Source organism: Asterias rubens, chromosome 1, assembly GCF_902459465.1.
Source record: "Asterias rubens chromosome 1, eAstRub1.3, whole genome shotgun sequence".
NCBI lineage: Eukaryota > Metazoa > Echinodermata > Asteroidea > Forcipulatida > Asteriidae > Asterias > Asterias rubens.
The window spans coordinates 18,901,382-19,173,800 of NC_047062.1; the positions used below are offsets into that span (position 1 = coordinate 18,901,382).

Sequence of the window (272,419 nt, forward strand, 5' to 3'; positions counted from 1 at the left end):
GCCCTGTAGGTTTGTTGTGAATCTGTGGACATTTTGAAAAAGTACCTTGTGTTTATCGTTTGTGTTATTGCTTTTTACTTGCCATCTTTTGTTTAAACCTTTACTGCAATTTTAGATTGTTTAATGTATAGTATATAAGGTGTATTTTTTATGAGCTAGGTCTGGGAGAGCACATCTTTTTTTATGACAGTTTTTGGACTTTTGCCCTTCCCTGGACGGCCTGTGCTTGTTTTATTGTTTTGCTTTTTTTTTTGTCCGAAGAATTAAAATAAATAAATAAAATACAAACATATTAAACGTCAATGATTATAAGTTGCCCAAATCAAGAAACTGTGAGTCAGTATCAAACTAGACGACAATGGACATTCTAGTAATAGTGATATCAGCGGTTATACTGAGGGAATCGAAGACCTATCCGCCCTAATTTGCCATTTTATCTTTTGCAGGAAACATTGATTTCGAATTGTTGATTGCGCTTGAGTTCCGTTGCAATAACCTATTTTTAGTGTCATGGCGTAATCGTGCGTCGTCATCAGATAGACACAGGAGGACGGTTTCCCTGCTCGAATTAAATCCCGACTCGAGTTGGTAATGGCCGGGCCCGGGAAGACTGGAGTACCGGCAGAGGCATGCCTAAACGGGTGCAACACATATTATCAGTAGGGTGGATAGCTTTTGATCCAAACCGGACCTTCTTCATAGGCATAAAACAAGTACAAACAAATACATATCCATTTATAGAAATAGAAGTGAGGAAAGGATTAGAGAGAGGGAGCCAATCAATTGTGTCTATGTGGTGCATCCATGCCAGGCTGCTAATTCTTCTCCATGAATAGATCATGCAAGTCAAGATTTACGCAATTTGTTAGGAAAGTACAATTTATTTTGCGATGAAATAAATATTTGTAAAAATTTAACAATTCAAAAAACAAAACCCGAGGATCTCCGTTTCGGTTTATTTGCAAATATTAAGAATTTGTAACGTTATCAATGTTCGCACATTAAATTCAAACGTGGTTGGCAAATGGGGGATAGTAAATAATAACATTATCACCAACCCAAGTTATACTTTTGTTAAAACGATAATATACAAGTTTAAACTGTGTATATACGAAACAAATGCTATATGGGAGCAGTTGTTTAAAAGAAGGTTGTACAGACAGAAGTTAAAAAGAAGATTTAATTTCATTTAAAAAACAATTTGTTCGGATTGTTTTCTCGTTGTCGACACACGCTAGACTTGCACAATTCTATTCCTCGGAAAGAACCAGAGCGTGTTGCATTACTCAATTCTTGCACCCAGCCTCCCTTTAGCCCTGGAGAACTGTCACTTTCGTAGACAGCCGTTGCACCTGGCTATCAGCCATCGTTTTCAGGGCGGAAAATTTTTCTCATCTATATAATTTAAATTTTTATTTTAAAAGCTATTAGTTTGTCCTTCTCAACTATTCATGGACGGACGTCGGTACATTTGTTGATGATGGCGATATGACTCTTTCATTAAAGGGAAGGTATCACTCTTACAATTATTGGCAATGCAAATTTACTCGTTTAGAAATACAGCAACTTTCGATAGTATAAATTATTTTGAAAATCTTTTCTCTTTCAAGTTGTGGAAAACTATATGAAAATGAGAAGCGTTATCATCGCTCCGGATTTTCTGCATATCTTTAAAAAAAAAATGCGACTACCTTTTGAAATGAATTTGAGATTAATCCCTTGTTATATTTAGTACAAAATAGTGACATCCCAATTATTTAATAGTCTTTAGTGATAGCACATTGTCATAAACTTGGGTTGTAACAACCGATATCAGCTGTTATTTAAAAGGTTTTCAGATGCATTTTTCTGGAGTAAAAATTAATTTCAAAGGGAAATTTTCACAGAATTTGTTTTCTAGTATGATTTTCATAATCAGTACGCTTTCAGATAAACAGTGTTCCTATCCTTAACCAATCCTGTATTAAGGACATGCAGTTTAGGTCATTTTGTGTAAACATTTCTTCAAAGTAACTGGAATTAAGCTACTATAACAACAAGTCGAGTCAATAACTTCCTTCTCAATTTCCCAATTCATGGTTATTTCTGACGCGTTTGTACTATTTGATGGGAGCGAATCATCCTTGAGTAATGACAAATGTTTTCCGTACTATGTTGAACAATGGCTTTTTGATTATGAGTCTCTTGCTCATTAGTGTGTGAAATTGAGATGAATGTCTCATCTTGCCCCATAAAAGAGTGCATTTACCAATATTAAAATGTCAAAACAGACAGTAAATGATATATTAATGTTCTCAAGCTTTGTTGCCACATACTAATTGTTGTCGTGGGCCTTTTTTATACAAAAAACAAACACTTCATGGCGATTTCCACTTATTACCAACATTATTACTGGCATGTGCAATATTTTGGGTTTCAACCTTGGGTCATCGTACACTTTTCACCCAACACTGTCATCTGGCAGTGGACACTATTTATTGACATTGTGTCCCACGACACTGTCTTCCTTGACACCGTCTTCTTGACACTGTCTTCCTTGACACCGTCTTCTTGACACTGTCTTCCTTGACACTGTCTTCTTTGACACTGTGTTCCTTTACACTGTGTCCCTTGACACTGTATTCCTTGACACTGTCTTCCTTGACACCGTCTTCTTGACACTGTCTTCCTTGACACCGTATTCTTGACACTGTCTTCCTTGACACTGTCTTCTTTGACACTGTGTTCCTTTACACTGTGTCCCTTGACACTGTATTCCTTGACACTGTCTTCATTGACACTGTCTTCATTGACACTGCGTTCCTTTACACTGTGTTCCTTGACACTGTGTTCCTTGACACCGTCTACCTTGACACTGTGTTCCTTGACACTGTCTTCCTTGACACTGTGTCCCTTAACACCGTGTTCCTTGACCATTGTCTTCCTTGACACTGTGTCCCTTGGCACCGTGTTCCTTGACATTGTCTTCCTTGACACTGTGTCCCTTGACACTGTCTCTCTTGACACTGTGTTCATTGACAACATAAAAAGACAACAAATTATGGGAAAAACATGTTAGCAACAAATTTGCTCATTTTTATCAAGACGATTGTTAGGTGTCTTTGGCAAATATAGGATCGATGATTAAATACAGAATTGCGCATCATTCCATTTAACCGAAAAAACGTTTGCACCAGATATCCACATCACTTGCTAAGAGATGCAGACAGTTGCCATCGCAATATGACAAAGACTCGCATCATGCGTCCATGGCAACCAGGTACACGTTGCCATGGTAATCTATACGCGCGTTGGTCGATCTCTCTGTAACAACGAAGTTGTTGCCTTGGAGGCAATTAGTTGCTACCATAGAGTTTTTTTTATATAGCTCTATGGTTGCTACATAAATTGAAGAGGCCTGAACCACACAAAGAAAATACCTGTTGGTTTTAAAGTGACGATCACTATGGCGATGGCGCTTCAATATTAATAGTAGATTATTATATTTTCATTAAAAGCAGAGGCGGTTTAAAAGGGGAAAAAAATACACAAAATTACCAGCTCCACGTTGCGTTAGGTTTTACTTGTGTCAAGCCATCACCCTATTTTTGAGTTTATGAATATCTCATAAATTCACTGTGAGCGGGAAAATAATTCAGAGCAATTCATTCTTGCTTTTCCTTAACTTAGTGTATAATGTAATTTCATAAATTCTAATTATACACTGTGGTTTTTAATCATGTTAAAGTGAGTGTACAACTGTCTGGAGACTGGGAACAGAAATGCGTTAATTGAGCGGGGATAAAACATGGACGAATTGTATACGTGAAGAACTGTTTTCAAATTATTTAATGGTTTGTTTCAGTTACATTAAAGATGTATTAATTAGTTGGTAGAGATGTTCTTAAAGGAACATTACAGAATTGGTTTTCCTTGTCTATTTTGTAAATAATCCAAGCATGGACTTGCACAAAATCTCTGTCAAGACATAAACCCTTTCTTTGTTTTCTTTAGAAAACAAAATGTACATTATTTGCCGATAAATTGTTTACACACAGATTGGTCACGGTGTGGTTGTAGAACACTAGAGAATTGGAATCATAAGTTCTTCCCCCAAAGCATTTGATGATTATCTACTTTTTAGCATGACACCATTTCGTTCGTGTTTTATGAAATACAGTCAAGTAATTAATGTTAAAAAACATGGTAATATAACTCTAAGTGACAAGCACTGTGACAAGTAGGCCATTTGTTAGTATACAAACTTACTTGGTAATGAACAATGGAGAGCTGTTGATATTATAAAACATTGTGAGAAACGGCTCCCTCTGAAGTATTACGTATAGTTTTTGAGAAAGAAGTAATTTCTCAGTAAAATATTTAAACTTAGTTGTTACTGTCAAAGACCAGTATCCTCACTTGGTGTTTCCCAACCTGTAAAAAATGTAGGCTCAGTTGGTAATTAATTGAAATTGCAAGAAAATAAGAAACTAAAAAAACACCTTCGGTGCTGTGTAGAACTTTCTTGCCTGAGAAAAGCTTCCTGATGCCTTTCTCTTGTTCAAATGTTGGGATAAAAAATAACCTCTTTCTCTGAAACAACATTGTTTCTATCAGGGTTATTATGATATCAACATCTTTACCAAGAAAGTTTGTATGGCATTAATACTGTGGAGCATAAATTACCATGAGAGGACACCCTGTCTTTAAGCAGAAAAAAAAATTGCTTAACAAAATTTTGCTAAGCCAAAGTGTCATAAATGGTATAAACGCAACTTCTATTTCTTAATCTAAATTTGTTAAGCGTAATTGCTTTTGTGCTTAGCTACTTTTCGTGCTTAATTAGCTCTACGAACCAGAGCCGTGTGCAGCGATGTCGATGAAGACATGGCAGTTTTAGATGTGGGAGGAAAAACACCAATAAGGGAAACCCGGGCAATTAAGTAGGAACTGAAAATCCAATTCGCATGCAAGGCTCAGGTCTCAGGATTTGAACCTGGTCCGCATAATTGAAAAGCCAATGATTCCCATACCCCCACACACCTGTAACCTTCACATCCCATAACTGCGAGATTGCTTGCAGACTGATCTAGATCCAGGGCCCGATTTCATGGAGCTGCTAAAGCAACACATTTTGCTTAAGAAACACAATCCTTGCTTAGTAAAATCATATTACCGGCCAAGACTCCATTCAGTTGTTATACCAAGTACACAACAGCTAAATACCAGTCACAGCACGCAATATATATGGCATGAAATTTTGGCCAGTAAATGTGTAAAATAAGCAAGCTAGTTTCGTGCTAACGCAAATTTTTAGCTTAAGCAGCTCCATAAATTGGGCTCTGATTGGTGGTTCTAATCTCAATTTCACCGAAAGAGGGGCAGTATGTTTTCCATTGCAGCCTCGGTTTGGCATTGATTGTGAATGCTTACAAAATACAAGAATGGCTCCACGCCACTCTAAAGGTTAGCATGCTAAGCTTAGTCCTTACATCACTTGCAGCAACTCTATAATGCCTATGACAATGGTAGTTCCTTTCCCCATTTTATGAAAAACTGACCTCATTAAATTTCTTCCAGCCGATTTGTTTGCGCTTTTCTTTTACCAAGGAAAAACAACGCTGCAACGCAGTGTGGAAATTTGTACCTTACTGTATTATTGGTCGTGGGTAATATAATCTTTTAAATATGATTTCAAAATGAAAAACTCAACCAATGATTATAATTCTTACGACACCAGAATTGGACTTCAACAAAAATTATGCGAGGGTTGTTTTAACATTAAGTGCTTTAGCTTTAACATTAAACTAAGTACTGTGTACTCTATACTCTTTGGTGCACAGTTCGTACACATTTTATAAATGCAGTCCACTCTGCGTTTAAAGGCAGTGGACACTATTGGTAATTACTCAAAATAATTATTAGCATCAAACCTTACTTGGTAACGAGTAATGGGGAGAGGTTGATAGTTTACACAATTGTGAGAAACGGTTCCCTCTGAAGTGACGTAGTAGTTTTCGAAAAAGAAGTAATTTTACGCGAATTTGATTTCGAGACCTCAGATTTAGAATTTGAGGTCTCGAAATCAAGCATCCGAACGCACACAACTTCGTGCGACAAGGGTGATTTTTTTCTTTCATTACTATCTCACAACTTCAACTACCAGTTAAGCTCAAATTTTCACAGTTTTGTTATTTTATGCACGTGTTGAGATACATTAAGTTCAAAGACTGGTCTTTGACAATTACCAATGTCTTTCAAGATGCCAAGGAGCTTCAACATTTTGGATGGATAATTAACCAGAGGTTGACCTATTTTTTTCCTCCTGCCTCTTTCTAAACTGACTCCTCCAACAATAGACATGTATTTGTATTTTATGGCAAACGGTCAAGGCGTAACCATTTATTTATCCCCCCCCCCCCATTTATAGTAATCTTTAATTCAAAATAAATATTATAATGACGACACACCCTATTGGTGTATAGACATTATCCACTGGTATGATCCTCAATCTAGTTTACGCAATGTACACGCACACTTTACTGACAGGCGTAGCGTTGCAAACACATTAAAGGCACTGGACACCTTTGGTAATTGTCAAAAACAAGTCTTCTCACTTGGTGTATCACAACATATGCATAAAATAACAAACCTGTGAAAATTTGATCTCAATTGGTCGTCGACGTTGCGAGAGAATAATGGAAGAAAAACACCCTTGTCGCACAAGTTGTGTGCTTTCAGATGCCTTGAAGAAATTACTTCAGAGTGAGCCGTTTCTCACAATGTTTTATACTATCAACAGCTCTTCGTTGCTCGTTACCAAGTAAGTTTGTATGCTAATATTATTAAAGTAATTACCAATGGTGTCAAATGCCTTTAAAGGTAACAACATGCAATGGGCATGGTCCCGTCGTCATGTCTTTTTTTTTTTTTTTTTTTTTTTTTTATATATCCCGGGGGATAATGGTTTATTCACAACATTTCACAAAAAGTACATCAGATCGTCAAAACAAACATACAGTTTACTATTAGTGAAAGCAAGACACAGCGTATTTATAAAAGCCCTACGACAGTGACAGTGACAGTATACGGAGAAAAACAAATGCCGCCATAATTAGAACTAGCATCTTGTCAATGGTGGAAACTGGACTTCGTTAGACTGCATACAAAATAATGTCCCTGCTTCTACGTAAATTGCGTCAAAGGCGTGCTGATGTGTTCTTCAAGAGTGTTGATACTCATGATAGTCGAAGAGTTTGCACTCTGGCTTTCACTTTCCTCTATACCCCCGAAGGAACCACCACGACAGTGGGTAAACTTAATTTGCCACCACCAACCCCCCCCCCCCCCCCCCCCCCCCCCCGTGCGTATCCTTCACTTTTGCATTACCCAATGGACCAATCATTTTATCGATAATTATTTTGCATATGATTTTGATATCCGCTCCAACCTCTCAAATTCAATGATAAGTCTTGATCACACCTATAACTATGTAAAGTCTAAAAACAGGTACAATCAAGCCTATACAGACTTATACACTGATGTCATTTGCATTTTGTTTTATCAAAAATCGCACGTGGCCTTTAAACAATAATAGTTAGAGCGTATGTCAATCAAGTTGCCGGGGGAAGCTAGCTGACGAGGCGACGCAGTGCCGCACCGTTTCAGGTCTACACCATACAGCCCTGGTAAACACCATACAGCCTCAGTAAACGTATTGACCATTCGACGTGAAGCTTTAGCTTTGGTAACTGTGGTAGGAGAACTCTGGCCTTTTTGTTACCAGTTTAAACACGGCATCCTGCCTCAGTTGGTGATCCTCTTGCGATATCTTAATGGTGTAGTTCATTCGAGATGAACACCATGCGTTTTCAATGGAGGAACAGCTGGATTTGTCCAGTCTTACTGGTGAGTTTTTTTGCGTTTGCTTGGAATGTCTTCATTTTATTTTCGATTTTTTGAGCATTTTTTGTATTCGTATCGGCGGTACCTTTCGTAAGGTTTATGAACATCGTGTAATAAAATGTGGGAAAAATAATTAGTTTGACGTTTCGACCTTTAACAGAATCTTTCTCAAAGGTTTTCATTTAAACATTAAGATAGACTCTGCTAGGGTAGAAACGTCATGGCAATAACTGGTTTTTTTTTTAATATACCATTATGTCTTTTTTTGTTGGTAAGAAAACCTATCTTAGTTATGTAGTACAATTTTCTCGTACTATTGTCGTACGATGTCTGGTTTAGTTCTCAAAGAACTTGCTGTAAAAGCCGGTTTGCATAGTCACAATATGGGAACAATATTTTTTTACCGCTAAATTTAGAGTTGTATTTCCACACTTTCAAGCTCTGTACCCGATTGTTTTTCGGGGAATCTCAAGTACGCCTGTGTGTTAATTCGGTCGAAAATTGACTGCGAATATTGACTTTTCCAAGGACTTTCCTCGCTCAATAGACGCATCCACATTATAGCAATCCATCTCATTTATCTTTAAAATTTTAACAACGTTTTTTTTTTTTCGACACCCCCCCCCCCCTACATTTCACTTTCATGAATTCGTTTTCTGGTGATTCTGTCTCTTTTGTTCAAACAAAATATTCATTCTATTTTACTTTGAGCAGTGTGAATTATAGCATTTAAATTACACTTGAGGCGCGCTGATTAATTTAGCAGAGTAGGTCAAACATTGAGATTTCTGCGAAAAATTGCAGCGAATCTGAAAACTGTTTGCGTAGATTGTTAAATTGAACGGTTGTCTGTTCTTAATCAAATACTGCTTACACATTAAAAGGAATGTACGCCTTTTGGTTTTTACGAACCGTTCGATTGTTTTAATCTTTAATCAATGTAGCCCGTAATTTCAAACTAACCCGTGAACATTTTATTTCTCATATTCAAATTTGTTGGGGATAGAAACTTGTATCTTTTTTCATAACCACATTACTTCGAAGACTGGAAATGATTCTCAAAATGCTTTATGCTATCGAAAGCTGCTCTACTTTTAACCAAGTAGTTTTGAATGCAGTTAATTTTAACAGGGTTTACCAAACGTATACATTCCCCGTAAGTGAAATTGCACGTTCTGTTTGATGTGCTTTCAATTTGGCGTGCGAAGAAGAATAAAGTTACTTTTAAATTGGCTGTTTATTTTCCAAAGAATGACCGCGAAAATCTATTAAATCGGATAGATATATCGCCCGATCAGGGAGGGAAAAGAAAGGCTATTTTATAAATCATATTTATTCACACACTAATTCAGAATTTTAGTACCATAAAAATGTCGAGCAAAAACATCGTGTTGTTATATATATATTTTTGAAAGTCACTACAACACACATTACAAATGATGGATGGACTTATTTGTCATTAATTTGAGTTATATTTCATTTTTATTGCTGTATGCGTAAACTGTGTCTGATATGTTGAATAAACGTTATCTACAAATAAATTGCGCCCTGTATAACGATTGTACGGTAACAATAAGAATAGTAACAATGTGTAATAGGGACCAGTATAACAGGGACATACGAAACGAGTAGGGTAGACGTCCTTAGCTTTCGATCCAAATCGGACCTTCGTTGGAAGCATAAACAAATACAAAACAAAAACAATATCAAATTGTAGAAAAAAACGGGAGCAAAGGGTTAAGGGAAGGAAGAAAAACCGGGAAAATTATAGCCAAATCAAAGGTATAGTTTGCAATCAAAGAGGTGGCTAAGATTCTTAGAACCAATATAAACAATTAAAAGCGGATGAACCTTCCTCACTAACGAATCAGTTGGCTTTGGTTGATCGAGAGACGGTCCTTCTTACCAATGTTAAAGGCAAAGTATACACTAGGTTTTGGAACCGGACGAATGTACGTTCAAAATTTCTTTAAAAAAGTGGTAGTATTTTTAGGATGTTGCCGACAATCTGGAGAGGTTGTGTCTATGGAGAAAGAATAATCCGTAATTACAATACACAATTTGAAGAATACAAAAAAAAAACGTCTGTGATATTGTAACGTGTTTTTATTTTTATCTTGACTAAAACACATTCCTTTGAAGGGAATTGTTTCTCAAAATGGTCATTAAAAAATACAATTTTACCCATTAATCATCTTAGTTTATAGAAGTAACTCAAGCATATAACTCAAGCATATGCTAGTATACTATGAGCTTTAGAAGTGGGAAATGGTAAATAGATCTTGCATAATATTGCCAAGTGACCGAAATCATCATTTGTGCTATTATTATGGTCGGAGTGACAATTAAGCGTAATAATCACAAAATTAAACACGCAATACAAAATAAAATACTCTATTTCATTATTTTCGCTCCATGTTCGAAACTAAACTGAGATTTTAAAGTGATATTGATGTTGTCCATTGTTGCAGGAATCATCGTTCTTTTTAGCTGGTCTGCACAACTTAAACGTTTTATTCTTGATAAGCATTAGACCTAGAGTTTGAAAATTAACAGAGAATAATTATTTTAGGCCGAGACCTGATTTCTGTGCATTTCTTTTAATAGATAGAAAATTGATCGTGCATAGGGGGGGGGGGCTAATATTGCCAAGTGACCGAAATCCTCATTATATAAGTGCTATATGGAGTGACAATCAAGCATAAGAATCGCAATTATTAATATAGTTATTTATACAAAACCTATTTCAGATCCAAATCATTATTTTCATTCCATATTTTGTCTTCTATGCAATACTATCTGGATGGCATTCCGCCGGGCGGTTTAGCATATGCAGTCATGTCCGCCCGGACGCTGCTGCATGATGCAATTGTGTCCGCCCGGACACATTTGCATATGCAGTTGTGTCCGCCCCTGTGCAAAACCGTCCTTACAGTAAATTAAACGCCCTTGGTCGACGGAACACGTTCGCCATTTCTGTTACAGGCTAAGTGCATGTCATGAATGACATGGGAAATGTTCGGCCGTTGGGTATTCGCTGCAATCATAAAATACGTGAATATTCATGTTGCCAGTGCATGCGCTCGCTTACGCGCGCACATACGTGTACAGTCATGTACAAGTCCGCCGGACGGTTTATGCATAGCCCCGGACCCAATTGCATATGCAAAAGTGTCCGGAGCGGACAGTATTGCATGGCGGACACCGGCCATGGTCATGCCAAATTGCGCAGCTAGGGTATGCACACTCGAGTATTGACTATTGTTTCTATTTTAAAGAAGGGCAAACAAGTCTATATACTGAGAAGCAGAAAATGGGGTCGGTCGAAAGTGGGAACAGAAAACATAGCGGAACGCACTTGTGAATTTTATTCGACATACCAAAAATGCGCAAGATGTCACACAGCAGTAAACAAAAGTACAGTGTAGGCCTATTCAAGGTAGAATTGAGTTTTGTAAACAAAAACAAAACGAAAACATTAGATGAAAAAAACAAAGTTAGCTGATGATTAGACAAAAATAACATGAAAACTAACAATAGTGGCATTTAGTTTCATCGATTCTAACATCACATCTCTTTTCAAGTACATTTTCAAGTCAATCTACAACTTATTATGTTTTATCATGAATAACAAACAAAAGGCTAAGTATAGCGCACAATTTGTTAAGCTGTTTTTGATGTTCAGTTTTCAAGACAGTTACCGGAAACTATAATGATGATGTTGATGAGCCCATAATTATAGAGGAGACAGAGTATTGATCCATGGAGGGTATAGATTACTAAACCGGTTTTATCGCAGTTGAACGTTAGAAAGGTTGTCATTAATCCTTCATTTCATTTCATTTCATTTATTAATTTCACAGGCAAAAATTCAAGCACAGACAATAAGAACAGAAGAAAACAAAAACAAGAACATACAATACAATAACAAAAAAAGCAGCACCCCTGAAGGATTTTAAAAAAGTAAACTAAATTACTATCGAGTTAATCTCCTGATGCCACAATTTACGAAGAGACAAAAAGGGACATTACAGATGGACATTTTTAAAACATGGCATACAGTATAAAAATATAGAACTATACAAGCAGTTAAAACTATAAAAGCACTAATGGGCATTAAAAATACAAAATCCTTAAAGGAACATTACAGAACTTTGGGTTTTTTTTGCTAACAAAACAGTTGCTGGCAATGTAAGCACTACATGTAACCGACCATATACATATACTGACAAACCTGTAGAAGTATATTTAAGAGATCGATCGGCAGTCTTTGTCGAGAGAATGTTTTTTTATATTAAACACAAAAAAAAAATATTGGGAAACAAAAACGATTACACATTTTTCATGACATCGATTAAAAAACAAAATGAATGAAACCCTCATTGAGCGATAAACTCCAAACGAGAATTTCAAGGGATGTTAGTCCATCATCATCAGTAGACCGTGTAGCCTAAGCTTTTAATGTCAATTTGTGATCTTAGACGGTTTTTGTTCTTACTTAATATGATATGTTCCTTTGAAGCCATTATGAAATGCTTTACTTTTTGAGAAAACATTAAAACAATATCAATTCTCGATAGCGAAAATTACAAATTTACTTTGAACACGTCATGACACGGCGAAACGTGCGGAAACAAGGGTGGGTTTTCCCGTTATTTTCTCCCGACTCCGATGACCGATTGAGCCTAAATTTTCACAGGTTTGTTTTTTTATATAGAAGTTGTGATACACGAAGTGTGGGCCTTGGACAATACTGTTTACCGAAAGTATATAATGGCTTTAACTGAGAGATTCGCACTCGTAACTACGGGACCAATTTGATGGACCTTCAAGTCTCGCGCCTTCAAACATTGTTAGGACCACTTGGGCCCATGTACATTGATTTAAAATGTAAAGGAAACAAACCCGCACTATAAAGGGAAGGTCACGTTTTAGAAGGTGGTGTTTAAATAACACTAATTTCTACACAATTATTGGCGTTATAGTTAACACCTTATGATGTCAATTGTAATTCCCTCTTCGGTATCTGTGACAACATCCATGGTGCCAATTATAACACTCCAGTTTGTGCAGTGTAATGAGATCCATAAGAGAAAATATACTCAGGGTCGAAACGTCAGGCCATTAACTACGTTTTCGCATTATAGGTTGGTAAGCAGTTTGCAACAGCTAATTGCATTTTCTCAAGCGACTACACGCTATAAAGATTAACACTATTAACCATCGCCTCGTTACACGCGCGAATTCGCCATTGAACATGTTGTGACATAAGAATTTAAGGTTATTATACAGGACTGGTAAAGACAAAACACACCGCTATTTAATTTGAGTTTAAAAGCTTAACAACATTTTAAAATGTTTGGGGGGTTTTCTGTGAGATGTTTCCCTCTGAAATTAAGTCATTTAAGTTGTTATGCTAACATTTAATTTCAATCGTTATTAGTGTCCAGTGCATTTAATTGTTAGATTATGTTGATATTCACCTGAGAAAATTACACCACTGACTTGCTCTCACGTTCCAAGGGAACGAAAACAACGCACGGCAAACTTGGCATCAGTGGTAGGTGGCATGACGGCGCGCAAGTGTGGACTCCACTGGCATGGTCGCTGGGCAACGCTTTCCGAAGGTCTGCTCAAATTCGATGCGCGGTCAAATTGCTTGAAACCGGCTTTTTTTTTCTGAGTGTAAAAGTTGTTTACCTGTTGTATTTTTTCATCTCATTATATCATACTCTTATGATCCTGCTTACTGACAGAAAAAGCTTTTAGCCCCTCGATGTCACCGGGAAGCGTTCAGAGGAGGGGGCTCATGATCAGTGTTAAAAACACGACACCATTGGTAATCACTCAAAATAATTGTGCTAGGAAAACTTACTTGGTAAAGAGCAATGGAGACTGATTGTAAAAACACATTGAGAGAACGGCTTCCTCTGAATTCAAAATTATACACGACTTTATTACTTTTTTCCCCGTCTCAATCAGTTGTTTACGTTGAGGTACCTGAATACAATAATGTTAAAATTGATTGTTTAATTAAACTGTTTATTGTAGAGCCGAAGTCGCTTAATTGGCGTTAGTTTGCTACATATCGTGCGCTGTGGAAGCTTGTTACTAGGGGGAAATTATTCCATATTTTGTGGAACATGCAGATTCATAAGTCATTTGTGGTTAATATTTTGTCAAATTTTGAAAACAACACTGCACTTCATGTGTATATAGGGGTCGTGAGGTGGTGTGCCTCTTTAAAGTAGAAAGAAAAGTGCCCTAAAAATCATCTACCCAAGAAACGATACTGAGTTAATCATTATTTAACTTGTTAAAGGCTTCAATAAATGGTTAGCAATGGTGCGATACATGATTGATTGTTCAAAGAATGCAATCCTTATAGGTTGTCAAGATTGATGATCAATGTTAGGAGGTAGTTCTTGCCAATATATACAAAATCCTGTGAATTTAACACCCGGCTCGGTAAACTTTGTTTGAAAATGAATGTGGGTGTTCGATGCAAATGTGTCCGCCATGCAATACTGTCCGCTCCGGACACTTTTGCATATATGCAATCGTGTCCGGGGCTATGCAAAAACCGCCGACGGACATGTATAATGACACTGTACTGTTCATGTATGTGCGCGTGTAAGCGAGCATGCATGCACTGAACCTACATACATTATGCAGCATCGATATTTTGGGATTATGTTGTGTGTCAAATTTTGGGCAAACCAAATGCCTTATTCCGCTTAAAGCCAGTGGACACTTTCGGTAATCAGTATTGTTCAAGGCCCACACTTCGTGTAATCTAACTTTGTGTATCCAAACATAAATGCATAAAATATTGTCAATTTTTTTTTTCCTTTTTGCTGTGCCCGAATTTCCCCGCTGTTTCCCCAAATTTGAGAGGGCAGTTTCCATTCAGCATCCCCTGCCCCTGGGTCGTGAGTCCGTGACAAAACAATGCTCCTTTGCATGCAACACTCGATCACCACTCGTAATGAGTAATTAAGTTTTAGAAATTTAGCACACCTGGTCAAATAAGATCATTCACATTTTATTGAATTTGCAAAGATCAATCAATCTTCACAAGAGCCCAGAAATGGTCAAGGGATCGTTTTCATCAGTTTAGGTAGCAGAAATTCACAATAAAGGCAGTGGACACTATTGGTAATTACTCAAAATAATTATTAGCGTAATGAGGGAGAGGTTGATAGTATAAAACATTGTGAGAAACGGCTCCCTCTGAAGTGACGTAGTTTTCGAGAAAGAAGTAATTTTCCACGAATTTGATTTCGAGACCTCAAGTTTAGAAATTGAGGTCTCGAAATCAGCCATCTAAACGCACACAACTTCGTGTGACAAGGGTGTTTTTTCTTTCATTAATATCTCGCAACTTCGACGACCAATGTATAACTTTTGTATCAAATTTTGTATTGTTTACCCTTTTTATTGTAAATTGTTGCAATTCAGCATGTGACTGCTTATGACATTTTTTAATACACCATTCTATATATATATATATAATTAAGTTCAAATTTTCACAGGTTTGTTTTTTTATGCATATGATAAGATACACTAACTGAGAAGACTGATCTTTGTCAATTACCAATAGTGTCCTCTGCCTTTAAGAATGGAGAAAATGTATAAGTTTGTGCGTCTAAATGAAAGAATAATGAGAAGAACGATACCAATGTGAACGAAAACAAAACTGAATGGGATGGTAGCTTAAAAGAAACCCTGTAGTTTGAATGAATTAGGGAAACTCATTTATTTTGTCGCTAAAATTGACGTGAACCCCCCCCCCCCCAATAAAGCAACAGGTTGTACAGATGTACCACCAGCCAGTGCAACTAATCCCATACACACCCTTCACTCTTACGGATCAACACACACATTTGCTCATTCTGATATAATTATAAACGCCCTTTTCTCGTTCTCGGGTTTCGTCAGTAATGATAATAATAGCGAGCTCTTATATAAAGTAACACCGAAAACCCAGAACTCAGAATTTAATGAAGCGGCAGTAACTCACGTCATGTTTTTAGCGAAGTTGACGCCCTCTTTTATGAGTAGATGGTTCGTGTGGAGGGGAGGCTGAATGGCACCTGTAACGCGAAGTAATGAAAACCACGATCCATCAATGGCCTGTAAATTTTGTTTATATAACTTCATATTGAATTTGCAAAAACAACCTAAAAACGCATTAAAGGCACTGTACACCTTAGTAATTGCGTTGAGGTTCATAATCAAAGTCTTCGTGTTAAATGTTTGAGTGAGAAATAAGAGAGGGAGTCGTTTCTCACAATGTTTTATACTGTCAACAGCTCTCCATTAGACGTTACTAAGTTTTTATGCTAAATTTGGAGAAATTACCATTATTCTCCAATCCTGTTAGAGTGACATACTGTGGACAGATCTATACAAGTATACTCGAAACAGCTATTTGTTTTACATGCAAATTAAAACCTGCATATTCATGAACATTTTGTGATGTAATTTCAGGAGAGTCCGGACGAGTAGATGTAACAAGAGTGTTATTTCCCTCTCTCTTGTTGTTTTGGTTGTCTAAACTAATGGTTAAATTAATGTTTTAAATTTGAAGTAGAATTTTTTGTTTCATGGTGCTTTGAAAATGAATGAGTTTGTGCGTCAGTAAAAATGAGCAAAACTATTTTACAATAGTAGCAAGGTGTTATAGCACACTCAGTGAACATCACAACATAGATCGCCATCAATAATTAAAAACTGCAAATTAAACCTGAAATTAGCGTAGACGTTGAACACCCCCCCCCCCCAACGTTTCTGGATGCCCCCCCCCCCTCGCGCGTAATTAATTGAAATTCGATGACCATGACTTTCGGTTGAACCCTTTGCCCTAATAATTGACAACGTGTTAACTTTTTATTTTTCTCATAGGTTCTACTCTTTGCGACATATTCATCGATGGCTAACGATTTTCGGGAAAGTAAGTGTCTAACGTTTTAGTTTGATTTTCAACAAAACTCAGGCCTACATACAAGTAACTGCTCGTGGAAATACTCAATTACTGATCTCCAAAATAAAATAGCGATGACAATCAAGGGTTTCTTACAAAAAGGCTTAAAATACTGATGACGAAAAATAAAGATTAGGTATTTATAATACGTGTAATCATGTAAAGAAGACGAACTTTGTTATTTTAAGGCCCATGTCACATGTCGCCCATGTCACACCTGACAACCAGGGCCCAATTTCATAGAGCTGCTAAGCACAACAAAAATTGCTTAGCATGAAATTTCTGACTCGATAAAAACAGGATTACCAACCAAATCTTCACACGGTTTTCAGGATGAGCAAACAACAGCTGAATACCAGTAACAAGCAATATGCAACAAATGGAAATTTGGTTGGTAATCCTGTTTTTATCAAGGAAGAAATTTCATGCTAAGCAAATTTTTGTGCTTAGGAGCTCTATGAAATTGGGTCCAGTTCCAGGCAATCTCAAAGAAGAAAAGCCATTCCACTTAAATGTTCACACATTTTCTTCCAAAAATGACTATGTGCTTCTAAAGTGGTCCTGTGTTGCATGCACTGCAGTTGATGATGCCTCCAAGTTGCCTGTAAATACTGAAAGTGGGTTTTTACTCGTGTAAGGCCGAAACGGTGCCCACACAACATTTTGAGACATTTTGCACGCCATACTTGTACAATACCAACTTGACAGAAACTGCCGCCCCCAATATAATACGAACCGAACAGAAAAACGCGTGCAGGTTATGTATACCCACCACTCGATCAGCAGATTATGAACTGTTTCTACCGAAAGCATCTTGTTCTAAGTAAGGTGGGTCAGAAAGTACAAATGAATCATTTAGTTTCTGTATCTGAGCAATTGTTCATTTTTCGGATTTGTGAGTTCGACCCAGTAACTGGGGCGGAAACTTATATGTTATACCCGCCGTTATACCCTCCATTTTCCGAAGTTTTGTCATTATTATCGGTCGCGGTGGAAGTACGACCGATAATAACAAAATGTCGAAAAAAGGAGTCGAAAAAGTTTCCGGGTGGCGCCACGACTTTTTCTTTTGATATGAAATAATATTGTATTGGCCTATCTAATTCACTTCAATTAACGACATATCCATAAATGAGTGAAAAAGTGATGGCGCCATACGTGGAGAGGGACACATCCCTTCATCTTTTAATTTAGAAATATAAGGGCAGGTGTGATCTTCTGATTTTTGAAAAGTTTCCGTTTGCCACCGTTTTCATTCGTTATGAAATAACTAAAATAGTATCTAATTAAACTCCAAATACACTGATATTCCTTTTGGTGAAAATATAAGTGGAAAAGTGGTGGCAGCAGGATACTGAAAGTTTTCCACTTGGGGATGAATTGACACAGAATGACCATAGACAACAAATCAACAAGGTGTTTCCCTTTGACTAATTAACAGTCTATTTAATTGCAGTGGAAGAACTCTACAATAATTCCCTGGCCCGCTGGGATTTTGAGCACGGCGCCACTATCGCACCAGACATACTGGGGGGGTTCTGCCAGATTCAGGGTAAAAAGTCTCTTTTTCAAAAAGTGTTGATTAAAACCTTGCCATGAAATTAATAATGAGCCTCTGCTCCCATAGCTGGTTATCTACAAAGGTAAACTTGATTGTACTAGAACCATCCAAAGCAAACATTGTTTCCATTCTGAAAATATCTCCAAGGCCAGTCTGCATGATTTTTGGAGTTTATTTGCCAGCCACAATTTTGAATTTTTCGGCATTCCAACATTATTAGTAGAATGCCAATTTGAACCATTTGTGTAGTCTAGCTTTGATAAAAGTTGTTTATTTTGCTTACTTTTTTATTTGGAAAGGGGGAAGTCGGCGGGGGGGGGGGGGGCCTTGATTCACCTTTGTACATTGACTAGTTTGACCATTGACCAATCAGACTTTGGACTGACCACTGCATTATTTCTGAACTCTCAAAAGGTATTCACGGCGAGGGCAGCATTGCGGCCATATTGAAGCAAGAGGCCGGTGACCGCTCTAAATCACCTAAGATTACTCTGAGTGCATACGGTTCGTCCAACTGCCCAACAGACCCACTGGCCTGTGAGGATGGCTTTACTGTGGCCTTTTGGCTGAGCCTCAAGAATTCCACCAGGTCTGAAGTGGAAGATGATTCTAACTGCATGTTACTGAGCCTCAATGACACATCAAGTGATGGCTTTCAGGTAATAGTGGTTGTAGGGTGGAGGGGGGGGGGGGTGGGGGCAACCCTCAAGGGACAAAGAGAATGCTATTTTGGGTAGGAAGGAGTGGGTGGAGATGAAAGGGCAAGCTTGGGAGGGGAGAAAAGGAAAACAAAGCTTTGTTGAACAAGATTTTTCAAAGAAAATATTTTTGGATGTTGAATTTAGAAAACCTGACTAGAGTGGGACTTGAACCTGAGACCTGTAGGTCATTAGTACTCTGTGATGTCACACTTTATATTATACCTATGTAAGACGATGTGCACCCACACACCTAAGCTTGTATACGCCTGCAACCGTGGACCTCCTATTGTCTCTCTTTTGTTTATACTCCTTTTGGCAAAAGCTCTTATCAGGTTTTTAACACGTTTTCCACATGTGGACTCTATAGGCCGGGTCACACAGGACTTGATAACGAGAACGAAAACGAGAACGTTAAAAATGCACGCCCTCTATTGGTTGAATGAGCGTGGGCGTATTCTGGGTGGAGCAATTCAATCAATAGAATGCGTTCTCTTTGTGTCGTTATCATTATCGTTTTTGTTATCGCTGCATTGTGACTCGTCCTTATTGTCCTCTTTTGTTATAGGTCCCGGTTTGAATGTGTAATTACCTACTCACACACACGCCCATCATAAAGGGGGGTATACCTAATTGTTTGCCCTAAAAACTTACTTACAATAGCACTGCAGCTGTTGATGTTTAACATTTTGGGAAGTATGTGGTTTTGGAGACAGTGATTAAAAAACATTTTAATCTGAGAAACATTTGTGCGTACAATATTTCTCAGATTGTGTATTCCATTTACCGATTACTCTTCCTGTGTGGATGGACATAACCGCACCAGATTTTTTGCAATATCTCATCACAAAATTGTCACAGGATAGCTTATTGTAATAATCTACATTTATGAATGATTTTTAAAAAGTCAAACGGTAACGGTAAAAAAAAAGAGGAATACTTTGGGTTTATGCGATTCTCATGCACTAAAATGTTATATTTTCTATTTTTCTAACAATTCTATAAGATCTATAACAAATTTAATCTCTTGTCTCTCTCATGCTTGATGTATGCTTTTTAGGTTATGTTCAATGCTGCCAACAACGCAGTGTCTTTCCATGCTGTTGGAAGAAGGATGCAATCGTTAGAGGCCTATAATGCTACTCACACATGGATGTGGAACCATCTTGGAATGACATGGGACAATCAAACTTCAAGTAAGATATCTTTTTTGAAAAAACGATCAAGTACCTTTAAAGTAAACATTACTTCAAGGCACTGGACACTATTGGTAATGGAGAGCTGTTAATAGTATAAAACATTGTTAGAAACGGCTCCCTCTGAAGTAACGTAGTTTTTGAGAAAGAAGTAATTTCTCACTTAAAGATTTTGATTGATTTGGAGACCTCAAGCATCTGAAAGCACACAACTTGTGTGAAAAGGGTGTTTTTTCTTCCATTGTTCTCTCACAACTTCGACGACCAATTGAGTTCAAATTTACACAGATTTGTTATTTTATGTTGAGATACACCAAGTGAGAAGACTGGTCTTCGACAATTACCAAAGGTGGCCAGTGCCTTATAACAAATATTGATATAACTCACACATAGATCCTTGTCATTTGATTAGTTGAATATGTATCTTGTGCTATCCTTATTTAGGCATGTGTTCATTGCCGTGATGAAACCTTTGTATATTGAAATTCAGCATAAAAAAAAACAATCGATCCTGCTCAATCCTCTAAATGACCATGTCAAAAACCTGTTAGAAATACCTAGATGGTAATTTCTTTTTAGAAAACAACAATCCTCTAAATGACCATGTCAAAAACCTGCTAGAAATACCTAGATGGTAAATTCTTTTTAGAAAACAACAAAAACATGTTTCTTATGCTTTGTCATAATTTTTGACTTTAGAATTTGGCTTAGTATTTAAACAGCAACAATCGGTGGTAGTTTGTGGGCTCTTCAAACGCTATTTTCTGGAGTTTGGCAGTACTTCAAACAAAGTTTTTATCTGGAAAGATACTGGTATTGAATGTCCTTAGAATTTTATAACTTGTTTGGCCTGTTAGTTTTACTGTTTATATATAAACAATTATAGAATTATAAAATAAGTTTAGTCTTAGATAGATGGCGCTTTATAAGTTTTAATTATTATTATTATTATTATTATTATTATTAAAAAAAACACAAAGACACATTCCCTTAAGTGGCTACATCAGAGTCATTTTGACAATCGTTGAGTTCCCCATATCCATACAGCTCTGACGATGTACGTCAACGGGGAGCCGTCAGAGAGTGTATCCATGGCAGACATTCCTACCGTTATACCGGGGGAACCACTGGCTTCTGAGGGCTGTGAATACACAGCTTTTGATAACATCGCTATATGGACTAGGCCTCTGAGTGAAGATGACATGATGATACTACGCCTCGATCGATTCAACGAGACTGAAATGATGACCACAACACAACAGGAAACCACACTTGGTTAGTATACAGCTTCGCGACTGGTGGCTCTTTAATAGTAATGCACAACATTTAGTAGGTGCTTTAAAATTAAAATGTTCATATAAATTGCTTTCCAAACCTCTTTGTGGACATTCAATTGTAGTTTTAACAAAATTCACAATTTTCTTCAAACTTTCAATTGGTTGCTTTATTCCACCAAATCCATCACTCCATGAATATTATTAGTGTAACACAGTGACAAAATCTGTTTGTTTTTTTTGAATTTTTTGTTTTTCCATAGTATTCCAACCTTGATTGGCAAAACCTTGGGCTGACAGTTGCAATAGATGGATTGCGCGTAGCGCCACCGACCGCCATATTCACCAATAAGCAATGGAAAATTGCTTGCGTGTACGTGCTACTTACAACTCAAAGCCCTTCATGCGAGCACGTTTAATCAAAGATGGAGGTTAATGATATCATGTGCAATCCATCTATAGAAAGGTCTATTGACCCAATTCACCCGACGTCATCATCAGAATAATCTTATATGCACCATAGGGCCTACTGGTGGCGATGTCACTGTGCGTTATTCAGTGAAGTGTGCATTTTAGGCGACGCGGCAGTTACATATAAAGCTATTGCCCACCAAAATAGTGAGCATGGCACAGTCGCCGTGTGTGACGTACCAAGGGGTCGATATTCATCTATTCATATCTTACTCTTTTTTTTTTACAATGTTTGAAATCAATACAGAGGAGACAACACCTGATCCTACGACTGAGGCTCAAACCACTCCTATGGGTAAGGTTTTTTTCATTTTTTTTCATTTTCGTTCTGTTTAATTTGTTTGATTTTGTTTTTCTTCATTGGAATGCGCTAACTATGGCATGCTTCTGACTGAGCATGTTCATTTCATTAATCTGTTTGAAGCTTGAACTTGAAGCATTTTTTCTTCCTTTAGGCTCCCTACTGCTTTTTTATCAATCTTGGAATGACTATAGCCTGACGAAGCACAAAACTATAACTGAACTCAATCTGTTTTCGATACCTTTATACTACTCATTGAACCACCCTCATAAAGCTTCATTCCTCTCCACTTGGATGCAGCCCCAACCCCCAACTCAATCTCCAAAGCAAAAAATGGGTGCGTTCGATTAGCTTGTCTAAGTCGACCCCGGTCTGCCCCCGGTACGTTCGAGTAGCTTTGACGTCATTCCAGGGGCTCACCTGAGTCAGCCCCCAGTGCCCTGCTCGTGGAACGAATCACTTGGGGCTGGCCAGAGGTAAATGACATCACCCAAGAGGGCAAGTGTGATCGTTCGATTAGCTCTTGTCGGGAGCTCGCCCCGACTAGCACCGCGGGGTCGACCCGGGGAAGCTAATCGAGCCATTGAAGGTAGAATTAGAATCTCCATGATCGAACTCACCCTATACAATGGGCTGCAGTCGTAGTAGTATCCATTAATGGATGTTAAATTTCCATCTGGTGTAAAGAACATTGTTTCTGCATAAAAACTGACTTAGTAATGAGCAATGGAGAGATGTTGTGAGAAACATTGTGAGAAACAGCTCCCTCTGAAGTAACATAGTTTTTGAGAAAGAGGTAATTTCTCACTCAAATATTGAAAGACTCCAGGCCTTAAGCCTTTTATTAGGTTTTTGTATAAAGCACAGAACTTAGTGCAACAAGAGTGTTTTTTTCTTTCATCATTCTCTTGCAACTTGATGACAAATTGAGCCACAACTTTCACTGATTTGTTATTTACTGCATACATGTTGGGATACACCAAGTGAAAATACTGGTCTTTGGCAATTAGCAAAGGTGTCTAGTGTTTAAGCACTGTATACTCTTCTGATTCCGGTGTGGTGAAAAACCCAAACCACAGTCATCTCCTTAGTTGGGGTTCTAATTTTAAGAACTTGTATTTCTAGAGCAGATGTCTTACCTCTAGATCATCAAGATTGTCGGATAGCCAAATGCAGTTGAATTCTATATTTTAGCAGCGGGTACTGCAACAATTTAAAAGGGAATGGGTTTGAATCCCACCCGAGTAATATGCCTTTAGGTTTTTTAAACACACATCAGAGTACGGGTAAAACCAAATAATTTTGTTTTGTTTAAGATTAACTGCTAAGCCACAACATATGTTTATCCCTCCCACTTCTTTGCGAACCCTGCTGCAAACTATCCGATCTTACTCTTAAAACAGAGACAACAGCATCTTCCACAACGGCTGCATTGACCTCTACCGCTGAGAGTGAGTTTTATTCAATAATTTTATTTTACAGTTTGTTTCAGTTTATGTTTTTTTCCGGTCATGGATTTTCTCTGAAATGCTTCATGCAATGAGCCCTCAATCTGTTCTCAATACCTTTATACTACTCTTTGAATTCGCCCCCTCCCCCTCGGAAAAATCATTGCTCCCCCGTTGTATGCAGACCCCACCCAAAAAAAACCAAAAAAAACACACACACACCACATTTTCCATATCAAACACCCGTTTCAGACAGGCGTGCCAGAGTCGCGCCAAACCAAGTAGATTAGGAGCGACTCTAGGTCGAACCAAATTACATTTTGTTTCAGACAGGTGAACTTCACGTAATATTTACAGTGGCTTGGCTCATGACAAGATCGACGTCTGAAACCAAGGCACTCCAGAGTCGATCTCTCGACTTCTAGCGCGTCCAGTCGCTCCTAGCTTTTAAGATGTCAGAACTTTTCATGCAATTCAGAATTTGGTTCGGCGCGACTCAAATGGGTGTAACATATTTTGTCATTGATTCATCATGTCGGTATTAAGGCTGATGTCCAGTCTGTTCTGGGTTGGCCTGCTTTCTCCCTATGGCTCTCCTCCACTTGGCCCTGCCCATCGTGTCCCTTGCAGCGACTCTAAGCAGTTGCATGTCATTTGACATGGAGCTGATTGAGCTGCAGTAACACCAACAGTATTCATGGTTCAGATTAAGCAGCCAAGCCTAGATATTTATTGATCCTCCCCTCCTCTCACCTTCCAAGCGCTTTAGTTTTCTTTGCAAACCTAGCTTCCAACTATCTGATCTTACTCCCAAAACAGAGACGACAGCATCTCCCACAACGCCTCAATCTTCTACCACTGAGAGTGAGTTTTATATTGTTCTATAATTTTGTTTGAAAATTTGTTTCATTTTATAATTTTATAATTTTTCGGTCATGAGTACTCTGAAATGCTTCATCCTCCATGGCCATTTTGTTGATCTTTTAATGAAAAACTTACAAATCACAAAACTAACACATGTTTTCAAAACCAGAATCAAAATGAGAAACACTTCCTTAGTCCTGACAACATACATTTAACTGTTTATAATTGAAAAATAGTTGCATTAATTAAGACATAAATGAAGATTTATGTCATCTGTCTTTTCGGGTTATTATTATACTTCATTACTCAAAATAGGTATTTTTCAGACTCAAAGCCAAAACGTTGATCTGATATAATAATATAATCTGATTTGATATAATCTGTTCTGTTTAAGATATTAAACGTTGAAGTATCTGTATTACTTATCAATTGAAAAACACAAGACCCTCTGACTTGTCTGGTCATAATTTTACTAATCCCTAGTGTGTGAAATGCTTGGCTTCATTTTTTTTACAAACTCTGCTTCCAACATCTGATCTATCAAAACAGAGACAACAGCATCTCCCACAACGGCTCAATATTCTATCACTGAGAGTGAGTTATCTTTATTCTTTAAATAAAAAAACGAAAAGTAACATTAATTCATTCATTAATTTGTTTTTATTGGTCACATTGATATCAAACAACATGAAATCTTCATCCAGCAGTGTGCACAATTATTAAGAATAAACATTTTAAAAATACATACAAGATATTAATTTTTTTTAAATCTATCCAATATTACTTTCAAAACAGAGGCAACAACAGCTCACACAATGACCGAATCTCCTTCCACTGAGAGTGAGTTTTCTTTATTCTTGATATTTCTTTGTCATATATGCTTGAAAGTAATTTTCCCTTAGATGCAAAGTAATCAAGGTCAATATACTTAAATAAAGACTTTTAAAATGCTTGTACAAGTACAGTCATAAATACCTCAGACAGTTTCGCTATTCCTATTGGTGGAGAGCACATCACGTGAGGGTGTTTAAATGGTTGATAACAACCAGCTGAAGCTGTTTATAACCAGTTGTTTTCGGGTACTGTATGCTAGTCTTGATGCACAACGTTTCTCGTTACGAGCGATGCGGGCACTGTTGGTAAGTTGGCAGCGCTGTGTTTGAAAGTAGAATGCAAAAATATTCTAAATAAAATTTAACAAAAATACGTACCAGGTCAAGACATTAAAAATACTTGTAAATACACGTTTAAAAATTTCAACATCTCAAAGAATTGAAAAATGTGTGCCAAAAGCATCAAATTACACCCCCCCCCCCCAACATTAAATTTCATTTTTTGTTTTGTTTTTTCGAAATAATATACTTATATCCAATATTACTCTCAAAACAGAGACAACCACATCTCACCCAACAACTGGAACTTCTACCATGAGTGAGTTTTCCATAAGTATTTCTGTATTTCATTTCGTTTAGGATTTTTGTTTTTTAAGTATGCCTTTGCTCTGGAATCCTCCTTGAGCATATTAAATCATCCCATGAATAAGTTTGAACCGTAAAAGCATTTTTGTTCGTTATTTATGTTTCTGTAGATATCTTGTCAATCTGTAAATGAATCAACTGATAAAACACCAAAATTTAACACTGAACTCAATCTGTTCTAAATTCGTTTTTTACAACTCACAACACAAAAATGCATTAGAATTCACTGGTAGGCCTACTATCTCTACCCATCATCAAAGCAATGGGAGCCTTGGGGCATGTGCCCCCTCCACACCTACCCCAACAACAATGTTCCAGTGCTCCTAGGTGCCTCCCCCCAACACAAAAATCCAGATACATCTAGAAAAAGAGGAGAGAGAAAAGGGGAAAGGAAATTGGCCTCTACTCTAAGGCAGTGACCCCCTTCCCCAAATCTCATTGAAAAAAATCATGTATACACTGCTTAGTGCACCAATGGGTCTAGTTTATTGCTCATTGGTGCACCCCTTGGAAAAATTGGGCCTTCCCCTATTGGATACTCCCTCCCACCCTCAGTCTTTCCTCAAGCAAACTATAGAAAATAGTTTTGACTGCTGTTGAGCTGGGAATTCCCAATAAAGATTAGCTGTTAAAGCCATTATACACTTTCGGTACAGAAAACAAAAAAGTTCACAGATTTACAGATAATTTACAGGGTTTACAGAAGGTAATGGTGAAATACTTCTCTTGAAATATTGTTCCATGAAATGCTTTACTTTTTTAGAAAACATTAAATAATATCAATTCTCGATAGCGAGAATTACGGATTTATTTTAAACACATGTCATGACACGGCGAAACGCACGAAAACAAGAGTGGGTTTTCCCGTTATTTTCTCCCGACTCCGATGACCGATTGAGCCTAAATTTTCACAGGTTTGTTATTTTATATATAAGTTGTGATACACGAAGTGTGGGACTTTGACAATACTGTTTACCGAAAGTATATAATGGCTTTAAGTCATCAGAAGTTTACCCCCACCCTAGCCTTGTATAGGGCTATATTCCTCTGTGCTGGCCGCCAGGGCTACCCCACCCCGACTTAAAAGAAACAAAACCTATTTCCATCTATCCATCCTGACTCTCTCACACACAGAGCAAACAACAGTTCCCACAACTGGGTCAACTTTTGAAGGGACTTCTACTACTACTAGTGAGTTTATTAACGTATATAAACATAATTTATGATTATTTTGCATGCTAACTCTTGAATGCTTCTCGCATCATGGAGCATGTTCATGGAATTCATTTATTTGATCCATATTTTTGAACCTTGAAGCATTTCATTTCCCTTTTGCCATGAAGCCTTTTTCATACTGTTATTTTGACCGCCATCAAAATAACGCTGAACTAATTCAACTATGCATGCCTTTCCACTCCTTGCATGTTACGATGAATAACTCTAGAGCTAACCACCACAGCTGCAGCCACAACGGCTGAATCCTCATCTACGCAACATTTGCCGACAACCTTGGCAGGAGAAACTACTCCTAAAACATATGAAACAGTTAAGCCTTCAACGTCAGGTATGAAAACAGAAGAGATGACAGACAAACTAACAGAAATGCCAACCACAAAGACACACAGTACAACTGAGAAGCCTACCACCAAACTTCTTACAACCCCGCCTACCACCAAACTTCTTACAACCCCGCCTACTACCAGCACGACAACGGCAAAGACCAGCACACAGAGTAAAACTACTCTAAAGACAACGAGTAAAACTACTTTAATGACTACAAGTGAAACTACAATGGAGTCTACAACAAGCACATCAGGTTCCAATTTCATGACTCTGCTTACTGCAGAATTTTGTGCTTACGGCATCCTTAAAGCACATAATAGTATGGGCTGTAAGCGTAGAATTCCTTGCTAAGCAGAGCCATGAAGTTGGGCCCTTGTGAGATTTAGCAAAGAACAGTGGCCTTGTTTATAGCTTACATTGGAACAACACAGTCTAACGACCCACCTCGCCTTATGCCATTGCCCTAAAAATCTCAACTGCGCCATTTTGGGAGTCAATGTCCCTGTGTGCTTTACACAGTGTAGTGCGCATGTTCATTGATGCTTACCATAATTTTGAGTGCAATTTGACTCTCATTATAGTAAATTTGTCAGTACAACCATGTATTAAATATCTTTTGAGGGAGTGTCTCTGAAAAGAGACGGATTGGTCTCGATGTTTCAAACAGTTGACCCTATACTCTGTTTCGAACAGACTTTGCCTTTTCTTTCTGTAGACGAGCAGAGTATACTGTTCGAAGCGTCGAGACCAAACCGGCTCTTTTTCAAAGCCAATAAAATAATGAGGAGTCTTGATTGTGTCTTTGTTTTCACAGATTTCACTCTAGAAGATGCTGTCAATAAGGTAGGAGCAAAATAATCTGCTTAGCCTGAATGTTGCTTTGACTTTGAGAAAGTATTTTGATACTCTAATAAGACTGGGCAAGTCTCATGAACTTAATTGTCCCAAATAACTTCCGAATCAGACAGGCGCTCAAGAGTCGCGCCAAACCAAATAGATTAGGAGTGACTTGGGGGGGTCGACCCAATTTGAATTTTGTTTCAGACAGGCGAACTTAACATAACATTTACATTAGGTTTGGCTCATGACAAGATCGACGTCTAAAACTGAATTGCAACAATTTACAATAAAAAGGGTAAACAATACAAAATTTGATAAAAAAAAGTTAAAATTTGACATTAGAAATTTCCTGATAAAAGAAAAAAAAAGGACATAACCAGTTTGGAAATGAAAAAAACTACTTGATGACAAAGTTGCTCACTTGATGACCAAGGTGCTCACAAGTAGTTCCGACCGACTGCAACAGTCAATCTTTCGACTTCTAGCGCGCCCAGTTGCTCCTAACTGTTTCAGACGTTTAACTGATCATGTACTTAATTCAGAATTTTGTTCGGCGCGACTCTGGAGCGCCTGTCTGAAACGGGTGTAGGGTTGTTAAAGAGTTTATGAGTTATGAGTTCACATCACTTACACTGGTGTCATGGGTGGGGGGTGTGTATTTTTTCCTGATTTCAGGATTTTCTCAAAAACCTGCAAAATCTTCTTGACCCAAATATTTGTGAAAGAAGTAAAAACAGTTTCACACTAGGGACAATGGAGTAGTCCAAATTATGTGTCCAAACCTGTAGTGTATTTTTGGTGATGCACTAAGTCTGCAAACCACCTGAACAATTGTATCGTCTGTGAGGTTCCCAGGTTTAAAATATTAAGAGGGAAAGAACCAGGGGTCGATTTCACAAAGAGTTGGGACTAGTCCGAACTGTAGGACTAGTCCTAGGAGATATTAAAAACGTATGGCTAGTCTTAAGTTAGGACGAGTTACTCATTCTAACTAGAGATAAGACTAGTGTTAACTCTTTGTGAAATCCACCCCTGGTCTGCAAGCCATTTATCAGGAATATTCTTCAAATCTCATTTCCTGCTCCCCCCCTTGTTATATTCTTTTGTCAACCCTTTCAACAGAACAGTCCTAGTTGCACTAAGGCCATATCCGAACTGGTGGCTACAGCTAATTAAGGCTATGATTGTTGGGATATACAGTCTGAACTTCAATGCATGGTGATGCGGCTATCTAGCCGTAGCCGTCGCCATTTTAAAAATGGCTAAAGGCCGAGTCACACTGCAGCGATAACGAAAACGGTAACGGTAACGACGCAAAGAAAACACTTTCTATTGGTTGAATTGCTCCGCACAGAATTCATCCACGCTCATTCAACCAATCGAGGGCATGCATTGTTAACATTCTCAATTCGTTCTCATTATCGAGGCCTGTGTGACCGGGCCTTTTCTGCGCCTCTGTAATCCATACCTTTACATTATAAACAGGTGGAGGGAGCAAACAGTACCAGGGAAGTCATTGAGAGTCTGCAGTTTGTGGGTACGCACCTGACTGGATATGGTAACCCTTCCGATGAAATGATTCAGAAGGACAGGAAGAATATACAGAGCATTCTGGACGCCATGCCACCAAAAATGGAAACGTTTAGGGATTCATCTGAGATAGAGACGGTGTTGGAGGTAAATAAGTTTATCCTGCAGTGTGTTAGGCAGTGGTCACTATTGGTAATTACTCAAAATAATTGTTAGCATAAAACCTTAATTGGTAACAAGTAATGAAGAGCTGTTGATAGTATAAAACATTGTGAGAAATGGCTCCCTTTGAAGTGACGTAGTTTGCAAGAAAGAAGTAGATTTTAAGACCTCAGATTTAGAATTTGAGGTCTCGATATCAAGCATCTGAACGCTAGCACACAACTGCGTGTGACAAGGGTGTTTTTTTCTTTCATTATTATCTCGCAACTTCAACGACCAATTGAGCTCAAATTTTCACAGGTTTGCTATTGTATGCATATGCAGATACAGTTTTCTTGAATAAGCTTCAATTCAGAGAAAATATTTCACAGAAACAAATGGTTCTAATATGAACCTCATAATCAGTATGCATTCAGAATAAAATTAAACAATGATGTTTGTTATCCTTACCAATCCTCTCCAATACCCTTTGCTAGTCCCTCCTCAAGATAGACAGGAAGGGTCTTAAAGAAACACGTTACCTTCGATCGGTCGAGTTGGTCTTTGAAAAGCGTTTGTAATCGTTTTTTATAAAATGAATATGAGTAGAAATATTTTTTAAAAGTAGATAATGATCCACACAAGTACCACTCAAGGTTTTCCCACTCGTGGTTTTCCCTTTACCTCGTCGACAAACACGGTCGGCCATTTATGCAAGTCAAATTTTGTACTCCTATAAATGGCCGACCGTGCCAAAGTAAAAGGAAAACCACACAATTTTGAGGCAAATGTGTGTGGATCATTGTATTTTACATTTTACATTTAAATCATTTTTCTAACCATATGTATTTTATAACAAATGGTTACAAACGCTTTTCAAAGACCAATTCGACCGATCCAACGTGTTCCTATAAGGTAAATCGAAACCTCTTTGCCGAGATGTAGTATGTATTACCTCTGATATATAGCACAAATATTTGAGTCCCTATCCGTTTGCGCCGTCAATGGAATGGTGCATAGTCCTGCCAAACCATCACATTGTAACGTTCTTTTGTCAATGTGCTCAAAGTTATATTTCTTGATGTATGTTGGGACATTTTATGCAGAATTTGCTCAGTGAGAATGGGTCTCGGATACAGAATGAATTACCTCTGATGTAGCACAAATATTTGAGTCCCTACCTGTTTGTGCCGTCAACGGAATGGCGCATAGTCCTGCCAAACCATCACATTGCTACATTTTTTTTACAGGAATACATGGGCATAGTCAACGATGTTCTTTCAATCAACAAGCAGTATGCTAGCGAGGTTTGAAGACATTTAACTGTATTTAACTCTTATAGTTTAATTTTCTAATGCACTGGGAATTAACTTTGTTTTATCAAGGCTTGCAGTATCCTCTGGGACCATTTGTTTAAGTCAAGAAATCTTGTTTTGTAAAACTTGTACCACTGTCTGTTTAAAAGTAAAAGGGGAGTCAATGTCAAATTGAGTTTTGTAATGCACTCATTTTTCAAAAGATAAAGTCCTCATGAAATTTAGGAAAAATTCCCTACCCCATGTTTAAATGGTGCAAAATGTTATTTTTTCCGATGATTCTCTTTCACAGAGAAATTTTAAATGTGACATCACCACACCTAACAAATAAATTGGTAGGCCTGTGTACAATAAAAAGATAATTTTTTTTGTGCCTGTCAAAAAGTCAAAAGATCAAATCTATTGCTGTTGTTATTTAATATCATCAATATCTACAGTATAATGATTAGCAAGACAAGTTCTCAACAAACAAATCTACGCAGCAAAGTTGGTGTATATATAAAGATCTTTTTATGCTGTACATGTTCTAGTGCAATTCAACCATATCTGTTCATTCCTTTGTAATGTTTTTATGAAATAAGTATAACATGTTTCCGCAAACTGGATTGACAAATCAAATTTCAATAATAGTAGTGTTGTCTTCCACCTATTTTTAAGTAAACTTTAAGAAAAGTAACAGTGTTCACTCTTTGTACACGATTTTGGTTATATTTCTTATTTTTGTTTTCTTGTTTTCACTCTTCCAAAAGCACAAGATGCTTTTGTCAGGGGTGGACCTAGCCATTGCTGTGGATAGCATGCTGTCGGCTTACATTAATACAGTGTCCAAAGGTGAAAAAGTTATCCAAAACACTTATGTAGGTAAGTCAAGTTGAAATTGTTTGGGATGCATTCCATTGCAGTTGTTTTTTTTTCTTCCTTTTTTTTTTTTACTTCCTTGGAATACTCCTTGTCAAGACGTTTTTGCTGTCTGATGATTTAAAGATTTAAAATACATAACAAAATAATAATAAGCAACTTTTTGCTGTTGCAGCCTGAAAAAGGGATAAGAGAGGGGACGATCAACTGGTATTTGTTTTTATTTGGCCTAACTAATGAAATGAAAGCAAGTAAATGAAGTTCTCTGTATACACCACACAAAGTGAATAATGGCAAGCAATATGTGTATTGTAATAGATACCACCTTGTCTGAATCTGTTGGGACTGGCTCTGACATCGTCATGAAGCTTCAGCAAGGATGTGATAGTTCCTGCAACGATTACGACATCGTCGTTGTGATACCAAGTGGCGTTTTCGAGGATTCACGTAAGTAAAAGGTGTTCACTATTTAAAGGTAACTGTCAAAGACCAGTATTCTCACTTGGTGTATCCAAACATATATGCATAAAATAACAAACCTGTGAAAATTTGGACTCAAATGGGCATAGACAAATAATATTGAAAGGAAATAGCGCATGCATCAGAAGTGCCTCCTTTTATCTGCCTGAGTAAAGCTTTCTCACATTTATATTTTTCCACACAATTACACCCTATAAGCCCCTGTCAGTTACATGAAACCATTGAAAAAATGGGTGTGTTAATTGTTTAAAGGCACTGGACACGATTGGTAATTGTCGAAGACTAGTCTTTCACTTGGTGTATCTCAAAATATGCATAAACAAAAGTTGACCTCAATTGGTCCCTGAAGTTGCGAGAGAATAATGGAAGAAAAAAACACCCTTGTCACAAGATGTTGTGTGCTTTATCCTTCATTTTGGGACCTCAAAATCTAATTCTGAGGTCTTAAAATCAAATTCAAATTTTTGAGTGGAAACTACTTCGTTCTCGAAAACTACGTTACTTCAGAGGGAGCCGTTTCTCACACTGTTTCATACTCATCAACAGCTCTCCATTGCTTTTTACCAATTAAGTTTTATGCTAATATTTATTTTGAATAATTACCAATAGTGTCCACTGCCTTTAGAGTGGTCCCAAAAAAAGCCTAGACGCACTTCTTTCTAATCTCACTTGATGCCCATTTTCACAATTTTCTTCACCCTGTTTTGTATTTCCTTTACACGGTTGGCTTCTTGATTTACAGAAACTAACAAACAAGCAAGCGCATCAACTTTCTATGAAGGAGTCAAAGATCATCTGCCAAAAAATATCATCGGAGAGTAAGTTCTACTTCAAATTTGTTTTTTTCTTCCAGTGATTTTTTGGGGGCAATTCCATTTTATTCCCAAAAAATCGGGTTGATTTTTTTTACCAATAATTCACGCAAGATTTGACCGATAATGCCAGCAAGATATGTTCTATTTGGCAAGTAGATATACGCATCATGCTATCGCAAACCAAATATATATTTATACCTCACCATGCAATGCCTCAAATTGTTTTTATATAATCAGAAGCAAACTAGGGGGCAGAGGTGGCACATGCCCCCCTTCAATTAATGTCCATGCCTCCTCCCCCAGCTGAAATCTTTACTTTTGAGATTAAAACTTACTAGAGAATTTTTTTAATTTTTGTAAGCTTGAATGTGATCATTTCATCGCTTTAAAAACCATTTACCCATTTACACACAGACAAAGTTTGGCGCGTTCAAGTAAAATGCAAACAGAAACTCAAATTTTAATTTGCCCCCTATAAAAAATAGTGCACTCCCTTGTGATCCCCTGAAATTACTAGTTTCAGTGCTAATCAAATGTATATACACATTTGGTCTTGTAAACTGATTTTTATTGAACCATAAAGCGGTACATTAGTGGTTTCTTAAGGGTTTATTATTTTGGTTTTTGGGGTTGGACAAAGAAAAATTTACTAGCGTCGGACTCGAACGAATGACCTCCAGATTAACGTGCCAGCACTCTACCAATTGAGCTTATTATTTTGAATAGTGGCTCTTTTAACTATTGTACCACAGTTTTATACCATTTGAAATCTTTAGAACTTTTAAAGTTTAACATTGACAACTGCCTATCTATTTTCTTTTTCAAATGGACATACAGCAAGACGGAATACCAAGTGGCAAGTTTCCTTGTTGGAGTCAATTTGAATGTCCCATCACCATCGGCACTGTCAGTTGACATTACCGTCACCATCAGTATTAGCAAGGTAAGCTTGCAGCCTCACCATAGTCACCCCCATTGTGTATGACCCAGGGTTCCAATGCCATGAAGCTGCTTAGTTTGGAAACATTGAATCTGCTAAGCAGAAAGTAAGAGAGGGACTCCCGTTAACGTTAACAAGTAGTGTGGTCCTCTTGTTAACTGTAGGTGGTAACTTATTGTTTGCTAAAACCTATGTTTCCTAATTTTTGCCCAAATGGTTTTGTTTTTAAGACTAGTTTTCTCTCAATGAATACATTCATTTTGTGAGCCCCTTAATGGCAGAGACATTATGATTGAGCCAAATTCGAATTTATTCACTTTTAATAACATAGCCCACAAACATTTTTTTTTGTTCTTTAAATTTCAGCTGAATGCTACACAAGAAGCAAAGTGTGCGTTCTTAGACAGCAGTGGAAGGTAATTTGTTCAATCTTCATTTTTGCAATGTCGCATTCATATCTGTAAAAGCTGGCAGGTTAGATATTGATCATGCAAAATTAAGAGAGAAAATAAACTGACAAGTGCCCTGGACATTCCCTGGTTAAAACATTTCAAGGAAACAAAGTAATATATTGATTAATGGGGATGAAACGTTATTTTGAGGGAGTGAGATATTTCTTTGAAAGAATGAAAATTGGATGTGTGGTTTTGTGGAATGAAATTTTATTTTGTGGTGAGGAATGAAATAATATTTTGAGGGAAGGGAAACACTTAAAGAAAATATCATTTTCCATTATGCAGGCTCTGTAAAACATAAAGTCGGTCATTTATGTTGTTAGATTACCGACCTCAAGGCAGGACACTCTGCATTATGATAAACGAGATGTGTCTTTTTTCTTATTTGATTTACTTTGAATGATGTCTGTATTAGCTGGAGCACAGTTGGTGTCTCATCAATAACGGATAAAGACAACAAGACTGTTAACTGCACCAGCAACCATCTGACTAACTTTGCGGTGCTGGTTTCCACCAGACAACTAGATGTAAGATTTTATTATTTCAAAGAAATGTGTTTATATTACAGCTGTATTGTAAGCCAAAAATTATTTTTGAAAATTTCACCCTTTTGGCTTGTTTCGACTCATTTAGCTTGACCGCATCACAATTACAAAACTTTAACGTTTTATGACTTGAAATATTGATGTCAATCATAGCATCCGAAGCACCCTTGCTGCACCCTTAAAACGTGCCAAGCACATCTTTTTGTGCAAAAAATTGCTGGACCCTATGTGACGGTACAAATGTTTAAGTTTTATTTTTTTATTTTTTTTAAAGGTTTTTACCTAATAAAAGATGTTGAAACAAGCAAGTTGCAGAAGAAGGGGAGAAGATCAAGGCCCTTAAGGGGCTTTGACAGAGCCTCACCCTCCCTTTTTTGTCTCAATTGCTCCAACATTCCTTGGCATATTCTGACTGATTGAGGAGAGGCCCAAGTGTGGACTTGTTGGTTAAATTTGGTTTGTGAAATTTTTTCTTTCTTTTTCAGATAAGCGTGGTAGATAGAGTGGCGTTGGAAATACTGACGAATGTTGGACTGGCTATTTCCATAACATGTCTCATTCTGACACTAATTATTCTGAATGTTCTGAGGTAAGCTTTTTCAGCCCCAACCATTTTCAAACTGCTTAGAATCTTTTTTGCTTACACATTTTCTGCTTAGCAAAAATAACCAGAATGCCAGTCTCAGATTGTCCATGTTAAATGGTATTGTGGATGGTAACTTTATTCTGGTAAGCATAATTTAGTTGTGCTTAGCTAGTTTTTGTGCTCAAGCAGCTCTATTAAAGTCCCATCCCCACTTAAGGTGATCCCCAGGCTGCCGCTTCCCAGGTTGTATCGTTAACTTGGGTTGAGGCTTTTTGTTCAACCTCGCGAGAATCGCATATTATAATTTGTTAGTACTATTAGTTTGAATAATTTAGATTTTTTTCTGATTATGTTCTAGACAATTAAACAGCACTCGTATCAGCATACTGAAGCACACTGCTGCTGCCTTGTTGATTGCTCAGATAATGTTCATCGTGGGAGCTTCAAATCTTAACCAGGTGGATGTAAATATATAATATAGGTTTTCCGGTTATTTTTTGGTGGAAAAGCAGCCTAATATTTCAGACCTTCATTTTGAAGCAATTTTGCCTCATTCATCATTCAATTTCCTTGTTGAGGCTTGCCAAATCATACAGCATTCTAGCAATTTTTGTTGTACTAACTAACCTGGCATGAGTGTACAAATAAATACATTGTTTTTTTGTAAATGGAAAAATAAATCTTATAAAAGCTTATGAAATTTAACACTTTACTTTAGTAATTGTTAATCTCAAGTGTAGATTTGAAATGGGGGAGGGGCACGGACATCAATTGGGAGGGGATATCTGACCCCTGTGCCCCTGTCGCATGCAATTATGCCCTCTATGCAATACTATCCGGAGGACATTCTTGCATATGGAATAATTTGCATTAGAGTTGTGTATGCCCTCGTGTATGCGAAACTGCTTTGCAGTATAAACGCCCTTGGTCGACGGAACACATTCGCCATTTTCCACAAGCTAAGTACATGTCATGAATGACATGGGAAATGTTCAGCCGTTGGGTATTCGCTGCAATCATAATGGGTGAATATTCATGCTGCATAATACGTAGCTTGAGTGCATTCCCGCTTGCTTAAGCGCGCAAACACATGTACAGTCATGTTCATGTCCACCGGACAGTTTTTGCATAGCCCCGGCGGACAGTATTGCATAGCGGACACGTTTGCATCTGACACCCCCCTAAAGTTCGCCACTGATAATAACTAATTATTTATCGACGGTTCCCTTTACAATTATTGGACATCAGTTTGGTTTTTCAACCCAATGACCACCTGGCAACCAAGATGTTCTCTATAGTCGAATAAGTGGTGAGTTATACATACCAGACAATATTCAAATCTTACATGCAAACGGCATTTATTTATTTCTTGTTTGTGGGTGTGTTACAGGGACTGTGTACAGCAGTTGCTGCGATGCTTCACTACTTCTTTCTGTCCACGTTCTGTTGGATGTTGATCCAAGGAGTGCAACTCTACATGAAAGTCCGTCGTGCACTCAAGGGCAACATTGATATGGTCTACTTCTATGTATTTGGATGGGGTAGGTGACTCCTTGATGACTTTAAATACAAAGTTTAAAAGTAGTAGTAGCCAGTTATTTGTTTACCCCTTTAGGCCATTGTGCTTATCTGTATGAAATCATGACAACTGTATCCATTAACTGCAGACAGTGGTTTTGGAGGGTTGTATATAATCCTTTCCTAAGACAAAAAGTGTTTTGACATAATCAGCTGTTCATACTTGTTGGTAACACATAATAATTACACAGCCATGACGGCACACTAAAACCATTGTGTAAAACCATTCAAATGCATAGTGTATTATGCTGGAGTCTTTAGCATAAGAATTCCAGTGTAGGCTTATAAAACTAATTATATTGACTGCATGCAGTTCCTCTGCATTGTTCTTATTCTCTTTGGATTCTAACATCTTTTCTGTGATACAGAATAACTAACAAGGCAAGTTCTCAAAAAAAAAAGTTTACACAGCAAAGACAGGATATAAAAATATGCATGGAGTTACTTCAAGCTGACTATAAATACATTGATACCTTACCATCAATGCCTCCAAACCCATTTATAGCTGTGTTTTCTTTTCACAGGTTTCCCAGCCATTATTGTGGCCATCAGTGTGGGTGTGTCCCACACAAACTACAAAAACGCCAGTGGTGTGTAAGTAGAATGACTGTAACTTAACTCTGGTGTTTCTGATCAGAAGAGTGTGGGTTCGCATCCCCAGCCTTGACACTTGTGTCCTTAAGCAAGACACTTAACCATTGCTTCATCCTTCGGATGCGACGTTAAGCCGTTGGTCCCATGTGTTTTGTATCGCATGTAAAAGAACCCAGTGCACTGATCGAAAAGAGAAGGGGTACGTCCCGGTGTTCCTGGTCCGATCGACAGAAAATTGCGCCACAGCACCTTGTAAAGCATTACATGGTGCTATCAGAATTAGGTCTCATAATTCAAACGTAGTCCTATATCTTGCAGGAAATACTGTAAGTTACAGCGCCAGGAGCGTCTCTGAGTGACGGACATGTGCGCTATATAAGAAGCCACGATTGTGATTATTATTATTATTGTTAAAACATCATCTGTAATTCAGGTGTCAGTTTTTTTGGATACAAAACTGATTGGTTTATCTCAAACATTTGGACTGTCTCCTTCAAGTTAGTACCCTTCATACATGAACCTAATTATGTGTGAAGCAGTCACTTAATATTTGAACTCGTCTTAAATTTTAAAATATCTCATGTTGTCACTTCAATTTCCTTTATGAATCATCAAATTACTAAAATTTGAAAGTATGACTCTGTGTTGGTTGATATAACCAGTTTTACTCATAATTAATTGAGGTATTGCTGTTGCAATGACTTAATCAAAGACACTATTGGTAATTACTCAAAATAATTACTAGCATAAAACCTTACTTGGTAACGAGTAATGGGGAGAGGTTGAGAAAACATTGTGAGAAAACGGCTCCCTCTGCAGTGACATAATTTTCTAGAAAGAAGTAACTTTCTACGAGTTTGATTTCGAGAACTCGGATTTAGAACTTGAGGTCTCGAAATCATCCATCTAAAAGCACACAACTTTGTGTGACAAGGGTGCTTTTTTCTTTCATTATTATCTCGCAACTTCGACGACCAATTTAGCTCAAATTTTCACAGATTTGTTATTTTACTTTTATGCATATGTTGAGATACACCAGAAGACAATAATGTCCAGTGTCTTTAATTTTGTATTGTGTTGTTCATCAAATTATGTTTCTGATATTGTCCCCCTCCCGCTAAAAAAAATCATACAAAATAAATTGTTTCTCATGATATAATACTTAACTTTTCATGTAGGTGCTGGATTTCACTGGAGCATGGAGTTGGCACATTGATTGCGTTTATTGGACCTGCTTATCTCATACTTGTGGTGAGTAATTTTATAGAAATTTGTGTTTTTAGGTCCCTTTCTTCAACAAATCCTGCTTCCTTTTGATTATATTTTATATGTTTATTTTATTCTCCACTTCTTTGTAAAAATTTGCTTAAAATGTGGGTTACTTTACACTGTCAGGTTCTTAAAAGTTTAGTGAAAATCTACTTTTGTACTTGAAATTGTGAATTCCCCCTTTCACCTTGTTTTCACCCAGTTCACATCTAACGGGCACAGCCTAAAGGCCGGTTTCAAATCGGTTGCGCAGTCGGGTGATGGAAATCTTGAGGCGCGATCCTAAAAAAACACAGTTTTTAGTCATCGCTGAGGCTTACAAACTGTGTTTTTATGATCTTGTGTCAAGATTTCTTTGGTATGACCATCTTGTGACCAACTATAAACCCGCCTTAAGTGTTTCACCTTGTTTTCAGGTTGTTTTAAATGTGCTGTATTTCCCCAAAAAGCCTAAAGTTATCTTTGGTCTTCCTCCATGGTGTCCATGTGTGTGTCTAGTGTGGTTTAATGCAAGGAGTATAGCCAGGTTTTCAGTGTGTCCTTGGGATAGTTAACTGTTTAATGAGGGGAAGTCATCCTGATGAATGGTTTATTGGTCAGCGCTTTGGTTTCACCTTGTTTCAGGTCAGCAATGTACTGTTTAGCACACTGTGGATTTAAACCAATGTTTACATTTTGAGTAGAGCTTAATAACCCCCATGAGACCATTGAGTGGGGGGAGGGGGAAATTAAATTCCAGAGAATTATGGGCCACTTAAAGAGGTTTGGGCTTGGACAGAAGGCATTCCCTGAAACCAGGGTGACGAGGCCAGTCAAAGGTCTGGAGACTCTTTGTTTAAGGTGTTTTACGGGAATTGCAATTTAGAATGGTTTAGAATGGTTTATTTATTTAAAAATGCCATTGTAGCATACAACTGAATTGCGACATAATTTACAATCATTAAAAATATTACAATAATTATTAAAAAGCATTACAATAGAAAACACAAAGTGAACATTTTGATAAAATGGATGCAAACATCAGTATCAAAAAAGGAGAAAAACAGCTAAAACTGTAAAAGTTCACTGAGCACAACATGCCATGTTGCTGCCTCTCGAAGGGCGCCCTAAAAAAAGGGGAAAAATCCTTAAGAGCAACGTGAAAGAGATCCAATAATGCCTTGAATTTCAGCCAAAACCTGCACTTCACTGAGATTTCAGGCTGGTTTCATGGTATTGTAAAAGTCCTGGGGGCAGGTAAAACGCACAGTTTGTGAGTACGGTGGGCTTTTCCATAAAAAGCTTGAGTGCAAGGTAGTGTGTTGGACTGAAAATTACTTTTTAAAATAATGGGTTTTCTTTCTTTCATCAGATCAACTTGGTGGTGCTTTTCATGGTGATGCATGTATTTCTGACAGTCAAAGTCAACAAAGACAAGTCAGAAATGGACAAGCTCAAGTAAGCATTGGACCTATTAGGCCTACACTATGAGATTTAACACAATAAATGCTAAATATTGCCCTTTTTTGGGGGGGGGGGGTGTAGTGAATAACTTGGTCATGTTTAGTATAACTTTTAAGAAGGACAAATAATTTTGAAAGAAGGGTAAAGAAACTGAAGCTTCAGAAACAAAAGGTGAATCACAGAAATGCCACTCTAAATGTGAAAGCTTTGTGTAAAATATGCTTACTTACTCTGAGGCAGTTTGTGCATGCTGCCATTTTAGCTGTATAGCAAATGCCAGATTTCTCATTGGTCACATGGTAATGATACTTTCAAAAATTATCAAAACCATGTTTGAAGGGAATCTTTTCAGAAAATAGTTTAAAGTACCAACAGCTGCATTGTTTCTCACCAAGTAGAATTTTTATAGTATTTTTTTTTTAAATGTGTTTTTTAAAATCATTTACCAATCTTTGTCAAAGACATCACACAATATTTTGATATACTCACTTTGGTGAACTCTGACAAAAAAAACATGTTGGAGGTCTGACAAAAAAACCAATATTTTCCACAAAACCACATCAATATCCATTTACCATGCAAAACTAATTAACGGCAATTTATTGATGTGGAAATATTTGTACACTGTTTTTTTTTTTGACTGACCAACAGGTCTGGATTTAAAGCTGTGATCGTCATGGTCCCAATCCTTGGTGTGACATGGTTCTTTGGCTTGTTCATCATCGTCAGCCCTGACTTGGTGTTCCTGTATCTGTTTGTCATCTTTAATACCTCGCAGGTTGGTGGCACAGTTTCAGCCAAATTTTTCACTTTCTTAAGCCTCATAAAACACTTCATGAACTTTTAAGTTTCTTAAAAGTATTTGGCAAGTTGTAGTGTGGCAACTGGTCAGGCGGTTTAGAGCAGGGGACTTTGAGCTCTGGTGTTTCTGATCAGCAGAGTGTGGGTTCAAGTTCTGATCATGAAATTACATCTAAATTGTTGTTTGTATAAATACTGTGTCATTTTTTTGGTTGCAGGGGCTGCTCATGTTCTTGTTTCATGTGGTGTTTAATGACGAGGTAGGTAAAATTGTTATATACAACCCCCCCCCCCTTTCAAGGGCAAGCTCCAAACTTCTGTGTTATAGCTCAGTGTGGAGAGTACTGAGTGGATTGCACTTTCCTTGCTATAACCTGTAAAATTTGCTTACATTAAGTGCTGATTTCTTGCTTTAAGTAAGAAGAGTCAGAAAATTGGACATCTAATTTTTTGAAATTTTTTATTTTGGGAAAAATATACATAATATAATTAGGCCTAGTTGTTGAAAACTGCTTACCAACCCAAAGGACCTATGGTATAAATGCAAAACATGGTTGATAGCCTGACATTTCGACCGGAGCAGAGTCTTTTTCAAAACCAAATTTTATTTAGGAGCATGGGATTTCATTTTGTATTATTTGCTTTTTAAGACACTCCATACTATTAACGTACTTCATCTTTGTAGGTCAAGCAAGCCATAGTCAAGAAACGCAACAAGATCGCTGCAAGCAAGGACTCGCATTCTATCTTTTCCAAAGCATTGGTAAATACAATTTTGACAATAACTGCATTATTTACTAACTAAACCAATACTATTTATTTATTTATTTTTTTTTTAAATAATTTATAATCCACTGGCAACTACATAGGGTCATCAATACAAGGTTTCTAGATGAATCTCAGCTCAATATTTATAATTTTCTTCAAAGCCAATAATTTATGACTTGGTGTTTACTTGAGTGGAAATCAACAAACAAACACACCATCAAACGAAAAAGCAAGACAATTGAAGATTGAACAAGAATTGAATAGTCTGGTTTCTTCTTGGTATCACTAGTGTCAGTGTTTGTTATTGTAGAACATGGGGAACAAGCCCAAGGTATATAGCAACATTATAAAAAGAGTTTTTGTTTGTTTTCTTTTGTAATTTGTTTGTTATTTATTTATTTATTTTAAATCTTCAAACATTAAAACATCTTGACCAGGAGTCATCCAGGGAGTTACAAATGTTTAAAAATAATGTTTTTCCTCATGCCCCTGGTTATAAAATTCTATGAAGAGAATATGAGTTTTGTTTTAAATTGTATCCAAAATAATATACACCCTAATCCAAAAAAAGCATTTGTTTTGATGAAATGATAGTGTACATTATTTTCTTCTCATAATCTTATCTCCAGAAATCCAAATCTGGAACAGACCAAACCACAACTGAAGGTAAGACTGAATGAAAATAACTGACGTTTTGAAGTACAAAGTACAAGCTCAATTATTTATGATTTGAGAATAAAAATCCATCAACATTTAAAATGGGATTTGACATATTAATGGGATTTTAGTGCAACTTGTGCAAGTTTTAAGATACTTAAATTTGAGTTCAAAAAATTAATTCAGCATCTGAGGTAAAACAACAACAAAAGGAAAATCTTGCGAAATTTTTTCTTTTCAAAATAAATGACATAGCTGCTTTGGCCTTCTGCTGGAGGAATACAAATATGAGACGTCAGAGTTTGGGGTTTAAAGTTAATATTTCCTCGTCTGGAAAAAAATGTGTTCTTAGCTTATGATGAGCAAGACAATGGGCTTGGGTTTCGTTTTCAATGTTTGACCACAATTTTTCCTGTTTTAAGAATCATGTCTTGTGTGTCGGTCAAAGAATTTTACTGGATTTCTTTCCTGTCTTGTGTCGGTGAAATATTTTCTTCTTTTGTTAGAAAAATGTTCCTTGTTATTTTTCAATTAATGTCTTTGGTATGTACGTTTGGAATTATAAGTACCGAGTTATTCAAAACACATGGATAAACACAGCTGGGTAGAGAACAAAAATTAAGATTGAGAATTCGTTTTGAAAATGGGATCACTATTCGAAGGCAAGTAACACAAATAAAAGGAGGAGCGAATAGACAGCACTGAGTCTGTTTAAGATGCTTATTATTCTAATAAAAAGGTCTGATTTAAAATGTTTATGAACTGAAGTTTTTGGTTAATCTATTTTTTTATATAAAATTGAAAGATCAAATTGACTGGCTTCGTAATTTTCAAGATATGGTGAGATACAACATGGACAGAATGTAATTTATGATAATATTTGCCAAACTGGAATGAGCTTATTCCAACTACAGTTAATTTCTCTCTTTTCCTTTTAAACTCATAGGCCTAAATTTGATTACTTAAGGTTCCAAAATGTCACCACTACCTCAGTTTCAGTTACAATGGCTCAGCAACTGTTTGTTTTGAGGATTGTTAATTTCTAGGTGTTACTATTCTGTACACTTCTTTATTTTAGGCATTGACGGGACTTATAAAAGTCGCAAATCACCAAGACCCGCCTTTACAGTGCCTAGTCGTTTTTAGTCAGGGGCATGCTGATGGCCCGCATGCACTTTAATGGTAAAGGGTTTTACCTTGGTGTGTTTTAAGTCCTCCATTTTACATCTTCACTGCCCGCATCAGTGCACCCAACCATTGATCCATCCTGATTATTATGTACAATTTTCATGCATGGACAAAATGAAACTTTTCAATTTCATGATTGCCCCCATGAAGTCATAAATAGGCAAATTCAAGATACTGGAATACTTCCTTTCATCTGGATCATCTGAAGTGGGGGCATATAGGCTTACAGCCCAGAGGGCTTGGCAGGAGGAGAGGTGGGAAAACACTCTGATGGGAAAACACTCTGATGGGAAAACACTCTGATGGGAAAACACTCTGATGGGAAAACACTCTGATGGGAAAACACTCTGATGGGAAAACACTCTGATGGGAAAACACTCTGATGGGAAAACACTCTGATGGGAAAACACTCTGATGGGAAAACACTCTGATGGGAAAACACTCTGATGGGAAAACACTCTGATGGGAAAACACTCTGATGGGAAAACACTCTGATGGGAAAACACTCTGATGGGAAAACACTCTGATGGGAAAACACTCTGATGGGAAAACACTCTGATGGGAAAAGTCTGAGCACAGCAAGAAGAAAAACATTGGGCAAAGAAAGCAAGAAATACTTTTTACCATTGGGTTTAAAGTTGTGTGCATATCAAACTCTCTGGCCATGAGTGGGGGAGGGCATGCCAGGTGCTATTAACAACACATAAAACAAAATTGGCATTACAGAGGCATGTATATGGTCAGCTAAATATCTTGAACATTTAATATTATTTTTCTCGGCCTGGAGAGATCCAAACAGAAGAGGGCTCTCGATTTCTTGACACACTCACTTCATGGGCATCTGGCATAAGGAGGAGCAATAATTGTTGTTGGTTTCCTTTAAGACAAGAGTGGGGGCTGGCAATAATCAGTAGTAATAACAAAATAATAAGATATTGCTTTATGAATAAATAAACCGACCATAGGAGTTGTAGAAAATCTGTCTTCCTTGATTACAACTGGGCCTAAGTGAAATGAATAATCAAAGCTTGATATGAGTGAGGCACGCCTTAAGCAAAGACTTGACCAAATTCTCATGTCTTCGGCCACCGTTTATTCATTATCATGTGCACATTCAATGCATGGCATTCAATCCACATAACCATCATCCCCAATTGACTTCATTTCTTCCCAGCATGAAAGGCTGAACGCATGCGGCCAGATGACATCAGAAACGTTATTTTTTGACAAGTTATATAAGTACACAGCATTATAATTACTGTATTCAAAAGTCTGGTTCAAAATTTCGTTTTGGCACTTTGAGTTATCTATAAAGACCCATACCATGGTAAATGAACCCCTGTACTCGATAAATAAATGTTCACGCATTTTCCCAATAGGAAGGCATATCTGGAGCCTTTAAGCGCACTAATTCATAACTCTAGCTAGACCAAGGCGCAGTAGACACTTCGTCCCTGTACATGGGGACTTATTTCAGAGCCAACAATTAAGTCTGAAAACTGAGCACATTTTCCGTTGCCAACTTTGGCTCTATTTTTAGGTATAATGATGAGAGCAACATTTATTTGTGATTGGACAGAATTGAACGGTGACGAGATACCACTTCCATCTTTAAGAACGGTCAACATTCATTATTGTTTATGAATCATACATCTTTGAAACAGTATCTTGTTTCCAGTATTTAATCAGCTTATGTTTGTCTCCATCATTGCCGTTTTCTGTTTCTTTCCGTCGGCTAAAGTTTTGTTTTTCTCATCGGCTGTTGTCTTTGTTTGATAACGTATGGCATGTGAATGTAACTTTGTCTCATACAAACAATAATATGCACCATGGTATAATTTACACACTTCAAAATGTTTTGTTGATTTTCCCTCCTAAAGCTACCTTGACGAGTGGTGTTCAGTAATAACGGGCAGTCTGGTGCCTGCTGACCCAACTCTACGAAGACATTGGTTTCCCATCGGGTGATGAGGACACCCAACGCAGCTGTTAGGGTGCACCCAACTAAATAAACTCCCATAGCATACAGTGCAAAATGCTAATATTAAAAAATGCACGAAAAATACTTAGAAGTCTCACAACTTTTTACACTAAAGGAAAAATTATTTATTGACTCTTGAACTGTACCCCTCTGCTCAGTTTAACATTGGGCGTCCCTGGGCCCTTCCAGCTACCCCCTCCAAGCAAAAACACACCTTCACCAGTGTCATTTTTCAAAACGTCCAAGCATAAATTTTGAAAATGTCCCTACACCTCTCAGCTAATATAGGACCATTTTTTTGGGCCCAATGTCATCCAAAATACATCAAGTTGGAAGTCAACAACCCCATGTCACAATATTGCGCACATTTCTTTTTTACACTGAAACTGTTTTAGGGGCTGTGAAATTTGTCTTATATATAGAATATTTTGAGGGCCCCAACAAAAGAATTAAACTGAGCTCACACTCTGTTTTCTCCTGTTTAGTGGGGTGCACCCATAGTACGTACCATCAATTGTTTGTGTGGCCAGTCTAGACAGAACTCATATCAACCGGTGCCTTTTCTCTGAACAAATTATATATTTTGTTTGACTAATTATTTAAATGTTAAATATATACATAATGGATCTAACCATACAATTGTAAAACTGGTGGATGTTTTAGCTAGTTGAATGAGATTGTCATGTTGATATAAAGACATTTTATTCGTTTAAAGGCAGTGGACACTATTGGTAATTGTCAAAGACTAGCCTTCACAGTTGGTGTATCTGCATAAAATAACTAACCTGTGAAAATTTGAGCTCAATCGGTCATCACAGTTGCGAGATAATAATGAAAGAAGAAAACACCCTTGTCACACGAAGTTGTGTGCATTTAGATGGTTGATTTCGAGACCTCAAGTTCTAAACTTGAAGTCTCGAAATCAAATTCGTAGAAAATTACTTCTATCTCGAAAACTACTCCACTTCAGAGGGAGCCGTTTCTCACAATGTTTTATACTGCCAACCTCTCCACATTACTCTTTACCAAGTGAGGTGTAATGCTAATAATTATTTTGAGTAATTACCAATAGTGTCCACTGCTTTTATGTTTATGTGCAATAATCAGGATGACTTCTGTGAAATCTGACTTTTCGTGTTTTGCCGATAGTTTTATAAAAGTGCTAATTAATATTTTGTGGATGGTGATGAAAAGCAAATCAAACGAATGGCACGTCGCTTTGACTCGTGTGATAGAACCACACGTATGATTGAATTTAATTGGATTCTCCATGGTCATAACTTAGTGTAAATGGTTACAAGTAAAAAGGGCATTCATGATTTATGTTATGGTAACAGCTGAAATGAAAATATGTTCTAACGAGGTGCATGGAAGATTTATCTCAATATTTGTTTAGGCTAAGTATTTCTTTAACATAATATTGCTCATGGACTTTTAGTCGACTGATATAGAGCCTTTCAAACTTGCCTGAAGAAAAATAATAATTGATTATTTGATTATTTGATAATTTAATATATTTTTGTGGCGCTCAAACGGATGTGTACATTGTAGTGTCGAATGTAGAATACTGCATGGTGCAACTTCTATCTAGTTAGGTTTGGGGTAAAGGGCTGTTTCTGAAAAGACCGGTGGTGTCACTGGCTTGACGTTTCCGTTGGTATATGACTACCTTCGAAAACCATCTTCAGGAAAGGGAAGAAACTGTTGCGCCCCCGTTCTTTTAGAACCACAACTTATATAGAGATTATTTGCCACAATCCTTACAGGACTTGGTCTGTTTTTATATTTATTGTTTAAACAAAAACAATATTAATGCGCGTTGATCTATGAATAATTCGGTGCAATATGTTTCATTTTATGAGTTTCTTCTGGCATTAATATCGCCTCTGCTGATGGGCTGTTCATCTTGTTTCAATGTCCGAAGAGTTTTTTACCCATTAAACTTTTTTCGGATATAAGTTTAACGTGATTGAATTTCGTAGCTTTTAATGTTAGAATTTTAATTTCATTCATAAGTGTTCAATATTTTTTTAAACATCCCTTCTTAATTTCGATTTTAGTTTAGTGTCGTAAGATATACCAAAATATAAATAAAAGTTATGATAAAATGTATATGTTATTAAATTATACCAACACCTGTATATTATAAAGTGGGTCAGTTTGGTGTTTGAGTTTAACAATATCAATCTTACACTTCAGTAGGATACGACAAAAATCTCTCGTAAAAGCACTGATAGTATACACATAATGAATGTTTATGAGTGCAATGGTGCGAATATGTTCATGAGTTGAAAGATGGAATGTTCTATTCAACGAGGCGGAGCCGAGTTGAATGGAACATTCCAGCTTTCAACGAATGAACATATTCGCACCATTGCACGAATGAAAAACATTCATTATTTGTTTTATATAACATCCAAGTAGATCTTTGTCATTTTGATTGAAAGATACAACTTCCAAAACAAACAAAGCGTAGGCCTCCAATTTTTAATTGTAGAAGACGAATGCTAGTAATTTTACTAATATGCCTTGCTGCGTTACCGAAGACAACGCGCACGCAGTGATGTTTTTACTCAGCTTTTTCGTTCCATCCGAAAAGTACCATTGCACGCTGGCAGCGTGCAATGGTACTTTTCGGATGGAACGAAAAAGCACGGTGAGTGACTCAGCATGCAATGGTACTTTTATTTGCTATCACGTGACGGACAATCCTCCAATCAAATGGCAAGGATCTGCTTGGGTGTTATATAATATTGATTATTCTGAGATATACACCATTGGGCTTTGGGAGTACATACATATAGTTTTGCAAGAAACGCGGAAAAAAAATTCGCTTGGACCTTTGTTTAACATACGGACGGAGTTGTATATACATTCATTTAAATCACATTCTTTAACCAATTTAGTGCACATTCTTTAACTTAATTTATTATTATTAGCACTTAAGTTACTTAATGAATGTATTTATTCTCAAATTATTAAATTAAGACTGGAACAGAAATTGACCCGTGTTCTTGGTTAGCTTCCGGGTAGCATGAAGAGTCAAGACTCGAGTGTTGAATCGATGGAATTCATCAGTTATCCATTAGACCTACGTTTCAGGGTTTTTGAAGTTTTCAAATTCAAAGACCAATCCAGCGGCACACAGTAAATAACAAGTTCCTATTAGGCTGAAGAGATTTTTACTTTTGTGAGCCGAGTAAGCCTTAGCCATTATTCGTTCATATTGTTTCGATTCCATGGGAAATTCGAGCGTTGGCCGGGCCCAAATTGGAAAGAAAATTAGGCGGCCATCTTGCTCGTTCGCCATTTACAATTTGTATTGTTGCATCATTCAATTCCATGTAAGCTTGTCAGTTAGCATCGTTTTGATGTGCACACAATATTATTGGCTGTTAGGCCTAACAAGCAGTCTTATGAAATTGTGCACTGGACTAATGCCAACGAGAGAATTCCCTGGGACAAATGTGATTGAATGAATCACAAATTGGCATTTTCACACTTGTGCCTTAACTGTTTTTTCCCCCTCACAAAAATCGTTACTGCAAATAAAGCCATTTGGATATTTTAAGTGTGATTCGAACTCATCTTAAATTTTTACATTTAAATAAATTATTATTCACTTCAATTAATGATTGACTGAATAACATTTTGAAGCAATGGGGTGAGGATAAAGGGCTTATGTACAAGTTGATTACGCACACATTATGAAACTGTGGGCCCATAGCCGCCCCTTTGAAAATAAAATGTGAAATAATTTATAAATCTGGAACATATTCTTGATATCAGTCACTGTGGACCGTGAATGCAGGAAATAAACATGGTTGGTAAAAATTAACTCGATAAAGAGTGCTTGGGGAACATGAGCCCACAACTTCATAAAGCATGTAACAATTTTGCTAAGCCCGAAATATTTTGCTTGTTACAGAAACTGGATCTTTGCTCAGCAAACTATAATTTGTCAAGCGGTGTGTGCCGATCAGCTTAACGAAATTGGGCCCTGGATGGTGTAGCATCTCCGAATCCAGATTCTGGTTAATTATTTACGTACCCGGAAATGTTTATTTGTGCAGGGGCGGGGCGGGGCGAAGTCAATGTAGGGGAGGGGCCAATCACCTGAATGCTGCCTTATTGTATACTAATTTCTAATTTTGTCAAATTAAAAAAGTATTGACTGAACATTGTGTCTGATTTAGTGTCATTTTGTGTGATTATCGTCTGTGTAGGCCGTTCATGAGTGGCCTTGCTGGGGGGGGGGGGGCACAGGAATGTTTCGGGGGCGGGGCTCGGATTGCATTTTAGTTAAAAGCTCCATCGAACCAATAATGCTTTGTTCTTTTTTATGTGATGTTTGTCATATTTTGGGAGGGGTTGGCAACAGTTAGTTTCTGCTCACTGTGATCTCGCTTTCAAAATAATGAGTCATAATTTCAACGTTGTTGTGGTTATTACTTGGTAAACAGTATGACTCGATGAGATGAGGCTGCCGAAGTATTATGAATTTCGCGCAGGTTGTCATGTTGTTCACTCTGTGAATGAAAATTGAGTGCGTGTTCTTGCGTCCTTGAATGCGTCCAGACGCTAGACTGGAGTTCCTATAGTGTCTTTCCAGTTTTTAGACAGCACCCGGGCCCGACGACGTACGTGTGTTGTGATGTGTATGTCAGTCAGTCGGATCGGGGTCACGGAAGCCAGCTTTCTCTCTAGTGTACATCATCATCATGGCGGTCGATGGGTGTCTCCTTATCACAGAAACAGTTCTGTATTTTGTCGTGTTTTTCACTGGTTTGATATCTGCAGTTACTGTTGGAATATCACGGGTGAGTTTGTTTATCTGTTGGAATATATTTGTATGTTCTCTTAATCGTTAGGTAACTTACATTTCCTCAAACATTTTGGGGACTACATTGCAATACATTATTTTAAAAAACATTCATGAATGTTTGACATACAAATTCCGGCTGCCGTAAAAATTCAGTATAATTTGTTAACTTTCTTAGCGTGTAGACTAATTATTTTTAAATACCTACTACCAAAGATTCTAAATGTTGTACTATGTTGTTTAAACCAAACTATCTGTCAAATGAGATTGTTTGGTTTATGTTAAAAACAATGACTATTTATTAAACTAAATAATGAGTGAAAATGTGCAGTCGTCGTTCAACAAAATACTACCTTGTGGTTGAGGTTATTTCAACAACTTGGTTGATGTTATTTCGGATAAACTTTCATCCACCGCTGCACTTCTTTATCTTTACTTTTTCATTCGTTAAATGCCATTTGATCTGTGGTTTAAAAAAGGCTGCATCCTATCATATTCATATGATGGATAACATTCCGTATGGCGCCACCACTTTTTCACTAATTTTTACAAAAAAGGATATCTCATTGAGGTAAATTAGATACTATATTATTTCATATCGAATGAAAAAGTGGTGGCGCCATACGGAAACTTTTCCCATATGATATACATACGTACAATTGTGTTACAAATTATGAGGTTTCATATGCAATAACTAATTTTTACTTTTTTATTAAGAGACCCACTTAACATGCTTAATAATGTATATGTAGCACCTTATAATATTTATGTTTTTAAAAATCAATGTGCTGCTCAGCTGCTGATCAGCAGACACTGCCAGAAACACCGGGGTATACCCCTTCTCTATAAACGATTTATTAGTGTTCTGGGTCCCTTTATGTGCGTTGCACATGGGATCGACAATTTTATATATGTGCATCTGCTCTGAAAGATGAAGCTATGGTTAATTATGGTGCCTTGAAAGTGTCAAGACCAGGACTCAAAACTCAAATTTTGCCTTCAGATCAGAAACACAAGAGCTTGAGTCCTTTGCGCTTGACCGCCTGGCCACGACACGCCATGCTTCTACCATCCCCTTCCAGAACCATTGTAAACTTCTAACTTTGTTTCCCCCTTGAACAGGTGTCATTTGCTGGGGACTGTTTACTCTTTGCCGAGGTGAAATGGTGCAATTCGACTGCATTCTACTTTACAGAGCTTGGTAGCAATGGCGTGTGTGGATTCAGCGTTGGACTAGAGATAATTGCCTGTTTCTATGCCCTCCTTTTTGGTTTATATCATGTGTCCATCTTCTTTCAGTGGGCTAAAGAAAGGTAGTGTATTATTTGTTTGTTTAACTCTTACAAGTTAGTTGTTATAAACTGCTTTCCTGTAATTATTGAGGAGAGCTCTTTGCGTTCACCTGTATGCTTCGTTTTTGAAAGGGCAAGGGCACCAAGGCATTTTCTCCAAGGGCACCCTATGAGGAAATTTTTATTGCAGCGTTTCAAGGGCACCAAGGCAATGAATAGGAGGCATAAAAGCAATCGCCTTCAGTGCTTCCGTGAAGTATCGGGCCTGTTAGAGAATTAATAGCCTCAACATCTCAACAAAACTATTTTTAAACACTGCACACACAGATTCTTGTAATTTGAGTGGTGGAACGCTCGTCACATGCCATCCTGTATTTTGGCCTAGTGCACTGCCGCGATGCTCCACAATTCACTAAAGGAGTTCTATATGGATAATTATAGGAAGCTTGGGACAGTTTGCAGTGTCATTTGCTAAATAACGATTCCCTGCCCATTTGTCAATGGCCTCCATTGCCCCAGGTCTTGACCTTGGTGCCCCTTCAAAAGTTTCCATTGACTTTACAAAATGAAAATGGTCTCGTTCTTTTTAAGATGTCATTCCAGGCCTGGTACATGACAGTCATACACATTTAGGGCTTTTTAGAATACGTGTCGTTTTTTCTGTGTCTATTTTGTGTTAACTTTAAAAATGACAAGGATCTAAACTGTGTAATTTAAAAATAAATATTAAAAAAAAATTAAAATTTCCTTTTCGCATTCATGCCGGATACAACTAAGCGGTGGAGTCTTGTATGGTGGATGATTGTATTCTGTGACAATGCTCTCATAAAGCATCCGGATATTTGTATAAACCTTTCTATAAACTCCTCATAGAAAAAGTGTGTGTACACAGTATGAAACCACCACACTTAACTGCTGTAGGCCTCTACACTGACAATGCCACTAGTGGTCCCATGGGAATTTCCCATACTGTCACTGTGATTCATGTGTGCATACGTGAATTATGAGCTGTGTAGAATTGTTTGCAGGAAGTAGACTGTGTTTATTTTAATGTAGCTCAAATGCTTACAGGAAATTCAGGTGTGTCGATAAGAATTTCAATGTTATCTATCCATCGGTGTGAAATGTGAATTTAAATGACAATACTTCTCTCACTCTTAAACGGCTCATTAAAGCCATTGGACCCTTTCGGTAAACAGTATTGTCCAAGGCCCACACTTCGTGTATCACAACTTCTATATCAAATAACAAACCTGTGAAAATTTGGGCTTAATCGGTCATCGGAGTCGGGAGAAAATAACGGGAAAACCCACCCTTGTATCCGCGCGTTTCGCCGTGTCATGACATGTGTTTAAAATAAATCCGTAATTCTCGTTAACGAGAATTGATATTGTTTTACTGTTTTCTCAAAAAGAAAAAAACATTTCATCGAATAATATTTCAAGAGAAGTATTTCACCACTACCTTCTGTAAACCCTGTAAGTTATTTGTAAATCTGTGAACTTTTTTTTGTTTTTCCTGTACCGAAAGGGTCCAATGGCTTTAATTAACAAATTTTCTACAACTTAATCATTCAGTTGTTTTAATCCTATAATATGTAGATCTATAAACAATGAAACTAACCCCAACATTCCAGACTGAATATGTCCACTCAGGAACAATAATCTCTAATAGGAATACACAATATGGTAAATGTTATGAGAGATTAAAAATGTGGTGTGGTGCATAAAATTGATTCTCAAAATGCTTTAGGCCTATACTATTGAAAGCTTACTGTATTTCTAACCAAATGTTTGCATTTGCACTACTGAAATTTACCAAAATGTGTACCTTCCCTTTAATACCTTCCCTTTAATAAAGTTAGGGTCATAGATTAGTTTTTTGATTTTTGGGGTTGAACAAAGAATTGACTAGAGTGGGATTCGAACCAACGACCTCCGGATTAACGTGCCGGCGCTCTACCAACTGAGCTATCTAGCCCTATATTGGCGGTGTCCCTATTTTGTCAATATCTTTAATCGGGGGTGCCAGTCGGAAGCCATACAACCGTTAACTGCCGTGTAGCCAGGGATCACACCCAAATTACGATACAACCTGGGAAGCGGCAGCTAGGGGATCACCTTAAGGGGATGCGACTTTTTGTTTCAGATATCAATATAAACCACAAGGGAAACTGACTGGGTAAATTTGTAAATGATTTTTGGGGTTGAACAAAGAATTGACTAGAGTGGGATTCGAACCAACGACCTCCGGATTAACGTGCCGGATTAGTTTTTTGTCAAGAAAAACAACTGGTTTTTTTTTTGGGGGGGGGGGCAATATTATCAAGAAAGATAGGCTGATGCTGCAATGCTGCTACATGTACTATTAAGCTAACATAGGGTGTCAAATTCTCCTGGTGTTGCAAACTTGTTACATGTTCATAATGTAGGTGTTAAGCCTGGTTCATACTTCCTGCGAATGCGAAACGAATGTTGACGACACAAAATTTGCAACGAATTTCGCAGCAGTTCAGCTCTGGGCAAATCACTTGCGAATATCGCTGAGAAGGGATAGTTGTGACGTCAAATTCACATCAAATTCGCTTCGCATTCGCATGTATTGTGAACCGGGCTTTACCTTGAAACTTGTGAGTATTTTTCTCACCTTGTTGTATGTGTTTTTCTTCCATCAGGCGAGGGTTGTTGCTCCCAGCGATTATCATCAATGTATTGTGCCTTGTTCTCCTCTTCATTGATTCCTGTATACTCAGCATTGGATTCAAACGATTTTGTGCAAGTTTAACGGGCGGCGCATCTCTTGGAAGTAAAGTAACTGAGTAAGTTCCTCCTTAAGATGTTTTGACCGGTTGTGAGTTAGCCATGTTAAGCAGCTGCGGCTAGATCACCTTGGTGACATCCGTTGAAACATCTTTATTTTATCATATGTGAAACCCTCATCATTCCACCCACCCACCATGAAAATATTTTAAAAATTGCTATATATTTGGTTTGCGGTAACACCATGTGTGTATCTACTTGCCAGGTACATTTTGTTCTTTAGACTTAAATAACTGACTTTATGTTCTTCTACCATGGAGTAGATCTTCCGACTTCTCAGTTCTGAAAAGGACTGCTTTTTAACTACTACCTGGGCAGAAAGTAGAAAATCACTTCAAGTGAATGTTATTGTGTTTGTTAAAATAACATAAAACAATGTCAACTCTGTGGTCTTTAAGATAATGTACAATGTATGTAAGGTTGAATCAACAAGGTTAAAATAATGATCTCCGAAGTTATCGTTTTCCTGTGAAAATGTCCTTGTCATAACGAAACTTGAAGATACTAACAAAATAGGGTGACTGCCAATTCAAGGACAAGATAGCTCAGTTGGTAGAGCGCTGGCACGTTAAAGACACTGGACACTATTGGTAATTGTCAAAGACCAGTCTTCTCAATAATAATAATAATAATAATAATAATAATAATAATAACTGTCTGTGGCATCTGACATACAAAATTTGCAATCTAACTCATTTGATTTGTACCCACTATTTGACGAACAATGTTGTAAAATTCATGGTGGAATTTACTTCTTCTTTATTTCAAAAGTTGTGCAACGGTACCAGGTGATCTTAATTGGAACAGTGGAGCTACTTGTGGAACGACACAAGACAAAAAATCTCATGGCACCTACGCAGGCGGAAATTTCTTTGGCTTTTTGACCACGGCACAGGTAAGTGTTTCTCCCTGGTGTGTTATTTGCGGGGTTTAGCTGTCATGGCTGACTATTTAATGTTGAAATGTGATGTTTGATTTGGTTTTAATTACTGACACCTATGCTTGAGTGTGATTGGTTTGTTACTGGATCTTCAAACAAATGTTGCTTTGAGCTTATTAATCTTCCTGCCTTCACTGTTTTCAACTCTTCTGAATGGCCTATTGTGTTTTGATTAACTTCCCCGGGTCGACCCCAGTGTGCTTATCTGGGTGAGCCCCTGACATGAGCTAATCAAACGCCAACTTCGGCATTCACACCAACTTCAGTGAAAAATAAAGTCGGCATTCAAGTTTTATCGTTTTCAATATATGCCAGACTTGCATAATACTTTTTTTGATCTAGATTTTTCAATCTAGACACATTTATCTTTGGTGTGTTTTTATTATGAAAGCCATCAAAATCCTTCAAAACTACTCTGGTGTGTGTTTTCAAGTAATCAGGGGTCGATTTCACAAAGAGTTAGGACTCGTCTTATCTCGAGTTAGGACGAGTAACTCGTCCTAACTTAGGATTAATCTTAAGGTCTGCATGCTACAGTGCAGGGTTTGGGACTCGTCCTAAGTCTTGAGATTAGTCTTAAGTTAGGAAGAGTTTTGTGAAATCGACGGCTGCTTACTTTAACAATTTGTTGAGGTGCCAAAAGCAGGAGTGTTGTACTGCTATTTGCTTCTGCTGATTCTTTGCTGGTTGTTTCTCTGTTGAAAGTGTACAGTTATGTATTAGTATCTGTATGCTTAGTGTTTGTATGCTGTTTCTTGAAGCTCCTAACATTGAACCTGTGGTAGCTTCTCTGGATTCTTTCATCTTTCATAGTCCAAATTGAATGAGGCTGCATTGCCATACCCATTCCGTCCATATTGGCCTAGCAACTGATTGTAACTGGGTCTGTCATTTCAATCAAACATATTTAAGTCCAAACAGTGCAGCGATAACGAAAACTATAACGGTCAAGACGCAAAGAGAAAGCATTCTATTGGTTGAATTGCTCTATGCAGAATACGCACACGCTCATTCAACCAATGGAATGTGTTCTCTTTGCGTAGTTATCGTTATCATTATTCGTTATCGCTGCAGTGGGACCGAGCCTTAAGGGTGTCTTTACCTGTAGCTTGCAATAGACATTTGATGTTAACTCTGAAAGCACGAATGGGCTTTTTTATCATAAGTGATGCTTTACATTGTAGGAAGCATTGTCATAAAGTTTGGACCTGGGCTTAATTTTATGGCGCTGCTTTACCGATATGTACCACAGAAATCTGCACTTTATGGAGGCACTGTTAGCTCGGTGTTTTGTGCTGAAAGATGCATTAAGCCATGTCATTTTGTCATAATAACATATGATTCTATAGTTTATACAAAGCAGCACATCCACAGCTCTGTGTTTGATTGTACTCCACCTATAGCCAGACTTGTGTATTTACCGACCCTAGACGTTTTCAGTAGCATTTACCTTGGTGTATCAAGTACTGCATGTGTATTTAATGGTGCACACAATACATCCATAATTAGTATTAACCATACATGTATCAGTCTTATTGCACTTCCCATCTGCCACATAGTAGCACATTGTATTCACTGTAGGCGTCTCATTTCAGAGTGCTCTACTAGCCTAGAAAGTCACTACCAGCCACTTCAAGTGTAGAAAAAGCCTTTCCCAGACTCAACAAAACACTGTTGCAGAGCAGTCTTCCACGCAAAAATATAGTTCCAAATTCAATACTGTGAATTTTTTCTTGTGACAAGAAAATTCTTGTCCACTATGAATGAGCTACAAGTCTTACGGATCTCCCCCCCCCCCCCAAATTTGAGCTCTGGTGGTTTAAATTATAGATGGAGAACAATTGGTTCACATTTGAAATGATGCTTGACAAGTTGTTATCCTTGTAAAAAGGAAAAGTGAAAAGGTCCTCAACCTGCTGTTGAACTAAATGTAAATGGGAGCCGCTTTGAAACTAAATGTACATGTAGTCGTTCATTGTGTACGAGCAGTGTTAGTTGGTAGTTTATGCTTTAAACACTTCCTTGCTTATATGCAGTTAAAACGCAATCCATACTGCAAGTAGCTTAGTTAACACTTCTCATCATCATCTACCATCACTTTCTGTTCACTGATCATCATGCCCCCCCTCCCACTACTCTGTACAGAGCGCATCATGGTTCACTGTGCTGTTTTGGGCTTTATTACTGGCGGTCTTAATTGCCCGCCGCCTCATGGACAAGGGTACACCAGAGGATGGTGCCACGGCGGACGAACGAAAACCCATGCTAACGTAACACGCTCACATGGGCGCACAGACATTTGCAAGTTAGTGACTTCTTGGGTTTTTTGCATGTTGCTGAAAATTCTATTATGATTTAGGACAAACGGTTTCTCGGTTATGATCTGCATCAATCGATTAACACACAGCCATGTTGGTGTCTATCTCTCAAGACATGGTGATCTGTATCATGCTTCCATGTCTTTGTCATGTCCCCTGTATCCAATAACAACCATGAGTACTTGTTCTCATCAGAGCTGAAAGGGTCCAGACTAAATGTTCCTCATTCATAACTTTAATTTGATTCATGGAGAACAAAAATTAGAATTAAATGGCTAAACTGTGACAAAGCTACATGTACTGTATGGTTTATTTGGACCTCTTTGAAACCATGGCTAAGGCTTAAGCCCGGCTCATACTGTACGTCCTGCGAATGGGAATGCAGGCGACTTTTGATGCCACATCTGTTTTGGCAGCAAATGTTTTGCAGGAGTTGAGCACATTTCAACTGATGCCAATTGTTCAATGCAAATTTGTGGCGTCAAAATATGTATCGCATTCGCAATCACAGGTAGTATGAATCGGGTCCAGACTTTTTCTGCGTAGCCTCTCACCGGAAGCGCCCATTTTGAAATTGATTGATGGAACTTAAGTCAGATCCAAATGCTCAGTGGTTTTAAAAAGAGCCTCAAAGACACACTCTGTGCATTGTGAGTTTGAGTTTGAGTTGACTAAAAAAGCAAGTGTTGTTATTTTGTTCACCTGTAACCAGTAACCTGATTTAAGAATGCAATCAGTGGTGCATTGACATTTTGCCTGTTGTTACTTTTTGCATGTCATGTTCATGACTCATGTTAAGTTCAAGTTTGAAATGTCAGTGATGTTGTCCACTAATCAATCTATCTCTGTATACTCTTTACAATACAGGTTCTTCCTGGAGTTGCATGTACTATTGACTGTCTCTCAAATATCTTATTCATTATAATACCTTTATTAATTACTGGTGTTCAGACACTAACAAATAAAGCTCCTCTGCTTTTGTTTATGTGCACAACCACAATCATGGGTACAATTTGTTTTTCCCACGGTCAGCCATTTTGTGGAGTCAACGGTCGGCCATTTTGTGGAGTCAAAACTTTGTGACGTGCCGTGTTAGTTCATGACGTAAAAATTTAAAACGTGCAATTTTGAGGCATGGTTATGTAGATCATTCTATTCTGCTTTTAAATTATCTTTCTAACCATATGCTTTTCATAACAAACGGTTTCAAATGCTTTTCAAAGATCAACTCGATTGATCCAAGGCAACGTGTTCCTTAATATCAATGATGGAGAAAAAGTGCTTTGAGTTTTTTCGAAGTGTTTTGAGTCTGTGAAGAGTTACGGTACTCAATAGTTATCAGTTGCTCACTTGTTGTCTTTGTAATAAAACATGTACCACCCATTGTGGCTGTGCCCATATGAAGGGGTCTACTTGATGAAATATAAAAATACCTTTAATAGAATGAACTTGGGTATTTCACGAGGAGTTCCTTAGAAATATGAATTGTAGCATCACTTTTTGATGTAAAAGTGCTAAATATTGATTCATTTAAAATGCTAGTCATATTTAGATGAATCTTAAATGCTTTAGTGCAATCAGGCCATTGCCTACATGTATGTGGCAAGTCATTAAATGTCTGTCGCGGTGATAGCTGGCGCTGACACTGGCGTCTGGCAATATTCTCACAAAACTGCTGGCACCCGCAAGACTACTGCTCTCACTCTGTGCAGTCGGTAGGAAACAGCTTTACGCGAGAGCAGTATTCAACCGCGGAGAACTGATCCATTATGCCACCACCACAACTTGGCTATCACTGGGACAAACCATTAACGACTTATCCACAAGTCTAGCCATTGCCATGTCCTCTCATTCTTTTTTTCCTTTCATCTTTGCAGGGAGCGTCTTGGTTCGGTGTCTTGTTCTGGCTGATTATTCTTGTGTCTTGTATCGTCCGACGTATCCGAGACAGGCCGGCTCTGGACCCAAACTCTGACAAAGCCCCCATCGCAAATGTCACCATCTAGAAGCACTTAGGCTTCTCCTCTCTGCCCTGTTAAAGGTGAAGTCAAACCACAGGTGTCAAAATCACCAAGGAAGTTTTTCTGAATTGAAAAAACTTCCAAGGATTGATTTTGCACCTCTTTTTTTTAAGAGCGGGAAATTCCTGCAAACAAATCTTTATATTATATTCTTTTATTATTATGATTTAAGCAACATTTGCATTGTTTATAGATTAAAAAAGAATTTTTTTTACACAGTAACTAGTAGAGGTAAACAGTTAGGTAAAGTCGAACCGCAGGCGTCAAAAACATCAAGGAAGTTGTTCTGAATTGAAAGAACCCCCACGGATCGATTTGGCACCTTTTTTTAAAGAGGGAAGTTCCCGCATAAAATCTCTATATTATATCGTTTTACTAGTAAGATTTTAGCAACATTTGAATTGTTTAGAGAGGATGACAGAATCATTTTTTTTTACACACTTATCAGTACAAACAAACAGTTGGTTTGAATTCGTGTAGTTAAAAAATAGCAAAATGTACCAAAGGTGGGTTTCGGGGGAAGACCGTGCAGCTGAACAATGTGAACAAACATAGATAAAAACATTCGCTATAAGAGTTGAGCTCAACAAGCCATTTGCGTGTTAGATTTGAATAATGTCTGGTACAATGACTTGCTTGATCACAAGTTATCACTTAAGATTATATTCCTCAGACTAGCGAGACAGTTGCTATTCACATGACTAAGGGCAAGCTTTTGCGTGGTTTGTAAGAGAAGGTGAACACCCATACGCGATTCTGAATGGATGTGTATGGTACCAGGGTTTGCTTATCTGGAGGTTGCTATACAAAAGCTTGCCCTGAACCATTTGACTTACATGTAGCAACTGCCTCGATAGTCTGAGGAATTCAAATGTAAGCGGTACATTGTAACTACGCGAGTCATTGTACCAGACATTATTCAAATCTAACTCGCAAATGGCTTATTCAAACAGGGTAAAAGTTTGTCTGAAAATGCATTACGTCAAAGCATGGTGTATACACCTTCATTCACTTCAGGAATGATGAGCATTATGCAAAGATAAATTCTGGTTGTTGTTTTTTAAATGTTTTATATACCCCTTATTGTACACAAGAGGGTGAAGGAAAAATGAACTATTTGCAAGTGAACTTTTTGTGTGACTTGACTCTGAGTCTGCGGAAGCTGGCCACATATTATTTGTGCATGTTATTCATATCAACATAATATTGATGTACATGAGCAATGATTATTTTTGGTTTGATGAGGGTCGTAGGTTCGAATCACACTTGAGTAGTGTTGCTGCGGATGCTTTTATCCAGCAGGACTCTTGGCAAGGGAGATTGGGGGGGGGGGGGGGGGTGGGCGGGGTCACTTAGCAAACAGTACCTCTCACAAATCAGTTCAGGGTAAAACTAACAATCATGACATCTTTATGAGATGTTCCTAATGTCATAGCAATAAAAAACAATGAGTTTGATTTTTTTTATAGTTTTAAAAACAAAATATATTCCAAAGAGGGGTCGGTCTTCTTGCCTTGGTTTTGTTGCATTGATTTAAAACGGTAAAACAAAATGAATTCACCATTGGGTATATTGACCCAAATTACCTGGCGTCATCATCCGCAAGATGCCATTCTAGGAGAGCAGTAAACAAAATTAACAAGTTGACATGGTATAGTAAATGTTTGCAGTAGCACCATGTAATAATAATCTCTAAATGAGTTGGGGTGGTTCTGAAAACAACCGTTGATTTCAACTCAACATTTCAATCAGTATGCTCTGATCGTCTTTTGGAGAAAAGTTTGCTTTGATATTAGAGTTCTCTTGTTTACCAGTAAATAAATAAAAAGTTCAACAATCTCATTTCTCAAATAGCGATTTACTTTTTTGTTTACAACTTCTGCCATATCTGCTTCTGAATCTATTCAAACTCTGTGATTTGAGCTTTGTTTAATAATAAAGCAGTTATCAATGTGCTATATAATGGTCTAGTCAATCGAATCATGTTGAGAAATTTCTGGCACATTTGTTTTCAAAAATAAATATTTGATGTAGTTCATAAGTTTGTTTTTTCTGAACTAAGATTGGCACTGTTAATGAGTGGATTTATCTAATGTTCAACTGTTCAAAGGGTGTCCATCACCTTTGTACAATCCATTGAATTTAAAAACATAACAAGCAACAAACGTAAATTTGTGCACGATTTTTTTGGGGGTGGGGTGGGGGGGTGGGGAGACGTAATGAAGTTTTAAAAAATTATGTGCTTACTTTCGCTGTTTTTGTAAAGCAGTATTGATATTTGAGTTTGTGCTGTGGGGCATTACCAGTATAAGTGTATCTTACTGCAAAACAATGTAAATTTGCCATCAGGGCTGTCATGTTGTATCAATCGAAAATGCAATGTAGCAATAAAGCAGCATGGCTGAGGGCCATAAGGCGATTTCTCCTTTGTAAAGGGCACCTCTATGAGAAAAGTGTAAATTTCTATTAGGACATTTGAAGAGGCACCAAGGCAAAATGACCAGGGGCAACGGAGTCAATTGCTACCGTTGCCTCCGTGAAGTATCAAGAGAGTGAAAAAAAATAACATGCAGCTGAAGATGTTACTATAGATATCAATGAAGCTGCTATTTTTTGTTATCCTCCCAAAATTGCATAAAGTTGCAATTAAAAAAGTCTTTTAGTGTAATGAATCCTCAAATGTAAATATTATTTAGATTTAATGATATGTTTTTAAATACATTGTACTATTCATGCTTTTTGCACTATACGTTTACCAGTTATTTTTCATTCATTGTACTCAAGTGAACAAAGTATTTGTTGAGTGGATTTTAAACAAAAAGACACTGATGTCTTTTCTCTGGTGAAACCAGTCTCAAGATTTAAATAAAATACTGTATTACTTTTCATTGTTTGCCATCAAAGAAGGCAGCTAATGCATAGGGTCTATTAGTTACATGTACTTCACCTAACCCAGGAGTGCGTTGTGGCGGTTGTAACCCGTAACTGTTTCGGTTAATGGCTAGTGATTTACCAATGGCAAACTCAACCGAAACAGTTATTAGTTACGACTGCGAAAAGGCACCTCATGTACTGTCTCTAACGTCACTCTTTACATTCTACTGTATCCACCCATCATGTGCACTATGATTAATAAGCACCCATAACTAGTTTCATCAAACCATTGACTGTTTCAATATCCACTGTTGTAAATGCAAGGACCATGGTTCAAAAGTTGTGAACTCTTTAAGAGTGTGAGATTATTGCCTTTGAGGATGTGTAGATACCGTTGCAAGTCAGGTCATGTGCTTGCTCCTTAGTATGTAATTTGAGTTTCTTGTAATGAGCGCCCCCATACGTCCGTTTAATGCTAATCCAGTGAGTTCGTGAAGACGACTTACAAGACTCGAGTTGAAATGCACATTACTGGTGGTGTGAGAGGACACAATAATTCCCTTCTAACACAAGTTTTGTAACATGGATTCAGACTTAAAGGAATACGTTGCCTTGGATCGGTCGAGTTGGTCTTTGAAAAGCGTTCTATATTAACCGTATGTTATAAAATGCATATGGGTAGAAAGATGTTGTAAAAGTAGAATACAATGATCTACAAAAATATGCTTCGAAATTGCTTGGTTTTCTTTTTACCTCGTCGACTAACACGGTCGGCCATTTATGGGAGTCAAATTTTTTACCCCCATATATGGCCGACCGTGTTAGTTCGCGACGTAAAGGGAAAACCGTGCATTTTTGAGTGATACTTGTGTGGATCATTATATTCTACTTTTAAAACATCTTTCTAACCACGTGCATTTTATAACAAACGGTTTCAAACGCTTTTTATGGACAAACTCGTCCGATCCAAGGCAACGTGTTCCTTTAAGCTCGGTTCATACTTCCTGCGAATGTGAAGCGAATTTTGACATGGCTGTTTTCACAGAGACTGTTGCAAATTATTCTTTGTGAAATTGTGACGTAAAAATTTGTATCGCATGCGCTTTTGCTGGAATCATGAACTGGGCTCAAGTACGAATATCTGACTTGAATCAACTCCAGGGATACACATTCTGTACATTTAATTAACCCATGCACATAATATTGACTTATCACACATTCATTGTTCTTGCATTTTGATTGTATTTATTAATATTATGCACATTTACAAAATTCATGTGAAAATAAATGCCTTACATCTTACTTTAAACATTTCATTCTGTTCTTAACTTTGTTGTTTGTTTTGATGTGTGTCCTATTGATTCCCCCCTGATATTTCAGCACCACATTATAAATGCACCTGGTACTAATACTATCATTGTTCCATCTGTAGGTCAATGCACTCTCATTTCAAACACATTTCTCTACATTTTAGACAACTGAGAAACACTAATTTAAACAAAACTACTTATATGTACACTTTTTTACATCTTTACCACTGGTCATTTTGGTTAGTAAACAGGTGGCATCTTTTGGTTTTCAATGGGAGACTTTTGAGACGCAGACATAACGTTCCTTTTTGTGGCTCTGAGCATGCACACAGATGCTCAGTATTGCCCGTGTAGGTCCGAGCACATGCACTACTGTCTTGAACTGTTAAAAAGGGCCATCCAAAAGTCTCCCATTGCACAAAAACAGGGCAAGGAGCGGAAATGAATTGTTCTTCAACTGGATTTTCAAATACAAAAGTCAACTGGCCATACTTAATGTTAAAGGAACACGTTGCCTTGGATCAGACGAGTTGGTCTATAAAAAGCGTTTATAACCGTTTGGTAAAAGATGCATATGGTTGGTAAGATGTTTTAAAAGTAGAATACAATGATCCACACAAATTTGCCTCGAAATTTAGTAGTTTTCATTTTACTTTGCGAACTAAGATGGTCGGCCATTTATGGGAGTAAAAAATTTGACTCCCGAAAATGGTCGACACTGTTCGTCGACGAGGTAAACGGAAAACCCTTTTCAAATGGAGTCTTTTTGAATTGAAGTTTGAAGCTTTACATGGTGTGGAAAACAAGGTTTTAGTCGGGATTTGATCAAAGGGTGTCCAGATTTGATGGCAATTTAAAAACTGCCTGTCCGAATGGTTCAATTGCAATTCATGTACATATGCATGTTTGTAAATGACAGATGAAACAGGGTGTCCAGATTTTAAACAGCATGTCAAAAAGACACCCAAACACCCCTCTGGCTAACACTATGGTGGACAAATCAGAACAAACTATAACAAGTGAACAAGAGCCAGTGTGATCTCTAATCCAGTGTGGTCTCTGTCTCTAACCCTAATTTTAACCATAACTGGGGTTTCTTCAAAGCCAGCACTCCTCCAAGAAGTTCTCTAATTATAGATACTTCTCAAGTCTTTTCTTAGTCTCAGTTCAAACGTCTGACTCTGGATGTGAAGGGTTCGGCTCATACAGATGTCTGCTTGTATTTCTTGGTGTCCAAGATCTTCTTGCCACACATTGCACAGATTCCTGAAAGGGAAAACATACAAGTGATTTAGTTTCCTTTGGTCAAATCTTAACACTTTTGTAAAAATTTGTGAAAAATTAATTTTCTTGGAGCTGTTTAGTAGATAATTGCAGACATATTTTGAGCAACCGGTTACACCAAGTATACATACTTATACTACATGGCTGACTTTTGTCTAGGTGAAATATAAGCAGTAACTGAATTGCCTCCAGAACCTGTTTCAACTGTGAGCTTGGTCAACATCAGGCAATGCTATGTTTAATTACATTGCCTAGCCAGAAAATGTTTAATAACATCAATTTCACTTGCGATAGTCCTAATGACTGAATTTCAGAAAAACAAAAAATATAATGTTCATACCAATAGAGAACTTTTGGGATGCTAAAGATTATTCAGTGGTAGCAGACTTACCAGGTCAATCCATTGTTAACAATGGAAATTTACCCGATAAGTCTGCTGCCACCTAGCGCTAGAAAAGTCTCCCATTCAGATAACAGTTTTGAGAACCAGCAACTATTAACAATCCTATGATGTTTACAAATATGGGTGCCAGGACTATCCAGCCTTGCTGTGCCCAAGTTGTGCTTTAAAAAGTACGTACCTATTTTATATGCACATCCTTGGCAGTAGTGGGAGCCAACTTGATGTACAGACTGCTTACAGATTCGACACTTGTTGAATTGTGTTGTGTATGGGTTATATCTGATGGAGATAGGAACATAAGACACAATTTAATCAACAGTGATCCGCTAACCAACTGCTGGTTAAAACACATGAGGACCAGACACAATACTGTTTAGGGGGTGGTCTACTTGGTAATTTATTGTTTATCCACTGCTACATTTAAACAATGTTCTCTCTTACCTTGCTTTCTTGCCCGTCAGTAACTTGTTTTCACCAACTTTCCGCCCTCCACCCTCTAAAATGTATTTCAAAAAAGAAGAATAAAGCATTAGTTTACTTAACTCATCTTGACTCATAAAGATCCATGACCAATATGCCAGCAGAGCTTTCCTTGGTTCAGAAGCTTCACATGTCTTAACTTTTGTCAGTAATTGACACAGAAAACAAAACCGTATTTTAAATATTTACAAAAAGCCAAAACAAACACACATGCAGCTTTGTTTGTCCATTTTTACCTGTGGTATTTCTGGCTCCTGATTTCCATGGATCTGGGGTTATGACCTTTCCAAGTTTTTTCTCGCCTGTATTTGGGATTAAAACATTGCATCTTGTAAAAACTTCAACACAAACAAGAACAAAAGGGTAGTTATTAGTAGTACCATTTTTTTTCTGATTTGTGGCCCCCAACAGATCGTTTTCTTAAATTAAGTAAATCATGGTCTGATTCCCATCTTGTGACTACAAAATCACAACAAAAGTTAGTAATCACATCAAGTTAACATCAACAGGCACAAAAAGTAGGCTCTAGTTTTTTGCGGGCATCCAGGCAGCCAGTGAATATTATTGCCAGCACCGACTTTAATAAACAAAAACATTATAAACTTTAAAAGCCAGACGGGCACTGAACACGGTCAGTGAGTAAGTGACTGTTTTGGGGGACGGTGATCCTGCTGGGCTGGGGGACAGTTGAGTTAGAAATTTAAAACCTGTTTCAGTACCAAAAACTATGTTTTATGTGGGGATCCGTGTATAAAAAATAACAGTAGGCCTACTATCCTACATCATTCTGTACAGACATAATTAATTGGCTGTGTACATTTTTGTACTGTCAGATCACTAGCATTATGATTCATATTGTTTGTCAGATTACCATAAATAATAATGCGTTATGTTGATCATGTTATTGACTCACGTTATTATTGACTGTGCTGCAGCTGTGGGGTGAGTTATTACAAAAATGTCAAATTGTTATTAAATTATTGCCACTCGAGTTAATGGTATAATAATAGTAATACTGTGTCGTCGTCGGTCAGAAATGTGTCCCTCTTCTCAGTCTCATTCTCAATAAATACAAAAGGGCATACTTACATTTTTCACAAACCATGGTAAAATCTCTCGACAGTCAGCTTTTACTTCAAGGAAACGGGGAGAATTACATACGATGAATAAGTTCATAGAATATTGACACATAAATAAAGTGAATGTCTGCTGCTGGCTGGCTCTGAGCGAGCTGAGACGACAAAATAAAATCATACACTAAGTTTTACAATAGCGCCACCTAGTGACCATCCCCAGAAGAATCAGAAATAGCAAAAGCACGCCCTCAACAATAATTCTACGTTATTAATTTGGTTCATTGACACAGTAGGGAGGGGCGTGTCAGAAGACATCCGTTTTCTCCAATCACTCAATGATTATAAGGATCTACATATTTTGTTTTGAAAAAAAAGTACTGGGGAGTCGAATTAAACATTATGGTTTCTCATGATATTTGTGATTGGGATGAGATCTCAAAACCCACCTTTTTGCCTCTTCGTAGCTGGTCATCTTTATCTTTGTTCTGTCTTTTTCCCTCTTCTTTCCTTCTGATCCTTCTCAGCGCCTTGTATCCTTTGGCAATTTGGCGCTTTATAAATACTGTTTTATTATTATTATTATTATTATTATTATTATTATTATTATTATATAGGCACCACTAATGTTACATCACATGATAATAGATGTTAAATTTGCATCAGGGATTTGTTAGATCAGTCCCTTTCTTTTTTACAAAGCAACCCCCCCCCCCCAATTAAAATTGCAAAAGTATTATTGCAAACACCTCTGGATGTTTATCAAAGGTATAGATGGGGGTGTATCTCATCACAGTAATCAATTTTGCCAGCATAAAACATGTCCACCAAAGAAAAAAAACGAAGAACCTCCGCAAACTTTTGATGTGGACTGAAATTTGTACAGATGAAACTTTTTCAGACGTAAACAAGTTTGATGTAAAATGAAACAATTTTAATAGACACCTTGGAATGAAGCTACTTGTTCCAAGAAGTTAATGGAAGATAATTTGCAAAACAAAATTTATTTTGTTAATTAATTTGCTGATACAAGCACGGCCGACCTCCGGCAAAGGGTGTTTTTATACTATAAAAAAACAACTTGGGGAATTGAAGGCGCGATTTTAAAGTGAAAAAAAAAAACCCCAAAACAACACTCCAATTGCTTTCACAGTAACAACTATGATGACCTTTCATCCAGATGCAAAACTACTTACTTGAAAAAATAAACTCATGTAGCAAGTTAGCCTTGGAGTTCTACCAAAACACTAAAATTAATTAATGACCCCCACCCTCCCCATTTGAAATAGCGCCATCATTTGACATGAATGCAAACCACGTTAAAATTGGTCGCCTACTACCACTGGTACTACACCCAATACACTAGAAACGTGGTTTGCGTACACCAGTGATACATTTTTCTTGTGCGTACACACCGTAAGAAAAACACACTCGGCCTCGTCAGTTGTATGTACCTGATGTATGTACACATGTACATCCGTTGAGTTTATGCTTTCAAACATTTCATGCATAATGCGCAGTGCGGAAGTAAGTGCGGTGTGAATGCTGAATGGTGTGACATTGACAGTTGCCGAAAATGTGAACATATTTCGCCAGGAATTTGTGGATATTTACCCGTTTCTTCCCGGATCGATGTCGTGATAAAGCCACCATGAACCCGAGACTGATACAGAACCGTAATCCTTTAGAGGATTTTGAACTTTTACAAAGAATAGGGAGTGGAACCTATGGCGATGTGTACAAGGTAAAAATAAATTTTAATCTAAAATTGCAGGCATTTTGAATGGGACTATAAATAATAAATCAATTTACAAAATTAAGAATATAACAGTAACACTAACAAAGTGCATATAAGTTGCAGTAACAAACGTAGACTATCAGTATCAATTAATGTTGGTATTGCTGTAGAAATGTATTTTATATTTTAACAAACAACTAAGTTGAGTTGAGTCTCATTGTCAACTAACTGTAATTCAACTGAATTAATCGGCATAAAAAAGAAACAATTCTGTAACTCACTGACTGTTTCTTACTGTATAGTTCTTCACAGTTCAGTATCTTGACATGCTGGGCCAGGTTAAATGTTCTCAAATAATACTAATATAGTTTAGTAGCATGCACTTTGTCTTTAATATAAGCTACAGTTTCCTTTCTACATAGACACATTGATTTGTGGAAATTATGGAATGTGGTTGTTCTTTATGATGGTTCATTGCCTGGATCTGGAGTTTGCTACTGGCTGCATGCTCACTGCTGGGTAGATAGTTGCGATATTAAATCGTTACCCTTCATATGAAGATGGTTGGATTGTTAAACCTCCGTCCGACCATCAGAAGTTAGACTTAGAGGGTTAGGATTATTTCACCAAGTAATTAATGTCTGTATAGTTTGTGTACAGTTGGTATTGTAACCATGATGTATCTGTACAAGTATTATTATGAACTATTTCCACTGTATTTTAATGGGTTTGTTACCTTGTTGTTGTTTTTTACATGGTGTGTGTAATTAGTCAAAATTTAATGCAAAATTTCAACAAAGCCACAAATGAACACTGGCTTGTGATAACCTTTTTGAGCAGACCTGTTCAGTTTTCTATTTATTTAATATTTATTGGAAGGTATTAGTAAACAGAACTGTTAAATCGCGTACATAGTGTTAATGTTAAAGAGGGCGCTATGTATATGATCTTTCGCAAAATATATCCACTTTCTAATAAAATTATTATAATTAATTTAAGCAAAACAACACAAAATGTACAGTTAGTGAACTTGAGAGTCGAGAACAACAAGGACAAAGTATACCAGAGAGAATTATGTAATGAAATTAAAGGCAAAATATTAAACAAATAGAACCACAGCAAAAGACTTGGCAAAATGGGAGGGGCCATTGCACAATAATAAACAATAAAGCAATGACCAACAATAACAATGATCAAGAACAGTAGCTGCCTAGCTGCGCAGAGTGTGCCTCTTGGTCACGTCCAGTTTGTGCCTTGAATTAATGACCTGAAATTTTTCCCCTGACTACATGTAGGGTGGTTTTATTTCTGCACACGTTTATAAGACCAAATGGGATGAAGGAAGGAAACAAGCCAAGGCTAATACTCTCTCTAGAGGATGGTGGATCAACTTCAAATTGCTTGAAAAAAAAAAATGGCCGACCAAAAATTTGGTTCCGCATCAATCATCTTCATAATTTGTTGCCATTCTCGGTTAAAAAGTATGTTAACCCACAATAATAATAACAATAAAATTCTGGTGTTCATTTTTCATTTGACTTGACAAGCCTCCAACTTTGGTGTGCCAATTTAACAAAGTTCTTCTCTCACACTTACAGCATTTTAGGGATCCAAGATTTGGAATTTGGTTTAAAACAATTTTTCAAGCTTTTAAGAATCTCTCTGTATTATAAATTGTAAATTAGTATTATACCTTCATGGAAGTAGACATTTCTATGGTTATATCATAATTCTTGAACTTATTTTCTAATGCTTTGCTGACCTTTCAGATGTTGATGTCAGGCCTGGAATTACAATTTTTTTAGGGCAAGGCCACTTTTGCCTTGGTTATAGGCAAATTTTGGCCAGTAGAAAGGGCGCCAAGGCCAAAAGTTTCATAATAAAGAAGGCGCGAAGGCCAGTAAGTTATCGAAGGGGTCATGAGCCTTATTAAACAAGTAAATTACAAAATTGGTTAGAGGTCTCCCTATGGGTGGTTAACCCAATGGAACAGTTTTTTTATGAATAAGATATTGATAAATCTTATGTTATTCAAGATATTGATAAATCATATCTTATTCATAAAGAAACCAAATGATTTTGTAAAGAGAAGAAGTAAATAGGGGGCATAGTTCTCAAATTCATCTTTTACATCTTCCTCCAATGCTCTTTTTGCGTCTTTATTTTGGCAAATTCATTCGTAAACATTTCCAAGAGTCATTTCATTCACCAACAATATTTCGTTCGTTCACAAACGGAGGATACCATATATGGGCATTTTAACAACAGCGCCCTCTGTTGATTAATGGATTGTGTTAGACTGGTTCCTTGTGAAATCGGGACGTCAGATAAACGAGCGTGTGGATTATATGCGATGCAGGTTAGCGCTAGCGCGTGCGATGACTCAGGAGTGGAATCTCCGTTGCGCTTGTAACGTTGAATACCATGACTGCTATAGAGTTCGCTGGATTAATATTGTCGGCCGTAAGTAGTCGGCCGAAAACAAATGTTTGTGTCAATAATAAAATCTTGGGCTTGGGTAAAAAAAAAGGGCACGACGGCCAACGGGAAAAAAGGGCACGGCAGTTTTGGCCGTGAAAATGGTATTTTTTCGAGGGGCATCATGGCCAGTTGGAAGGGCATCGACGGCCATGGCCGTCGTGGCCGCCGTGTAATTCCAGGCCTGTGATGTTTGTTATTATTTTGTTATGAGTGTTTTGTGTAGGCCCTACATGTAGGTAACTATTTCATGACATCATTTGTAAGCAGCATATATGTACAGCTCCTGGTTATTAGTGTTTTTCAGGGCCCTCTTCCTACTTAGTATCTTACACACTGTTTTCACACGTACATGTAGGCCTATGCTAACTTTTTATTCTCATCTCACCACATAATTGCATGCTCAGGGGTCAATACCCTTCAACTTTTAGTAAAGCTTTGCTTCCTTATTAGCCTCTCTCATCAATGTCAATCAGTTTCAATATTGAATCACAGTGCTCATTATGAATCCCTGTTGGGTCATTCCGTGTCAAATCAACCAGTTTTCAGAAAAGTTCCCAGGTGACCCCCTCAGATTTTGATGAAACTTCATCAGAATGATTGAATGTGGCTCAAATGAACACATACAAAAAAGCTAAGTCATACTCCATGTCGTTTGCGAGATATGACCCATTGAAATTTGGTCGAGGCGGCCATTTTGTGCTCGCGCGGGACGCGAAAAGTGATTTTTTTGATAATTTCCGACTTTGAAAGCTCATAATTTAATTATTGTACCAGGTAGAGAGCTCAAATTTGGTATTCCATCTTACTTCTTGCCAAATTTCATGAATCTGCACTCAATTTAGATGTATCTCCTTTAATTTTCTAGTTATGGTCACCTAAAACAGGCACTTTAATCAGCCAAAAATGTTTTTTGTGATTTTTGGGGTCACCCTGTGCCCACATGAGGGGTCAAATAAATCCTATATTCCCTAGGTATTATCTATGGGTGCATGTTTATACCCATAAGCAATTATAAGCTCACCAATGCAATAATTTAGAAATAGCATGGGCCCAAAGTTGGTTCCAGCCAGAAAAAGGTCAAAAAGACCCCGCCCGTCTTGACCCCGGTTGACCCCGCGATCAATTGAAATGTTTTTTGAAATTGATACTAGTTAAACATATATATTATATCTACTTATACACCAATTTTCAGCTTTGGCACTCAACTCCGTCACAAACGGAGGATACCATATATGGGCATTTTAACAACAGCGCCCTCTGTTGATTAATGGATTGTGTTAGACTGGTTCCTTGTGAAATCGGGACGTCAGATAAACGAGCGTGTGGATTATATGCGATGCAGGTTAGCGCTAGCGCGTGCGATGACTCAGGAGTGGAATCTCCGTTGCGCTTGTAACGTTGAATACCATGACTGCTATAGAGTTCGCTGGATTAATATTGTCGGCCGTAAGTAGTCGGCCGAAAACAAATGTTTGTGTCAATAATAAAATCTTGGGCTTGGGTAAAAAAAAAGGGCACGACGGCCAACGGGAAAAAAGGGCACGGCAGTTTTGGCCGTGAAAATGGTATTTTTTCGAGGGGCATCATGGCCAGTTGGAAGGGCATCGACGGCCATGGCCGTCGTGGCCGCCGTGTAATTCCAGGCCTGTGATGTTTGTTATTATTTTGTTATGAGTGTTTTGTGTAGGCCCTACATGTAGGTAACTATTTCATGACATCATTTGTAAGCAGCATATATGTACAGCTCCTGGTTATTAGTGTTTTTCAGGGCCCTCTTCCTACTTAGTATCTTACACACTGTTTTCACACGTACATGTAGGCCTATGCTAACTTTTTATTCTCATCTCACCACATAATTGCATGCTCAGGGGTCAATACCCTTCAACTTTTAGTAAAGCTTTGCTTCCTTATTAGCCTCTCTCATCAATGTCAATCAGTTTCAATATTGAATCACAGTGCTCATTATGAATCCCTGTTGGGTCATTCCGTGTCAAATCAACCAGTTTTCAGAAAAGTTCCCAGGTGACCCCCTCAGATTTTGATGAAACTTCATCAGAATGATTGAATGTGGCTCAAATGAACACATACAAAAAAGCTAAGTCATACTCCATGTCGTTTGCGAGATATGACCCATTGAAATTTGGTCGAGGCGGCCATTTTGTGCTCGCGCGGGACGCGAAAAGTGATTTTTTTGATAATTTCCGACTTTGAAAGCTCATAATTTAATTATTGTACCAGGTAGAGAGCTCAAATTTGGTATTCCATCTTACTTCTTGCCAAATTTCATGAATCTGCACTCAATTTAGATGTATCTCCTTTAATTTTCTAGTTATGGTCACCTAAAACAGGCACTTTAATCAGCCAAAAATGTTTTTTGTGATTTTTGGGGTCACCCTGTGCCCACATGAGGGGTCAAATAAATCCTATATTCCCTAGGTATTATCTATGGGTGCATGTTTATACCCATAAGCAATTATAAGCTCACCAATGCAATAATTTAGAAATAGCATGGGCCCAAAGTTGGTTCCAGCCAGAAAAAGGTCAAAAAGACCCCGCCCGTCTTGACCCCGGTTGACCCCGCGATCAATTGAAATGTTTTTTGAAATTGATACTAGTTAAACATATATATTATATCTACTTATACACCAATTTTCAGCTTTGGCACTCAACTCCTTCATGGTGTGGTGGCAATTTGAATGTTATATGTTTTTGGCACATTTTAATGTAATATCATACAGTGTACATGTACATGTACATTCATGTACACATACAATACATGGTAATATAAGTTTGAAGCTTGTGTAACTTATTTTTTCTGGCTAGCAAAAAGTAACATCAACGCATTGGCATCTGTGGTGTCTGCGTGATACACAAGTACATATTTTGTTTGAGAAATGAGTGTTTGCATGTGATACACATTAGAGAAGTATTGTTCTAAAAAAGTAGTGTATGGAAAGTAATGAGGTGACCATGTGATTGGAAAGTTTAACCAGCATAAACATAGCATGGAGGAAACAAAGGGGACTGGGGTTGGGTTAAAACCAGAGAAGACTATGACAGATAGTTAGTGTTAAGTACTGGCAGATTTAATTTGTATTGTGTGGTTTGATCCATGTTTCAAGTGAAACTACACACGGTACACTGGGGTATGGTTCCATACTGGGGTATGGTTCCAATATTTTGTGTGTGTTATGGGAGAATTTTGCAGCACTTCGTGGTACCTGCCTTAAATTATTTATTGCAGTTAAAAACATGCATCATCAACCCATTTCTAAAAACAATAACACAAATAAACTTACTTTTTTGCTAGCCAGAAAAAAATAAGTTACACAAGCTTCAAACATTATTTTACCATGTATTGTACATGTGTACATGAATGTACATGTACATGTATACTGTATGATATTACATTAAAATGTGCCAAAAACATATAATATTCAAATTGCCACCACACCATGAAGGAGTTGAGTGCCAAAGCTGAAAATTGGTGTATAAGTAGATATAATATATATGTTTAACTGGTATCAATTTCAAAAAACATTTCAATTGATCGCGGGGTCAACCGGGGTCAAGACGGGCGGGGTCTTTTTGACCTTTTTCTGGCTGGAACCAACTTTGGGCCCATGCTATTTCTAAATTATTGCATTGGTGAGCTTATAATTGCTTATGGGTATAAACATGCACCCATAGATAATACCTAGGGAATATAGGATTTATTTGACCCCTCATGTGGGCACAGGGTGACCCCAAAAATCACAAAAAACATTTTCGGCTGATTAAAGTGCCTACTTTGGGTGACCATAACTAGAAAATTAAAGGAAATACATTTAAATTGAGTGCAGATTCATGAAATTTGGCAAAAAGTAAGATGGAATACTGAATTTGAGCTCTCTACCTGGTACAAAAACTAAATTATGAGCTTTCACAGTCGGAAATTATCACAAAAATCACTTTTCGCGTCTCGCGCGAGCACAAAATGGCCGCCTTGGCCAAATTTCAAACGGTCATATCTCGAAAACGACATGGAATATGACTTAGCTTTTTTGTATGTGTTCATTTTTGCAACATCCAATCATTCTGATGAAGTTTCATCAAAATCTGAGAGGGTCACCTGGGGACCACTGGTTGATTTGACACGGAATGACCCTGTTGTCTTTCCTTTGTCAAGTAAGAAATCCATTTTTGCAAAAACAATTCCCCAAAATGGTAACACATTAATGTATGCTAAAGAAATCCAGAAAAAAAAAAGGCCTACTATTCAGTAGAGGAACTAATCATTTTTTTAAAACTTGATAGAACCTTGATTTGATGTGGAAAAAAATTGGTTCAAGTTGGAATTTGAAATCAAATTTTGCTTTAAAAAATGTTAAATGTACTACCGTATGTAAACTCTCAATTGTACACAGTAGACCTCCTCCTTTTCCATTGGTTCAAATTATCAAAAATAGCACCAAAAGTATAAGCCTAGTGGTATCAAGGTAATGTGACATCTTCAAGCCTGGCCGTTGTACTTGTCAAAACAAAGTATACACTCGTAGTATTTATTTATTTATTGAAACGATTTATATTATAGGCCTAGCGCATATTTCCAAAATAGACCAAAGCGCTTATTAACAAAACAAAACAATTAGGGGGCCTGCATGTTGCTGAGCAGTGCTAATTAATCAGCTCTAATTCTCAGAGAGAGTCAAGGTCAACCAATGCAGTACAATATCATTGAAAGCAATTTGTAACCAATGTATACCTTTTTTGTTTATAAAATGACAGTGCACTGTTGAATGAAGGAGGTGCGGTATTTTTTTTTACCAACTTCCTTAAAATCAAAACATAGTCACACTCAATATAAACATGTAATACCAGTACGTATTTTTACCAGGAATGTTATCATTTATGTCAGCCCTGATACGTATGTACTTCACGGAGGCAATGGAGGAGATTGTCTCCATTGCCATTGGTCATTGCCTTGGTGCCCTTGAAACGCTCAGTAGAAATGTACAATTTCCTCACCATGGAGAAAATGCCTTGGTGCCCTTGCCCTTTCAAGAAGGAGGCATGATACAGACCTATCATGTGTATTTACCCATATTTTCTTGTTGCGAAGTGAATCACCACATACGTAAATGTCATGAAGAATAATGACTCACACAGTGAGACTACATGTACATGCACCCCCAGTCAATGGAGTAGGAGTGGATGTTAGACCTGTGTGGACGCACTCAATGCCTGTCATGTCTATATTTTAACTGACAAACATTCATGACATGCATGACAACTGTGTTTGATTGAAAAGGGAATTGGGTTTAAAAAATTGCAGATAATTGGTACATGGTTTGAATAGGATCATCATGTCAATATATGGGATTGTAGTCACATTTATACTCTCTGAACTAAAATAAATATTTGAAGGCTGATGCAGTAGGCCTACCAACATGGGTAAATTAGGAAATGAAATTTCCGGAGAACTTAATCTTTTGCTGCTTGACAATTGACATATTGTGTTAATGGGGGTGTTATGAGTGCTCAGTGACATTAAAGCCTTTGTACAGTACGCCCTTCCTTGACCCCACCCCAGTGTTCTCACAACCTTTTAAAAAGCATCCTACTACATGTAATCAATTAATATAAACCAAAACAATGACAAGTGACAAATTATATTATTATTGGTTTATTAAAAAATAAACATTCAAACTTGGCAGCCAGAGGCTGAATTGCATTTAAAATTACAGAGCAAAAGAAAATATATATACTTTTTTTTAATTTACAGAAAAACATTTAGATAGAAAAATATTTATTTAAATATATAAAATACAAGATGATTCAGCTTACATTATACTAACTCAACTGCCAGTGGCAGCTCTTAAAATTGCAAAGACACCTGCATTGTATCAAGATATAAGTCCTTTGTGCTCTAGAGACCCCCCCCCCAAAAAAAAAAAAAAAACCCAAAACACACACATTCAAAGTTATGAGACACACACAATTTTAAAATTACACAATTGACATGTACATTGTGTAGCTAGGCTATTTGAGCAAATGAGGAAATTTTATTCAACTCAGTAGTAGTCTTTTAAGGATACAAGCCATTAAAAAAAACAAAATTGCTCATATTTTTAAAGTAAACAACCGAATCATAAATGTTGTTAAAATTGGCCAGACAATTTTTAACATGAGTGGATTCAGCTACTACTAGGCCTACATGTACATGTACTTCGTCCAGCTGTCGGGGGGCCCAATTTCACGGCTCTGCTTACTGCAGAATCCTGAGCTTACGGATCATTGAATTACGTGCTTTACATGGCACCGTAAGCGCATAATTCCACTGGACAGCAGTGCCATGAAATTTGACCCAGATTAAAAGTTCTAGTTCAGAGTGGCAGGCAGAATGATTGGTGATTTTATATTGAAAATTTTTTTGTGTATACATTGTATGTAACTAAGGTAATTTCCTTGTTTCCTTGCAGGCCAAGATGGTTGCCGATGGCAATCTTGCTGCTTTAAAGGTGATCAAGATGGACCCAGGCAAGTTACTTTAAATATTTTTTTTGTTTATTCAACAATTAATATTTCCTTGTTGGAATCCACACCCATTTGAACTCTTCATATTGAACTTGACATTATACACTACAGTAGTGTACAATGTCAAGTCAAACATGCACAGCCCAGACAGACAATGAACATTTTGTTTGCAGTCAACTGCCAACCAGTTAATCCAGCCAAAGGTCCCCAGTTAATATTATGTACACTGTACCATCAGTGCTTGAATTTTACACTGGACCAAGTCTAGCAGGTTTGTGTTTTTCTGGCAGGCTTGTGTTTTTCATTTGAGCAGTACTCAAAACTTTTTTGTAAATGGTAGCTTTGTGTCTAGTAAAATACATTTTGATACATGTATGTCGAGCACTAAAGTATACTTTTATACTCATAAAGACAAATGAGATCAATCTACTCGTACTTCTTAGTGCTTGTTAAAAAAAAACAGTGATGCATGTTAAAAACTGTGTCAACAAGTTTGTTCTTATTTTGCTTTTGGTCTTATAGAAACAAAGTTTCTGGTCTGACAGTAAACATTTTGGACAAGAACCCCTGTCGTCTCGTTGATTCCCCCCCCCCCCTAATTCAAGCCCTGACCAGAACGGCAAGGGGGACATGTTAACATGTTGTGCAAGTTATTTTCTAATTGCCCACCTTGATACTGTAGGTGAAGAAACTCCAATGTTTGAGTGAGAAACTACCTTTTTCTCAAAAACTACAGTACTTTAGAGGGAGCCTTTTCCCACAAAGTTTCATACCAAGATCAAAACCAAGTCAACATCTCTGCATTGCTCGTTACCAAGTCAGTTTTTATGCCAATACTTATTTTGAGTAATCACCAACAGTGTCCAGTACCTTTAACACAAGTCGATTGTTTTACACAGGGGACGATGTGGAGATCATACAGAAAGAGATAGCCATTATGAAGGAGTGCAGACACATGAATATCGTCATGTATTTTGGCAGCTACTTACGCCGAGATAAGCTGTGGATTGCCATGGAATACTGCGGTGGGGGGTCATTGCAAGACATCTATCACAGTAAGTCATCATCGAGGCTGTTATCAAAGTACTCCTTGAGATGTCCTTTACTCCTTATCTCATCCTCTACCAAACCGATGACCTTTTTTTTACTTTATCTATCTGTCAAGATGCTCAACTTCCATTTACTTTCCATTGTAGACATGGTACTCTTTACAGTATCATAAAGTCAGCCCTGAGGCAGAGGCAGCGAGGCATTTTCTCCTTGGTAAAGGGCTAGACCAGGAGCCCAGGGGGGGTCAGCCTAGCTGCTCAATGAGAAATATTTGATGGGACACCAAGGCAATGACCAGCAGCCTATTTCACAAAATGCTAGGATTGATCCTAACTCGAGTTAGGACGCGTGCTCGTCCTAACTTAGGATGGGTTCAATGCGTCCTAATGTCTATGGATACGGAACTGAACTCATCCTAAGTCCTAAAATTGTTCCCAAGTTAGGAAGAGTTTGTTGAAATCGACGGCTGGCGCAAGACAATTTCATTCTGGTACATGTGTACATTATATTACAGAGTACACTTGTTCTGGGTGCAAGAGTCCAACTTCATGTTACTAGTTACTAGTTAGTCTAAAGCATGTGACTGAGCACTTCACTCACTATTGGTAAACATTGAAATCTTTACACAGAAGCTCCATTTCATGGCTCTGCTTACTGCAGAGTTCTGCGCTTCTGGCAAGCAGATTATGAAATTGGAACCAGGTCTATTGTTTTTATAGATTCTCTTGATAAAACTGCAAAAAACACTGAGTTTTGGTCTGGCATGGAGTACCCTACAACAAAATGTGTAAATTGAACCAAAGGGCAAGAACTGCTCTTTATCTTTGCATGTCTATGATTGAACAAACCATATCATGACATAAGAATACAAATAAGGCCCAATTCACAGAGCTGCTTTAAAGCAATTGAACACTTTCGGTAAACAGTATAGTCCAAGGCCCACACTTCGCGTATTACAACTTATATATAAAATAACAAACCTGTGAAAATTTAGGCTCAATTGGTCATCGGAGTTGGGAGAAAATAACGGGAAAACGTTTTGACATGTCATGACATGTGTTTAAAATAAATCCGTAATTCTCGATATCAAGAATTGATATTGTTTTAATGTTTTCTCAAAAAGTAAAGCATTTCATGTAAGAGTAATATTTCAAGAGAAGTCTTTCCCCATTACCTTCTGTAAACTCTGTAAGTTATTTGTAAATCTGTGAACTTTAATGAAAAAAATTCTGTTTCGAAAGTGTCCAATGGCTTTAACCAACAACAAAATTAAAAAAAAGCCAAATTATTGCAAACCAAGTTACCGGCCAAACTACCAAGTCAGGTGCAATCTGTGACTGGTATCCTGCATTTATTGGTGAGCAGACAACCTTTAGGTGATTTTCTACTTGAAAGCAGAGTATGAAATTGGACCTTGGTTTGTGTATGGTGTAGTAAACTTAAATGAAGCATTCATGTTCAATGTGCACACATGGTGTATCAATGCCTGTAATGCACTCGCATGAAATCATATCTGGTACATCCTGTTCATTCATCGTGGGACAAACATTAATGACAAAAACAGGAATCTCAGTTGCAAACATTTTATCGTACCCATTCACTGTAATGTATAGCATCTGCAAATAATCTGTGTGTATGGACAAACATGTACTTTGTAGACCAAGGATAAAAAAATAACAAATGTTCACAGATGTTCATATCTTTTTAAAAGTCAATTTGGGTCAATTAAAAAAACATTTGGTCAACATACATAATGCTGCACTCATGATTTTACAATGTGTGTGTTCTATATCTACACACGTGTATGGATGATCCCTTTGGAATAGTTTGTTTATAGTAGCTTTGACTACATGCATAAGTTTTTAGGATTTTTGTAATTTTTTCCAAGTGAGAGAAAATTAGAAATGAGAGTTCCTATTTTAAAGGTAGGGTCATAACAATTTTTTCAATGTAATGCTGATTTGAAGGCAATATTGTCAGGAAAGATACAATAAAACTATCCGGTGAAAGTTTCAGTTAAAATACAACGTCTACACATGTTTAGAAAACAGCAATACAGCTGTCACAGTATTTCAAAAAGAACTTAGAATCCATCCATGTTTAGCAAGGTCACAGCAATTTATTTAATTGCGCCTCAGGCCATAGCATTCACAATCAGACACTACCAAAATTTAAAATCTCCCAAACTCGCCGGGCGAGTTTGGGAGATTCAAACACTTTGACAAACTCGTATTGCCTTTGTTGATTTCTAATCAGTTAGGGCATTTCAGAGGACTTAGTTTTTCAGGATAGCTTTTATCATCTTTATAGCATTATAGACTTTTGGATAGAAATTACACACTTTTTTGTTCAAGGTAACAAAGTATGACCACAATAGAGTTTGCACGTTTTTCTTTGGAACTTCAAAGAATTGTTGAGAGTGACCTTCCATTTTCTTGCAACTACAGTGTGTTATTTGAGTTTCTTTTTCCAAGTATTATCTGGCTCTGTCACAGTTGTGCTTCATTTGTCAGATATGTATTAAGATGCTGTCATGTGAACTTAATGCAGCCTTCCCTGAAATCGGACATTCCATAAAGATGCGTGTGTTGTGTCTATACGTTGTGTGTGTGATGCAGACCATGTTGTCTCAGTGCATTGCAGTGATAACAGCTATTACATTTTACTACTTTACACCACATGCACCGTAATACTCATAATGGGTACGAATATTTGTCAATAATATGGGTCGAACAAAGAATAGTTGACAAGAGTTGAACTTGTGATGGATTAACGTGCTGGCACTCTGGACCAACTGAACTGTTTTCTAGTCCTAACGTTGGGGGTCTCCCTATAAGCTGAGGTTTATTTTTGTCAATTATCTTAAAAAATAATGTTTTTAACTGTGAGTTTAAATTAGAGGTTGAGGGGAATTTTTCAAAATATTTTGTTTTTTGCTAAGTACAATTGTGTTTTTTTTTGGCTTTTTTGTTATGATGTTGTGATTTTCGAATGTAGTTTTGTCTAATGACACTTTGAAAACAACCAACAAATTTAAATGACTCTTCTATAATTTGACCCTTCAGGTGTGCCATTATCATGTCTTTGGAATTACACGGTTTTGTTGCCAGTTTTGACCTCATTCTCTAGCCTTTTGTATATAGGGTGTTTTTTCGCTCAGATTTGTCATAAAATTGACTCAATATTCGTTGAGATACTTTAATTTTGACATACTTTCAAGATTCTCAAGATTTTTCTTGATTTCAGGGTTTTCTTAAAATCTCTTAAAGCCTTCAAATTTTCTTGAAAGAAGTAAAGCCACTGCAAAAGGGAGAAATTTATAGTTCACATTTTGTCAAATTCTGAAATGTTGTATTTCTGGTGATGACCAGAGTCTGTAAACCTCCTGAATTGTAAGTATCTGAGAGGGTCTGGGTTGAGAATAAAGAGTGGAACAACTGAAATGAAATGAAATGAAATGAAATAACGACATTGGTTTAGGATGTGGCTAGATCAATATTTCCTCCTGGTCTCCTGTATTTCCATATTTAGCCGTAGCCTTTAGCCTAAATCAGAGCCCTTTTTAATTAAGGTTTGGGTCCAGGCACATAGCTCTCTATCAATCATGCTGCCACCATATTTGTTATCATGTACCTTGTCTGATAATAATGATTGTCATTGATTTTCGCTATTAGAATACGAGGTTAATTTATACAATACATTGTGAACTATGAAAACATACATTTTTTTCAGTGACAGGGCTTCAATCAAGTAAGGGGATGGATCTAGAGTTGGAGCTGAAACGAAAGAGGTTTTCAAAAAGGTGCTGAACATAGCTTATAGCGCGGGCGGGTGGTGGACAGAAGATTATGTACACAAATGTACTAACCTGTACACTATTCATGTATCCACTAATACATGTACACATCACTGTTTTACACTGAAAATGTGTAAAACAGAAACAGAGAAGAAATCCTTACAAATATCAATTTGACATTCAATGTCATGCAATACTCTGTACTAAGGTTCTTGGAATGTGCTTATTGGTGTAACATTCAACATGTCTTTGACCTTAAGTACATGTGTGCAACATTCAATTCATTGCATTGTGCACTGCGAGACTGACTGCACATGTTCATCAAACACAATACAGTACACCAAGTAGCAATTGTATTAATTGTTTCAACTACCAGTGAAAATGCCGTCATTGATTGGTTCATTGACTTGATAATCTTGTCATGAACGTGAGTCATTTACTATATATAGAAATGGGATGCTATGGTTTTCCTGTTGTATTGACAATATAACACAGGCTGCTGGTGGTTGGGGTTGTTCCACCCATTGAAACCTGAGGTTCCTGAACAAAAGGCAATTACACATTTGTGTAGGACCTCAAAGCGTATTCTCAAAACCACAGCAACTTTCACTTCAAACGTCAAAGTTGAAGTCTCAATGACAATGGGAACACTGGACAATAGGAGGGGAACTATGGGAGGTCCTTGATTCACACCAAGTTTCACAAGTACTTATGACCAAATGACGTGCATGTATTACAATAGTTACTGGTTATAATATCCTACATTTTATGCACTTGTCTGCATATTTGCACATGTGTAAACATATATCCTACATGTGTGTACAGAAGCACGATCACATGATTGACTTGGTACAATGTACATGTACAATGAATGTGTACATGAACGGTGTGGTATATGCAAAAGTAAAGTTACCCGAAAGATCGGGTATGGAGCAGTCTGTGTTCCTTAAGATTGGGTTTGGAGCAGTCAGCGTTCCTTAAGATTGGGTTTGGAGCAGTCAGTGTTCCTTAAGATTGGGTTTGGAGCAGTCTATGTTCCTTCTAAGATCGGGTTTGGAGCAGTCAGTGTTCCTTATAACATAGAGCAAGGACAGTTGGTTTGGAGCAGTCAGTGTTCCTTAAGATTGGGTTTGGAGCAGTCTGTGTTCCTTCTAAGATCGGGTTTGGAACAGTCAGTGTTCCTTGCTCTATGGATAAATTGAGGAGGATGGGGATGAAGGGTATTGGTGGCCAGTGTTGTGACTGAAGGAGAAATTGCTACTGAGAACAGTAGGCCCTACTGTACGTAGTCTGGAGTACTGTCAGACCGTGGATTGTCCATGTTGACGGAATAGCTGTGCTGGGTGGTGGAATGCCTTTTTCTTTTTAGTCCAGGGCGTCATTGGAGAACTATGTAGTTGATGTTGCGAGGTCCCAGCCATTCTGGTTGCTATACACTGATATAAGGCGACAAACATTTTAGACTGGTCGAAGGATTTCCCGCTAATAAGATTTGTTTTTTGTTAACATTTGCCATAGAGGACAAGTTTAACATAGTTTCTTTTTAAAAAGAATTTCTGAGAGGGGCAGCTTAAAACTGAATTCCATTTTTTTTGCCCTTGGAAAAATAACAAAAAAACTGATTGAATAGCCTGAAAAGTCTATTAAACCCTGCAACATTTGTACAAGATTGTCAGCCCTTGTACTAAAAGATTTGTCTATTATCTTCCAAGGTTAAAATATCATGCCTGAATTTCTGGTAAACAAACCGTGACATCATCCAGTACAGAGGTCTATTGATTTATCAATGCTGGAAGCAATAAGATTCAGATGAGATCTTGATGTGAATTGATTGCACACAATGTACACAATCATCATAGAGGAAGGGAATTAATAATAGATGTTAAATTTGCATCGGGGAAATCCCGATGCAAATTTCTATCGTTGCGGAACCCGCTACCAAAACATAGGATTCAAACTGCCTCTATAGCTACCTCTGTAGTCTAGTTGGTAAGACACTGCTCTAAAATTGCAAGGGTCGTTGTTTAGAATCCCACCCGAGTGATATACCTGTGATATTTTTTTCCTAGGACTCAGGAAGTACTGTGTATATACAGTGCTAACACACATTGGTGTATGGGTAAAAACCAAAATTAATAGAAATTAATGTACAAATGTACCATGGACCTACATATGTGTACAATTACTTTTGAAAGGTTTTATGACTATAGGCTAGTGCTTGTGAGTTGTAGGAAATGTGATTCAAGGTGAACAAGACTTTTTGTTCCTAGCCGATGAGCTGGTAACCTGGTTTTGCTAATAAAACAAATATCTTTGTTAGGCATAATGTATCTCAATAAAATTGTCCCTACTTTAATGTTCTGTCGTAAGCCGATTTGACTTGCATGTATGATGCTCTATTCTTGTATTGTTGTGTCGTTATGCATGTAGTGGTGTTATTTGTCCCCTTATATTTATGTTGTTGTAGATTGTATAGTGTACTTCTTTGTAAAGCGCTTAGAGAATTAAGTGTTAATTATTAGGCGCTATATAAAACCGAAAGTTATTATTATTATTATTATTATTATTATTATTATTATTATTATTATTATTATTATAAATGTGGCCCAGTTTATTCTAGTTGTATGTTTCATGTATATAAATGGATTAACATTTTGTTTCATGTTACAGTGAGCTGTTTAATGGTAAAGTGTTTTGCTAACTAAAGTATAGCAACAAAATTTGATTTAAAGGCGGCTACGTTTATCTGCGCATTTACCATGGATTTCCATTCCTAGTGCTTAGCAGCGCTATAAAATAGAAAATCGCAGAATAAGCTAAACTCTATGAATTTGGCCCCTGTTCATTCACGAGTGTATGTTTCATGTTAATGCCTCTGATTAACATGAATGTGTTTATGTTACAGTGACGGGACACCTGACTGAATCCCAGATTGCCTACGTGTGCAGAGAGACACTCCACGGACTGCATTATCTACACACACTCAATATGATGCATCGAGATATCAAGGTATGGCTGCTAACATTACAGACGCATGAACCGTTTCGTCTAGCAGGTTACCAGGGAGTCCCAGGAACATGGGCAATGGGCTCACTTTAGAAGCCTTCTGAAGACCAAGGACAAAACAAAAAAGGGAAAATAAAAGCACTTCGTAAGGGAATTTAATTTGTGTACAAAGTCTTAGGGGGACTGTAAAGTGCAGGGGAAAAGGAAAAAAACAGAAGAATGTTCCACAAGGATGCATTTTTTCATAAAGGATGTACGATACATGTATGTACATCAGGCCTGGTGTAAATCATTCTTGTTGGGAATAAGGCCACTTTCCCTGAGCAAGGGGGACACTATTGAGAATCTTAAAAATAATATGAGAACTCATTCATGGGCATAAGACTTTGGCCCAATTTCATTGAGCTGCTTCAGCAGACAATATTGTTTAAACATTTTTTTGCTAAGCAAAAGTAAGCAGAATACAATCACTGATAGTGTGATTTGGTACTTTGGCTGTTAACCTTTTTTCTGGTAAGCGTAATTTTGTTTGTGCTCAGCTCCTTTTTTTTGTGTTTTTAAGCAGCACCATGCAATTGGGCTCTGGGCAGTGAAGTTCAAGGAATGGTTAATTTAAAATTCAGGCCTGATACTTCACAGAGGCAATGAAGGCGATTGCCTCTGTGTCCCCTGGTCATTGCTTTGGTGCCCTTGAAATGCTCCAGTACAAATTTGCAATTTCATCATAGGGTGCCCTTTACCAAGAAGAAAATGCCTTGATGCCCTTGCCCTTTCAAAAACGAAGCATACAGCCCTAAAAATTGTACAATGATTAGAACGGAGCTTGATTTCTCAAAGCACTAAGATTCATCTTAAGATGAGTTGTCAATATTGCCATAGTGATTTGTATTGTGACATCCCACTTTGCTTAGCAATTAGCAATTAAGACTGACTCAAAGCTAAGATTGATATTGGCTCTTTGTTAAATAGGCCCCAGGAGCCTTCAAATTGAAGTAGAATATATTTAACAGTGGTTTTTAATACAGTTAAAATTTTCTCATTTTGTACAGGGAGCCAACATCCTGCTAACTGACGATGGAGATTGCAAACTCGGTAAGACTTGATCCCGTCACATCTTCACCTCTGTCTTTAAACTTGTTTACTGTCCAAATCCCCTCGAATGCTGAAAATCTACTCTGCAGAACAGTAGTAGAGAAGACTCCCGAATCAAGAAAAAATCTACTCCATAGTAGTAGAATGTAAAGCAAGACAAGTTCTCGAAAAAAACATAATCTACCCACCAAGTACATGTAGATTACTTACTACAAACCAAATATATAGCATCTTAATCCTATCAATGAGATTTGCAGAGCTGTCAGCTCTCTAATTCCTAAAAAATTTCTCTGAAAATCAAATCTTCCCATATATCTTTTTACAAACAATTTGGAAAATCTCCCTGATTATAGAACAATTTTCCCTTATCATGTTGAATGTAATTCTAAATATCTCTTTGAGTGTTTAGACACAATCTCAAATCGCAAATGTGGACAGTTCTTGAATTGTCTAAACCAAAAGAATTGGAAGACAGTATAAATTAGACAAGAAACTGAAACTACCAGTTTGTACTTAGATTTAATTGGTTGAATCCGTCACTTAAAACATGGTTGGGACTCATCAATACTTCTTTGATGTCTTATTTCAGCTGACTTTGGAGTTTCTGCCCAAATCACCCAGACAACAATGAAGAGAAAGTCCTTCATTGGTACCCCGTATTGGATGGCTCCCGAAGTGGCAGCAGTGGAAAGAACAGGAGGCTACAACTCACAGGTTCAACTACATTTAGTCTTTTTTTTCTTTATTTGTCAATTCTGTGTAAAGATTTGCCATTTAAGCAGGAGACCATGGTGTCTTACCTTTCATTCAAAACAATTTTTGATGGTGTAATGATTAATAATGTTTTTTACTAATATAATTTTTGTACTGAGGGCCTCCATGGAAAGCAGTGCTGGGCGCTGATCGGAGTCTACCCTTATTAAAGCCATTGGACCCTTTCGGTTCAGGAAAAAAATAAAAAATTCACAGATTTACAAATAACTTACAGGGTTTACAGAAGGCAATGGTGAAAGACTTCTCTTGAAATATTATTCCATGAAATGCTTTACTTTTTGAGAAAACAGCAAAACAATATAAATTCTCGTTAACGAGAATTACGGATTTATTTTAAACACATGTCATGACAAGGCGAAACGCGCGGAAACAAGGGTGGGTTTTTCCGTTGTTTTCTCCCGACTCTGATGACCGATTGAGCCTAAATTTTCACAGGTTTGTTATTTGATATAGAAGTTGTGGTACACAAAGTGTGGGCCTTGGACAATACTGTTTACCGAAAGGGTCCAATGGCTTTAAAGATGACATAAATAAATAAATATATTTTCTACAAAAGTTTGGGCACTGTTTTGTATCAGGCCATTGTGTACAGGCAACCATCCCTCTGATGTCAATGGGCAGCCTTCAAGAGGAGGGGATCAGTTTTTAAATGAGGCTGTGCACCATTTTTTGATGGCCCATTCATACTGTAGTCCCGAGCACGTTTCAGGGTTTTCTTGAAATGTCGCCATTAATGTTGCTATGCGAGCTCAAAGCCTGTTGTTTTTTAGTTTTTCCTTTAGATTTTTCATTACCCACTAGTGCTGTCTGTCATGTTTGACCCTAGCTGGCACAACATTCCACGACACAACATTCTAATTCTACTGACTCAAAATTTCTGTCATTTATGATATTTTTCCTTGTGTTTTTCAGTGTGATGTCTGGGCTGTTGGAATCACCGCTATTGAGCTCGCTGAATTACAACCTCCGATGTTTGATTTGCATCCAATGAGGTAAACAAAATCTCAGTTGATTTGTCACAATTTTATCCCAATATTTGTTCCAGATTTGTAATCATCCTTTACACCGACTGAAATCACAGGCATATTACTCGGGTGGGATTTGAACCCACGACCTTGCAATTGTGCAGCAGTGTCTTACCAACTAGACCAACGAGATTGCCTGGTAGCTAGAGGCAGTTCAAATCCTATATTTTAGCCGTAGGTACCGCAACGATTTAATAGATACAAACATCAACATTTCAAAATTTCTCTCAGAGGAAAAGTTTATCTAAAAGTCAACGTTTCTTTCCTTACTCCACCAGGGCACTTTATCTCATGTCCAAGAAGAACTTTGTGCCGCCCAAGTTGAAGGAGCAGACCAAGTGGTCGGGTAGCTTCCACGGCTTCCTCAAAAGTGCACTCACCAAGAACCCAAAGAAACGACCATTAGCTGAGAAGCTCCTTAGGGTAGGTACACAGGGAGGAGTCTGAACATTTACGTTATCTTGCTGTGGCAAGTGGGGTGTTGTGGCCGAGCGGATAAGAGCACCGAACTCAAGCTCTGGTGTTTCTGTTCAGCAGAGTGTGGGTTTGAATCCTGGTCGTGACACTTATGTCCCTGAGCAAGACACTTTACTATAATTGCGTCTCTCCACCCAGGGGTAAATGGGTACCTGTGAGGGCAGAGATGGTTCTTGTGGTTGGTTTAGCTTAGTGCGCTACATATTTGGCGGCACAGGCTGTATCCTTTCCCAGGGAGCTGAGATGGTTTAAGGAATGAAATGGCCCAGTGATCAGGGTAATAATGTTGGAGGCGCTTTGAGACATGGTGTATAAAGCGCTCTAAAAAAAAATATTATTATTATTATTATTATTATTATTAAGTGTGGGAAAACTCAAATATTTGTTGAATATTTGAGGAATGGGAAATCTGAAGAAACGTACAATATGTAACTGTTGTTGTCAGAATATTGACATAACAAGTGCATTTTTGGAGAACTCATTGGGGTGGGGGCATAGACCTTATCGCAAATACTCGTAAATCTGTGGACATTGTGTTTTTTGTTAGACAAAAAGTACATAGACCCTCTAATAGTATAGGGCACATCTCTATTAAGGAAATGCAGATTTCTACTGGAACAATTCAAGGTGTACCAAGTCAGTAACCAGGGGGCATGGAGGCAATTGCCTCCATTGCCTTAGTGAAGTATTGTGCCTGGTGAATTATATTTGATCTTGATCATGTAATATGATCAAGATTGTCATAATGCTTTTCTGTTAGTATAGCTTGCGAGTCTCAAGTTGAAACATACATTCAGAACCCTCTGCGTACAATGAAAACATTGTTGAAAGAAATACTTTTGAAATTTGTACAATTACAATAAATATACCATATTAACTTTCTCTTTCATATTTTCATGAGCTGAAATGACTCAATCTTAAATTTTAACTTAAATGACATTGCTGATCCGTGTCAACAATATTACCACACCACTCGGATAATTCTAAATGGCGCCCTCTTGTGGTTTACTGTATAGCCTATTGATTGATACCGAGTGTTCTCATTTCTCTCTGTGTAGCACCCATTTTTCACCGATACTCCAGGACTATCACAGCAACTCATGAAGCAGTTATTGGATAAAGCACATAACATCAACAGCACTCCGACCTATGTACCGGTAGAAGATGAGGAAGAAGATGTACTGGAAGTGGTAAGTCAGCGTGTTTTCATTTATCCGCTGCAGAGGGCTCCGTGGTTTCTTTCCCTGCCTTTCACCTGTTCGGACCCCAGTTCAAATCCCACTTCCGACCGAGACCTTGCATGTGGATTGGGTTTGCAGTTTCATAGAGCTGCTAAGCACAAAAATTTGCTTAGCATGAAATTTCTGCCTCGATAAAAACAGGATGACCAACTAAATTTCTACATGATTCTCAGGATGGGCAAACAACAGCTAAATACCAGTAACAAGCAATATGCAACAAATGGAAATTTGGTTGGTAATCCTGTTTTTATGAAAGGAAGAAATTTCATGCTAAGGAAATTTTTGTGCTTAACAGCTCTATGAAATTTCGGCCCCGAATGTGTGGGTTCCCCATTTGGGGGTTTCCTCCCACATCCAAAACTGAGCATTTCTTCTTGTTTCCTATCCCTTCTGTTATTGGTGCTTATTGTGCTGTTGGGTGTGTAATAAATAAAAATAAATAAAAAAAGTGTTTATGTTCTTGAAGATATAAAACTTGGGGTTTGACAAGTTCTATCCATGGTGGGAAAACACTCAAGTGAGTTTTGCGGAGACACCATGCAATTGAAGCCTTTTCATTCTTCCCTTTGAATGCTTCGTGCAAAGCTAATTTGATGTCACAGTTTTGTTTCTGAGCACAGCTCAACTTTTCTGATTTGTCAAAATTTTGGTATTGCAGAAAATATCAATCGGGCTTAATTCTCTCTGAGAGCTGTGGAAAATAATAATTACTCGAATATACCGATTCATTTATAACTTGTAGCGAGTCATTAATTTCCAGTCTTCGTTTCTTTGCAGAGTTCAGCAAATGTAAGGAGGAGGATCGCATCCAAGAATACAGACAAAAACAAAGACAGACCTCAATCAGAAATCAATGGTTTGTAAATGTGCTTCCTTCTCAAAGTATTTTCATATGGCAGCCCTAGAATAACAACTGGAGGCCATGGCCTCTGTTGCCCCTGGGGTTGGCCTTGGTGGCCCTTCAAAAATTTCCCACAGACTTTAAGATTTTCCAATGGAAGTGACCTTTGCACAATGAAAATGGCCTTGCCCTGTGGATTTGGATTTTTCCTGTGTTTTGATAGTAACACCTATCAACTTTGTGTCCAAACAAAATTTTAAATTGGCAAATCAGGTTCTGTGCAACTTCTTGACATATTCATTGCTGTTCACATTGTCAGCACGTAATGGTGTTGTAATTATGCTCACAAGACTGGGGAATCACTAGATTTGCCATTTTGAGCGTTTCCGCATGTATGTGAAATTTGCTGATAATTGATTTACATAATAACCAATATGCTCATGAATTATAATTTTCTTGTGAAATTTCAAAATTGGGATCCACCAACAGACTTATATGTTTAAAAATTAGTGCGAAAGGGGTGAAAAGTTTATTTGTGAACTTCTTTTCTGAATCTCTGGTTTGATGTCAACAGCTGAAAGTGTCAAGTACGCTGTGGAGAATGTACCCCGCGCCATTCCACCCCGGGCCAAACCCGAGGACGACGACATGGATGATATGGGCGACCCAGACTACCAGATGGCCAAGGACTGGGCACCAGCTAGACAAACCGGTAAAGAGCCACCTAGGAGGGAACCGATTGAAGCACTTGCCCCTAATCCATCCAGACCACCGGCCAGGCCACCGGTTAAGGAACCTGGCCGGGAACCAGCCAAGGAACCGGCCAACGACAACGATGTTGACAATAGAAAGTAAGTTGTTGTTGTTTGTACTGACTTGCATGCTAGCATGAATACATGAATGCATTTGGTGCTCTATATGTGGCATGGTAATACCCCCCCCCCCCCTCATTTTGTTTCGTTTTGTGCTTGGAATCTCAGGAATCTCTTAAGATGTTTTAAGGGAGGAATAGAAATACAAGAGGAAAACAGTGCGTTAAAGTATAAGAAGATTTTCAGGGGGTTGGGCTTCCCTTTACCCTTTCTGTTGATCCTCGGGATGTTATCAACTACTGCTTTCAGTTCAAATGTCACATTGGACCAAATTTTGCATATTTTTTTAAAACATCTCTGTTTTGCTAGCATGTATTATCTTTCTTGTATGCAATTTGAAATGTTTTGTTTTCTATTCTTTATAGCTTCATCAAACTAATATTTTGTGCGATATTGTCTGTTCATCTTCCCTACAAAGCGAAGAGAAAACAGTTGTTAAAAAATTATTTTGTTAGCATTTGGAATGGAGTACCAGTATGAGTTTGAATCACTGAAGTACATATTCCATGTCTTATCTTGGTTGTATGACACATTTACATGGGGTCTAAACACTATTCTCTGTCCTTAAATGATCAAATTTTCACAAACGAATTGGATGCAGCAGCACAGAGTGATTTGTCCTCAATTATCACATCTAAATAATAAAAATGTTTTCTAGATGATGTCAGGCATGACAGAAACATTATTGTACCCATTACTAATCCACAATCCTTGCAGCATGTGCATGTTCATTTCCCATGTTTTGTTTTGTGTGCATCGTTGGTATCCTGTTGGTAAGACACTGCCTGACATACATGTAATGCGCTTCTGCTTCAAGCTCAAAGTTTTTGGTACTTTCAGCGCAAAAGCTGGCATATGCATATGCAAAAAAAATCACCCATTTCGAAGCTGGGAAGCATTTCTTATGACAGAAGTTTTTAATTCTGAGAAGACCTTAGTCTTTGAAGAACGTATAAAAAGGCTTAGTCCAATTATGAAACTCTTCTTTCATAAATCGTCAAAGAAAGACGATCTCAATGCAACTCCTTTTGGATTATGGTAATCAGTGGAGCCAGTTTCACAACACACAATACAAACAGGATAAAGCTTTATATGTTTGGTGTACAAAAAGTACCACATTTCGCACAGTGCATTAATAATAATAATAATAATAATAATAAAGAGCATTTATACCGCGCTATACAAAGAACAGAGCGCCTTACAAGTGGGGAGGGAACAAAAAAGGGGGCATGAAAAATACACCATTATTGGCCCATTGTATACCGTGAGGATGCTGCATGTGAGGACACATTTGTTTTTACATCAGTTGCCCTGTATGCAGCATGCCTAATAGGACCTTTTCTGATTTTAACTCTTGTTCTTTTATTACAAGCACTGAAGTTTGTGTCCGTTGATACCTAAGAGCAGTGCCAAATTTCATAAAGTCGCTAAAGCAAAAGAAATTGATGGAAACAAAATATTGCTTTACAATTTTAAGCTTACTAGAGATGAACATGATACCAGTCACAAATAGCACATGTTGTATTTGCTTTCGGCTAGTAATCTTAATCTGGTAAGCAAAATGTTGATATGCTTCAAGCTACTAATATTGTGCTTAAGCAGCTCTTTGCATTAAGCCAAGTTATTCTTTGTGACCTGACATATGCATGCCATTGATTTGACTACCGTTGTTTTGCATGCATACCATTTCTACATTAAACATGAACGAATAAGTCTGGTTTTGTGTAAATAAATTGGCAAATTAGTTATTTTTGCATCTTCTGTATGATAAAGGAAAAAGTAAACAATTTACTTCCATTTGACAAACAGTTTGCATTGGGTAATGCACCTCAATCATATACCAGTTTCATAGAGCTGCTTAAGCAAAAAATAATGCTTAACAGCTTTCTGCTCAGCCAAGAACAAGCAGGATACCAGTCACAGATGTTTACATGTGACAATGACAAGGTATGTAGACTGGTAACCTTGTCCTGGTAGCCACAATTGTGTTTGAGGTGAGCTAAAGCAGCCCTATGAAATTTGGCAAGAAAACCCTTCTTAGTGGATGAAATGGGCATCAAAAGTATAAAGTAGTTCCTTGCCTGTTAAGAGTATCTTGCACAACTATGTTTACTTACAAGTTGATAACACCTTTACAGTTTAGGCATTAATGCATTATTGCTATTCCAAGATGAAGTTACCGTCTTGAGATGTTCTAGCATGTATTCGTTGTAATTCAACAGGCCTGGAATTTCAGTCTTATAGAGGCAAGGTCACACCCCTCTCTCTCCCCCTGAAAAAAAGAACATATCTTTTGGGATATACAAGTATCCCGTAACGTTTATAAGTCCTTTTTTTCCTTTCCTGTATGATATCCCCGGCCCATTAATTTGTTTGCGGTTCCCCCATCTCCTGTCCCACCTTGTGCCCCTTCCCTCTCCCGTCCCATATAAAACCTGCGCCTACGGGTGCCTATCAGCTCCTACCTGTAGCTTCCCTGAAGCAGCACTGGAAAGCTGGGCTGTAGATGGAGCAGTACCAACAATTCAAGCGGGGTACAATTTTAGGAGACCACTGGGAAATAACTATGTCTACTAGCTCCTCCGACTTGTTTTTATCTTCAACCTTATTTTTTCCTTGTACATGTAGCCCCTTACCAAGAGTGGCTTTTAGTTTTATTTGGGCCAACTTGCATGCAAAATTTTAGCAGAAAAACACAGACCCCTCAGAAATTCCAGGTCGTTCATTTGTCCTGTTTCATAGTTAGTAACCAGCATTTTGTAGCCATCTGTATTCCATCTCTATCTCTCTCTGTTTCTCTATCTTGAAGGAGTTTACTGAAATCAGTGGCAGAGGAGCTACAGAGACGGTATGCATTTCTTGCATTCATTTTCACCCCCAAGAACCCCACCCCTCTGGTTTATTATATGGTCTTCTTCTTGTTACTGTTTTAGCATCACTACTACTACCAATCATGTGTTAACACTCATCGATAGCATTAACGGGACACGCTGCCGAGGGTTGGGCAAGTTGGTCCATGAAAAGCATTTGAAACGGATTGTTATGAAATGCATTGGTTAGATAGATGTTTTAATAGTAGAAATAATAATACATACAAATATGCCTCGAAATTGCACGGTTTTCATTTTCTGTCGTGAACTAACATGGCACTCTATTTTGTGGAGTCAAATTTTTTACTCCAGAAAATGACCGACCGTGTTAGGCCGTGTCCGAATTGGCGACTTCGGCTACAGCTACGGCTAGGGCGCGCGCGTCTGCTATTCTTCAACACTGACAGACGCGCTGATCTAGCCGTAGCTGTAGCCGAAGTCGCCAATTCGGACAGGGCCTGTGTTCGCAAAGTAAAAGGAAAACCGTGCAATTTCAGGGCATGTTCGTGTGGATCATTGTATTCTACTTTTAAAAATCTTTCTAACCATTATGCACTTGATAACAAACGGTTACAAATGCTTTTTATGGACCAACTCGCCCAATCCAAAGCTAAGCATCCCATTAACATCAGTGCTAGTGTGGCATCCCCTTAACAATACATCAATGCATGTTACCAGTAACCCGCATGGCTCTTTACTCACATTTATACAACAAACAAGCATACAATGTAAGTAGGATTTGAAACTCTGCATGGTGGGAGTATAATGAAGTGATATTTGCAGTAACACCATTTGTAAATCACATTTGAGTAGTATACAAATATTAACTGCTTCTAGTGCTATGGTTAAAACTATGACTACCGAGGTGATCCCCAGAGCGCTATGGGGATCACCGAGGGAGTCATAGTTTTAACCATTGCACGAGTAAAATCAGTCAGTATTTGTTTTATAACACCCCAAACATTTCTAAATACCGTACTATTAAGTTACAATCCACGGACTACGCGAATACAGATTGCGAAAACTTTTACTGTGCTGCATGTAGTGTCATGTAATCCGAATGGTTACAGACTATTAATTTATCATTCTTGTACACGCAACGGACGTCTGGGTACTGCACGCCGTGTGCTAGTCTTCGGACTAGCGCACGGCAAACCGATGCGTTATCACACGGCCGCCGTCTAGTAAAACTAAGACATATCAAGCGACGCGCTCTAAACCAATGAAAAGGCAGAATATTGGTAAGGGGTGTTATAATGGTGGTTGTGAAAGGAAGGAGTGAGTTGTCATTGTCATACTCTTTGCAGAATCAACACTACTCAAATGAGATTTACACATGGTGCTACTGTATACCTCATTCTGAAAAAAAATAAGTGTGCCACTGTATCAATAGTCATTCCTACGTTGCAGTTGTCCACTCCAACTTTTCCTGTTTCCTCACCCTCGACCAACCAGTTCCACCCACCATTTTACATTGCACATTGCAATATTGTTTTTTTGGCTTGTTTGTCAATCTTGTTTGTGCTATTGATTGAATGAGTTCTTGTATGTGAAAGGCCACTTTTCCCCAAGATAAAAAAAGCACTTAGACCACAGAGCTGCCATTTCTCCCTGATTTTCAGGAAGTTCCCGAAAATAAACCAATCTTTCTTTGTTCTGAATAACAAATTTGAAAAATCTCCCTGACTAAGGGAAACTTTGTCCCTATTCTGTTGAATCTAAATCTAAGTATCTCCCTAATTTTGTTGTACAAAATATCACCGATTGTAAGATGCAAATATTGGCAGCTTTGGAATCAGAACATTTTCAGGAACTATTTTTGTGACCACTTTGTCACCCATCTTTTTATACGGTCCTTGTATAATGCACTTTTCAGGGTCCTGTCATCTTCTTTTCTGTGTCAGTGTACAAGAATGCAGCACAATGCACTAATCACAATGAGAAAAGTAGCAGTGTAAATTAATATGGTTTCATATCCTTCAAAGGGTGTTTCTTTGTTGGCAAATTTTCCCAGCCCTAACATAATCTATAAGTTTTGATAACTTAAAACCTTTGGTAGTTCGACTCAAAGAATGATCCTTCATCATAGCCATTTTTGAAGAATCTTTTAGGAATTATCTTTTTTAATTCACAAATTGTGAGACAAGACCATCAGGATCACTTGTTTGATATAACACCTTTAAATGTTTGGCATAATATTTCTTCCATCATTTCCCGTTGGTATATCAATTTAAGCAGTAGTCAGTAACACATATGGGTATACATGTATGTGTGTTTGTATTGGTGTCTAGACTATGGCAATTGTCATATTTGTTGTTTTGTTTTTTGCATTTATTGTCTTGTTATCTCAGTGTTTGCTGTTTCATCCCAGTTTTCTCATCATTGCTTCCCCGTCCTTCCCCCCCCCCCCCTCCCCCATCATCCCTGCATCCCGCGCACATCATTGGTTTCTTTTTAATAGACCACTTGCAATGGGCTGTCATCGCTGTGGTCAAACAACAGAAGCATCTGTGCGCCATGCGCAACTCTCAGCCAATGGCAGGACTTTCTTTTACCTCAGTGAGGGCACTGTTAAGGCTCTCGATGTCGCATGCAAGGGGTCTCTAGCTTTTTCTTTCATGTCATGTGTTTCCTCACACAGTAACTGTTTAAAAATGGTGTTTGCATATTTTCATAAATACCCAGTACCCTACGAGAATGACTCCAATAGTCAAAATGCAAATAATATCTCAGGATGTACCAGTTATACATTAATGCTTGCTGTGTGTGACATTTTAAATACATTAAGTCAATGGTGATTTTAAATAACCAAGATATATGTTAAAGTGTTGCTACAATTTGTTATTTTTTTTTTTACACAAGAGCCAGTGGAATGCAGAACAATATAGCGTTTGTGTATCCCATATCCAATGAGTTTACTTGAAGATGAATAGTATTATTGCTATATTTATATGTATTTTGAAAACTGTGGTGCATTCCTTGAACTTCCACAGACGTGTTATGTTGTATGATATTATTTGCATAACCAATACCAAACCGTAGACTTGAGTCTTGCTGCTGCCACCTTTCTCATAATGATAACATTACGTGTATCCCATATTGTGATCGCAATAGAGGGTCCCGGGGGCCAGCCTATTTAGTTGAATCCAGTGGACTTAAGCCAACAAGCAACATGTTCCCGGACCCTATTTCGTAAAGCAAGTTATTATACAGGTTTCTGCTAGATTTTGCTCAGTTAAGAGTAATTATTTTCAGCTTAGCAGCATATGGTAGCTCTATTTCTTAATGCTGGTAAGGGGTAAGCAAATTTATTTTCTTACCATGTAGCAGAAAATATGCGAAGAGAATGGAAAGAGCATGTGCGCGTTCACACTGAACTTGCAATGTTGGGTCACTCGCTTAGAAGAATGGCTCGCAAATTTTGCCTGTCTTTGCTCTGCTTAGGGTAAGCTTAAGAAATAGAAACTCAGTTATAGCAGAAAACATTTGCTAAGCTTCATGAAACACGTCCCTGATCCTGTAGAGATGTGAAAAGGGTAGCAGATGCAAGATCAGTGTCTATTGAATAATACTATTAACGCTTTGCATGTATGCTGACTGACCCACAGAGGCCATCAAACTAACAACTTTTCTGAGCTTGAGCACCAGTACGAACATGGCCAAAAGTGAGTACCTTCTCTCCTTTTTATTTTCTTTCAGTTGGAAGTGATCGGTTGTTGTTTTTATATTAAAGGCAGTGAACACTATTGGTAATTGTCAAAGACCAGTCTTCTCACTTGGTGTACCTCAACATATGCATAAAATAACAAACCTGTGAAAGTTTGAGCTCAATTGGTCGTCAAAGTTGCGAGATATAAATGAAATAAAAAACACCCTTGTCACATGAAGTTGTGTGCTTTCAAATGCTTGATTTCGAGACCTCAAATTCTAAACCTGAGGTCTCAAAATCAAATTCGTGGAAAATTACTTCTTTCTCGAAAACTACTCCACTTCAGGGGAACCGTTTCTCACAATGATTTATACTAACAACCTCTCCCCATTACTTGTTACCAAGTAAGGCTTTGTGCTAATAAATATTTTGAGTAATTACCAATAGTGTCCACTGCCTTTAATGAATTTTGCGCAGATTTGAAGTTTCAGTTCTTGATAACATTGTTTGTTGTATAATCGAGACCTTTCTCTGGCAGTCTTATAATCTTTAATCACAACTAATATGGAAGTGAGGTGGGTCCTCCAATATGGAAGTGAGGGGGGGGGGGTTCCTTTCGTGCATCACAATGACCATACTTTGTAGCTGACTTGCAGCATGAACCACATTTCATTGCTTCATTATTGACTAAAAGTTGGCAGTAAAAGTAACTTTTAAATGAACTTAGTACACAATTGTACATTCTGAAGGTTGGAAGCCCATGAAATTGAGTTTACTTAGTTTTTCTTTGATGATCTATACAATAAAATTTTAATAATTGGACTTAGCTTTTACATACGTTTCTTCAAGACTAAGGTGTTGTCAGGATAAACAGGTTTTCTGTCGCAAGAATTACTTTTGAATGATAAAGTGGGTGACTTTTTATTAATAGTATTATGTCAACATTATGCCAGCTTTGCAGCCAGAAATAGTGATAACTTTTGGCATGCAGTAGATGCGTAAATGTGACTCCATGACTTGCCAACATGATTGTCTCATTAAAGTCATTTCAGTTACAATGCTCTTTCCATACATTGACAAGTTGAAATAATTCAAGCTGCAACATGCATTTATTCCATGTAGGTACCTGTACCCATTCCCCCTGTTTCATTAAATTACGAGCATTTGTCTCTGTGCACCTGTAACAAAAAGATGCCTTTCAAATCAGATATTCTGCTCAGTTCTGCTGCTTTTATTTGCTCACATGCACGATGCGGTTAGACATGGGTAGAAAGGAGAACCAAAACATTTTCAGAAGTGCACTCCTGTAAATTGCTCAGTTTTAGTGGGCTGCATTCCTGAAACTCAAACTTGTACTTGTACGATTTTCGCATGGTCACAGTTCGGCTACTATCTACTATACCCCTTACCTGTAATGTCAGAACACTCAATACTGAGTGTTTTCTCGGTCATACCCCCTGCCTTCAAGCATGCCTTCACTCCCCTCAGGTAGACATCTCCTTTCTACCCCCATCAAATGCTAGAAAAGTCAAAACCCTTAATGCGTGGCCTTGCAATTATCCATCTTCACTCTGTTGGTTTGGTTTTGGTTTTTTATCTTTGTCACTTACTTTTTTGATCGGCTGTTCTTTTTATTTTGCTACATGCTTGTTTACCTTGCTCTTATTGAAGCAGATCGGAGGTGGAAGATCCAGAGAATGCAACCAAAGAGGGACCCCCCAGGTATAAGGACAAACTGCTATATGGCCTTTGATTACCCATCATTGAAAAACTTAAGTATACATAATGCATTGATCTCAATTAGGTCCAATTTCAAAGATTCTCTTCAATTCATTTCAATTGATTTGATCTATCATAGTCAAAATAAGAACATTACTTGTCATAGTTTAACAGGTAAAATATGAACATGCATAAAATAGGGCACAAAAAGGGTTTTAAAGTACCTATACATGTAGGTGATTTGCCTGACGCCATTTTCAGTTTTTAATTTAAAAAAAAAACAACGGCGACCTGTCTGTTGATTTTGAAAACAAAGCACCGCATTTGTTTATTTTATCTGATGATAGCAAGCAGTGTAGGTTTTTATTTCCACTGAATGTTCAGCCAAGTTGTCTGTCGATATATACCAATAGTAGATTTTAGATTGCCTGCATTTTCATTTCAAGTTAATTTGGTATGGAGGTTTGGCTTTTGCTTCTTGTGTCTTGCTTCTTTGGATAGGTACCATTTTTATAATATTGTGTCATTGGTTGACCTACATGCACTTAATTACAGATAATAATAAGTGCTCATGGCGCAAGTCTGTTTATAACAAGTACGCCTGAAGTGAGTAACTTTAACTATGGTGTTTGCTGCAGTGACAACATTTAAACATTGACCTATTGCATGACGGGTAACGCACCTTCAGACAATGCGCGTCCACCCTTTCCGAGTCGATTCTTCTGTGTTGATTATGATTCCTGAGAACGGAAAACAAGATAGGCGCATGTAAGTGTGGTGCACATCATGAAATGGGTCAATACGCCAAAGTAGTAGTCTTGTCGTGGCCACAGCAGGAGCAACCAATCCAGATGCCATAAATGAACTGCCAATTTGATGTCATGATATTTGCTTGATAGTCAGTAGTGGTATGATGACAGCAAAGGGTTTCCTAATGTTTTTCCTAAAAATTGAAAATGTTTTCAATTGCTTGTTTTCTCTCTTCAGGAAAACATTGCCACAAGACGATGATGCCCCTCCCCTTCCACCAAAGGTAAATATTGTTGACGGCGAAAACCTTGGTTTATTCTGTATGCATAAATGAACGACTTCAACGATTATAATGTTGTTTATCGTGCCTATTTTTGTTTTTCGAGAACTCCCGGAATAACTTTTTCTTGATAATACTATTGCCACAATGAAGTTCTGACTAAAATTTCTTTTAGAAAACAACTGTTCTCATAAACGGTGATTGTTTGCAATAGGCATAAATTTTGCTTTGAAATGGCTATTAGCACCAGCCTTTATAACACTGCATTACCTCGTGGCCTTTGCCCTCAATTTCTTATCTTTAAACAAATACTTCTCCACTCTGAAACCATCCTCCATACAGAAAGCAGTTCATTTCAAGGAATCCGCCAATGATAACGCCGTGGCCGGTCGGAGGACAAGCCCCTCGGGACGCATCCCTCCGCCAGTCGCCCCACGTCCCAACGGCAGGGCACCAACGACAAACGGTGAAAACACAGAGTTGGACACTGATCCTCCAGTTGTGCCGCCCAGAAGAATACGCAACGAGTTCTTAGAGCCCCAGCCTCAGCAGGCATGCAACGGGTTGCCGCCAACGCCTAAAGTTACAGTAGGTTTCAATTCAAATACACATTTTATATTTTAAAAGGTTTATAGGTTGATAGGGTGATTGGTTTGGGATATGGTTCAGAACTCCACAGGAATGCCAGTTTTCCGGAATTCCGTTGTTTTCCCCAAATTTTCCCGAGTTGACGGTAAAGTACTATAAAGGCAGAAACAAGAGGGTAATATCATTCAAAAATGGAAAACAAAATTTACGTTTTGAAATTTGTGATATATAAAATCAGACTATGCCTGCCTTTTTTTGCAAGAGGGGGGGGGGGGGGGGGGGCTCTTTATGTTTTATTAAAAAAGTGCTGTTATGTTTTATTATTATAGTTTCTTGGTCGGGGGGCGGGGGCGGTGACCCCTTTCCCTTCATAAAAAGGAAAGAGCCACTGGCATCCCTGACTCCAGAGTCAAGAACTCCAGAAATACCATTACCTTCAGTGAATAACCCAATATTTCCAGTCCTTCATTTTTCAAGAAAATTGTCATTTGGTTTCACCCAACACCGATGTGTGTCAGCACTGTAAACCAATCAGTACTTCCTCAAATTCTGAGGGAAAGTACTGAGTATTCGGTGCCTACACACATCTGCGTAAGTTAGGGTAAAACCAGATTATGTTTTTTTATTTATCCCTGATGTAAATTTGACATCTTTTGAAAGAAACGTATCATGAAGGGATGGTACACCAAGAACTGTATAAGGTTAAGTTTTTTGGAACACAATTCAAATCTTGTTTCATATTATCTTTCATAAAAGAAGATCATAATAATAATAATAATAATAATAATAATGGAAATTTATATAGTGCCTATCCATGTAAACATGCTGCTGGGCGCTGAACAATTAAAAGAAAACATATTAAAATCCATACAATTAAAACACCCAATAGAAAATACAGTTAACATGTAATAAATGCAGAATTTGTACACAACAAATTAACACTAAATAAACTGTTTGTCATTTGTTTAGATGGGAGCCTGTTTTTCCAAAGTGTTCAACGAGTGTCCACTCATCGTCTACAGCTCAACTAGCTGGGTTCACCCAGAAACAAGAGGTAAAATAAGCGTCTACTCTGTTTTGTGCATAAGTGGTAACATTGTGTCCTCTGATCTTCTTAAATGGATATTGTTGTATTATATGCTTATTGCAGTCGGTCGTAAACTTTTGTTGTCGTGTGATTTGCCCACAGATCAGTACATAATCTTTGCTTGTGAGGAAGGTATTTACACATTCAACTTAACTCAGATTCATGAAGGAGTCATGGACCAGGTAAGTGTTTATTACTTTTGACTTTTGAGGTCCCAACCGTCCCAATGCTCTTCATTGAACATTTAAATAATACAAAATGTTCAAGTTGTACCTGACAGGCGCTTGTCCAGTTTCATCTAAAGCACAGACTCCTTAGCTGTTTCCTACTAATCTGGGCCCAATTTCATAGAGCTGCTGAGCACAAAAAGCAGCTAAGCCCAACAGAATAATGCTTACCAGAATATGGTTACCAGCCAAGATACTATCTCACATGTACCATTATGTTGCTGTGATTCTGCTTATTTTTGGCTTATCAGACATTTTTAAGCAGTATTTTCTGCTTGCGTAGCTTTGTGAAAATGGGCAGTGCTACCTGTATTTGATTGAGTACTTTTAATATTGCAGTGTTTTTTTTTCTGAATTCATTGAGGTTTTTTTCTTTCTGTTTTTCTTGACAGATTTTCCCAAGAAGAACAATGTGGGTGTACGTAGTAAATAATGTTATGATGTCATTAACCGGTGAGTGGTTTCTGTGGATATGGGTGAAAATGTTTTCCAGCCGTTGTTTAAAGTGGTTGACCTGTGTCAAGCCCGGGTCATACGAATGCGATTGCAATACGATTTTTGACTTCACAAGTTTGCAACGAATAATTTGCATCAGTTGGAACTCCTGCAAAACATTCGCTGCAAAAACAGCCATGTGTCCAAATAGGCTTCGCATGAAGTATGAACGGGGCATTACTGCTTGTGTCATGGCTGACATGTCAAGCCTACCAGACTAAAGCTCTGGTGTTTTTGATCAGTCGAGTTTGGGATCGAGTCTCAGGCCGTGTATAAAATGGTGACGGCTTCAGCTACGGCTAGATTGAGAGCGTCTGCCTATTCTTCAACACTGGCAGGCATGCTGATCTAGCTGTAGCTGTAGCCTGAGCCGCTGTTTTGGACACAGCCTTAGTCTTGACAGTTTTTAACTCTTTTAGTGCAAAGCGGTTCATGTACAATTTATTTTATGGACTCAAAAAGCTTCATCAAGTGTAAGAGAATGTTTAAAAATCCACTCATGTGCAACCCAAGAGAACCTGTAGCATGCACTGCAGTAATTGCCTCCAAGTTGCCTGGAAAAGTTGCCTTGTGTGACAAGGCCCTAAGATATCCTTGGTTTCTTTACAAGAAATTAAACTATTAAAAGTAAAAGTAATACCAGTAAATTATTAAGAATCTTTTGATTTGTATTCAACATTGCAGGTAAGACTCCGAGCCTGTACCAGCACAACCTCCTAGCTTTAATTGACAAGAATCCACATCGCTTCCACATGCCAAGCCTACTGGGAGACAAGCTGCAAAGGATCCCCGATAAATTAGTCCCAAGGAAGTTTGCGCTGAGCCACAAAGTGCCCGACACCAAGGGCTGTTCCCGCTGCTGTATAGGTGAGTTTATCTGGAAACATTGACCATGACTAGAGCAAGCTACAATCCCAGCCATATCTCGTTGGGCCCTGCACCACAGCCCCATGCCCCCATTTAATGTTGACTCTCATTGCTGAGTTTGCGCTCACATCAACCTTTGAGTGGCGGGGTGGGGGGAGAATATTTACAGTCACATTTTGGCCGGGATTGTCGGTGAAAGGTTCAGGCCAATTAAGAACTCATTCCGCAGTAGTGAAGTTTATAACAAGAAGTCTCCTTGATCTACTAAAGTTAAAGTAGTAGTCCCGGCTGATTTTTCTACCTCTACCAGGACAGATCTTTTTAGAACTCAGAAGTTTCCGAATTCCGAAAAATCACAACTGGTGCTAATTGAATTTCTCTAATCCTTTTTTAAAATTAATGCATGTACCTTTTCCTGTATATTTTGCTGCAGTTCGAAATCCTTACGACAACCACAAGTATCTATGTGGGGCGCTACCCAACGGTGTTGTTCTACTTCAATGGTATGAGCCCATGAACAAGTTTCTTCAGATCAAGGTAAAGTGGATCCTTATCAATAACATCATTAATTGTTGCTCAAAAATCCCCACAACCTAACCACCTAGCCGGCAGATGTGCTTTTACTGTGTAGTGTGGGCGGGTCATACCAGAGCAGCCCAGACTATTTCTGGTACTGTACAATAAGTGGTGTTGTCTAACCTGAAAATACAGCCAGCTGTTATAAACTACTTGCCACCCGAAAGGACCAATGGTGTGAATGCAAAACAATAGTTAATGGCCTGACGTTACGACCCTAGCAGGGCCTTTGAGTAAGACTTTGCTAGGGTCAAAACGTCTCGCCATTTACAATTTTTTTCTCTCAATTTAAAGGGTCTATGTACTTTTTCTTAACAAAAAACACAATATCCACAGATTAACATTAAACTTACACAGTTTGAAGATAATGATAGTAGAAAGCTTCCCTTTAAATGTTACTTACTGAGGTGCTGTAAATTTTGAGAAATGAGTAAAAGTAATAATATTCGTCTCAGTTTAAGCATTTAAAAATGTATTAACCAGTTATGCTATGGTTTTGTTATAATATCACAACTGGTTAAGGGGATTTACATGCTAAAATAATTTTGGTCTGATGAGACAAAAACTATTTTGTGACTTGTTTTACTCATTTCTCAAAAACTACACAACCTTAGTTAGTAAAATTTGAAGGGAAGCTGTCCACTGTGGACATTTTGAAAAAGTACCCGAATCCTTTAAACCTATATGATTGTTATAATCTTGTTTTTATTTGCTGCTTTAGGTGTTTGATTGCCCCCTTCCACCTGAAATCAAGGTGTTTGAGATGTTAATTAGACAAGATGCTGAGTTTCCTATAGTCTGTGTTGGAGTCGCAAGAGGGCAAGTAGAATTTGTTTTATCATCACTTAGGATTCGTCCCAATCCTGTGTAAAAAAGTAATCCTTTATCGATTTTTGTATTAAGCAATGTTTTCACTTGAATAGTAGAGCAAAATGCTACACGAAATACATGGAGTTGCTACTCAACCACCATCGTTTGTACAAATTATGTTGCAGAATTGCTGGATTAAATCACTCCCAGCTGTGAATGCATTGAGCTAGTTTTTCTAGGATTTGTGCAAGAAAAGTATTTATCACCTTTGCGTTTTACCTAATATTTATTCAAATAATTGAAGTCTTACAAAATAAAGGTCAACATCAGTTATTATTTATTTATTTATTTATATATTTATTTAATTATGTTTTATCCATTTTAGTCATAAAACAACCAAAAGGCCCTCACACTATTCAAATTTCCATAGTTAGGAATCTTAAAATTAACAAAAACAGGTTAAAGAGAACATCAATATGCTTAAAAATGTCAAGTTATAAAAGTTATACATTTAAACTTTAAAGGCACTCGACAAGTCTGGTAATTACTCAAAATATTAGCATAAAAACTTACTTGGTAACAAGCAACGGAGAGCTGTTGATAGTATACCACACTGCAAGAAACGACTCCCTCGGAAGTGACATAGTTTTTAAGAAAGAAGTTATTTCTCACTCAAATATTTGAATCTGCTAAATACGTCAGGTCTGAAGCCTTTTATTAGGCATCTGAAAGCACACAAATTAGTGCAACAAGGGTGTTTTTCATTCAATTAGTGCAACAAGGGAGTTTTTCATTCAATATTTTCTTGCATCTTCCATGACCAATAATTGAGCCTAAATTTCACAGATTTGTTATTTTATGCATATGTTGGGATACGGTCATTGACAACTACCAAACCTGTTTAAATAGACAGGTCGGTTTTAAGGCCGTTGTCCAGCCTGTTCTGGGTTGGCCTTTAAAATGGTAAAATGAGGAAATCTAGATTAAGTTACGCTTCGGAGCCGGAAGTAGTGTGTGGGTGCATGTGATGTATTGATTTACATACAGGATAACACGTCTTATGTGTTGGACTTTATAATACAGGGCAGATCGGAAACACTTATCCTTTGACCTAATAAACCTGAACACCGCATCCAGCTGGTTTGTGGGTCATCCACCAGAAGACAAACTCCTAGACGTTGTGTGTGTTTCCCAACTCGAGAGGGACACTGTGCTTGTGTGCTTTGACAGTAAGTCTCGCGGTATGTGGACTTGGTTCTTTTTATTTTTGCATGTGCAGTGTTATCATCCAAGAGTAGCTTGTTCATGTGAGATTCCATCATTTCAGTTGTTTTTAGTTAGCGGTGGAGCTGCCAAACGCTCCCTGATTTTGCAGAAAGTTCCCTGAAAATCAACCAATCTTTCCATGTACTGCTGATTTATTTATTTTTTAAATCTCGCTGGTTATGGAAACTTTTTTCCCCTGATTGTTGAACAAAACATCAGTGATTGCAAGATTCAAACTGATTCAAGTTGGCAGCTCTGTAGTGAGGTCCAGTTTCATTCTCATAAATTGCAAGTGCTTAATATTCGCTAAAATCATTTAATTCATGTAAATTTGTTGTATCTTGTTGATCATTCAAATTTTACAGAAGCCAATCTATACTCTGGTTGTTAATTTTTATTTGTATTTATTTATTTATTTATTTATTTGTTTATTTTTATTTATTTCTATCTGGTTTTTGTTTTTGTTTTGTGCTGTCAGCTTCATTTTCTTCTGTACAACTATAAGAGTGTAATGATGTAACCAAGTGAACCTGGAAAAACAAAAAAAAGTCAGTCCTGTATATAAAGTGAGATTTGGAACTGACATTGTCATTGTGTTTACAGGGTGCCAGACAAAAATGGGTACTTTGTAATTAATGGCTACAGCCCTTTTCTTTTTTTAATCGTGGCTTCAGGTTTGGCTCTGGTTCTTTCTTTCCTTTGAAGCTTGTACCTGAAAGTCCACCGTGCCAGTCACTGAGGAAGCAAAAAACAAACTGTGGCTTCAAAAAATAATTGACATACTCATGTTTGAATGGTTGTTTTGTTAATTGTGTAAACTTGTATGTGTTTAGACTGCCAGAGACAACAAATTATGATAATTAGTATTGATAATATCAGTTTTGGAATTTCAAGTTGCAATACAGTGATTAATGGATACAAAATAATTCAAGTCACTTTCATTCTTGCTCTCTCATACATCATGATCACATTAATCCATCACATTGAATTCCCCAAAATATTGACTAATTTACTGATGCTAAGACATCCTCCCCCCCCCCCTCCACCACCACTTAATAAACCTGTATTCCATCAGGACACTTTGTTGCACGGTTTCGATTGTTTATCCATACCAGGGGAAGTGAAGGTGGTCAATCTGAACGGCAGACCCAAGTCCAGCCGTAAGCTTTCCGCCGAGCTACACTTTGACTTTGTTGTGGAGAATCTGGTGGTACTTCAGGATAGCGTACTAGCCTTCCATAAACATGGCATGCAGGGACGCAGTTTCAGAACAAATGAGGTTAGTGTCATACAGTTATCTTTACTGCCATCGATTTCACCAAACTCTTCATAACTTAGGATTAATATTAGGCGTCATGACGAGTTCAGTTCCGTATCCATAGACGTTGGGACACATTTAACCGAACTCCAGATAGGATTAGTTCAAGGGTTTTGTGAAATTAGCTGCTGATCATGTAGCAAATGACACAAAAATCTTGGTTTAAATCCCCTGAGGGAAAAGATAACATCGTCACCTCCTAGAGCCTTCAGATTGTCTTGAAAAGAAGTAAAGCAGTCCAACAGGGAGAAAGAAATAGTCCACATCGAGTACAAACCATTGATTTCTGGTGATGCACAGAGTCTGTAAAGCTCCTGAACATCTGGGAGGTTCTGGGTCTTGGATAAGGGGGAACCCAGGCACGTGAGCCAGTTTCAGGAATGCTCACATACATCAAATCTGGGGCCTTGAATTTATCTCTTGAAGGGGCACATCAATTTTCCTCTGGTAAGGGGCACTACTAGGAGGACAACGTAAATGTGTACCTTTGCAAAGGGCACCACAGCAACAGGGCACCTCAGCAGTTGTTGTGGTGCCATGGGTTATTTTGAGGCCTGAAATCTCACCCATGGTATGTGGAGAGTGATAACAATGCGCCAATTGTTTTAAGGCACTGGACACTATTGGTAATTACTCCAAATAATTGTTAGCATAAAAAACTTACTTGGTTACAAGTAGTGGAGAGCTGTTGATGGTATAAAATATTGTGAGAAATGGCTCCCTCTGAAGTAACACAGTTTTCGAGAAAGAGTTATTTTTCCACCAATTTGATTTCGAGACCTCAGATTTAGAGTTTGAGGTCTCGAAATCAAGCATCTGAAAGCACACGACTTCGTGTAACAAGGGTGTTTTTTCTTTCATTATTATCTCGCAACTTCGACGACCAATTGAGTTCACATTTTCACAGGTTTGTTATTTTATGCATATGTTGAGATCCACCAAGTGAGAAGACTGGTCTTTGACAATTACCAATATTGTCCACTGGCTTTAACCTCTGATTTTCTTGACCCTCAGGTAACTCAAGAGATCTGTGACAGAAGCAAACTGTTTACACTGATGGGTTCAGAGAGACTGATCATCCTGAAGAGTCACCCCACGGACAACCCCAATGCTCCCAGTAATGTCTACATGCTTACCGGACATACTAACATGATGTGAACCATGGGTGCATAGAGTAGTTGACCCCCTTATGCAACGAGGATCGCACTTACACGCGCCTATCCTGTCTGCCTTTTTGGAAGTCATTTTGGAATTGACTCCCAAAACTGCGGAGATGGTTGACGCGTATTTTGCCGACGTGTGTACTGGGGTCAATAGGACAGCATTAGCACTGAGGACATATAATAGCGGAGGTTGGTCGTCAGAATCTCACTTGTATAAACTCTGTGGGATTTCATCCATGGAGTGACTTCTTAAAGGGCTGCTTGAAGTGGACATCTTGTTGTCAGGTTCTCCTGAAGAGACGTTGCTGTCTGGAAGTTTCCTTCAAAGGGGATATCCACCTTCGACACACCTTTTTGTTTTTTTTAAAGAAACGTGTTTAAAAAAATAACCAAGTGAATGTCATTGATCTTGCAAAAAGTTGAAATATATCCTACCCGCTCAAGTATAAGAGAAGATGTCCTCCCGAATAATGAGTCAGTGACCGTACTCCAAGATTACGTCAAATGCCTATTTTTCAACATTGCTGCTGCAGCCGATGACAATATTTGTAGGCAAATCTGCTTAATGGGTGCTTTCCAAGGCACTAGGTGGCTGAATACTTACTGGGTATATCCATTGATGTGTTCGTGGTCGGATTCAATGTAAACATTGGAAATTACCTGCAACAAGAATACTGCCATTTAGTGTCTCAAAATCTCTCATTCCATGTTGTGGTTTTTATCTAACATTAAAGAAGGGGTGCATTTTGTAACGGCCAAGTAACTCCTAAAATGGCTGAATTCTGGGATTAACCATAATCGTAAACTTTACTTCGATACGTAATCAAGCAATTTTTGTTATGTATATCATTATGATAAGCTCTACTTAAAAAAAAGTTGGACTACCCCTTAACTCTAACCTCCAAAATCCTTCTATATCATCGCGTTGGTGCAACATTGTCGTATCTCAGTTGTTTGTGCAGCAATGTTGTATCTCAGTTGTGCAGCAATGTCAAGTGCAAAAACGTATCTCTTCATAGCCCCTTTTGGATTAGTGTGTACAACATTGTGACACTTTCAAACTCAAGATTTACGTAGATGCTATTGTAGGAGAGACAACTTTTCTGCACATACTTTTTGTTCTCGCTTTGTCAAAATGAAGGATTCAGAATGACGGAGGGCCTTGAACCCAAATAACAATGGGAGACTTTGGAACAGTAGGTGGCAGCAGACTTACCAGGTAAATGTCCATTGATTACATAGTTCTGAGCACACGCACATTACCGAGAACAATGGATTTTACCTGGTAAGTCTGCTGCCACCAAGCATTCTGAAAGTCCCTTACTGGTCATGACTTGATCTGGCATTCCGTTTTCATCTAAACCCAACATGTTTTATGTGGAGTGACATAGGAGTGGAGGATATTGAAGGATTGAGGTCATCTGTATGCTAAAATGCATACACTGCTAAAAATGGTGTTCTTGAATTAAGAAACTTGTATCTCAAGAAAACAGTTCTTGTTCCCTATCAAGATTTTTGGGAGTGACACAAAAATTTGTTTGTCCTGAAATAAGATTTTTTTCTTATTTCAAGAATACAATTTTAGCAGTGTACAGGTGTAGGGATTTAAGGGTTAGGGACAACTCATTGATGAATAGTAAATAACGATGTCGAAAGGTCAGTCCTCTGTTGCAAGAGGTCATCAATAAATTTCACTCTCTATTTTGCCTTGCCGTTGAGTATATAAATCGTCTTTTTAACCGCTTTGGACTGTTTAGGAAACTTGAAATCATGAAATCAATTAAGGTGTTGTTTGTGAAGGTATCTTCAGCTTGCCTCTATCATGTACTTGAATCCAAACGCTGGTTTATTACTCTTAAAATGTTGCACATCTTGCTTTACATATGACTTGTTAATATGGGAACGTTGGATCATTCGTTGCCAAAAGTGTAGAATGATATTCAACTGATTGAATGGCATAACTCTTCCCAGACATGCTGCACATTTGTTATCATTTTTTCCCCTTTTTTTCTGATTATATGAAAAGTTGGGAAAGATGCGTTGGGGTAATTGAGTTTTTATTGAGTCAACAAGAGTAATCAAAGCTAATTAGTGTATGAAGACCTAACTACATTAATTCTGTAAAGGGAGGGTATACAACAAATTAATGACCATACAATCTTACTTGGTAAGAAATACTGCAGCTGTTGATAATGTATAACAATCCATCAGGTTAGGACCTAGAAATCCGTGAGAGAATTCGTCCGCAAGAAAGTTACCTAAAAACCCATCCTAAGCGCTTTGCCGAACCACCATCATACAGTTGTGATAGCTGCCAAATATAGTTCAAAATCAAAGATGTCTTTTTGTTAATAACAAGTCAATATTATTTAGAAATTTGAAAATGTTATCAAAGTTAAGTTGGAAAACGGGACAACTGCTCAGCATGAGAAATACTAGCACATCTATTTCCATAAGACTATTTTTGATCACTACCACACTACTTCTTAAGATAAGGCAGGGTGTTACTTTCCATAAGGGAAACTGGCTGGGTATTTTTTACATCAGTAATACTCTGTGGATCAGCTGTTTACCTATTTTTTTTTTGTCATTTTGTTGTTTTTTATGATTGGGGGAGGGGGAAGGTCACAGCATGGGGGGCTTGGAACAATGTTCTGCTCAACATTTTCCAAGTGAATAGGTTTGTATTTGTTGTAATGACATAAACATTCATACAATAAAAAAGGTAATGATCAATTTGGCATATATGGTAGGAAGTGAAAATGTCAACTTCCTAACTGTGGCGTGAAGATCTTAAAATTGGCTAGAGTGTAGGTCTTCAGCTGTCCCTTTATTATAATGCCAGATGAGGGAACCTCAGCTGAATCAAACACTGTACTATTTCATAATGATAATAATATTAAATAAATAATAATAATAATAAGTAAAGTAATAGACTCGGCCTGTACTAATGATATATGTATAAAAAGTACACTCAGTAACTTAAGCATGCATATAGAAAGTTGTTTGGAGTAATCCATGTTTTAATTGTTAATATGTACATAATGTGCTGTTGGTTCCAAAATGGCCATTTTGGACAGGGGCCATTTTCCCCCACAATCTTAAAGAGAGTTTGAATGCAAAGACAGACAAGGTGGTAACTATGGCCGTGGTAGAATTGGCAGCTGTGGCTGTTGCTAAGGCTGTTGTTATGGGCATCCTATGCTTCACCACATGTTGTCGTGGCAATCAAGCCAAAACTGCTATTCTGGACATGACCTACAACAGTTAAATGGGATTCAGGTCAAGTACAATTGAATTAATAGAACATTTTTACCTGGGCTTTTTCGGCCTGAAGAAAACCAGCAAAAAGTTAAATCAAACTGATGATTTTACCACAATGTCTATCTTGTAACAAAAACAAAGAAGAAAACCTGTACAGGTCTAACCTATCACTGTTTACCTAAAACTATTTTGTTGAAAATGTTACATCATCGAATAACTTAAGGACAGTTGTAGAGTATTCTTTTAAAATTTCTTGATGAACTTTTTTTAGTTACTTCTCTAAAAGCTGCATCATGTTAATACATAAATCTGTCTGGGCCAGATTTAAATGTAAACCAGGGTACATTTTGTTTGCTGTAACTGATGAGGTCCTTCGGTTTTAACCTGATAACTATGCTAATTTACCAAAAACCAAAACATTGCTATGTCCACCAAATTGTTCCCTGGTGTCACAATGGGTTTTAGTTTACTTTATTTTGTTGCCATTGAATAAGCAATGCTGTATTTAAGTTTCAGTATTAATGTACTACCGGGTACAAACTTTTACAGATTGTGAATATCATTATGTAATTTTCAAATTGACAACACATATGAGTTGTGTTTGAAACTAAATTATTACGCTGGAATCGTGTAATATCCAGCAATAATTGGATATGCTGGTTATTTTTACCGGCAGTGTCAGCTGTTAAAGTCATGTCACGTGAGGCAATTTACAGGCAACTGTTTCCAGGCAATCAGGAAGTCCATTCGCATTTCAGTTTTCTCATCATTTTTCCTGGGGATAGTGAGTTAAATCTAGAAGAATGTCTCTTGTAATACTGAATGTTCTAATGCATACAGTGCCGGCTGCCTCAAAGTTGCCTGAAAATAATGCCCTGCCTGTGTGACATGGTCTTAAAGATATGAATTTAGAAATTGTTTGTTATACCAAGTGTATCCTGTGTTGGAGCTAAGGGCATCACTAGTCTTGGTGCAAGAGGTTATTAAGCCGTTAGCTAAACCACGCACATTAAACACTGCATAATGCAGTTTAATGGGAATAACAACGTCTTGCACCAAGACTAGGGTAGCTCAGTCAAACCTCTCTGCAATGGGTAAAGTCAATAATAACACCTAAAATATTAACAATTTTGTATTGCGCCAAATATGCCCAAATGATACAAGTTGTAAAGTTGTACTTTGTGCATTATTTTATACAATCTAGATGAAATTTAAGCGATGGTATTATTCAAGTATGATGCTCTCTGTTAGGATAGACCAGGGATTGCTTGATGGCAAACAATTTGCCAGAGGCATTTGAAAATTGTTCTCTTTTGAAACAAATCCTACCCTAAGATATCCCCAAGTAGTTCTTGTTTTCCCCTCTGTTTAGTATGAGAGGGAAGGGAGAAACCCGGGATGGGGCCCCCCCATTTGGATGCAAAGAACTGAAGGAATGTTTATTGTGTTCAGTTCAGTCATGAAATGATTGAACATTTCAGAAGTCTGCATTTGACAGACGCCTTTTTTATTCTTCACAGCAGTCTGGAAATTATCATGTTGTAAATCAATAAGCAAGAAGCCCTTGCTACCTTCAGCTACATTCATTTTATTTTTAAACCTGCAATTATCTAGACTTGTGGACAAGTCGTTAAATGTTTGCCGCAATCTCTCTCGTAACTACTCCCACAAGACTGCTGCTCAGCGCGAGACCACTGCTCTACTCAGGAGCTAGCAAAAATATGAAAACCAGTATAATCTTGTGAGAGCACACGTCCACTGCGAAAAAAACTATTTAACAACTTGTCCACAAGTCTAGCAGTAAACCTGGGGTGGATTTCACAAAGAGTTAAGACTAGTCTTATCCTGAGTTAGGACTAGCCTTAAGTTTGTAATTATCTCCTAGGACTAGTCCTTAGTTAGGACTAGTTTATAACTTTTTGTGAAATGGACCCCTGGCATCATATACTCTAGGTCATGCTCAATGGACCCTTCCCATGAAATATGCTAATTACATTCACGCATGCGTACAGACCCTGTTGGTTGGCAAATGCCATAGAGTTGTGCACTAAGCAGACGCGCAATCGCGTCTGCGTGACGCACCCATTGCCCGTGTACAAAACAGCGCGATGTTCCCTCAATTTGCCAACCAAAACGTAAGTGCGCACGCGCTACGTGCAATTTACATATTTCATGGGAAGGGTCTATTGAAAATAGCGGTTTGCTGAGCTGACTACTTTGCCACTGAGTTGGTCAGTCACCAAGTATTAAGAAATAAACTTCACTTTATATTTAGAGTAGAATGATACAGAGCATCACTGTAACTAGTTTTTTTGTAATTTCCTAAGATTCGGGCAAGTTGTGTATAAAGGCAAAGTGGCATTTGTAAATAATTTATTTGATCAAATTAGATTTCTCCTGTTTTTTTTGGTTAAAATTCTTTCATCCTTTTTTTCTTTGAGCCACAAGTTGCCGATAAAGATCCTTTTTCTTTATTTCTGTCCTGTTGATTAATCCCGGTTTTGATACATTTTATTCTTTCATGATGCACTTATTTATAATCATTGTTGATTTTGTTGAAACAAAATTCATCTGCAAATGAAAACAGCAACAGTTTTCATTTGATTTTGAAGCATTTGATACTACTTATACATATAATACATTTGTACATTATGCATCTATAATTATTTCTAATATAAATAACAAAACTTGTTTTTGTTTTTTTCTCTTAATAAGTAAATTCTGGGGACAGAAATGACTTAGCTGTTTACCGAGCATATGTTGCACTTGTTCAATAAAACATAGAAATTGAATCCCTTGTTTTCATTAGTTCTTTCTTGCAGTCTTTTTGCAGTCTTTTTAGTTTTTGTTATTGTTATTGATTGGTGTATATGCATAACTTTGAGAGAAAAAACACCACACCGTAAGATTTCCTCACTATAAGTAAATTATGCGAGGAAAATGTTATACCTTAGCAAAGTACTGCTTCGCCAATTTTGTTTGACACTCGACCAACTGTTGAGTGTTGAGTAGTGTGTGCCAGTCTGTTGGCCACTACAATAGAGATGACTTTTCTATTAATATGCAGTCTTTCCATCTTCGAGGTGGTCGTCCTCTGAGACTCTCGAATTCTACTTAGGAGCAGTAGGTTGATGGCATTCTCTGATTGAGGCCAACGTAGCATAGCTTTGTGATACTCTGTGTTACCCTGTGATACCATGGATCCATGGCGATACAGAGTTATCTCCCCGTCTGGGGTTTATGTATGGTATTCTGATCTTGTCAAGTATGGATTGTGACCATTATATTTTTCTGAGGTACATCAATTCTTATTATGAGCAGTCTTTTTTATCCTCGGTCTCTTTCTCTGGTCCACTTACTCACTATGAACATAAGTTTGTTCACCAAACAATTTTATTTACTATTAGTAAGCAGGGCCATGTCATGATCAGTGTTTCTGATGAGAGCCCTTTCATTTTGTTGCTTTTTTGTGCCAATATTTTTTAACCTTCAAGAACTTCTTTATCTGCATGGCGGAGGGAAGTTAATTGGACAATATTTATTGCAGTGTATTCCTTTAAAATCAGACGACCAAAAAAGTGTGTAGATTCCTTAAAAGTTCAATTCATAAGAAGTAAATAAACTTACATTGTGTTTAGAGAGGGGGGAGGGGCTTTTTGGTAGATAAGTAACAACATAAGAACAATGGTGATAAACACTTTTATACGCCCAAAATTCTTCCTCCATGGTTGAACCAATGAAAATTAATGATTGTTTATGACAAAAGTAAGTCCAAAATCATATGGCGCCCCCTTTTGGTCAACCACGAGGCCTTTGAATAGAATTTAGCGCGCGTGTTCTCTCTAGCAAAGCAAACTCCGCAGTTTTAGCCCCAATCATAATGATGTAGTTTCATCCGTATTGTCTGTCTTATTGCCTTTGTCATGCCCTTAATTAATTGTGTCTTAATCATAATTAAATACATTAAAGAAGTTTCATTACACATTGTTATTATTTGTAAACATACAAAGGTTGACTGGTTTCCAAGGATATGGTGATTTGCATATACTTGACCCGGAAAACCCATCAGCTTTCATCATGCCGCGGTACGGTCGCCCCATGCGTGGTATGTATAGCGCACATCAGCAGTGTGAATATCACTCACAAGGAAAAGTAGTCCCATGTAAACAAATTCCAACAACCCTGTTTATTTGAAGATATTTTACTCTTAGGAATGCGGGAACTTGCACAGATAACAGAATTAAAAGTGGTATTAAAATCCTTCATAAATGAGTCTTAATATGGGTCTTTATTGAATCGTGCAGTTTCTGAACAAAACAATAACACGAAAAGGGGGACCTATGGCGGATTAATCTCAGATTAATTATGTAAATTTCAGGTGTCATGGCTGCCATCACACTGATATCGGACTAGACGGTAGAACCATATAGAGTAAGAACAACGACGATCACGAATGTTGTCTTAAGTGTTAACATAAAGCTTTATTCTACGAATATTTCATCAATTGAGTGCTGAAAATGGGGTTCGTCTGGTAAGCTTGAAATATACCGAGATCAAGTGTGCGTGTTTACAATGTGAACGATGTGGGAGCGTTATTAAAATCTTGTATTATTGTATTTGTACAGTGTTACTAGTGTTAGTGTAGTTAGTTTAGAAGTCACCAGCGTAACGTTTACTCACTACGACACGAGAGTCGAGTACGATGTACGACCATGGAGGTAGAATATTTTTACTATTTTAACCTATCCGCCGTGGCAGCAAAGTCGGTCAGCAGACCATGGAAGGTAGAAGGCAGTTGATGTGCTAGAGTTGCGATAACGTAACCCTCCTTGTCGGGAGAAGGGTTACGTTATCGCAACTATTGATGTGCTCGAACTTGGAAATCCACAAAACTGCCGGGCTTGTTTGTGTAGCTTAACATTTGTACTGGACCAGAAACGTTGGTCGTGTTTAATGTTGTTTAATATTTATAAATAGATAATTTAATAAGGGAATCAATATGTGATGAAGAGGTTTTCAACTAGTGGTTTAATCCCAACGAGGCCTGGTTCTTGATTTTACCGAGACGAAGTCGAGGTAAATTATGATTCCCATTCATAAATAACACTTAATAGCCTACCTTTTCGGTCAAAAACGTCAACACTTTTTGGTCAAAAAGTAAAATGCAAACATTGTAATTGTTTAATGGTTTCTTTAAATACAACACCCCTCCAGCTATGAAATGGTAAGGCCCTCGGGTAAACAACTCCTTATAAGAAAATTGCTGAAAAGTCCTTCCTCGGAATTGAAAGTTAACTGACGTTTTTCGTTTTCACAAAGTTACACTTTCCTTTGCATATGAACACTGCGCCTTGAACACCCAGCAGGGTGGATACGTGCGCATTACAAGTCTTATTATTATTATTATTATATGGATGAGCAATCTGGCATATGGGCATGACTGAGTCCTTCCCTACTTCTAGAAAAAACGTGAGCCATATGATTGAAAGGGGTCTCATATTATTTTGGGCCCCCTAAACGCTATACGTTTTTAAAATCTGTGTTTATAGGTGAAAGTGTTACGACCGTTACCCATCAATACTGAAGTTTTCTTGGTATTACATGACCAAAACTTTCCCCACACACTCTGACTCAATATATATTCATAGTGCTTGCATTTCCTTCAAGTTGAGTGAAATTAAAAATTAAAAAACATCGTCAAAAAAGTCAATTTTCTACTCGTTACTTAATGTTGTTTTTCTGTCGCATCGCACTTTTTTTCGGTGCGTTCAATAAGCTTCCCTGGGTCGACCCCGAAGTGCTCACACAGGTGAGCCCCTGACAAGAGCTAATGGAACGATCACACTCACCCTCTCGTGGTGACGGCATGCACCTCAGGTCACCCCCAAGTGACCCACTCCATAAGCAGGGCACTAGGGGCTGACCCGGGTGAGCCCGGTCAAAGCTATTCGAACGTACCAGGGCAGACCGGGGTCGACCCAGGGAAGCTAATCGAACGCGCACCCAATATGTGCAAAGCTTTATGTTTTGGTCACCAAGTGCTGTACCCGCGGGCACCAGCCTACTAGATCGTCGACCTTCCGAGCTGTGGCCAAGTCTGACTAAACCATTCTGTAAAAGGGGTGTTGCAAGGCAGTGCGTGTGCTGTCCGTTTACAATGTCCGCCTTTCACGCGGCACTAAGCGTGCACACACTACTGCACTGCCTTGACAGTGTGCAACAACAAAAATGCTAATCATGAAAGAACTTTTTTTTCTCGTTAAGCTGTATATTCAAGTTATATTTTAGGCAAAGTAAAATATATAACATGTTGCTCGTCCGGACTTTTTGAAAAAGTTGGTGAGGGATAGGACTAGTTAGGGAGGTCCTTTTTTTTTCAAGATGGCAACCATGTCTAAGATGGCCGCCATATTGTATTTGAAGATGGTGTTATGGTTTTATGAGTAGGCTATGTTCTGTATTTTATGTCCTCAAATTTTGTGTGTGTTTCTGTGTCCATTTTGATACATTGTTATTCTTTCCAAAGAGTTATTCTTGCTTTTGCACCAAAGTTATTTTGTGTGTGTGTGGCATCACGTCCATGGTGCAAAGAACTGTGGCATGCAAACGTGAAGGGCAAAACGTTTCAAAGTAACAAGTTTCTCATTATGCGTTGTGATAGCATTTTTTTGTAGGCCTACAAATAAGAAAGATGATGAAATTGCTCAATAAAATTGAAGGGTACATTTGAAACAAATAACAAAAAAATCTGTGGGCCACCAAAATTGAGGCGAGCGGGGATGAGCAACATGTTATTTATTTTACTTGGCCTTAGGCCAAATAGTAAGGAAATTCCTTATCCGACTACCACAAATTTTAAAGTTCAGAATTACCATAGATGCTTATTTTACCCGTGATGTTTTTCGCTCATAATGAATGAAAAAGCAGCTGTTGAATTTTGCATCTTTCCCAGGTCCTCTACCAGGACACTTCATACCTGGCCCAATTTCACTGCTTACCATAAGCAAAGAATTGGCGCTTGCGGAAGCAGGGAATTCTGCTCTGCACTCTTGTCAAGCGTATTTTATGGTTAAGCAGGTTACATGTATTTTGTCTTGTGCGCATGCATACTCCACATTGCTAAGCATTCCTCGCTTACACAGCTAGCACAGGAATTCGGTGCTTGCTCTGCAAACTGTGGAGATTTGTGATCATAAGCGTGGAATTCGGTGGTAAGAGCCATAACATTGCATTCTCTGTGTCAGATAAATTAGGATCAGCAACTAGTTGGGATAATCATAACCCTCCATCCTCTCTCTGGTCTGCGACTTGTTTTTCCTTTGCTTTGCCCTTGAACATTTCCTTACTTGAACATGTTACATTTGTACAATTTCCCCCTTCCCAGACCCAATTATTTTTTAATATGCATCAGTGTTTTTTTTTTTATCCCATTCAGATATGTGGTGAGTCAGCCAATTGGATTGGATACTATAGAAGTGTAGATGATGTGAGCAACATTGAACACCTATGAAGTACTTCAACAACAACAGAGCACTCCTTCTCAAGTGGTACAAACGGTACACATGATGACCTGACTTAACCCACGGCAAACAACAGAACCAGGCATCCTCACATTATGTTTTATGTTACTCAAGCCATGGAGCCATGTAATTATACTTGAGAAAATATCAAAAAGACTATACATCATCAGAGTGCTTTTGTACTGAGCCCACTGCTCTACGGGTATTAAGCTGACTTCTTGAAAGCTTCTGAGTGACGGGTAACAGAACTGACCATCATGGACAAGTATGAAAAATTGAACAAGATTGGCGAGGGTTCATATGGGGTGGTTTTCAAATGTCGGAATAGAGACACGGAGGAGATTGTTGCCATCAAGCGGTTTGTGGAGTCCGAGGACGACCCATCGATAAAGAAGATTGCCCTGAGAGAAATAAGAATGTTAAAGGTAAGTTGAGGGTCTAGAATGTATATGTAGCCATCATTAATTGATAATCAATACTGTACATGTTTGTTGGAATGCCGCTCAGGAATATTGATTTTTTTTTTTACTGAGCAGTTTTGAAGAGATGTTGCAGTGGAAACACTTGACGTACTTTCCTTTGTGCATTGCAGCTTGCAATATGCACACATTTGTAACTGTTGAATATTTATTGTATTGAGGAATTTCATGTGTTGAGAATTTCATTTTTGAGTAAATTCATATTGGCCTAAGCCCAGCAAGCAAATCTCAAATCTCAACAATTGAAAAAAAAAATTAGAAATATGATCATACGACCTTTCTGGGCGATATAATGTAGAATTTGATGACCTTGACGCTAAATTTTACGGCCCGTTTTTGAAAACATAAACATTCGAAAAACGGCTCCGTCTGGGCGGAGCCTAATGGATCGGTCTATTGTAAGTCATGCACATTTTTGTACAGCCGTTTGCAGCTGCTATGTAAGGCCAAATAAATAAAATACCAGTTGATCGTCTGGATTTTTCAAAAAAAATAGGAGGCTGAGGGCCTTTTTATGTATTATTTATTATTTTGTTTCAAGATGGCCGCTTAGTGTTTCAAATCAAACAGGCCACCAATTCTTCAGTTTGAACCCATCACAAACTTATTTTATACCTATTTGTTGCATGAGGACCTGTGTTAACACTATTTGCTGGTAGGCATTCACTAATATTGTTTTATGAAACAGATGGTCACATGTGTTCGAGAGCATCACGTTAGATTCGGGAAAAGCTCCTAGGCCAGTCCTTTTGAAAAGATGGATTAAAGCAAAAACTATTAAAAAAAAATACTTTTTTACAAAAATCGAAAAATAATAAATAGTTTTAAAAAAAAGGATGCGGCCCCAAAAAAGGATGCTGGGGGAACGATCAACTGTTGTTTTGTTTTGTTTTTGCCTTTTAGAAGATCCCTAAAGAGTTTCACTTGACAAGTTGACAGTTCATGATGAAGCTAGGGCCAAGTTTCATAAAGCTGTATATTACAAAAAAATTGCTTCGCAATGAAAATTATTGCTAAGCAGACTCAGGTTACCATGCAAAATACCTTGTAATTGTAATGTGTATTGTTGTGATTGGTTCGCTGTTAATTTCTGCTCAACAGAAAATACATTTTCGCAGTGCCCCAGTGGTCTAACTCCCCATCACTTAACCATGATAGTTGGTTAAATGTAGTTTGTACTGTACACACATGTTTACTTGGAAAGGAAAATGCATTCATTCTCTTATTTAACTAATGGGCGGCTGACAGTTTTTAAGAAAGAAGTATGAACCAGTTGAGCTGGCTGTAGAGCTACTTGGTTTACCAATAAGGATGCAAATAGAGTCTTTTCTTATAGACTGGTGAGGACTAGACTATGTATGTACAATGTATGAGACCAACACATCTGGCTGTAGTGTTTATTGTTGGATCAATAAAGTGTCCGGAATTTAATCATTGCTTCAAGTGCGTGAGAACATTTTGAAGGGGCGCCATGGCCAAGACCAGGGCCAACAAGAGGCCACGTCCTCTTCTCCTGTGATATTCCAAGCCTGCATAAGACTGGCTGTAGCGGCGTGTCTAATAGTAAGAATGTAGAAAGACTACAAGGCAGTGTAGTACACGCTTCACCGGATAAACACTGTAATCTATCCGATCTAACTCAAAGGTCACAAATGTTATATTTGATATTTTGTTGCTAGCTATGATAGACTGACCGTAGTTTGCAGTGCACTTCACTTTCTATGAGATCCACTTGGCTATGATTATTACACTGTACATGTATACATTGTATGCTTAGACAGCATCTTCCCAAGGATCTTTGGTCAGCATGTCACCTCATCCTTGAGATGTTTGGATGTTGCCATGGCCACGGTTTCAGAAGATATCAACATTGAGTAGGTGTCACTGGCCTTGTGTTGTCTGTATGATTCCATGAAAAAATGGAACGAAATGATGTAAAATAAATGCAGTGTTTACTGCATTTAATGGAAGAATTAAGAATGAACAGGGGTTATCACTTCTGCAGTGGTTCTGCGCAATTCATACTACAATGTATCAGACAAACACAAAACAAATTTGACGTACATGTGTAGTAGATATTTGTTTATCTTGCCTAATTAATAATGAAAAACGAGGATGAAATCATGTTCCTAAAATTTTCTATTGAACATTGTAAATTATAATAAACTCTCGATTGAAAGGTAAATCTGCAATTTTCCCACAGGATATTCACAGAAAGCTATAAATGTTTGTTTTAAATGAGAGACTGTGCAATGGGGTTAAATATTCAAGATTGCACTTGCCTTGGCTTGTAATTTGTAAATTTCGAGACTCGACTTTCAAAGATATCAACCCAACCTGTATGATGTCTACCTGTGTATTTTTAGCAAGAAGCAATCACATTTTAGGAATACAAATATTGGATAGATTTTAAGGCAATGGTTACCTGAGTGTTTGCGAAAAAAAAGCATTCTTTCAACATTTTTCAGCAAGTCACAAAACTAAAACAACAATTCTGCAGTGATAGTGTTATAAATTATCCATAGGGATTCACAGTAACAGAAATGGGCTTGATGGAAACCAAGAAAACTCTTCAGTAGCTTGGTTTGTACTGTACATCACTTGTTCCTTTTGCACCATACGGTACTACGTGTTCAACAAAGCACTTTGTATTGTATTGTTTTGTGTTACTTGCACACAGTACTATGTAACTAACTGCTTGAAGCTATATATGAGAAGCGCTTAAAACTCCATACAAATTTGGCTTTCAACAGTTAAGATACTTAGTTTAGGGTAACTTCGTCATCAGGATTTAGGTAAATGTTGTTTGCTATGGAAAGTATTCCTTGTTAATACACAACAGAAGATAGTTGTTTACTCCGTGTAACCATAACAAAGCTTGTCACACCTGGACATATTCCCAATGGGCAATGTTGACTTTGTGATTCCCAGTATTGTACATAGTATGCATGCACAATGATCTGCATGCATATGTATACGCTACAGTACTGTAGGAGCATGTACATGTTATGTAGGAACTTATTTCCCTCTATCTATGGTTAGAAGTTTGGGTAAAAAAAATTTAAGTACAAATTATACATTATTGCATATGGACATTTTACATACATTGTGTAGCCTAATCAGTTCATTTAATATTTAATGAAACAGCTTTTGATTTAAATACATTAAAGGTATTTTTGTTAATTTTGGTAATTTTGTTAATTGCGGTACTATTTATTTATTTGATTACACATCCAACAGCACAATTAATAGTGGTCCACTTGTCAAATTGTATTAAAAATACCCAGTGACCAGTAGGTGTCCCCCCCCCCCCCAAGTGGTCTGGGCGGCAGTTCAGTGTTGAAAAATGACAAACTAATTGGTCTTACAAGTCAGTACAAACGTTTTAAGAACAAACTTTGTTAGCACTAATAGAGGATGAATAGGAAACAAGAAGAAATGTTATAATCTTGCCAAACATGAAACTACTAGTCAATGGGGTGCAAAATCTGAACTTGCAGATTGGTACATCATCAGACTTTTTGGTTTTGTTATAGATTGTATAATATCAGTGTTCAGGGCCACTTTCCATGGGAAAGGCTTTCAAATGTCAAAAGCCTCCATGAGACTCCATCAAAAAGTCTATGGGAAACTAAAGAGGCTAAATTCAACAAATCAGTGCTACTGCAGTACCAACCCAATTTAGGGAAACGGCGTTTTAAAATAAGTTGATTGTATCCCAAAGCATTATAACAGTGTTCCTCGTATCAGTGGTGCACTGACCAAATGCTCTGGCAATGTTTTAAAAAACAATGTAAACTGCAAAGGAACTCCGACTTAAACATATTTATTAGCATTTCAGAATATTGCAGGGGAAAATACAAAATGATCACAAAATCATCTACAGATAGTAGTTCTAAAGCAACTTCCGAATTTATTAAATGTTCCTACTTCCTATATACATCATGGATATAACACAACTTCATTATATTTTGTTTCTTTTCATTTCTTTGCAGCAACTGAAACACAGGAATTTAGTCAATTTACTGGAGGTATTTAGGCGGAAGAGAAAACTTCATTTGGTTTTTGAGTACTGTGAAAAGACTCTCTTGAATTCTCTGGATGAATATGCCAAAGGGTAAGTCCATATTTTGTTGGGAAAAAAGGAGTTTTCTTAAGAGCCCAAGCTTGCATAAGGGTCAAAGCTCTATTATTGATGTTAGTTGGTTTATTAAAAATATTGCAGCCCAAGAAAATACATCACAGATTAAAAACTGCAAGCAAAATTTAGCTTTTAAAAGAATAAAAGTTTACATATGGGATTGTGAAAATATAGTTTATCTTAAATACACAAATGATAATAGCAAGATAAAATCATTAAAAATAGAAGCCAAAAATAGAACCAAATAGAAAGTTCAATGATTGAGCAAATTAACTAGGGAGGGAATGTAGCTGCTTCCGAAGAGATTAGCCTGAATTTATTGAAGTTTCTCAAGTTGTTATTTCAAGGGGGGGGGGGGGCAGTGTCTATAGTTGTCAGAGTTGAGAAGTGATGACATTAGACATCAATAGACAATAGGCCACTGATTTCAGTGTTGGGCCAGTAAGCTCAAGACAGGACAAGTGAAGTCTGGCGGACTTGTTCTTTTTCGATTCAACATCTTTGTTTCAAAGAAACATGTTCAAATGTTGAGTTTGAGTCTCACAAAAAAACTTCAATCCTGCTTAGTGTTTTGTTTAAAAAGTTATGATGATAAAACCATTTGATAAACTCAAATTTTGATTCGAGTCTCTTTCCAATTTGGCTCAGGTCTTGTAAATGAAAATCCCGGTCCAGTTAAAGGCACTGTACACGTTTGGTAATTGTCAAAGACCAGTCTTCTCACTTGGTGTATCCCATCATAACCATAAAATAACAAGCCTGTGAAAATTTTGGTTCAATTGGTCATCGAAGTTGCGAGAAAATTATGAAAGAAAAAACACCCTTGTTGGACGAATTTGTGTGCTTTTAGATAGGAATAAAAGACTTCTAGCTAGAAGTATTTCATTATTTTAGTGAGAAATTACCTCTTTCTCAAAAACTATGTCACTTCAGAAGGAGTCGTTTCCCACAATGTTTTATACTATCAACAGCTCTCCAATGCCTGTTACCAAGTCAGTTTTTAAGCTAATTTTGTTTTGAGTAATTACCAAACGTGTACCTTCCCTTTACTTTAAAGATTCTGAGCTACAAGCCCTGCAGTCTGGTGGATTCCAACCCCCCCCCCCCCCCAAAAAAAAAAAAATAATAAAAATTCAATCCCTGTTACCATAGCTGGCAAAGAGCTTGGAAAATCATCTTTACAATAGTTCCCCTAATATTTGATCAGTTAAGTAATGCACTTCAGAACCATCACATTTGACACTTCCATTTGTTCCTAGCCAATTCAGAAAGCAAACATTGACTTTGCATTCCAGTGCATTTAGATAATTGGTTTGGAGCCCGTAAACTCGAGATGGATTGAGCTGAAATTGAATACAAATACATGCTAATGGTATAACTAAAGATAACAATTGTTGTTTTTGTGATTTTTCCTTATCTCTCTAGGAAGTTAATTGAGCACCAGGGAACGCTGGGAGGGTAAGTGTTTTATTCCATTATATTTCTTTAAAGGGTATCGCGACATTGGCGATATTAAAATAAAATAAAACATTTAAAATAAATACGGTATTAAATAGTTACAGTGGAAATAAAAAAATCTTATTAGTTTGGCCTCAAAATGTTTAAACAAAACTGAGTAATGAGTTGGAGGCTTTTCACTTGTTTCTTGTGACTTTGATGACAGATTGATTTGAAAATTATACAGGTTTATTAAAACTCATATTGTAGGTCACATAAATTGAAAATACTGTGACAGTTGCCTTAAATCTACCTGAAAGTATTGTTTGCTTATTTTGCTTTTGGTGAGCCAAAACTCATTTCCCATTGATAGCCAGTTCTTCACATTTACATGTATTTACTTTATTTAAAGCTTCATTCAACAGTTTTAATAGTTTGTGTTTTTATATTTTCTTGTGTCTGAACTTTTTGGAATAACTTATATCGGAAAAATGTTACGTTGCTTTTGCACCTCAGTCTAGCCTTCTCCGGATCTATTTTATGTTTAATATTTCTCTTTTGTGTTCAATTGAATGAATTCTTTTTAGAAATAAAATGATATTGATATTAGTAATAGTTTGTTTTGTTTCTGTACAGAATGCCAGAGGAAAGAGTCAAGAAATGGATCAATCAACTTCTAGAAGCTGTCAAATTCTGCCACGATCACAATGTAAGATGACACAAATAAACTTGTTGACCATAATATTTTCAACTACACTCACGTATAAATAAAATCCAGGTGTTGGGTTCGAGTATAGCGGTTAATTCTGTTGCTCATTTTCTCTTTCTTGCTCATATGGGATATGATCAGGCATGCAACATTTCAGCTGATCCGCTGATTTCCCTCTTTCTCTTTTCAAGTAGAAAGTTGCATGTCTGTATTATCTGTTCCAAAAACTTGCTTTGCAGCTAAATGGACCGGGCTTTTTCCAGCTATGCATCTCATCTCTGGAATTTTTTGCCGGACGAGTTAAGGGTCACATCTGCTCTATCATCTTTTTAAACGCATCTTAAGACCTACAAGTTTCTTTTTAAAATTTAAGTCTTTCCTTTGCTAGCGACCGGCACCTTTGAATATTGAATGGTCCTCCAGATACCGCGCGCCTTATCAATATTTCTGTTATTAATTTTTGAACAGTTTGTTGTAGCTAGACCAATTATTAGTGGTGGGCTCTAAATCCAATTTAGACCACCACCAAGGGCACTCTGTTCACAAAGTGAATTATGTTTAGATTTGGGGGACATCATTGCTGAAGTGCAAACTAGGAGAAATCTTTGCTGGGCAGCACTGTGTGTTTTTCTCAAGAGTGGTGGGTGAAAGTTTGTTAGTTCTACGTGTAGGAAGGCCCGCCCAGCATCGCCCAGCACCACCCACCGTGTCTACAACACTGATGAGGGTTATTTTTATTATTACCTACGTTACCTACGTTCCTATCATTGCCATACTAGTAACAACAGAGCCTGTTGCTTATAGGAAGTAACCTCGTCCAGGTAGAAAATTAAGGTTCAGGGTTAATTATCGTCACTAGAGGTGGGGTATAGTGTACTATTGTGTGTTCTGATTCACTAATCAGATTTTATGCTTGACTTGTTTTAATTTCACTTTGACACTTTGATTAACTCTGACCCATGTCAAACAAAATTACTTTTATAAATAAAGGGCCATTCTTATAACTTTGTTTGGTCCATTACAATCTGCGTGCATATGACAAACTTGTAGTAATTAAACTGATGAATAAAAAATTCAATTTTTAAATTACAATGCTTTTCATTCTTGTCATTTTTTTCCCCCCCAACAGTGTATTCACAGAGATGTCAAACCAGAAAATATTCTTATCACAAAAGATGATATGCTGAAGCTGTGTGACTTCGGGTTCGCAAGAATATTAAGTAAGTATCTATGTAGATTACAAATAAGACACTGTGTGTTTGGTAACGCTAACCAAGGGTTATGCATAATTAATACTGACCTTTATGGTTTGGAACCTGCATTATACCTGATCAGCAGAGTGTGGGTTATAGCAAGACACATTTACTTATCGCTTTTAGTTTTTACTTGCTCTTTAATGTGTAAACGAGCACAGTTTTTCCAATATGATTGCCTGCAGGTTGTGGCACATCACTTTGTAAACCGTTAAATGGTGCTACAGTATGTAAATAAATGGTTCTTGTGATCCGAACATAGCTCTGCACACCTTGTAGAAGAAAAGAAAATATCACTTTGAGCACTTAAAAAGTGCTAATAAGAATTCTGTAATACACACACAATAGCGTCAAGGAAGTTCAAATTACTTTGTCAAAAGTCAAATTGGTCAACATTCTCAGTAAGCTACGTGTATGACATGAATAGCATGTCATTTGATATAAATAGATGTGAAATAGCATGTTATTTGAAATTTGACTGGTCATGCTTCATGGGAACACAAACAGTTAAATGTACAATTCTCCATTCATGCCATTAGCAGATGACGTGTTTGTATATATCCTGGCGTTGGTTGTCATAACTCTCCCCTCTGCCGGATTAAAGTTGTCAGACCTTTGTATGAGAGTGAATTATGACATAGCAGGAACCACACTATTAGACTCACGCACCAGTGCCATTATACACAAGTCTTAAAATACCATTTTGCACATTTTTAGCAGTGCTCGGTTGTTTCACTGCAGCTCCCTGTAGCCTCTGTACATGGCTCTTGTCAGTATTTTTTCATACAAATTAAATTGAGTGACTTTTATTACCAGTTTGAAAAGCCCTTCCTTTATTTAAAGCGCATGTAGATTCAGCTGAAATACATAAAACAATTGCGGCTTAAATCTTCCTAATATTTGGTAGTATACAACAGGGATGATATTCTTCCTACTTCAGTCTGTTTTCTGATTTTGTATCCCTTTTTTAAATAAAGCCTATACCGCGTGTATGTACATGTAGGTCAGCCCTTGTTCTACTTTTTCTCCAATGAGCAAATATCATGCCCAATACAATGACTTGCTGGTTTTGAGTGGATGCACAGTTTCAAATTCCACAGCCGGAAGCGGGTGTTGCCATGTTACATAGATTGGGGGCACATTTGCACAGCTTTCATTGAATGTGTACATGATACTTTTGATGTACACGGCTTTGCTCTATAAAAGCTGGACACTGAAGTATTTGACATACCATAGAGCAAAGACCGTGTTTAGAAACCAGACAGCATTTTTAATTTCAACAACCCAACAAACACAACCTCAGACATGGTCCTCTCCTGTGATTTTTTATATCACTGTGTTGACCCTCCTGCAATCCCTGTTTCAGTGCAAGCACTTTTTATTTATTTCATACATATGCACTCACAACAAACCATGAACGAACAAAACAAAATTAGAGGACAAATCATATAAACCTTATCAAGAAACAATTAATAATTAGTTAATTAATTAAAAGTGATGTCAATATGATGATTGTCTAAAAATAGCACATAGGTCCCTATATGAAAAAAAGGCATTGTCCACACCTAGACGTTCAAAGGTCAGTTAAGTTTTACGTTTTAACAAAATTGGGAAAGCAAACATAACAACTGTGCAAAACTATTCAAATCTCCATCTCCTCAAAATTAAACTACACTTGTAAGACAAGAAAATAATCACAACAAAAATGATTTAAGGATTTCTAGGTACTGCACAAATCCTTGTGAAGTCCTGTGCCGCAGTCAACATAGTCGAGGAGTGAACGAATGTTTAATTGTGTTTTCAATGATTTAACACGTTGCTATTTTAAGTTAGATTTGTGTGTGATCCCCCTTGCTTTTACTAATACTATAGTTCAAGTTTTCCACTACCGATCTCTGACTTGAAAATTTTCATCTTTTGGTTAATCACCAGTGTATTCCCCACGATGTGCAATAACAGTCAATATTTTGTTTGGTCACCATGGTAATTAATCAATACATAAGTGAATGAACTTCAATTTTACAGTGGGATGCGTGGCCTTGACATTGTTGTTCGGTTATGGACCCATATTGTACATGCCTGGCTATATTCATAATATTCAATTATTCAGTTATTTATGAGGTTGAAACACAAATATGTTACAATATGTGTTTTATTTCAATCAGATAAATTTTTGTTGGTAAGATCTGCTTTTTTTCTCTCACAGAGAAAAAATCCATTCTTGAAACTGTTGAATCAAATAATCCTTACAAATTATCCTTTTGATTTTCAAATAGGGGTCGTTTTGTGAGATTAATAAAAATGAGCTTAGTTGAAATATTTAAAGTTTTATTTAAATGTTTTGAATGCATTAGGTACAGGAACATGTACACAACAGTAAACCTTGATACAATACCCATGAACACATCTTTATTGAATGGAACTTGTGAGCAAATTAAATTGCCACTCTTAAGACTTACTTAAGTGTTTTGTATGTTGACACAATGCCTCTCTGCTAATGCAGGTCACTAGTATACAGGCATGACATGCCAGGCTGACAGGTACATGTAGCCTGTCCAAAGCCTGGTGCTAATGGGGACTTAATGGACTTACACAAGGTCTTATTATGCTATTTTAGGATGGACATTTACATACTTGTTACTTGAGGAGAGCTCTGACAATTTGTGGCTTCACCCTTACACCGTACACCATGTACACTCACTGACATGAAGATGATCACTCCCATTGTATTCAAACCCAACACCACTGTGTTTGAACCCAAGACCACTGTATTCTGCAGCAGACGCCCTAACTTTTGAACCACTGAGATACGAGAAAGGGCTAATGAAACAAAGAGGCCAATGTGAACTCACGTTATTAATATTAGCAATGTAAGGGTAAAACCAAAAGTAATGTTCTTGATACAAAATGCCCAATCGATCATCACATCAATTTAAACTGAACTTTGGTAACTTAGAAAGGGACACACATTGCCTTTAATTGGGCGCTTTGGTGTAGCCAAAAAGTTTGTTCTACAAAATGGCAGACTGTTTTTGTCCACACAGTGACAAGGCCCAGCAATATCCATTTTATAACAAACGTCAAATCACGTTATAATCCAAGTCAATGTGTCCCTTTAAGTTAGAGCATTGAACCGAGTGGGAAACCAGACATTTTCAGTAACCTGGGGTGGATTTCACAAAGAGTTAGGAATAGTTTTATCTCGAGTTAGGACCAGTTACTCGTCCTAACTTAGGACTATCCATTCCTAAGTTAGGACTAGTCCTAACTCTTTGTGAAATCGACCCCAGGGCCCAACTTTTATAAAGCAATGCATCATTTACAGAGGGCACCAGTAACAACAATGTGAATGACATGGCATTATGACCGGTGACCGGTAACTCATTATGACCGGTATCAGCTTAGCAAACTGCAGCTTTATGAAATAGGGCCATTTGCGCAAGCTTTTATGCCATAATTGGCAGCACTTTTCTGTTTGCTTACCTATGGTATTGGGATGCAAGAGCTGCTGCTACACGAGGGGTTATGGTCAACATATGACATTGCTTTAGAAATAAATTGGCAATTAAATAGTTCCTTATGTAACATTCATAGCAATTACATGTACACGCAGCTGTGTTCGTTTCAATACCAAGATGTATGCAATGTATCTGCAAGGCTAATTATTTTTGCATAACATTAACATTTATGTGTTATAAAAGCATACCGGGTCACCTACAAAAATCCAGTGTGCACTGTATTCTTCTAAAAAACAGTTGTTATTAAGCCTAATTTGTTATAGTTTATTGTGTAGCATACCTTTAAAGTTATTTGTTCGTTTGCAGAGGGCACCATTTTTAAGGGTGCAATTTGTTGAATAATACATGATAAGAATCTTGGAATTGTTTTCGAAAACCCACAAATTGATTTGGTGCACTTTTGAACAAAATATTAAAAGTGAAATGAGCTTTAAAAAAGTGTAAGTTTTTTTATATTTTGCAAATCCTTTAATTTTGATGAACAGATGCTTTATGAGAGTTCACTACACCTTTGCATCATGTGTAGAATTGTAGCAGCCTTAAAGCTCCGTAAAATGTGTTCAGCCCAAAATTCCCTCAAGATCATGTTACAAATATATTCACTATCTAGAATTATTTTTGGACAGATGAGTGGGGTTTGTAAGATGAGATGTGGTTTCTGTAAACAACAAGTGCACAGTAGGCTCACTGTAGGCCTTGGCTTCATCCTTTCTATATTAACGGGCTTGCATTACACAATGCATCATATCATATCAGTCATGGTTGCTATGGCAACAACCAAACACTGCTCACAACACAGGGTTTTTTAATCAATATTGGACCATTCATAACAACAGGATGTATGTATAGTAGTAGTAAACCTGTAGCTGCTAGCTGCTTGTTGGCACTCACTCTCCCTGGCCCTCCTCCTGCCCCCCCCCCCCCAATATATATTAATAATAATAATAACCACAAAAATTATACCTTTAAAAATAGAATATTATTTAAAAATAGAATATTATTTAAAAATAATTTACATTCAGTGATCTTCGTTATACACCAGTGTTTACACAGGAATTTCATATTGAAACAATATGTTTAGTGATTTAGTGTCTGATCCCTAATTACCAGGAAAGTAAATAGATAATTTGAAGGCCGGAAATCCATGTGTCCATCATGCGCCATGCGAAATGTGCAGTGGTCAATGCGTATAAATTTAAGGACACGCCATGCATTATAGCTGTAATGTGTACTGTGAATATCCGTACGAATGATGTGCATTGCTTCATGGTAGTATTTTATAAATTAGACGTGACATACTGTACTACATGCATGTTGCTCTAGCTACCGGGCAATCTTGGTAGTCGAGTTGGTAAGACACTGCTCTAGAATTGCAAGGGTCGTGGGTTCGAATCCCACCCAGGTAATATGCCTGTGATATTTTTTCGCAAGACTCGGGAAAGTACCGAGTATACAGTGCTAACACACATCGGTGTATGGGTAAAAACCAAAATTAATATTGCTCAAGCAACTTAATAAGATTTTCTCTATGTAGGGGCCTATATTCCTTACATAATTAGGATGCAGCAAATTGTTGTGTCTATTTTGTATATATTGTAAAACAATTTTAAATTCCAAGGATCTATGTGTGAGTTGAATAAAACTAATAATTAATGTAGTTCCTTACGTGCATTGTTGCAGATTATGATCACTCGGTGAATTCTGGCTCAATTACATTTCACTCGTTTTCACGTCTTACAACTAATTAGTCCAGATTTTACCTTGTGATTATATTATGTGACAAAAAAACATTTACAATTTTCCAAAAAGAGGGAAGGATTTCGTATTTAAACTTTGCATAGAAAGAAATTTAGACTGAACTTATTTTGTGCACACTGAGAATGCTGATATTGAGTAGCAAATCATAAATTATGAGTAGCGATTGAATCTGTTTGTGTAGCATTTTTCTCTTTATGCAAGGGAAAGCGTTCAATGAATTGCTTTTGGTATTCAAATTGTTCTGGCTTTTATGTTAACGTACTTTCCTTGTTTTTTTTCTTCTTCTAACAGCGGGTCCAGGTGATGACTACACTGACTATGTAGCTACACGGTGGTACCGATCACCAGAGCTCCTGGTGGGTGATACCAAGTATGGTCCTCCAGTGGATGTATGGGCCATCGGGTGCGTCATGGCTGAAATGTTGACCACTGAACCACTCTGGCCGGGACGGTCAGATGTAGACCAGCTCTATCTCATCCGGAAAACACTAGGTAAGGCTTCCCAAAACAACTACTGTAACAACTTGGATGCTGTTTGGTTTTAATTTTCAGTATTTTCCCCTTGTAAAAGAAAATCCACAGGCAATTACTCAGTGGAAATAAAACCCACAACCTTTGCCATTCTAGGGCAGATACAATTCTTTTTAAAATGTAACAGAGTTCAATACTTAGCTGTTCAGACCTTTCAGTCAGACCTGGGCTCGATTTCACAAAGCAATAAAATCCATCGTAAGACAAATTTTCAGTATCACCATAGTGATTTGCATTGTGACATCACACAACTACGACTGACTTGCAGTTGCGATCAATTTTAGCTCTTTGTGCTATCGGCCCCAGGTATTGTTTGTGTCACCAAAGAACAAATACCAAGTTTCTAGTTGAATTTCTTACTTTTACATGTTCATATAGATCTTGTTCTGAGAATCAACATCTTTTTTAAACTTTTCTTTTCTCGTTTCATTTCTTCAGGTCATCTAATTCAAGGGCATATGAATATTTAAATTTTTGTTTGCTTGTTTCTTTTCTTCAGGTGATTTAATTCAAAGGCATATGAATATCTTCAGCACTAACGCCTTTTTCCAAGGTCTCCCACTCCCAGAGCCTAAAGTATTAGTAAGTATTTACACAGTCGGTTTCCCTTGTGGTTTATTACTTAATATTTGACATTAATTCACATCCCCTTTTAAGGAGATCCTTCTGCTGAAATTTGTCCAGACATAGAATCCATAAGATTATTTGGCAAAGTTATTGCAGTCGTTTGTTGACATTTTCGAAACAAGAAAAGTACTCATTCATCTGTGTTGGTAACTGGATATAATTTGGTTTTCAGTGTTGTGATCAAGAGTTAAACCAAATTATAAAAAAAGTACTTGTAAGTGTTCTTTCATTGAAATATAAAGGGATGTACAACAATTGATTTTAATCTATTTTTGCCAATATTTTTGTCTCCATTTTAGGAGCCGTTGGATTTGAAGTTTCATGATTCTCCGGATGCTTTGAAATTTCTGAAGGTGAGATTCATTTGTATATGTATTTTTTGCGGCTGCTTTTGATTCCATTCTCTCCAAGGAATTCTTTGCATACTGCAAACCCAGCTGAAACTCAATGGGCCCCATCCCCCTGCCCCCTTTGTCATTGTTGACCCTCATTGGAGGTTCTGTGTTCCAGCTTCTACTTCTACTTCTACTTGGATACTCAGTAGGGTCCATAAGACAGGACGTAGGCATGAGCTAACTGGAAGTGTGGGGTGGCGCACAAATTGTCCAACTGCCCAGGCCTAAAATTACTGCCGTCGATTTCACAAAGAGTTAGGACGAGTAACTCTTTCTAACTTAGGATTAATCTTAAGGTCTGCATGCTACAGTGCAGGGTTGGGACTCGTCCTAAGTCCTAAGATTAGTATTAAGTAAGGAAGAGTTTTGTGAAATCGACGGCTGGATGCCATGGCCTCTGTTGCCCTGGTCTTGGCCTTGGTGCCCTTTCAAAAGTTTCCCATAGACTTTCAAGTATTCAATGGTAGTGCCCTTTGCAAAATGAAAACGACCTTGCCCTCTTAAAAAAATGAAATTCCAGGCATGAGTTTCAAAAATATTTTTGCATGGATTATGGGTGTGTTCTCATGAAAAATGTATTGCTCAACCATAAAATATGCAAATCCAGGTAGTGCTTTTGTGCGTGGCTCCATTCATGGGTTACCATGGTGTTATTATCGGTATTTGTTGCATTCATGTATTTATACATATGTTAGTGTTTGTCTTTGTTTTTGATATTTTGATATTCTGATATGCTTATTACATTTTGTATGGTTTTTAAAATGTCATCAATTTTCATTGACTCTTTGTTTGTTTAATGGTTAGCGTTTAATTCTTTTAGAGTATAGTATTAGCTGTTGTAATCTGTTCACCAACCAATTATTTAAGTCTTGTCTAAGCATTGAGTGTTTTCCCGTTATATCAATTTAAAGTGTACTTTTACAACAATTGTATAGTGTAAAGTGTTTATTCCAAGATATTTGATGGAATTTGTGTCTTATGTGTTTGTTCACCAACTTATTTGTGTCCCACTATACAAGACAGACTGAAAATCAAACATGTACAAATTAATTCACACTTGTTTTTAAATTATTTTCCAGCCCTTCACATACACTGTCAATTTTGTTTTTGCGTTTTTTCTTTTAGTCCTGTTTAAAAATGGACCCCCAAGCAAGACTTACATGTGAGCAGCTCCTGAAGTTGGATTTTGTGCAGGGGGCTGGTGAGGAACGAGATAAATCAGAACGAGTGGCTAGAGGGCGCTATGGCCAGAGGGCACAGGGTCGATCCAGGGTGAGAATTAAGAATGTTATTGTTGGTTTCAGGCATGATGTTCTTCAAGTACTAATCTGTTTTTTAAATACATTTTTTTTCAACCCTCTGCAAATCAGTAAGACAAATTAAATAATTTCAAATATCTATACAATGAATGGTTTATATCATTAATTTGATAGATTTTTTTTAATGAAGACAAAAATAGTCTTCCATCAACCTGTTTTCTCAATATCCGATTAGTCTTGATCAAGGCTGTTTTGCGTTATCCCTTTGCTAGGCAGTATTTATCCACACATGGAGAGGGTTATTGTTACAAAGTTGCACAAACCCAAGTCCACGCATTAAGTCTGGATGAGACACACATGCACATTGAGTTTTGGGTCAATACACATGTAGACATGCATGAAGTCAATGCACAGAGTCCATCTAGATGATACACACACACATGGGGCAGGTACATGCTCAGCGAGGCAAAATGTGACTCATTACTAGGATGTTCGGACGGTGTGTCTTGATCAAGGCTAATTTTGCAAAACACTAGGATAGTACTTGTCTAACTTAGAATGGGTTCAATGCGTCCTAAAATCTTTGGTTACGGAACTGAACTCGTCCTAAGTCCTAAGATTAATCCTAAGTTAGGAAGAGTTTGGTGAAATCAACGACTTCACATTCTATTCTTCTTCTTCCTAACGTCCATGCATTTCATTTCAAACTCAAACTAAGTTGCGTTTTTTACCTCCATAAGATTACATGTAGTTAGAAGTCTGTTTCTGTACCATTTAACATTAACACCATTGTTTCATATACCATAAACCATCTATATTCAATCCATACATCAGCATCATAGATGGTACAATCCTAACCCACCGCCACCACCACCACCACCACTGCCACCACAGGTAATGGGACTAATCAAAGTAGCGTAATCATACCTCTATGCGCATTATGCCTGAATCTCCCTGCTCGGTGTACTGCTAATTTACTTTAAAGTATAGTGTTTATAATCTGCTTACATGTTTGAAATTGTAATGTCTGTCATATCCTATAGGATTGTGAGTGCATAAAGGTTCACGATTCGGAAGTTATTTCCTCTGTATGTACATGTACATGTAGTTGACTTTATGAAAAGTTCACAGTTTTCAAGTTATTTCCTGTGTATGTAGGTGACTGTATGAAAAGTTCACAGTTTTCAAGTTATTTTCTCTGAATGTAATCACAGGAGGGGCTTTGCAGTCATCATGTCATTGTGGTTTCGGCTTGAATTACCTTGTGATCAGAATTGTTTTAAACAGTTCGGAAAGTGATGAAAATTTCAACTTGATAATCGTTAACTATTGAGTCTGATGTAAGGCACAACATTGACCTAAGTTGAGCCAACTTTATGCATGTCACTGTCCTCAACTGAACACAATTCAAGCGAACTTTTCATAAAACTTTTAATGTTCCCTTAATAATGTCCAGTCATTCCTTGCACTCAAAACAGCTAGTAATAAGACAAGGAAACGAGAATTCAAAAACCTTGTGAAGACCCTCAGTCGCAGCATTGCTGTACCTTCTTACATTGTGTTTTATTTCAAGTATGATCTAGATTTTTCAATTGAATGAATTTTTAAAATGTTTTTAATGTTATTGTTTTGCTTTGTTTGCCCTCTGCATTGCCTATTCAGTCCTGCTGATTTGTGGGAAATATTTTGAACCAACTCGTTGTCTTGTCTGCATTTCTCTGTATGTAATTTTCAGTGGTTTTCATTATTGTGTTGGCTCAAATGATGAAATGGAAAAAGTAGTATCTCTGTTTGTGTTAATACTGATGTACATGCAGTATTTACAGTAATGTAAGTGTATGAAATGATGTTGCTAATGTTGTTTGCATGACTGACCATTTTCCTTCCGCTACGTACATGTTCATACGCATAATTACAGTAAACTTACATTTCATTTTGCAGGCCAGTAATGCTCATGTATATTTAATTGTTCATAGTACTGTATGAGTGTAGGTTAATGCATGTGAATTTGGAAATTGTAAATTACTTCTAGTGTAATGCATGTTTCACCAACAAGCCTAACATGCATAATTTAAGTTTGATTTCCAATGATTTCCCTCAAGAGTTAAAGGAGTTGGTACTCTAATTTGTTTGAGTACATACATTACATGTACATGTACTCGTAGCTTCCAGAAACATGCATTGTATGAATGACAAGTCAATGACAGGGTGCTCTAAATACAAATGATTTCAGATTTGTTAAATATTACAATATTTAACTAAACAGGTGTAAAGAGAAAAGATTGATCCTAAGAAAGGTATCAGTTTTAATTGCTAAGCCAATATTTCCATGTTCTGACGAACAAATTAGGACATCTCACTGATTATGAACACTTTTTTCACCATTAGGTTTAACTTTAAGTTATGGTATAACATCTACCGGAAGTTCATAGAGTCCATTAAGGGCATTCTATCTGTTGCCCTGGTAGTGACCTTGATGTCTTGAAATGATGTCTTTATGAAGAAATGTTTGATTAAAGGAATGTCTGTTTGATTTGACTCCACAGAATCACTTCTACAATCTGCCTCAGTTGACCAATAGCAACAGCACTATGAATGCAGCCGTAGCGGCGGCTGCATCTCCTGCAGAGACCAAGGTGACAATCAAAGACAAGGCGGACAAGCACAAGCTGGACAAGCACAAATCCGACAAGCACAAGTCTGACAAGTCAGATTATCGCCACTTACCCAATATCTCTAACTTCTGAAATGTGTGGTCAGGCCAGGGGCCAGTACCCGTAGCTGCACCTTTGCCCCAACCCAACCCCCTTCCACATCACCAAAAGAGAAAGAGCATGCTCCCAATGTATTCCGATCTGGAACCTCTGCAACAACCGCCTAAAGTTGAGGAAGATTCTCAGTACTCAAACTGGTATGCAGACAACAAAAAACCTGCAGCGAAACTCTGTAGCGAATCTCCTGTGTGGTCTAAAGACAAACATGCTGGCAAAGGAAGCCATTTTAGGAATGTAGAATGGAGAGGAGAGAATGTACAAGCACATCAAGTGTTGTCTGACTCACCACATCACCACCATTACCCATTCCCAATACCACACCAGCCACACCCTCATCAAGGAGATGCACAACCTTCTAAACTCATTCCAGATTACCTCAGGAAAGAAAGCCGGAGCGAGTGCGACTCGGCGTCTCCGATTGAGCCGCCGACTGATTCTAAAATGCTGAAGAAACTGAGTACAGAGATCCTGTATGGCAGACTTGAGAGCCGCAGTGATTACAGTCACTCTCCTGCGTCCATTCAGATGCACGAAGACCGGGGAGCTCAGCGGACTGCTGGATCAAACATCTCTGGTCAATCGGAGAGCAGCTCACGCAGGAATGCACACGCCACCCGACCCTCGATTCCTAAGTTGGAAGGAGGCATTGCTACTAAGCAGTTCAAAAGGTGACAAATGGTTCAACATTGAGGATGGTCGGAATTTCTTCCTTTTTATAGTTTGTTAAAGAATACAAACTCAAGCAGAATGGCCTTTAAATCCTTTGTAAAACAGACGCGTATGTCTAAGCTTCTAAATTACTGCCCTCTATGGGTGAAAACAAATCAGTGGCAACTCATGTTCAAAAGGTTGTTGTTTACAATTATCACGGTTGCAACATTTACTTCACAGATAATTTTCACTGTTTGCACAGCGAATGACAATTTTCCCCTTAAGTTTTGCTTCAAAATTTTAAAAAGAGAATGACTAGATTTGTACAAAAAAATTACGTGTTGGCTTTATCTTTGAGAAGAAAAAACAAGTTTTCAATTTGCTTTTCAGTATTAGAAAGTTGTACTCTTGTGACCTTAGAAAAAGAAAGAAACTAAAGAAATGATACCCAGTTTTTCTACATGTACAACAGTCATCTAGGATCACATTTATAGAGTAAATTAGCGGACTTTGAATGGTTGTATCATGGGGTTTCCAATTTGATTATGTTAAGTAGAGAATATTATGCTACATGTACATGTCTTACTCACTGAAACATTGAATATGTCTTGCAAGGTTTAAAACAAAATTATCTTCCTTGTAGGGTGCTGTCTGTACTGTTGACTTGTTCTAAATTATTTTTTTTAGGCAATTTATTTCCACATTGTTTTCATTAACTGCCTGGCTGAGCAAGGTCCTGACCTCAATGATGTTTTTCAAGATCTAGAATTGGTACCTGTAGTCAAAAATACCTTTCTACTCGTTGGGCCCAGAAGCTTGCATTCATTTGTGTGCGATTTACTCTAAATTCAAGGCCAGTTAATGCACTATTTGCAATCATTACTATAGAAATTTGAATTTTGTATAAAAACATGACTTGCTGTTAAACGCGCGCGACAAGAGTTACTGGCTAAACTTATTTGCTCCAGGCCTCTGATAATAGTTAAAGTCTATCTTTTTTGCTTGCTACCTGTGGATTTATGCTCGGCAAATTCAATTATGTAGTCTCATCATATTTACCACCCCATACTTACTAAGATATTTTGGTCAATGGTGTTATCTACCCCCATAAACTGCTCCATACAATCTACACAGATACATACTGTATTGTGAGGAAAGTTTGTCAGTAGAATGTGCACTCCCCCTCCCCCCCCCCCCCCCTTCCCGGTCAGTCAGAAATTTCCTAGAGAGGTGTAGGTCTGAACCCATCCTTGAACTAACCCCTTGCCTGGCCTAAAAAGCACATGACAGATTACTACTGCCAAATAATTTATGTATATAATGTGTTGATAGTTACATTAAGGTGAATATGTTGGTAAACCAACATTGCTATTTACTGGGAAGAGAGAACATTGTGTTCGCAGGTTTTATGACTTTGATTTCACATTTATCCGAGGTGTTTTATTATGTAGAAGGGTTTTTATATGTCCATAGCTGTGTAAAGTGAACGGAGGGGAGGGGGCATCACTTGTCAGTCTCTTTTAAGACAGCGATGGAGTACGTGTTACACATGTAAAAAGGATGTTTTGAACTTGTAGGAAGTTGTATTTTTTCAGGACAAACAGTGATGGAAACTTACAAATGGCTTCATATTTCAGATGTTATAGTATTGTTATATCTCAACACGTGTTTGGGTATTAATTTGAAGGCATTTGGTCTGGTATCAGATCACACTATGCTGCCAACCATGAAATTAATAGGGACCTAAAAAATACATTTGATTATGGAAAAACGAACATTTCTTCAGCCAACCTTGCTAAATGAATGATTATATCTTTTTTTTTTTTGTAAAAATTCTACTGCCTTATGTGTGTTATGAGGTGTGCACTTCTGTAGTTCAGTTCTTTTGACGCTATCTCAATACGGATCCTCATGTTAAAAATCATGGGTCGTACCGTATCTTTTCGATATTATAATGTTATAAATACACACAGTAATTTCTGGAGGCTAAACTCAATGATGAGTTGTCACTATTTAATTTAGAAATCATGATGAGAAATAATTAAATGTTATTTAAACTGTTTCCGTAAGTGTGAAGTATTTGACATACTTTTAAAAGAAAAACAGTCAAATTTTAGTGACTGTTTAGTACTCAAAAAAGATTTTATAGAAAAAAAAATTCTGTATTGTATTGTTTCTATGTGTTTCTGATTTTATAGTACTGTGACTTCACAATGTCAGTCCGCCAAAACACAAACATAGTGATGATTTTCTTTGGGAAATTATGACATATTCTTGTAATTAGCCGTTGTTTTTTTTTGGTCGTTGCACCATGTGTAGCTGACAAGATGGCTATCAACTAAAAGATATGCAGTCTGGTGATTTCTTTCCTAAACCACAGCAAACTATCATGTTGGATTCAATTTATCAATGTTTCAATGGGTTAAATACCTAATAAATTCAAGTCCTTTTTCTTCCTGTTTTCTCAAAATGAAACTTTCCCACATCAACATTTCAATTTTAGGTGATCAAAACTCTAGCACCAAAAAATGTAAATTCAATTTAATTTATTTGCTCTTTATTAGATACCAAAAAGGGTAAACCAAAAGCCCCAACAGAACATTAAAAACATACACATATATATATACAATTACAAGAAAAAACACTTAACAAGCGAAATGTATGTGTTTAAAGAAAACAAAAACAAAACAGGTCAGCTTTGTGTTTCTTGATTACTGGCGCTTTAAAAAAAAAATCATTTTTTGGGGTGAAACTATTAGCTGTTGGATCATAATCCTTATCGTGGCACTGTTAAGTTGAGTTGGGTTAATTTATATTTGTCCATATTTGTGGGTTTTCTGTTCTAAACGACCATAGTGTCATGACCGATTTGACATTGGTTTGATCAGCACTGGGTATGATATGATAATATTGTAGATTTTTTTGATTGGATAATTTGCATGTAATGTACAGATAAAAATAATGTAGCCTTAAATAATAAATATGACAGAAAAAGTTATTTAGAAGAACTGAATTGGGTTTGATGTGTGGCTTCATGAGTAATTTATGAGTAATGACGATTGTTTAGTTAGTTCCCAGTGCCTTTTCCACTTTCAATGTAGTATTGGATTCGACAAACAATGATTTGTTTTGATTTCTTTATGTTTGATCCAGGGCCCAATTTCATAAAGCTGTTAAGCAGAAAATACTGCTTGACAAATTTCTTTGCTAAGCAAAATACGAGTGGGACACCACCATTATGTAAACTTAATGTCATTTTGGCTCGAAAGCTGTTTCTATTAAGCAATATTTTTCTGTGCTTAGCAAGTTTTTGTGCTTACAGGCTATATGAAATTGGGCCCTGCTGAGAATAATCAAGGAAGAAATAACTATTAACAGCGTCTCTTCCAAAATAAGCACCCAAACGACACAGTGCCGAGATTGGCAGTAACCGAGGCTGTCTCTGCAAACAAAATGTATAACTTAATTTACAAATTCTACCAAAACCGAATCTGACCAAAACCGAATCTGAACAAAGTAATGTTTTATTCGTGATGGTCAATGTTTGTAAACAAAAGCTCTAATAGTATTATGTAATACTCCTATACATAGCAAGGTGAATGTAAAGCATGGATGATGTGTCTTCCGTGGTGCAAGTCATAATTATGCGTCTCAGCCTAATATGTATATAGGGAACCAGTTAACGTAATGCCAGTCACGACTCGTTAACAGTAGAAGTAAATACTAAAAGATGCATGCTAAATCTAAGCTAGCGGTTATGCATGATATGCAAACGGACTGTCTTCAGTTTTGTTCCAGGTTGTTTTTTTTCTGGTGCTGGTTCTGGAGAGGTGGAATCTGCACAATCTTCATATTGGGATGTACACGTGCACGTGCAGGTGGCTGAGCAGCAATGTTAAAGTGGACCCACTGATGATGTTACCCGTGGCCATTGAAGTTTACACTCAAAAATACCAAAATGTCGATGACATGTGCTTGGTGCTACAGTTTGTCGTCTGCCTGAAGCTCCACTGTAACACGTTGCTGAAGATGGGTTTATAGGCCTACTCTGTGGAAATTCCTTGACATGCTGCTGGATCGGAATGTGGACCGCGAGGGACTCTCCACTGTTGACCATTGACCAAGGACTCTAAGGTAAGTCAATATTTATACTCAATATTCTAACTGTTTCATTTGCAAATCTCTAATAAGATTTCTTGTATCCTTGTCTTCAACTCATTTCCACGGAGGGGACGTCAAATATTTGCTTGCCTCAAATTTCCGTTGGGGATATTTGCAATGATGAATGCATTTATTATTTAAGATAAACTTGAACGAGTTAATCACTAAGTTAATTGGACTCTTCAGATTTGTTTATTTTAGTGTAACGTGTGTATTTGTCATTAGTTTGAATTTTTCTGTCTTGCAACTTTGTGAAATTTTAATGTGGTTTTACGACTGTGTATGTACGTCTCTGTGACTGTAGGTCGGGCTGTCTTTGAAAATTTGATTAACAACGACCACTTCATCGGTACTCTCATCCAGTTTCAGTTAATTTTACTGTTTCATATACATTACTCCAATTTACACGCTAAGGAAGGCATGTGTATCAACTCTTTAAATTAACAACTTTAATTTTTTTCCAGAAAGGACACAGTAACAGTCAACATTAAAAAACATGTAATTATCGTAAATTAATATCTCATAATGGTGTATATGCATCAGTATAAACATAGAGTTATGGCTCTAAATGTTTTTAACATAATAAGATTATACGAGGTGCAGTAAAAAAAAAAACACGAACTAATTTTAAGAAACATCACATTTGTCAGGGCCAAGCTATAATATTAATGTAGCTCATTATACGATACCGCCCTCTATAATTAGCTCTTTATGTGGGTAGGACTGGAGTAGGACAATTAATTTGCTATTTTGTGGCTTGTGGCGAAACATCGATTCGAACGGCTTTAGAAAAACGTAAGCTTATTTTATTGTATTACTATTATAATTATTATTTTTACTGAAAACAAATTCCAATATACGAAACAATTTGTAGCTCGTTCATTAATAATATTGCATGACCCATCTTGCGTTCAACTGAAAATTGACTTAATAAAATTTTTCTTAAAAAAAAATTACGCACACTATTAGGCTGACGGGTCGCATGAATAACTACTTAGGCAAAAAAAGTGTCAGTAAACAAAATAAATTGTTAAAATAATATAGCCGCAATACAATTCGATAATACTGTTAGAATTGACAATACCGCCCTCTATAGTATGTCACCAATGATCGCCGATGCTCGTGAACTTCTTCATCCTTGTAGCAGCCTTGAAATGATTGAAGATGTACCCAAACGTATAGGTTGGACGGTCACGAATAAGAAACTTGTGTAACTACTTCATCAATTATCTATTCATTATTGTATGACCAGTTATCCACCCCGTGCTCAAGTTGTCTGTAAGTGGCCTAAGCATGGTGACTTAAAACTAAACTTTCAACAATTCGATCTTTAAAAAATGAACGCACACATTTTGTTCCATATTTCAACTAATATTTATTTTCCTTTACCCGAATATTTCATGCTTATCGTACACCGTCAAATCGATCAGAATTGGTCGATGAATCAATAAATTAAAAATCTGATCAGGATAAAGTGAGCACCCAGCCAGCAGCGCCTGCATTCGATTTGAACAATAAGACATTAATGTAACACATAATATGTCGTATAGCAAATTTAAATCGCACAATATAATAATTAGCACAAATCATTATTGGTCGTAGTAAACTTAAATTGCACGATACAATAATTACCTTTGTGTTTTACAACACCCTTTCTATTTTACAACCAAAACACTGAGATTACAACGCAATTCAAACTGAAACCTTTGGTATCTAAAATAAATAACATCTTGTTGGTAAACGCGTATTGATATTCAGAAGTTTGTACACAGTTTGCTAGGGGAACCGAATCTCCTGCCTCAACGGCACGACTGGCAAGTCTAGGAGCTTGTATGCATCTTAAGGGTCGAGTCCACTTGTCGGTGTGAACGACTGGAAAGTCTAGGAGCTTGTGGTCATCTCAAGGGTCGAGTCCACCTCGTTGGTGTGCACAACTGGCAAGTCTAGGAGCGTGTGTTTATCTCAAGGGTCATGTCCACTGCGTTAGTGTGAACGACTGGAAAGTCTAGGAGCTTGTTGTCATCTCAAGGGTCATGTCCACCTCGTTGGTGTGAACGACTGGCAAGTCCAGGCGCTTGTGGTCATCTCAAGGGTCAAGTCCACTGCGTTAGTGTGAACGACTGGTAAGTCTATGAGCTTGTGGTCATCTCAAGGGTCAAGTCCACCTCGTTGGTGTGAACATAGCGTTCTTTATCCTCGTCTTGATTCTTGTTCTCTCTTGGTGAGCATCCACACATGAGACCACAACACCACATGCCGCAGTTGTAGCTACAGATCTTCATTTTGTCCGGGGGTTCACTGCTAGCAGAAGGGTCACGTCGCCCTCTGTCGTTGTCCACACCGTCTCGAAGCTCTTTCAATTGTCTTTCAAGCTGCATTGAGGATCATTTTATAGATCATTAGTTTGGAACTTATCTCAATATATGAAGAAAAATCATGTAACAATTACCTTGAGTTTATCTTTAAGGCGTTGTAATGTGTAGATCTATGCGTGAATACGTATCTGGATTTGATGTGGTTCATTTATAAACGTTTTTGTGTCTGCTTTTTATGTAATGCAATTAATAAGCTTTTCTTTATGTCCGTACTTTTGAAAATAGTTATACTACAGTGCAAGGAGAAAACCTTCACGGAATACTATTCAAAAAATTGTTACTTGCCAATTTAACTTTGTGTTTCATTCTTAGGTTTTCTTGAACCATGTTGCTATCTGTTGAAGTATGACTTGTTGTCACTTTACGTGTCTCCTGTGACATAAGATCTTGTTTGGAGTTCTTCAAGACGGATATCACCTGTGAAAATAAAGATGGATAATGTGCTTAATAGTTTTTACATATCACTGCAAAACTGAGGTGTTCAAAATTGATACCATGGGACATTTTTTTAAAAGTAAATATATACGGCATATTATAGGGTGTTAAAATAACACTGATTTTGGCCAAAACAATTACATTGGTGTTTTGATAACATCCTATGGTTTTACTTTTGATTCTCTCTGCGGTATCTATCTATGTGACAACACCCTCAACCCGGTTTTGTTATGGGAATGTCGAAGTTTGAAAAAAACGGTACATGCAATTAAAGTGTCTGCCTCAACGTGCCTTATAGGCAGTGGACACTATTGGTAATTAGTCTAAATAATGATTAGCATAAAACCTTACTTTGGGGAGAGTTTTGTAGTATAAAACATTGTGAGAAACGGCTCCCTCTGAAGTGGAGTAGTTTTCGAGAAAGAAGTAATTTTTCACGAATTTGATTTCGAGACCTCAAGTTTAGAATTTGAGGTCCAGAAATCAAGCATCTGAAAGCACACAACTTCGTGTGACAAGGGTGTTTTGTTCTTTCACAGTTATCTCGCAACTCCGACGACCAATCAAGCTCAAATGTTCACAGGTTTGTTATTTTATGCATATGTTGAGATACCGCAAGTGAGAAGCATGGTCTTTGACAATTACCAATAGTGTCCACTGGCTTTAAGTGTAAAATATATTCAAACAATAATATACATGGCAGTTCAAATTGAAAAATTGAACACTGCCCTAAATTAAAGATCGAATATACGAACTGCAAATAAGCTGGTCTCCACAGAACTGCTATATAAATTTAACCACGTGTAGTTTTACCTCAGTGCTTGTTTATCAATAGTAAACGCAAAAGGCACTTCTTCGCATGGGAAATAATAGCAGTATCTGAACACAAGTTTGCACGTTCAGCGAGAAACACTGTACAAACATAACCTAGATAGCATTAGTTTAATTTAATCTAATAGAGGTAAGAAATCAATGTGAACCTTTGGTAAGAATACGATGAGGATGGTGAGTGTTGTGCAGAACATGGAGATTGAAGAGTTGAATATGAAGAGTGTCTGGGTGTCTTGTCCCAAGACGAGGTTGATAGCGAGACCCACGATGCATAGTATGACCACGTTGTACACGCTCATACCAATCAGCTTACTGTCATTCAGAGCTGGTATCGTCACCTGTAACAATAATCATTTTATGCAATTATTATGGAAATGTATTGTCAAAACATGGAAGATGCACGTGAAGTTTAACTGAGTTCATTCAAAAATTGTAGGCCTTTTGCCATCTTGAATGCAGTGACTGTAGATTTTGATTGTTTTGATTGGTTGTTGTTTTACTAATACGCCATCATGATGACAACCGTTCATGGGCCCAATTTCATAGAACTGCTAAAACACACAGTTTAGCTAACAACAACATTATGCGGACCAGAATGAGGTTACCAGCCCAAACGCCATGTCACGTGTATAAATATTCATGCCGGGTACCCTGGGCTATGTGCTGCCTAGCAGAAAGTTATTAAGCAGTATTTTCGGTAACTCGGTGAAATTAAGCCCACGGTTGATAAAGCAGTATGGCTATAGTATACGCAAGCAAGCTAGTATTAAACGGGTTAATATTGACCCGGGTCTGGCTCCCATGTGCCCCGAACCATTCCAGGGTCAGTATAATCCGTCTGTGTTATAATGTCTCAGATATTTTATTGTCACAATGACCTAGAACCTCAGTTAAACATCCAGTTTTGTTTAACCACTCTCCGGGCCAGGAAATGTGTCGGGTCCCTGTGACCCGTAAACTCTGACTGGGAGTTTTTAGAGTTTGGGGCTTGTGGTTCTTTCTGCTACAAAGCTGCCATTTTTGTGTGGTTAATTTAACATAACTTTATAACAGGAATTCGTATATTTCACGAGAACTCAAGCCGTTGAAAAAAAAATACGCGGAAGTCAGAACTTTTCAATATCTTAATCCTGAGAGACATAAACTCTCTCCATATACACACCAACCAGACAATATAAAAATTGAAATTTTATATTTCGAAAGTGACTGTGATTTTTATCATAATGCTATAAGTAGATATCAGGGAGATATTAGAAATATAATATAATTTCAGTCTGGTGTTTACCCTTACAATTGACTTGTGGATAACCAAATCTTTTTATAGTTTTGAAGGTGATTGTCACTTTTTCATTATTCTATAAGTTGATATCAGGAAGATATTAGAAAGATAATTTCTTTTCAGTCTGATGGTTTCCTTACAATTTACTTGCGGGTAATCAAATAATTTTCGAAGCCGATTTTATAACATAATACTTATGAGATGTATATTTTGTGTGACAATTGTCATTCAAAGTTGACTGTACTGTCCACTTATAAAAACAAAAATATAATATAATAAAGGTGAACCATGACAATATAATAAATAATGCATGTCATTTGAAGCTATTGCCGTTTTGAGCGATAAAACCTTACAAATAATTCACAATGATGGATTATTTATAGTTGTATAGGCCTGAGCGTGTTTTGTACCTCCATTTTTTACGATCGAGTGGCTTGTTTTGCCTCCTGGTAAAATAAAACACAGCAGCACTGGAGGACAACAAGTAAATGCAAACAACATGCAAGCTCCTTATCACCTTATTTACACAACAGAAGATGAAATAGAGATCTTGAAGTGATTGGTGATTTATCTTGCCATAGTTTTTTGTATTTGTAACATTATATTTGATAATATTACACTCTCTTAATGTAAAAGAGTGGAAAACACCCTTCCTTACATTTCGAGTTGTCCTTCATATGGCTCTTTAAAAAGGGTGGTGGTTATTTCACTCTTTCAGAGGGGTTTCACTCCAGGACAGAGTGAAAAATCACTCAAAAAGATGCAAACTTCAATCTAAAAGAGTGGAAGACCACTCGAAAAAGAGTTGTCCTGCATATATGGCTCTTCAAAGAGTGCTTTTCACTCTTTTGCATTAAAAATAGATACAATTTGATTATTAAGATTAAAAAGGTAAGATCAGATTTGCATTTTTGGCGCGCATTTTTGAAACCAACATGAAGAATGACATATGTAACTTTACAAATACGTCCACACAAAATTAAGACCACCATAGCAAAATTAAACAGTAGGCCTACGAAATTCAGAGGGAAACAAGCAAGAGATAAACAAATTATACATTAACTTTTGCTTCGTGATTCAAATTCCATTGTGATTGATCTCTGCACTTTGTGAAATCGAACTCGGGCATTGAGATCACAAACAAGGGGACCTAAAACAGTGTTTCAAATTTTTGTTTAGTGTTTTTTTTCTTTTTTGTTACCGCCCAACACAATGGCCACTCAGAATACAGGCTGCACAACACAAAATCATGACGATTTCAGGAATGAGAAGGTATCTCATTCCATTCACTTAATTTGAACAGATTTCAGCGTGCTGGGAAAACAAGATATACGGGTTAATAGGGAATTCCATAGTGCAGAAGCACGAAGGACAGAGCCATTTAAATATCTCACTGTATTAACATTTTGAACAGATAGCAGGAAGGGCGAGAAGATGTGGCAAATTTTGAGTGAAAAGTGCGTCCTATTAGACGATTGTACGCCTGATACTTCACGAAGGCGATTGCCTCAATACCCCCTGGTAATTGCATTGGTGCCCTTGAAATGCTCCAGTAGAAATGTACAGATTCCTCATGTGCCCTTTACCAAGGTTTACAGAGGAGAAAATGCCTTGGTGTCCTTGCCCTTGCAAAAACAAAGCATACAAGCCTGCGATTGGTGATACTTAGTGTCCCCTATAAATGTCCGTACCTGTCGTGTTTCCCATGCCAGGAATGCACCGAACAGCAGTAAGAGACCCTTGTACGAAGTGAGTGCGACGGTCCAGTAAATGTAGTAATCACCGGTGCAGAATTTCACGTACGGGGCGAGAGTCTGACTCCTGTTTGTGGGGTTTATCTGGAAGGGGAGGGGAAGGAAAAGGTGTCAAACGTAAATACCGCTGGTTGTTTTTACATTTTTATGTGTGAGAAAATGTATTCGCTACTTTGACATAATTGTTGGATATTTTAACACCAAACACGATTTCGAACAACCCTTTCTTCAAATGATATGATGTATAATCATGCTGGGTGACTCTCCCGATAATGTATATGAGGATAATCTTAACGAAATATAAAAACATAAAAAGAAGAAATATTAAAAATGACAAAAACAATAGGAACTGTTTATGTTTAATGAAAGCATGGCGTCATGCCATGCCTATGCCCGAAACTTTACGGTGACACTTTGAATTCACACACCCCATGCAGGTTTTGGCTACTTTCGTTTGTGTGTAGTTATTAACCAAATGTCACAAATTTATTATTCAAAAGTATGTCTTATGATAGAAACATATAATTCAAAAATAAAAATAAAAATGAGACACTGCAAGACATTAGTGAAACGAGAGTCCACAATTCTGTTTTAACAAAAACTCTGAGCTCCGAGCTTTTTGAATCTGGTCAATGTTGGAACTGTGTGTGAAGAGGGCGTGGTTTGCAGAGTTTACAACGTCACACTTACGATCATGGCGGGAACATTGGGGTAACCAGTGTTACCGCACGTGGTTTTTTTTAAGTGACTGTGCAGAAAACAAGATCACGCTGACTTGCACGTGTGGCAATGGGGGCAATAACCTGAAAGCCACTAATTAAACAGTAATCTTAACACTGTAGTATCCCTTGCAGTCGACGTCCTTCTAAAAATGCCCTCACCGGCTACTTGGTGGCCCGTACTTTGCGACTCGTACTGTCACTTTCATTGTTTGAAAATGAGTCTTACATGCATTTAACTTATTAATCCTTTACCTCTGAAGTAAAGAAGTACTCATCCTCCCGCCAAGGGGAGATGAGTTGCCATGGTAACAGAATTGCGCAATCGATTAATAACAGTACGGCAACCATCGCCATGAGCTGTCTATCCTGCACTACCTGTAAATGAATAAATAAACACAAGGTTTAAATTTCCAATCTATTTCAATCGACTCTCTCTTGCACATTCATTCATAGTTAATTATTATTTTGTTTTAACAATATATTAATGTCTATACTTCTTATAGTCCAGCTGCTAAGGCCCATATGTGGACAAATTGTGCACTTTGTGGTAAAAGCATGAAACTTCCTACAGTTGTTACATACACCCTAAAGATCATTTTAAGACTTGGACCCATCTTGGATCTCACCCATTTTAGGGGTGGGGCTACGTTTTAAGAAAGTGGGGGGTAACAAATTTAATATGTCAGTTTTGACTATTTGAAAAACAATTCTGCTCCTTTTTTTAGACTAAAATACATGATAACAGTTCAATAATTATTAAAAAATTAATAACTGTCTTAAATTCTGCCCCTTTAGTGGGCGGAGTCGTATTTTTAAGAAAGTGGGGGGTAAAAAATGTAATATGTTAATTTTGACTAAATTTGCTTTTCTCTGCTCATTCTTTTAGCTTTTAGACTAAAATACATAACAACAGTAAAATCATTATTTAAAAATTAATAACTGTCTTTATTCCTGCCCCTTTTGTGGGGGGAGTTACATTTTTCGAAAGTGGGGATAAAATAAAACATGCCATTCTAGCCCCTTGATTGTTGTACTGATACATGCAAAACCGTGTAAATACATGTATAGACATTTAATTACAATATTTCTACATTTTCAGTATGCACTACATAGTTGTTTGCAGTAACAGCGTTTACAATTTACTCACAGCACTTCGTTGCTCCCACTTGAGAGTAAACGATTGGGTGCTAAACAAATCGAACCAGCAGTGATGCCTTAATATTGAGTATTCTTATACAGTTTTTGCCTCTCCAAATTCCCACAAGAGCTCATTCGAACTGATGATGTGGCCCGACTCTACCCATCAGCCCCCAAAATGCTATACAGATACCTCAACCAGCAACACCCAAGCATCAAGTTCACCGTGTTCACCATGGGACAAGGGCAGTCTGGCAATAGCTGTCTATGCCTGATCCCCACCACAAAGAAACAAGACAACACCCTCCACCACAGTTTCCAATGAAAAATAACCAACATTGACCGTTGTACACCAGTTCTTCTTTCATTACCCTAGCATCTAAACACACCCTCTTGTTCAAGGTTCCTACAACTTGTGTCTATGGTGTTCAATATATAGGACAGGATAGCCTTTGTCGGAGTTGTGAGTTGGTCTGTTGGAGTTGTGGGTTTGCCAGTCTGAGTGATTCAATGCCGCCGTTCTGCTTTCTTTTGTCATGTCGCTCGCCTGGCTGACAACAACCCAGCTAAAAACGCTCTTTGCATCGCCAGCAACTCCAGGGGAGGCCTAGCACCAGCTCCTGGCTGGAAAATATCCAGAGGCCGTCCAAGATCATCTTGGGGTAAACAACTGCCTGGCCTAGTGAAATCGACCACAAAGCTCTATAGGACGTGGACACAGGAGATCGGTGCGACTGACCCTTGCTGTCTCTGCAGTTGATTAATTGAGTCAGAGTGAAGAGAATTGGCTAGTTGGAGTGACGAGTTAGTGCGGAACCGGTTCAGGAGGTACAATTCTACCACTGGGAAGGTCTATCCCCGGGAACTGGATGGTGCGATCCTTTTTCATCAGGAACTTGTGCCGTCTGGACCTTGCCACTGCGTGCGCCGCTCTTCTGCTTTAGCTTTAGAGAACCATCACTGATATGGCACACTCTCTTTGGATCATCTGAATAGGGAAATTTGCCTTACTCAGGACTGGTAGCCAATCAGTCTTTGTGCAGCTAACAGCACCAGCGATGGTCCTCATGGTGCTGTTCAATTGAATATCGAGTAGGCTTGAGAGTTTCTCCAAACTGGATCACAATACTCAGCCCCCAGTGGCAGATAGCTAGCGCCGATGAGCAAAGTGTTTCGGCATTTGCTACCAAGAATTTACCAGTGAGATTGTGGATCATATTGTTTTTGGTCCCAATTTTGACAGGCACCTTCTGCAGAGGAGTTTTAAAGGCAATTGTAGGGTCACCGCAATGGTATGGACAGCTACAGTTTCAACCAGATTAACACCACCAAGCCGCCCCAAACTTAACTATATGTTCCCATACCCAAGGTCGACCACATACCACTACTCACTTTCTTCCGTGTATGTTCCATCAAGCAGGCATAAGGCCAATATACCCTCCGCTCACAAGAAACTTCATCATAAAACGAGGGATTCTTTAACCGACCACCGAATTGACTATAGTGCTGCAGAGCTCATCACTCTCATTCAGCCTTTTATCTCTGTAATCGTGAAGCCAAATGCCAACTGAACGTCTCCTGGTCTGGGGCTCTTCTTGACAACTGTGACCATACATTGTATCTAGGTGTCACCCTAGACCGCTGCCTCTCCTTTAAGACCCATGTTGCGAAGACCAAAGCCACAGACTGTGTGCAAGAAACAACATTGTCAGCAAACTTACTGGAACAAGATGGAGTGCCAGCCCAGACACTCTTCGATCAACAGCCTTAGCCCTTTGTTTTTCATCTGCAGAGTATGCGTGCCCAGTCTGGGAAAGATCTACCCACACTAAGAAGATTGATCCAGCCATCAATGCTACATGCCGACTCATCACTGGATGCCTCAGACCAACACCAACTGATAGCCTGTACAAACTTTTTGGTATAGCCAGACCACGAGCGAAACCCTCCATTCAGCCACACACCTGCTATGAATAGACTCGGTCCAGGAAAAGCTTCCTCAACAAAGTCAAACCAAGTACAGAAGCCAGGGCTCTTCGAACTGCCATGTGACATGAGAGACTTGGTAAACTTCCACCTAGAACATCCATGGACATAAGTGCTTCAGAAGAACTCCCCCCTGATGCTGACTCAGGTTGGGCTGAATAGAAGTGCCTCAACAGACTTGGAACATCAACTGGCCGGTGCAACGTGTCTCTCTCTGAAGACGTTACCTGCATATGTAAGACAGAGCCACAAACTATGGAGCAGGAATACAGAACAGAGGACCTTGCAGAGTACAGCGATCTTGCTAGGAACTGTGTCCAGTTCTGGCTGAAACACAATATATAGTGTGTGTGGACACGATAAGAAGAACAAGAAGCCTTGGCACCGCGAATGCATTAGAGGACATTGAAGTTACCAGCACGACACCCTTCTTCAAAACATTAACCTCCAGCTAAGTGACATTTGGCTCCTACTCTTCCTGACCAATGGATATCGACCCTCTATCCACAGCACATTTCCTAAACACCCATTAACTAGGGTCGTACTGGTAGATTTCAATGGCCTCTCTAATGGCCTCACCAAATACCAACTCACCACTTTTCCTTTTCCCTGTACATGTTACCTATTTCAGTATTCCGACATGTATGCTACAGCTCAGTGATCATTCCAACACATCCCAACCGAATAACTACACTGTATGAGTGGATTCTTCGCCATATGTTTAACTGCAAACCTTTCTCAAAATTGCAAAAAAACTGCTAATATAAAATTTACTTATGGTTCTGGCCTGCATGGCATGGTGCCAGATCACACTGTGCGGGTATAATGGCGTGATTTGAGAGCTTGAGTTTGCCATAGCCATAGCATACATAACCGACGATTTTACAGCACATGTATGTCTGATGTCATTACTATGACAGAGTATCAGATTTTGCCGGCCCAGGACATACTTTCATTCCTGTGTTGTTGATGAGATTGTTGGCTGCTTGTGCATTCTTGGCTGTATTACACATGTGTAATTTAGCGAACCCTCGTTTACTACTCTGGCCCCGCCCACAAAAGAGGGGATAAATAAAGAAACTATTTAAACTCATGGAAAAATGTATTCTTTTATAGTATTTCTATTCAAATAACATAAATCAGCTTAAAAAAACAATTAAAAAACAGTAATAGTTCACTAAAGATAACACTTTGTTTTAAAAACGCCCACTTTTAGAAATATTGAAACTCCGCCCACAAAAGGGCATTTTATTCACTAATTTATGTTCTAACTTATAATTATGATTTTCAAGTTTATATTTCTGGTCAAAAGAACAAAAAAAAATTATTCTAAGTATGATTTTGCCCAATATTTATATCAAAGACCCCCTTTTTATGCAAATGATGCTCCGCCCCCAAATAGGAGAGACCCAAGATGGGTCCAAGTCTAAAATTGATTATTAGCCCAATACCAACCATCATAGCAAATTTCATGCTTTTACCACAAAGTGCGCAATTGTTCACCTTAGCAGCTGCACTATTACGCGCTTTTGATTTTTTTACCTTTCTATAATGCACAAATTTTATATTGAATTATTTTCCAAAAAGAGTATGGAATGTCATGTTGAGTTGAATTGATTTTTAATTGAATTGAACTGAATTAGCGCGAGAGAAAAACATGATGTGGCAAAGCAAAATAGCACTCACATTAAAGCACTAGACTTCTTACGCGCTTTTGATTTTGTTACCTTTCTATAATGCACAAATTTTATATTGAATTATTTTCCAAAAAGAGTATGGAATTAATGTCATGTTGAGTTGAATTGATTTTAAATTGAATTGAACTGAATTAGCGCGAGAGAAAAACATGATGTGGCAATGCAAATTAGCACTCACATTAAAGCACTAGACTTACAAAATGAATATTTCCCCTTTGTAAAGTTACAGCATGAAGATATAATGAATGAAAGTCAATGTACTTCATCTCGGAAGAATATTAAGCTGTCAGGCTGGCGTTATGGTGGTGTCTTTCCTTGCCTTCCACCTCCTCAAGGACTAGGACCCCGGTTCAAATCCCGCTGGGGCACTATTTGGATTGGGTGCGTGACTGTTTCCCCCTGGATTCCTCCCACATCTTAAGCTGAAACTTCCCTCGTTGGGTTCTCTCCGTTGGTTTCTTGGCTGGTTAATATTGATTTCGCCTTTCAAGAGTGCTAAGCTTCACAACCAGTAATAAATGAATTGAAAAATCACAAGCTCGTATATTGCAGAGGCTTGCAGTTGATCTTCACATGTATAACACTGACGAGACGTGACTCCCTTCAGATTACTTACTTTTCGTTTGGGCGTCTTAAAAGCCACGACTTTATGCACTCGCCATGTCTTACTGAACATTGCCCCAAACGCCAAGACGAATCCTACTGACAGTAACCACACCCTTACCTGTGAACGAGAAATGTTTGGCTTTATTCAAAACAATGGTTGTTAACGATACTTAGTCATTACATCATGATTCTATATGTAAGAATGATGTTAATTTGTTAATTAGTATTTTATTGTTTTTAAACTTTTACAAATCATGTAATTTTTAGCGTATTGGCTGTGCGAGAGATTTGTACTTTAATAAACCATTTCAAATCAGATCAAATCAACGATGCTTAGTAATTCGGTCATGATTCATAGACATTAAAGGAACACGTTGCCTTGGATCGGACGAGTTGGTCTGTGGAAAGCGTTTGAAACAGTTTGTTATGAAATGCATGTGGTTAGAAAGATATTTTAAAGTAGAATATAACGATCCACAAAAGTATCACTCAAAATTGCACGGTTTTCATTTTACGTCGCGAACTACCACGGTCGGCCATTTATGGGAGTCAAAGTTTTGACTCCTATAAATGGCCGACCGTGTTTGTCGACGAGGTTAAACGAAAACCACGCAATTTTGAGGCATATTTGTGTAGATCATTGTATTCTACTTGTACAACATCTTTCTAACCATATCGATGTTATAACAAACGGTTACAGGACGCTTTTCAAAGACCAACTCGACCGATCCAAGGCAATGTGTTCCTTTAATGATGTACATTTGTTGATGTATTTTAATGTTTTTAAACTTGTACAGATCATGTAATTTAGCCTGATTTTTTATGGTAATAAACCATTTCAAATCAAATCAGACCAAATCAGATCAGATCAGATCAAATCAAATCAAATCAGTTCAGATAAAATCAAATCAAATCAAATCAGATCAGATCTGATCTGATCAGATTAGATTAGATCAAATCAGATCAGATCAGATCAAATCAAACCAAATCAGTTAAGATCAAATCAAATCAAATCAGATCAAACCAAATCAAATCAAACCTACATGGCAGAATGGCAAAAGAAGCTCCGCTTTCACGATGTTCCCATCGATACCGTAGAAGATAACAGAGACGTAAATCAGAGAGGTTCCTATCAGAATGATGTTATTCAGATTCGGGCTCGACATTCTCACGATCCTATAGGAAAGTCAATTGGAAATAAATCAGGGTCTAACATAATTTGGAAAAAAAGAAAGAATATTATACGCAACTAAAATTTAAAAATAACCCCTTTACGATTTTTTTGAAATAAAAGGTGGACAATATACGTGAAATTGAATGAAATGTTGTTCACAAAAGCATCAGTAAAGGCATTGAAACAAGACAATGTAAAGCAATCGGCAACGTTTGTATCTATAGGCCACGATACATTTAGAATTTCACATCAATGGTCTCTGACAATTACCAATATAGTGTCCAGTGTCTTTAACTGCCTCTAGTCATATACTAACACTCCAATCGAAACGAGAGCTTTGCAGATATTCATAAGGACCATTGTTGCTCATCGGTCACAAACATTTCACTTATGCCAACGTCAAATGAAGTTCTTTACCTTAATTTACGATGCCATACATTGAAGGCAAGGAAGGCAAGTGAGAGTAGAATACCGACCCCTGCTAATGAGCTGAAACAAATGAAGGTAACCAGGTCTATACCAACGTAGACATTGACCCTATGCTGTCCATTGGGCGTTTGGTCAGGTGGTACCACTCCACCTGTAAGTAGACAATACAAATATTCAAATCCCTCATTTTCAACAGTTCGTACTTATGCTATGTTCTGAGCATGAGCTCAGAACTTAACTGGATTTTGTCCAGTTCTGAGCATAAGTTCTGAACTGCTGTTATCAAGTTCTGAGTATGAGCTCTGAACTTTACCTGATAGTATCGAGTTCTAGGCATGAGCTTAGAACTCAATTTCTGAGTATGAGCTTAGAACTCAAGTTCTGAGTATGAGCTCAGAACTTTACTTGCTATTATCGAGTTCTGGGCATGAGCTTAGAACTAAAAAATCTGAACATGCGCTTAGAACTCAAGTTCTGAGTATGAGCTTAGAACTCAAGTTCTGAGGAGCTCAGAACTTTACTTGCTATCATAGAGTTATAGGCATGAACTTAGAACTCAAGTTCTGAGTTTGAGCTCAGAACATTACTTGCTTTCATTAAGTTCTGGGCATGAGCTTCTTCTAGTGTAGCAATGACACTCGATTGTCCCTGTCCCTTGTACTGGGATTGATGTGCACGTAAAAGAACCAAGAACACTTATCGTTAAAGAGGAGGGGTTATTTCTCGGTCTATCAAGTTCATGATACGCGTATACCAAGCACTCTTGTTTATAGGTTTCACCATGCATGTAAGCTACATATATGTTAACGTGTTAGACATCATTGGTTTCATAACCAGAAATATAAAAGTTTATAAAACTAATGATAGCTTCGACCCAGTTTCCATCCAAATTGTAAAAGAAAATAACAAAATAGTGGTAAATCATACAATTCCTAGAAAACGACAAGCAAGCTGATGAAGATGGATTTGATAAACCCTGCATCTAAAGTCAATGTTGACCTCACTCAAACAGCCGCAATGAACCTACCTGGCCATAACAGCTCAAAGTCCATCTTCAGCTCAGTACTTCCAATGTCGTATCTCCCAACAGATACCTCCAGATATTCTAATGAGGGTAATTAAAGCACAGATAGCTGCAATTACTTTCCATGGATTGTTATTATCAACGGTGTTGCGTGAAAATTTGATGTACCGCGTTACAACATGGGTTTTTTTTTTAGCTCCATGGTTACAATGACACAGAACTGTCAACGCTAAACATCGCAAAATAATGTGTTCCACTTCAGTGTGGTAGAATGCAAGAGTTTACGTCACATTTGTAGTTGTAAAGCAAAGTAAAGCAAGTTTGTTACTTTTTCAGTTTTATAAACATCTCAAACCGTTTAATAAATACTAAATAATAAATAAATAAATAAATAAACACATAAATAAGTACAGAGTCGAAAATACTGCCAAATTGAACAACAGAAATGTCTTTAAAAACTCCTTTCAAAGTTTGAGCGAACGAATATGACGTCATCGTTGACGTTGTTCTTAATCCGACATCTATATCAATCTCGTAGTTTGTATGAGTTCATGATTGTCTTGTAGTAGGCTTATACTCTCTCATTCCCTCGTTCCGTCTTGCTGTTTTAAACAAAACTATCAAATATTGAGTTTATCTTCTATACGCCATTTTATAAGACAGCACTTTCGTGCATTTTAAAAACGCGGGCAATTTTTCAAAATACTTGTTAACTAATATAGCAAGGAAGCATATTATATCACCGTTAATTCTTTTTCATTATACAAAAATGTAAAAATTATTTATGACTAATAAAGTCAACATACCGGCTTTATCTTGGCAAATGAAAGGGAGAGAATCGTTGCAGTTACCCGCGTTGACTACCCATCCCTCGTCGGTAAGTTCGAACACGGAACATGAAGTGCTGTCTGAAGTGTCTTGTGTAGAGGGCTCCATGATATCAGAACTACCAATAAACCTGTCGGGTAGTGAATAATGTTTGACACTTTTCACGGGTGTCGCTCATAAGAAAAAACAACTTTAACTCAACTTCATGTGTACACCAATGTACGCAACTCTTTATTAGGAGACATGTGTGGACTCTTAGAAGTGGTGGCGTTGTCTCGACGTTTCGAGAGGTGTACTCTGCTCATCTTCAGAAGAGGAGGGTGAGCAGAGTATGAACTCTTCGAAAAGTCGAATGCCACAACATTGCATGCAACGTAGAGCTCAGCAGAGCATACTTAGCTATCAGTTAACCAATTGCTAACGTAAAGCCTGTATTTATATTTACATATTTGTGTTAATATCTCATTTTTCTTTTTTAATATACATAAGAATACTTATTTCAGTTGCCTTCAATTTTACTACCTAATAAGTACACCCCAAAAAGTTCCTCGGAAGGAATTTTTTAGCATGTCATCCCGGCCTAGATTTTGTTTTACATTGGTGTGAATGAAATGAACAAAGAGTAAATCTTAATGAGTCTATTGATTTCATCTGAAACGAAAGGCTAAATCCACCTCAAACTGTTGTGAATTTATAGCTCCGGACTGTGATAGTCAAGCAGGCAACAGTGTCGTCCTCATGTCTTTATTTCATTCAAACCAGAGTAACAAAACCCAGACTAGACTAGCCTGGTTCAATTTCTTGTAATAAAACGAGAATCAATATTCGTTACTCTCATTTTATACGGGGACCTTGACAAAGACGTATTGGGGTGACCCTGTTTAGAGGGTTCTTTTTCGTACAAGCATCCATTAAATGATGCCTCACTGTCAACGGTTCAGTCCCAAACCCCTCTGTGTATCCATTTGCCAAGAAGTGGGTGGGGATAGGGGACCGTATTGACCCCTTGCACGCGCATCACACGCTGCGACCAATGCCACGCTCACCGTGTTGGTGGGCAGCTAGGTTTTCGTGTATTAACGCCGCGTCGCCTAAAATGCACACTTTACTGCATAACGCGCAGCATAGAGTTATATATAAAAACGCACAGTGAAAATGCCCACCAGTATGGCGCATTCAAGATTTTAATTTTTTCTGATGATGACGTCAGGTGAAATGGGTCAATAGGGAAAATTGTGCCTTTGATGTACAGCAGGAAATTTGGGTCAGTGGGGTCAGTTTTGGCCTTTTTTTCAAATTGAGGTGGAAAAACAAGCACTATTCAAAATCGAAATGGCATGCCATTGCAATTGCTATTCACACATTTACTTTTTAAATCTGCGATGGCCCTATGGTCAAACGTCTTTCCCATGGCATGGTAGTCACATGTTTTTTGTTGTTATATAACCAAAGACACAATTCCATCTCGTACTTGGAATGAGAAGAAGGTTTCAGAAGAAAATGACGCTAGCAGGACCAAATTACAATTGCGTATCACATGGTCAGACATTCCAATCAATAGTCTAAATAATTTGGTGTGGAGTGACGAATAGAATGAGAGGATGTTGAAATATTGAGGCCGATTAATTAAAGAATTTGTATCATTGGTGTGAGATTCTAACTAACATTGTCTAAATGCTCCGACTGCGCGCATTACCAGGGGTCGATTTTACAAGGAGTTATTGCTAAACAACAAGTGATGTCACACAAGTCGCCATGGTAATATTAGCATCTCATTTTGATGCATCGAAGTGTTTTGTAATCGAGAAAAGGTTTAATAAAATTCTTCTTCTAATGTTCTTATCTCTCGTCATTTTGCAACCGGACTGATCTCATTATTTCCTCGTGGTCTTGAGAACGTGTTGGTTCTGCCCTGAGATTAGTTTATAGTAGAATTATGTAGCTCTAAAGGCCTTTTTTTTTTTTTTTTTCCTTTTTCTTTTTAATGCAAGTTTACCCCCAAACAAGGTGAAAAACGTGACGTCAATGAGATCAAGTTAAAACACTAACTACGTCGGATAAGGATAGGTGGTATTATAATAAGGGATGTGTCTTTGATCACTCACCATTTATTGGACCCCAAACCCCCAAATGTATCCACCAGGAAATCTAGATGCGACTGACTGTCGACTACTGCCAACTGACTCTCGTCATTCTCACTGCAGTGAGTTGACGCTTTCTGGCCGGTAGCTGGGAGGTCAACGAAGAGGTAACAGCTATCGTTGTGTAGCAGCCAATTCGGCCAGCAACCAACTAGTGGTTGTGCGTTGTACGAAGCGATAGAATAAGCATGGGGAAGATGAGATAAAAAAGTTAATTATATATTATAGATGATGGATGGAGTAAATGAGAAATGTACGTTAAATTTGCATTGGGGGTGTGAAGAAGATAATTTGGTTTTAACCATACACCGATCTGTGTAAAGCACTGTACAGTATATACTTATACCTTCCTGAGTCCTATGGGAAAAAACAAGTAGGCCCTATTGTATGTAATATCCATTATATATAGGTCAAACAGCGAATACGATCTATGCGCAGTGAATTTTGACGTCACAGCCCTGTTTCCACTGCAAATGTTTCGCATGAGCACATTTCAACTGTTGCGAATTATTCTTTGCGAATTTGTGACGTCAAAATTTCGGACGCAAATAGTTTAGAATTGCCATCCTCAAACATTTTCCTGATTTTTGTTAAGGATTCCTTTAAATCGGTTTAGAAACAAAATGTCCCCATTGACCGCCACAGTGGCAATTACGTAGTGCAGAAAGAAAATTGCAAAGGCTGTAAATTTTAATAAATGTTTTTTTTTAACCAGAGTCCTCTTAAGCGTTGTTCGGTAAACGCCAACCTTCAGATAAAAACAAGGCGACACTAATTATGATGCTTTGATTAATATTGACTCTTTTCATTGACATTGCATCTAAATCACCTTCACTGATTATTACTTTGTGATTTGAAGCAAGGATCTGTTCGTTATGTTTTCAAGGATAAAGACTCGTTTTGATTCCCAATGGATTAATACTTATGAAACAGAATAGTCTGGTACCCATACCTCGTAACTGTTCAATCTGAGTGACGGCAATACGGTCCGCTCCCGAGAAACTCACAGGACCCTGGTTAAAATAAATCAACCATTCAATAAAATACGTATAGATAATGTAATGATAATAAACATTAAACTATTCGACAAAGGACACGTTTGGTAGTTTATAAAACTAGTACTTTCGCTTGATGTATCCCACTATATGCATAAAATAACAAACCAATTTGGACCAAATTGGTCATCGAAGTTGCCAGAAAATAATGAAAGAAAAACACCATTGTTGCACAATTAATTGTTGTGCTTTCAGGTGTCTGAGAGAGGCGGCAAGCCTGAAGTCTTTCTCATATTCAGATATTTTAGAAAGAAATGACCTATTTCTCAAAAACTACGTTACTTCAGATGGGAGTTTACAATGGCGTTCACTATCAGCTCTTCGTTCCTCGTTATTTGTTATGCTTATGTATATTTTGAGTAATTACAAAACGTGTCCAGTGGCTTTAAAGATAGGATAGTGCTTTCGGGTAATAAACCCTAAACGAAATGTGTAATTTTTATCCGAAATGCTACAGGTTGTTACAAAATGGTAATAGTAATAAGCATCATGAAGCTATGTTTGTCTGAATGCCCCTGGTGATAAGAAGTAAAAAAAAATATAAAAAAAGAGTATTCTCGAAAATTGGAATCTTCAAAAATCGTCTGTGCAGACGACTCATTTGGAAATGTCGCGGTGTCCATTTGAGTGCTGCTCCCAATATCCGGCTATAAATGTGTTTGATACCCGCTGTCACCTTGCTGGCTGAACGTGGATGGATTCAACGTTCTTATAAATAAAATACGTGTCAGTTTGATTGTTTGCTGGGGTATTCTCAGCAATAATTATACACTGTTTTGAACTGAAACGTTCACTTTTGATTGTTGTGGTATCTCTCTTGATAATGTTGCCTGTTTACACTGTAAGTCGCGTACTGCCTTTCAAGCCGCCGCTCACCTTTTGTGGAATTCCCTTCCCCGTATAACATCCGGGAAGCTAATAGTATGCTTTATTAACGTCAGCTCTTCTCAAATAGACTCGAAACCCATACATTTGTTTAAGCAGGCTAAATTGTTATTTGTTAGTATATAGTGTGTTTTGTATTTGTATCGTTGCATTGCGTGTTTCTAGTAAATTTTGTTATCATTTTGTAAAGCGCTCCTATTTTTGTGGGGCGCTATAGAAATGCCTAAAATAATGTATAAATCAGCTTTACGTTGATGGGTTGAATATGAGAGAAAGAGAGAAGGTGGAAGTACAAGTTTAAAATCAATGCTGTATATATAGACCCCCGCATTGCCACCGTACAATACGCTATTTTTGCGAGACGTCGTTTTCCATAATTCTTCGTCCACACAGAGCCATTACGATTCGCCTTTTGTTCGAACAAAGGACTTTCTTCCCTAGAGTGAGGCAGAAATAGATTAAGTCAAAGCCACCCAATTTTCTTGCGGCTTAAAAGTTTCATTTGCTAGAAACCAACTACACTTTCGATTTATGAAACCTATATCCCTGCTCAATGATATTGTGTCAGCACACTATAATAACAAGCCATTGAAGAGCGGCATTCAATAGCGGTAAAACGTTTGTCATTGTGACTCACTGTTCGGCGCTTGTATTGTGTATTAGGACAAGTCACATTTCTATCAACATATTTTTTTCTTGAGTATTTGAAAAGCCTGGAATTTAATAAAAAATATACACAGAGAAAATGATTTAAAATTCTTATTTTATTTCAAAAGGGTTGAATCTGATAAGATGGGATTATGATGATATGGACCCACATGAACTATAGACCTACAGGTACTTGTTTGAGAAAGTATTGCAAAAGACCGCCATCACTGCAGACAAACATTGGAAACGCGCACGTGTGTACGCGCGAAGCACAATTCTAAGCCATTGAACGTCTTTTTTGACCGCACGTTAGGGCACTGTTTTAGCTTTTACATCATACAATGCGAGGGGTCTACTCAGAGTAGAGTTAAAACCCTAGCCCCCATTAAATTCTCAAGACAGACTCACCGAAGTCCCATAAAAATTGGTTTCGTCGATGGCATCAAAGAATACTTTACTCATCTCTATATCATCGTACGTGAACTCCTCTAAACGCCGAAAAGTTCCATCTTTAAATCGCTTTGTCTTCAGTATCTTTAAAGGAAACACAAGTCAATTATTACATCTTGATGTTCCCCGGAGTTCCGAGAGAGCCACAAATCATTAAATCCAGATAACGAGATATTTATCTCACAAAATCAAATTATTTTACGGAAAAGGTTGATAAATCATTGCATCATAGCCTTAGAAGATTTACTCAACCTTAGATGTCGATGAGAAAAATTACTACTGCGAGCCTGCTTCTTATTATTGTCAGTGCTAGGCATCTTACGAGATACATTAGTTAAACATGATCAATTAGTGAGACAACTCGACTCTTTTCGTATCTGAGCGATTGGAAAAGTGGAATGGAATTCCTGTAAATCCGTACTTTTTTTAAACAAAACACACAAGATGTGAGTTCCTTTGTTTGTATTGAACCAATAGCCAACAAGTTTGATTGCCGGGGAGGGGCGTTGGAAACCCCAGAACCTTTGACAGGCTGTAGTCAGTAAGAAGTAAACTACTCTGGGACCTGGATGACCTCCCTCACCTCTTAGTGGAATTGTCCAGTCTAGGATATCAATCACTCTGACTACCTTTTTCACTTTGGAGACAAAAAGGTGATTAAATCAATAAAATGTGCTATGATTTCACGTTACCTCCGCTCATTTGGGTATTTACTTTAATTGTCTGTTTCCTGCATGCAGTTCTGTATTTTCGTCTTTCTGTGATATGGAAATAAATATTACATATGAAGGAATGAATTAATTGAAACTTCATGTATGTACCATACGTACCTGTGCCGTCTTATTAAGTGCAAGTGCCATTGCCCACGCTGCATCATATCCAAATGAAGCTATACCGTTGTACGTGTAGTTTTCATTCCCTGGCTCGGATAGTCTCCTTCGCAACTCGTCATCAAAGTCGTTTGGGGTCTGTCAAATTTAGTGGAAAACTCATCTTCAGAATCCTTGCAATTTTGTGTTATATAAGAATGGATGTGCATTGTGTACGGTGTGACATTTTTGTTCTGATCCGCTGGGCCGAAAGCTTCTTTTGTGACATGCAAATTTTCTTTTAAAAAGACAAATAATGTTTATCAAAAAGGGAAAGTACTTCAATTCTAGCAATTTTCAGTGATTCCAGCGGCTAAGAAATGGTTGTCACTTTTCTTAAACCCGATTTGGCGAACACCTTTTTGAGTCATGAAAATCCGAGTAACTGCTTTGAGGTTTTTAATAATTATTTTGAGCAATTTGCCGGTTCCCCAAAGCCACGTGTCATGGGTACAGAATTTTGAATTGGGCTTCGCATAGCGGTCCAGTAAACATTAATTTGATTGGTTTTATAGCTTCATGTAAACACAGATAACACACAAAACTTCACTAATGTGATCATACAGCTTCTTTCCGCATAAAAGAGGTGAAATACCACTGTGAACAAATCTGCACAGTTTATACACCGATACATAGACGGAGTGAATTCGTCCACTTTTTAAGATATTTGACATTACCTGTACATACACACCTCAAACACAGCTATGTGTTGGGTAATCTTATTATTTGATTCATACCTATTATTTTGTTTGCCTTCATTGTCAGCCCTCATCCATCCTGAGCCCCCTTTTCACTCCAATTTCAAACAAAATGCCTGCTAATGTCCCAACCGAAACAGAAGTTGTTATTCTGTCTGCTAAACTTGACAGATTCGCTGTTCTAGTTTAGGAAAATTAGGATAAAGTATCTATATGTCAACATAAACACCCTTATATCATACAACTTTAACAGCCTTTTTGATGGATTTGTATTCGGTTCAGCTACTTTGGGCGATAAAACAAAAAATACTGATAAATAAAACGGACTGATTATTTGTTCTCTTACAATTCCAGACACGGTTTGAACATTTTCTTCACCGAACAGGGCGCACTCTGTACCGATGTAGAGTGACGTCTCCACGGCCTGTTTGACCTCCTCAATGGTGCATTTGGTCAGGAACTGATCGTCAATAGTCCACCAGCGGTTCGTCCACCACCCCAAAAGGAACCAGACGTACCCGGGCCCCACGATGTTCTGCCTCCACGCCTGGTGGAAGAGTTACAGGTAGAAAGAGTTTGCTTCATACTTGAAAGAGGATGTGTTGTCCTTATGGACAGTGGACACTATTGGTAATTACTCAAAATAATTATTAGCATGAAACCTTATTTGGTAACGAGCAAAGGAGAGCTGTTGATAGTATAAAACATTGTGAGAAACGTCTCCCTCTGAAGTAACGTAGTTTTCGAGAAAGAAGTAATTTTCCACGAATTTGATTTCGAGACCTCAGATTTAGAATTTAAGGTCTCGAAATCAAGCACCTGAAAGCACACAACTTCGTGTGACAATGTTTTTTTTTTTCTTTCATAGTTATCTCGCAACTTCGACGACCAGGTTTGTTATTTTATGCATATGTTGAGATACTCCAAGTGAGAAGACTGGTCTTTGACAATTACCAATAGTGTCCAGGGTCATTAAGGGAATTACTAACATCAGTCATCTGTTCAGGACTGTAAGGTCATTGTTTTGTGCAATTTGTATCGATTTTACATTAGTGGTTTACCATGGCGCTCTTCATGGTAATATTGAGTCCGTTGAGTGGTCTTTAAAATACATTCATTGTTTCTAAGTAAAACATTCATTTGTAGATTTCGTTGCGGAGATACCACACGTACACATGCCCCACGATGTTGTGCCTCCAGGCCTGAAATGGTTTGTGAAGAGTTACAGGTATTGGAACAGTTTGCTTAAAAATTGTGGATAGTTCTTCAATGAATGAATTACTGACATCAATTGGTCTGCTCAGGATTACAAAGTTATTAGATCCCGAGCCCAACAGATCCCGAGCGTGACAAATTCGTCACGTATTTTGCTCAGAGTGTTGGGCAAAATATGTCAGTTCTAGGCAGGCCCTCTCAGCATCACCCGCCATGGCTACAACACTGCTCTTTTCAAACATGAAGAACTTGTTTCATTGCAAATAGTAGATGCTGGATGATGTATAATCTAAAAAGAAATAATGAGTGAATACAAATCGGCAAAATTAGGTTAACCAAATATTATGTCCCTACCTCACACATAATTCTCCTCGCCTTGCTTTCATACGTGTTGACGAGAATGACGCGGGCATCCAATTTCTTAATAAAATTAGGTATAAAATAAAGAAAACAAATTAAAAAGCAGAAAAAGATGGCTGCATTGCGGCAGGCTAAAATTTCAACCAAAGAATGTATAATTAAAACAGCGGTACCAGACCATTGTCTTGGTCGCATTGAATGTCAGAAAAACGAAATAGTTGTATAATGGCACAAAACAATATAACAAATAGTATCTGCTTGTAAAAAATACTAAATGTTGCAAATAATGGTTCAAAATTATAAACAGAACAAACCATCATTAAATAAAATCAGCACCGCAAGACAAAGATCGATGGACAGGATCGACTTGGCCTCAAATCGATCACGTTTTAGGCGGGAAACTGTTCAATGATTTCCGTGTACATGGTTTCGATTCATGGACTAATTGAGCGTTTGTGCCTCTAAGGTGAACACGATCAATTCTTGGCGAAGGATCAATAAAATTAAAAGAGTCAACATTTGTAACTTTGCAGGCGAAATGGCAAAATTGGAAAAACATGGCCAGTCTATGATCTACTGCAAAATAAGGATAAAGAAAGACAAGCTGCACTTCAATTTCTTTGTCGTTTTTGTTAGAATAAAGAATGTAATAAATAAGTAAAAATGCAAATAATTTATAGTTGATTATTATAATTGAAAAAGTCAAGCTATGATAATCACGCTTTGTGCAGTAAACCTATAACCAAAAGATGGGCCATCGTGCCTATTTTGATGAAGAAAACGCCATTCTCAATGTAAATATCTTACCACTGGTGTACATTTCCCATGACCGGGAGAGCATGGTGCAATTACTGTCAAGGCAACAACCATTTGCGAGTCTCTATAAGTCCTCCATACATATTTTAGCGAGGTAATTTGGACTAAACTGCCTGAAATTATAGTTTTTCAAAAACCCGTATATCTACATAAATCTATTGATGTAGAAGAAAAATGGCGTTTGATTGGTTGAATTTCAACCAAAAAGTATTCATTATCGCATCAGAGATTTAAAAAAATACCTGATGATATATCATAATACCTTATGATTATTTTTCAAGGGACGTGTTCAGGTTGTTCCAGTTGACCATCCAAACATTAACACAAAACCCTTTTTTTATTTATTAATCGAGCAAAAGTTTGAGAAGTCAACTTTGTGTTTTCATCTTTATGTTCATTGCTTTTTTTCTCAATTTATAACATTGTGATGAAGACTTTGTGAGAATACTGTAAATGATTCCTCCTGTCAGGCCCAACAGTGGCGTATTCATAGTTTTATTTTATTTTATTGTTACACCTTTTTTTTCTTTGGATGGAAAGCATCATTTTTGTTTTAAATATGTCCTTAATTTGTGGAGTTGCTTTTTAATGTATACACTTTTTTCCGTGCAAGTATGTTCCTCTCTAAACACTTATCTTTAAATACCTTCAAATTGGCGATCTGGTTGGTGGGGTCTTCGTCAAACGACTCTGACGAGATGACTGTGATGTTCTCCTCATTCAATAGATTGATCATGTCGTCTATGGCCTACGGGGGGGGGGGAAGACACAATATCAGACAGTTCTTTGAGCACACCAAATGATGAAAGTCCAACTTTAACTTCTTCCACGAGCTAGAGTAAAATTGAAAGTCTCTACATTTTTGTCATGGCCTTGATCGGCCACATGAACTACTACAAACATGCACATATTCTATAAAACAACACAAGCTTGTTTTTTGACGACAGGGGGCTTCCATTGAAGCTTTTAAGAAGAATGGGTTTTATTTGCCAAGACGGGAAAGTGCTAATTTCCCCTGAGTAAATAGTAACCAACCTTTTACCAGGCATCAGCAGCCTTATCATGGATTTTCTTTGAAAACTGAAATGCATTCAAATTGTTCAATGTTATTTCGAGTTTTTGTATAGTTATTTAAGGGAAGGTACACATTTGGTAATTACTCAAAACAACCATTAACTTAAAAACTGACTTGATAACGAGAATTGGAGAGCTGTTGATATTATAAAACAGTGTGAGAAACGGCTGCCTCTGAAGTAGCATAGGTTTTGAGAAAGAGGTAATTTCTCACTAAAATAATAAAAGACTTTTAGCCAGAAGTCTTTTGTCCAACAAGGGTGTTTTTTCTCTCATCATTTTCTCCCAACTTCTTAGCTCAAATTTTCACAGGCTTATATTTCATGCTTTTGTTGGGATACAGCAAGTGAGAAGATTGGTTTTTGACAATTACCAAACGTGTATACCTTCCCTTTATTAAATAAAAAGGTGTTGAAGTTCTGTAGTTTAACGCAGACGAATTGATCATAACAGCACGTTGGCACTGTCATGTCGGCCTTTATTCGTTTTAATACAGAACCAACATTGAGACATATCATATAAATCAGGCCTGACACTTCATGGAGGCAACGATTTCCTCCATGCCCCCTGGTCATTGCTTCGGTGCCCTTGAAAAGCTCCAGTAGAAACGTATAGTTTCATCACAGGCTGCCCTTTACAAGGAGAAAATGCCTTGGTGCCCTTGCCTTTTCAAAAACGAAGCTTATATGCCTGCTATATAGGTAATGCCGGACACTATAAATCGAATAGTAATGCCCATGTAAGTAAATGCAAAATGAAAATCCTCTTTAATTTTTAGTTAAATCAGATTGATTTTAATTTACTTACAAGTGAAAAAAGATCTTTATTTTCATGGATGGTGGCTACTCTTTTCCAGCCGAAGTCCTTAATGATCCTTATGCGGGCCCTGTTCAACATGGCGTCCGGCATGTAGGTGCGGTAAAAGTACGGGTACTCCACACGGTTCGATAGTGCTGAGGAGCCGGCCGAGTAAGACATCTTGAACAAATGGGAAAGACACAATGGGGTTTAGTTAATTAATAATAATGAACAAGTACATACACGAGTAGTGATTTTTTTTTTACTTTTTTTACTATGGATAATAGTGTATACAAATATTAGTATCGCCCCCATTATACATCAAAAATTGCAAATAATTAATTAAAAAACTTGCTCAAAAAAAGATAACGAAAGAAAGGGCCACAAAAGAAAACAAGGAAAACACAAGTAAATGACAATATTGGCCAACACTACTAATGAGTGCGATGCTTAGTTCCTGCATTCAAATAACAGACAAAAGGAGATAGTTAATAATTATATGAGTACCATGCTTATAGTGAGATATCCTGCAACAATAGAAAATACAAAAGAAGATAGTAAATCAGTAATGGGTACGTTCCTTAGTAAAATATCTTGCAATACTAGACAAAAATGAAAGAGCTAATTACTAATGAGTACTATGCCTATATTTAATATATTATGCAATAACAGTAAAGACAAAAGGAGAATATTTACTAGGTGGTACGATGCTTACAGCAATAATTCGAGAGACAAATAGGATAATTAATTACTAATGACTATTTTTAGTTCTTTATATTTCATAAAAAATTGTTAGTACCAAATGAGTACAATGCTTAAGACATTTTGCAACAACATAAAGATAAAACAAAATTTTAGCATGGACTCTTGATCTGGGTCAAAGTGACTCATAAAGGATCAATGGTAAGGGTAACAATGTGAAACAAGCTGACCATCTCGGAATTGGTCCAACTGTCATTTTGTCCATATACACAAAATACAAAACCTTCATTATTTTTTTTAAAGTTATTGATCCTATAGGCCTCAGTGTCAATTTTACTCGTGAATGCTTTTAAAACCTTTTTAAAAGATCCAATCGTCCTTCTCTCATAGATTTATTTGTCAGCGCAGCTTTTTATATCAATTAAGTTCCCTGTGTGCACAGTTACTACTGCAGTATTGTGACCAAAAGGATCCAGACTGGTCCCCCTCATAACTTGTTAAAATAACATGTATAAACTAGCCTGATTAAATCAAGTTGTTTTCAGAATTTATAAATATATTTAAAACAATTTAACACCAAAGTGTTAATTTAACACAATTGTGATAAGTTAACAATGGGTGATTTAACACTCATGGGGTGTTAACTGAGGACCTTAACTGCTGTATTTGTACTGCATCGTGTTTGTTCTTATATATTTTTCCGTGTACTACTTTTTTGATGATATTGAACCGCACTTCCGACACAGTTCGCGGTAAAAAAATTCCCTAAACCATTTTTGTGAAATGTAAACTATACTGGTTAAAGCCATTGGACACTTTCGGTAAACAGCATTGTCCGAGGCCCACACTTTGTGTACCACAACTTCTATATCAAATAACAAACCAGTGAAAATTTAGGCTCAATCGGTCATCGGAGTCGGGAGAAAATAACGGGAAAACCCACCCTTATTTCCGCACGTTTCGCCGTGTCATGACATGTGTTTAAAAATAAATCCGTAATTCTCTATATCGAGAGTTGATATTGTTTGAATGTTTTCTCAAAAAGTAAAGCATTTCATGGAATAATATTTCAAGAGAAGTCTTTCACCATTACTTTTTGAAACCCTGTAAGTTATTTGTAAATCTGTGAACTTAAAAAAAAAAGTTATGTACCGAAAGTGTCCAGTGGCTTTAAACAAGCTCTCAAGACACGAGAGGTATAACGAAAGCACCAACGTGCCGCCTCATGGATGACACATATTTTGGTAGCTTGAATAGCTCTTTCAACCAACGACAGTAACCAGTTGCTGTGATGGCTTTTGTTCCATGCGCTTATTTAGTTTAACCAAATAATTAACTGCCCTTAACTTGATTTTGCTGACAACAAATTGCGCAGCAAGCTATGAAGCGATAAGACACTTATGAGCATGTTTAAGACACTGGACACCTTTGGTAATTGTCAAAGACCAGTCTTCTCACTTGGTGTGTCTCAACATATTCATACAATAATAAACCTGTGAAGTTGTGTGCTATTAGATGAGTGATTTCGGGACCTCAAAATCTAATTCTGAGGTCTCGAAATCAAATTCAAATATTTTAGTGGAAAACTACTTCTTTCTCGAAAATTACGTTACTCATAGTTAGCCGTTTCTCATAATGTTTTATACTTTCAACAGCTATCCGTTGCTTGTTACCAAGTAAGTTTTTATGTTAACAATTATTTTGAGTTATTACCAATAGTGTCCAGTGCCTTTAATGACAGGTATTATAAATTCTTCAAACTATTGTGTTTTTGTGTGTAATAACTTAGACCTTGTAATATTATTATGATTGGCAATGTTTATACCAGTACTTGTTTTTGTACTGTTATGAGTCATTACTTACTTATTAGCTGTTTCTTTAGGAATTAGCACAATAAGATCCAGGTCTTCCTTCAATGCGTTTGAAAAATATGACATTGGTTGGGGACTGGCCGCTGTTAAACATGGTTTGAGCTGAAAGCGAGGTCTTTGAACTTTAGCAAGCAAGTTATCTGCCGATCTCGCAAACTATAATTTTTCTGATGCGTCGGTCAAAAGAGAAAAAGGTAGGGTAGATTGGGGTCAACTTAATGCTGAATTATTGGTAAAATTATCAAGAAAATACAATAAATGTCTAGTGCGAAAGTTTCAGCTGAATACAGTGTATATCTGTTGAGAAAACAGCAACAAAATGTCACGGTTACTTTAATCGAGAACGTCGAATCCATCCACGTTTAGCGAGGTGACAGCGGGTACCAATAGACCTTAGTCATTGTGCAGCCATCTTGAATTTTACCCATTGATATCATGGTAACCAAACAGAGGCTGGAAGAACAACATATTTGCAAAATGATTATCAGCATTCGTTATTGTTATTCGGTATACAGGAACATGACCAAGACGAAGACAGCATGGTAAAGGTATATTGCATCTCTTGGCGGTTCAAATTTGTCCACATTCAGAGTCTTCAGATGAAATGATTTTCCCATCAGGATGCTCAAGACCATAACTATCTTTACAATAAAGTATCGTGGAGACCATTGTATGACTCTACCTTTAGCAATTCTCTAAACGGAATGAGTGTTGGACAAGGACTCATGGCTGAGATAGATTACCTCTATCCTTCACAATGGATCAGCATATAGATACCGGCATTCGACAACTTGGCCTGCCTGACATGAAATGGTCATCTTAACATTTCGCAGTTTCCGGGAGATACTATTATTTCTGCACATTAGAATTGCCATCCTCAAAAATTCCCCTGTTTTTTGTTGTTGTAAAGATCACCCTTTTTTATTCCTTTTTTTTTCTAAATCGATATAGAAGAACAAAGACACAGGCAACTTCGTCGAAAAAAAATAGTTCCGGAAGAAATTTATTCGTGCTAACACTGTTACTGTGCCACGTTGCCACAGATATTAATTATTTCTTTTCAAATTTTAGAATTTTTCCCAACATTTTCTTTTAGGAAAAAAAAACCTCAGAAATTGTTTTTGCCTCGACTGAATTGATTTATTGTCATAGCAAACAGAAAGGAGCCTTTCCGTTTGTTTGTGCTCTAGTTACTTGCGGAAATATATTATTAACGTATTGTGAATATAGAGCGGTTAGGAAGTGATGCAGTGATTGTTATTAATTCAGATGAAACTTTCTGCATTTTTCTCACAAATAAAACCAACCTCTCGAACAAAATGATGTATGCATAATACAGAATAAACATCTCGTCATTGAAGAAATGATAAATTAAGAATAGAATAGAGATGTTGATCATTGATGTTTCTTTTTGTAACTCAACCTCGAGTCGTACGGTACAATTGGAACTAGGTCTTTAAATGTTTTATCAGAGGCTTGTTTCGACTGTGTTAAGCATTATACTTGTTACTTTGATCAACTATTTGTTTTTCTCAAAAGAGGTTTTGTAACGTGGGTTGTTGAAGGTAGAATTCAAATATCTAAGTTGGTTACTGTTAGCTAAAGGCAGTGGACACTATTGGTAATTACTGAAAACAGTTATTTAGCATAAAACCTTACTTGGTAAAGATAATGGGGAGCTGTTGATATACAGCATTATGAGAAACGGCTCCCTGTGAAATGACGTTGTTTTCTAGAAATAAGTAATTTTCCACGAATTTGATATCGAGACCCCATAACTCGACTTTGAGGTCTCGAAATCAATCATCTGAAAGCGCACAACTTCGTGTGACAAGGGTGTTTTTTCTTTCATTATTGTTTCGCAACTCCGACGACCAACTGAGTTCAAATTTTCACAGGTTTGTTATTTTGTGCATTATGTTGAGACACACCAAGTGAGAAGACTGGTATTTGACAATTAAAAATGATTTCCTTTTATGGAATACTTTTCATATTGTTCACCTTAATAAACAAAAAATGACTCTGAGAAAATGTTCATGCACGGGGAATCGATTAATGTGGGTTGACTGGAAAGTCAAATTTCCGTGGTGTCCGTTTGCGAAGGCTGCCAGAGATGAAAATTCCGTAATGCCAGAGATGAAAATACAGTTTTGTGCCGTTTTCTCAAAAAGTTGACACTGTAATCGGATTAAACTTTCACAAGTAACACTAATGGTATCTTCTTTAAAAAAATGCCTGTAAAATGCGAGTCTGGTCTCCTCCACGCACCAATGTTACAATATCAATAGGGGAATCATGCACACTCACTGTAATGAGGTTCCAATAGAACGACGTCTGGGCAACGGCCTGTGCAGAGGTTGAACAAGCTGGACCAATCAGCATCAGCTTCTGTGGAGGTTCGTTTATCTGCTCAAAGAACTTCCTGGTCCCGAGCCCAGCATCGCACTAAAATACAAGGGAGAACAAAGTTAGAGAGATTTAAATAATAATTTATCCTCGTATCACATTAGGGGACTCAATTTAATTGTAACTATTATCATTGATCCAGCTAAAATTACAACTTAATATTTTTATGCACCAAAGCTTTTCAACTATAAAGCAACTGAAAACAGACCAACCCCAAACGTACAGTACGAATTTAACTTTTTGAACGTGGAAATTTAATTTTGAAGCCACTTAGTTTTCAAGAAAATTTAAGTTAATGTGAAAATTGTTGAAAAGTAATTTGAACATTGAAAACTTGTTAAATGAAACAACAATCGTTGGTCATAAACGTTTAATGTTGTTTGCATATGCATGTACAATATCGTACACGATGAGTGTGTACTGTACACGAGAATTCCAACCAACGTATCGTGTACGAAAATATGGACTTTAACTCAATCATTGGGGAAGATATCCCTGCAGAACTAAAATAAAACTCGGTGGATCCAAACTGTGGACAATCAAAACACATCAGATTCTTGATTCACTCAATTAACCTGATACTTAATCCGTCTAACACCGCCTGAAAATCCCTTGGGGAATGAATTGTACAGTTCAGACATCCTCAACACAACTCCGTAAAATTCAAATTGAGAATAACAACCAAAATACAGCGGATTGTCACTATGCATTACAGATTAATTTTAGATACTTGGACCGGATGTAATTTTGGCATCGACGGTCTTTAGAATTATTTCCCCCAATTTTCATTAGAATGACTGACAGTCCTTTTTAGCATTTTTTGTGTCATTCTGCTGGCAATGAAAATGTTCAAATAAACATTTACCGTAAATAATGTGATGCCGTTGCGTGCTCCAATAGTTTTTATCTCTGTGAATTCCTCTTGACCATGTCGGCACTGAATCCTCTTCAAATAAAAGTCAAATCCATAGACACTCCCAAATAAACACTTTCAGGGACATTTGTTTTTAAGATTCTTTTAAATCCCCACCCACAACCAACTGTTCGATCTGCCCAATTTCATACACAATCGTATTTGCCTGTGCAAAAAGGAATTCTTCAATAAATCCTTCTCGTTGTAACATTCCTTTTTACTTTTGGGTTGTTTTCGAAACCACAGGTTATAAGCTTCGGCTGAGGCGTAGGCTCCGGTCCCTGATTGAAGCACCGTGTTGAAAGTGTATACGAAACGTTTGAAACATTTTTTTGACGGAGCCTATAAGCCCAAGCCCAAACCTGGTTTCGAAAAGGGACAAAGACGGTTTTACCAAAAAAAAAAAAAAAATTGTAAGTATAAAATTCATGGTAATAAAAATACGGAAGTATTTTATTTATTTAATACGAGCGTTTACGGTATGAATAATTGTGAGAGTTGAAATACGCTTATATATATAAGCATTTCTATAATATAAGCATATGAGATTTTTTAATAGAAATTAACATTATTAACTTTTATTACAAATCTATTCAAAAGTTAATATTATTAACTTTTATAACAAATCTATATTCTCACAAACTTAATGGATAAGATTGATGATTGTTATCCGGAGTCGCACTTTACCCATCTCACGAAAGAGCGAGAAGATCGAGTAAATTTAATTATTCACACGATTCTCAATAAAGAGAAGGTTTCATTGTATCTGTTTATTCAATTAGTCAAATAAACACACTTTACAACGTTGCCACGGTTAAAAATAACCGTGCACTCACATGGAAACATGCTCTTACAAGGGACACGTCGTAACGTCGCAAAATAACATTCCTACAAAGAAGAATGTTGTAGCTGGAATAATTGGAGAAACGCTCTCTGTTGACTTTGAATTCAAAGGACATGAGGCGTAACATGGGATAGACCATAAAAATGTCATGTTGGGAGTAAGGACTGACCTTTTAATTGAACTTAAATTAACTTCAAAGAACTTAAATAAAATTTCAAAAGACATTGAGGCTTGGGGCAGTAAATGAGAATAATATCACGTAAAGCCGTCTGAAGCTGGAATACTATCAGAAAACATAGATTCTATAAAAACTGCCAGGTATTGACCTCACATAATTATGCCTAAAACGTGAGATTTTACTGACACAATTTTCGGACGTTCACGTTTACGTATTTGCTCGCGCATCGTGAAGCTAAACCAGTAGTATATAGTTAGGTTTTAGTGGTGTTTACATTGAATAATTATCCGTTGACCCATAAACGTTTATCCTCTGAATTTTTTTTTTCACAGGACTCGGGAATGTAATGAGTAAACTTTGCTTACATCTGTGTATGGGTAAAACCAAAATTAATATTCTTTATCCCCGGATGCAAATTTAGTTTGGGTGCAGCATTACAAAACTTAAATTGTAGCTTTCTACTATAGCCGCCGACAACTGTTTAACGATCGACGCATTTAAATTATCAAACCCCTGCGCATATATTTTATTTATTTTTATTTATTTTAATTCTTCGGACAAAAACAAAGAAAACCATAAAACAAGCACAGGCCGTCCAGGGAAGGGCAAAAGTCCAAAAACTGTCATCAAAAAAGATGTGCCCTCCCAGACCTAGCTCATAGAAAATACACATTTATATACTATACATTAAACATTCTAAAATTGCAGTAAAAGTTTAAACAAAAGATGGCAAGTAAAAAGCAATAACACAAACGATAAACACAAGGTACTTTTTCAAAATGTCCACAGATTCACAACAAACCTACAGGGCCTGAAGACAATGACAGTAGAAAGCCTCCCCTGAAATACCATACACCGAGGAACTGCAGCCCCCGAGAAATGAGCAAAACAAGCCACAAAACATATTTCGTCTCAGTGAGACGAAAAAACCCATCAACCAGCCATGATATTATACCAAAACATCCCATAACTGGCCAATACGACCCTACACGCCAAAACTGAGACGAAAATTAACTCTGCGACATTGCCCCACCCATCCCCCAAAAACCACAGCACACCAGCAAGCACCATTCCAAGGGAAGCCCTCCACCATCACCATCCCCAAACCCTGCAAGCTCAATGTAAATCCGTGAACACCATAATTTCTGTTAGAAAAAAAATTCATTAGCCAACTAAAAAGTACATAGACCCTTCAATATAGTCAAAAAAATAAGCAGAAACACCAATACGAGTTAAAATGGGGGGGGGGGGGGGTAATAAAATAATAACAAAGAAAATAAAAAGATGAAATAAAAATGTGCACATGTAAAAATTAAACTTAAGGAAAGATCAAGGCCAGTTGAACCAATGTATTAAAAACGTAAAAAACCTACCGGGCCGAACCAATGATTTTAGTTGGCTAAATTATCTCGCAAGAGACCTTCAACGGTGTTTTTCGATTGTTGCTTAATTTGTGGGCAATCATTTCCACCGTTCGGTCATCCAATTAAAAATGAAGGTCCGAGTTTGTCTTCACAAAATTAGCCTATAAAACAAACAATTGGGTAACACTAGAATGTCCTCAAAATAAATAAATCAAAGAGAGACACCATTTTGGTCGGGTGCACTTGATTAGTTTTCAATTTGTTCCGTGGACTGCCATTGCGTGAAAACTAGTTTCAGTAAAAACTAAATGAAGAGAGAAATAATGTGTGTATATTCTTGATATGTGTGATATTTCTTTTCAATTTAAATTAAATGATCCAGGCGTTAAAATGATTGAAATTGGCCGTTGAAACCTATAATTGGACTTTGCTTTTTTAGATTTGAGTTCTTCAAAGACTCAAGGTTATTTTTACAATTAAAAGTTTCTGGACGATGAAATGCTTCTTGAATAAGAAATGGATGATTTTATTTTTTAAATTTCACAGAGTCCGAAGAGCGAACATTAGTCATGCGGCAGATGTGCGCGGGCGTGCGACGCAACGACGTCCGTATCAAAGATAACCTGTTAATATTAAAAGAATGGTTGAATAAAGATTTGTTTTTCTCTCTCAAAGAACAAAGGATTGTTCTCATATTTGTTTTCCCTCGGTCATTGGCAAATTGACCAAATTGTCGCCCTATTTCATTTTCTCAATCACCCGTTCTTCATACAAATCATTCGCTGTAGACAAACGTAATTCCACGCCTGAAATCGTGGAATCGACGTTTTTAGCTGCGCGATTTTGTTTGCTGGGGTTTTGTTCGTACATGCAACTATGTACATAGTTGACTGTCAATACATCGGTTACTTATATTTCTATGCTGGTAGACCTCCTCGTTGAAAGCCCGTGCAGCTATTTTAACGGCGATTGTGCTGCTCTAAATAAAATGGATGGACACATCATATTATATAGTTGTTTACTGTTGAAGTGTGTGACTTTATGCGCAGATGGCTGCTCAATTGAACTGCTCCACTTAAAGTTCAATGATGTTCTTGAGAGCGCATCCCGGTCACGTATGAGTTATTGGGTTAGGTTAACCCCACACAGAACTCTTCCTCTGTGCTATGGGCCTACAACAATACGAAAGTGGAAGGCCGCCAGGGCTAGGGTTGGACCATCTTATGATGGGAAGTTACGAGCAGTTTGTTTTGAGGATTCCACTATCGTCGTCCGGCCTCCGATCGAACGAATACGGTGGGGTTTTGGACCTAGTTTTATTGCACAATTCCACGGGTTGAGACCATAAAGACAATTGATCTTCGCTTCGTCTATAAACACCCAGGTCAGAATTAACCCTGTTCCGGCGGGGTCCCAAGGGGGGCTGACTCGTCTCTGGGTCAAGCAGACCTGGAAAATGGTTAAAAACAGATTCTACTTTATCCTGACTCCTTTCTGGGTCATTTTGACTCCTTTCTGGGTCATTTTGACATAGTTTCCGGGTCATTTGATCCACATATTATGGGTACACTCATTCAGAGTGGAATCTGGTGGTATTGATAACGAATGTCAAGGAAGTGAAAGGTCGTGTTGCTCATTAATTTCGCTAATGCCAGCGCAGATAATCCTCGTTAACTCATGGTGACCGTGTACGAACCATTCAGAAGGTATATAGTGGCAGTTGTGACCGTTATGTTCAGCCATTGGAGGTGATCCTTTATGTATAAGGAATGGGTGCAAAATGTATACGAGCGTCAGATTCAGCAATTTTACACTCATTTTAAGCAAATCTGACCATGATCTGACCAAGCATTTGTTGAGTACCGGGGCTCTATAACTGGCCGTTTTTGAAAATATTTGTTCGACACGTCATAATTAATGCTTAGCGTGCACGCGGCCGCATAAAAGTCCACAGCTTTAAAATAGGAATGAGTTGGAATTCATGAGCGTCATATGTGACCAGTTTTAGTGACAAATAGCATCTTTTCTTGTTCTGTCAGCAAATGGCCGTGTTCTTGTCCCAAGATACTGCCCCCTTCATGTTATCACTCCCTCGACTCCATAATTGCTTTGCGGGAAACTGGAATATGTATATTGCCGGATCCCGCTTGTTGCAGATCCCATTTTGTTACGGTTGAGGAGGTTTAAATTAGCCTATTTCCCGAGTAGTAGACCCTTGTTGTTGTGTTGAATACATGAAACCCGTTCTTCAAATTACACTCAGTTGAAAAGAGGGGAAAAATACGAACATAAAAAAAACACTAAAAAACCTGAGTATAAATTTGATTTACAACAAGAGCAAAGAGATTGTGTAGTTTTTCAGATGAGGTAATCTGAAAGAGAGTTTCTTGTATTGGTCATTATTTATAGGATTTGAAACAGTGTAAGGATTTGGGTACTTTTTCAAAATGTCCACAGATTTACACTAAACTTACAGGGTTTGAAGATAATGATAGTGGAAAGCTTCCCTTCAAATATTACTAACTAAGGTTGTGTAGTTTTTGAGAAATGAGTAAAACAAGTCACAAAATAGTTTTGGTCTCATGAGACCAAAATTATTTTAGCATGTAAAATCCCCTTAACCAGTTATGCTATTATACCAAAACCATAGCATAACTGGTTAATACGTTTTTACATGCTAAAACTGAGACGAAAATTATTACTTTTACTCATTTCTCAAAAACTACAGCACCTCGGTAAGTAAAATGTCAAAGGAAGCTTTCTACGATCATAATCTTCAAACTGTGTAAGTTTAATGTAAATCTGTGGACATTGTGTTTTTTGTAAGGAAAAAGTACATAAAACCCTTTAAAAGTAGTTGGATACGATATCCATGCCAAACACGTGTAGTAGCATCCCCACATAGAAACACAGAACGAAAGACACAAACAGCAACAACAACGACAACAACAACAAACACAACAAAACAAAACAAACCTGTAGGCCTATTTCGGTAATGCATTAATTCGATTGCGAAATTGTACATTTCATTTCCTGCTGAATCTGACAGAGCTCTCCCCCTGCCAACAACGAGAGTCGAATTGACCCGATCCGGGTCCAAGGTGGCCTGATCCATTACTGGGTCAGGCTAACCCGGAAACTGGTTGAATAAAATAAGATTTATTTCGGATTATGCGTCAGTTTGACATATTCATGTTAAAGCAGTGTACACTATTGGTAATTCCTCAAAACACTTATTAACATAAAACCTTATTCGTAACGAGTAATGGGGAGAGGTTGGTAGTACAAACATTGTGAGAAACGGCTCCCTCTGAAGTAACGCAGTTTTCGATAAGTAATTTTCCACGAATTTTATTTTGAGACCTCATAATAAGATTTTGATGTCTCGAAATCAAGCATCTGAAAGCACACAACTTCGTGTGACAAGGGTGTTTTTTCTTTCGTTATTACCTCGCAACTTCGATGACCAATTGAGCTCAAATTTCTACAGGTGTGTTATTTTGTGCATTATGTTGAAGTACACCAAGTGAGAAGACTGGTCTTTGACAATTACCAATAGTGCCAGCGTCTTTAAACGTTTGTGTTGACACGATCCGGGCTACTATATTGACAATTCGACACATAAATGCGCCAGGCCCCTATAAACGGGAACCGGAATCCGTTTCAATTCGCACCCTGGAGTTATTCGAGTGTGCCAGATTTTTCTGTGATTCTCGGGGGCGCCGTGTAAACAACGCAGGTTTGGCAAGAAGTGTTGGTACCCGTAACACAATGTGTGCTTCCCGCAGTACATTATCCTCTTCATTATAATACCATAAACGCAACGAGAACCCCTGTCATGGTAGTGACGTGACATTGACAGGCCTACTATAAGAAATACTTTCCTACCAGCAACTATTAATCTCGACGAGAGGCAAGCGGATAATTTTTTTTAAACTATTATCAAACAACTCTCCCATTATGATGTTGTATGTTATAAATTGGTCACGCATCATGTACAAGTCTCTTATATAGCCTATGGCATGTACACTATGGCATGTTTTGTCTTACAGAGGGTATCATACAATTTGATGGAAATGATAATGACGCCACATGACTGTTATGAATTTCAATTTGACACTTTTAAGTGATGCTATGTGTTCAGCCGTCGTGTGCCCAAAAGAAAGGCTCGAGGATGCACACCCTTCTTCCAGCTCTTTATGCTTCCATGCTCACAAAGTACCTTTTCCAGTAACAAAATGCCGTAAGCAAAAAAATGGTCCCTGACACACAAAACATGTGGCATTATTGCTGAAACATTGTTGCTATATGATAACCCCAAAGAGATGTTTTCCCGATCCCATGCAAAATTTTACCTCAGTATAATGACTAATGACGAATGGCCAAAAGCTTGTTAAATTTTCACACTTAGATTCTCTAAAACACACTTTTTCACAATATTCTCCGGTATAACACAGGCCAGGTAGGTGATTGCCTCCATTTCCCCTGGTCATTACACTGGTGCCCTTTAAATGTTCCAGAATAAATTCAAAATTTCCTCATAGGGTCCCCTTTACCAAGGAGCAAAGCTTTGGTGCCCTTGCCCTTTCAAAAACGAAGCCTGTTTACCATTTTCATTATACTTCTTCCAGTCACGTTGTCCTCCCGTTTTTATTGGTCATGCATCATACCTGAGCGCTCCTGTTAGAGGGTATCATAAAAAAACTGATGGGAAGTAACTACGCCGTATTTATGTACTGTAGTTTTGACACTGAAATTTTATCTTGTTCGGTCTCTCATTCACCTTCAGAGGTTTACTTCAAACCTTTGCACACGATAACACGTACATACTTATTTCAGAATATCTATTTTATTGCTTTCTCCAGAAGACGATCAGAGCATACTGATCGACCCGCTGAGTTGAAACCTACGGTGATTTTTAGAACCACCCCAACTCAATTAGAGATTATCATTTCATGGTGTTATAGCAAACCTTGCTATTATCATATTTCCACCATGCACAGTTTCAAATCCTTCGTATCATTTTGTTACCCGTCCAATCTATCTTGGTTATATTAGGTTTTCGTTGGGATGAGATCAGTTTCATTCATTTTGCCAATGTGTATCCATCAGGAATACGTGCTGAGAACACAGTCCAAGTAATATTATAAAGGTCGTTATAGAGGCCTATGCGATCGGTGTACACATATTGAAAGTTTATGAGCGAATGGTGAGAACTTGTTCAGTTGAAAACGTGGAAATGTTATGTAAAATGAGGAGAAAGTGAACGAATTGAAACATTATTTCCCTTGCACGAAATACGTTGTTTATGTACATCACAATATTCATTTTTTTGATTGGGGATAAACATGTCAGAATGTACAAGGGCATTTTCTACCGAATGATTCGGTCTAACTTGCATTAGTATAAAAAAGGATTGGACGAAAATGCACGGTGAAAAGTGTAGCCAAATGCCCGGCTTATGATGAACCATGTAAGAAGTTAATTAATTAATGTCACGTGACCCACAATCATCCAATCTAGTTACAGGATCCACTTGGGTGTTATACATTTTCATTGACTGTTTCAGTTTACTTCTAATAAGCCTTAGCCATCTCACTGATTATGCGTAGGCTGACAAACTGTTACGGACTGACATACCGGCATGTTAACAAGCTTCCAAATGTCTTCAATAGAATTGTCAACTGTTGTTCAGTAGTTACATTCTCAAAAATAACCGTGGAATTGAATGATCTGGATAGATTAGACGCAAATAAGAAGTCTTCTGAACAGGCCGTAAAAGATAAATTAGCATAAAGGTCTAAATTTTGTGTATCTCTCTGTTTTCCTTCGACTGTTTTACCTTTTTAGATTTTCACGGGAATCTGTTTTGTTCTTATCTTGTCCCTTCTTCACGATGTTCACTCTTTTAAATTGAGTTCATGTGTTCTGAGTAAATAGGATTTTGCAGAGTGTATATTTGTACACCTTGAGGGTTTAAAGGTATAGTGAGTGAGGGAGGGTTGTATTATTTGTCCTGAGAGTAATCGATCTGTACGGAGCCCGTAAAGGGACAACGTTTTTTCGTAAATTTAAAAAAATACTTTTTATTTTCCTTCATATTTACTGGAACGAATTACTGGAACGAAGAATGTATTCGAGAAAACGAAATTTTATTTCTAGCGAACGAAAAGTTATCTAGATGGAATCATATGATACAAATATTTGAAGGGTACGAACTTTTTAAAACTTGACTCTTTAAGGGGGTCCGTAAATTTGAACCATTTGATGTTCAAATAACATAAGAATATTCTTTGAAAGGGTTCTCAAAACGCGTATAAATATTATAAATAAATATATTATATTCGATTTGTCGTTTGACAAGCTGGTTCCAAACACCTTTTCTTATTTAGGAAAATAATATAGATTCAGATAAAAAATATATCTAAGTGATTATAGTGATTACGTGATAACACTTTTAAGTGATTTAAGTGATTACATTATATCATTTTAGCCTTAAGATTCACATGGTTAGCAAGGAATGTGCTAGTGGGCGTACATTACACGTTTGATACTTTTTCATATTCTTCCCTTTAATGCACAGCTAGCACAGACATTTTGAGCTTACTCTGTAAATCGGAAAATATTACGACAGTAAAGAATTCCTAGGAAAAGCCAAGAAAACAAGGCCCGACTATTCCTAATGTCAGTACTCCTGTATAGCATAGAGATACAGTGCGCGTAAAATCAATAAAAAGCCTGAGGTAAATTATCTCCTTCAATATTTCGATACTTCCATAGTTTTTTGGTGTTGTTTTTAGAAAGAGACAGAGAGGAGACGGGGCATATTCATTTAAAAACATAAACCTTTTTTTTACAGCCCAAAACTGGACACGTTTGGTAATTGTCAAAGACCAGTATTCTCACTTTAGTGTATCCCAACATGTATGCATAAAATAACAAACCTGTGAACATTTGGGATAAATTGGTCGTCGAAGTTGCGAGAAAAAAAAAAGTTTGTATCAATCAAACAACCTGCAAAATTACAGCATCGGTTTTCTAAAAAAATATTTAGAACACGATTGGAGAACAATCAATGTGACAACAAGAGTAAAGGCAGTGGACACTATAAGTAATTACTCAAAATATTTATTCGCATAAAACTTTTCTTGGTGACGAGTAATGGGGAGCTTTTGATAATATAAAACATGGTGAGAAACGGCTCCCTCTGAAGTAACGTAGTGTTCGAGAAAGAAGTGCTTATACACGAATTTGATTTCCAGACCACAGATTTAGAATTTGAGGTATCAAAATCAAGGATCTGAAAGCACACAACTTCGTGTGACAAGGGTGTTTTTTTTTTATATTATCTCGCAGTTTCGACAACCGATTCAGCTTAAATTTGTACAGGTTGTTATTTTATGCATATCTCCAGTTACACCAAGTGAGAAGACTGGCATTGAAAGTTACCATTAGTGACCTGTTTAGATCCGTGAATCCTGTCCGACCACTTTACAAGCATTTGTCATTAAATTAAAGCCCTTTCTATTTAATGCGGACACCAAATTGCAATTGTGGAACTTTGCAATTTATACTGAACCAAAATTACAATATTTCCAAATCACCCTGCCGACAATGACTTTTTTTTATGAAGATCGTGAGTGGCATTTCTGGGCGGGAAACGTAACGGGTGATAGAGTATAAAAATGCTCGGATTGCACCTACTTAAAACTGCAATCTATTTCAAATGACGGGGAATAAGGGGAAGACTAAAATGACCTTAACTTACAACATAGAACTTTAAAGGCAGGGTCATAATTTGGTTTCCCCCAAACATTGGTTAAATGGCCTGACGTTTCGACCCTAGCTGAGTCTTTCTAGAAAGAGGTTGATGGTATAAAACATTGTGAGAAACGTCTTCCTCTGAAGTGCCATAGATTTCGAGAAAGAAGAAATTTTCCACGAATTTGATTTCGAGACCTCAGATTTAGAACTTGAGGTCTCGAAATCAAACATCTAAACGTACACAACTTTTATGCATATGTTGAAATACATCAACTGTGAAGGCTAGTCTTTGACAATTACCAATAGTGTCCACTGCCTTTAAATGTATGTGGCTATCCTGTATAGGGTCGGGACACCGTAGAAAATAATTATACAAAAACAACAAACATTTGTGCTTTTGTTTTCTCTTACGAGGCAGCCCATTGTTTTACCCGTTGCTCCTTGATTTGTTGTCAAATTTTCATATTTTACTTTATTTTTTATTATAAATGTATTTTACGAAATGTGTTTTTATCTGTATGTATTGTGATATGCCTGAATAAAGTATTATCATTATTGTTATATTACAGAATTACTATTTCGAGACTACAAATATTAAATTTGGTTTTTACCCATACACCGATGTGTGTAAGCACTGTATATACACAATACTTCCCGAGTCCTGTGAAGAAAAACAAATATTACAGGCATATTACTCGGGTGGGATTCAAACCCACGTCCCTTGTAATTCTAGCGTAGTGTCTTACCATACACATCGGTGTATGGCTAAAAACACTAAAACTGTTACACTATACACCTTTAACCATCGACATGAACACCTTTGCTGTATATAGATAGATGAGTTAGTGTGCAATGAGAGGTAATTCTGATATGTACGATAAATGCATGTAACCTAACGAGGAAGACACTTTAATTGCATCAGTTGGTAAATAGTACCAACCGTTTTGGTGTCACGTAAAACACACAATAGTCGCGTGAGAGTAGAAAGAAACCATGTGCAGCTTGCTGCGGGAAAATAGCGCAAAATGACATGGTGCGAGCCATAAACAAACACATTATGTTCTGACAGCGCTGTGTCATGTCTTTAAATTGTTTGCACAAAATTTGTAACTTTTCCCTTAACCTTTTTTTTCTGTTGAGAATCAAGAGAACAATAAATGAGTATTCCACGGGATAAAAAAAAGACAGAAAAAAAAACTGTTTCAGCAAACAGCACGAGGTCGTCTATTATGCTTGTGATACAGGCCAATACGATGCTTAATTTGCATAAACAACAACATTATTTGGGTAGACGGTATGCCCCTATTATAATTTACGGTATGCAGGGGGCATTTCTATGTCTTAATAAGACATTGTGATGTCCCATTTTAGTTAAAGAGAGCTTTACAGTGGGCACCCCACCCCCAGCTGCACAAGGTGTCCAAAGCTATTCCTACATTTACCCTGGCCACCACCACGGCCTGTGAATCATACACCCGTGACAGAAAGTTTTTGTTATAGGTTCAATATTTTGGGATAACACTCAGATATCTGTTTTTATAATTATTATAACCACACAAATTACAAGTGAAATGTCTCTCAAAATGCTTCCCACTATTGGAAGCTGTTGTACTTTGATACTAAGTAGGTTTTTTATTGTCACTCGTTTTAAGAGTAGCTACCAAAACTCATATACACCTTCCCTTTACGACATTCGCTGATTGATAATGTATTAATGCACTCGCCACGCGTATTCAGGAACTAACCGTAATGTAATTGAGTACTAATTAACACAGTGTCTTTAATTGTGTTACATCGTGCCAGACAAATCGTGAATTAAATTAGAAATGCATCAACCCTGTTTAACATTATTATTTAGACAATAGAACGAAGAATTGAGACAATTTGAAATCCATGAAATGTTATGATTAAATATACACTTCAATATTTCAGTTAGAAAGGGCCCAATTTCATGGAGCTGCTTGAGCATAACAACCAGCTGAGCATAACAAAATTATGCTTACCATAATAAGATTACCAGGAAAAACACCGTAGCACTTGTACACCTTCTTGTGACTGGTATCCTGCTTATTTTTGCTAAGCAGACAAAATAATGTTAAGCTCTATTAAATTATTTGGCTCAGTTTATACACTGCAGTGTGAGGGATGTGGTTAGCACAATACTAATACTTCCATTGTCTTAACACTTGTCATCTCATATCATGATATCCTAAGCTGGACAATGCCACACGTCCTAATGAGGGGTGTCAATCAACATGGGGCAGTGATTTGGTTAGGATGGGGGCAGGATGAAACACTGCAAGCATATTTTATATACTCACAATGAATGTCAACTGTAAATGGATGTAAACCATCAATGATACAACTTAATTAAAAATGCAAACAACTGAGCTTAAAACTCAGGCAATACACACGTATACAAACAAAACAGTACACAATATTGTACACAATGCATGGCAATTGTCAATGGATTATCCAAATTATAAAATGTAATTGATGAAATAAACAATTTAGCTTATATTAAAATAACCCACAGGCAATAATTGGACATGTTACAAATTGCACACAACATTGTACACAATGTCAATTGTCAATGGATGAGACCTAATGATAAAACTTAATTAGAATAAGCAAACAACTTAGCTGAAATTAACCCATCAGGCAACACTTGGAAATGTAAACAATTTGTACACAATGTGTATGTCAATATTATTGTCAATGGATGAAATCAAATGATAAAGCAAACAAATAAACAACACTGACTTAGACAAAACACAGGTAGGAAAGAAATGCAAAACAAGCCTCTTATAACCCGTCGAGAAAGCATGTCATTATGTGCTGTCAACACAGTAACAGGGGCATTGTACCAAACAGTCCCTTGCTGCTGGGTTTTAAAGACATGTCACACAGGGTAATTTTTACAGGTAACTTAGAGACAAACAACTAAACTGTGTATGCACACGGAACATTTCAGCAGCATGTAGCACAATATACCTGTTTTTAGCTGCAATTTACTATCCACAGGAAAATAAAGAGAATTTTAATGAATATTCTTATTTGAAATTGCCTGGATGGAACTCGTTGCGAGTAAATTGCCCTGTGTGACAGGGCCTCTCAGAGAACCACTTTGCGCAATTTCAACACAAAGCACAAAAACTCCCCTCATAGACTATCAAGCAAGCAGCCTTAACATTTACAACTAAGGGAGTAAAGAGTCAAAGCCCACTGAAGGACATTCGCAACAAAACTGTTTTAAATTTGGCCACTCACGTATAGGTTGTGAAGAAATCCAAGGGTTCCGCTAAGAAGATTGTCTATAACCTTGCTTTATTTGTCATATAACTCAGTATTCTAGTTTTAGAACATCTTTGGCGAGGTTAACGGATACGTGTAAAAATCTATCGACACTATAAGATGAAGGGAAGACACTCACAAGGAAAGGTTTTTTTTATGAATCGAAGCTGTAAAAACTCAAGAATGGGAAAGAGTTTTCTTTGTTTGGAATAGTTTAGAAATGTTATGAAATATAAGTTTAAAATATTAATGTCCCCAAATGTTCATGTTTTATTTTGATCATAGATTAGCATGCTTTCAGGTAATTGGATGAATGTTAATTAATACCAGTATAGCTGTTCAGTTACACAATTAATATTGATCCAATTAAAAAAAAACATATAATGACACAGTATGCTTTGCTCAAGGCCTTAATTAGAACACAATCTTTTGAAGAAAAGTTTTGTATTTTGTTCAGATACTTTTTATATCAAAATGTCACGGTCAAAGCTTAAAGCGAACAACCACAAGATGCCGACATTGTGTTTACTTTCCGGTCCTTCGCAGCGAACCTCTCTCGCTCCCTTTCTCTTGTTCGGATGTACCGACAAGGCTGGGCAGATTACGGCAAAGGAAGGACGGTCTCTGTAGGTATCACTTACACCCGGACTTTACTTGAAAACCAAGGGTGTTCGCTGAAAACTACACCCTTGGGAAGAAATCTTTGTGCAATAACGGGAAAAAACAAGGACTCTTGATGCTTTAGTATTTAGAGAGCATCATTCAGCTTAAGTGGCAGTGGCGGCTTTGAGGTATCCCCAAGTTACTTTCTTTGCACAACCCAAAATTCCCAACCCATCTTCACCCCGATGGCTAACATTTGAAATCTAACCCCGAATCATTGCACTCACATTAATGTTATATCGTTAACCCAAGGCTCAAGAATAACGCTGATTACATTAAAAAGTAAAGCCCCCTCGCAACTCTGAATAGAGTGTCATGGTGCAGGTTTTTATACGTACCAGCAGACAAGTGTTGTGTTATATGGCACCATTGTCTGATCAGATTGCGATTTTGTGCTGGTCATTAATCTTGATATTACACAAAATAACATTCAAGACCAAAAGTGGGTCAAAGTATAAGTTGTCAAACTTACCATTGTGTCGCTCCACACCATTTTCAACTCGTAGTCCTCCAAAATGTTGGGGTCCGCGTTAATGTGATCCAGTGCCATTTCCGTAGCCACGAGGACCCCGCTCCCGTCCCAACCACCACCGGGCAGCGAGAAAAACCCGCCGATGTGTATGGGTATCTTCCCCCCTTCGGGCGGCACGACGGTGGTATCCCCTTCATCAGCAGACGCAGTCGTTGCGTTGGTGGTTCCGCGATAAGGGGTAGTTGGTTGCTCAGTTGGGTCTCGGCCCAAGCCTCCCTTAGACGGAGGTTCGCTGTACTCCAATGCTGTCTGACTATCAACTGGTGACACTAGTTCATCAACGACCAAAGCAATAATTAGTAAACAACGCAAAACATTCCCGAACTCCATTCTGCACAACACTGTAAATAAATAAAACTCTACTTGTTTGCATAGAGAAGTGTTAATGAACGCAGAATGAATCTGGCCAGTGTGTGATATCTGACGCCCAAGACGTTTAAGTGCCTGTCAGTAAGCGTATACTGTAAGGTTCCATGCGAGAGGATGAGGAGTGATATAAAGTGATGTCGTCACTCACTGCATTGTGTAAATATTTCGCAAAGGTTGTGAGTAGTGCGTGTACGAGGTTAACACACTGGTGACTGCTTAAGACTTTAAAACTCTTCAATGAATTTGGATTGTTTCTTAAAGATATTTGAGCTGCTACGGAACGTGCACGTACTTCACTGAGCAAGTCTTGTTAGCAAAAACAACTTATCGGTGATGCATTGTATGTGTTTCAACTGGTCCCGGGAGTTTGTGCCATGGCAAGCTGCAATTGGTTTCCCCACAGAGTACGGTGTATTGTGATTTTTTTAACCACCATAGAGAAAGGACATAGCTTTCTATGCTTAAACATGCACGATATTTAATGATATGCATTGAATAATTACAGTCAGAGCTTATTTGAAGCATCCGTTGTTTAGTGACGAACCACCACGTGTATTTACAACAACAGACCAACCGGTGTTCACACCGTTCAACCGTGTGTTTCCATATCATGGTGTATCATAAAGGCCCGCCCACACAAAGGTATTGGTATAATATAGCTCTTTGAGTGAAGGAATAACTTCATTGCATTATCGAGGAGTACTCCGGACAATCGAATCTGTGAAGCTGATAGTGTGTACGTCAAACAAAAATATGCCTGTGATTTTTTTCACAGGACTCGGGAAAGTACTGAGTATACAGTGCTACACACATCGGTGTATATGGGTAAAAAGCAAAAATTAATATTCTTTATCCCCGATGCAAATTTAACATCTATTAAATCGTTTGCAGTACCCGCTGCTAAACATAGGATTCGAACTGCCTCTAGCTACCGGGCAATCTCGGTGGTCTAGTTGGTATGACACTGCTCTAGAATTGCAAAGGTCGTGGGTTCGAATCCCACCCGAGTAAAATGCCTGTGATTTTTTTCACAGGACTCGGGAAAGTACTGAGTATACAGTGCTACACACATCGGTGTATATGGGACTTGATAATTCGGCATTATCTATCCCCTTTAAAAATGGGATAATTTGTTGGCAGATTTCAGACGAGAACATTTCTGCTGACAGTTTGTACATTTGTTATCAATATTTGAATATAAGTTTATTCAATAAGTATGTAATATTAAATTTCTTGTTGCTTTTTGGGCTAGTACCAATCGGTATCAAACCTTAGGCCCAGATGAAAACATCTCTTTCATACGAATATTGAAGTTCAATAATATTATGGAAATTATTCACAATGGAAGAAATACAATATGCATACAAATATTTACACAGTCATTGCATGAATATCATTGATTTCATTTAAAGCACATCTTGTCAAACCATTAAACTATACGCAGTAACCTTAATTTAATTCAGATATACTTTAATTTAATTGTATATAGCTTCGTGTTTTGCTTAATTTAACGTTTTGATGAGATAGGTAGTTATACCGTTGTATTATAGTGAGCTGTCCAAGCATGTGTTCACCTTAATGAGAAGGTTGGTGTGATGTCGAATCGAGGGAAAGGAAAACAATACAAGAGCTATTTTATATTTTGGAAACATTTGTATAAGATCATCTGAAAATATCATCATGTATTGCTTTCGCACCACCTTCTGATGAGAATTTGCGCGGGTGTACTGAGCTTTCAGACCGGCAGAAGGACGGTCCGATCCACCCGTCCTTCTGCCCAGTAATCCAGTACCAATTAATACCCAGGTCCCTGACACGTTAAATCTAGTAACGGTGGTTTTAAACAACTTTAATTCCTTTTTACATTGACAATTAATATTAAAAATAGATGACTGAGAAATCCACCGGTGGATGGAAGAAGGACGGATTGTTCTGGCATGGCGCCATTCACTTAAATCGTCTCCTCCGGGGGTTAACTGAGCGGAGAATTGGAAATGTGGATTCAAATTTATTATTCGACTCGTTAATGGCAAATATTTATTTGATCCATCTTTTTCAAGGAAGCTCATCTACAATTCATAAAGGTGGGACTGTATGAATAGACAAAACAAATTCACACAATTTGTTCTGGACTACCAGTTTTTGTACCACGGTTAGGCCTATGACTGCAGAGGCAAAATTCTTGTCGGCGTTCCGAAGCCGTATAGCCGTCCGAATTACACACGACCTAACGGTCTGTCCCGAGCCAATGTGGCTCATCAGGCCGGTGTTTTTATCTGGTTTTATTGGTATAAACGACTGGGGATTATTCGTTATTTCCTGGACAGTACTCCATCGCAGTAATACTACCCTGCTCTCGCTGGTATCCATTTTGTACTCCTGCGTGGAGAGAAGCATTTGTAATTCTTTCTAGCTCTCGTTTATAGGCCTATATACTATAGTTCGACATCGACGTGTGTAGGTATCCCTTCGCTCATCGGGCACTCACTATTCGTGCAGAAACGGTACGTGCACGCTATCGGCTAAATTGAGTTATCGGCTAAACTGAATCATCAGTATGTGGACATGCTTCGTTTGCAGCTAACACAGCCGAAGCCAAAGTCGCTGATTTGCACGAGGCATAATTTTTTTAAACAAAGGCATTTGCACCCATGAACTGAATTGGTCATGATTCCACGGCCCACTAAGCTAACATTATGCTTTGACTCGCCCTCTAGCCCAGATAGGAGTTCTAATTTCGTAAGCACAGTTCGTAGCAAAGACGCTACAGCTTGCCAGTTGTTTGAAAGTATAATGAGTGACGCAGTCAATTTTTATAATTGTTGAAAGAGGGCCTACCTTTCCTTTTTTGAAACGCACATTTAATAATAGGTATAGTAGTAAATAGCTGTACGCCTATACGCGTAAAATTCATTCACTAGTCTTAAACTAATCCGTCCATGGATAAAGGAACGGAACCTTCATAAAAAACATTCAGTTCGAAACAAATATTTTGAAAATAAGAAAATATAGGTTTTATTTGTTTGCTTTCAAGACTTTTAACTTTAATTTTCTTAAATAAAGTAGTCAAAATCCGATTTTCGAGATAAAGAGGCGCAAAGTTGTTGGTTATTTTCAGCAGGGTTCATTCAGAGAGTGGATGAAAGGCAAGCGATCAAATTATTGATATCACCGAATTACGAAAAAAAAATCTGAACATTGCAATGAATGAAACACAGAAAAATGTTTGTATTGTCCCATTTTTGTGTGTATTTGTTTATTTGTGAGTTGTTCCTCAAAATGTTTGGGGGTGGAATTTATTATTATTTTATTCAGAGTAGAGGCGCATGCAATCGGCAAAAAGTTCTGGATATTGGGGAGCCGTAAGACAGCGCCCTCTATTGTTGGTAGCTCCTTAATGTGCCGAGGTAAGTTGCTGTTGTGTGATTGTTGTCGCGCTGAAATTCAGGTAAATGTTCGTAATATTATTTGATACCATTATTTTACAGTTCTGCCCACTTAGTTTGATCTTAGGCAAGACATTACGACACTCTGTAACACTCGGTCATATGGTCATATCAGGCTCGTAGTTCGTTGCGACTTATTAGAATAAGCAGCGTCGTGAGCTAGGACTTTTTGTTAATGGATTGGGGTCCGGGTGGGGAGTTTGGAGGCCCAGTGGGAATTAGTTAGTTTTTTTTTTTTTTTTTTTTTTTTGGGGGGGGGGGGGGAGGGGGTACGCTGCATGGGGGCTACACATAGTTTTTTATTTTGACCCCCTATCCAGACCTAGGTAGACACCTGACTAGGCATAGTGATGGGGTGAAGTTATTCATGAATAGTCCCAACAGTGCAACACAACACACAACATGGGAATGGCACAAGCATCTCGATCATCATTATATTATATAGTCATGATCTTGTGTCAGCCAATGATAAAAACTCCAAATTGTATATATTATTATATTCATTGCAGGTTTGGTCAGTGACAGTCGGCCCTACATATCTCAAAGAGAGAGCAGCCGGGATCCCAAGTAACAACAGACGTTTTGAACTCTTTTGTCATTTTAGCCTGTGAAGTTTGTCGGTTTCCTGCAGCCCCATTTTTTATCAAGATGACTGAAGTTCAGATTTGCAATGTCGATGAGTGGATCAAAGAAAACAAGAAGTGGTTCGTGCCTCCAGTCTGCAACAAAATGATGTGAGCATTAATTTGGGTTTTACCCTTACAACACCCATGTTTGTTAATAGCACTGTATACTCGGTAAGGTCACAGGCCTCTTACTCGGGTGGGATTCGAACCCACGACCTTTGCTATTTTAGAGCAGCGTCTTACCAACTAGACCACAGAGAATGCCTATAGCTAGAGACAGTTTGAATCCTAAATTTTAGCAGCAGGTACCGCAACCATTTAAGAGATGTTAAATTTAACATCTCTTAAAAATTATGTGAGTTTTGTCGTACAGATCTTCAAGTATTCTCCGCCGCTTCGATCATGGGTGCAACTCGAGAAGGACTTGCCACTATCATGGTTTTACTATAAATGTTCTTCAAGGACACCAGCACCATAGCGTTTAGAAATGCAGTACTAAGCGCTGTATGTATTTTTAATGTTGCTAAAATTTTCATTATATGTGTTGCACCGCTTTCAGGCACAGTAAAGGTCAGATGAAATCCTTCTATGTTGGAGGTCCAAACCAACGCAAGGATTACCATATTGAGGAAGGAGAAGAGGTAGGTTGCATAGAAAGCACTGCTGGCGGCCCCTGGAGGCCGATCAGGGAAACCAACTCGCGACAGAGTGCGTCCTCTGGCTTAGACCTTTTCCCTTGTGTAAAAGTCAGTTACTTATTGAATGTAAATAAAGCTCCAAAACGAGGGACAGAAAAGCCAGTTTAGCTGTATTCTTGTGCCATTGGCATTGAGGATTATGATATTATTTGGACTGTTGATTCCAGTGCCTTTTACCCCTGTCTGTCTGGGCCAACAAAGCTGATATCTAACTATGTACGTATCTCATTTGTTATTGATAGTTTTTCTACATGGAAAAAGGCAACATGTGTTTGAAGATTGTTGAGCAGGGTAAACACAGAGATATCCCCATAAAAGAAGGAGAGGTAAGGGTTTTCCTTTTTGACTGTTTAAGTTTTAGCATTAAAGGCTCTGGACACTATTGGTAAATGTCAAAGACCAATCTTCTCGTGTATCTCAACATTATGCATAAAATAAAAATACCTGTAAAAATTTGAGCTCAATTGGTTGTCGAAGTTGCAAGATAATAATGAAAGAAAAAACGCCCTTGTCTCACAAAGTTGTGTGCTTTCAGATGCTTGATTTCGAGACGTCAAAATCTAAATCTGAGATCTTGAAATCAAATTTGTGGAAAATTACTTCTTCCTCAAAAACTATGTTACTTCAGAGGGAGCTGTTTCTCACAATGCTTTATACATTGTACCATCAAACTCCTCCCCATTACTTGTTACAAAGTAAAGTTTTATGCTAATTATTATATTGAGTAGCTACCAATAGTGTCCACTGCTTTGACATTTAAGTGATGAGTTGTGTTTTATGGAAGTTAACAGAAGTAGCCTGTCTGTCATCTTCAATAAATTTCCGCTTACAAACATGTGATGGAAACCTAAATGTCTTTTCTCTCTACAGTTTTTCTTGCTGCCACCATGCATTCCTCATTCTCCTCAGAGGGAGGCAGATACCATCGGCTTAGTCCTGGAGAGAGAACGTGATGAGAAGGAGATGGATGGACTCAGGTAAGAGTGGTCAGGAGGAAAAATTACAGTTAAGGGACAGTCACACTGCAGCGATAACTAAAACGGTAATGATCTCAACGCAAAGAGGATGCATTTTATTGGATGAATTGCTCCGCGCAGAATTCGCACACGCTCGTTCAACTCAGAATGCATTCTCTTTGCATTGTGATCGTTTACGTTTCCGTTTTCGCTGCAGTGTGACTCGCCCTCGATTGTTGAGTATTTTTTTTTACAAATGGCAACCCTCCCAAAGAGCAGATCACAGTTGTGCTGCTCACAAGACCAAAGATTTGGTCCGATGACCTATAGACCACTCTGCCATGCTACGCCACGACAACTCTAGGAAATTTACCAGAGGGAACCAGTTATTTGTACCTACCAATTATAAATAAAGTTTGTAGTAGGAAACTCTGTAGAAGAAGACTGCATTGGTCTACACATCAATGAAGACGGTCAAAGCACACTGTTCAAAACGTAACGTCAAGAAGAAGCTGGCTCTTTTCAGAGCAACCACTACTGACAAAAGTTGCTGCTGAAAAAGGGAGATGGTGTGTATTTCCCTGAGGTCTTTAGGAAGTGAATTCCAGAGCATGGTTGCTTTGCTGGAAAACCCTGTCACCGTAGCTGGCTAAACGAGACCAGGAACAAGGAGTATTTTTATAATTTGGTATAATATTTTCAGGTATTTTGTTGGTGACTCTACGGAGTCTCTGTATGAGGTATGGTTCCATTGTGAGGACTTGGGCTCACAGCTTGGTCCCCTGATCAAGACGTATTTCGCATCTGAGCAACACAAGACTGGAAAACCCATTCCTGGTAAGTTAGTTCTGATTTTCAGAAGTTATGCTTTCCTAAAATAAGCCTAAAACAGCTGTATCGTTTTTTCCAAAGGAACTTTCTAAAAATGCCAGTTTTGAAAGTTTGTGTTTTTCTGAAGGTAATGCAAAGATGTGTGTTACTTAAATTCTTATGATAAAATAGAAGTAGCTTTTGCAAACTGCTAACCAACCAAGGACCTATGCTGGAAAAGCAGAAATTAATTAGTGGCCTTATGTTTTGCCCCTAGAATATTCTTAAGTCTTTGAGATTGTGTATGCTGTTGTTTTTGCTTTAAGGTCATCACTCAGTTTCCAGAATTTGTTTTTATCTTGTACAGCAACAAACAAACAATTCTCAACGTAATTGAACCTCAAGCTATTAGTCTGAGGATTGTTACAATTGAGGTCATCGTTTGGTTTCATCAACGTAATGCTGACTTATAAGCAAAATTATCTAGAAACATACAATAAAAGTCACCTGTAAAATGTTCTGTTGATTACAGTGTCTTTTTGCTGAGAAAACAGAAATTGCTTTTCATCAAGAACGCCAAATCTTTAGGTTATCTTTTGAAACTCACATTGATATCTAATTAATCAGATAATATAGTTTCGCAGGATGCCATTACAATCTTTAAAACAAGTAGGTGTTCAAGTTAAAAGAAAAAAAGGAAAATGTATGACCCTACCTGTGAAGAGCATGCAGCGTTTTGAAAGACACAAAACTATGATTTTATTTAATAGGTTGTTTCTTGTTGAGCCGAAACAAATATTTAAAGGAGCTACAATTGATAATCTGTTTAAACCTTTCCTTGCAGGAACCATTCCTGAGAACCCACCAGTGACCATTGATCAAGAGACCATGGTAGAAGACCCGATGTCACTCCAAGGATGGATTGAAACAAATAAAAAAGAAATCGAGGAGAAGGGACACAAGTTTCTCTTTGGAAAAAAATATCAGTTTGAGGTATGCTGAAGACGTTGGTTCTTACATAAGGTATTCACACTGTGGCTCACAAACCCATCCTCTTTTGGCTTGTAAAGATTTTAATGAGATTGGTTCTTCCACAAGATATACAAACTGTGGTTCACAAAGCCATCATCCTTTCCCTTGTCAAGGTTTTGACCTGCAAGATTCTTCCACCCACTCTTTGAAGTTGTGTCCTTCCGATACTAGACCATGTGTCTTGTAGCTCAGAACTTTTTCTTGACCAGCTTCTGACTTTTTTACATCAATTTGCTCAACTTTTATAGGAGGAGGTTCGAATAGACCGATCCATTAGGCTCCGCCCACGACGCAAGTGTTTGCAAGAATACGTGAGCCTCTCAAATGCCTTTCTGCACAACTGCCGCGCGCACCAAGCATACGCGCACGCATGTCGGACTTTATTTGTCGGACCTTCATTGCGTTGTGATTGGTCAATACGCAATGGGGCGGAGCTTAATGGATCGGTCTACTAAAAAGTTTAAGTATACATGAGTAAATCTTCAAAAATATGTATTTGACAAAAACACTGGACTACAGGACTTGGATTTGGTTTTTGGATGACTGGCTAAGTGTGAACATAACTGGCTGTAATCAATGTCCAGGTTTTTTTTGAGCCCTGTACTTCATGGAAATACTATTTTAGGCTTGGATTCACTGTGCAGTGTGTTTCATACACAATGATAACGTTGTTTTCAGAGGAATAAACCATTCCTGAATATACTTAATAATTCATTCACAAACTCAAACAATAATTGTTTTTTCGGAAATAAATTATCAGCAAAAGTTGTCCCTTACCCCTAAGATTTTTTTTATTGAAAACCCATGTTCAGCTAACCAGATTGTAGGAATTTCGTTTCATTATTTCTTTAAACTTCTTGAAGATTGTGATGTATGGACCAGGAGAGCATGTTGGGGGTTGTGAAGCTGCTGAGACATGGCTTTGGCAGATTGTAAGTACTACAGATTGAAGGTGTGCATAGCTTGCATACCCAACCTTGTTCCCAGTGGTGTACAATCTCGCCACGCTAACTTTCCCCAGAATGCTGATTTTGTTCGTTACCCCTGGAAGTGTGATTTTGCAATATCCAAATCTTTTTGATATGAACTAGTAGTGTTGCATTCCATTCTGTGTCAAAAGAGGAATCAAGTCCTAGGTTCTTTCTTTTGAACTTGCCCCTTCTTAAGTTTTAAGTAGTTTCAAGTTTTTCGGGACTCATGAAATTCCTTTTTCAGTTGATTTAAATTTATTGGTACGTTTATTGGCTTCTTTTTTTACATCTTTATATCTGTGAAGCACCTTTTTAGTCGCTTGTCCAACTTCTCATTTTATAAGTAAACTATCAGTTTTATTATTAAGTTCACAATATTCTTGTTTAAAATCTGATGGATTATTCTTTGAAACATGAAGGAACATTCTTTATTTGTTAAATTTATAAACTAAAAAGGAAAATTCTTGTGTCCCTTACAGAAAGGATCGTCAGAGGTCAGTGTAGGAACAGAGAAAGTGAGGAAGTTTGAGTTGACTGAGCGTGACTGTATGCTGATACCAACAGACACCAAGTAAGTCATGGATTAAAACATTCTCATTTCAGTCTTGGCTTAACGTCAGTGAAGCAACCTAAGCACAGAAAGTAACGTTAGCATAAAGCAACATTGCTTTACCAGATTAAGGTTACCAGCCAAAATGCCGGGTGTACCATTTGTGACTGGTGTCCTGCTCAGTTTTGCTTACGAAAAAATCGTTAAGAAATACTTCTGCTTTAAGCAGCTCCATAAAATTGGCCTCTAGGCCCAATGTCACTGTAATTGTAACCACAAAACTTTCTGATTACTGAGCGAAGAGAAAACTTTGTGCTTTGGCTAAGAACAGTGAACCAATCAATTTCATGCCAAACCAGTTGGGAGATTTTTTTTTTTTAAATGTATCTTTTTTCAGCTTATTTTTAATTTATTTATTTGTTCCCCCCAAAGATTTACTGCCAAGCTGGAGAAGGGTTCTTTTGTTCTGGGATGTTGCCAAGACCCCAGGAAGAAGGAAGTAGCCCAGAAGGATTAAGGGACGATATCTGCATCGAGCAACAAAAGACCAACCAACCACTGTACATCCCTACCCTATGTTAGTCAAAGTCTTTCGGATTTGACTTAAGCCGTGTTCGCACTGGACTTAATTTGGGCAAACTAACCGAGCCAATGGGTAACTTACCCATTTTAAGTCCAGTGCGAACAGCCTGGGTAGTTTTCCTGACAGGTAACTTACCCACGCCGCGCGGTTAGTTTAACCGAGCCAAAGGTGCCCAGGAAGATTGACCGAGTGCCCAGGAAGATTGACCGAGTCAGTTTAACTGAGCCAGAAAGTCCAGTGCGGACACAACGTCGCGGTTAAATCTTCCTGACCCGAGGAAGCTGACATGTTTTGTCATGGAAGAATAAGATTTTCGTGATTATCAAACTATTCAATGTAGCACAAATCAGGAATGCAACTCGTAAGCTGAAAAACGCGAAATAATTTTTCCGTACAAGGATTTATAAGTTCGAGAAATGACCCGTTCAGAAGTTGCGATCAAAAGTTTCTATATATGACGGTGATTTGTACAGCAGTAAAAGGCAAATGCAGTCAACAATCGCTAGATCGCGTGTACTAAAGCTAGCCGAGTATTGGTCCCTATATGTCTTTATCCACAACACAAACACAACGGAGCCAGGCCGTGCAGAAAATAGGTATTCCTAGCCGCGTAATGGGCCCTTTGTGTCGGAGCATGCCTCATTGGCAGGCGGCGTTGTGCATGCTCTTTTGCCTCGCAAGTCTTTCGTCTTTCCAAGTTGTAAAAAAAAAAGAGGTGCGGTGAATTTGATATCGAATCGTTTAGATTAACAATATTTGCGAAAGATCGAGCCGAAAACCAAAAAGTGCAGTTCAAAGGTTACGCAGGGGGCCAGCTCTGTTAGTTTACCCGCGGTCTCGGTAAGTTTACCCGAGTCAAATAAATCCAAGTGCGGACGGTGGGAAAGTTAACCCGTCGGAATGTTACCCATCGTCATGGTTAAGTTACCCAAATTATTAATCCAGTGCGAACACGGCTTTAGAAACTATGTGCAGCATTTTTTTAAGTTTCCACAAATCCAGCGACCACCGTTAATCTGTCTTATTTTGTATACACTTCTGCAACCGATGCTGTCAAGGAAACCAGATATAAACACTGGCCTGATGAGCCATATTGGCTTGAGACAGACTTTACTTCACTTTCTTCTCCACTAATCATTGATTATTACCCTGCTGTGTTGTTGTTGGTATTTTTGAAAGTGAATAGACCGATCCATTAAGCTCCGCCCTATTGCGTATTGACCAATCACAACGCAACAAAAGGTCCGACAAATAAGGTCCGACATGTGTGCGCATAAGCTTGGCGTGCGCGCGGCAGATTGTGCAGAAAGTCATTGGAGAGGCTCACGTGTTCTTGCTCACACGTGCGTCGTGGGCGGAGCCTAATGGATCAGTCTATTGAAATGCTTGGTATTATTATTATTATTACTACTTGATTTCAAAAATCATGTTGCGTCAGTAAGTTGTGATGTGGTTAGCATGGGGGCCCATGTATTGGCTAATGTAGGTTTGTTCTATTAAATCTTTTAGTGCAAAGGTCATACATGTACGATCTATTTTATGTATTTATGATCTATGTCATAAATTCAAAAAGTGTACCTCAAAAAGTTTGGCATTTTAGGTTCAAAAGGCATACAACAAGCAAGCACTGTAAGAGCTTAGAAATGAATTGTATTCTATCCCACAAATTAATGAGGGGAAAGTACTTCCGCCAGTCTAAAGTAAAGAAATGCTTCTGTAAATATTGTTATATATTTTTTTATAGATTTTGATGGTTACGGCAATTAAAAGCGACCGCCATCAATCGAATTGAAATATTGTTGTGATTTTCAAAGCGCACATTTTTAAAGCTGTTCTTTTTAAGCTGTTATGCTTCTCAGATTAAAAATCTTGGGCATAAAAAAGCTATTTTTTTTTACATAACCACATTTCTTCAAATAAAAATGTTTCTCAAAATGCTTATGAAAAGCTGCTGTAGGCTTATAGACAAAAGTTTTTATTTTTATTTTAAGAGTGATTTCAAAATGTAAACCGTCTTTGTAAAGAAACATTCGTAAAATAATATCTGCTTGAATCATTCAAAATACATTATTTGACAAAAGTGACAGCATTTTTGCAGCATTATATCTCAACGTAATCAGCACTTGTGCCAACTTTATCATTGAAAAATGAAACTGAAAATCCATGATAATGTTAGGGTTTTTTCAAAGATAAGCATTGAACACAGTCAGTGGTTTATATTACATTTCTCGTTATTTAGGTTTCTTATTTCTTTATCGCTTTTGCTCCTGCAGTTACTTTTATAGCAGCATGTATTAACTACTATGATATGCAGAATGAAGATTATAATATAAATAATCTTGGTGGTATTTTTTATTTTGTTTAAAATTGTTATCAGCGTGGTAAAGTTTAGTTTTTCGTATTTTACAATTAAAGCTTCATCCAATGTACTTCCAGCCTGTGAACGCTAATGCAAAGCAAATTGTTTTATGTCACATGGCTGTTTTTGCAGCGAATGTTTTGCAGGAGTTGGACACAGTTAAACTGTTGCAAATTATTTGTCACAAATTGTGTCGTCAAAATTTGCATTCAAATTCGCATTTGCAGGAAGTATAAATCGGAGTGGAGGGAAACCCTTTTTTTTCTGGATGATCATAATCGAATTCTGGTACTTTCAACTGAAATATGTAGAAATACTTATATTTCTGAAATAAAAGATTTTAGAATAATAAAAAAATAAATTTACTTTACTTGTCATTTTGTCTCTCTTTACTGGTCTGTATTGTCAAAAAAGCATTATTTTTCACTCTATATTTAATATAGGTTTCCTTACGTTTCGTGCGCCTTGGATATTATGTAGTGAAGGTAGAGTCTTTAGGGACGAGTATTTTAAAGTTAAAGGGGTACCATTGCAGGCCTGTGGATGTACTTTGAACTTTCATGCAGTTACTGTGCGCACTCTCGCAGGGGTGGGGGGGGGGGGGGCTGGAGGGGGTCTGGGGTCTGCATATGCAGTATAAACTGGATATAACTTAAAGTACAGCCACAGGATTACTTTGATCATGACGATAGTGCCATTTCGGTTGAATCAACCAATTCAAAGGCAGATCCATTAGCCCCTGTACCATTTCCATGAATTAAAAATCTCCCCTAGATAATAAGCTTTAAAGCTAGTTAAGTCTCAGGGTCAATGGTGGTCAAATGCAAATAAAAAATCCCCAACGGACGTTTTTACAAAACATTATTTTTTTAATCAAAAAGTGACCTTGACCTTGTACATCCGTCGGACATTCTGGCAGGCAAGTTCCTGCACTGGGGGTTAGGCAAATTTCCACTAAAGAGCTATAAAAGTAAACAGCTAAACAAATTGTTTTGAGATGTTACCATATTAAAAGTTGGTAAAAATCAGACTATTTCAATCTGCATTCAATAATAAATGTTTTCTTCCATTGAGATGGATTGTCTGTGTCTTTTGTAAACAGGTTTAAAGTACTACGACTGTTGCATGAGTTCGATAGACAATAAAAACATCAAACAGTCACGTACTGCGAGGGCACGTGTGTTTTGTACACACAACAACTGCAGGCAAGTCCCTGGGAAAGTCCGACGGAAAATGATCACACGTCCGACCACATTTTACGTTCAAAGATGAAGACTGTAGCAGAAAAATATAAGCTGCAAATGATTGGTATGTCTGTTGGATACCTATTTTGAAATGAGAGTTCAATAATAATTTGTTTGTGTGTAAAAATCATGCGTTTTTGTTCATATTTCATTATTTTAATGTTTCTGTCCAGTTTCCGGACAACAGTGTAGCATGCCTATATTTTTTGTATAGAATTGCGAGATAGATATTTGGCTTGAATTTGAACAAGCAATTAATCATACATGTTGAAATCTGAAGAAGGTAGATGTTAGGGATCCGATGTTAGTTTTATTTAAATTAAAATGGTATAATTTCATCATAATCTTTTGACCTGCCGACAGTGACTGATGTGTTAATATCTGGCGCATTTTGTTTGAGACCCAACCAACCATGAACCAACCAACAACTGGGGTGGGGGGGGGGTGGGAATGGATAGTATTCCCTGTTCCACCATGATGGTCCCCCTTCTATTCTACCTCCACGGTCGCACACAGTCCCCAGAGTTTCAAGCTCTCCCTGATTCTAAAGAAAGTTCTTTGAAAACAAAGCAATCTTTCCATGTTCTGATAGAAAATCTCCCTGTTTATAATTTAAACGTTGTCTCTATTTTAATTTATGGCTATGTTGAACTTGAATGGTAGAACGTGTGGCATATGATTTTTGAGTGTGGTAAAAATTGGGCAAATCTTGACCCTAGTCTGGTCACAATTGTCAAAATTGCCCATTCAGAATTTGTTTACATTATATGGCTTGTGACCCTCCATCGGGAGGATGATCGGTTATGATTATCGCAACTAACTAAGGCTCTGGATCTCTTCCAATCATTGATGATGGCGAGATTGTATCTCTAATGGTTTTCTGTTATTTTTAGAAAGTCTATTTTTGTTAAACTCTTTATTTTAAACACAATATTTTTTAAGAAACCAATAATAATAATTTAAAAAAATTATTAACCATTTGCAGCACTGTGTTTTATTGTTTTTTTTACAGGTTTCATTAATGCCAGTGAGCCATCATATTTACCGTGGCAGCATCTTCTGGACTGCTTGGATGGGAGCCAGTCTTTACAACAAGTTGCATCATTGAAGAAGGTAAATCACACTACCACTAATAAACACCTAAAAAGCGGCCATTTCCCAAAGGCCTCTGAGTGTTTTGCTTTTAAAATGGAAGCATTCAGAGAAACCACAATTCATTGAAATGCACAAAAACTACAAAACAATCTCAAAAGGGGATGCTTTCTTATAAAAACGGCAATAAGAGAAAGATTAAAAGCACAACAGTTTGATGAAAAATTGCAGCCCATTGTTGAGAAAATTGGTGATTCTTACACCTGGGTGTTTAAAAAGGTGGAATTGAGGAGACTCACAGATTCAGAAAATTAATGAATCAAAGACCTCCGAGTTATTTCTTGATGAGGTAGTTTCCTTGACAGATTGACAAATTGAATGAAGAGTAAATACAAAGACAATGCATTGTTTTCTTATTTTTTATTTTAAAACATTTTTTCCAAAGTTTGGCTCGGCACTGAAGAAACAACTGCAGGAAACCATTCCTGGGGCTGAAGAGGAACTGTATCAGAATGTTTTCACTCAAGTAGTCATGGCAACAGGACCCAAAGAGCCACTCCATCGGACTGTTGTTAGGTAAGTTGTCATTCAACTCTGTACGAGAATAGCTTTTGGACGTCAGATATTCCTCACAATAATACGTAATTTTCGTGACTTTTTCAGCTCCCAATGATATAGTTCTTTGGTCTTTTGGTGCTCTCAAACATGCTTCTCATGAATATGTGCACATTAGCCTGTTTAGGCGAGGGATGGATGTGTAATGCTCACTTGAATTGAGTACATACTGTGGTCTGCATTAATAAAAGCCATTTTATCAAAAGTTTGTTGTGAGAGGGAAAAAAGCTGTTGACATTAAAAAATGAATTGAAATAGTCTTTTTCAAAATGAATTCATGTCCAACAACATAAAACAGAAGAATGCATTTTAAAACTCTATTCTTCTTTTTGCTTACCCCTTCCCTCTTCATTAATTAAATCTCATATTTCACATGAAACATCCTGCCAGTATCTTGCAGAGTTTGCCGCAGGCAGATCACCAGCACGTAGCTTCAAAGATGAGTAGAGCCCTCTGTGATCAACTCTCGTCTTGTCAAGAGCGTAATATCAAAGATCACCGGAGATGTGTGGACATGATCGCAGGACTGCTTGAAAACTTCCCGTTAGGAGAGAAGAGTTTATCATCTGTACTTGATAGAGGTGAGCATTGAGTTAAGCCTGGGCGACAAGTGAAATTTACTACTCAACTAGTCGTGCCTCAAAATAATGCGACTTCGTCACTACTCGCCCAGGCTTAGTGAGCATTCATTCTTGATTTTTTCAAGTGGTCCAGTTTATCAAAGTCTAACATTGGGGACTGCAGCTTTGGTTTAAAGAGAAACTTTTGGTGGTAATAAGGTTCTTACACTGGGACTCAATTTCATAAAATCTTGCTTAGCAAATACTGGACACTGGCATTGATTAGTTCAATGTTTTGTGTGATAGATTTTGAGGCATCTTGGAAATGGGTATAGAAAATGTGGAGTGTAACCTGTGACATCACACAGTGAGTCGAGTCTTTGCAGTGTTGAGTGTAGTTTTCTAAAACACCGAGAACATGTATGTTGTACAATCTATTTTAGGATAAGTGTGTGATTGAGCCTTAAATGCAGCTAGTTTGGCTCATACAGTAATCTTGTCTTTATTGTTGCAGTGGTCAGTTTTCTTCACAGTTCCCTGCAAGTTTTCATGGAGACCACAAGGTAAGCATTCCTTTCTTATTTATTTAGTATTAGTGAAGTTTAATTAAGGGTACCAACCTAATCTACACGCAAACTTAAACACACACACGCACTGTTTTAAACACTCTGTGTACATTTTTTGGCATCTACAAAGTTGTCTAAACTATCAGACTTGGACCCTTTAGACCCAATAAAGCAACTTCAAAGCCCTCAAGCCACCCAGAAGCTATCTTTAAAGCCTGGTTCATACTTCTTGGGAATGCAAATTCGGTACAAATTTTGACGTCACAAATTCACAACAAATAATTTGCGTCAGTTGATTTGTGTGAAAACTCCTGCGAAACATTCACAGCGAAAACAGGCGTGATGTCCAAGTTCTATTCACATTCAGTATGAACCGGGCTTTAGACATGATTGATTTCAGCCAGGGGTGGATATTTTCCCATGGCTGTTGTACAATGCTTATGAGAATTCCTAGAGGGGTGATCATTGATGGAATTTTATTGAAGTCGAAGAATAAACGCAGGATATTTTGACATTTGCGTTACTATTTGGCTAGGTCTCAAAAGGGAATAGTCTCATCGCCACATGGTGGCGCTATTGCTGATTCTCCAGGTGAAAGGAACCTATGAGTCACCACACTTAGCTGACCCTAAAGTCTGTACATTTTCTTTTGATAATTCCTTGTGTATTTTCTGTTGATTAGGTGCATCAAAGACACAATTGGCCAGAATGAAGCTATGTATAACTGCCTCGTTGTAGTCCGGGCCCTCATGGCTGTTATACAGAAATGCCTTCAGCCCTATCGTTGCCTCAATGGTGAAACTGCAATATTTGAGTTGCTTGAGGCTGTACTTCACTCAATGTGGACAATCTTGGCTGATGGTAAGACAAACTTTTTCTTCTCTTATCAGCTAGAGGGATGTCTTGATGTCTTTTGGACACCCTGTTTTTAATTTAGATACCCTGCTTTTTATCTGCCCTGCCATTTACTTGTACTGTAAATGTATTGTGAGTGAACAATTTGGACATCCAGTGTTAAAAATTTTTGCAAATTTTGACACCCTTTCCCTAATCTTGGCTTAAACAAGTTTTAGTTAAGATTTCCTTCAGTCGTAACTTTTCTTTGTGATTTACTAGGATCTTTCCTCACTCCCACAAAATCAAACTCGACACCCAAACTATAGGACCCTGATTATCACGATTATGGTGGTACATTTGATCCCATTATAAAGAAAACTAAGATTACTGGTGCAGTTCTCATTCCTCAATATTTGTTGTTGTTTACAGCCTCATATCTACTGGACTGTAGAAGTGCTGCAGGTATGGCCCTGGTACTCATGCTCAGATCACTGGTAACAGAAGGGCAGTGCCTTAGTAGTGTGGTAAGATGGTTTATGCTGCTCTATCTCATGAAGTTTAACTTTTACTAAGGGAATCAATGTGTGGTGAAGAGGTTTTAAACTAGTGGTTTAAACCCAACGAGGAATGGTTCTTGATAATTTTATACTTCTATTTGAGTCCCCCCCAAAAAATTGTTTGGCAGTTTTCTCTTTTTCATGAAAAAAAACAAACATTTTATGACTGATTTTTGTAGAGTAATGGTTTTTTCCTGATATCTGTAAGAAACTTTTCTGTGCAAAGTTTTCCTGTTGGAAGAAAGACATAATTGGTTATCATAACAAAAGTGCGAGTGGAATATGGAAAAATACATAACTTCTGCCCCCATATCAAATGAGGATTAAAGCCTGTGATTTATCCTCAGGCAAATTTGAAGTGGAGCTTAACACAATACACGGTGTTAGAACAGCTGTACAATTTTGCATACAGCTTGAAATAGCGCAATATGCAGAGTTAGAACAGCACAATACTAAGAGTTGGATATGGGCCGTGCGATATATTTATTATAACACCTCTATGGGTCAACCAATCAGAATTAAAGATTCAAGTTTGCTTGAAGATAAAATACGATGAGAAGTTTTGATTAATATTCAGCTGTCTATTTCAGATGTACTGGACCCTCTTTCATCATGTTACCAGCATGAGTCCATCTCTGCATTCATCCCATCGTCTGTATCAGCTAGACCCAGCCAGCCTACCCTCTCAGTCCTATCTCTTCATCTGTCATGGAGTGTTGGCAATGATAGACTCCAAGGATCTCATCAAGGGATGTCTCGGTCCTGATGATCATAACCTCCTACTGCATGTACTGTTTCCTGAGATACTAAATCTTACGCAAAGGTGAGGACAAAATGAGGATCTTTCTGCTTTTTTTTTTGTTTGTTAACTCCTTATTTATGGATCATTGAATTGAATTGAACTTTGTCATTACAATAGTTCAAAATAGATATGACATAACAAATATTTAAAAGTACAACTAAATAGCAAAAATTAATTATATTAATCTACAATGGCATGTTGTTCTTGAGCGGTAAAGTGCACTGGTCTCAAGCTCTGCTGTTTCTGATCAGCAGAGTGTGGGTTCGAGTCTTAACACTTGTGTACTTAAGCAACACACTTGACCATTATTGCTTCACCCTTTGGATAAGTCAAAGGAACAAGAGAATAATTTCTCCAGAACATTGAAGGTACTGCAAATTTTATAACACTGGAGGAGCCTTTTTAGTTGACAAATAACGACCCTTGTGTAAATACAGTTTTAAGTTTCTAGAGTAATATTGTTTTACTTCAGCATAATTTGTTGTTCTGTTCAACAGTCTCACTGAGTCCAGCTCTGCACTGATTGCCTCTCGCACTCTCACATTGTGGACAACGAGTGCGGTAGTTGCCGTGACTTCAGGTTGCCATGACAGTGAGCGAATCTTGCAGACGACGGGCGAGCTTGTTGGGACAGCGGTGATTCCACAGCACCTTATCCAGTATGTGTGGACAAACTGGGATCACCCTATCGATGTAAGAAGCACATATTTAAATCTTTAAAGGACAACTTGTTATTCCAAGTATTTTCAGGACAATTGGGTTTTTGGAACACTAGGTGGCAGCAGACAGACAGAGAAATTACCATGGTTTTTATTCCGAGCATGCGCATACTTCGGAGAGCAATGGATTTACCAAGTGCTTAATTATTTGATAAGTTGATCGCTCTGCTGCCACTTCAAAGGTCGTATCTTTAACTTTGGTGTGATCCATTGCTATAGGGCAAGTGCAAGTTGCAAATGGCTTCTGACTGGCCTCTTTAACAAGAAATTTACAAAATAGGGAGACTGCTTACAATAAGCTCAGTTGGTAGAGCGCCAGTAGGCACATTAATCAATGTATGTTTTTCATGTTGACCATCTTTATACCATGTGAACATTTGTAAACAGATAAACCTCAAGCTTATAAGTGCCATCTCTCTTTAACTTGTGTCCTTGCCTACAGGGGATCAGATACCAGACCAAGAGTATACTGGAAAATGTTCTGCATCTTCATGTTCTTACCAAAGACAAAGAGGGTCAGTATCTTTACTATTTTGGTTTACAGTTTTAATTAATCTTGTCTCTGTATTTGTTGAATTGAGATGTATCCACTTGATATGATTGCATTTAACCCTTTACAAGTCAAGGTAAATATATCAAGATAACTATTTCCATCAGACGTCTTGCCCGCCAAAAATTAAGGAAGCTACAAAGTATCTTCCTAGAGTCAGTCCTGAAAAATTTGGTATTTAAACACATGTCATATGTTGTGAAGATTAATTTTTCTTCAAATCTACCCTCTTAAAGACAGTGGACACTATTGGTAATTGTCAAAGACCAGTCTTCTCACTTGGTGTATCTCAACATATGCATAAAATAACAATCCTGTGAATGTTTTGAGCTCAATTGGTCGTTGAAGTTGCGAGATAATAATGAGAGAATAAACACCCTTGTCACATGAAGTTGTGTGCATTTATGGTTGATTTCGAAACCTCAAAATCTAAATCTGAGGTCTTGAAATCAAATTCGTGGAAAATTACTTCTTTCTCGAAAACTATGTCACTTCAGAGGGAGCCGTTTCTCACAATGTTTTATACTCTCAACCTCTCCCCATTCCTCGTCACCAAGTAAGGTTTTATGCTAATAATTATCTTGAGTAATTACCAATAGTTTCCACTGCCTTTAAATATCAAAATATTCCTCCCCCTCCATCTATAGAATACACACCTTCCGACGATCCCTTCCTACGTGGACTTCTCAACTCTCTGGTTAAGATAAGTTGGCATGTAAGAGGCAAGTACATGCCTTTGGGTTGTCTGGTTAGACATCTTGGAACGCTGAAGATTCTGGAATGGTATCCGACAATGCCTCAGGAGCTACTCGCTGTGTTTGGGGATCAAACATTGGCTCCTTATGTGAGTAGCATTAAGAGCATTGCTTCAATGTGTAAACATTATTTTGTCTACGTGCCCATCCATCTACCATAACAAAGTTTTTTTTAAAAGTCTGTTTGTGAAAAGGAGAACATTAGCCTCTGGTGTGTATTTGATGATAATGCAGACATGCATCTAGAAATTCATTTCAATAATTGATGATTTGTATCTTACTGTGATTTATGGGATAGCTTCTTCCAAGAAGTTGTTGAAGGAGAGCAAACTAGTTGAAGCATAGACAAGCGTGGTATTTGTCCTACTTAAAAGTTTGTTTTCTGATTTGTTTAGGCGCTTGAGAAAATGAGAAAATTTTTATTTAGAAGGCCTGAAAAGTCTATTAGAACCTACATCATGTGTACAGTGAACATGTAGGTCATCCCTAAGCTTGTGTTCGATAAATTGATCCAACTGGGAGAAGAACAGATAAGTCATTGTTTGGAAGAATGGACCACTTAGGCAATGTAAAAACCAAGCTTTCTTTCCACTTTCTGTACTGTGCAGAAACCTCCTCTGGAGTATACTCGCACATTAATGAAACTAATACTTAAATTTGTTATGCATTTCAGGCCTGCGATCTTCTTGCCAGATTATTCGATGATCACAAAGATTACTTGGTGACAAACGCAGTAGATGTAGACAAAGCACGAGGGCTGAAGGTCTGGCAGACAACATGGATTCTACCCTTCTTAGAATGTCTGTGTAGCACAACAACATCAAAGGATCAGAAAACCTACTTGATTGATGTGAGTTCTTAAATACTCATAAATTAATCGCTTGTTGTCAAGTTCTTTAGTTCTTGGTCTATAACGATTGTGGTTGAGCAGTCTGGTGCACTAGACTCATGTTTTGGTAGCTATGTCATTGGGTGTGTGTTTGAATCCCTGTCTTGTGTCCCTGAGCAAACAAGACACTTGACTATAATTGTTTCTCTTTTTACATGGTTCTTGTGATTGTTGAAGCTGATGCTCTACATACTTGGTAATACAGGCCACGTGATGGAGATAATAAGGTTAATTTATCACCAATTTGTGTTTGATTCTAATCGTATTCTTTTTTGCCTCTGCATTCATCCTATAATTTTGTATGCAACTCACTTTTGTCGTTTGTCTCATTTCACCGATCTAATTCTATAATCTCCATAGAGTTTTGTTATATTATACTTGTTTGCATTCTCAGTGTTTACCCCTGATCTTCTATTTAATTTACTTTGATTCTGTAAACATAAGAAAGAAAAAAAAAGAAAGAAACAGTCATGACCAAAAATCAGTTTCATTAGATCTTATGTATCTTTATTTTTGCACATTTCTCTATGTAGTACTACATCCCAAGACTCTTAAAGTGCAGCCCAGAGGCGCTTGCATTTGTCGTCACTCACCTTCTTCAAACCAACGATGACTCGGCATCCCTTGACAAACCGGGACAACTGGGGGCGATAGTCACATGCCTTAAGACAGCTCGTGCGATTGGTCTAGTGAAGCATAATGGTAATTGTCCAGGTGGTGATGTCGACCAATCACAGAACAGTTTACTGTGGAAAGGTCTGGTGCCATACAACAAGCTGAAGGAAGCAATGTGCCATAAAGATAGTCAGGTATGTACACAAGATCACTCTTTTTGAGAACTCTTTCATATTATCTGAGGTCTTGATAGTTGTCCTAAAACAAATATACAACTTGAAATCTCACTTAGTACCAGTTATCACTTAAACATTTCTCTGAGGTAAAAAATGAAACGAGCAGCCCAAATGCTAAAATTGCTGCAATGTACACAAGGTTTTTTTGTTGGAACAGAAAAATAAGATGTCATCTTCTTTCTCAGACAATAAATTAATAGTGAACAAAAAAACATTGGACATGTGTTGTTCTACATTTTCTGATTTTAAGCTGTAGACGCTCAATCTTGGGGTTTAAGCCGATTTCGTTTTTGCATTAAATGTTGTTTAAATCATCTTTAAAGAGGTTTATCACTTGAACTATTTTCAATTTTCTCAGTGATGGTATATAATAATGAGTGAGATAAGATTTGTTTACATGTATTTCTCCCAGCATTCTTCTAGCTGTATATCAGTGTTCGTAAGTTGATTTTGTAGTTCTGTGCGTTAGGTCCGCATTGACGCCTTAGGACTCCTCTGTGATTGCAACAAGACAACAGAGGAGGTGTCTGCTGAGGAACTCTCACTCATCCAATTCTTCTTGCTGTTGAATATTAGCAGTCCGTCTCCCTCATTTAGACAGCAGATTGGAGCATATCTCAAGAAGGTATGTATGGATTAAGACTACCGTCTGATTGAGTGGGCTTTCCTGCCACTGGAGTTTTATAATACGTGCACAGTCACAATCATCATGGGTACACATTTTTGGGGTCCATTTTATGAAGAAAATAAAACAGTTTGAAATCCACTGATGTAGCAGATATCTCAATATGTGACCTGCTGCGTGAAAATGAGTCAGATGTCGCCCAATACATCATTAAGTAATGGACAGTTAAATGTGGAGAAAAAAAGAAGAGAAAAACACTTTTTTTGTTTACTTTTTAAGATCTATATTTGCATGGTTAACCCTTAGAACGCTTACTTTTAGGCAATAAAGCTATGAAAACAACAATTTTGTGATCATACGTATGTCTAATTTGTGTCCTTTTGCACGAAATGGTAGTTTAAAACATCACTTTACTTGTAATTTGTTTTTCAGAAAAAATGATGTATTGGCTAATTTCAAACGGAAGTAACTCGGCATCGCGATACACCCCAAAGCTAAGACATACCAAATTACTGCTGTTGGCGTGTTCTTTCCATCCATGCATATAACTCGATCCTTGAAATCGTCAACATCCGACTCACTTTCACGTAGCGAGTCACATATTTGTTATATATCAGATTACAATCGCTGCATAATGATGAATGAAAAGTGCTTGAGTTTGTTTAATACAAGATCTGGAAAAAGTTAGTCATGATTGTGACTGGGCACAAAGTCAGTCCTTTAGAGCTTTATCAAAGCACTTATTATTTTTGATGGGTATTTGGAGCTATTTTAAAATATTAGACCAATGTACGTACCATCTTCTAAGGTTTTGCAATGCAGTGCATTCTGCAGCCAAACATGCCTGAAACATTCTGCAGCCAAACATGCCTGAAACATTCTGCAGCCAAACATGCCTGAAACATTCTGCAGCCAAACATGCCTGAAACATTCTGCAGCCAAACATGCCTGAAACATTCTGCAGCCAAACATGCCTGAAACATTCTGCAGCCAAACATGCCTGAAACACCAGGTCTAACCCTTTCTCTTAGGTGTACTGGGTTCTTTTACTTACAACAGTTAGGGCTTTATCCAAGGATGAAGTAATAATAATAATAATAATAATTTGGGGGGCTAATCGTCCTTACTCGCAGCTAAGAGCTGAATTGCGAAGGACGCGGCTACAACGTGTTCGAGAAGCAGGCATGCAAGGGCGCATTCAGCTGCCAGCCACATCAACCCATTATGACCACGGAGCACAGCCAAGATCGAAAGTGTTTGATTTTTTCCTGAGGGAGGAAAACCGGATAGTCTGGAAAACCCTCGTGGCACAGCAGAGAACCAACGCACAACTCAACTCACATATGGCCCCGACCGGGAATCGAACCGGGGTCACCTTGGTGAGAGGCGAGCGCTTTACGCACAAGCCAACCGTGAATAAAAGTCATTGTGGTTAAAGGTTTTGCTTAAGCACACAAGCACCATGACTAAAACACTAGAATTTGATTCTAGTGCACTAAACAGCTCAGTCACGACACTCCGTTTTTACACCATACTTTCTTGAATTAAAATCTGGGAGCTTTACATCCAGTCCCTACCCAATCTTGAGGTTTTAACAAATTGATAAAAAATTTTCCACAACTCAAGTAAGTTAAAGATATGTATTGTTCTTTCTTGAAACAGCTTTTTGTGAGACTGAGAGAAAATGGCAGAGTTTGTCTAAAACAGGCGACTCATCGGGACAAGAAAGAATCACCAAAGAATCTGCCAGGTTCACCAGGAGAACTGATCGAAGGGTATAAGGTAACAGGACAATTATGATGGTTGCATGTTTGAAATAAATAGACACATTTTAAATGATTTGGATTGAACAAAGACAAATTTACTAAAGCGGGATTTGAACCAAGGACCTCTGGATTAACGTACTGGAGCTCTACCAACTGAGCTATCTACCCGGCGGTCTCCCTATTTTTTCAATACCTTGATTGACAAATTAACCTTCACATTGTGTGCTTTTCAAGGGCTTGTTTTCAGAGATAACACAAATATCGCATAGATAATAGTGCTTTGTCATAAATATTTAAGTTGAGTACTCATTTTATTCCAGGCATTTTTATCTTGGCTGACGAACCATCTTTTTGGAGGCTTACAACCTGGCAGCTGCTACCCAAAGAGGGCGGTATCACTTTACACTCTCAAAACAATGGTCCAAGTATACAGCTGTAAGACCAAAGGTAATCTCCTGGAATAAAAGGTTCACAAATATCCATTAACTGATCAAATTATCTATCTACCATCAATGGCTGGCTAGAACCTGAGGCTCTTTTTTAGCACAGAAATTTTTACTTGGCCTAATCAGGTTTCGAGGACACCTGTGGAGTATGTACATGTAACCAGTCAAATAAGAATGTTCACTACCATTCTGAGTTTTTGAGATTCGAACCCACATTCTGCTGTCCACCACGTCAGAACTCGATTTCAGTGAGCTAGACTGCTCGGCTACTTGACATTAACATTGCTGGAACAAACTGACTCATTGGTGTGTTTGTTGTGTCATTTTTGCTTCAATTTAAATATGAGGTGTGTATTGAGCAAAACTGCAGCTGCATCAGTACTAGGAGATATTTATCATTGTTGCTTATTTACCATTGCAGACAAGAAATCCTCCTTGTTTGATCTGAATGCAGTCTGGACTCCAGACAATGTCCAACTTCTTCTGCACAGACTCACTGACCCTTATGAGAGTAATAAGGTCATGGCCTTTGACCTGCTCAGTAACCTTCCTCAAGAAACATTAGGATTGATGGTAGGTGTTAGAAAATTCAGGCGTGATATTATTCCTACTTTAGTCTGATTTCTGATTTGTTTTGCCCTTGGAAAAAATTTTGTAAAGTTATGTATTGTGTATTTCATTGTTACTATTAAAGTGGACTGCTAAAGACTCTTTTGCGAATTAAGCATCTTAGGCTGTATCAGAATTAGTTGCTTTGGCTACAGCTGTTAAGGGTGGTGCAAAGGATGAACCTTAATGCATGAGTTCTTGGAAACCTTGCAGTATTTGGATTTGGATATATATTCTCAGCGCTCTTATTAGAGCCAAACAAGAAAAGAGAAGACATGGAAGAAGTTTCAGAAAACCCATGCAGCAATTCACATAGAGCCCCCAGTGTGATTCTAACCGGGGTCCCAGAGGTGGAAGGCGAGGAAAGATGATACTACACCATAGAGCTATATATATTGACTAGAGCGCTAACACCCCGTTATACACGCACTAAGGTTTTGAAGCCGTGTGAGCGCATCCATGTTTATGTACAAACCAGGACAAAAGCTTGAAATTTTGTACGGCAATTGTACGGCTATTTGCATGATAGTGCGTTTGTTCTTTTCTATGTATCATCGAACCAAAAAATGCAGCCAATGTAAACGCACAACCTGCTGATGAGCGTACAAACTGCGAGCGTCATGTGCGTCATGGTTAAAAGGCGCGTATCCTTTTATTAGTACGTCAATCAAGTCGAACTTACGGTTTTCGAAGCGCGGCCATATTCGAATGAGCAGTCGCGTTTGTAAGCGCACACGCCGAATGTAAAACAAATTCGCCGCAATGTGTGTTCTCTTAAAATTAAAATTGTTCCATAGTCACGCAACACATCAAACATGTCTGCACCCAGGGTGGCTTCAAAACACAGAGCAAGTTAGCGCTCTAGTCAATATTTATAGCTCTATGCACTACACCAACCTGACCGCTGTACCTGTAGCCGCACTTAAAAGACGTGCTTTATTGTGAAAGAAAACAAATAACGCGATGGACTTGTTTCTATTTTGCCAGGATGAAGAACACCTAAGGCAGCTATACAAGGATGCCTTGCACCTGGCATCGAGCAATAAACCCCATCACTGCGAAACAGCAGCCTTCACTTTACGCCTTCTAGCGTGTCAGCTTACGCTACCCCTGAAGACGCCCTCTGCTGACGTCTCCCAAAGCATCATGGGAATCCTCGAGGAACTGAGTATGATTCTGACAGAGCAGGTGGGCGTGGCTAAAGGTAGTCTTTTGGAGGCGGCGGTTCAGGGTCCGATGTATGGAGTCTTGCATTGCATCAGGGAGCTTCTTGCTGATGTAGATTTAAGGTATTGTTTCATTTTGTTACTTTAGCATACTGTACTAGAAAGAACATAGTTATGTATATAGTATTGTAAAAACCACAATTGTTTAATAGTAGACTGAAAGCTAATTGACAATGAAGTTCTTACTTAAACTATTTTTCCACCTGCTAAATATTTCCCTCTGAGGTGAAGTCATATTTGAGAAAACTGTATCTAAAAACCTTTAAAAAATAAGCAAATTGGATATATGGCAGTTGGCAAAATGTATGGCTTCTGAATTGCATCCCTGAACAAAGATATTGACAAAAAAGGGAGACCACCATAACAAGGGCTAGGGTGCTAAATTAGCTTTTGTGCAGATGAAAAATTGCATTTGTATAAAATGAGTTAATTTTCGTACATATTTTCTGTATAAATCTGCATCAAACTGTGACTCAAATACATGTATGGACATTTTGTTTCCCTACCTATAGGAATGTTACTAAGTCCACTGAATGGGCATCCATAGTTACCATGGTGATTAAGCTATGTCTTGATGTAGCGGATGCTGCCTCGGTGGTTGTGTGTAATTCATCACCGGAGGGTTACATACCTGTGGAAACTGATCATGGTGAGGATGGCAACAGCTAGTGTAGCAGCAAAATATATACATTCGTTTTCTTTTTTCTTGTTTTTCTTTTTTTTCTTTAGGCAATTAAAGTGTGAGGTAATGACCGGGTTGATGGCTGGCTGCTGTTAATTGACCTAGCCATCACTTCGGCTTGGTCCATTAACAGCGGCCAGCCACCAATCAAGTTCATTACCACCCAGTGAAGACATGATCCTCACACTGTTATTGCCATTAATAAATAATTTTATTTAAAAAAATTGCCCCAAAAAACCTCAGCATTTGTGATTCTTCTGTTGACACAAGTTCATGAACTTCTTTAGGCTCATTCTTTAGGCTGTTCAAATTTTGTGTTGGACCTGATTGTGATTTGGATTGTGACATTATAAGTTATCACACAAGCGCGAGTGGAATACGAAACATATAGCGCTTCTGCGTCCCATATCCAACGAGGCCGAAGGTTGAGTTGGATATGGGGCGTAGATGGGACGCAGATTTTCACGAGTGCGCGTGTGATAACGTATTTATCTTCAAGCAAACTTGGCGCGTGACATAGAACACACAAGACGCAGGTAGCGATATTAGCCGTGCAATATAGGTTTTTATCACCACTCCATTCTGCAAATCTGATTGGAGGATTTGCGCATACTTGAAGATAACACTTTTTGTTCAGAAATTAAGATTGAAAAGTGTTATTAGATTAATCTTTGGTCTTTGCAAAATCAAGGCCTGAATTTTTTAAAAACTTTCCCTTTGTATAATGTGATATGTTTACAAAGATATACCATTTCAGCAAAATCTTATTTACAGTGAATTAGTATTATAAACTTTCGTCTACTTTGATCTGATAGTTATAATGGCTGTGAAAGTCTGACACATATTCAAAAGAGTTTGGCAACCTTTGAATCCAAGTTCATTGCTTTGACTTGTGAATGAAACAAAATCACACACTTTAAGAATCTTGGAATAACTGCAAAACTTCAAAACTTGCACAGTCATGACAGCCTACATTAATTTACCATACAACTTCTTTGTTTCAGATCTTGAACATCCTGACTCGACCCCGGAGCACGGTGAAGGATCCTCCAGCCATCAGCCAATAAATGTAGAACCCAAGGCCCATAAGGTCACCCCACAGATGATCCTGGTGTGCTGTTGGCGCAGCATGAAAGAAGTCTCTTTATTGATGGGTCTACTTGCATCGTCAGCACCAGTCACTGTGAACGACTCCAAACCTGGACTGATTTCACCACAACAGGTAAGGCCAATCTCAGCAGGCACAAAAACTGGAAAGCAAATGGAATAGAGCACAATGTTTTTTCAAAGATATGCAGGAACTCCCTATCTCCCTATTGCTCTGATGTGTCATCTTTCTACTTTTGATGTCATATATTTTTTGTCCCTCTTTTCCCCTTTCCAATTAAAAAATAACAAAACAAATCTGTTGAACATATCACATTGTGATATGAGGTCAATTATCATACATCATTAAAGGGCAAATTTGACTACTTGTCTATTCATTTGTTTACATAACAATGTATCTTGCACATTTAGGGGATGCCTGCTCTTCTTGAAAATGCTAAATAATAATAATAATATTTATTCGGGCAATCACATTTACAAGCACATGTACATACATTAACAATATTTAAGAAAACAAAGTAAAACAACAGTGGGGTGCCACGGAGAGCATAAAAGTTGAAAAAAACTACCTTGATTTGCTCTTTATGTTCAGATTTTGAATTTGTTCTTTTTCATTTTGACAATTCTCAAAGTTGGAGGAGATCGGGACCTTTTTCTTGAGATTACTGAAGGAGTCTAAACACAGAGGGGCATTTGAGTTGGCCCATGCTGGATTCATCATGCTGACTACAAGGCTATGGATGTAAGCATTATATCACAAAGTAACTTAAAACTAATTCACGACAACTCCAAGATTGAAGATCAGCCCTGATACTTTGTTGTTTGCCTTTGTAAAGGGCACCTCTATGAGGAAATTGTAAAGCTCTATGGGAACATTTTTAGGGGGGCAAGGCAATGACAGAGGGCAACAGATGCAAGTGTGTCCATTGTCTCCAAGAAGTATCAGGCATGGATAATGGAAACAAGAAATCTTAAAACTTGGTGATTAATACTTGATCAATTTTATCACATCCATGTCAATCAATAAATATGCTCAGATTTTGGATTGATCTTCATGGGCTGAGCAGGCTGTGCAATTCCCTGTTATAACACCCTGGTAGCAGATGAGTGGCTGTGCTCACTGAAATTCTTTGTCTGCCATCACCATTCTCATCATACATGGCAATAGCAACATTTCTATGGATTGTGTAGTTTTCTTAACCAGTGTTGTCCTCTTCATGTACTGTAGGAGTGAAGTAGGATCCTTACACCAGCTACCTGAGCAGTGGTTACAAGGTCTCCTGTCTGATATCACTACTACTCAATCTATGCTTTGTGCCACACGGCGTAGTGCTGGCATTCCATTTGCTATACAGGTAGGCAGTTTCTGTCTGATATCACAACTACTCAATCTATGCTTTGTGCCACACGGCGTAGTGCTGGCATTCCATTTGCTATACAGGTAGGCAGTTCCTGTCTGATATCACTACTACTCAATCTATGCTTTGTGCCACACGGCGTAGTGCTGGCATTCCATTTGCTATACAGGTAGGCAGTTTTTGTCTGATATCACTACTACTCAATGTATGCTTTGTGCCACACGGCGTAGTGCTGGCATTCCATTTGCTATACAGGTAGGCAGTTTCTGTCTGATATCACTACTACTCAATGTATGCTTTGTGCCACACGGCGTAGTGCTGGCATTCCATTTGCTATACAGGTAGGCAGTTTCTGTCTGATATCACAACTACTCAATCTATGCTTTGTGCCACACGGCGTAGTGCTGGCATTCCATTTGCTATACAGGTAGGCAGTTCCTGTCTGATATCACTACTACTCAATCTATGCTTTGTGCAACACGGCGTAGTGCTGGCATTCCATTTGCTATACAGGTAGGCAGTTCCTGTCTGATATCACTACTACTCAATCTATGCTTTGTGCCACACGGCGTAGTGCTGGCATTCCATTTGCTATACAGGTAGGCAGTTTCTGTCTGATATCACTACTGCTCAATCTATGCTTTGTGCAACACGGCGTAGTGCTGGCATTACATTTGCTATACAGGTTAGCAGTTTTCAGCCTTTTTTTGTTGACGTAATATTTCATCATTTTAGGATTGAATAATGACAAGTGTACTGGAGCTGTACTTGAACCTGTGACCTCCAGATTAACGGGACGGTGCTCTACCAACTGAGTTATCTAGCCCTTAATGTTGGCGACCTTCCTTTTTTGGTTTGTTTTATCATTGTTCGGGAGTGCCAGTCAAAAGCCATTCAACCTGTTACTGCCGTAATAGCCAGGGATCACACCCAAATTATGATGCAACCTGGGTTCATGATAAAATCAATTTTTATGCAAAAGATAATATTTCTTTTGTATAAAAGACAAATAGATTGTTTTCATATTTTTTCCTACTAACAAATTGTCTGGTTATTTCTTTCAGGCATTAGTAAGCTCTGAACCTGGTACGGTTGGGAAGAGGTGCTTTAAGCATGCTATGACCACGCTGCTGGATCTTGCTTTACCTTCATCATCAAGCAGTGAGGCCATTATTTCTCAGGTAATAATATAGACAATATTATATACCACACACAAATGTCATGGCCGAGCGGTTAAGAGCACCGGATTCAAGCTCTGGTGTTTGATCAGCAGAGTGTGGGTTCGAATCACGGTCGTGACACTTGCTACATAAAATTGGGGAGGTAGTGCTTTCTGCTCTACCGACCAGGCTTCGGACTGATGATACCCAAGCCTACATCCGTATGGACTGTAAAAGGGGTAATCCTGTTTAAGCCCTAGGAGTAGGTGGCAACGGCCTCTGGAAAAAAATATTTGTAGCCCACACCTTGAAGTGGCCTTCAGGCCTTGTGTGTCTGGCGACTTGCATAATTTTGTAAAATTTGTTTAATCCTTAAGTGGTTGAACTCGCGTCATGCGCCATCCTTTATTTTGCCGCGACTGAAGAAGTATGAAAGTATGAGGTATAGTAAAACAACTGTAACATGGCTTATTTTCAGATGGACAGTCAAACCATGTTATATTTGTATACAACTGCATATTTGTTTAACTTACATGTATTTAATAACAGTTACCTCTATTTTGAGCTAACTATGTATACTACTATTCACAGCAAAATTGATAATCAAAGATTGCTTGAAATTTTATTCAACCAGGTCCATGCTTTAAACATTCTGCGTGTTTTGTACAAAGACACACGATTAGGAGAGGACGTTATTCCTTACATAGCAGATGGAGTAAGGGCATCTGTACTGGGTTTTGCTGCTCAGTTGTGGGGTGTAAGTAATACACAATATTATTTCTATATTGATCTTTCTGTGCCTTTCAAATTTTACCAAAACAAATTCTTTTATTTGATCAGAGAGCCTGATTCCTTGAGCTAGACATTATAATTGAGTAACCTGAAATTGTGGGTAAGAGTCGTATATTAGTATACACATAATGAATGTTTATGAGTGCAATGGTGCGAATATGTTCATGAGTTGAAAGATGGAATGTTCTATTCAACGAGGCGGAGCCGAGTTGAATGGAACATTCCAGCTTTCAACGAATGAACATATTCGCACCATTGCACGAATGAAAAACATTCATTATTTGTTTTATATAACATCCAAGTAGAACTTTGTCATTTTGATTGAAAGAAACAACTTTCAAAACAAACAATTTCAACTGTAGAAGCCGAATGCTAGTAATTTTACTATGCCTTCGATCTTGCAGTAACACCTGCTGCGTTACCAAAGACACGCGCACGCAGTGATGTTTTTACTCAGCTTTTTCGTTCCATCCGAAAAGTACCATTGCACGCTGGCAGCGTGCAATGGTACTTTTCGGATGGAACGAAAAAGCACGGCGAGTGACTCAGCGTGCAATGGTACTTTTATTTGCTATCACGTGACGGACAATCCTCCAATCAAATGGCAAGGATCTGCTTGGGTGTTATATAAAACAACTTATTAACATTTTATTTGTTGTTTTGATACTTCAGGTGAGGAATTCATCCACTCTGCTGTTCAGTTCTCTAGTGACTAGGATCTTTGGTGTACAGAGGGCCAAACAATCACATGATCGAAGAAACTGGTGAGAGTTTGGATACAAACTTGAATAAATTATATTTTGTCCAAGTGTGTATTTTCTTTCCAAATTAGCTGGTTCAAACAAGGAAATAAAAGAGTGGCAATGAGGTATTAAATGGCTGTTTAAGTCCGGCAGGGTTGTTGTTGTGTTGACTCGGTACTTTGTTGCACAGCCACGGCGCTGCAAGGTTAAACTGACATTTAAGACCCAAGTCACTACTCTTTTGGTTAAAAAGCCAGTTATGCTGGAAAACTGTCCAGAGTTTAATAATATACACATACTCCTTCTAAACTTTAAGTTGCAGAGATTATATAACAAAATTACTATTAAAAGTTTCATTAACCTGGCATAATTTTCCTACTTTGAATTCTCCACATGCAGTATGACGGGGAAGGAATTCTTTGCACGGTTCCCATCTCTCTACCCTTTCTTACTGCAGCAATTGAAGGAAGCAACCAGTTTAAATACAAGGTAGGATATTGGGCATCCTTCTTCTATTTCGAGTGGTGTCCTTGGTCAATGATGTTATGGCTGAGCATGTCCCCAGATCTCCCTGTCCCTCATGCATGTAGATATTTCTCCAGGGGTGGATTTCACAAAGAGTTGGGACTAGTCCTAACTTAGGACTAGTCCTAGGAGATATACAAATTGCATGGATAGTCCTTAGTTAAGACGAGTAACTGGTCCTAACTCGAGATAAGACTAGTCCTAACTCTTTGTGAAATTCACCCCAGCTGTCATAAACCCAGTGTCCCTTCCTAGTAGATCAACATATAAGTCAGGTGACCTCGACCTCTTTGACTTGACCTTGCTAAGGCTCCCAGAGCACAAGCTTACTGGCCGGAAGCTCAGGGTGGTGATAGCAGTACCCGGCAAAATTCAGGGGAAAATAACAAAGAAAACTGAAGAGACGGTTGTCTCAAATGTCTCCAAATGCAAAAGTATATTTTGTCTTTTATGCTGTGGTGTATTATTTATATTTGAAGGAAAGCATTTATTGGTTTTGTTTTTGAATCCAGATCAGGTGTTGCCCATCTGCATCCAAGTCTGTTCCCAGTGCTTCTACTCCTATCTAGGCTTTATCCTTCACCTATGGACAGCGCTCATTCAAGGCTCAGTATGGATCAGTTTGTGCCTTATGTACTAAGGTAAGTTCTGAATTGGCGCCAGCACGGCTAAGGGTGTTGCTAAGGACGTCTCTGAATTTTTTTTCAAATTTTTACTTCCTTGACGCCTTTTTATCTTATCTTTTTCATTTATATTTCTTGTATGCCCTTGTATGTCTATTTTATGCACATTTGTAATATTTTTATATTGCTGTTTGTATTTTGATATATTTATACATTTTAGGATCAGCTGGAGAGGAGAGCCTCTAGACAGGAACTGCGTTTCTTTTAGGCAATCCTTCGGGCTCCAGCTGTTTCTTTTTCCTTCCTCTGTATTTAAACTGCTCCTTGCTGTATTTTAAAAATTTTTTACCCAATTAATGTGCATTATTGTACTTTTTATCTACCCGAGAAATTTAATAAATATAAATATTAACCTGTTTGCATTATTTCAATAGGTGCGCAAACAACGCTGTCTGTCAGACCAGAGTCATAGCAGCCAGGGCATTGGTTCCTTTAGTATCAGCAAACCACAGAGTACATACACTGACGGATCTAATCAACTCATTACCAAAGCAACCAGATACAGGAATGCAACATAATCAGATCCATGGTATACTCCTTCAGGTGAGATGTGCAATTAAAAAATAATAATAATTTATGAGAGATCGCCTAACATCACAAGGCCTTGGACGGCCACTTGAAGGTGAGGGCTACACTTAACAGGGGCATGTTGCCACCATAGAGTTATATATAAGAACTAGAGGGCGCAGAGGTGATGCTTCTTGCACAAAGGTGACGGGACCGCAAGGAGAGACGCGCGTGACATTATGTGCGCGCGTTGAATATGAAACACACGTTGGAGTTTGTGTTTATTGAACGCTATGCGATGCTGTTTTGTTCAACTTACAAAATGGCCGCACAAACACACGCTTTAGGATGCCAGTTTTGTCAACTTAGAAAATGGCGGCCTGCGCGCATGCCGGAGCGCATATATAGGCCAGTGCGCCCTCTAGTTCTTAAATATAACTCTATGGTTGCCACCTAAATTTTTTTTTGATAAAAACAGGATTACCATATTGTTGCATATTGCTTGTTACAAGTATTCAGCTGTTGTTTGCTTATCCTGAAAATCACATGGAAATTGGGTTGCTAATCCTGTTTTTATCAAGACAAATTTTTTGTGCTTAGCAGCTCTATGAAATTGGGCCCTGGTTGGTGGAGCAGAATTCAATACTTTTTAGAGACTATGGAGCTGCAAGTGGTAGATCATAATGTTGGGGAGTGCTAGTCCAATTGGCACTCTTCCGCACTCCTTAATCTTGTCAAAGGAGTGTGAAAATAAGAACTCCTTTTTAAATTGAAAAGTGGGTTTTCAAAAATCTTTCTCCTCAGTTGCCGTTGAAATTCTTTAAAGGAATACATTGCCGTGGATCAGACGAGTTGTTCTATAAAAAGCGTTTGTAACCGTTTGTTATAAATTGCATTTGGTTGGAAAGATGTTTTAAAAGTAGAATACAATTATCCACACAAATTTGCCTCGAAATTGCGTGTTTTTCCTTTTACTTTGCAAACTAACATGGTCGGCAATTTATGGGAGTCAAACCGACCGTGTTAGTCGACGAGGTAGAAGGAAAACTGTGCAATTTCGAGGCATGTTTGTGTGGATCATTGTATTCTACTTTTACAACATCTTTCTAACCATATGCATTTTATAACAAACGGTTACAAACGCTTTTCAAAGACCAAATCGACCGATCCAAGTCAACGTGTTCCTTTAAGTTGATCAATTAAATTGACATCATCTGTATTCCCTATAACACCTTGGTTGGCGGTCTCCCTTTTCTGTCAATATCTTTGTTTGGGGCGCCAGTCAGAAGCCATACATTGTTGACTGCTGTGTAACCGTGGATCACACCCACGTTACGACACAACAGGGGAAGCGGCAGCAGAGGCATCACCTTAAGGGGATTTTGACTTTTTATTTCAAACCTTATGTAATAAACCACAAGGGAAACTGACTGGGTAAATTTTATTTTCTCTTTAATTATTAACAGATGAGAGATCTTTTGGAGTGTATTCTACAAGCAACTACCAGTCAAGAAACTTATTCACCCTTGAGAGCAGTCTTATCCCTTATGGTTGATGATTACAGCTGGCTTGCCTCATCGTAAGTCTTCTCTTTAATAATATTTTCACCAACTTCTGTGATGAGGACATTCCCTGTGATGAATACTGTTGTCGCCTTTGAACAAACTAAATCTTTACACATTTTGTACTTGATCAAAAGTGGGAGACTAGGTGTTTATAAGTTCATTGTTGAATCATCAGAATGATTACTGGTGCTGTCCGCATGATGTCGTTTTGTTTCCCCCATCTTTATGAGGACTCTATCTATTGAAAAATAAGTGTATCACAAAACTGAATTTGCCCTCTTTAAATTGCCTCACCGTGCTGTGTAAAGTGCAGTTTTATTACAACAGTTGATGTTTTGTTTCACTTAATGTGATTTCTCTTTCAAACATGTTGTTTGATGATCAGTATTATATATATTTTTTTTATCCAGGGAGAATAAATGCTGTGTGACTCAGGCTGCTTATCTGACAATCTTGGACGAGTTCATATTCAAGACATCGTCATGGTCAGATCCTGGCCGTCTCAAAAAAAACCTGAAACAAGATATTATGGCCATCGCTGTCGCGGAAATCAAAAATGGAAGTTCAAAAAGAGGGGTTCCTTTCCTGGAGCCAGGCTTTGTCAGCTTACAGACCACATGTGCTTCTTATTGTTTAAGATGGGTGCATCTTCAAGATGGTGAACTGAAGACACACTCAGTTGAGACAAAAGGAGAGGATAGAACAGACATGATGAGGCTTACAAAGGAGGATCTTTCCAAGGAACCTACTTCGCCGAGAGTGAGACTTACTGATGAGGAATCATCACTTACAGTGAAATTGACGGATGTTCTCACAGCCCTTCTGTCGTCGCCGATTTATGAGGTCAGGCTTCTGACCTTAACTGACCTGATTCAAAGGGGTCAGAGTAGCTGCGCGGAAGAAACACATCAACCTTGGACTGATTTGATGTCATCCCGTCCACTGTTTCTTAAACTGGTTGCCATGGTGAATGAGGAAAAACATGAGCAATGTCTCCAAAGAGTAAGTAGCTCCTCCAGGTTATTGTACAGATGCTGTTTAATTTTTAAGTTTTTAACAACAGGTGTGGATTTATACCTTCCCGTTTAAAGGATTTGGGTACTTTTTGTAACACAAAACAAAATGTCCACAGATAGATTTACATTAAACTTACACGGTTTGAATATAAGATAGTAGAAAGCTTCCCTGAAAATATTACTTTATATCACTGTATGACCAGCTAAATTCAAAGTGATATTTTGATACTGACTGGTTCTTTCACATTATAATTCAACAGGTTTACAGACTTCTAGCTCAGCTGTCTTTGTTTCATCCATTTCCTTGGCAACCAACGGAGGGAAAGATGATTACATGTGTGGAGTGCTTTCAGACCGCAGTTGCTGAAGCTAGTCAACCAAAACATAGGTATGTCTGGTCAAGTGTTTCCATGGAAACATTTACCCTCATTCATAAAAGCTAAGTGACCAAATTCCTTCCCTCACCAGTCTTTGTCAATTTCCTCTTGATATTTTCTCTTTTTGTATTTGAGGTTGTTTTATTTGGTTTATTAAAGATTTTCTTCCATGCTTGAAGCGTGTTTCTCTGGACTCACCTTATTGTGATGTTCTATGATTTGTAAACATCTTTCTCTGTTAAGGAATAACGATGTGAATCACAGTCATGAGATGAGTGGTTTTGTGCATATAACCAAATTTGGGCAAATTTTTAGGTCGGCTACCTCTGTGACTACTGGTCTATTCTTCATTGACTGGTCATTATTCTGTGACTGAACCATTAAACAAGCACACAGTCAATGGTGACTAAGGCTAGCTACCTATTAAAAAAAATCTGTTGCTGTTCTTTCCAATTGCAGAGAGGAGTTGGTTTGTTCTATTGTACAGTTTACCAGTAGTCTAGTACCCAGCCTCTATTCAGCATGCTGCAAAGGAAAGGTAAGTACTAAAATTCATAAAAACCTCTACATGTTTTTTGTAGTAATTTGCTGTAGTAATCAGATCAGTTGTTTGAGTACATCTTTATCTTGTTGCCACAATCTTGGTTGTGTCCACTGTCACTCACACCAATCATGACTGACATATGCCAAAAAAAGGACCTGACTAGTTGTTTCCTTCCAGCCTCGATTTGGTGACATCGGTTGAAATTGGGAGTACAATTAGCTGGCTACATCGTGATAAAGGTCTGAATGGATGTAACAGGCCATGCGGTGATAAAAAGTATTATTTGTTATCCTCTTTTCTCTTTTCAGGATAGGGAATTGGAGTGTAAGCTTCTCTCCGATTGGTCTGTACTCCTTGATGAAAACAGTGGGGCTGATCAAACCAGCCAATCACGTCTCACAATAGTGAAGGCTGTAGAGGCTTTGGCAACCATTATGCTGATTGACCCCTCTTCATGTCTCGGTATGTTAAAAACAAAATGCAAACTTGAACTGTACTTATCCAAAAAATTATTCAAGTGTTTCATGTTGTAGTTTTGTATTTCTGGTGATGCACAGCATGTAAACCTCCTAGAGTGTAACATTTGGAGGTCAACGATCTAGAATAATGTGAGACTGGTCCAGAAAGACATTTTTCAGAAACTTTCACATATGTCAAATCTCATCCCTGCTAAGCACCTTGTTTGTAGCAAATGATTATGATTCTTATGGATATTTATTTTGTTTTCAGGGACTATTCCATTCATACTGTGGGGGATTGTAATCAGACTGTTACAGGATGATGATGTGGACATCCAGCAAGGGGCCATGTCTTGCATCAAGAAGGTGGCTGCTGCCACCAATGACTGCAATGGTAAATGCTTAAACTAATATATTTAGTGGGACTTGAAATATTGCGTGGTGGGTAAGCACTAAAATTTCATAAAAACCTCTTTATTTTTGTTGTCGTGGCCGAGCGGTTAAGAGCACCGAATTCAAACTCTGGTGTTTCTGATCAGCAGAGTGTGGGTTCGAATCCCCAGCCGTGACACTTGTGTACTTAAGCAAGACACTTAACCATTGCTTTGTCCTTCGGATGGGACGTAAAGCCGTTGGTCCCATGTGTTGTGTAATGCATGTAAAAGAACCCAGTGCACTTTTCGAAAAGAGAAGGGGTTCGCCCCGGTGTTCCTGGCTGTGGCTGACGTATGCACCGTAGTACCTTGTAAACCCTTATAAGGTGCTAAATAATTGGGTCTCAAAATTCATTACTGCAATTACCTATCATATTCTGAAAGTTTGTATATACTCAGCGCCTTGAGTACCTTGTTTGGTAGATACATGTGCTATATAAGACTTCGATATTATATATTATTCTTATTATTAATCAGGAGAGGTTTGCGGTAGCACTATGTGTAAATCTCTTTTGAGTAGTGTTGGTTCTCAAAAGAACCAGTGGTACAGCAAACTTCACCTGATTACAAAAATGTTTGACATACATTTATAAGAGTAGATCTGTTCTTTTAAACCCTGCTAAAAAAAGTGGGTCATTACCGTTATCACTTGTAGATGAAATAACCACTAACTATGGGTGGTGGTGAAATTATGAAATCTTTTATTTGTCTACTCTCTCAGATCTAGACAGCATGGATACACAGTCGTCTTTCGGTCTACATCTTGGAGTGAAGCTCTACTTAGTTAAGTTCTTAGAAAGACTACCAGGAGAGTGTCTTCAGAGTCTGATTGCATGGGGAGTCAGTACACCAGATGCAGATAGCACTGAAGATGATCAGCTACAGGTAAAATGGCTACCATCCAAGTCATTCAAACATGAAAGTAGTTGAGCCTCCAAATCATAGGCGGCCCATGTGAGGGGTATATTGTCATATGGACTTTGTTGTACTGTCCCTCTTCAATTATTGCAAACGATATATTTCATGATATTTAAACCCTTCTCTTTATCCAGGATGAACGACTCTTTGATCAGGGTGAATCCAATGCTAACTTTGAAGGCGTCGTTCTCGGCAACATCATCAGTAAGCAGATTCATGATTTGGCAACAGCTGTCGCTAACAAACTTTTAGCACCTAATAATTTGTTTGAGTCGAGCACGGAGATGGCTGATAAAAGTAAACATGAAGGAAAAGAGATCTCCAGTTTTCCTTCTTCTGTTCAGACACAGAGTCTGGGAGTTCATGAGATGGAATTGAGAGGAATTCTGAAGGGAGATGAATCTATCGATATTGGATCTGTTTCTAAACTTCAGTTATCTGCCGATGTAATGCAGCAGCTACAAGAATCGGCAGTCGTCGGACTCACTGATCTGGCAACCAGACTGGAGGATAGTCTTCAAACATGGCCTGCAACGTCTCCATTCTTAAACACCACAGAGTACGAGATTCAGTGCGTAGAATGCTGCAGGATCTTATGTTGCTGCAATAGTCTCAAGGAACTACTACCTCAAGACGGCGGGTCCGCTGAAGCTGAAACGGTTAGAGAGAGATTTAGGCAGTTACTCCCCGTAGTGAAGGCCAAATTCTACAGAGATGGTCAAGGATCATGTAATTCCGTGATTAAGAAACATTTAGTGACCCTGTACAGGTGGTGTGACTTGAAGGAGGGTGAATAGCCATGTTTTATGTCACTGGAACGGTGGGCGAATCCCCTACGTGCAATAATCTTAGTTAAAGGTATATGTTTGGTTATCACTTAATAGCAATAAAAACTGACTGCATTAGAAGTACAGCAGATTTTGATAGTATAAAGCATATTGAAAATTATCTCACTTTGAAGTAATGTGGTTATAGAAAAATATATGTAAGTTCTTATCCACCAAAATGTGAATCTTAGAAGCGGTACTGTTATTAACATTTATCAGATGGTGTATTCCGATTACAGATTAGTCTTCCTAATTACTCAGAATTTTCGACGATATTTTAAAAAAAGGTGACCTCCTTTTGAAATGTAGTTTTATCAGATTAGTTTTGTTGTATATATTAACATTTTTGTTAGATTGAAGTAATCAAACGGTCTGAAATTCAAAGGTATACTCCTTTATTACTCCCAACTCAATACTATGCAGCCATAAGGTTTTCGCTCATGACACATTACATGGTAAGTCAATTGTGGAACAAGAAGATTGTACGTAGGTGTACAGTAAATAATGAAATTCAGGTGATTTTTTATGTGCTAGGCCATTTTTGCATTGTTTTAAATTAAATAATATTTTTAAAATATATTTAATAAGGGGATTGTAATGTGTATTTTTAGCTGATTCAATCAATGTAAATTACAAATTTTACATGGCATATTGTAAAGGCAGTATGGCACACACCTAGTACTCAAGCATCCTTCGATAATTTTATTGCAAGCTTTTGGCCAAATTTCATTGCAATGAAGAAACACATTTTTTAGTAGTAGAAACTGATTACTGACTTAATGGTAATTTTGTTAAACAATTTGTAAAGAAAGGTGTCACAATTGGCAGCTCCTATAATTTTTTTTGAAGGTCTTTGGTTGATCTGGTCTTTCATTTGAATGTAAAACCTGAATTCTGATGTCACATTTGCACCAATTCCATCACAATTTTTTTTTGAGAAAGACTCTGCTAGGGTCGAAACATCAGGCCATTAACTATTTTGTGCATTTATACCTTAGGTTCTTTTGGTTGGTAAGCAGTTTGCCACAGCTTATTCTATTTCCATCAAAGAATCTAGTATGAAAGATCTAAATAGTGTAATCACTGTTGACAAACATAATGCTTGAATGTTAAATTTTGGTTGTGCAGTGGGAGTTTAGCCCTTTAACAAATTAATTCTTGTCGATAAGTGTCAATTTTTTTCTGATGCACATTACATGTATGATGATGTAACTTTCTTACTTTATTAGTGTATTCCTGTTATTTTTCCCTTTTTTTTTTAAATTACTTGATTTCTGCATTGTTAATATGTGCTAAAATTTAAGAATGCTGCACTTAATATGAATATAATTGTCTATAGACAGGACATTTCATGGTCATGGGGGGGGGGGGGGGCTACCCTACCATATTTAGACAAAACAGTGGGAAAGTCATTTTGGCACAGGCAACATGCAAAACGAACAGAAATTTACCAGACCAAGGGAGAAAAAAAAGATTTATTATTCAGCAAAAGAAATTGTCTTTGTGTTTTAGGCAAATCACCCCCCCCCCCTAACTAAATACTCGCTGTATAACTATGTTTATCATGCTTTGTATTCTTCGTTCAGCCTTCATATTATAATCTTTTTACAATACATGTACATCACAAGATGAAAAGATGATTTTGAAATTTATAATAAAATGGTTTTTTTTCTTTATGGAAAACAGTTGTCGTCATTTGTTTATTACTGTCGGCGTTTGTTTATTTATTGTTTTATTTGAGTGTTATCATCTACTTATTGTTATTTGATTTATCAGGGAAGAGGGGTCAAATAATATATTAAATAAAATAATTAAAAATAGATAAATAAATAGACAAACAAATAAATAAAAGTTTCAGTGTGTCACATTGTCCTTATATACCCCAACCCCAAATACATATCCATTTAAACCCCCTTTTTGATAAATTTGTCCTCGAGCAAAAATCGCACACTTGTTTGTGTTTTTAGAGGGTTTTTTTTTTTTTGGGGGGGGGGTTAGACATTATGACATTATCTGTATATTCCGCAAGATGCCAGGAATTGAGAGGTTGGTGCAAAGCAGGTAGGAAATGTGAAGAGTATTTTTTGTCTAAGTTTTCTGATGTTAACATTGAAAATGGGATATTGATTTAAAGATAGCTTCGAAGTTCGTTCTAGGTTTTGTTTTTCTGCCAACATTTTTATTTAATAATACAAAAACACTCTAACGGTCGAGGTAAACCATTGTAAAAACATTGATATGAGAATCGGGCACTATTGGTAATCTACTGTTTGTTCGTTGCAAATCAATCAGTGAAATAATGAATGATATTTGTGAGAACTTCTTGAAATAAAGTTTATCTTGGAAATCAGGGCAAAGAGGGCGCACCCGTGAAAGAGACGGGTTGCTGATAGTGCGCATGACACCCGCGCTTAACTCAAAAGATGGCCGAGATGTTTTAAGACATTAATTTCAACCACCTCAGATTGATGTCAAGGAAATTGAAGTTTGACGACCTCAACTGTCGTTTTTTCTCCGTCATATGGTAAGTTATGAAGTTATAGCAGCTAGGTGACTGAATATTTTGGGAGATAGAACTTAAGAATGTGTCAAATTTACCGTTTGTTTAATTGTATTGTGTGTGTTATTGCTTGGAATTATTGGATTCCTCCGTTGCATGTTCCGTTACATTGACACACTTGAAAACAAATTTAGAACCAAATTACTAGTTTACTGATGATACAAGACCTGATGGAGGAAGCCGAAACTTCAGTCCAAGACTGCTTGGTTGGTTCAGAATATTGTGTTCTTGGGTGACAAGTGTACACTTTTGCCTAGCCCACCCTGTTGAGCTGTTAATGGCTCCGCTTTTAACATCGGTCTCATCACTGTCACCATGAATGATGACAGTGATGAGACCGATGTTAAAAGCGGAGCCATTAACAGCTCAACAAGGTGGGCTAACTTTTGGCCTTTGTATGAAGACTGCATTGCATGACTTTAAGTTTACAATATAAGCTTAAGTTTGGGCCGGTAAACTCACAACCAGACATCATACATGCCTGACGACAGTGACAGTGACACTTCACGGAAGCAATGAAGTCGAATTGTCTCTTTGGTGCCCTTGTCTTGAAATGCGACCAACTGTTTTAGAAATTTACAATTTCCTCATATGGTGCCCTTTACTAAGGCGAAAATGCCTTGCCTTTTTTAAGGTCTCTATAAGGTCCTCTCTTTCTCTTCTTTTCTCAAGGGATGTAGAGCTTGCAGTTTTTTCTTCATATGGTAGCTCCCTTAGGGCTGGGACACCTTGGTGGCCCTCCTTTTTGAACTTTTTCCCAAAATAAGCTTATCTTTTTCCAGCCATGGGCACCATGATTGGACACAGTATTCCAAATGCGGTCTAATGTATGTTTTGTATAGAATCTGGAAGCTGTCCGTATCTATGTGATTGCTTCATCACCCTGAAACAATTAATTCCCTTCACTGCTGCTTTGCTGCATTATGTACCTGGTTTGAAGTCTGGTGTTTAGGTAGACTTCTAAATCTTTTTCCTCTGTTGATTAAAGTGTGGCATCCTTGCACCTTTCTTGAATTTTTGAGTCACCCATCACAGGCCTGACCCATCATGCAGTCTTCCATTCTTTGGGCAGCTCTCTGGAGTCCATAGATTTTCTGAAGATGGTGAATAATGGTACTGTCAACTCCTGACTAACACCGAAGGGTGTATCTCTGGCCATGTGCATTTGTCTGGTTTCAGAGTATGCAATTTTCCTTGTATCTTCCATTGTGAATTCAATATCTTCTAGTGAACTATCCTTATCAACTCACCCTTCCATTTAAGGAACTTTACCATCAGGCTCATTTGTAAAGACTGACTAGAAAAAATTGCTCAGAACTTTACCTGCTTCTTGATCGTATTCGGGTAGACCTCTATCAAATTGGAAAATTCTACTTTTTGCTTTCTCCTAACATAGCCATAGTATGCCTTCGGTTACCCTGGAATTCTTTCATCAGATTCTCTTCCGAAGTTCAGCTTTAGTGTTTCTCACTGTTTGTCTGACTCTTCGTCCTCCTGTGTCGCTGATACATGGCATGTTTCTTCATAATTGCCTTCTTTACTCTTGATTTCATCATTTGAGGCTTTTGCTTGTTATTTGGCTTCTTTTATGGGTACATTGTCTCCAACTGCCTTATCGGGCAGTTGTCATCCTCTAAGCTGCCAAAGTAATCTTTCATTCTATAATGTTTTAGTTTTTTTTTTTTTTTTTTTCAGTTTAAAGACACTGGACACAGTTGGTAATTATCAAAGACCAGTCTTCTCACTTGGTGTTTCTCAACATGCAGTATGCATAAAAAACAAACCTGTGAAAGTTTGAACTCAATTGGTCGTGGAAGTTGCGAGATATTAACGGAAGAAAAGATTTTCCTCAACTAGTTCAGCAACTCTCTGTTGTTTGCATCGGTGTTGCTTGGACTTCGATAACTTCCCTTGAAACCGTAATGCACTTTCCTTGCCCAAGTTTTTAATCTCGTCACATTTCATTGCTGTAGGTCATGACGAGTGTAAAGTAAAACTCATCCTCCTGTAGTAGCATTTCTTTCTTTTCCCTTTTGTTCGTGTAAATCTGAGTTATCATGCTCTACTGTGTTTTTTTCATCTGTTGTGCTTTTATTTAAAAGTGCATCATTCTTACAGTACTTTGGTTTTGCTGCAAATGTTCCACCACTAGTTGGTTCTAGCAACTGCGAATGAGATGCTGGCTCCGGCTCTCCTGTGGTTTCAAAAGCTATGAATTTACCTTCTATCCTTGAATGTTCTACCTCCTCTAATTGCTAGACCCTCTTCTCATATGGATTTACCTTCTCTCCTTGCCTTGACCATTCTACCTCCTTTAATTGCTAGACCCTCTTCTCATATGAATCTGCCTTCTATATCCTTGACTATTCCACCTTTAATTGCAAGACCCTCTTCCCATATGAATTTGCCTTCTATCCTTGACTTTTCTACCTCCTCTAATTGCTAGACCCTCTTCTCATGTGAATCTGCCTTCTATCCTTGACTATTCTACCTCCTTTAATTGCTAGACCCTCTTCTCATATGAATCTGTTTTCTATCCTTGACTATTGTACCTCCTCTAATTGCTAGACCCTCTTCTCATATGAATTTGCCTTCTATCCTTGACTATTCTACCTCATCTAATTGCAAGACCCTCTTCTCATATGAATCTGCGTTGTATCCTTGACTATTCTACCTCCTCTAATTGCTAGACCCTCTTCTCATATGAATTTGCCTTCTACAGGGTGTCTCCAAAAAAAGGTAATCCTACTTTAAAAGATTTTTATGGCCAGACTATATTTTTACCAGCAGAAAGCATGGCATCATCTTAAAGCTGAAACCTTGTGCTTTCCAATGATACATTTGGTTACATTCAAGGGTCACGCATCAGCGAGCACCATTGTCTTGAAAATGTGGTGCAAAAATGCAGTTTTAAAGTGGGATTACCTTTTTTTTGAGACACCGTGTATATCCTTGACTATTCCACCTCTAATTGCTAGACCCTCTTCTCATATGAGTTTGCCTTCTATCCTTGACTATTCTACCTCCTCTAATTGCTAGACCCTCTTCTCATATGAATTTGCCTTCTATCCTTGACTATTCTACCTCCTCTAATTGTTAGACCCTCTTCTCATATGAATCTGCCTTCTATCCTTGACTATTCTGCCTCTTGTAATTGCTAGACCCTCTTCTCATATAAATCTGCCTTCTATCCTTGACTATTCTACCTCCTCTAATTGCTAGACCCTCTTCTCAGCTTTCTCGCCCCATGATGGCGGTCTCATGATTTTGTCAATATCTTCTGAATATCATTGGAATTTTAACTTGTCATTAAGGGATTAGTTAATTTAATGCACAATCAATCACTTAATTGCTTTAAAAAATAACTGTACAATTATTGATTGATATTTTCAACAGACGGTCACATCTGAATTTACAATGTCAACCTCCAGGGAAACTGTCAACTCTAGAGCAAGAGGGACTGAAACACCCGAGATCTCAAGCCATTGAAATGACTGCATTGCCAGACAAGACAAGGTATTATTACTTCTTGCATAAAACACTTTGGTTGGATCAATTCTAATGTGTTGTTATCTAAAAGGCTTCTTGTATTACAAAGTCATTAATTTTGCTGGTGGTACATAGCCATGAAATTATGCCCAGTGCTCTTAAACTGCCTAACCACAGCATGCCCCTTGATCATTGTCAATACAAATTATGATCAAAACTTTCCAACAAACGGAGATGTATGCTTACAACTGGATGCAAATGAGAATGCGATAAGAATTTTGAAGTCACAAATTCGCATGGAATAATTCACACCTGTTGACTTGTGCTCAACTCCGCGAAACATTTGTTGCGAAAACAGCCATGTGATGTAAAATTTCCCTTCGCATTCGCAATCACTTTCACAGGAATTATGAACCGGGCCTAACCATGCATGTATTTACTGTTCTATTAATTTTCTGTCCAAACAGGATCCGTGCACATGTATGGCAAAACAGAATCCTGAGATGAAGCTTAGAGGCACCCTGATCAACTCAAACCACTGGGTCATCCTCTGCAGGTGAACCCCTTGGAGAATCAAACCCTCAGGAGTCAACCAACCGTCTTGCTCTAGCTTTCTCCATAGACACCCCTACTCCGCCCAAGAGTTGACCAACTGTCTTGTTCCATTCTTCTGGAGAGTCATCTCTACTCATAGACAGAGACCAAACTACACCATGAGGAGTAGACTCCATGGATCTAATACAATCAAAGGTATGATGAACCCTTTTTTAAACACTCAGGCCTGTAGGCCTATGCTTCGTTTTTGAAAGGACAAGGACACTAAGGCATTTTCTCCTTGGCAAAGGTCACCCTATGAGGAAATTATAAATTTCTATCAGAGCATTTCAGGAGCCTTAAGGCATTGACCAGGGGGGCATGGGGGCGACAACCACCTTCTTTGCCTCCGTAAAGTATGAACACTACCTTGTTTTAGATGATGTATCGAGATTCTCCCCATGCAAAAGCTAGTACAGGGGATAATGCGCAAATTGCTTCCTGATATTCACAAATTGCTGTTTTGGGGTTAAATTTTTATTTCTTTTTTTTGGTGGGGGGGGGGGGGGGGTTGCGATTGCCCCAGATTAGGGCTTGAAGGACAGTGGGACTTTTAGGATAACAGTTCAAACACAACGTAAAAAAACAGACCTCATTTCAATTTAGCCCGCCAAGGTCAAACTTAAATACATCGGTCCAGTTTGCCCCAAAGTTTGAAATTAACTTGGGGAGAACCAGATTTAGGCTACATTTAAAGACAACATAGGATTTTTAAGTTTATAACAAATACAGGCGCTCAATTTTTCTGCTGATCAGCTGGTCCCAGTTTTATAGGACAGCTTAAGCGTAAAGTTCACTAAACACAACAAATATGCTTACTCGATTCAGGTTACAGGCCAAATTATCATTGTACCTGCTTCGTTTTGCCTAATGCCTCTTTGATCACTTCCAATACAAACTTTGATCAAAACTTTTCCACAAACTGCCTAAGAATGCTTACAACTATGACTGTATGGCAAAGATATACTGTAACCCTGCATGTATTAAATGTTCTCATTTTTCTGTCCAAACAGGATCCTTGCATGGCCATGACAAATGTAAACCTGTGATGATGAAGAGACACCCACAGAAACTCAATCCACTGGAAGAACCTCTTGGAGAAGCAAACCCTCAAGAGTCATCCAACCATCTTGCTCCATCCTTCTCCAGAGACACCCCTACTCCGCCCAAGAGTTGACCAACCGTCTTGCTCAAGGCTTCTGGAGAGTCATCTCTACTCGTAGACAGAGACCAAAACTACACCCTGAGGAGTAGACTCCATGGATCTAATACAATCAAAGGTATGAAGAACTCAGATGATATTTTACTGATGACAAGCGTGTGATTTCTCAGGACTTTTCTTTATTTTCAGGATTTTCTGAAAGCCACTTTGAGGCCAAATTTCCTAAATAGAAGTTAACAAGTCATCAAAGGATGAAAGAAATTGTTCACATTTTGTCCAACCCGGGAGCTTTGTATTTCTGGTCATGCTGTGGTTCTCTAAACCTTCTGAATTGTGAAAGTTTTAGGTGCAGAATAAGTGGGAACCCAAGCCTGTTAGCCAGTTTTCAGAAAACAGAAACTCTCCAGACTCACCGCTTGATTTCTTGTTCTAGTTAGCAAAATCGTGCCACACTTTGAACTAATTATAGGCATGCACGAAATTCCTGTCGTGGTACAAACCATTGTTGATTGTTTCAAGAGGAAACAAATTGACTAATTGATTTGTTGAGATGTTCACCTGTTGCTTGTGTAGCGTGTTTATTTGAACTTTTTCAATTAGAATCGCTTTGTTCTTCCAAGTTAATGAAGTCTCGTACATTGATAGGTTTGTTCTTAACTTTTTAATAACTGTTCAGCAAGACCTGTTGTAAGCTTGTTCTGGGCTATAAGCTTTTTAAAAATGCACTTCATTTGGAAAATATTAAAGTCTGATGGGAAACTTTTGAAGGGGCACCAAGGCCAAGACCAGGGGCAATGGAGGCCATGGCCTGCATGGACTGTGTGTAACTCCAGGCCTGTCCTCAGGTGTCTGTCCAGCAAACCATTTTTAGGGGAGAACGTTGCTCGACAAAAATTTGGTCAGATGCATCTTGCATGGTTTAATTGATAGTTGTCTCGACATAAACATTTATTTGTTTTCATTTTCTTTTCTTTCATCCTCTACAGATCAACTAATCCAGACATAGAGTGTCGGATCTCATTCAAGTTACAGTCCGTCACCAGTGGAGATGTATTGTATATTTTGATTTGTTTGTAGCTTTGTATTTGTAACTACTCGTATCTGGGATGGATCTAAAAGCTTAAATGTATATTTAACAAGATAATGAGGGCTTTTCTTCAAAGAGCATCATTGTCTGCAAGATTGAAATGTGCACACCCCGAGTGTCGTAAATCACTTATACTTTCCTTGTGTGGTGATCTACCTATATTTTCCTTGTATAGTGAATCATTCATACTTTCCTTGTGTGGTGATCTACCTATATTTAATCATGGTGGATTATTCATACTTTCCTTGTGTGGTGATCTACCCATGGTGAATTATTCATACTTTCCTTGTGTGGTGATCTACCTGTATTTAGCCATGGTGAATCATTCATACTTTCCCTGTGTGGTGATCTACCTATATTTACCCATTGTGAATCAGTCATACTTTCCTTGTGTGGTGATCTATCTGTATTTAGCCATGGTGAATCATTCATACTTTCCCTGTGTGGTGATCTACCTATATTTACCCATTGTGAATCATTCATACTTTCCTTGTGTGGTGATCTACCTGTATTTAGCCATGGTGAATCGTTCATACTTTCCCTGTGTGGTGATCTACCTATATTTACCCATTGTGAATCAGTCATACTTTCCTTGTGTGGTGATCTACCTATATTTAACCATGGTGAATCATTCATACTTTCCTTGTGTGGTGATCTACCTATATTTAGCCATGGTGAATCATTCATACTTTCCTTGTGTGGTGAATCATCCAAATCAAAGTTCCAATTTGGAACGTACAAGGCTTAGTTATATATATTTTGTTGTCGCTATTCTAGCTCATTCATTTAGGCCATCCAATTTAGGTGTGCTGATGTATGGAGTTGACAAACTTGGTTGCCATATAGTGGAGCCGGTATGGGAATTTTCCCTCCCTAGGGAGGTTTTCGCCCATCTCATATATCAGCAATTAGCAGCCATGCAACTTCTCAGCTGATCGGCTGACTTTTGAGGGTTTTGGTTTTCGCAGCCATTGAAAACTAAAAAGCACAGTATAAAAACCTGCTGTGCCTGTTTCTGGAAATACAAATTTTGTTGTAAAAATACAGAGTTGCATGTCTGAAATAGGTGACGCTTTAGTGTCTAAATAGTTTCATTTGGTGTAAAAAAAAATAAAAAAAAAAAACAGTAAAAAATCTTGCTGTACCTGTTTCTGGAAATACCCACTTTTTGCTTCTTCTTTTTTTTGCCAAAAAATACAGAGTCGCATGTCTGAATACAGGTTTGTTAGGTGTCAAAGAAAATTTGACATTTCATCTAAGGTGTATTTAGTTAAAAGTTGTAGTCACATTACTCTTATGTTATGAATCACCAATGCTTCCCTTTGTGTTAAGTTATCAACACTTTCACATGTGTTATAAATTATCAATGCTTTCCTCTTATGATGAGTTATCAACACTTTCACATGTGTGATAAATTATCAATGCTTTCCTTTTATGATGAGTTATCAACACTTTCACATGTGTGATAAAGTATCAATGCTTTCCTTTTATTATGAGTTATCAACACTTTCACATGTGTGATAAATTATCAATGCTTTCCTTTTATGATGAGTTATCAACACTTTCACATGTGTGATAAATTATCAATGCTTTCCTTTTATGATGAGTTATCAACACTTTCACATGTGTGATAAATTATCAATGCTTTCTTTTTATGATGAGTTATCAACACTTTCACATGTGTGATAAATTATCAACGCTTTCCTTTTATGATGAGTTATCAACACTTTCACATGTGTGATAAATTACCAATGCTTTCCTTTTATGATGAGTTATCAACACTTTCACATGTGTGATAAACATGATTGCTTTCCTTTTATGATGAGTTATCAACACTTTCACATGTGTGATTAAACATCAATGCTTCCCTTCTATGGTGAGTTATCAACACTTTTCCCATAATTCCCTCACAGTAAGATACCAACACTTCCACTTGTGTTGTATATTCTTGATACCCTTCTGAATGGGGATCTACCCATCCCTTGAGTGTAATAAAATGTTCACACTCATACTTCCTTTGAATCATCTAAACATTCCTTTGTGTAGCAAATCATTCATACCTCTTTTGTGTGATGATTGACCCATACTTCAAAGTCTTGCTGTGCATTGCAGTGTCCTCTTTTTTATCAAAGTGCCTGAATAATTTATTGTCTAGAAAAGTATACATTCTTAGGAGTCAAAGTAAAATTTAGTCTAGTTAGTAAGTAAACATTTCAGGGGTGTGTCAACAATCTTGTGTGGTTAACTGCTCACACTTTCCTTTGTGTGGTGATCAACCTGTTCTTTACGCTGTGGTAAATGACACTTCTTGTTGTGTTGTTAACTAAGCACACTTTAACTGTGTGGTGAACTATCCATACTACCTCTTGTATGGTGAAAATAACCACTTTGACTTATATAGATTTACCTACACTTCTCCCTGTGTGGTGAATCACTAAAAAATCCCCCTTTAGTCCCAAGATCCATCCCTTTTCAGCACAAAGGTGTATGATTCAGATTCCAATAAAGCCATACTTACAAAGTTAATTGTAATTCTTAGAAAAAAAAAAAAAAAAAATCCCTTGCAGATAATCAGGGCATTCTGATTGTCTACTTGGGAAACAGTTTTACCTGTCAGGGAGCACTCTGATTGAAACTGTTCCGATTGAAACAATTTGTTTGCAGAAATTTTATACGCAAAGAATTGAAGAGAAAACCATTGTCGCCCTTTCTGAATCATATGTCTTTGTGTAATTATTTTAATGTAATTAGTTTTAATGTTTGAGTTGCTCCTACCAAAGAATGAGACCATGAAATTAGAGCTGTTTAAATTAAAATAATGATTTTTCTCGCAAGGAAAGTCATTATTTCAGAAATTGGGCAAATATAAAAACGAAATTATGGAAATCTCAGTATCTTGCAGAGATAAGGACTTTCTATATAAAAAAAGACTGATAAAACTAATTTGTTTTGTTAAATCTCAATAAGTATTTCATAAATTATAAATTTTTCTTACCAGTGAAATTATTAACTTATGTCAGAGATTGAGCAAAGTTATGGAAATATCAGTATCTTGCAGAGATATGGAAATTTCTATCAAATACAATGATAAAATTCCCTTGTGTATTTTTTATAAGGGCTTTAGCTCTGAAAGATATTGAGAATATTTTTCAGAGTTCAAGGTAAAACCACACAAATATCTGTTGGACTCATTGTGAAGGAGCAGCTCATTTTGATGAGGGTTTTTATGTATGTTAGGGCCTCATCCAAACCCTCTGAAAAACTCGCAGAGTTGTGCAAACACCTGTGCCTGTTGGTGGACCCCCTCGGCTGCCTGGAACAAGTGTTGGTCCTGCGGGCCCGGGTGCAATGGAAGGTATGTTCTCTGTTCAGTGAAATTCAATTTGATGCACCACTAGTGTTCTCCTTCACTGGTGTAATGCCTTACAAAATTTGACGAGCTAGAGCGAGCATTTCTGGAAGCATGCATTCATACTAGGGCCTGAGCTGGAAGGTAGTGGTTGGTCCCTAAAACGTTCTGGTCGGCAAGATCTCTCAAGACGTCGGGATGAGGGCCCCTTATTATTTATCCTTTTGTTGGTCACGTCATTCTTTTGTTTTTGAGTAAACAGGTTTGTACTGGGGATCGTTCGAGATCATCAAGGGTGCCTTGAAATGTCTTCGTTTGAGCCAATGGAATCTGGACTTGGTGGATGATGAGGACTTCTATTCAGTTGATGGTATGAGGGCTGGAGAAACACGTTCTGCTTGGTCATGCCACTTCACATCCAAAATATCTAGTAAGAACACCAATTTTATTGCCTTTTGATACCAAAGATGACATTGGATTCCTATAACTTGTAGTTGTTTTGAATTGGTTGGTTTATAAAAAGGTCTAAGGTCAGGTTTATGTCAAGGTTTTTAGGGTCTGGTCATGGTCAAGAGCAAATTACTGCAGGAGATCACATTTTTAATTTTCTTTACACTTTCCCATGTATTTTGAATTTTGGTACCGATCCTTCCCCTGGTGTGGCGTATTCTCTTCACTTTCAAATGTGTGATGAAATACCCATACTTCACCTGGTGTTGCGTATTCTCTTCCCTTTCACATGTGTGACGAGTTACCCATACTTCCCCTGGTGTTGCGTATTCTCTACACTTTTACATGTGTGATGAATGTACCCGTGTGGTGTATATCCTCTACACTTTCCCATGTATTTTGAATACGGTACGCATACTTCCCCTGGTGTTGCATCACTTTCCCATGTATTTTGAATTACGGTACCCTTACTTCCCCATGTGTTTTCTTTCACTTTCACCTGTGTTTTGAATGTACCCATGTGGCATTTATTCTCTACACTTTCCCATGTGTTTTGAATTACGGTACCGATACTTCCCCTGGTGTTGCGTATTCTCTTTACTTTCACCTTTGTGATGAGTTACCCATACTTCCCCTGGTGTTGCGTATTCTCTACACTTTCACATGTGTGATGTAATACCCATACTTCCCCTGGTGTTGCGTATTCTCTGACACTTTCACATGTGTGATGAGTTACCCATACTTCCCCTGGTGTTGCGTATTCTCTGACACTTTCACATGTGTGATGTAATACCCATACTTCCCCTGGTGTTGCGTATTCTCTTTACTTTCACATGTGTGATGAATTACCCATACTTCCCCTGGTGTTGCGTATTCTCTGACACTTTCACATGTGTGATGAGTTACCCATACTTCCCCTGGTGTTGCGTATTCTCTTCACTTTCACATGTGTGATGAGTTACCCATACTTCCCCTGGTGTTGCGTATTCTCTGACACTTTCACATGTGTGATGAGTTACCCATACTTCCCCTGGTGTTGCGTATTCTCTTCACTTTCACATGTGAGATGAGTTACCCATACTTCCCCTGGTGTTGCGTATTCTCTTCACTTTCACATGTGTGATGTAATACCCATACTTCCCCTGGTGTTGCGTATTCTCTTTACTTTCACATGTGTGATGAGTTACCCATACTTCCCCTGGTGTTGCGTATTCTCTGACACTTTCACATGTGTGATGAGTTACCCATACTTCCCCTGGTGTTGCATATTCTCTACACTTTCACATGTGTGATGAGTTACCCATACTTCCCCTGGTGTTGCGTATTCTCTGACACTTTCACATGTGTGATGAGTTACCCATACTTCCCCTGGTGTTGCGTATTCTCTTCACTTTCACATGTGTGATGAGTTACCCATACTTCCCCTGGTGTTGCGTATTCTCTTCACTTTCACATGTGTGATGAGTTACCCATACTTCCCCTGGTGTTGCGTATTCTCTGACACTTTCACATGTGTGATGAATTACCCATACTTCCCCTGGTGTTGCGTATTCTCTTCACTTTCACATGTGTGATGAGTTACCCATACTTCCCATGGTGTTGCGTATTCTCTGACACTTTCACATGTGTGATGAGTTACCCATACTACCCCTGGTGTTGCGTATTCTCTTCACTTTCACATGTGAGATGAGTTACCCATACTTCCCCTGGTGTTGCGTATTCTCTTCACTTTCACATGTGTGATGAGTTACCCATACATCCCCTGGTGTTGCGTATTCTCTTCACTTTCACATGTGTGATGAGTTACCCATACTTCCCCTGGTGTTGCGTATTCTCTGACACTTTCACATGTGTGATGAATTACCCATACTTCCCCTGGTGTTGCGTATTCTCTTCACTTTCACATGTGTGATGAGTTACCCATACTTCCCCTGGTGTTGCGTATTCTCTGACACTTTCACATGTGTGATGAGTTACCCATACTTCCCCTGGTGTTGCGTATTCTCTTCACTTTCACATGTGTGATGAGTTACCCATACTTCCCCTGGTGTTGCGTATTCTCTTCACTTTCACATGTTTGATGAGTTACCCATACTTCCCCTGGTGTTGCGTATTCTCTACACTTTCACATGTGTGATGAGTTACCCATACTTCCCCTGGTGTTGCGTATTCTCTACACTTTCACATGTGTGATGAATTACCCATACTTCCCCTGGTGTTGCGTATTCTCTTCACTTTCACATGTGTGATGAGTTACCGATACTTCCCCTGGTGTTGCGTATTCTCTTCACTTTCACATGTGAGATGAGTTACCCATACTTCCCCTGGTGTTGCGTATTCTCTTCACTTTCACATGTGTGATGAATTACCCATACTTCCCCTGGTGTTGCGTATTCTCTTCACTTTCACATGTGTGATGAGTTACCCATACTTCCCCTGGTGTTGCGTATTCTCTTCACTTTCCGTGTGTGATGAATAACCCATACTTCCCCTGGTGTTGCGTATTCTCTTCACTTTCACATGTGTGATGAATTACACATACTTCCCCTGGTGTTGCGTATTCTCTGACACTTTCACATGTGTGATGAGTTACCCATACTTCCCCTGGTGTTGCGTATTCTCTTCACTTTCACATGTGTGATGAGTTACCCATACTTCCCCTGGTGTTGCGTATTCTCTTCACTTTCACATGTGTGATGAGTTACCCATACTTCCCCTGGTGTTGCATATTCTCTGACACTTTCACATGTGTGATGAGTTACCCATACTTCCCCTGGTGTTGCGTATTCTCTACACTTTCACATGTGTGATGAGTTACCCATACTTCCCCTGGTGTTGCGTATTCTCTGACAATTTCACATGTGTGACGAATAACCCATTATTCCCCTGGAGTTGCGTATTCTCTTCACTTTCACATGTGTGATGAATTACCCATACTTCCCCTGGTGTTGCGTATTCTCTGACACTTTCACATGTGTGACGAATAACCCATTATTCCCCTGGAGTTGCGTATTCTCTGACACTTTCACATGTGTGATGAGTTACCCATACTTCCCCTGGTGTTGCGTATTCTCTTCACTTTCACATGTGTGATGAGTTACCCATACTTCCCCTGGTGTTGCGTATTCTCTGACACTTTCACATGTGTGACGAATAACCCATTATTCCACTGGAGTTGCGTATTCTCTACACTTTCACCTTAGTGTTGAATTTACCCGTGTGGCGTATATTCTCTACACTTTCAAATGTTGTTTGGAAATACCCATAGATCCCCTTGTGTGGTTTATTCTCTACACTTTCACCTGTGTTTTGAATTACCCATACTTTCCCTGGTATAGTTTATTCTCTACATTTTCATATGTGGTGAGTTACCCATAATTCCCTTGGGGTTGTGTATTCACTACATTTTCACATGTGTGATGAATTATCCATACTTCCCCTGGTGTTGTGTATTCTCTACACTTTCACATGTGTTTTGAATTTACCTGTGTGGCGTATATTCTCTTCCCTTTCACACGCGTGATGAGTTACCCACAATTCCCTGGTGTTGCATATTCTCTACACTTTCACATGTGTTATGAATTAACTATAATTCTCCCGATGTACTCAATCTCCACTTTTGTGTCAAGGGTCACACATTGGTCAGCCAAAAAATTGCAAGAAAGAGAGGTCAAAGATATCATTCAGATAAGTTTATAAAGTTTTATCAGAAAAGTTTGCCCCCCCCCCTCCAAGGTTCCCTCTTGGTCGATGACTTACCCATACACCCTGGTATTCATACCCCCTGGCATATCTCTCAGTATCACATGCGTAGTTAGGTAGCTATAATTCCCCTGGTGTGGCGCATTCTCTGCACTTACACATGTGTGACGAATTACCCACAGTTCCCCTGGTGTTGCGTATTCTCTACACTTTTACCTTTGTGATGAGTTACCCATACTTCCCCTGGTGTTGCGTATTCTCTACACTTTCACATGTGTGATGAGTTACCCATTCTTCCCTTGGTGTTGCGTATTCTCTTCACTTTCACATGTGTGATGAGTTACCGATACTTCCCCTGGTGTTGCGTATTCTCTTCACTTTCACATGTGAGATGAGTTACCCATACTTCCCCTGGTGTTGCGTATTCTCTTCACTTTCACATGTGTGATGAGTTACCCATACTTCCCCTGGTGTTGCGTATTCTCTACACTTTCACATGTGTGATGAGTTACCCATACTTCCCCTGGTGTTGCGTATTCTCTGACACTTTCACATGTGTGATGAGTTACCCATACTTCGCCTGGTATTGCAGATTCTCTGACACTTTCACATGTGTGATGAGTTACCCATACTTCCCCTGGTGTTGCGTATTCTCTGACACTTTCACATGTGTGATGAGTTACCCATACTTCCCTTGGTGTTGCGTGTTCTCTTCACTTTCACATGTGTGATGAGTTACCCATACTTCCCCTGGTGTTGCGTATTCTCTGACACTTTCACATGTGTGATGAGTTACCCATACTTCCCCTGGTGTTGCGTATTCTCTGACACTTTCACATGTGTGATGAGTTACCCATACTTCCCTTGGTGTTGCGTGTTCTCTTCACTTTCACATGTGTGATGAGTTACCCATACTTCCCCTGGTGTTGCGTATTCTCTGACACTTTCACATGTGTGATGAGTTACCCATACTTCCCCTGGTGTTGCGTATTCTCTTCACTTTCACATGTGTGATGAGTTACCCATACTTCCCCTGGAGTTGCGTATTCTCTACACTTTCACCTGTGTTTTGAATTTACCTGTGTGGCGTACATGTATATTCTCTTCACTTTCCGTGTGTGATGAATAACCCATACTTCCCCTGGTGTTGCGTATTCTCTTCACTTTCACATGTGTGATGAGTTACCGATACTTCCCCTGGTGTTGCGTATTCTCTTCACTTTCACATGTGAGATGAGTTACCCATACTTCCCCTGGTGTTGCGTATTCTCTTCACTTTCACATGTGTGATGAGTTACCCATACTTCCCCTGGTGTTGCGTATTCTCTACACTTTCACATGTGTGATGAGTTACCCATACTTCCCCTGGTGTTGCGTATTCTCTGACACTTTCACATGTGTGATGAGTTACCCATACTTCGCCTGGTGTTGCAGATTCTCTGACACTTTCACATGTGTGATGAGTTACCCATACTTCCCCTGGTGTTGCGTATTCTCTGACACTTTCACATGTGTGATGAGTTACCCATACTTCCCTTGGTGTTGCGTGTTCTCTTCACTTTCACATGTGTGATGAGTTACCCATACTTCCCCTGGTGTTGCGTATTCTCTGACACTTTCACATGTGTGATGAGTTACCCATACTTCGCCTGGTGTTGCAGATTCTCTGACACTTTCACATGTGTGATGAGTTACCCATACTTCCCCTGGTGTTGCGTATTCTCTGACACTTTCACATGTGTGATGAGTTACCCATACTTCCCTTGGTGTTGCGTGTTCTCTTCACTTTCACATGTGTGATGAGTTACCCATACTTCCCCTGGTGTTGCGTATTCTCTGACACTTTCACATGTGTGATGAGTTACCCATACTTCCCCTGGTGTTGCGTATTATCTTCACTTTCACATGTGTGATGAGTTACCCATACTTCCCCTGGAGTTGCGTATTCTCTACACTTTCACCTGTGTTTTGAATTTACCTGTGTGGCGTACATGTATATTCTCTACACTTTCAAATGTTGTTTGGAAATACCCATAATTCCCCTTGTGTGGTTTATTCTCTACATTTTCACATGTGGTGAGTTGCCCATAATTCCCTTGGGGTGGTGTATTCTCTACACTTTCACCTGTGTTTTGAATTTACCCATACTTCCCCTGGTGTTGCGTATTCTCTTCACTTTCACCTTTGTGATGAGTTACCCATACTTCCCCTGGTGTTGCGTATTCTCTGACACTTTCACATGTGTGATGAGTTACCCATACTTCCCCTGGTGTTGCGTATTCTCTTCACTTTCACCTTTGTGACGAGTTACCCATACTTCCCCTGGGGTTGCGTATTCTCTACACTTTCACCTTTGTGACGAATTACCCACAGTTCCCCTGGTGTTGCGTATTCTCTACACTTTCACCTTTGTGACGAATTACCAACAGTTCCCCTGGTGTTGCGTATTCTCTACACTTTCACCTTTGTGATGAGTTACCCATACTTCCCCTGGTGTTGCGTATTCTCTTCACTTTCACCTTTGTGATGAGTTACCCATACTTCCCCTGGTGTTGCGTATTCTCTGACACTTTCACATGTGTGATGAGTTACCCATACTTCCCCTGGTGTTGCGTGTTCTCTTCACTTTCACATGTGTGATGAGTTACCCATACTTCCCCTGGTGTTGCGTATTTTCTTCACTTTCACATGTGTGATGAGTTACCCATACTTCCCCTGGTGTTGCGTATTCTCTTCACTTTCACATGTGTGATGAACTACCCACAATTCCCCTGGTGTTGCGTATTCTCTACACTTTCACATGTGTGATGAATTACCCATAATTCTCATGATGTTGCGCATTCTCTACACTTTTACATGTAGTGAAGTACCCATAAAATTATTTAATCGTTACGGTCTTGTTTTAGGAAGGTAGAAGTTATATTTATCCAACGTCATCTTTGTTTTCACTTATTGGCAAACAAGTAGTGAAAAAACGTTACTATTCAGCATACTAGAACTGTTATAAAAATTTGCGATGTTAGCATCTACACGTCAAGCATTTTACTCTAAGCTTTTGGTACAAGCCATGTGTTTAGCACACTTGTCAACTTTGTTTTAAATCAAAGTTGGCCAAAAACAAGTTCACCTGTAGTCACTTGACTACATCTGAACGTCTAAATTGCAGCCCCCATGAAAAGCAAGGGGGAAATTAGTGGCCATTGCAGAACTTGTTTCTCCGACCAGCACATCATCATCTGGATAGAAGTCGTCATCATATGTCGAGTTAGGATCCCATTGGAACAAGCGTCGACATCTCTTGGCACCACCAGTGCAGCTTGGTTGCAAGACAACAGTCGGTGAAATCTTAGGCCCTTGAGGGCACCAGTTCATTTAAGCAAGCAACTACTACCTTCTGCTCAATGCTTGCGTTTAAAACACAGTGCAAAATTGCGTCTAGCTCGTTTATGTTTTGAGAGACATTACAACATTGAAGTAGACACTAGTAGTACATCTAATTGAACTTCACTGAACAGAGAACATATTAACCATTGCACTTGGGCCTTTGGACCATCACAAGTTCCAGGTGGCTGAGGGGGGTCTACCGACAGGCACAGGTGTTTGCACAACTCTGCTTTTTTTTTGGCCAAATTTTTTAATAAAACATTGAACAGAACTCTCCTTGTAACTTGTGTTTTACTTGCCTTAACTCTACACTACCCCCCTCCCCCAATTTAAATGTTGAGGGCCCACCTTATCCTGGTGGGACCCCAGTCATTTTTTCCCACAATGCAATTGGGTGCGTAGGTAAGTCGCTTTTAGCAAGTCATTTTGCGCAAGGAAACTCCTATAAAATTATCACACACCTTATTTATTGCATTGTGGGAAAACATGGCGGCCAAGTAGACGAGTCAAATAATGAGACAAATACAGTTTAATAGAATCAGCCTTTATTCTTGTACACTTAAAATAACACTCACAATTTGTTAAAATCTATAAGGTTATAGCCTTGTGAAACTAGTCAAAATCTATAAGGTTATAGCCTTGTGAAACTAGTCAAAATCTGTAAGGTTATAGCCTTGTGAAACTAGTCTAAATTTGGCCTAAAATCTATAAGGTTATAGCCTTGTGAAACTAGTCTAAATTTGGCCTAAAATCTATAAGGTTATAGCCTTGTGAAACTAGTCAAAATTTGGCCTAAAATCTATAAGGTTATAGCCTTGTGAAACTAGTCAAAATTTTGCCTAAAATCTATAAGGTTATAGCCTTGTGAAACTAGTCTAAATTTGGCCTAAAATCTATAAGGTTATAGCCTTGTGAAACTAGTCTAAATTTGGCCTAAAATCTATAAGGTTATAGCCTTGTGAAACTAGTCAAAATCTGTAAGGTTATAGCCTTGTGAATCTAGTCTAAATTTGGCTTAAAATCTATAAGGTTATAGCCTTGTGAAACTAGTCTAAATTTGGCCTAAAATCTATAAGAATTTGCCTAAAATCTATAAGGTTATAGCCTTGTGAAACTAGTCTAAATTTGGCCTAAAATCTATAAGGTTATAGCCTTGTGAAACTAGTCAAAATCTATAAGGTTATAGCCTTGTGAAACTAGTCAAAATCTATAAGGTTATAGCCTTGTGAAACTAGTCAAAATCTATAAGGTTATAGCCTTGTGAAACTAGTCTAAATTTGGCCTAAAATCTATAAGGTTATAGCCTTGTGAAACTAGTCAAAATCTGTAAGGTTATAGCCTTGTGAAACTAGTCTAAATTTGGCCTAAAATCTATAAGGTTATAGCCTTGTGAAACTAGTCTAAATTTGGCCTAAAATCTATAAGGTGATAGCCTTGTGAAACTAGTCAAAATCTATAAGGTTATAGCCTTGTGAAACTAGTCAAAATCTATAAGGTTATAGCCTTGTGAAACTAGTCAAAATCTATAAGGTTATAGCCTTGTGAAACTAGTCAAAATCTGTAAGGTTATAGCCTTGTGAAACTAGTCAAAATCTATAAGGTTATAGCCTTGTGAAACTAGTCAAAATCTATAAGGTTATAGCCTTGTGAAACTAGTCAAAATCTATAAGGTTATAGCCTTGTGAAACTAGTCTAAATTTGGCCTAAAATCTATAAGGTTATAGCCTTGTGAAACTAGTCTAAATTTGGCCTAAAATCTATAAGGTTATAGCCTTGTGAAACTAGTCAAAATCTATAAGGTTATAGCCTTGTGAAACTAGTCAAAATCTATAAGGTTATAGCCTTGTGAAACTAGTCAAAATCTATAAGGTTATAGCCTTGTGAAACTAGTCAAAATCTATAAGGTTATAGCCTTGTGAAACTAGTCTAAATTTGGCCTAAAATCTATAAGGTTATAGCCTTGTGAAACTAGTCAAAATCTGTAAGGTTATAGCCTTGTGAAACTAGTCTAAATTTGGCCTAAAATCTATAAGGTTATAGCCTTGTGAAACTAGTCTAAATTTGGCCTAAAATCTATAAGGTTATAGCCTTGTGAAACTAGTCAAAATCTATAAGGTTATAGCCTTGTGAAACTAGTCAAAATTTTGCCTAAAATCTATAAGGTTATAGCCTTGTGAAACTAGTCAAAATCTATAAGGTTATAGCCTTGTGAAACTAGTCAAAATCTATAAGGTTATAGCCTTGTGAAACTAGTCTAAATTTGGCCTAAAATCTATAAGGTTATAGCCTTGTGAAACTAGTCAAAATCTGTAAGGTTATAGCCTTGTGAAACTAGTCTAAATTTGGCCTAAAATCTATAAGGTTATAGCCTTGTGAAACTAGTCTAAATTTGGCCTAAAATCTATAAGGTTATAGCCTTGTGAAACTAGTCAAAATCTATAAGGTTATAGCCTTGTGAAACTAGTCAAAATCTATAAGGTTATAGCCTTGTGAAACTAGTCAAAATCTATAAGGTTATAGCCTTGTGAAACTAGTCAAAATCTGTAAGGTTATAGCCTTGTGAAACTAGTCTAAATTTGGCCTAAAATCTATAAGGTTATAGCCTTGTGAAACTAGTCTAAATTTGGCCTAAAATCTATAAGGTTATAGCCTTGTGAAACTAGTCTAAATTTGGCCTAAAATCTATAAGGTTATAGCCTTGTGAAACTAGTCAAAATCTATAAGGTTATAGCCTTGTGAAACTAGTCAAAATCTATAAGGTTATAGCCTTGTGAAACTAGTCAAAATCTATAAGGTTATAGCCTTGTGAAACTAGTCAAAATCTATAAGGTTATAGCCTTGTGAAACTAGTCTAAATTTGGCCTAAAATCTATAAGGTTATAGCCTTGTGAAACTAGTCAAAATCTATAAGGTTATAGCCTTGTGAAACTAGTCAAAATCTATAAGGTTATAGCCTTGTGAAACTAGTCAAAATCTATAAGGTTATAGCCTTGTGAAACTAGTCAAAATCTATAAGGTTATAGCCTTGTGAAACTAGTCTAAATTTGGCCTAAAATCTATAAGGTTATAGCCTTGTGAAACTAGTCAAAATCTGTAAGGTTATAGCCTTGTGAAACTAGTCTAAATTTGGCCTAAAATCTATAAGGGTATAGCCTTGTGAAACTAGTCTAAATTTGGCCTAAAATCTATAAGGTTATAGCCTTGTGAAACTAGTCAAAATCTATAAGGTTATAGCCTTGTGAAACTAGTCAAAATTTTGCCTAAAATCTATAAGGTTATAGCCTTGTGAAACTAGTCAAAATCTATAAGGTTATAGCCTTGTGAAACTAGTCAAAATTTTGCCTAAAATCTATAAGGTTATAGCCTTGTGAAACTAGTCAAAATCTGTAAGGTTATAGCCTTGTGAAACTAGTCTAAATTTGGCCTAAAATCTATAAGGTTATAGCCTTGTGAAACTAGTCTAAATTTGGCCTAAAATCTATAAGGTTATAGCCTTGTGAAACTAGTCTAAATTTGGCCTAAAATCTATAAGGTTATAGCCTTGTGAAACTAGTCTAAATTTGGCCTAAAATCTATAAGGTTATAGCCTTGTGAAACTAGTCTAAATTTGGCCTAAAATCTATAAGGTTATAGCCTTGTGAAACTAGTCAAAATCTATAAGGTTATAGCCTTGTGAAACTAGTCAAAATCTATAAGGTTATAGCCTTGTGAAACTAGTCAAAATCTATAAGGTTATAGCCTTGTGAAACTAGTCTAAATTTGGCCTAAAATCTATAAGGTTATAGCCTTGTGAAACTAGTCAAAATCTGTAAGGTTATAGCCTTGTGAAACTAGTCTAAATTTGGCCTAAAATCTATAAGGTTATAGCCTTGTGAAACTAGTCTAAATTTGGCCTAAAATCTATAAGGTTATAGCCTTGTGAAACTAGTCAAAATTTGGCCTAAAATCTATAAGGTTATAGCCTTGTGAAACTAGTCAAAATTTTGCCTAAAATCTATAAGGTTATAGCCTTGTGAAACTAGTCAAAATCTGTAAGGTTATAGCCTTGTGAAACTAGTCTAAATTTGGCCTAAAATCTATAAGGTTATAGCCTTGTGAAACTAGTCTAAATTTGGCCTAAAATCTATAAGGTTATAGCCTTGTGAAACTAGTCTAAATTTGGCCTAAAATCTATAAGGTTATAGCCTTGTGAAACTAGTCAAAATCTATAAGGTTATAGCCTTGTGAAACTAGTCAAAATCTATAAGGTTATAGCCTTGTGAAACTAGTCAAAATCTATAAGGTTATAGCCTTGTGAAACTAGTCAAAATCTATAAGGTTATAGCCTTGTGAAACTAGTCTAAATTTGGCCTAAAATCTATAAGGTTATAGCCTTGTGAAACTAGTCAAAATCTATAAGGTTATAGCCTTGTGAAACTAGTCAAAATCTATAAGGTTATAGCCTTGTGAAACTAGTCAAAATCTATAAGGTTATAGCCTTGTGAAACTAGTCTAAATTTGGCCTAAAATCTATAAGGTTATAGCCTTGTGAAACTAGTCAAAATCTGTAAGGTTATAGCCTTGTGAAACTAGTCTAAATTTGGCCTAAAATCTATAAGGTTATAGCCTTGTGAAACTAGTCTAAATTTGGCCTAAAATCTATAAGGTTATAGCCTTGTGAAACTAGTCAAAATCTATAAGGTTATAGCCTTGTGAAACTAGTCAAAATCTATAAGGTTATAGCCTTGTGAAACTAGTCAAAATCTATAAGGTTATAGCCTTGTGAAACTAGTCAAAATCTGTAAGGTTATAGCCTTGTGAAACTAGTCTAAATTTGGCCTAAAATCTATAAGGTTATAGCCTTGTGAAACTAGTCTAAATTTGGCCTAAAATCTATAAGGTTATAGCCTTGTGAAACTAGTCTAAATTTGGCCTAAAATCTATAAGGTTATAGCCTTGTGAAACTAGTCAAAATCTATAAGGTTATAGCCTTGTGAAACTAGTCAAAATCTATAAGGTTATAGCCTTGTGAAACTAGTCAAAATCTATAAGGTTATAGCCTTGTGAAACTAGTCAAAATCTATAAGGTTATAGCCTTGTGAAACTAGTCTAAATTTGGCCTAAAATCTATAAGGTTATAGCCTTGTGAAACTAGTCTAAATTTGGCCTAAAATCTATAAGGTTATAGCCTTGTGAAACTAGTCAAAATCTATAAGGTTATAGCCTTGTGAAACTAGTCAAAATCTATAAGGTTATAGCCTTGTGAAACTAGTCAAAATCTATAAGGTTATAGCCTTGTGAAACTAGTCAAAATCTATAAGGTTATAGCCTTGTGAAACTAGTCTAAATTTGGCCTAAAATCTATAAGGTTATAGCCTTGTGAAACTAGTCAAAATCTGTAAGGTTATAGCCTTGTGAAACTAGTCTAAATTTGGCCTAAAATCTATAAGGTTATAGCCTTGTGAAACTAGTCAAAATCTATAAGGTTATAGCCTTGTGAAACTAGTCAAAATCTATAAGGTTATAGCCTTGTGAAACTAGTCAAAATCTATAAGGTTATAGCCTTGTGAAACTAGTCAAAATCTATAAGGTTATAGCCTTGTGAAACTAGTCTAAATTTGGCCTAAAATCTATAAGGTTATAGCCTTGTGAAACTAGTCTAAATTTGGCCTAAAATCTATAAGGTTATAGCCTTGTGAAACTAGTCAAAATTTGGCCTAAAATCTATAAGGTTATAGCCTTGTGAAACTAGTCAAAATTTTGCCTAAAATCTATAAGGTTATAGCCTTGTGAAACTAGTCAAAATCTGTAAGGTTATAGCCTTGTGAAACTAGTCTAAATTTGGCCTAAAATCTATAAGGTTATAGCCTTGTGAAACTAGTCTAAATTTGGCCTAAAATCTATAAGGTTATAGCCTTGTGAAACTAGTCTAAATTTGGCCTAAAATCTATAAGGTTATAGCCTTGTGAAACTAGTCAAAATCTATAAGGTTATAGCCTTGTGAAACTAGTCAAAATCTATAAGGTTATAGCCTTGTGAAACTAGTCAAAATCTATAAGGTTATAGCCTTGTGAAACTAGTCAAAATCTATAAGGTTATAGCCTTGTGAAACTAGTCTAAATTTGGCCTAAAATCTATAAGGTTATAGCCTTGTGAAACTAGTCAAAATCTATAAGGTTATAGCCTTGTGAAACTAGTCAAAATCTATAAGGTTATAGCCTTGTGAAACTAGTCAAAATCTATAAGGTTATAGCCTTGTGAAACTAGTCTAAATTTGGCCTAAAATCTATAAGGTTATAGCCTTGTGAAACTAGTCAAAATCTGTAAGGTTATAGCCTTGTGAAACTAGTCTAAATTTGGCCTAAAATCTATAAGGTTATAGCCTTGTGAAACTAGTCTAAATTTGGCCTAAAATCTATAAGGTTATAGCCTTGTGAAACTAGTCAAAATCTATAAGGTTATAGCCTTGTGAAACTAGTCAAAATCTATAAGGTTATAGCCTTGTGAAACTAGTCAAAATCTATAAGGTTATAGCCTTGTGAAACTAGTCAAAATCTGTAAGGTTATAGCCTTGTGAAACTAGTCTAAATTTGGCCTAAAATCTATAAGGTTATAGCCTTGTGAAACTAGTCTAAATTTGGCCTAAAATCTATAAGGTTATAGCCTTGTGAAACTAGTCTAAATTTGGCCTAAAATCTATAAGGTTATAGCCTTGTGAAACTAGTCAAAATCTATAAGGTTATAGCCTTGTGAAACTAGTCAAAATCTATAAGGTTATAGCCTTGTGAAACTAGTCAAAATCTATAAGGTTATAGCCTTGTGAAACTAGTCAAAATCTATAAGGTTATAGCCTTGTGAAACTAGTCTAAATTTGGCCTAAAATCTATAAGGTTATAGCCTTGTGAAACTAGTCTAAATTTGGCCTAAAATCTATAAGGTTATAGCCTTGTGAAACTAGTCAAAATCTATAAGGTTATAGCCTTGTGAAACTAGTCAAAATCTATAAGGTTATAGCCTTGTGAAACTAGTCAAAATCTATAAGGTTATAGCCTTGTGAAACTAGTCAAAATCTATAAGGTTATAGCCTTGTGAAACTAGTCTAAATTTGGCCTAAAATCTATAAGGTTATAGCCTTGTGAAACTAGTCAAAATCTGTAAGGTTATAGCCTTGTGAAACTAGTCTAAATTTGGCCTAAAATCTATAAGGTTATAGCCTTGTGAAACTAGTCTAAATTTGGCCTAAAATCTATAAGGTTATAGCCTTGTGAAACTAGTCAAAATCTATAAGGTTATAGCCTTGTGAAACTAGTCAAAATTTTGCCTAAAATCTATAAGGTTATAGCCTTGTGAAACTAGTCAAAATCTATAAGGTTATAGCCTTGTGAAACTAGTCAAAATTTTGCCTAAAATCTATAAGGTTATAGCCTTGTGAAACTAGTCAAAATCTGTAAGGTTATAGCCTTGTGAAACTAGTCTAAATTTGGCCTAAAATCTATAAGGTTATAGCCTTGTGAAACTAGTCTAAATTTGGCCTAAAATCTATAAGGTTATAGCCTTGTGAAACTAGTCTAAATTTGGCCTAAAATCTATAAGGTTATAGCCTTGTGAAACTAGTCTAAATTTGGCCTAAAATCTATAAGGTTATAGCCTTGTGAAACTAGTCTAAATTTGGCCTAAAATCTATAAGGTTATAGCCTTGTGAAACTAGTCAAAATCTATAAGGTTATAGCCTTGTGAAACTAGTCAAAATCTATAAGGTTATAGCCTTGTGAAACTAGTCAAAATCTATAAGGTTATAGCCTTGTGAAACTAGTCTAAATTTGGCCTAAAATCTATAAGGTTATAGCCTTGTGAAACTAGTCAAAATCTGTAAGGTTATAGCCTTGTGAAACTAGTCTAAATTTGGCCTAAAATCTATAAGGTTATAGCCTTGTGAAACTAGTCTAAATTTGGCCTAAAATCTATAAGGTTATAGCCTTGTGAAACTAGTCAAAATTTGGCCTAAAATCTATAAGGTTATAGCCTTGTGAAACTAGTCAAAATTTTGCCTAAAATCTATAAGGTTATAGCCTTGTGAAACTAGTCAAAATCTGTAAGGTTATAGCCTTGTGAAACTAGTCTAAATTTGGCCTAAAATCTATAAGGTTATAGCCTTGTGAAACTAGTCTAAATTTGGCCTAAAATCTATAAGGTTATAGCCTTGTGAAACTAGTCTAAATTTGGCCTAAAATCTATAAGGTTATAGCCTTGTGAAACTAGTCAAAATCTATAAGGTTATAGCCTTGTGAAACTAGTCAAAATCTATAAGGTTATAGCCTTGTGAAACTAGTCAAAATCTATAAGGTTATAGCCTTGTGAAACTAGTCAAAATCTATAAGGTTATAGCCTTGTGAAACTAGTCTAAATTTGGCCTAAAATCTATAAGGTTATAGCCTTGTGAAACTAGTCAAAATCTATAAGGTTATAGCCTTGTGAAACTAGTCAAAATCTATAAGGTTATAGCCTTGTGAAACTAGTCAAAATCTATAAGGTTATAGCCTTGTGAAACTAGTCAAAATCTATAAGGTTATAGCCTTGTGAAACTAGTCTAAATTTGGCCTAAAACCTATAAGGTTATAGCCTTGTGAAACTAGTCAAAATCTGTAAGGTTATAGCCTTGTGAAACTAGTCTAAATTTGGCCTAAAATCTATAAGGTTATAGCCTTGTGAAACTAGTCTAAATTTGGCCTAAAATCTATAAGGTTATAGCCTTGTGAAACTAGTCAAAATCTATAAGGTTATAGCCTTGTGAAACTAGTCAAAATCTATAAGGTTATAGCCTTGTGAAACTAGTCAAAATTTTGCCTAAAATCTATAAGTTTATAGCCTTGTGAAACTAGTCAAAATCTGTAAGGTTATAGCCTTGTGAAACTAGTCTAAATTTGGCCTAAAATCTATAAGGTTATAGCCTTGTGAAACTAGTCTAAATTTGGCCTAAAATCTATAAGGTTATAGCCTTGTGAAACTAGTCTAAATTTGGCCTAAAATCTATAAGGTTATAGCCTTGTGAAACTAGTCTAAATTTGGCCTAAAATCTATAAGGTTATAGCCTTGTGAAACTAGTCAATATTTTGCCTAAAATCTATAAGGTTATAGCCTTGTGAAACTAGTCAAAATCTATAAGGTTATAGCCTTGTGAAACTAGTCAAAATCTATAAGGTTATAGCCTTGTGAAACTAGTCTAAATTTTGCCTAAAATCTATAAGGTTATAGCCTTGTGAAACTAGTCAAAATTTGGCCTAAAATCTAGTCTAAATTTGGCTTAAAATCTATAAGGTTGTAGCCTTGTGAAACTAGTCTAAATTTGGCCTAAAATCTAGTCTAAATTTGGCTTAAAATCTATAAGGTTATAGCCTTGTGAAACTAGTCTAAATTTGGCCTAAAATCTATAAGAATTTGCCTAAAATCTATAAGGTTATAGCCTTGTGAAACTAGTCTAAATTTTGCCTAAAATCTATAAGAATTTGCCTAAAATCTATAAGGTTATAGCCTTGTGAAACTAGTCTAAATTTGGCCTAAAATCTATAAGGTTATAGCCTTGTGAAACTAGTCTAAATTTGGCCTAAAATCTATAAGGTTATAGCCTTGTGAAACTAGTCTAAATTTGGCCTAAAATCTATAAGGTTATAGCCTTGTGAAACTAGTCAAAATCTATAAGGTTATAGCCTTGTGAAACTAGTCAAAATCTATAAGGTTATAGCCTTGTGAAACTAGTCAAAATCTATAAGGTTATAGCCTTGTGAAACTAGTCTAAATTTTGCCTAAAATCTATAAGGTTATAGCCTTGTGAATCTAGTCTAAATTTGGCTTAAAATCTATAAGGTTATAGCCTTGTGAAACTAGTCTAAATTTGGCCTAAAATCTATAAGAATTTGCCTAAAATCTAGTCTAAATTTGGCTTAAAATCTATAAGGTTATAGCCTTGTGAAACTAGTCTAAATTTGGCCTAAAATCTTCAAAGCTATAGCCTTGTGTATAGCTAGTAAAAATCTGGCCTAAAATGTCAAAACTTTGCCTAAAATACGTTAGGAAAATCTACAAGGCTATATATATATATATAGCTTTGTGTAACTTTTCAATTTTGCCTAAAATCTAGCCTTGTGTAACTAGTCAAAATTTGCCCTAAAATCTACAAGGCATAGCCTTGTGTAACTATTCAACTTTTGCCGAAAATCTACAAGGCTTGTGTGGTCACAATGAATAATTTAAAATAAAAAATTGCAAATACTTAAGTACACAATTGCAAGCATTTTTCTTTGAAAAGTTGCCACTATCATCCCAGCTCCACACGCTTTACAGAGTCATCAGGGCCTTTGAACCTTTCTTTCGGCAGGGTCAAGTCCTCCACCCCTGGGTTACCCAGGGCAGTCCCCTCCTTTGTAGCCTTCAAGATGTCCAGAGTGGAGATTACCTCCACAATGAATTTCTCTGGGTCTGAAAGGTAAAGGTTACAGACAATATGTGAACCAAGTGGAGTGAAATGATAGCTACAGAAGCAGGCTGTAAGCAAAGAATTTAAAATAGGGTGCCCAAATTTCTAGCGGCAATAAGTCAGGGTGCAGGGGTTTAATGGGGCAGCACCCTTTTGGAAAATACATGTAATCAAATTTTACACCCTCCAAATTAAATTTAAAAACAAGCCACTCAAAAATTGCCATGTTGGCCTAAGGGTTCAGAAAGATAGAGTAGGGAAGTTTTATTTACTTATATTTGTTTTTAATCATCCTATTCTTTGTTAATAACTTTGACTCCTGTACCATACTTTGAAATCTTTCGAGTCTTTTCATATTTTCCTGTCTGAAGGAAGGATATGTTGTAAACATGAATTTTGTTCCACTGAAAACATAAAATCCTTGAATGTCACATGAACCTTCTTTCAAAATGCTGGCTAATACGTTGATCTAAAAACATGTGTTATGTAACACATGTAAAAGAACCCAGTGCACTTTTCGAAAAGAGAAGGGGTTCGCCCCGGTGTTCCTGGTCCGATCGGCAGCAAATTGCGCCACAGCACCTTGTAAAGCATTACATGGTGCTATCAGAATTAGGTCTCATAATTCAAACATAGTCCAACATCTGGCAGGAAGGAGCGTCACTGAGTGGTACTATTATTTATTGTTATTACAGAGGTCTTCTCAAAGAAATTGAATGTACCTTGGACCTGGTTTGAGATGCTGCAGAGATGCTCTACAGATGGCAGACATCACCCAGCAGACATTAATGGTGTATGAGTCGATCATGTGGTTGATAGCTGTCATGATGGCCGGCAAACCTTTGGAGGATGACACTTCCTTTGAGCTGTTTTTTTTAGAAGAATATCAAAAAAATCTTGCATTAGTTCTGTTGTCCTTAAAATTGAGTTGTCACAAGCACAGGTTTTATTTGGATGTCACTGTAATGGACAATATAATAAATACCCAACAACTTTTTTAATAACCAGATTTGGGGAGGCAGGTCTAAAGATGACAGTAATTACTCTTCATTTGTTTCTCCTAGCCCATCTGGAAGTTTTTCATGTATTGCCATGTATGTTTAAATGACTGAACAAATAATAATAATAATAATTGTAATAAAGGAGTTAAACAGAACACTTTTGCCTAAAAATTGGTCTTAAATCTACAAGGCTATATATACAGCTTTTGTAACTAATCAAAATGTGCCCATATCAAAAAACATTTTCCACGGAATTGCTTTTACTGGTATCATGATTGATATGGATAGAAAATTGTTAATCATTTGCACGCAAAATTATGCGAAAATGCAGTGTATAAAACACAGGTCATGCTTGTCGGGAAAAACACCCAGAATGATGAATGCGAGCGCATTTAAGCGACACAACCTATATTTTGCGAAACAAAATCCAACACGTGGCTTATGTGAGCGGATACAGTTTTCTAATGAAAGAAAAAAAAACCTTGATTGACACACGAAGTTGTGTGCTTTCAGATGCTTGATTTTGAGACCTCAAAATCTGATTCTGAAGTCTCGCAATCAATCTCGTGGAACATTTCTTCTTTCTTGAAAACTACGTTTGTTCAGAGGGAGCCGTTTCTCACAATGTTTTATACTACCAACAGCTCCCCATTACTCGTTACCAAATAAAGTTTTATGCAAATTTTTATTTTGAGTAATAACCAATATTGTCCATTGCCTTTAACTTGATACTAAGAAGCAACACACTAGTGATTTTTTTTTAAATATTACAATCAAGCAATAATATAATATCTAACAAATCAAAGGAAGTTCTCTTCTAAGACTGTTAGGAGACGTGTCTATCTTTATTATTTGGATCTGTATACAAAGACCCATTGTCATCCCATTTTTCATCCAATCAAGTTCTTAATGAAATAACTAAACTCGCCTGTCTTGAGCCAATGTGTCTGTTCACTTCACTCTCCATAGAAGTGTTCATGTTGCACTCCCTGTAGAACTGATCATAACCAACAACCAGCTCAGTGATTATAGGCAAGCTATACAGAGATCACAAGAGCAGTCAGGTGACGTGGTTGTAAGATCTTGCAGGTTACTGAAGGTTCAAACACATCTGGTTGCAATGTCTGTAAAAAATAACAATGATTGCATATAAAATATTATTTCAACACAAACAGTTTGGAAAGTTGACTACACAAATTAAAGAGTGCTTTACATCAGAAAACACAATTTATGTTTTTCTCATCCAACGCCTTGTTTGATGGTTTTATACATCGATTAAAATGCAATGATTGAAGTGATCCCGGCCAATCAATCATCAATTACTCGAGAAAATTATCTTCATTTGAAAACATAAATTACCTTTCAGTAAATTAGGTTTTGTGTGTTTCTTGTAATTGTTCATAGCTGAATAAACTAATACAAAACAATGTCCCTTTGTCTTTTTAAAAGGGTTACATGGCTAAATAATAACCAATGTGAAATAAGGATCATAAAGCTAGGTATTCAATTGCCAACTAAATTATATGCAAACTGAAATGCATTATGAAACACGCAGTTGAAGTAAATGATTATTATGACATCTTGCAATTATCAGAGATTTCACGTTTAAGCAATAAAGCGGTCTTGTAAATACAACATTGAATGTCTCTATTTCTAAATAAAAGGTATGATATTTGGTCTTGGGGAAAAAAAGTAGGAATACTTTTTAGTACATACATGCTGCATAGGCTTCAAAAACTGTCCAGGCTATTTAATTCAAAGTTTTTCAGATGTTTCTATAGGGCAACAAAAAGTTGAAAAGCAGACTAAAGTAGGAAGAATATTATGCCTTTAAAATGTACAGGCCAATGGGAGGGCACAACGCCTGTTTCTTTGTGAAAGCGCAAAATGCAAATTACCAATTAATGTCGTTAAGAAATTAAGCACAATTCTTTTTTGAGCTGTCTTGCAATAATAAAACATCACCCTCATTCTTGAAAACAGTACCAAATTATTTTTAATGGTCATATTTCCAGAAAATCTACTTTGAAGGCAGTGGGCACTATTGGTAATTACTCAAAATATTTGTTAGCATAAAAACTGTTTTGGTAACGAGTTATGGGGAGCTGTTGGTAGTATAAAACATTGTGAGAAACAGCTCCCTCTGAATTAACGTAGTTTTCGAGACCTCAGAATAAGAGTTTGAGGTATCAAAATCAAGCATCTGAAAGCACACAACTTCATGTGACAAGGGTGTTTTTTCTTTCATTATTATCCCGCAACTTCGATGACCGAGTGAGAAGACTGGTCTTTGACATTATCAAAGGTGTCCAGTGTCTTTAAATCCAACTTTTGTATCACTTCATAAGCCCAAGGAAAGCCAAAATGAGATAATTCAAGAGTCAAATTAGCAGCGTAAATCGGTGTTCCCTTTAAAATAGAAAATTAAAATAAAATATAAAAAACATCCACACCTGTAACTCATTTAGAACAATCATGTTAATTTACTTTATTTCATTAATAGACCAAAGAGATAATTGCATTCAAGAAATATTAACTCAAACAACCCCAACCCATCAAAATTCTCCCCAACATCAATATTGGCCCATTTTTCTTCAAAAATAAAAGGCTTATCGCTTCCTATTTTATCATCAAAATGTGAAGGTTTGTTACCCTTTATGGTTTTATTCAAGTTCGACCTATATTTTCAAAAATATGCAAGGCAGTTTTTGCCAATAAAAAAAATAAAATCCAAGGTTCAGGGGCCTGTAGAATTTAATTTCTGCCCAATTTCTTGAATACCACCATAATCACAAAAAACATCATGGGTGCTAAATGAACATTATTGTGCTAGATTTTGTTTTGAGTGAGGAAAGATCCTGATAAATAACTCCAGGAATTTAGGGTTCAAGAAACTTGGTCCCAGATACTAAACCTTGATCTAAAACAATGTTGTTTGGTTGTCACTATTGTCGGTGCACAGATGTATCAGGTTTTGTAAGATGAAGTGGACTGTAAATTACACCAAGACCCAGACCAAGACCCAAACATGGAAGTCCAAGACAAAGAGAAAAGAGAGAAGAGCTGAGAAGTAGACGAGCAGAATGAGAAGAGGGTCTAGCAATTAGAGGAGGTAGAATAGTCATGGATAGAAGGCAGAACCATATGAGAAGAGGGTCTAGCAATTATAGTTGCCGAGTAGAATAGTCAAGGATAGAAGGCAGATTCATATGAGAAGAGGGTCTAGCAATTACAGGAGGAAGAATAGTCAAGGATAGAAGGAAGATTCATATGAGAAGAGGGTCTAGCAATTAAAGGAGGTAGAATGGTCAAGGATAGAAGGAAGATTAATATGAGAAGAGGGTCTAGCAATTACAGGAGGTAGAATAGTCAAGGATAGAAGGCAAATTCATATGAGAAGAGGGTCTAGCAATTACAGGAGGAAGAATAGTCAAGGATAGAAGGCAGATTCATATGAGAAGAGGGTCTAGCAATTACAGGAGGTAGAATAGTCAAGGATAGAAGGAAGATTCATATGAGAAGAGGGTCTAGCAATTACAGGAGGTAGAATAGTAAAGGATAGAAGGTAAGTTCATATGAGAAGAGGGTCTAGCAATTAGAGAAGGCAGAATAGTCAAGGATAGAAGGCAGATTCATATGAGAAGAGGGTCTAGCAATTAAAGGAGGTAGAATAGTCAAGGATAGAAGGCAGATTCATATGAGAAGAGGGTCTAGCAGTTACAGGAGGAAGAATAGTCAAGGATAGAAGGAAGATTCATATGAGAAGAGGGTCTAGCAATTAGTCAAGGATAGAAGGAAGATTCATATGAGAAGAGGGTCTAGCAATTACAGGAGGTAGAATAGTCAAGGATAGAAGGCAAATTCATATGAGAAGAGGGTCTAGCAATTAGAGGAGGCAGAATAGTCAAGGATAGAAGGCAGATTCATATGAGAAGAGGGTCTAGCAATTAAAAGAGGTAGAATAGTCAAGGATAGAAGGCAGATTCATATGAGAAGAGGGTCTAGCAATTAAAGGAGGTAGAATAGTCAAGGATAGAAGGCAGATTCATATGAGAAGGCAGATTCATATGAGAAGAGGGTCTAGCAATTAGAGGAGGTAGAATAGTCAAGGATAGAAGGCAGATTCACATGAGAAGAGGGTCTAACAATTAAAGGAGGGATGAATATAGTCATCGGAAGAAGGTTAATTCATAGCTTTTGAGACCACAGAAGAGACGGAGGCAAGCATCCCATCCGCAGGTGCTAGGACTGATTAATGGTTCAACAGTTGCAGCAAAACCAAGTTAGTGTTAGAATGATGCCTTTTTAAATAAAAGCACAATCAGATGAAACGCAGAGCATGATGACTCAGTGCAAGGAAAGAGATCGCCAAAAAAAGTTGGCAAAAGAGTTAACAAACGGCAATGAACTGCAATGTTACTTTAATTTAGGCATAAATATTCCTCCTCCTACTTTAGTCTGATTTTCGATTTTTTTTGTTTTTGCCCTTAGAGAAATCAGAAAAATTGTGGTAAAATATGAGTAACAGGTGTTACACTTGTCACCAAAGGATACATTTAACAATTCTGAACCAAGCAAGCAGTCTTGGACTGAAGTTTCAGTTTCCTCCTACAAGTATATCGGTATCAATTTTGTTAGCAATTAGTTTGCAATGTCAGTGGGGACACTTGCACCAAACTACAGTGGATAGTATGCAAGGGAGCAGTACATACCAACAGCATACACAATGATACACTACGTCACTACTCGGACAACACTAACAATAGAACAGTCTCGTCACGTAGAAAATGCAGTAAATGGCCACATTCTTAAGTTCTACTCTCCTCAATATTCAGTCATCTAGCTGCTACGACTTCATAACTTACCATATGACGGAAAAAAGACGACAGTCGAGGTCTCTAAACTTCAATTTTCCTTACATCAATCTGAAGTAGTTGAAATTTGTATCTGACTACATCTCGGCCATCTTTTGAGTTTAGCGCGGGGGTCATGCGCACTATCGGCAACCCGTCTCTTTTTCAGTAAAACGCGCTTGCGCCCTCTCTGCCTTGATTTCCATGGGCATAAGTTTTTTTTAAAGAATGCCTCAGATTATTCAGTGTTTTACTGAAGAAATTGGAACAACAAACAATAGATACAAAATAGTGCCCGATGCTCATACTAATTTGTTTACTGTATATATTTAATTTCTGTTTGGTTTTCTTTAGGAACACACAAAATATTGTTGAAAAGAAAGAGAAAACCCCAAATGTCAAGGTCATAGATGGAGGGAGTCATGTGTTAAAGCAAAATGTTCAGCTTTGAATACATGGGTCTATCAATTGTTTTTGTTCCCCCCCCCCCTCAATTTGTGCAGGCATATAGGCCTATAGCTTTAGTTAATAGTTAGGAACAATTTTTATCAAAAAGGGCTTTGGATTGATGTGTGGTTGGGGTATATAGGGGCATTGTGAAAGTATGAAACCTTTACATATTTGTTTATATATTTATTTATTTATTTGTTTATTTTTTGTATTTATTTATTACATTATTCAACCCCTCCCGCACCCAAAACACACAAGGCCTACCTATTTAGACCAATCCAAGGATACGACTAAAGTTTGCTTTGTTTTACTGTATTGTAAAAGAAGGCATACAACTAGCAGATGTATTCAGGATATAACTTTGCAATGTTTTGTTTTATTTATTTTGCTGTCTTTTTTTTGTGGGCACAATCACAATTTTGTTGTGGGGGCGGGGGGAGGGGGATTTGTGAACTTTGTATAGACCCTTGCATTGGCCGCCATCTTTGATGAAACAGGCACACATAGGGTGCGTTCGTTTAGCTTCCCTGGGCCGAAACCGGTCTGCCCCGGTACGTTCGAATAGCTTTGACGGGGCTCACACCTGAGTCAGCCCCCAGTGCCCTGCTTGCGGAGTGGGTCACTTGGGGGTGACCTGAGGTGCATGCCGTCACCACGAGAGGGCGAGTGTGATTGTTCGATCAGCTCTTGTCAGGGGCTCGCCCGGGTGGGCACCGCGGGGTAGACCCAGGGAAGCTAAACGTTGGCTGAGAGTTGTGCGCGCGCGCACTCGTACAATGTTCTTCATTAAAATATGGTGATCAATGACATCAAATGCAATCCTTCTAAAAAGAATCTCCAAGGGTATATAGGTTGATAAACTGTATATACTTGCGATCAAATGCAAATTTCAAGACTTTCAAGTCTAGGCAACAACTCTGGGTATTTGTTTTGTCTTGTTTTTATTTTCAAGTTTTGTTTTTAATAACACCATGCCATTGGTTGAGTTTTACAGGTCTCTGCATTTTATTTTCAAAATCAAGAACTACCCCATAGATTGTAAACACTTACATCAGGGCCCAATTTCATAGAGCTGCTTAAGCAGAAAATGCTGCTTAAAAATCCCTGTTTAGCAATAGTGAGCCGGATACCAGTCACAAATTGTGCATGTGACATGGTATTTTAGCTGGTAGCTTTATTCTGGTAAGCACAATTAATTTTTTTGTGCTTAGCTAATTTGTATGCTTAAGCAGCTCTATGAAAGTGGCCCTGTACTCAATCTTACTTATAATCTCACACCAACCATCTACACTATGTACAATTTTTAAACCTTCAATTAACATGTTGAAATAAAAATAAACTGTAAAGCTATGACAAAAATCTCACCTAAACATAGTTTGTATATAACACCTTTATCCTGCAGTAGCCATGTTGGCCATTTTTCACTGTACGCATTTAACAGTCAGGAATACTTATGTCCATTACACAGTATGGAGCTACACTCTTTTGCCCTTCAAGCCTCAGTTGGGTTACATTCATTAAAATGAGAGGAAAGCAAGATGGCTACACTGTGATAAAGATCTATAAACCTGCACAAACATTCCAATGAATTTGTTTTTATACCTTTCTTTTAAACTTTCAAGCAGTATTTGTAAACCTATATTGTCCTTGACTTTACACTTTACATAAAAACAACAACCAGAAAACAACCACGGGTCCCTGTAGTAAACAATTACAATAATAATAAACACACAAAGCACTGTATTTCACAAGCATGGCTTCTTAAGATAAATTGAAAAGTTAGCAAAGAAAGAGTAGTATTGTGAAAACAACAAAAAGGCTACCATCTTCTTATCCATCATTATGGCATAAATTTCAGAAGGTATACTGCTTGAAGCTAATTTTAAAAAAAGAAACACACACAAGTAACAAGCTTCTCAATTTGATTGAGTTTAGGTAAATAAAGCACATGATAAAATAGCAGTGGTTTAATTTCAACAAAGTTCTGCAATATAAATTGTATATTTGGTCTTGGGCATCTCTTTAAATTTCTTATAAAGTGTATTTAAAAAAAAACTCTCTTAAACTTAA

The 272,419-nt window shown here is 37.7% G+C and overlaps 8 protein-coding genes and 1 non-coding gene across 21 annotated transcripts; 6 read left to right on the top strand and 3 right to left on the bottom strand.

Moving 5' to 3' along the window:
* Nucleotides 1–7,708: 7,708 nt before the first annotated feature.
* Nucleotides 7,709–47,273, top strand: LOC117299189 (adhesion G protein-coupled receptor F4-like). Its single transcript, XM_033782652.1, has 35 exons — nt 7,709–7,887; nt 16,792–16,840; nt 18,327–18,422; nt 18,846–19,090; nt 20,190–20,325; nt 21,373–21,600; nt 22,318–22,365; nt 23,775–23,822; nt 24,639–24,683; nt 25,233–25,277; nt 25,479–25,523; nt 26,073–26,114; nt 27,296–27,352; nt 27,606–27,725; nt 28,539–28,567; nt 30,050–30,241; nt 31,486–31,542; nt 32,301–32,412; nt 32,728–32,856; nt 33,632–33,707; nt 34,542–34,647; nt 35,011–35,060; nt 35,515–35,626; nt 36,130–36,233; nt 36,589–36,694; nt 37,621–37,771; nt 38,333–38,402; nt 39,581–39,653; nt 41,023–41,108; nt 41,766–41,892; nt 42,134–42,175; nt 42,601–42,678; nt 43,313–43,349; nt 44,419–44,522; nt 46,409–47,273. The coding sequence occupies exons 1-34, from the start codon at nt 7,834–7,836 to the stop codon at nt 44,484–44,486; spliced, it is 3,063 nt and encodes a 1,020-aa protein (XP_033638543.1). The 5' UTR covers nt 7,709–7,833; the 3' UTR covers nt 44,487–44,522; nt 46,409–47,273.
* Nucleotides 47,274–51,063: 3,790 nt separating this feature from the next.
* On the top strand, nt 51,064–61,548 carry LOC117296861 (transmembrane protein 179B-like). 2 transcript variants are annotated; one of them, XM_033779961.1, is made up of 6 exons: nt 51,064–51,329; nt 52,454–52,644; nt 55,298–55,441; nt 56,214–56,337; nt 58,528–58,687; nt 60,578–60,656. In XM_033779961.1, exons 1-5 carry the CDS (start codon nt 51,231–51,233, stop codon nt 58,654–58,656), a joined length of 687 nt encoding a protein of 228 aa, XP_033635852.1. In that variant the 5' UTR covers nt 51,064–51,230; the 3' UTR covers nt 58,657–58,687; nt 60,578–60,656. The 2 variants fall into 2 exon arrangements, with proteins under 2 accessions (XP_033635852.1, XP_033635845.1); XM_033779954.1 differs by lacking the exon at nt 58,528–58,687 and having other exon boundaries at nt 51,162–51,329; nt 60,578–61,548.
* A 4,102-nt stretch (nt 61,549–65,650) lies between these two features.
* LOC117301166 (cysteine-rich PDZ-binding protein-like) lies at nt 65,651–68,317 on the bottom strand. Its single transcript, XM_033785071.1, has 5 exons — nt 68,162–68,317; nt 67,309–67,374; nt 67,034–67,088; nt 66,771–66,871; nt 65,651–66,171 (listed from the first exon to the last, which is right to left on the bottom strand). Exons 1-5 carry the CDS (start codon nt 68,175–68,177, stop codon nt 66,107–66,109), a joined length of 303 nt encoding a protein of 100 aa, XP_033640962.1. The 5' UTR covers nt 68,178–68,317; the 3' UTR covers nt 65,651–66,106.
* Nucleotides 68,318–69,672: 1,355 nt separating this feature from the next.
* Nucleotides 69,673–115,143, top strand: LOC117302186 (mitogen-activated protein kinase kinase kinase kinase 5-like). Of its 11 annotated transcripts, none has more exons than XM_033786040.1 (25): nt 69,673–69,889; nt 78,826–78,883; nt 79,780–79,935; nt 86,632–86,735; nt 87,782–87,824; nt 88,414–88,538; nt 89,511–89,590; nt 89,902–90,046; nt 91,159–91,290; nt 92,119–92,197; nt 92,757–93,033; nt 95,864–95,902; nt 99,533–99,589; nt 101,245–101,295; nt 102,280–102,325; nt 102,665–102,910; nt 103,880–103,964; nt 104,100–104,179; nt 104,617–104,677; nt 105,404–105,586; nt 106,020–106,123; nt 106,884–106,981; nt 108,056–108,213; nt 109,354–109,517; nt 110,571–115,143. In XM_033786040.1, the coding sequence occupies exons 1-25, from the start codon at nt 69,797–69,799 to the stop codon at nt 110,712–110,714; spliced, it is 2,808 nt and encodes a 935-aa protein (XP_033641931.1). In that variant the 5' UTR covers nt 69,673–69,796; the 3' UTR covers nt 110,715–115,143. The 11 variants fall into 11 exon arrangements, with proteins under 11 accessions (XP_033641931.1, XP_033642097.1, XP_033642014.1 ...); XM_033786206.1 differs by having other exon boundaries at nt 108,056–108,201; XM_033786123.1 differs by having other exon boundaries at nt 101,248–101,295.
* Nucleotides 115,144–118,373: 3,230 nt separating this feature from the next.
* On the top strand, nt 118,374–144,048 carry LOC117290343 (cyclin-dependent kinase-like 1). Of its 2 annotated transcripts, XM_033771687.1 has the most exons (12): nt 118,374–118,514; nt 121,419–121,928; nt 125,978–126,099; nt 127,549–127,581; nt 128,197–128,269; nt 129,399–129,489; nt 135,090–135,290; nt 135,829–135,911; nt 136,256–136,309; nt 137,477–137,623; nt 138,445–138,504; nt 140,157–144,048. In XM_033771687.1, exons 2-12 carry the CDS (start codon nt 121,761–121,763, stop codon nt 140,355–140,357), a joined length of 1,233 nt encoding a protein of 410 aa, XP_033627578.1. In that variant the 5' UTR covers nt 118,374–118,514; nt 121,419–121,760; the 3' UTR covers nt 140,358–144,048. The 2 variants fall into 2 exon arrangements, with proteins under 2 accessions (XP_033627578.1, XP_033627587.1); XM_033771696.1 differs by lacking the exon at nt 138,445–138,504.
* A 2,408-nt stretch (nt 144,049–146,456) lies between these two features.
* LOC117299207 lies at nt 146,457–186,406 on the bottom strand. The gene is made up of 20 exons (XM_033782669.1): nt 186,401–186,406; nt 177,363–177,500; nt 172,492–172,662; nt 171,257–171,358; nt 169,789–169,854; nt 168,566–168,766; nt 167,483–167,620; nt 166,611–166,736; nt 164,567–164,627; nt 163,579–163,765; nt 161,452–161,591; nt 160,649–160,726; nt 159,610–159,772; nt 159,062–159,194; nt 158,029–158,136; nt 152,845–152,967; nt 151,808–151,954; nt 148,987–149,175; nt 147,857–147,988; nt 146,457–147,568 (listed from the first exon to the last, which is right to left on the bottom strand). The coding sequence occupies exons 1-20, from the start codon at nt 186,404–186,406 to the stop codon at nt 147,326–147,328; spliced, it is 2,652 nt and encodes an 883-aa protein (XP_033638560.1). The 3' UTR covers nt 146,457–147,325.
* Nucleotides 186,407–196,774: 10,368 nt separating this feature from the next.
* Nucleotides 196,775–204,980, top strand: LOC117297093 (3-hydroxyanthranilate 3,4-dioxygenase-like). Its single transcript, XM_033780230.1, has 10 exons — nt 196,775–196,830; nt 197,338–197,562; nt 198,014–198,095; nt 198,395–198,478; nt 199,023–199,129; nt 199,812–199,945; nt 200,763–200,911; nt 201,814–201,882; nt 202,401–202,492; nt 202,904–204,980. The coding sequence occupies exons 2-10, from the start codon at nt 197,477–197,479 to the stop codon at nt 202,986–202,988; spliced, it is 888 nt and encodes a 295-aa protein (XP_033636121.1). The 5' UTR covers nt 196,775–196,830; nt 197,338–197,476; the 3' UTR covers nt 202,989–204,980.
* Trnaf-aaa lies at nt 197,643–197,715 on the bottom strand. The gene has a single exon. It is a non-coding gene; the product is annotated as a tRNA-Phe (tRNA).
* Nucleotides 204,981–206,634: 1,654 nt separating the features above from the next.
* LOC117295445 (thyroid adenoma-associated protein homolog) lies at nt 206,635–235,534 on the top strand. The gene is made up of 36 exons (XM_033778111.1): nt 206,635–206,721; nt 207,670–207,770; nt 208,195–208,325; nt 208,755–208,945; nt 209,439–209,487; nt 210,173–210,351; nt 210,757–210,851; nt 211,475–211,707; nt 212,184–212,379; nt 212,848–212,920; nt 213,603–213,799; nt 214,384–214,560; nt 215,133–215,408; nt 215,920–216,075; nt 217,738–217,857; nt 218,162–218,288; nt 218,709–218,860; nt 219,884–220,185; nt 220,635–220,771; nt 221,809–222,026; nt 222,544–222,653; nt 223,140–223,266; nt 224,334–224,450; nt 225,064–225,186; nt 225,894–225,985; nt 226,364–226,453; nt 227,002–227,130; nt 227,547–227,715; nt 229,146–229,258; nt 229,655–230,246; nt 230,521–230,648; nt 231,097–231,175; nt 231,490–231,643; nt 231,911–232,033; nt 232,795–232,958; nt 233,126–235,534. Exons 1-36 carry the CDS (start codon nt 206,682–206,684, stop codon nt 233,786–233,788), a joined length of 6,123 nt encoding a protein of 2,040 aa, XP_033634002.1. The 5' UTR covers nt 206,635–206,681; the 3' UTR covers nt 233,789–235,534.
* The last annotated feature ends 36,885 nt before the right edge of the window (nt 235,535–272,419 follow it).

Excerpts from the sequence above, each read along its gene's own strand:
- LOC117297093 (XM_033780230.1), top strand. The coding sequence starts at position 197,477 with ATGACTGAAGTTCAGATTTGCAATGTCGATGAGTGGATCAAAGAAAAC. Across the intron at positions 199,130-199,811 it reads AAGGAGATGGATGGACTCAG|GTATTTTGTTGGTGACTCTA; the intron begins GTAAGAGTGGTC and ends TAATATTTTCAG. Across the intron at positions 200,912-201,813 it reads GAAAAAAATATCAGTTTGAG|ATTGTGATGTATGGACCAGG; the intron begins GTATGCTGAAGA and ends AACTTCTTGAAG.
- LOC117299189 (XM_033782652.1), top strand. The coding sequence starts at position 7,834 with ATGAACACCATGCGTTTTCAATGGAGGAACAGCTGGATTTGTCCAGTC. Across the intron at positions 18,423-18,845 it reads GGGGTTCTGCCAGATTCAGG|GTATTCACGGCGAGGGCAGC; the intron begins GTAAAAAGTCTC and ends AACTCTCAAAAG. Across the intron at positions 42,176-42,600 it reads ATGTGGTGTTTAATGACGAG|GTCAAGCAAGCCATAGTCAA; the intron begins GTAGGTAAAATT and ends TCATCTTTGTAG.
- LOC117290343 (XM_033771687.1), top strand. The coding sequence starts at position 121,761 with ATGGACAAGTATGAAAAATTGAACAAGATTGGCGAGGGTTCATATGGG. Across the intron at positions 129,490-135,089 it reads CGGGTTCGCAAGAATATTAA|CGGGTCCAGGTGATGACTAC; the intron begins GTAAGTATCTAT and ends TTCTTCTAACAG. Across the intron at positions 136,310-137,476 it reads ATGCTTTGAAATTTCTGAAG|TCCTGTTTAAAAATGGACCC; the intron begins GTGAGATTCATT and ends TTTTTCTTTTAG.
- LOC117302186 (XM_033786040.1), top strand. The coding sequence starts at position 69,797 with ATGAACCCGAGACTGATACAGAACCGTAATCCTTTAGAGGATTTTGAA. Across the intron at positions 79,936-86,631 it reads ATTGCAAGACATCTATCACA|TGACGGGACACCTGACTGAA; the intron begins GTAAGTCATCAT and ends TTTATGTTACAG. Across the intron at positions 93,034-95,863 it reads AACGATGTTGACAATAGAAA|GAGTTTACTGAAATCAGTGG; the intron begins GTAAGTTGTTGT and ends TCTATCTTGAAG.
- LOC117301166 (XM_033785071.1), bottom strand. Across the intron at positions 66,872-67,033 it reads CTGACGGGCAAGAAAGCAAG|ATATAACCCATACACAACAC; the intron begins GTAAGAGAGAAC and ends TATCTCCATCAG. Across the intron at positions 66,172-66,770 it reads AGGATGTGCATATAAAATAG|GAATCTGTGCAATGTGTGGC; the intron begins GTACGTACTTTT and ends TTTCCCTTTCAG.
- LOC117295445 (XM_033778111.1), top strand. The coding sequence starts at position 206,682 with ATGAAGACTGTAGCAGAAAAATATAAGCTGCAAATGATTG. Across the intron at positions 215,409-215,919 it reads TGTGCCATAAAGATAGTCAG|GTCCGCATTGACGCCTTAGG; the intron begins GTATGTACACAA and ends TCTGTGCGTTAG. Across the intron at positions 225,187-225,893 it reads TTGCTGCTCAGTTGTGGGGT|GTGAGGAATTCATCCACTCT; the intron begins GTAAGTAATACA and ends TTGATACTTCAG.
- LOC117299207 (XM_033782669.1), bottom strand. Across the intron at positions 168,767-169,788 it reads CGAGGAGAATTATGTGTGAG|GCGTGGAGGCAGAACATCGT; the intron begins GTAGGGACATAA and ends CTCTTCCACCAG. Across the intron at positions 158,137-159,061 it reads TTCTTTTGCCATTCTGCCAT|GTAAGGGTGTGGTTACTGTC; the intron begins GTAGGTTTGATT and ends TCTCGTTCACAG.
- LOC117296861 (XM_033779961.1), top strand. The coding sequence starts at position 51,231 with ATGGCGGTCGATGGGTGTCTCCTTATCACAGAAACAGTTCTGTATTTT. Across the intron at positions 51,330-52,453 it reads TTACTGTTGGAATATCACGG|GTGTCATTTGCTGGGGACTG; the intron begins GTGAGTTTGTTT and ends CCCCTTGAACAG. Across the intron at positions 56,338-58,527 it reads GCTTTTTGACCACGGCACAG|AGCGCATCATGGTTCACTGT; the intron begins GTAAGTGTTTCT and ends TACTCTGTACAG.